This window comes from Apteryx mantelli, chromosome 5 (assembly GCF_036417845.1).
Source record: "Apteryx mantelli isolate bAptMan1 chromosome 5, bAptMan1.hap1, whole genome shotgun sequence".
Taxonomy (NCBI): domain Eukaryota; kingdom Metazoa; phylum Chordata; class Aves; order Apterygiformes; family Apterygidae; genus Apteryx; species Apteryx mantelli.
Genome location: NC_089982.1, coordinates 16,542,579 through 16,830,936, shown reverse-complemented (window position 1 = coordinate 16,830,936; position 288,358 = coordinate 16,542,579). Strand labels below are relative to the sequence as shown.

Genomic DNA, 288,358 nt, shown 5'->3' with positions numbered 1-288,358 from the left:
TTCTTAGCATACTGAACCCTATTCTTCTAGGTGCTGTACAAGCCAACAGAAACAGTCTCTGACCTGAAAAACTCAGGACTAAATTCATAAACTAGCCTGAGTGGTATATTTGACTAGCCAGTTTTTTCAGATGAGGGAAAAATATAGGTTTGCAGATTCAAATTCAAGGGAAGCACCTACATGCAACACCTTGGTATCAGCAACATTTGCTTTCTCATTCATCTAAAGCCTGATCTCACCCAGAGACTCCTGGATCCCAGATGACAGAGTATTTCAGCTCTTCCTTTAAAGAAGAGGTATATTTTGCAACCCTTCAGTCAGACTTACAGAGCTATACAAGTAACCTGTGACGCATCAGTGAAGATGTGCCTCCCAGAAAGGAGTAAATCATCATACAAAGCCACCTGAAAATCAAAATAGTATTTCTTTCCCATCATTGGGATTTAGAAAGTCACACCTCATCTCAAATGTAAAGAGCCCAGCTGGTGGGTATCCACCATTGCCAGAGATAAGCCGCACAGCAGCGTACAGTTTAGAGTAACCATTTCCCTTCAAACACCTAAAACGCTTCTCTTCCCATTGCTCACATGCAGCAGCTTCACTGTCACAGTCTTCACTCTTGACTCTAAATAGACCACTTGATATGCCTGGGCCTCTTTGGGACTGACAACACAAGGGCATACAAAGCAGGAAGGGCTACTGTTCTTCTTGAATAAGTTAGGGCTACTGCCCTGCTAGCAGTCTGTGGCCTCCAAATGTCAGAGAAAAAAATGAAGCACAGGCCACTGTGATGTTATAATAAGAAGGGCTTTCAGTTACGTGGCTAGAAATACATACTTCTGAATTTGGCCAAGGGACTGCCCCAAAACCAGGATCCAGTCCACACCAAAGAAAATCTCTGACTACCTTGTTCAGGCTGAGACACTTGTACAGATACTATATGAATAGCATGAGAGAGGATGTTTTCATCAAACCAATACAAAATTACTAATAAAGGATTGTGAGACGGGCCTCTGTTAAAGATTTATAATTAAAAAGCTCATATGAAGGTGGTACCTGGAGTTCTCAAGAACAGTTACTACTTTTCCTGTGCTTATCACTCAGCAGATTGTAAAAGGCATATATCAAATGCAAATTGTTTGTGTATGTAAACACATACCGTTTATGTATACTACATATAATTTACACAAAAGTGGCATGTGTATCTCTAAAGAGCTACTGCAATAGCAAATTCATCTTAGTAATAGGAACAATACACTCGTGATGCTGAGCATCTGTGTTGTTTCTACATTCAGAAGATGCAGCAAGATGTAGTAATTCAGTCTAAGCTGACACACATGTAACACTATGATAAATCTCTACAGAAGGTGCCTGCTTATAAAAGTAAGACAGTGAAAGAAGGTAGCTGGCAGTGACAATATCTGATTTATTAGGCTAAATGAAGATGATATTGAAGGTTAATAGCTGATAGAATCACTCAGCAGAGTACTCCCTCTCACTACATCCTTGGCTGAAGGAAAAAAAAAATAATGCTGAGGTTCAACACACCACCTCAACACACACCCCCAGAGCTCCTCCACCACTAAAAAATATCTTTGCCCTGCTCCCACTACCATTTCCAAACATCAAAGCTAGGCCAGAACTCAGCTGTCTTGGCCCCCTTTCCACCCATGACCCGCAGGAACAGCTGTAATTCAACTGTACCCAGTTTACAAGGTGCACATCACCCAGAAATAAAACTGTGTTGGCTTTATGGCTCAAAGGAATTTCAGAAGATGACAAACTACTTCAGAGTAAGCATTTTCAGGACACATTGTCACGACGTCCTCTTTTTGAAGCAGGGGAGAGGGGGAATATATGACCAGGATAATGCCCTTTACCAAGGAAAGGAGAAACACAAATGACAAAATCCTAAAGTTATCTCCTCACTACACTGGAATTCTCAGCCCTGTACTACCTGTGTTAGTAATATATAATTTGGTAAGAAAAATTATTTATAATCCAAACACATTTCTCCATATTGATTGCCCTTCTAGAGTAGTTTATTTTTCTATTTTTTCCAATGCTAAGAATAAACAAACTGCTATAAATTTGGGTTGGGCATTTAATGGAGTTCTGGCTGTATGAACAAGTTATCGTAGGCTTCAAGCAGATTAGTTAACCTGGCAAGTATGCCTGTGCAGATGCTCTTACCCCTCAAAGAAACGCTTGGTAACTTGCCACTCCATGAGCAATCCTGCAGTCATCCCAAGGTGAAAGCCTACAAACAGGTAGTTAACACCACTGCATTCAATAAGGATGGTTTGATTTTACAGCTACACCAAACCACAACATGACGGAAAAGCCTCCTCCTCGGCTGCACGCTCCTAAAGAATGGGTGTTTTCTGACTCTGCAGCGCACAGTTTCATGGAGCTAAACTACCAGAAAATTTAATGCAACCACTTTTCCTCCATTGAAAGAAACCCCTAAAAATCACAGAAATGCCTCATTAAAGAATCAAGATGGGCTTAATGGAAGGTGTGGAAACATGCATCCTTGGAGGGAGGGAACAGGACAAGACCATTCCTTTAGGTGATAGCCTGTTATAATGCAGGCTGTGCTGTGGGATGGAATAACATCCTAGGTCCACCCAGTAGTTTATCACAGTTATTCAGGCACTTAACCATGCTACAATGGAAAGAAAACCTCTTAAATTCAAGCCACTGCAGCTCTGCCTTTTGATGTCCATAGACAAAATGAACCACAGTGTTAAATTCTCTCCACTGAGGAGATAACTTTGGAGAAGTTTCACTAATGCTAAGCATTCCAGTACTGCCAGCTGAAACCTGCTGGAAGTTCAGACAGAGTTTCCTGGCTTTTAAGACTCCTCTGCTCAGTGATGATAAGGCTGTCACGTGCTTGTGCCTGAATGAACAGACAGCCAGGTTGTCAGTGGCACCTCAGCTGCGCTCCTGACAGTACTTGGTGCTCACAGAGGCCAGTGGAGCACTGTAGTGAGTCTCCAGTTCCTCCATTGCACACACCAGATGCAGAGGGCTGGTACCTACGGCAGCCCTGCCCTGGGCCCTGGAGAAGGGCCCAGGGCAGGGAGCTGAAGCCCCTCACTACAGGCTGAACATAGGACTATCCTCTCAGCACATGCCTTGACACAAGATATTTTTTGTGCATGTCCTGAAAACAGGCTGCTGTTAATTTCCTTAGCTCTTCTGTAACACTCTTCATCCAAAATCCTCAAAGCACCTTTCATATGGGGAATAATAACGCTTACCTACTTTACTGATCAGGACAATGAGGCACAGTGAGGAGAAACAACATACTCAAGGTCACTCAGAACTGAGGAGACTCTGGGATTCCCGGTTCAGTGTTTTATTTTCTAGGCAGCACAGCTTTTGAAGCATGTAGTCAGTTACCCAGCAGCCTATTTTAACAAACCAGTAACTACTTCCTGTAAATCCCCTTTCATCTTACAACAGTAGCTGATATTCCAAAAGATTTTAATCTAACACACAGTTAATAAAAATCTCTTCATCCTATATAAAGCTAGCTGTGTTGGGAGGGGGGAGGTGAAGGCATTGCTAGAACTTCCCACATGGACCTCTCTGGTCCATCAACAAATGGTATTGTCATTACCAACTAGTATCTGTACACGCTGAAGAAGCACTTGTATTCAGTTTTACATCAGAGATGTCGAAATCAGTAGTAAATGCAGGGCAAATCCTGCAAATCACCTATAAACATCACACTGGAAAAAGGAACAATTTAGAGTTGCATCTAATTTAGCATCAATTCTCAACGTCCAGTATCAGAGGCTTCAGGGGAAAGTACCAGAAATTGTGCAGTGGGTGTGTTATATGCATGTGGGAAGTTTTTTCCCCTAGTCTTATGCAAGCACTAACGATCAGTTTATATCCTGAAGCAGAAAAGATTAGTTTGCCCAATTAATAAATTTATCTAGCTGATGTGACTGAATGCTCCTGTTAAATTTATCTACAATATTTTAATGATTTTTACCCTGAATTATAATTCTGACAGTGAAGTCCACCACTGATCTCAGAATTAAATATATATTTCCTCAGCTAACAGAAATGACACATACAAAAGGTTCAAAGTACTAGGCTATATGTTTTACTGTGCATCTTCAAGTTATTTACAGTAACAAAAACACTCAACAACCATCAAACGGTTCTTTCTATTTAAATTAAGGGCCAAAGTATATTACCACTGCTGTAGTAAATCAGGATAGTTGAGGCCTACAGAATACGTTTAGCAGAAGTTGATAGTTATATGACAACTGGCTCTACCTGAATCTCCTCACTTGGTAGCCTTAAAATCCAAAGAGAGAGAGACAGAGAGAAAGTAGAAAATCATCATCACTTTCCCCAAGAGCTCTTATTTAGTTAGAGGAAAGAGAAAATCTGCTTTCAGAGCAACAAGTCCTCCACATCTATCAAAGCCATGCGACTCCAGAGCCAGAGCTGATCCAGACACAGAAATACACGCGCTGGAATTTGATGAGCACATCTCATTTTGTCCCATTAAGCCCATACTAATAAATAAATAAATAAATAAAGCCACCGTCAGACAGAGGAAAAACGTGCTTCTCCTGAGCGATACTGCTCCTGTCGAGCAGTAACACCCTGCATTACCTATAGGCACTAGGAGCAGCGGCGCTACCCCCGCCCCAGGGGCCGCCGGCCCGGCGTCCTTGCCGCCCCCCCCCCCCCGCCCTTCCCGGCCCCCCGGCTCCAACTTCCCCCGGAGCGGGGTAACTTTCCGCGGGCACAAACGGCGGCTCCTCCCTCACCCCCGGAAAGGCTCCCGGACCTCGCGGGCCAGGAGTTAAAGCCGGCCAGGGAGGGCCGGGGGCGGCGGGCCCAGGCGCCGGGAGGGGAGCTGCCGCCTCAGGCCCGCCACACGCCCCGCAGCCCGGCCCCAGCCTAATTTGCTGACTGGAAATCTAATTACGCTCCCCCCCCCCCCCGATTTCCTCTCTGCTAAAGGAAAGCACTCTCCAGAGCACACCAGCGCTATAAAAAGCGCGCACACACACATATACGAAACAGGGGAAGGGGGCGGCGGGGGGGGGGGTCCAGGGTCACCCCCCTCCCCCCGGCAGCGGGCCCGGCGGGCGACGAGAGGCTCGCCCCCCCCCCCTCGCCCCGGGCGCACACCTGCCCCCGCCGTCACCTGGGAGCGCCCCGGCGCGGCCGGCCCGGCGCCCCCCAGCCCCTTCGCGGCCCGGGGGAGAAGGCGCAGCGCCGGGCAGGGGGGCGTGCGGCGTGCGGCGAGGGAGGGGGCTCACCTGAGAGCAGAAGTAGGAGCCCTGGATGCCCAGCTTGAGGCAGGTCGGGCACTGCAGCTTGGCCTCGCTGCTGCAGCCGGCCGTCTCGCAGACGCGGGTCTCCACAGCCGCCATGCTGCCGGGCTGCCACAGGCGCGGCGCGGCGCGGCGAGCGCCGGGGGAGGAGCCGCCGCCCGGAGGTGCCGCCGGCTGGGGCGGGCGCAGCCGCCGCCGCCGCCGCGCCGCTCCTCCCCTCCCCTCCCCTCCCCTCCCGGCCTCCCCCAGCGCAGACGCGGCGCCGCCGCCGTTTCTGGCGACGGGGGGGCGGCCGCCGGCAGCGGGGCCGGGGGGGGCAGTAGCGACTGCGCCGCGCCGGGAGCCGCCTCATGGCGGCGCGCGGAGCAGCGGCCCTAACGGCCGCAACGGCCGGCGGCGGCGCGCGCGGGGCTGCGGCCGTAACGGCCGCAACGGCGGCGGTTTAGGGCCCAGTGCCGCGGCGGCGTCCTCGGGAGCAGTGTCTCGTCCGCCGCCGGCAGGAGGGCGGCTGGTGAGGGACGAGGGCGGCAGCGTTTGGCCCTCAGAAATGCAATCCCCTTCCCCGCAGCCTCACTGCTGCCCCCGAAACCCCCGTGGTGCCCCCGCCGTGCAGCACGTCGGCCGGCGAGGCGCAAAGAATTTAAACGCGTGCTCCTGTGGAAAAATAAATAATATTTCGTATACGGTGTCTCCAGGCCTGCCGCGGTGCTTCAGGTATGTTTTACACAGGTGCCTCAGGAACCGCAGCGCCCAGTAGCCACACGGCGGGGGGCAGAGCGGGAGGCAGGAGCACCCCAACGACAAAATAACCCAGGAAATGGGTGGCAGAGGTAAGCGTACAAGCCATGCTCCGAACTCCCTATCTCATGCTTTTAGCCGTTTGACGCATTATTCAGTTATTTTGTAAAGAATGCTTAAGGTAAAGGGCGTTTTTATCTTGCCATCGTCTCAGGATCCTAATACGCATGGCATGGTGCACAGGGTGTTTGGTATGGTTTCACTTTAAATGTGCGCTTGAGTAAACTGCTTACGTTTCAGTCTACCAGGAAGAATGAAGTCTGTGGTCTTCCCTTTTTGTATTTCTCATCAGTGAGGCTATATGTCGAATTTGATCCTTAGACCATCTCTTCTAAAACTTCTATGGAATGCTGTGTTGTTCTGTAGGGCTATGTAGTTTATAATCATTTTTTTTACTGTATTTTAGCTCTCATTTGGAGAGGAAAAACTATCACTAATTCAATAAGGCAGTAACTAGAATTAGAAAAGTATGCTGCAGAGTCACAGTGAGATTATGACAGGAGATATGCTAGTTTTCTTTCTGAGTAAAAAGATTAAATACAAAGGTTCCATCTCCATCATATAAAAATAAGTGTCTAATATTTTTTATTTGCTTCATTTATGTTACCTGATCTCATACTGTGCTTATGTTCTGTAAGTATTGGTGGCAAAGGTGTTCTTAATAGGTATTAAAACATCTCTAACTTAACATAAATGTAAGACACCTTTCAGTGGTTTAGAAGTCAAGAGGAAGCTGCTTAAAAAAAGAAAAAAGAGAGATGCCTATTGATCAGGAGATCAGCTGCAGAAAACTTCAGAGCACGTACTTGCCAGATCTAGCCATTAGAGCACAAATCTCTCTCCTTGTTTAAATGCTCTGTTGTCTTCCCAACAGCTGGCAGGAACAGCATATTCTTCCAAAAAAACTTTGCAGGGTCAGATTTTCCCTTGGTGTAATGACGCTTGCTTCATTTTCATTTACTTTAATGAAACTACACCGGTCTATATTCTGATATTACTACACAAAATATTCTTCTTATTTCCTGACATCCAGATAATTCCCCAGAAAGTGTGATTCAAAATCCAAAATACAATCTCAGTATTTTCCACAATTATATTGTGTTCTATTCCCTGTGGTATTCTGGCCTCATCTTAAATTTTTTAAAAAAGTCTATATCCTAGACTTAGAGGTTAAGTGAAATTTTTCACTAAGGCCAGAATACAAAGCATACATCAGAATAAGCATATTCACATAGATGTACTTGCTTACTTATGCCAATATAATTGGTAAAAATTGTCTCTGTAGGCCAGCTGATTACAGGAACAAGGCAACAGAAAAACAAAGGATCTGATCCTGATTTGCTGTGTGATAAACACGTTCACTAGCATTATCAAATAACCCAGGGAATTTGATACCATGATATTACTGACATGTAGTTACAGGTGGACACCTTTGCAGATTCCTCTGAAAATTCTAGCCTTCATTTGTCTAGGAGTGATAATAGTTGTATCCACCTGTTTTGCTGGACAAAAAGAATACTGTGCGAGTGAATTAGCAAACATTTCAATGATATTTTTAAAATACAAAGACTATACCTTCTATTTTCTTCACTGAGTAAAACTAAGTGTGTATTGGTTCATGTAGTTCATGTTGTGACAGCATTTAGGTCAAAAAATTCTGAAGATAGCCAATCAATTGCCAAGCAACATCACAAAATACCTTTAAAGGACACATTCACTGACTGTGATTTTACATATTTCAAATACAGACCATTGTTATAGTCATTTAACCTTCTTAAAGCAAAATGTTATTGAATGGTCATAATCATTCTCAAATGATCCATGTTGCTAGCAGCTCTCATAAAGTAGTGTGTACAGCACAAGAAAAAATCAGTGTTCCTTTCCATTTAGTCAGTAATTCAAACTATTAAGCAGCACAGGACAGATACCTCTGTACACTTCAGTTGCCGCTTTGTGCCGCTTAAACACCTCTAAGGAGTTGCAAATATTATTTATCCAGCCAGTTAAGCAGGGCTTACAAGTACTTTATATTACTGTCATGGTATAAAGAAGCTAAAGCATACTTGTTTATTTAGTCCAGTGTCCTCTGCTCAAATGTCACCTTCCATTTCTTGAGATTTCAGTATAATAATCATTAATACTTTCTGATACTTCACTACTTTTCTAAGTATTGAACTTGCATTTAATTTCATGTCTAACTTCACAAATACGAATAAATCACATATTTCAGTATCCTTACAGGGCACAATGTAGCTATATGTTTGAGCTCATTTTATAGTGGTTGACAGTGATACAGGTTATAAAAAATGGAGGACTCCCATTCTAACTAATAGGGTTCCTTCTGTTACTCAATTTCATTTTCTGCATTTCTGAAGTGTAAAATAAAACATGCTCTTTCACTGTCTTGGAGAAACCAAGAATGCATATATTAATTAAAAGTAAAAATATGTAATTTAAACAGCAGTGAGCCCACTAATTAACAAACTTATTTATTTGTCCCTCTCATTGTTTGGGAAGAACATAGACAGCATCTGTGGATCAACATAGAATAACAAATTCTGATTTGACAGAAGTTCTTTTTTGTTGTTTCCTTTTAAACAGTGCTGTCTTATTAGTTAAAAATGTGGATTATGTGATGTTTATGTAGTTTTGTTTTCTCGATTTGGCCTTGATTTTCTGGTTTGGTACGTGAACTGATTCGCGCCTCCTGGAAGTCTATCCACTGCCATTTCCCGTTTTCTGGTGGCACACTCATTCTCACCAGGGAAGTTTGCTGACCTTTGCTGTGACCTTCCCTGAGTAGAGCTCTTTGTCAGGCTTTTCATGTCACTTTCTAGCTGCCCGTCCCCCTCTCTCACAGACAAGCACACACAGAGGCAGTACGAATCAGAAACTTTATAGCCCATTCATGGTCCTCGATTTATGTCAGTGCTGTATTCCTGCTCTCCTCGCAACTTCTCCAAAGTGATGCAAGGTTGAGAGTGACTGAGGTTAGCAAACAAGGGCAGAAGGGGAGGTCAGCAGTGTCTCAGGGGTCAGATAGCTGCTGCAAAAAAAGCTAGCGCAGGTGGCAGCTAAGACAGCTGCTGGTTAGGAAGAAAATGGCCACTGAATTTGAGGTTACTTAATTAAGAGAGTGCCTTAGCCCATGTTCCCCCCCTCCTTTTGCTTTTAGACGTTGCACTAGTGGGGGTTGGGCAATCACACTTTCCCAGTGAAGCTCTTGGGTATAGTAGCTGTCTGTCTTTCAGGCTCATTGAAGGCCCAATTAAATGTGTCTTTGTGTAGCGATAACTGAAACAATGAAAAAATAACACCCAGGAACTAGACCACATGCAAATGTGAACCACAGCTTGGCCAGACGGTACGGGCACTTCCTGGGATCTTGATACCAAATGCAGCGGTGATATACGTTGTGTGTGTGTGTGTGTGTGTGTGTGTGTGTATATGTATGTGTAGGTAAGAAAGAGGAAAGAGCAAAACCATTACAGACGCACACAAAGAAAAATGTCTCAAAGGATGCCAGATAAAAGCCTGTAGCATGATCTTAAAGATTGAAAGAAAGCAGGAAACAGTACCAGGAGAAAAAGACAGACCTGTCGTCAAAGCAAAGTATCCCTACTATGGCCAGAGAAACAAGACTTTATAAACATTCTTTGTAAATGAACAGAGTTGCATTAGAGAAACACTTGTCTGCCGTTCTCTTTAAAGAAAAATGATGTGGGATTTCAAAGCCTGTCTAATTCTGAAAGTCAAAAGAGGTTGCAATACATTGTAAACCGCTGGATCCCTTATTCCTTCCTTTGGTGGACATATAAACTAAACTATTGAAAGACCCACTACAGCCATAGCTGAGGATGGAGCAGACTTATTCCAAGCTAATCAATCTGTCCAGAGATAAAAAATCTCTCAAGAGTGCCTTTTTTAGTTGTGGTAAAAAGGAAGATTCTGCAAATTCTTCAGTTTTGCTTTGCTTATTCAAGTCACATTGCCTCTTTCAACTTATGTCTTGATACAGTGGGTCAAATTTGTGCTATAATTTTAAGAATGATTCTTTCCGAATTGAAGAATGCTCTTCTGCTATACAAGGAATGTTAGTGTCTTTCAGTGTGTGCATACAAAACTGAATGTTTGTCATGGAACAAGAACAAAGAAAAGACAGCTATATCTTTTTAAATTGAATGCTATTTTATTTAAAAAAAAAATCCTATTTAACCAACAAGTTACAAGCTTTAAAGAGAGAAACTCCACCATTTAGGATATTTGAAAAAAATCCATGGGTGTGTCTTGAGGTAATAAAGATTTTTATTCTTTAGTATGAAGACACAATAAAAGTCATAGAGTGAAGTTCTGGCCCAGTGAAGTAAATGAGAAAGTTAGTGGTATCAGCAGGGATTTCACACAGTTTTTGTCATCAAAGTCAAGGCCACAACAAACAGACTTTATAGTGGTACAGTACTAAAAATACTTTCTTCCACTTTAGATATCATGGACAATACTATGAGACATCAACAATTGTTTCTATTTTCAGGTTTCAAAACCAAACTGAGATGGTCAGATGGTTTGCTGTACTTTGCAGAATGAAACATATGTTCCTGACAACTACTTAAATTCAACTACTTAAATTGATGGAGCTCTAAACTGTGCAAGGATTGGTGAAGAAGAGGTATTTAACACTTCTTTACTTCAGACCTTCCTTTTTTTTTCCACTGTACCTTCGAAAAGGTGTGAATTTTCTAGAGGTAACTATGATGCCTCTTGGCCTTGTATCTTCATCTTTCTTTTAGCTAGTTTGAGGATAATGTCACTACGCAAGGCAGCCACACCACTTTTGAGGGTCTTATCTATGTCAGTGACTCAAAGAAAAGATTACTGTAACTCATAATCCTCTCATTGCTATTAAAAGTTTTTGGATAACTTCTGATGTCATCTTTAGAGGATTTGTACCTCTTTAACTCAACAAATCTAAGGAAAACATGTGCTGTATTACAATGCATGTTTATTTCCTATTTGCTCAGTAATAATGTAGGTCATGTTCTGAATTCAGATGTGCTATATTCTTACGTATCTATCTTAGATATGCAGGAGAATCCAGCCAAATGCTATTCAACGGTCAATATCAGTTGATGGTGACCATGCACTCACAATTCTTTTCAGTAAAATAACATTTATAGCTCTAAAATATAACTCTGAACACTGTCTTCACTGATGAGAATAAAAATACAAAGTTAAACACAAAAGCAGCTCAAGAGAAAATTATCAGAGAGGAAGAGGATTCTGGATGGATTATCTTTATTTATGTTAAGAGACTTAAAGGCAGGATTAAAACAAAGGCCATCAAAGAATGTGCATGGTTGTCAAACAAGTAAAATGCAGTATTAGATCCATCCAGCAACCTATTAGGCAAATAAATAGGAAGGCCTATTAATTACTGTATTCACATTAAACAGTCTATAAACGATTACAGAACTAAGAACCACATTTTATATAATAGGTAAATTAATGAAGAGCATTTCACAGGACAAAAAAGAATGCTCCTGAATGTATTGACATACTTTCTGAATGTACAAATTTAATAGATTATATTCTTATTTTGTCAGCATAACATGATTTAACATTAGACAGCGTATGGAGAAGGAAAGGAACAAATACTTAATTTCTGTGTTATCACTGGGAATGTGTCCCAGTTCACAGAACACAAAATGTGTTCTTTTATTGTGAAATTGTTTTCAGTATTTAGTTCTTTAAAACAGTATTATAAAAGGTGAGGACCTTGAATATATTTTTGTTGCGTTTTTCTTTAAACAGGTAGGGTGACAGATAAAACATTACTTCATTGAACACTCTCCCTTTATTAAATACCAAATTGTAATACTAAAATGAGTTCCATGGCAAAAGGAATACTGCAGAAAATTTATTGTTTCAATACATTTTGATTATAACCAACGGCCATTCAGCAATCTAGAAACAAATTTAGTGGAAAGCAGCTGCAGCTTTATTCCTGTACAAACATTCTTCCAGTATCAGTCTCAGAGGATCACTGCCCCTATGGGAGTTACTGCTCCAGGCATTTTTGTCTCTGTTGTCCGGATTTCATAGGAACAGGAACTCCCTCTTCCTTTAAAAAACAGTTTGTTTTTGGAAAAGCCACTCTTTAAATCAAATCAAGTCCAATTAACAAACTTATTACTAGAAATTCAAATCATATCTGCGTAGGTTAACATGACAGACCTAAATAGGAAGATTATAGAGGAGCATAGTCAATAAGTACTAACTTGTTCCATAATCAACTAACCAACCCAATATTCGGTCTATTTTACTAATAGTGAAATTCTAAGGAAAATCAAGGAGATCAGCAGGGTGGGAAATTTAACAATAACAGGAGACTTCATTGCTTGTATGTAGATTGTACAAGTGTTACATCTAGAAGATGTAACATAGAGACTGACTTTTTAGACATTAACAGAGTCTCTTTCATGGAACAACTAGTTAGAAGGTCCATGAGAAGAGATAGCCTTTGACTTCATCCTGAGTAGCATTCAGGATCTGGTTTAAAAATTCATATTTGGAGAGCCATTCTGTGACAATGAGTATAACATACTTCGATGCAGTATCATTACAGCATCACCAACAGCCAAAAAATTCACCAAACTTTGACTCAATTTCAAAGAGTGGAACTATGTAAAAATAAGACAGTTTGTTTAAAAAGTGACTAAAAGATGCCGCTAAATAATTAAAATAGCTTCCATGCTGCCTGTAAGGATTTAAGTTGCACATATTAGAAACACAAGGCCTATATACACACTTGGATTATGAAGGAGGGCTTGAGAAGGGTGAAGTAATATTCAAATGAAACAAAGTAGTGACATAAATTCCTGCAGACTGAATATAAGAAAACAATAAAATTGGCCCCCAAGAAAAGAATCAAAGCTAATAATAAATCTTTCTTTGATCCTCTCAGGAGCAGGAAGCCTTCCAGAAGTCTGTTGGAACAATTGATAAACCATGGTATTAACAGGAGTACTCAAAGAACACAAGGCCATTGCAGAAAAGTTTAATAAATCATTTGAGTCAGTCTTCACTGTGGAAGAAACTGGAATCATTTGTAGGGGACTCACCAGTGGATATCCTTCAAATTGAAGGGTTTTTTGGAAGAGAGAATGGAAGAAACTTGATAAAATGCACACTAAAAATCACTAGGACCAGACAGTATTCACCACAGTATTCAAGGGGAAAACAGCAAAATTGCTAACAGGTATGTGTAACCACAGTTTTAAAACTGCACCGGTACCTGGTGTCTGCAGGACAGCAAGTGCGATACTAACTTCTAGAAAGGGTCCCATGGAAGCTAGGGGGCCTGACAGGCTGGGAAGCCTGCTCTCTCCTCTGCAGATCAGTAGAAACTATGGTAGGGAATAGAATCAATGGACACTTGGATAAATATGATCTCCCTGGAAGAGTCAACATGATTTTTATACAACTTACAAACCTTACAAACTTACTAAATTCCCTGAAGAGTCAACGTGCATGTGGAAAAGAGTGAGCTGGTTGATACAGTCTAGCTGGATTTCCGAGGGGTAACTCATGTGCTTGTAGCAGATAAGGGAATGCATACCTTTCCACTCCTCCAGCCACAAAACCCTATATGAAGTGGGTTTTTTTTCCCCTTATTTTGCTTCCCTAAACTGCTGTTTCTCTCACCTCTTCCAAACATCTTCCATAGATATCTGCTTTCCATTAAGACTTAGTGCTGAAAAGGTGCACCTCATCACACTCTCTCCTCCCTTAACTTCCTCTGTTCTCAGAACTGTAATTTCTTATTTCCCTTCTTTTGTGAGATAAGCAGTACCATCCTGGCTGGAAAAAGTAATTTCAAGGGAGAGAGAGCTCTTAAAGGTGGATTTCTAGGGTGAATTAAAAGCACTTTAACCACTATGATTACTATCCCTCTGTCTCTGTAGTTGTACCTCTATTTCTAGGTCACCCAGGGAAGGGGATGCTGCTTGAATGCACAACCCACTCTCAAAGCCTGAAAACACTACCTGCTACCTAGCTCTTTAGCAGGTGAAAAAGAATGGATGCGTGCAGATCCCACACTAGACTTTCTGTGACAGGAATATTTCAGAAGGAAAATGAAGTTAAATGCCTTTCTCTGGACACATTGCCTCCATGCTCAAAAGGAATTTTGCAGCCTTTTCCCATGGAATCGACTTAGAGCTTAATCATATCATCATCCTCTCATACTGCTGTATCTCTACTGTTCATCTGATCAGGTGTCATCCTGGTACACGAATAACAATCTAAAATATGGGGTCCACTCTACTGCCTGGGGATCTTATTTCTTAAAATAGTTCCATTTAATTTTTAGATCCTTCTTGTAAGGTAGGAACACTGTGGCAATTTAGATATCTTTTAAAGCCTGCTGATTTCCTGCAGAACCACCAAAAATCTGAGCTGTGGTCTCATTTGGTGCTTGATTTCCTACACCCTGCTATTTCCACAGAGCAAAGCAATAGTTTTCTTCTACTGTGGCTGCATTAAATTTCTCAGAACTCCTAATTTATTTAATCAAGGGTCAAGGGGTGGGGGAAATGGAGTGACTGCAACCCCTCTAATTATGGTCAGAAATATAATTCTAACTGGCAGTAGAATGGGACTGAGTCAGCTAAAACAGTGGGGGCAAAGTGCCAAGAGTTAAGACGTTGTGGTTTAAAATGACAACCTTTCCACCTGTGTTCTTTTTTGTCTCTTTGAGAGGACCCCACTGCTCAAAATTCTTTATGTAGAGATACTATCTTCTGAGCAAATAGAAACAAAATTAAGGAGAGAAGATAGCTAAAACTACTCTCAAAACATGCGTTCATATGTGGCTGAACAAAACAAGCCATATGTCCAGTGTTGATAAAAACATATGGGTTATAAACCGGTCTGTAAGACTTCAGGTAAATTCTGTATTCTTTATGATGTTTTCCATTGTCATCATATGCTCTCACTTTCCTCTAAGGTCAATACTTCTTATCCCTTCTAATACCTCATTTTATTCCTCTCCTCTGTCTTATCTCCAGTTTGTGGACATTGTTCTGGCTTTCAAGTCATTAGAGCCTTGTTTAGTATTCAAAAATACTGTATGGGGAGGAATACAACATTTTTGGTGACATTCTTTGTGTATTTGTCTTAATATTCCACTGGCTATTTTGACTGTCAGGCCATTTGTTGCCATTCTGTTTTTTTTTCTTTTTTTTAAATAAACTGAATAACAGATGTGAATAGTTATGTTTCGGATGAGCACTGTTGCTTCAGGTTTTCAAGGTGGAGTAAACCTCAGGGAATTTAGGAAGTGTAGCAGCTGCCCTTCCTTTGAGCTAACTGTGAAAACAACACATCAAAACAGAAACACAAGTGATTTCTCAAAACAGAAGTATATTAAAGTGTGTAGAAACTATGTCCACAGACATCTGCGGTAGGTATTTTTCTTTGATCATATCAAAAGTGCTAACATTATCCTCATAATAAAATCTGAATTTATTCAGCTCTCCACCAAAAATGCAATTCCTGTGAGAGTAATATGTTTGTGTCAGCCTCAGAATCATGACTGGTGTTGTCAAAACTGGACTGTTTTTTTTCACATCAGCCAACTTGTGACCAGCTGGCTTGAACAACAAACATTTTGTTCCTTTTATGAATGAAGCACTCTATCAGCAAAACATGAATGGGCGCAGTTATATTTAATAAACTGAGTTTTTCTTAGCTTTTGTTTCCCCTTGAGGAGAGAGGAGAAGAAATTTGATTCCATTGCAATGAATAGAAACTGATTCAAAAACTGACCTTGGAGAAGCAAAACACAAAGACTGTTGCATTTTGGATGTTGTAAAAATAGGGTATGATGAACTCTTGATTAAATCCAATCAAATAATTGGTCTGGATCTCATAGTAAAAGGGTCCCCAGTTTTCTTGTATTACGAGTATGACTTAATTGCATTGTTTACAGCACAACAAGAGACAGCTTAATGGTGCACTTGAAATTTGCGGGGTTGTGGGCTTCATCTTTTGTCATAGACAGCAGGTACAGAAGATGGCATTGCTAACTGGATTATAGATTCTTAGTTGCCTATCTAAAGTAGAAAAATACAATCGCATCCCATTCTTTAGTATACTTGAAATGCTTTGAGAATGTGTATGTTGTATGCTCAGGTCATCAGACACATATTGCAAGGTGCCGTTTAGCAATCCCGTAAAAGCCTGTAGTTACTACAGTCCTAACGTACTTTCAGGAGAAAACTTTGTCCCGCAATACTTTGAAGTGCACGTTGTGAATAATATAACCCCAACTAATCTCCGATTCGGGAAAAGCGCTTAATGATGGTAATTATTTCTTTCGGTGGGTGGAAGTTTTTATTTGCGATGCGGACACCCTTCCCGGTGTCAGAGCTGGCTCGGCCGAGCAGCGCTGCCCCACACCACCTACGGACGGGTGCGAAATGCCCGACCCCGCGCCGCGGCGATGCCGCCGTTAATTTAAAGCGAGGGCTCCCGCACCGCGCGCCAACGCCGCCAACGGCTCGCCGCCAACGGCAGCCGCGCGCCGCCCCGCAGCATCACGGGACGGCGCCGCGCGGCGCATTGTGCGCGCGGGCGGGCGGGCGGCGCCCCGCAGCGCCGCGCAGCCCCTCAGCGCGGCCGCTAGGGGTCAGCGCCCGCCTCGCGCCCGCCTCTTCCTCCCCATGTGACCGCGCCTCGCCCGCCAGAGGGAGGGGGCGGGGCTCCCGGCCTCCTCCGCGCGCGGCGCCTACAGCTCCCGGCAGGCGCCGCGCCCCGCGCACCTCCCTCCCCGCGGCCCGGACGCCGGAGCCGCCCCTCCCCCGTCCCAAACGGCCGCCCGGCTCACGTGACCGCCGGGCAGCCAACCGGGTTTGAACCTGTTTTTTTTTATCCGCCCCTTCCCCTCCCCACAGCGCTTGTGCGATCAGATCGATCTAAGATGGCGACTGTGGAACCGGTGAGTGTTTCATTCCCCTCTCCCGCCCGCCTTTCTCTCTCCTTCCTCCGCCTTCCCCTCCCTCCCGCCTCCCCCTGCCCGCGCCGCCGCCCCGCCGGGCGCGGCAGCGGGGGGGCGCCGCCCGGCGGCAGAGGGGAGGCGGGCGGGCGGGCGATCGGCGCCGGGGCGAGGGCGATGGGGCCGGCGAGGAGCGCACGCACGGGGACGGGGCGGGGGGAGGGGGAGGAGAGGAGCGGCGCCGGCCTGTGCGGCGGGGTTGGGCGGGCGGGGAGGAGGGGGGGGGAGGGGGCGCTCCGCGCGCGCGCCGCCCGCGCGCCGCCCGCGCCGTTGGGACTGTGCCGTCACCGGCGCGTGGGAAACGGACCGGCCGTTGGGGGAGCGCACGGGGGGGGGCTGGAGGGGGAGGCAGGGCGGGCGCGCGGCCTGCGGGGTAGTGGTGCTCGCTGCCGCCGTGGCGCCCATTGTGCGGCGGCGGCGGGGGCGGCCCCGCGGCTCCCCGCCGCCTGTGACCTTGCCGCCCTCCCGGGGGCCCGGAAGGTAAGGTGAGGAGGAGGAGGAACAGCAGCAGCAGCCCGGGAGGCGGCGGCGGCGGACGGCGCCGCGGAGCCGGCCCGGCCGCCTGGCGGGCGGCTCTGGGCCGCGCTCGGCTCATGTGGCGGGGTGGGGGTGGCCATGTTGCTCGCTGCCGCAAGGCGCCGGCGAGTTAGGACTTTTCCTGTCACTTCAGTTCGTCCCTCGCCAGGATGCGTGCGCGCACCCCCATGGCAATCTAGGAGTAGTAAAAGCTCAGTTTCACGGCGGCTGCAGTATTTCAAAGCTTGCGGTGAAAATGCCTCAGGCTTAGGCAATACGCAGTCGCTAACCTGGGGAGGGGTGAGTATCTCTCTAACTTAGTAGATATGTTACTTTAGATTTAGGCAATTGAAATAAGAAAAACGGTGTGGCTGCTGAGATTCAAGATGTGATACAAACACTATTGGCTTTTTCTGACTGATATTGCCTTTCTGGATCAAAATCATATTTTTATTAAAACTTTATGTAGGATCATTTCTGTAAAATGTTTAATTAAACATTTTCTTCTCTCTCTGTGTATTAAGTTGTGTTTATGAAACTGCACAGTGTTTCATAATTATTTTCCCAACCTGCACTTCCCTAAAGAATGGAAGCAGAGCTGGAGATGGTCTGATAATTGTCAATCTAATTGTACACATTCGTGTATCATGGAGAATGGGCAGTGGAAGACCTTGTACTAGTGTTTGGAGAAAATGAGAAATTTAAGGATGGATAACTTCTTGCTGCTTCTGACCTACAGTCACTAAATAGCTAGTGCATACTTTGGAGAGGCTTGATAGTCTTTAGATAGAAAACATTTAACTACAAAAATCAGCTCACCGTTTTTAAATACAGACATCTTAGTTGACCAGGGGGATGGTCTTAAGGGATGCTGATCATCTTACAGTTTTATTCCCTGAACAAAAAAATACCTGTTTACTTACAAGAAAGACCAAAATTAGTCAGCAGTTATAAATTCCTTGACTAGTGGTTCTGAAACAGAAGAACATCGATTGTTAGACAGTGAGCTGGAGCACCAGCAGCAGCTTTCCCATGTTCTTCAGCCACAGTCTCAAACACTTATTTTCACTTCTGATGATCTTTCAAAGCTTAAGCCATGTTTCTGAAGATGAGAGCTTCATGTCTTGTGTGTTTTGTGATCGGCATGGGGCTTGGCAGGTGTTGTGATAAATTACTTGTAATACTTATAGCCACTGGAAATTGAAGCAACGCTAAAGGCATGGTTCTGTGGCTCACTTGGCTTCAGTGCTGGCATAAGCCTGTCCCATACTGTTCTCTCCACTGTTTTTGCATGTTTGTGTGGTTGCATGTTGAACTAGATCTGGGGCCTAATTTAGACAAAAGTAACCAATTTATTTTGCCACACCATTTTCCAGCAGGATTAGTTCCCAAATCTTGGAGTGACGCAGTTGTGCTGACCCAGTAAAAGTAGAAGACAAGGCAACACTTAAGACAATTTAAGGAACACTGGTGTTGACTGCTGTGCCATAGATTAAGCATGAAGCAAGTATCAGCTGTGCTTGGTTATTTTCAAATGCATTTAAATAATACCTGTTTTATGTTTTTTACTCTCTTAGGTGGCTCACACTTCTACCTAAGCTTTATGTAGTGGCTGAAATCATAGATGGTCAATGTTGTAAAAATAATGCATGACTTGGAATTGAGTAGTTTAGTTGCATGTGTGGCTTTGAAATTGAGTAGTTTAGTTGTATGTGGGATTAGGGGTTGGATTACTTCTTGATCATATGGAAGCCTTTCTATTGCTCACTTTCAAAATCTGGACCTAGGTTTGAAGAGATGTGTCACTTTAGTAAACATCTTGTGGTAGGAGTTACTTTGCAATAAGTATTTTATGTAACTGAAAAGTAGCCTTGCTTCACTGGTTCTCATACTTAAAGGGGGAAATGTCAGATACCCCCTTTTGCCCTCTATGGCAAGTGGTAGATAACTTATGATGTTGCTTACCTAGTTTGAAAAATGTATCTTAGGCAATGCAAAACACTAATGAATGTTCCCCCTGTTTCCCCCCCCCCCCTCCCAGTGGAATACTACTGAAATCAATGATTTTTTTCTAATACCTTCTTATTCTCAAATGTAATATACATGTTTTAAATGTTGAGATGGTGGAAAAGTATTCTTGGAACTAGTTAGGAATGTTGAGACTTCAGGTTGGGGTACTCTAAAGAGTTCTGTGGAAGTTGCTAAGAAATGCAAGCTTGCTGTAAGTAAAGATAAACCTGTTCTGCTGTAATTCACATCTCCACTTCAGGAAAAAGCTTAAGCCTCTGCAAAACTGAAAGATTAAAACTGTCAGTTTATCTTTTGCTATCCAGATAGCACCTCTTATAAAACTGTTCTATCTGAATTTGCCAGAATATGCAGGAGCATGTCCTATATTTCAGAGATGTGTGTGGTCACTTTTGGAGCCTTTGAGGATAAAATGTTATCAGATAACAGTGTACAAAAGTCCACAAAGGCAATAACAAAACCAATAGTAATGCTTTAGTAAACAGTAGTTTACCAAAGGTGACTTTAAAATTTAGCTAAGCAAAGACCATAACTAGGAAGTGCATGAAAGTAAATTCTATGTGAGCATCTCATCCCTCATCCCTCAACTGGGAAGTGGGCATTGTGGTTCTTTAATTTTTATGCTTCATGGCAGTTATCTTTATTTACACAAATACAGTTTTGTGAATTCAACTCCATGTTCTAAAGGTAAGATATGCAGGTGAAACTCTTCACTTGTGTTTAATGTATAATTTGAAAAACACTTGTTTACCCAGCTTATTGTGGATAGGTAGGATTTAGAACTAAATGGGTCCTTCTTTAAATGAAATTGTCATTTCTAGAAGTTAGTACACATTACAGGCAGTGGTATATAGCCTCAAAATTTTGGGAAGTTTATTCAAAATAGCTCCTAAAATTAAAGGTACACTGAAAGGTTTTTCTTTTGTATTAGTAACAGATGGTTTGCATGTGAATTAAGTGCAGGCCAGGCTCAGCCTTAGACTTAATCTTGTTACTAGGTATTTCTGCCATAATGTTGTTAGTGACCTGCTTTGGTTGAAATCACTATCAGTATTCATGTGTAGTATGGTGAACTTGGTTGCTTGCTCATTGCATTTTCCTGAAAAGTAGGATATAAATGTATCGCAAAAGCTGTTTAATAATTGAGAGCTTCTATTGTAAGCTGCCTTTCTAATTGTAGATTACCTTTCTGACTTGATAGAGAACCTCTAAAATTTTAAGAGGAGGATGATGTTGGACATCTCAATGTTTCTTTTTTGAGGAGATATGTGTAGGCCTGTTATGTGAGATAAACGTTTTTTAAGGAGGATTTTAAGAAAACACACTTCACGTAGCATGTAAAAAATCCAAGGCTTATATCAAGCTAATTCATAAAAATAACATATGAGACTGGGTTGTACTGAGTTTAATGGTATGAGCTACAGGTGCTGTGGTACACTGGAAATTTAGATGAGAAAATGTGACCCTCTTGGCAGCTTCATAATGATCAATATGGACTTTAAGGCAACAGAGGAAAGAAACAAATGAAGGATCTCTGTAGAGAGCTTACAATGTGAAGGGAAGATACAGGATTTAAAAGTGAATTCAAGTGACTCTTCTTCAGTCAGACAAAACCTGTCTGTCTTTTTTAAATGATATTCTGAAGTGAAGGTTAAACAAGTTTGAAGAGACTAAGAAATGAGTGACTATAAGTTAAAAAAAGTCCTAGAACCTAGTCCTTTTAAAAATATCTTATTGTTAAGGTACTAAGTGTGTGGAATTTCATGTTGTCTACAGATTTGAGTGTCCTATGTAATATAAGCATTTTTAACTGCTTAAAAATGACAGTTGTCCTTGATTTTTTTTATACAGCGGACGTAAGGCAGAAAAACTGCAACTGTGTAATGTTTTCTCTAAATGTGGAGAACAGTTGTTTGATAGTCTTTTAAATAGCACTCTTCAGGCTTTCTCATGTTCAGTGCATCTGAATAATGTATATATGTTGCATGCTTTTCAGTAATTATACCACTGGTATGTCCAATACTTTAATTTTTTGTGATTGAAGCCTGAAATCTTGAACATGTATTCATTAAATTTTTGTTTTAAACTAACTTCTGAAGACTGGAAGTGTCTTAAATTTTCAGCTGAGGAAATAAAATACTGTGCTTAGTTGGAAGAGCAGCTCAAAGTATTTCAGACTTGCAATAATTAATGGTGCTTTTATACCTGTTGTGTAGAAGCGGGGGGGGGGGGGAATTAAGTATTGGATGCTTTGTGTCCCTTGAGTCATCTGAACTGCCCTGGTTCTCAACAGTTCTTTGGAAGTCTTTGTTCTCTTGTCTGAATATCTTAGAACTCACAGAATGTTAAATTTGAAGCTTGTCTTAACCTCTGTGTGGATTTCATGTTCCAGTATTAAAGGCAGCAGCACAGTGCAGATGACGGAACTTTTGTGAGCCTGAGGGCAGCCTGCTTACACAGCTAGGAAGAAAAAGGCTATTAAAGTGTTTTGATATGCCTTGTAACTTTTTTGCTAATTCTAGTCATAAGGTTGTGACTTAAATCTTGAAAATCTACTAGTTTTAAGTGTGTGTAACCATTGTTTCAGAAATCAAAAAGGATGTAAATATTCTTTGGTTCTTTAGAAGCCAAGGTAACTGTCATGAAAACAAACCAGCATGCTGCCCCATCCTATGCACTTCCCCCCCCGCCCCCCCCCCCCAAAAAAAAATTGGAGGAAGTGTGTGACTGTTCTCGTTCAGTCTCTTGTTTTGAGAACTGTCCTCCTGTACATGTGTTGCACCTCTGTTCTAACTTTGTGGGATGTCACTCAGTTGAAATAATGTCCTATGTTTGTGTTCTAATAGTAAATGCCTTTCTAAAGATCTGTGGTGTTTTAAGTAGTACATATGCAGTTCGGATAGTTGCTCCCTAATAGGCCTTTTTGTAGCACTACTAGAAAATCTTTCTCCATCCTGCTGTCTAGAAACCTGTGTAAGGCTGGATAATTTGTGACAGGTGGCCATTGGTACATCAGTCAGTAAAATGCATACTTTATATGATTTTTACCTCTGTATATTTGTTCACTACTCAAACTTGCATATCAGTTCTTGAATCCCTGCCAACCGAAGGAATATATCATTTGCTTTCTGTTTTATTATAGCACGTAACATTTGCTCGTGGGTGTATTTAAGTCCCTTTTTTGTCCAGAACACTTTATTCGATAAAGAGCTCTTGATTTTTGTACTTCGTGAGTTGTTATTCTAGTTGTAGTAATAGTTATCTGCAAGAAGCACAAGCACCAGGATATAAATGACATTCTTTTTGTCCCTAGACATGTGATAGCTGAAAAATGCATTTTTCTCATTCTGTTGGAAACCCTAAACAAGAAGGTAGAAGCTGTCAGATTAGCTTATTTTGGCTTAATTCAAGAAAACTTTGAAAGCTTCTTTCACCAGTGGATTTTATACCTTTTTGTCCAGAATGTATAATAGTGATAAGTTATGTCCTTTTGGGACCTAAATGTTACTATTCCTCTCAACTGGGCTTCTTAAACGTCTTCTCTAGGCTATTAAATGACATGAATGTGGTATGGGCAGCATCTGAAAGGATGCTCAGAGGAACCTAGTCAAGCTAGCTGTGCTCACAAATAGTCAAACCTGATTAAGCAGTTTTTACTGTAGGTGCTGTTTACTTCCTGTCTTGGTGACATGCACACCTTCCTTTGATATGTTGGTCATAATGTGCTGGGGAGAAAGAATAATGACACCAATTAAATCCCCAAGTGTCAGAATCCAGGTAACGTGCAAATACACACAGTCATTAAATGCTGAGTAGGCAAATGTTTCATAGACTTCTGCAAGTTGATTCCTACATCAAAAAGTATGTGGGTAGTGAATAAATGTCACTTTTAATTACCTGCTGTATTGTGTATGAGGAGTAGGACTGGCCGTATGAAGCCTTCCAGTTTAGCTGGTAGTACTACCCTGTTTTATTATATCTATTTAAAAAGCAGCAAGCATAGTGATGGTTTAGTTTAATAGTAGGCTCAAAGTCAATTTTAGGTTAAAGAATACATTAATTATACTAAGTACTAAAGTGTTGCGAGAGACTTCAAATCTGGCAGTCTGTAAACTGCTGCTGGAGACAGTCTGACTAGTAAGTTAGTATAGCAATTGGAAGATTTCAAGGCATGAATTGGTAAAATGTGTACAATATAACTTAAAAAATTGATGTGATGTTTATAGAAACTTTTAAAACCTGCTTGCTGCATACTTGCAGTTTGTTGTAGGATTTCAGCAGTTGGACATCAGAAATGGACTTTGAATGCCAATTAGTGAACTTACACGCTTTGTGTTTGACTAATGATGAGAAATGCTTTACTATGTAAATACTTTGGCTTGATGGTTAGAACAGTGAGAAGAGTGTGTGATAAAAAGAAATGGGAGCCAGTATGATTAACCAGCTAAAAAAGAAAATGGTCTTACCCTACAAGTACTCGTCCTTTTTCTGTTTTCCATGATGGCGGTGGGAAATAAAAGGTAGTGAACAAACTGCTTTAAACTTGTATTTGAGAACAACTAGAAAATGGTTTTGTGGTAGAAAGCTCTGCTTTCAACTTTAGACCTTTTTCCAAATTTGTTATAGCCTGTACAGCTGAGCTTATCCTTGATGGCCAGCCCTTTGGTGAAAAATCTCTTGCTACTGGAGTAGTTTTTGAGGGGAGTTGCTTCATCCTTTGTCAAGATGGTAGTTAGCTAGACCTTGAAAGTGAGTTGTCATATGCTATTTTGGACAACCGCTTGAAATGATGGTTAAGCTGAGTTTCATTACTGCTGTATAGCTTTCAAAATATAAGCTGCTTGTTACTGTGGTGGCTTAATTAAAACATTTGTGCAGAGTCAAATGTGTTCTGTTTGTCCAGGTAAGGTCTTTGAATACCAATTGCTTATGAATGGTAACTATTGGTACACTGGGCCGGTACTGAGGCTCATTGCATGTTTCTAGCTGTTGTATGCAGGTGTTACCTTAATCCTTTCTAATGTTGTCTTGTATTAAAGATTTTGCATGCATTAATGAAATTGCATGCATTTATTAGCCCTGCATTTGCTTAGTAGCTTTGCACTGGTTCTTTCAGAAGTACCATGACAATCTAAACTGAAAGAGTGTAACCAGGAAGACTTTAGGATTAGCTCTTTGAATATTGAAAGCTATTTGCTGAGCAGATATGAATGAGATGCTCAATAGAATTACTTCTTGTAAGAATTTTCCAGATTGTGATACTCTGCATTCAAGAGTCTATCTGTTGTCAAAAATCTTTAGTGTAATAGTCTTTGTAAATCAATTGTAAATACTAAATGTCACAACTGCAGAGTATTGTGAACAAAAGCAGACATTAGCACAACATCTAGTGCTTGATTTTTTTTGTTTTCAAAATATTGACCACATCTTTCTGCTTTTTGTACTTGCAAATGAAATGTTTCTTTAAATTGTCTTATTACAAGAAGTCCTTGAGGAGCAACACTTGAATTGTCATTATGTGAATTTTTTGGCCATTCTGTCAGGTAATGCAGAATACTATAAATTGGAGGAGGAAGTGTTGAAATGTGTTTTTGGTGTATTTGACAGCCTTTGTGCACTGACCATCTTAGTTTGTTCTGTGGGATTCTTTTAAGTGTATTTGTGATTGCATTAAATTAAAAATAGATGGGGCTAACACTAGAGATTTTATTCTAGATAGAACTTGAAGCATTTACAGGTATTCTGTTTAAGTTTTTTCCAGAACTGTTTGGTTTTTAGTGGTGTTGCACTGAACAAGATTTGACAGATTCTTAAACACTGCCAACTACTGTGGTTTTGTCAGTGATGTTTCTTACTGGACTCTTAAAGTGCTTAGTTTTCTTAAGAAAAACAGGAGGAAATTGTACTACCTGCCCGTTGAATTATGCTTGAATCAAAGCAGAGTCCTAATTGTCACTGCTGCTGTTAAGCCTTCTTGTTTCAGTCTTTTCTCTGTGAACATGGAAGCATGTGAAAGCACTTTTCAATTTGATGTATGTAGTATTTTTAGCTTTTGGACTGAGAACTTTGCCAGGTGAACCGTTAAACTAAAGCATATGTGATTATTTTTGAGCGTAAAGGTGTAACTTCTCAAGTAAAATACAATATAATGTTTAATTAAATATATTGATTATAAAAGGAAAATCCCTATTGAGTCAGATTTCTAGGTGTTACCAGAAAAGATGGCCAGCTGGCATTGTGAAGGCTAAGAAGTGTTTGTTATCACTTCAGATCCATTCCACTCTTCAGCCACTTAGGTGCTGATAAACTAAGTAACCTGGGAGATTTGAGTAAACTGTTCTATTAATTACATGACTTAGCATAACGTAGTCCACTTTTACATTGCTTTATTAAGACCACAAAATCTAAACTCGGTTTTGAGTACTATTTTTGTATTGCTGCCTTTAGGGATGTCTAGAGTATTTGGGTCTGCTGTAGTTAGTACTTGTTTGTATTACTGAAGTGCTGGTTTTGTGCAGAGTCAGCTGCACAGAAAGACTTTTTTGTGTTAACTATAGGGAAAGAGCTATAGTCTTCATTCCTTGTCTCTGCAATATTCTAGCAAGGATTGCAAATTAGGGAGAGATGGTGGTAACTAGAGGGAACATTTGGCACACAATAAAGCTTTGTGTTCCCTGGTTTGAAGGAATGGCATTAGAATTTCAAACCTGACACAGTGGCTTTTAGAGCTGAATGACAAGCTTGAGGGGTTCACATGCAATGGGAATATATTATGTCACTTTGTGTTAAAGTATATTTGATGTCTCTAGCACTCTCTAGTGATTTGAAAAGTGATACTTGGAATCAGTCTAATCTACAGTAAACTATATGTATTATTAAAGTTTAATTGAGTTTGAAATCTGTTTGTTTTTTAGCTGCCAATAGCAGCTGACTTTAGACCTGAGAGTTCTAGTCATGCCTCAGATTTGTAGTAACACATTAGTCTTCTGAATAAACATGGGCTGTATATTTGTTTTCAATTATGCTTTGTCAGAAGTGGGTCAAAATAATTCTTATTTCTCTTCTGAAATGATTACTGTTTTGGGAATTAATTTATAGGGATGCATATTATAAATAACACAGCATATAGTGTATCCCTGAAACACCTCTCAGAACTGTGTTTCAAAACAAGATGAATGTTAAGTAAAACATGCTGGAAACAATGACACAGGAAGTAAATCAATGAACAGTACAATATGAATTCCTGCAGTTAGTATCAAAGACCTGTTAGGATGCTGATGAATAAAGGGATGCAAATATTGTGCTTCTGTGAGGTGATTCAGCCCCATAATCCCAAATGAATTAGAAGAACTCTTAGTTTCAGCCTTAAAGTTACTTCAAAGAACTAAGTTACTTTAATAAAATTGAGAAGGAACGAATTAGTAACTTTTTTCCTCAAACAGGAAACCACTCCCAACCCTCAGCCTTCAGAAGAGGAGAAAACCGAGCCAGCACCTAGTCAGGAGGTTGCCAGCCCTGAACAGTATATTAAGCATCCACTACAAAACAGGTAAATAGTATGGAAGTATGATGGTAATTTTGCCAAGGAATCAAGTATGCCTATGGCTTTACAGATGCTTTTTTACCTTGTTTACCTTTTCTTGCAGTATTTTGTGGTCTCTCAATGGTGACTTTGAGATTTTTACCATGAATGAAGTTGCAGAGGAAATAGAATCTGATCATGTTGTAATTTAGAGCCTGTTCAAATAGTGTTATAGAAGTTGAAATCTCTTGCAAATTTTCACAAGGCAAATTCTGCAGCCAGGTAACGGAAAAGAGCAGTCCTCCTTTTTGTTTGGAGGCAAGTAGAGCTCATGTTGTCTGATGTACTTCAGAAGAATTGATACCTGAGAGGAAGCTGCTGCCAAGCAGAACTAAAAAAACCTTCTGTTCTACCTCATTGCAGCTATTAAGGTGCCAGAGGTAAAGGCCCTCCTCATTATTTCTGCTCAAACAAGTCTTAGTCCTTTATATCTGACACTTTTTTCCTCCTATTTGGTTTTGCAACTATTATGGTAGAAGCCATATCCTTCAGCTAAAGAGCTGTTAGATGTGGGTGATCTGAATGGTTGGTATGTACAGTAATAGTTGTCATTGCCCATAGGAAGTACAGCAGAAGAAACACCCCAACATATTAAAGCACATATTTGTATCAGTGGGTCATTAAAAAAGTAAACTTTTTCCTGAAGCATGGGGCAAAAATTTATAGCTATGAAAAGCTGTAGAAAAAACAAGCCCTCTTACTAAGAATTTTACCAAGAAGCTTTGTACTTGAAAACCTTGACTCGACTAACTTTCTGCCATAGAGATTTTTAAGCTTCCAAGTTGAATTCCTTTAAAGGTGCATAAAAGCCACTCAGCAGAATGCAAATACTTCAAATAGGGTGTCTAAAAAGTCGCTTTCTCCAAACTGCAGTAAGCTGAAAAGCACTGGAATGGTCAGCACTTATGTTGGTAAATACTGCCCCAAAGTGGGCACCTTTCATCAAATAGTCCTTTATTCTTCAAGTTCTTGGGGCGAGAGTCAAGAACCAAGTGCATGGTAGTGCTGTACCACAGTAATGCTATGCTGTGTACGTTCCATTCTCCCCTTGTCTCCCTCTACTTTTTCCCTTCCTCTTTTTCTTGTAAGCATTTTGATTAAATTGTTACTGATGCTCCCTTATGAGTTGTAGTGGGACTAATACTGGAAAATAGTAAACTTTTAAAACTAGGTTTGAAATGTCAGGAAAGGTCTCAAAATAATGGCGACTTGGCAACTTCTTAAATACTCTCTTGTGAGAGAAGAAAAGTCAACTCTGGTTCTAATTTATGGGATCTCAGCACTACTGAAACTGTCAAAATGAGAAATAAAGCTTGTTTGGTTAAATGCTTCATCAGATATCTCATTCCAACATTTTAAGCAATGTTCTTTAGATCCACAAAGAGCATCTCCCTGTTTGTTCCAAGTGTATGTAATGGTTCCGTTTATGCCCTATTTTGAAATTTGTTTAGTGGAGATAGTGTTGAGAACTGTGTGAGAAACTCTCTCTTAGTCTGGCCTTCATGTATACAGATTTAAAAACTTGAAATAGAGTTAAAAAGTTGGTGTTCTTACAAAGACTGCCATTTGTAAGGTTAAAGCAGCTTCCCTTTTTAAACTTATGCTCTACTACATGAATTCTTGGGAAAGCTTCGTGGTATTGTATACGTTTTGAACTTACCTGAGGTAATTAGCTTTTGTAACCTTTACAAAGAAATTACTGGAAAGCTAGCTGTGTTCCCAATTTGAATAGTTGGCATTATTTTAGACTATAATCAGTATCATCTGGGGTATGAGATAGCAGCTTACAAGTGGCAACAAGTAGAAATGTCTGAGGCTTAGGGTTTTGGAGCCTTGGAATTGATCTTCTAGAAGTATTTTAAATATTTATCTAAATGGATTGATCAAGTTTCCCACAATTCTTTTAACTAGAACACAAGTATTGATTTGTTGAATTGGATTTGAGAACTGAATTTCTCACAGTCTGAAAACAGGCTTTCATGCTAATAATCTATTGAGTTTACAATTAGTTTGGGTATAAATTTCTAATAAAAGATTTTTAATATAACTTTCATATGCTATTATTCTACATTGTTTTCTTTAGATGGGCACTCTGGTTTTTTAAAAATGACAAGAGCAAAACTTGGCAAGCAAATCTTCGTCTGATCTCAAAGTTTGATACTGTTGAAGATTTTTGGGCGTAAGTAAATGTTTTTAATCTGCATAATAATCCTGGTGCATATTGGTGAAGTCTCTGCCAAAGTCGGAAAACGTAAAGAAGGTACTCCATTAACTGCAACTTTCAAGCTTGTAATCCGAAATTTGTTTACAAAGTTGAAGGTGAGGTCTACCCTATTCTTCGTAGTCTCATAGAATATGCAACCTTTGAATTAAATGCAACAGGATCCTTCATAGTTTAAAACACATTTTGCTGTTAACACTGCTTATAATTATACATACACGACACAAATGTAGAAAGTTGTATTCATGTAGTAGCTATCTGATACTAATGTGAACTTGCAAATGCTTAGAGCAATTGATAGTCACTTCCTGGGCCCCAAATTTCTCTACTTGGTTAAATTGTCTCAGGCAGCTGGCTCACTTCACATATGCGAGAATGCCTGAATCTGCAGCATAGTACTTAGGAGACTGATGAAGATTAACAAAAGCATCCTTGAAAGAACTTTGTTAGAGATTACAGAAGAAACTGCCTTCATTCTGAATTGAAGGTCTGCAAAAGCTATTGGATGGGCTCAAACAGGAAGAACAAAGCCTTAAAGGGAGGCCTGTGCCTTCCAAAGACTTGCTTTAGTTGAATTCAGATGACTCACTTGGAAGATTTTGCCTGCCATGATGATGGATATATGGAGAAAATGTGCTATGCAAGTGGCATGAGATTGAGGATGGAAAAATGCATTATATACTTTACCTTTCTTAGTGTAACATGCTGCATTGAGTGGTAGGGTTGTAAAGGTTTTTGTTGCATACCACCTTTTGGATCTGAGCACTAGATTAGGGATGGTCTCTCCAAGTGTGGAGAAAATGAGAGCTATCAGCCCTATTAGTACCAAAAGAGAAGAAAGAGTTGCCAAAGATGTTGGACAAGTGTTTTGCCTGTGCAGTCACTGGAGGGGAACAGGGTTCTGTTCTTTTAACCAGCTTCTGTATTCCTACTGCGGGGGTGACAATGAACAGTACTTCGCAGCCTGGAGGTATTTGATGAGAGACTAAATTGCTTGAAGCTTGTTATTAGAGCCGGTTAAGGATAAGTCTGAGTTCATATAACCAGGACCTGACTGGATAATTAAATTAAGTGCTTAACCTAGATGTCTTCAGTCAAGGTATTAAATCAATCACAACCAATTGAGAAGTTATACATCTGTTGTGGTCAAAGTGGAAAATATATATGTTATAGAGGAAAAACTACTAAAATTAAGGTGGACTTAAAGGAGTGAGTGAAGTTGGTAAATCTCTAACTTACTTTCTAGTTCCTGTGCCTGATTTCTGGTTGTTAGAATAGGTTCCTATGTTGGAGCTAGTCCTAGTTGGACTATGCCACAGAAGGACACTACTCACTCCTTTGACTTTTTGCTCTAAATTGCCTAGTAGTGAGTTTAATTCTGGACACAGCATATATTTTACACTTTGTTCTTTCAGTTTTCTGTTCTTGCCTTTTGAGTCCATATTTCAATTTTAAATAGGAGGCCTACAGCCTTCAACCTTTGAATATTATATTAAATCATCAAGTTGAATATTCCTCTTAAAATCTCTTTGCAGAAAGCTAGCCTTAGAAATAGAAACCATTATCCTTATTCATGTGTGTATGTGTATATACATATGTATATAGAACATGTGCACACACTCTCACAACTTTATTTGCTGCCATGAAAGTTTGAGATGTGCTTCTAGTGACTCTTATTCAGAACAAGGTTTAAAAGAAGCAGTGAGACTTCTGGAATATACTGTAGTATAGGAACTCAGCATGTTTTCAAAGCTAGTTTCTGTTCTGCTTCTTTAAACCTAAAAGATATTAAAGTAATGCTTTTGTACTGCTGAAAAATACATATGTAATAGGGTTGCTTCTAAAATAACTTTAATGCTGTTTAATTTTTGTATTTGGTCATATATCTTAAATTTTTAAAGAAGTTTGTACCTTAAAATAATACTTAGTTTTTAATCCTGCTTTTTTCCTCCAATAGTTTATACAACCATATCCAGCTCTCTAGTAATTTAATGCCTGGTTGTGACTACTCGCTCTTTAAGGTATGCTTCTTAACCTTTTTTCTTTAGTTTGGGGTGTTGATGGATGGTTTCCTGGCTAAGCAAGACACTGTCCAAATATTTTGCTTCAGATGTTTAGGAGCGCAGTTGTAAATGTCCTGAAAGCCTTAAATTTTTAGAAAGTCTCAAGCACAAGCCCTCTGAAAATCAGGCTATTAGTCACTAGTTCTGAAAATACAAGTACTTGCTTTAAAAACACACTGTCTGTAAAGTGTGTTACCTGATGCTATGTTTGTCTTCATTTTAGCTTTGAGATGTTTGTACAAATGTCTCAAGTCTCAATTTTTTATAATAGGAAAGATTTTCCAGCTCTGTCACTTGGTGTGACATGAAAGGAATTAAAATGTCTTGGAAGCTCCTTGGGAGACTTCAAGGGTCTCCAGTATTGTTTGTTAGGAACAATACTAACCAGGTGGACAAAACTCCTATAATTGATTTTACAACCTCAGTTAAGTGCTGTGGTTCCTTATGCATGAAATAAACTGTACCCAAGACTGACACTTTAAGCACACTGAGGAAGGTAGTTTAGCATTCAAGCTGGCTAATGGGAAATGTTAAGGAGAAATTATAAGCAAAATCCTGCCTCTTGTCTGGAGTGGAGAGCCTATCTGGAGCCCTAAGTTAAATCCAAACCTCTCCCAAGTGCTTCTAACATACAGGTTCTGTTTGGATTCAGATACTTGAATAATCCCTTTAAGTACCTATGCCTGCTTCCTCCTTTGCTTCTAAAACATAGCCAGTGGCTGGGACTCCTCAGTAGGCTGCATACATACTTTGTAAACCCCAGCAGCTTTAGGCAATGAGGAGGCTCTGTGATGCTTGGCTTTGGAAAGATAATATTTTAGGAGCATGAGGAGTTGTAATACTAAAACCTTAAGAAGCCGTAGGTCCTTCAGAGGTTAAGATATTTATGGGTCATGGTTATTTTTAAATGTTTATTTTAAAATGTTTTTGTCTGAATTCCAAATTCCTCTTTGAGTACTTGTATGTTTTCTGCCATTGATTTATTGTCAATCAGCAAGAATTTAATTATATAAATGCATGGAGCAGGTATAGAAGTGGCAACTGCTGCAGGCTTCTGAGATGTCTCTTGCTGTTGTCCTTCAATCTTGACCTCATAAGAGTTCCTCTAAAGGTGATGAAGTAGTTTGAGCTCTGCAGCTGCCCATGAGGATTTTAAATTTGAGAAAGCAAACTGACACTACTTCTGTCCTGCATGTTACTAAGCACTTAATTAGCTTTTGGCTGAAGTTCTGTAGGGTAGCTCTTCAAGAAACTACCATTAAGACATTTCTTATCTGAGTTACTGTCTAGATGGTTAACCTGCCTTTAAGTGACTCTTCTGTAAAGTGCAGCATAGCTGGCAGATATGGGAGTTGCAACTGACTTCTTTGCTGGCTCAGCATGTCCAGAGTCATTAAGTTTAGTGCAGGACCATTGATACAAGAATCAGAATGCAACTTCTAAATGGTGTTTGTGGAGGTTTTTGTTGGGTTTGTTTGTTTGTTTGGGGAGGGTTTGGTTCTGGCAGTTAAAAACAAAACAAACCTCTTAGTCTCACCCTGCTTGTGCAGGAGGCCATTGAGGTAGACTGCCAGGATGTCTGTTTCAGTGAAGTCACCTCCTCAAGAGGAGCATTCTTATTTCATGTGCAAGTGAAGCACTTGGCCAAGGTTGCACTGAGTCCAAAGCTTAGAACAATGTCTCAAGAATGTAACTGATTTTATCTTGTTTCATAGAGTACAAAGTGGATGTTCAGTGAGTGTTTAACTTTGCCTCTTCTTGCTTTTTTTTTTTATGGAATACTATGTAGCCAAAACTCCCGCTTGAGATTTAGCTCTTTCTAGAAATAAAAACTCATTAGGAAAGATGCACTTTTTATTCTGTTTTGCCAATTTTGGTATCTCAAACTGTACTTTTTTAAGTCGCTGCTTCAGATATCACTTGTCTTTTGATTATCCCTTAAAGATACAAAACAATTTAATTTTTTTACTGTGCTTTACAGGATGGAATTGAACCAATGTGGGAAGATGAAAAAAATAAGCGAGGAGGACGGTGGCTAATTACACTAAACAAACAGCAGAGACGAAGTGACCTTGATCGCTTCTGGCTAGAGACAGTAAGCACTATGGCCTTACAAGTTGCAACTTAAGAATTTTACATATATATCTAATATTAAAATGGTGTGTTCTTCCTGTGTGCTACAAACTGGACTACTGGCAGCATCAACTGTCCTATATATTCTGACTGACAGGCTGTATTTGAAACTTTTTCAGTAGTGAAGTTTGCTATAGCTGTATGCCATTGAATATAAGAAAGGGCAGAAATAGGGATAATTCTACAGGACCAATTAACCTTTATTGTGCACCATGCTGGGCATAGCTAACTACTGGAAAATAATACTTTGTCTTGAATGTGACTCCCAAATTTATCTCAACTGTTTAATATTTTTTTATTCACACTTCTATATTCTGTTTGTTCTTACAAGTGAACAGTTCTCAGGATTTGGTTTTATTTCAGCAAGTCTTCCAGATTTGATTTTATTCTTCCTATACTTATACTAACAGAGTAATAGTCCAGTCTTTCTGTACACTACAGAGATTCTTACTTTTCCCATTGCTGTTTAGAACAGATTTTTTTAATCTTAGATATGCTTCTAGAGATGACATGGATTGCAGTAAATGTGTTGTGAAAAAGGATAGAATTGTATTGTCTAGGAGCCAACTCAAGACAGCCTGAAGATGCTGAGGTGACCTGAGTTTTAGGGGTCTGGGTTGCAGGCAGTACAATGCGAAACAATCTTACCAAATCTCTGATCTTGCTTTTTTTCCCCTGCTTCTTCAAGAGACAAGAAGTATTCTACCTCTTAGAGGGAAAAATGACTCTCAGGTATCAGAGTAGAGGTATCCAAAATACCACAGCACTTGCCAGGATATTTTTAGTTTTTCTACTGTTGTAACTGCTTGAGGAAAGGATGATGGGCATTATACTGCCAGCTAATGTGATTGCACATGAGTAAACAGACCATGTGCTATGTTCATTTGGCCTCCTCATCTAAAGGCCTACATGAGTCCTTTTAACTCTCTGGAGCTATTTCATATCGATTGGAAAGCATGTAGATAGACTTAAGGCTAGAAGGCTTAACTTTTTGTTCAGTAGCAAGTAATGGCAGAGAGCCCAAATGCCGGTGCGATACACACACTGAAACAACCTTGTTGCTTCTAATACCAGCAGTTCCTTGTAACCAGCTTTTGCCAGTAAAAAACAAAAGCATCTTCCGTTTCCACTCTCCCGTGGAACAAATTTTTGTCATAAGTTAACAATCTTTACCATTCTGAACTGTAAACTTCATCTGAGAGTGACTTACCTCTGTTATGTAGAGATCATTAAGGATGTACTTGCCTTTGGTCTTTATTGAGCATGGTAGCCCTCTTTGTCTGTCTGTACTAAAGATGTTGACCAATGATATTTTAAATGTTTGTGTGTGGCTTGAGCTTAAACATTTATGGTTTTCATTACTCAGTGAATGTGTGCATTCTGCAGTTGGGTGTATCATTTAAAGTATGTCTAATTATACTTGATTTATTCAGTAGCATGCTTTGTCCATTTTGTATTTCCTTGATGAAGTCAGCCCTTGCAGCTGTCAGTGATACTGAAAGACCTGCTTTGTTCAAAATGTTGCAAGAAAGTGTTGAATTTCCAAATGTCAAAAGTGATTCTGAAAAAAATTAATATAATGGCAGCATATTTAATATGTACAATGCAAATGAAGTAAACAGGCTTCCATTTTTAAGTGAATGCTTCAATGTACAGAAGGATTTTAGTACAGAATGGACAAGATAAATTTATTTTCTACAAGAAATTCTCAGTTTTGAAAATCTAAATTACTCATTAATAGACAAATTTAAAGTCAAAGGTTTTAAACACTACTTTTGCAGTGTGCTTATTGTACAGGGATGTGACCTAACTTAATCTGAGATACCTGCGGTATACCACCAATGCCATTTTAGAACTTTACTGTTAGAGATCTGTTGGGGGAAAATCTCGTATTACAGTTGTCCACTTGTAGTACTGCTCTTGATAAGATTTTCACTTCGGTGTCTTTGGGAGCTCTGAAGCTTCCTAAATGTGTTGACAGGAAATAACATTTCATTAAATAGCACTTTTAATTTAAGTTACAACCTAATTTATCTCTGAATTGGTATACTTCAGAACCGAGGTCAGATCTTAGGTAGCTGACACATTGCACCAATAGTTCTTAACAGGTTCTTCCTAGCTGATGAATGTAAACACTTAGCACACAGGTAGACAAACCTTAAATTTTAAGTATACTTTAGAAAGAAGAATAAATTCATTAAATATTATTTTTACATGTTTTTAGATTTAGATTTTATGGTGGGGGAGTTGCTACGTAAATGATCAACTGTATCACTTAAAGGTTGCAGCTGCCAGGACAGAAGGAGGAAAAAATGAAAAACTCAAAAGAAATTGGAGGAAAATCTACTGCAACTGAGTTTACATTCACTTGTAACATTTCAAATGTTGAAAAGATACTTTGATAAACAGGAGATTATTGCTGTATGGCAGGTGGCTATAAGCAGTAAAATGTGATAGTCCTCAAAGTGCTTTTGGACACTGAAGCCTTCTGTATGGAGTTGGGTTCTGACTTTGAACTGCTACCTTTTAATGATCAATCTTTACTTTGTAGCTGCTGTGCCTTATTGGGGAGTCGTTTGATGACTACAGTGATGATGTATGTGGTGCTGTTGTTAATGTTAGAACTAAGGGTGATAAAATAGCAATATGGACAACTGAATGTGAAAACAGGGATGCTGTTACGCATATAGGGTAAGTAGTGTGATTGGTGTCTTGCATAAATATATGAAATGTAATAATGCATTTAAAGACAGTTTACATGATACAAGATTCTATGCTGAGTCTTCGTAGAGATTTTGGGGTACAAGAAAACACACTTTTAGCAAAAGTAGCCAGAGGAATACAGAGCTGTATCCAGAGTTCAAGCAACTCAGTACAGAACTGTTTGCATTCTTGTGTGTAGTTTTTGTATGTTAGTAACTTCTGTGCACTACATCTGTAGTTTGGGGAAAAATGAAAAATTGAATGCAAATCTTGGCAAAAGCTTTTCATCTCAGAATGAGGCATTGTAAGTAGCCTCTAAGTAATGTAAATTCTGCTGCAGCTTGCCAATTTGCAGAGGTATTCAGTACCCGTAGGGCACTGGTAAGTTTATTCTAAGGGAAGTGGTAGTGCTTACAGGTAAGGGAGGAAAGGTACTGTAAATTAAGCCCACTAGAATAGCCTTGTACTTGAAAGTAAGCTGGATAGTGACGTGTTAAACCCTACAGATGTTTTTTTTACCCTCTTGTCTCTGCTTAAATACAAACCAAATAACTATGCTGAGTTTTGTGGATTTGACACGAGTAATAGCATGTTAGTCTTCATTCTGGTAAGAGAAAATAGTCATCTCTTCTCAAGTTATCATGAATCTGTGCTAGGGAAAATGTATAATGCTATTGTCTGCTAGTTAGCAAGCATCGCTAAAACCAGAAGACTTTATGCTGTAGTACTGATGCTTTGAAATTACTTATTGTTCAGTCACTGAAGGCTACTTGAATATTTTCAGTGGTTTGCATAGGTTGCCTTCCCAGCTTAGCACATCTGTTTTAGGCTAAACCTTTTAACTGTCAGGCATAGTAGTTTGCTAACACTTCACTTACTGGATAGCTCTCTAACACACTTAGCTAGGCTGTTATGAATCCATTGGGGTCTGCCTTACTTACACTAGCAATTTAATTGATGTACAGTATTTTTTCTGACTTGGAAGGTGAGTGATAAACAGACATGCTGAACTAGTACACACCCTTTGCTAGTACAGAATGCCTCCTAGGTTTGACAAAGTTATAGTGCATTTTAGAATGGCATTAACTGTTAACAGAGGATCTGAGATGACTTCATTAGTCAACTAACAGTAAAAATCTAAGATTTGTCAAACTGACACAATGACTTTTTGGTAAGCTGTGTTGACTATATTCAGTCTACTAACTGTATGCTGTCATGTTGACATGACTGCCAAATAAACTACATTAAGCTTTTATTTAACTGTTAAATTTTAAAATTTGGGCTATCCTGTGAACTGCCACATCATGATCAGTGTAGGTTAAGATTGGCAACAACTTTATATGGTTCTGTTAATTCTGCAGTTGAACAGGTTTGTCCTATGGTTTAGTCAGAGCTTGCAACCTAGGGTCATTGGTAGTTTGCATCTCACTCATATGTCCTATACCAAGAAAGAGCAGTGTGTCTATGTGGGACGGGGGTGGTGGTACTGCTACCTTTTTCCTCTTACATTACAAGGTCAAAGCTATTTTATTCCTGAAAGCTCTTGTTGAGTAGCTGCTGATGGCTGGTACCATAGTGAATCTAGTGGGGTTTGCCTTCACTAATGTATTGGCAAAAAGGCTGCTTTCCATACGTAGTTAAAGAAAAGGCAGCTAGTCTGTGCAACTGAAGCTTGTGGTGATAAAACTTCCTGTGTTCTATGGAATTGCTGTTTTATTTGGTTCAGATTACCATCTCAATGCTCCTGAAATGGTGGACCAAGGCTTCCTCATAGCTGTTTTGTTGCTGTCTGTGGGAATATAACTTGCTGATATTAATGTCCGAATGAATACGATAGAATCCCTGTTCTACATTTATGTAGGCCTAGTAATTATTTTCTGGCAGGACCTTGTCCTATTTTATGTTAAGTTGCTTTTCATACAGCAGTGTGTGCTGACTTTGATATAACAAGCCAGAAAAATCCTGTGTGACATCCTTTATTCATACCTGTGAAGTTGTTTCTAAATAGGAAACTATTCTTCCTTAAGATGTTAGCAGATCTAAAAGTAGGTGTCCTGTTACTAATCCCTTCCTAAGAGCTTTGCTTAAACTGTTGTTCTATTTCTTTTTTTCCAGGAGAGTATACAAGGAAAGATTAGGACTTCCTCCAAAGATAGTGATTGGTTATCAGTCCCATGCAGACACAGCTACTAAGAGCGGCTCCACCACTAAAAATAGGTTTGTTGTTTAAGAAGACACCTTCAGAGTATTCTTTCATAGGAGACTGCGTCAAGCAATCGAGATTTGGGAGCTGAACCAAAGCCTCTTCAAAAGCAGAGTGGACTACATTTAAATTTGATTTCCATCTAAATGTTGCTAAGATTTGTGAGAAGTCTCATTTGCCTTTGTCTTGTACTTCTGTGTTCAATTTTTTCTATTTTGGCTGAAGTAACCATTACCAATCAGAATTTCAGTACACTTCACCCCCCCGCCCCCTGCCAAATCCATAAAAGTTTTCCTGGCCCACTCTGTAATAGCTTGGTAGAAACATTACTATTACAAAAAAACATTTGTTTATCCACAGTATTCAGAAAAGAAGTTGCATTTCTGTACCTGCAGGAAATTATTCTGTTTTACATTTGCATTGTATGCAGTAACATTTTGCTGGTTTGGAAAGAGTATGGTGCATACAGTTTTCTAGCAATTTTTTTATACAGCATCATCTTTGCTGTAACCTATGCTGATGGCTGCTAGATTAATTTATTTGTTTTCCCTATTTGATAACATTAGTGATATTTTGATTTCAGTTGTTTTTGCTCATGTAACATTGGTGAAGAATCTGGGAATATGACAAAGGTGGAATAAACATTAATTTTGTGCATTCTTTGGTAATTTTTTGGTTTTTTTGTAACATCAAAGCTTTGCTACAAATTTATGCATTTCAGTCAAATCAGTGATCTGTTTGTGTGATTTCCTAAGCATAATTGTGGATTTTTTTAATGTAACACCATAATTTACATTCCTTACTAGAAATAGTATGTCTGTTTTTGTATCTTATGCTGTATTTTAACACTTTGTATTACTTAGGTTATTTTGCTTTGGTTAAAATGGCTCAAGTAGAAAAGCGGTCCCATTCATATTAAGACAGTGTACAAAACTGTAAATAAAATGTGTACAGTGAATTGTCTTTTAGACAACTAGATTTGTCCTTTTATTTCTCCATCTATACAGCAAGTATTTGTACTTCTTGTGACAAGGCAGTCTCTGCTGTGGCTTCTATTGTAGTGTGTCTTCCAAGAAAGATCAAGTCTGGAGCTATAGTTTATTATGTTTATTAAAACTTTTAATAAATCTGTTAGATAGTACCCTTAATCAAAGTGAAATTATGTTGATGTGGCTACTGTTTTTTCTTAGTGGCTGGTCCAACTGGTTATGCTTTGTGCTCTTTCTCTTGACTTTGGTGCGCACCAACCGAGAAATTCAAAGGTACATAGAAAGCTTTCTGGTTTCAGGTGGGAACTACAGTAAAAGCACTGAAGTGAATGATTTTACTTTAAATATACAATTGCTATATGAAGTGCAAGTAAAGCTCATTAGAGGCTTGGCTACAAAATAAAAGGATGTCAAGAGCTAGGTGGTCTGCTATTATGTATGTCTTGTAACAAAACAGAACTTCTTCATTGGCCTGAAAATTGCTGTGGCAGTTGTGGATTTGCTTGGTTTGCTGGTTTGGGAGAAAACTTTGGAGGAGGCCAGTGAATTTAACTTCTGGTTTTGAGCGCAGTGTAAGATGATTTTCCATTCTGCTCTAAAAGTAGAGCATAAGGCAAATCAATGGTGTATTGTTAACGTCTTAATTTCTTAATCTTTCATGTATAAGGTCCTTTAAGGTCTTGCCAGGGCTATTTAGCTAGTCTTCAGTCAAACTTTAAGGCAGATCTTCATTGTGTTTTTTGATCTTTAAGTGATAACCCCTTAAAGCAAGCTTAGTCTCTGGTAATGTAGCTTCAGTGGAGTCAGGCTTTTAAATCTGCCTCTGACTGAGGCATGTAAGTGTTTGTATGTGCAGAGGTGGACTTGAACACTTTCTTGCACATTTTGTAAGAAATGTATGTCTTAAATAGGCATATTTTGATTACACCAAACTGGTATTACATTCACTTCTGAATCTTTTTGTCCATTTAAATGAAACACTTAAAGTAAGCATCTAATGACACTGTTTTCAGTGTCGGTTGTTAGCTAAGACTAGATGTTGGAGGTGAAGAGAACTATGAGGCTGTTCGTATTCTGGTTTCTGTCGATTCTGGTGTAACTGGCTGCCTGTCCTGATTCTGCAGTGTGCAAATCAAGTCTGGTTTTCTTTAATAGGACCATCTGTAGTAGACTGTAGTAATCCCTGCCTACTATTTCCCAGCTTACTTCTTGAATTAGTCATCTTTTCAATTAAAGTAAGCTTCTCAAACTAAATGTCTCTGAACTACTTCTGTTCAGTATCATCAGTCTCAAGTTGAACAAAGTTTTTTAATGGCTTTACCATTTCCTAATAAGCTAGTGTGTGTGTATATATATATATTCTAAATCAGTAATATCTGTACTTATGAAAAAATAAATCAGTCTTCTGAGTGGTAACGCTAGATTGACTAGGTATATGTAATTTGGGAGCACTGGAGCAAGGCTCACTAAAATCAGCATAATAAAATTGAAAAGTGTATAATGCTGCCCTTTATAAAGAGCTTTGAGATTAAATTGAGTGCTGTTGGGAGAAGTAGGTAGTATTGCTTTTGTATTTAATGTCACTGCAAGACCAAACAGAGCATCTTTCAGGGTAGTGGCATATTGTTTGCTAGAAGGGTGACCGATGGTGTGTTTGGTGTGGTCTCAGATTGAGTCTGAACTTGCTTAAGCAGACTGACTTGTGACCAGCTTGCACTGTAATGTGAAAACTTCCAGTAGGTTGATTTGAAGCTCTTCATTGCTCAGATAATTGTTTCTGGGAGACTTGAGTGAACATTAAATTACATACTTGCTTTATCAAATATCTAACCTATGCCTTTAATTTATTGCCAGAAGGAGCAAGTGACCATGAATTTATTTTTCTCCAACTTGTGAATCACTTTGTGCTGCATACTCCATGTTCTCCTGATTATAATGGTGTAGTTTGTGTTCTTATAGTATGGAAGGAAGCTGAGAGCTTTCCATTCTGCATATTAATAAAATGGCCACAGGATCATAAGAAGGAAAAAGCAGTAGAACATTAAATTTGTTTAATTCTCTAGTTGTCATTACAAAATAAGCAATATATGTAACTAAGCTTCCAGCCAGATGGGTAGCCATTGTCAAAGTGGTGGTGGTATTTTAGTAAGTCTAAGACTACTAAAGAATAAATGTTTGAAGCTTCTATTCTGAACTGTTCTTAAATGGCACAAAGCTTATATAGAAAGAAGACAAAGCAGAAACTGATGCTGTGCTCAGAGGCGTAAGAATGTGTCAAAATACAGCCTGTGAAGAAGGGGAGAAAGACAAGGAAGGGTCTGTCAGTTAAAACATTTGGGGTGTACTCTAAGTCTTGGGCTGTGCAGTGCTTTTTGATTGTCCCTTTTTATTTGTCCTGCTGCACTGTCACTGTCTTGTTTCAGGCTGTTTCTAGCTCAGGAAACCTGATTTTTAATGAGTTATCCAAATTCTGGGAACTTGGAATAATAGTTTGTAGCAAAGCTTGGACTGAATTCAAAACTTTCATCCTACATAATGGAATCTTTCCTACAGAAATGCTTGAAAAAATATCTTGGATTCCATTGCACCCTTACTAAAAGCAAAAAAAGCATTGCATTTCAACATAGTGGCATGGATCTTCTCATTAGTGGTGTTAAGATCTCTGTGATGTAACCTCCCTTGTTTCCCAGGAGCTCTACTTTTAAGTCTGTGCCTGAGGGGTTTAAATCTAGATTTTAAAGAACATCCTGCACAGGAGTACTGAACTAAATGGCTGGCTTCAGCTAAACCCATAGTTTTCTGACCACCTAGCCCTGCGGTTTTACATGACTTCCTGTCAATTCATTTCCCTCTTAAGAATAGTTGATAGGTTCTACAGTTTCTTGACCAGGTTTTAATTAGGTCTTACAATAAAGCTCTTCTGCAAAGTTTGTGCCTTTTCATATCAGCCAAGATGTCTTCTTACTTGGAAACTTTGAGACTGTTACAAGAGTTTACTTTAGATAAAATAGTTCGGAAGTTTTAGTTTAGTTTAGATGAATTTTTCTGTTATTTTCTGCATGTATGTGAGCTCTCTTCCTCTCCTTTCCCCTGCTACCTGCTAAGAAATGGGCAATGCAAATAAAAATGGCATCAAAAGTAAGAGAAGAGTTCATACCTGACCATTTCATTTCAAGACATTTCCTACCTGTCTGTCCAAACTAGAATTGGAGAGCAAGAATGCAGAGCATCTAAGCGGGCAGTGTGGAGCCAGCCCCAGTGTCTTAGCTATTGAGTGCGTGTGGTGCACTTCTCCGTTATTACTTCAAAGCTCCTGAAGCTGCTGAATTTTTAAGTCTTTCCTTTTTGATCTCCTCGCGGGAATGTTTGCTGGTATAGCTGCTTGAATAGTATTATTGCCCTTTAGCTCAGAAGGAGTTTTGTATTCTACCAGAACTTGTTTGCAGGTGGTGTCTAGCTCTGGCACTGCAGCAAAGCCTGTAATAAGCACTTAGATTCTTTCTTATACAGTAAAACCCATGGTTGCTGCTCTTGCCTGGTGGCTGTCTGGCACTTTGCCAAATGACTATGGGATGCCCTGCTAGCCTTGGAATTTGAAATAAAGCAGATCCTGATGTCCAGAGCAATATGTGAATTGTGGCTGAGCACATGACAATTGTTATGCTCCTTAGCATTAGCTTGTTAATTTGTGTGATGCCTTAAATGTAAAAACATCCTAGCTGAAGTCTCTGCTGGTATCTATTGCATGCTAAACAAACATCTCAGTTTTTTCATTCCCTGCTAGTGCTGGGCCTGTGATAAACTGAACCATGAATTTGTGGGTTTTATGACTTTCTGTCCTTTTCCTCTCCATTTTCTGAATTCTGATCCCTTCTAAGCTTAATTTTTGTAATAAAAAGGGGAGAAATTATGTTCCAGTCACTGCTTTTTTTTGGTCACTGTGGTACTATGTGGAATTACAGGTGTTGCTAATGTCAGATAAAGACTGAGAGACTGTCACTTTTTTATCTATAGCCATGTAAGTATGGTAATGTGGAAAATGGTGCTTGAAAGTGTGTGTGTTTATATATCATAAAACAAAAGGACTCATCTATATTTTTTCTATTTTTTCAAGGTAGAAAACAAAACTGATTTTGGTATTTCTAAAAGACTTCCTTGCATGAATGACTTTCTGTAATGGATTTTGGGGTTTTGCTTACACTAGGAAGCTTAGGTCAGTCTTTTTTTCCTTATGTTCTTGTGCCTATTAAAAACAATGTTATCAAGGAAGTGGAGCTAACCTCATAAGTAAGCTTTGACATTCTTTGGATGAGCTATTTTTTTGATTGAGCCTTATCTTCCTCTGTATATACCCCTCTGGGGTAGTTATTCCAGTGCATCTTACCCTGAGCTACGCAAATATGCAGAAGATATAGGAAATTGAAAGGTACTACTTTGTAGCTTGAATGGAAATAAAGCATCTGAGGATTTGAATGTCTCAGCTTCGTGACTGTGTATGGGATGTTGAGAAATGCAAATCAAAGATAAATGAGTAAACTACTACTTTGAAATGTATGTGCTTTTCAGTTGGTTGGAGCTTACGTGCCAGCAAGGCTTCTGCAGCTCACCCATAGATTAGCCTTGTTCCAAACAAGGTTTCTGCAATGCAGTTGTAAAAATGCTGCTGACTGCTCTTCCCTTGTCTACCATAGTTTCTCTAGTAGGAAAGAGTAATGAGATTAAGTCTTGTAAAATGGTACCAGCTATCAGGAAACTGTGGCTCATGTTTTACTCGGAGCTCCTGTGTTCTAGTTATGCAACCCCATTGATGCTAAACAGCTGGAGACACTACATTGAACTTGGAGGGGATTTAGTCCATGTTTAGGCTGATCTGTTAAGGGCTTTAAGGCCGGAAAGAAACTTTTCCTGCAGACATATTATTACACAGCTCTAGACTTGCACCTACTATTGATGCTTGATTGGATACAAGACTAGATGCTTGACTCTGCCATAAACTCATTTCACTACGCAGCCTCACAGTTTTGTTGATGCATTTGTGAAGTAGGCCCATTCCTGCGTAACAAGGATAGAGCGACCATGTTCTGCTGGGGGTGCAGATGCCGCTTCTGCATTTCCTTGGACCTGGAAGAGCCATCCCTGAGCTCGTTCCCCAAAGGCAACTGAGAAGTATCTGCAGGCTGGAATCTCGAAAGAGGTGCAGAGGTACGCTCCAAACTGGTCAGGTCAAAACGACAACAACAAAAAACCCTTCTTAAAAGGCCCCTTAAAGTTTTGTAGTCATTGATAGGGGCGTATCCTTCCTGTGCACCCAAATGAAGGGGGTAAAGGGCAGAGCCGAGATTTTACCAAGTCATGAGGTTGCTGAAAGGTATTTTGGGGGCGAAGTAAAAATTCAGGCTGAAGTTTAGGCAATACCAGGTTCAGCTGACAAGTAATGTGACTTTAAAGTCAATCCTGTCTCTCTCAATCTCATGGCAGAAGTCTGTTTCCAATCTCTTTTTAAACTATTTTCCTTTTTTGTAAATACTGTTTTACAGTTCAGCTTTTTACTGTTTGAGTCCTTGTGTGCACATGTATGATTGTATTGCAAAAGTAACACAAAATCCTCAATGTTAACTAAAGTTTGACTGTGAGTCCTTCAGATCATATGAATTTGGCTCATCTTTTACCTTCCTTGAACTGGGAGTTTACCTATGGTTTTGTAATAGGGGCACAGACTAGTCAAGCTGCAACAGCAGTGAACTGTTTTGGGGATGTAATAGAAAATATTTTTTTCTACTTTGGATAGAGATGATTTCTTAAGCAGCAGACAGTTCTTTGCCATTTTCATGATATGTGAAGAAAATGAAAAATAACTGGATTTCCTACCAGAGTTTTGGGCTTTCTCTTGGCCATTGTTTCTCTATAGACGTGGTGCTGTTTCGATTTCACTGCGCAGTCTTGTGGTGTCCAGTGGGGCCCTCCCTGAAGCAGGAGTAATGGTGATAGCGGAGGGGACACCCTGATGGACGCCTAAGCTCTCAGCAGCTGGTTGTACTTTGTAAGCTTTTTTTATGGATGCTGTAAGTTGTTGTCACTTTGAGATGAAGCTCCAGGATTTGAGACAGTAGGTTTTCATTTTTATCCTCTAATGAAATTGTACACCAACTATACTTGTAGTATAACATGAGCTTGGGCCTGATGCACTTCATACACTAGTGCCCTAACCCTGTCACTTGTAGGGTTTTTAATATCTTGATACATGAATATTCTTCCTAGGTATTAAGTATTAGATGTTCTGCCAGAACATTATTATAAACCTAACACAACCCTGACAACCTTTCCTCATTCATGCTCTTGAGGCTACAGCTTAGGGTCATCTCCAGTAAAATTACCTTGAGGCAACTCTGTCCTGCTCCTGTCTGCAGCAGACTTTTCGTAGTTTCTTTACACTTGAAGTGCTAAGGCAATTTGGTGTTTCTGAAACACTAGCATATACCTTAATATAGTTGAAACTCTCCTATAGCCTCAATATCTCTGCCCTCGTGCTTCCAAAACAAAGTGCTTGCTGAATTTGCAGCAGAACTGGCATGTGCCAGGAAGGGAATAAAATGCTCTGGCAGTGTGAGCTGTTTGCAGTGAGGCTGCTCACTGGCTATACTGTTGGTGCCTGGGGTACCTTGTGGCACCAGGCTGAGGCCTCATAAGGAGGTTTGTAAAAAAAACTTAGCCATGCTTGTGTGTGAGCCCAAGCAATTAAAAATGGGATAGCAGTGACTCAAACACTCAGGAACAAAATCATAGTCATCTGTTGTAAGATCAAGTTTTCAGAAGAAATCGCAGTTTAGCCCCAGGTTATCCAAGTCCAAACTTCTAGGTCTTTTTTTTTTTTTAAAAAAAGCATATTTTCTTCCCCACATTGTCTGTTTTGAAAGGTGTTCTCTTTTTAAAGGCTTCCCCAGCATCAGTGAGCCCTGCTCGGTGCTGGTTTTCCTGGCAATATCAGAGTGCTGAAATGTTGGGCTAATTCTGGAATAGCATGCGGTTAAATGTGCCTGGGTCCAGGGTGGCTGGGCAAGGTGGGCTCTCCAGGCCAGGCTCAGTGATGACCACCCTTCTCCTTGGGGAGGAAGAGAAAACATTCCTGGATGAGTGGTGCATATATTTAGGGATTTTCTTCCCCAAAACTGAGCTGCAGCCTTAACATGGAGAATGCACATAGTTGTTATAGTCTTTCATGTTTGTGCCCATGTAACTCTGGTTGGAAGGAGTGGCCAGCAGCAGATGGAGGAGGCGAAAAGGCTGGTGGGCACATGCCCAAGGAATATGAACCTGACTCAGAAGCAAGTGAGCTGCCACAGGGGTAGAGCGGCTCCTGCTGCAGCTAATAAATCAACTCAAAGACTATTAAAATCTGTAGGTTTTTTTCCTAAACAGAATTCCTTCTTTGTATAAGTCTGACCCTAAATACCTGAGATGTTTCCTTTTAAGACTTAACATTTCATACCTTGCTTTTTGTGTTTTGGAGGCCAGGGTAAGCTGTGCTTTTATGATTTGCCCAGTTTTGCTAAAATAGCGAAACGGCTGTTTGTGCGCTATGGGGCAGCGGCACAGTGTAGTCTTGCATGAGAGGAGCTGTGTGGAGCATGCTCGTCCCAGCCCTCCCATGAGGGCTTGCTAGCCAAAATGCCTTGAGCACCGGCCTCTCCCGACCAGCTTTGCTCTGCGCTTGCTCTTCAGGTAGTGATGATAATTTCATAGTCTTTTAATTAGTTAAAATACAGCTGCTGGGCTGTAAGCAATAAAAAGCCCTTTAGCGAATGTAAAACTTCAAAACAGCTCAGGGACATAGCATATGTGAGCTGTTCCCTACCTTATAATGGCATCAGGGGACAGGTGACTCATAGGATGATTTTTGTTCCAGAGGAGTCGGAGAACAAGTATCATCCCAGCATTAGCTCCAGTGAGGAAATGAGTGTTAATGATGACGAAGAGGACGCATGAAAGGCAGCTGAGCCACAGCATTGCCCTGGGCCTTGTGCTGATGCTGAACCTGAAATCAGGCATGATAGAAGTTGATGATGGGTTGTAAAACTTGTTCAGTCAGCATCAAACCCTTCTGATATTGCAGCTGCTGTGCGAGGTGACTATTGTGCAGATAGCCATTTTATTGTTTGCCCACCTTTATGTAACATTTCAGGGTTTTCTGATTTCCCCTATGCTGCTTCCTTACTAAAGTGGGCAGAAAGCGGAGTGTGTGTATTGGTTTTGTTGAAGAGGGCAGCTCGTGTTTTACAGATTTTTGTCTCCCTTGAGCTTGAGACAACTGAGTGTAAAGGGCCTTTTTACTAGGGAAGACTAAGGGGGGGGGGGGGGAGAGCTTGCAGCTCTGTGCAGCAGAGCCCTGCCCAAATATCCCTACTCAACCAGAAAACTTCTGTGCTTTCTGCACAGAAATTGCCCTGGCAGTAGAGTAACGTGCTCCTCAGGTATTAGACAGCTCTTGCTTTTCTCTGCCTTTCTTTCCTACTTTGATGTCGCCCAAGTTTGACTTACTGATAGTCTGGCCAAATTCATCCAGTCTTTTGTGCCTGGGTGGGAAGTGATGGGGTAGGAAAGGCAACCCGTTGTTTTCCCTTCCTTCTGCCTACTTCCTTGTGGTGTTTTACAGAGAGAATTCCTTGTGTTTATGAGCTTGTACAAGGGGAAACAATTCAGATAGGCTGCTGCTTAAATGTTCTGTTTTGGTCATCCACTAGGATCTAGGGTGTGTGAGATTTTTTAAGTTTGTTTATTTGCAAATATCACAACACTGAAACTTGTTTTGCGGTCTCTTCTGCCCTCTGGCTTTAAGTTCGTTTGGTCTGTTCTTACCACTTTGCTACCCTTGCTGAAAACAGTGGTTGATAGCTTAAAACACTTGGGCTGTTTTTTGTGTTTTTTCTTTCAGTGATGATTCTTTTGTTTTCTTTGTCATTAAGCACCGTGGTGGTGGTGGGGTGTCTGCTGTGATCTAAACTCCGTTGCAGAGGCTATAGAAAGAAGCTGGAGTATGAATATATGGATTGTGAATTTCCCCTGGGTGCAGAAACTCCTCGGTGGCACAAAGCTGGCAGAAATTAGGAAGATCTAGCAGAGTGAAGTGCTCTCTGCTCAAACGCCTCTGGGAGACGGTGTGCTGGTGGCACAGGCTAGAAGAGCTCTAATCCAGTCAGGCTGCAAAATCCCTCTGTCTGCCTTGAGAGCCATCCCTGGCTTGCAGGCGTCCTCCCTTCCCCGCACAAAGCAGAGCTGAGCTGCTGAGGGAATGTGGCAATGTATTTCCATGCAGCAGGCTGGGCATCACATGTAAAGGAGTGTTTGAGAGCTTCACCAGGTGCACATATCACTTCCAGATATATTCTGAACAGGCTTAACAGCTGGGCCTGTCCCCACCTCCTTCCTGCCTTAAATAATCGGATGCTAATTCAAATACTTGCAAGAGCACATTTTCCAGGTGTGGGTCTCCAGCTATCGTTTGCCCTTGGGCACTAATAAAATATTACCATAGAAAGTTTCAGATGGTAAACATGTACATGGCAGTAGGCCATTCGCACTACAGCAATAAGCACTATGTCCCAAATGGACCTTGGAAATCCCCTAAAAAGCACAGGAGATGCAAAGTACAAACCTTCCCTTTTCCCAGTGATCACTATCACATTTATCTGTCACGTGTTTAGGATCACAAAAACCTTCACTGCACTTTCCCATGCGACTGTTCATACCTGCCTCAGTAAGAGGGGCTTAAAGAGTTTGCCTGGAAAAACCACCAGACTTCAGCCGTGGGGGGAATGGGGCACAGGGAGCTTCTGCACAGCCAGCTATCCACAGGGCTCAGCTGTTTCATCTTGTGGCATGGGGTGTGCAAGAGGAAAAGAACTGGTTTCGTTCCTTGCCACAGCCCCAACAAGCAGGGCATGCTGTGGTTAGAGCAGCTCTCTGTAGCTGCCATGATTAGAAATATAACTCTGAAACTGCTGCAATGGTTTTCAAAGCGTCCATCTCAGTCTTCAGCATTGAAGTCTGATGTGACTGCTGCTTTCCCTTTGGTTCAGGAGAGCAAAATGTGATATTTTTTGTCTGTGTGGTTAATCATTCTCTATCGCTATTGATTGTAGTACAAGTAGGAAAAATGAGCTGTGTTTAGATGTAACACAGAGTATTTGGGTGATGGGAATTTTCATTAGACTCATGTTCCACAGACTAAAATGACACTAAAATGGGGTAAGCCTTAATTCCTTCCATGTGATGAAATCCAGGATCTGTTTATTCTTTGGAGACAGTTTTTTTAAAAAAAAACCCAAAACAGGTTATTACTGCTAATAGAGCTACAAAAATGATCCTTTATTACTTAGAACATTCCATGCAGAAAATTGCCTTTCTGACTCGCTTGGGAGCTCTGCTGTTTGCCTTCCCTTGGTACAGACGGTGTTCCTGGGTGTGCCTGTTTTAAACTTGGGCCTGACAGCAAAAACATCCTCCTGCTGAACTGGTTAGAAGGTCGACCTAACCTAGTGTCCTGTCTCCAGCAGCTGCCAGTGATGGGGGGCTAGAAAACAAGGTTGAAGAAGTGAAAGATGTGTGTTGTGGTCTTTTCCCTGGGATACCTTCTCAACTTTGGGCAAAAAAAGGCAACTAGACCATAATGTTTAACAGGTACTGATGGATCTGTCTCCATTAATTTGACCGGTCCCTTTTTGAACAGATTTATAGCATTGGTCTTAGATGTTCTCAAAATGATTGCCTTCTCACCGTGCATAATTAAGTTGGGAATTCAGTTCTGCCTGTATCATCATCTACTGTAGGAGCTTCCTACAAACAAACCTGCCCATGTTGAGCTTCCACTCCCAGTTTAGTCTGGTAGCAGATATGTCAGAACTACCACTTTTTTTTTAAATAAAGTAGAGATACTAATCTTGGCTTTAGATTTTTTTCAACTGTGCTTTCTATGTAAGTCCTATTTATGGCTTAGTTTGCTCCTCCCCTTCTGTTGGGTTATTAGTTTGCTGAGTACTGGAAATCAGGCTAACAACTTGTGTTCTCCTAGGTGGACAAAATTAAACCATACAATTTCAGTGTGAGCATAAAGAGAAGAGGAAAGACTTGCAAATTATCAGACTGTGCCATAAGCGAGATGGAGTTACAGAAGCAGAAAATCAGATTTTGAATTAGAAAGAGCAACTCTTGCTGATAACTAGCAGTGCTTCAAATACTGCCAACTGGTGCCCACCTTGCCTCATAAGGAGGACTAGGTTCATTTCAAACAAGTCTTATTTTTTGACCCTGGTAATAGTTGGTTCATTAAGCCTGGATTTCCCTTGGCAGAGCTGTCCATAGTTACTGTGTGCTCTTCAATTTTCTGCCTCTGTCCTCTTTCAGTAAAAAATAAATGCATTTAGATGGTATATATTTGCGAAGGGGCCCATGTTTGCGCTTATTGTGTCAGCCGTTTGCGGACGGCCCTGTTGGTTCCCCCGGACTGCAGGAACCTTCTGCCCTAGTAAATGAATTGGACATAAACCAAGTGAGCTGCGTTTCCTCACGTCGGGCCTTTTGCCATGGAAAGCTGGCGCTGGCAGCCTCTGCGCTGTTGTCAAACAGATGAGGTCTGGGGAAAGGGGTGACTCCTCAATAAAAAGGATCATTGTAATTTAAAGAGGCAGTTCGGAGGTCTTGAGGTAGCTGCAATAACTCTTCCTTTCAAAGCTGGCCTTCTGGCCAGCTGACCTGGTGATGGTTGTGGATGTTCTGATTTTTTTTAATTTATTTTTGCTCTTTACATGAGAAGTTCTGGTCTTGTCTATCCTGGGTAACAGAATGGCAAACCTGGAAAATTAGCAATATTGTGAATTCACAAGAGTAAAAATTGGACCTAATTAGTGGGAGGAGGATTTTTTTTTTTCTGATTGTCCTGGAATAAGTTAATTCATGGTGGAGCTTGCAAGAAGGAACTACAGTTAATGATAGATACTAATATGTACAAAGGATCACTTTCATATGCATGTTCACTCTGCTTTTTGTGGAATCTGACCTGTCCCTGGACCCTGAATTTCAGGTGCATAAAGCTTCCATTCTGGGGGAAAGTTGGGGTCTGCAAAGGAGTAAAAGCCTGGCACTGGTGTGATTGCTGTAATTGTCCTGTGTAGAACTGTTTAATTTTTCTCTGCCAAAAAAGTCATGTCAGACTTTGTATCAGGTTGTCTCCTGAAATAAAACTCCACTATAACTTCTTCCCTGACATACTTACTCAGACAGAAATACTTCCAAAACCGATTGTCTTTTACTTGTGGACAAGTTTTACTAATAAGAGAAGCTTAATGAATATCTTCTTGCCTCCATGAAATTAACTTTCACATATCTCTACTGTAATCTATTAGCAAAAGCTTTTCTTGAAATTAAAAAATATCAGGCATTTAACAACTTATAATGGTTTGATTTTTTTCATACAAACCTTTTGCTTTCAAAGAGTAAAGAGATATAAATCTTTCAAGAATTTATAGCGGATAAAGTCAAATGACAAAATCCCAGCTATAATCCACTTTCCTTTAAAAAAAAAAAAGGGGGGGGGGAATTATAAAATGCAAACTGCTAGTATATCTATAAATCTTATTTCAGTCCTCAAATTTAATTCAAATAAATGCATTTGTGTTACAGGCCTAGATTTTGTGTGGGCTGAGTTTAGTGTCTGCTGCGTTATGTGAAGTTTCTTAAAAGAGGAGACCTGCAACATAAGGGCAAACCATAAGCTGCTGCGTGTGCTAGATTCAGAAACTAAACGTGAAAACTGCACTGTGGTTGCTGCTGAGTCACAGTGACAGCTCAGCCCGGGGTAGTTTGAACCAAGGTTCAAAGGGGAAAGAGGCATCTTTCTGCATGAGAACGTGAGGCGAGGGAAGTCCCGCAGGCACGGCCGGGGCTCTGTCACGCTTGTGGCTGGAGCTGCAGCGCTGGCCTGTGAGCTGGCAGCAAGGGCAAGGCTCCTGGTATTGGATTTGTGACCTTTCCGGCACTGTGAGTTGGGCTGTGGTTTTTTGACTCCATGCTTACTGTTCTTATAAAAATATCTGAACTGTTTCTGTGCTGTCAGGTATCACTGAGGGTTTAAGCAAGTGTTCTTTTAAGGAACCCTTTCTAGAGGGATTGCACCCGAAGTGCACGGCTTCTTGTTGCTCTGTCGTTTTCCCTAGATGCGATTAGGCCTCCTTGCACGGAAGGCCACCACTGCTGAAAAAGGACTTTGGGAACACATAAAATACAGTACTTAAACATGGGTGCAGTGTGAATGGATGAGCTTATAATTTTCTTCCTGCAGCCAGTTATGTTAAAATTCAGTCATGCCCATGGAAAGCCAATAGAAAAGGGACATGAAATCACAAGACCAAGGTTTTTTTTCTCCCCACGTAGCCTGTGGTATCCATCCTGCAACAATGGCCTTCAGCAGATGTATATCTGTCATGGGAAATGGCTGCAGGAAAAACCTTACTGCGACACATGTTCCATGGCTTTAGACAGACTTCCCTCAGAGAGGAAGGATGTGCTTCCTGCTCTCTGCCTTTGGGGGTGCCCATTTGGTGGGGGGAAAAAGCTGCATTACTGGTGTGCCGTAGTTCATCCCCTGTGGAGGATGGAGCAGTGCGCAGCTTCAGCGTGAGGAGTGCTGAGCAAAGCGCCTTGTGGTGCCAACCAGTTGCTTCATCCAGTTAAAACTGTTTGGTGGACGCTGCTGATAAGAATAAAGCAGCTGTGCTGCAGGGGGTAGGAGACAGCGGTGTCTGGGGAGGAGCACGGCTCCGGCAGCAGGCTGCCCCTTCCTCCTCACCTGGACCACTTCTTGGGTTCATAAGCCTGCAAAAGCCTTTTCTTGGCAACAAACTAGGCAAAATCCAACCCCTTCCAGCCCCACCTGGGTGATGCTTCTCCAAGGGTTGCTCCCTATAGGCCTTGCCTGTAATAGGAAAGGTGCCCACCACCCGTGTGAGGTGTCCAAAGCTGAATCCACAGAGCTGCTGGTTTCTTAAACTGAATTTAAGCCTACCAGGCTTAAATATAATAATATATTTCTCATTCAGGGGTTACATAGAGCTATGAGGCCACATCGGTGCTGTTGAGTGTGGCTTGGGTGTCTGCTGCCTTTGAACCAGCTTCAGACGGACGTGGGTCTTGAGCGGCAGCAGGGAGACGGTGTTGCTTGGAGCGCGGCTGGAGCTGCTCTGTGACCTGAGGAGGAAGGTGAATGCATCTTCTGCTCTGTCCGTGTGCCAAAGTGCCATGCGCTAATGGAGACAGAAAATAGGTATGTGGGAGGAAGCCGTTGCTCAGATGGTTAATACACCTAAATGTGAAGAAAGAGGCTCAGGTTTCAGAGTACATCTGTCACCGATGGCTTGATGCAGCCAGCATGACATGTCTTGCCAAACCCTTGCTCCAGTGGTTGCACCGGAGTTTCCATGATTTTCTGCTGGCTGCAGATTTTTTTGCAAGTTCTTTTTTTTTTAAATGTGTGAGTGGTCTGGCCTGCAGGACAAGGGTGCTGATGGCACACAGGTGATGGCACTTTTGCACAGCTGTGTTTCAGCTGGAGGCTGCAGGGGTGGTGTGGGAGGGAAGGGCTCAAGGTGGGCAGCTGGCCCTGAGCCTGCGGAGCCCTGGCTCCTAGCAGGACTCCCCTCCTGCTCTACCCTTCCCTGTGCTATGAAAGCAAGCGCGTGTCTTTCCCTTTTGTGTTGTGAGAACAGGCAAGGATTAGGCTGGTTAAGCAATAACCAGCTTTTGCTGGTTTAAAATTAACTAAAACAGCACTATTTCTTCCCCTCGGCTGGTGGCAGCAGGGCTCAGAAGGTGTCCAGCAGCTGAGGCTCAGGGTTCAGCTGTGGGCGAAGAAAGAAATGACCCACAGCGAGCTCTGCTGGTGCTTTGTCCGCCCTGGAGGCGTTTCCAGGGCCAAGCCCCTGGCAGGGAGGCACTGTGATGCCAGGGATGTTTGAAGTCGCTTTGCCTCTGCTAGTTAAATCCTGTTTTGCTTTGGCTTTGTGCTTGCTTTGGGGGTTTTGTTTGGTATTTGACACGCCAAGTATCTGTAACCTTGTCAGTGCCTATCTCCAGGATTGCATCATGTTGTTTTTTACTTTTTTGGGGGGCAGGGCAGCAGTTAAAGTTTTCTTCCCAGTTATTGAGCAGTTGGGCCAATGACCTCTTTCTGAAATCCCACCTGAGATCAGTTTTCCATGTCAAAACAGCCACTGTGTGACAGTTTGCAGAGGTGTGCTTCCCAGGTAACGCAGGCGCTCTCGGTTTGCTCCGTTAGCCGAACCGCGCTCTGAGATGTAATGTACAGCTAAAAACCCCCACGGGGTGCGGAAGGGGGTCTCTGTGTGGAGCATTGTTGAATCTCCTCATAGGCAGCACTGAGTAGAAGGCTATTTTCCTTCCCAGCATTAGGGGGAGCACAGCTGTTAAGAGACTACATGCTGAAATACATATATATATATATATATATATGTGTGTGTGTGTGTGTGTATGTATATATATATATATATATACACATACATACACACACAAAGAGGTCCAAACCTTTTGATTCCTATTTAAGCCCCCTCACTAAATCATGGTCTGTTCATAAGCACCTTGCCACCAGTGACAAAGCCCCTGTAGATATCCAAGTGTGTAGGACCTGGCTCTCGGAGACATCAGGCAAAGAGGAAGAATGGAAAAGGATGGTCTGATAATGCTTCAGTCGCCTAGAAAGAAGCAGATCTGGGTGGCATTAGGAATTGCTGAAGCCTTACCTGGCCTCCCAGAGGCCAAGGTGGCCGTTCAGCAATGCTGTTACACTATGAGGACAGTCTCTGGGACGCTGCATTTTATAAACCACGCTCTCTTGTTTTGGCTTCCGGTGGCGTGACTGGTGATTGATTGTACAAAGGGCCTTTGCTACAAAGAAAAAGGTTTTTTCTCTTGTGTTAAACCCTTGGCTCTGCAGGCTGGCTTTGCTCTGCACTTTGGGAGCGTTGCCCGTTAAGCCGTGTGGTGAAACCTCTCTGTCCTCAGCCCCAGTTGCAAAACTCTTACAGGTTTGTTTGGAGCTGGGATTTCACTTGTAGAGGTGATGTTATTAGGCCTGTATAATTCCTCTGTCAGTGCCTCAGCTGGCTGGTGTTTCCATTTCCCCCACTCGTAACTAGTCTCTTGCTTCTTGCTCAGGGCTCTTGAAACCTGCAGGCTGCTTCCAGACTCCTCCAGGAGCAAGGCTAGCCGAATTGGGTCCTGCATGTGCAAAAGATGCCACCTAACAATATTTAGGCCAACTGATCTATCAGAGATATTTTACTTCACACGTTTTTCTAGGAGTCAGCACATATTTTAGTCTTTGGACAGGCTGATCGATTGTTTGGATGATTCTCCTAGATTCCCCATCTAAAAATAAATGTTTCCAAGTTGCATATCTTGGAGCTAAAACAACTCTTCACATGCTCTTCAGCAGGTAGAAGTCAAGGCTGGGACTGGGGGAAGAGCAGAGCAGGTCCTCTGCGAGCTGGTAGTGACGTGTTAGACTGTTTCTAAAGAGAGACCAAGAGAACGTATGGCAGTGCAGGTCAGCTCTTGCCAGCGACGTGATCGCCTGGTTCCTACTGGTGTTACTGGTTTGGTTCTGTCAGGTTTGGGGGGACATGGCAGCATCCATGCATCTCTAGCCCATCTTGCACACATTGAATACATTTCTTTAAAGTACTGGCATATATTGGTGCTAGCGTCACCAAGAGAAGTGAAGGACAAAGTGATCAAGAAGGATTCCTTCCGAGGGAGGCTCTGGGATGCCCAAAACAGTCACGCACTGGGGACAAGCAGCAGTGCTGATATTTGCAGGAAAGCTGCAAAAAGGCCAGATTGCATGTGTGGCTTCTTTCTTGGTAGCATCAGCCAAAAGGAAGTTTCTAGATAACTTCTGGTGTTAGCAGCACTTCCAGGAGTCAGCAGGAGCAGACTGGGAGAGAGCTGGGAAGGGACGAAAGAAGGAATAATCCTGGGAAGGGGGAGAAACAAGGTCAGAAGGAAAAAGATCTGTGTAGCTAGCCCTCAGGAGGGCATGAGGGCAACACATGCCCCAGAGCACCACTGCCAAGAAAGCCACAGTGGAAATCACTGGTGGGAAGGTTCAAAAGGATGGCAGGAGCATGAGGCAAAGTGTTATTTATGCAGAGGGGAAGAGACACATATGAGGACGTCTGTTCTAAGGAGCTGCTTCAAAAATAGATGCAGGAGAGTGTTCGCAGAGCGTAGCAGGCAACCTGCAGTGCCGTGGGAGGGAAGACAGCAGCAGGGCTCTGAGTGCGGACAGCCCCAAATGGCTGCGGGGCTGCGAACCCTTGTGCTCATTGCCAGACCACCCCACCCCGACCTCAGTGTCTGTTTTACAAACCAGAGGAGGTGCTGTTTCCATATTTTCTGCCCAAGAAAATTTTCTGTTGCGCTCCTTGCTGTCTCTTAAGTAATCAGCTTTTAAGGTCAAGTTTCAGATCTTTGCAAAATAGCCCTGTTTTTCAATGACCACCAAAGTGTAGAGCAGGGCAATGCATATTCAGATACCAACCCATTCCTAAGGTGAGGCCTTCTTCACTTGGAAAAAATGAAAAAGCAGACTGAGATGTTTGGAAGGAGGATGTTCTTGTCTAGCATCCTGCCCTGGCCTCTTGCTGACTGCTGAGCCCAGGAACAGGCAGCAGCTTCAGGCCTCTGGACTTTACTTCAAACCTGGCCACTGATTTCCTGGGACGCTGTGAGAAAGTCCTTTAAAACCTACCTGTTGCCTCAGCTGCCCAGTGGGTAAAACAGGGATGCAAAAAGCAGAGCTCTCCTGCTCCCTAATTCCCTCTACTGCCTGTGGCGTAGGATCCAACACAAATACGAGGTGTGACCCACCAGTGGAAAGAGGGGGCAGAGCTGGACGGCAGGAGACGGCCACCCCACTGAGGAACGCTGTTTTGCAGGCCCCGGGCAGTTAGTTTCCCCTTTAGTCCAGGGAGAGGGCATGTCTGCTAAAGGCCAGATGAAGCATGAGCGTAACAGCTCGTTTGGGAGATTCAACCTCCCCTTGGCCAAATGCTCCTTAGAGCAGGACTCTGACGAAATATTTGTGATGAGTTTGCATCCCTATCAACTTTCCAGTTTTTGGTAGGAGAATCGATGACAAATCACTTAAAACTAGCAACCAGATGTCTTCCCTCCTGCTTTTTTAGCTATCCATCATAGGTGACAGAAACATTACGCAAATAGAAGTAGGAGCTTGAGATATAGTAGCTGATATCACTAGTAGGAAACAGCTGTGTTTCTTTTCCATGCTAGTGGCTGTCAGGAAGTAATGCTGATGGAGCTGACTTTGGAAAATCCTCTGGCTGGAGGGAAGTGTTACCCTCTGTACTCTCTCCAGTACTGTGTTTTCTCATAAAGAACAAATGTGTACATCAAAATCGGTTCATGCTGCTTTAACTGCATGAAACTTTGTTCTCAGCTACAAAAGTTCTCAGTTACAGTACCAAGTAACTACTTGGTGTTTTGCAGAATTACTCCGTGTTTACCTGGCGACGCCTGGTATAATTGTGACTGTAGTTTGACCTGTTCTTTGTAGCTGAGCACAACTTGCCATGCACTTTTGTGTGTATGTAAGCCAACGACAGGATGTGCTTTGGACCAAATTTGATATTTCCAAAAGAATTCAGCAGCAATCAAAACTTGGAGTAAAATGTAATCACAAGAAATTTAATTTCTCTGTTACTAAAGATACTTAACTTACAGAGTATCTTTAGACTTGGGTGTTATAAGTGAAGTACTTGAACCTATAGTTGGGTAAACAGATAATTGGATTTGGTTTTACTGTGGTTTCAATTCACATTGAAACTAATGGTCACTTAATGTCCAGGCTGCTTAGGTTATTCCACTGGATACCTGTGCCAAAGTAAGTTGAACCCACAGAACTTGCATGTGCCTGCTTTCGAGGAGACATAGGCTTCAAAGCATGGGCATCGCTTTTAAAATGGGAGCTTTGGTATACTGGGCTGAATACCTAGAGGTATTCAGGCATATGCATATATGTTTTTAACTTTTTCCTCAATATATTGCATGTTTTACTATTTTGCTATCTCTTTAGGCCTTGCCAACTGTTAGGTTTTTGTGTGCGTTTGTACCCATACCAAAAATACAAAACACAGTTCACTCTCAATAAATTTGGAAGGTAACTGTTTTATCCCAGCTTAGACTAAGCATATGGCTTTCTTTGTATAGCTGTTTGATTGCATCCTTCTACTTTCAATCTTGACACCCTGTTTGGCTTGCACGTCTTTCCCTCCTCTGAAACAGGACCTGAGTGTGTTGCTCCACTCTGTGCCTCTCCTTTAGACACACTCTTCTCTGCTAAGGAACTACAGGGAACACCACCCGATTTTTCCCTGAACGCTGCTGTACAGAAGCAGGCAGGGTGGCAAGTGCAAGCTCCCAGGGACATAGCTATAGTCTGAGGAAAAAATTAGTGTTTGAATAAGCACTGTAAGCAGGCAACTGTGAACAGCTGTATGTATCTAGTATGGCTGTGCCTCTGATGTCTAGCACTGCAGGGATCCAAAAGAAAACAGCGACTGCAGCCTCCTTGAGCCTCCCTTGCCCCAGGCTAGCGAAAGCCAGCCTTGCGTTTGTGTCCCCTGCCAGCCTGTCTCCTCACTTGGCAGACAGCTCCCATGCGCGTGAGCTTGCTCCCTAGACACCCCGCTGCTGCCAAGTCCTGCAGTTCCCCAGATTTGGGAAGAACTAGGTGAAATGTTCCTGTGCGCCTCCACAGAGCGCGTGGAGGCCCTGCCAGCCTCCCCGTGGCAAGCAGGCTCGGGCCGTGCTGCGCGCCAGTGCAATTTGCCACTAGATGGCTGGAACTTGTCTTTGTCCGGCTCGCGGTTTTTGTTCCCGTCTCGGAGCGACCGTGCTCAGAGCAGAACAATGCGCTGCCTGTGAGCTCTCTGCCCACCCCCTTTGCAACTTAATGTTTTTAAACAGCTTATGCTCTTAGCGAAACTACCGTTGTGATGAATAGTTCCAACCTTTCATGTTAAAAGGACTGCGCTAACATCTAAGAAAATTATGTATATTTTGCAAGACAAAAATACAAAAGAGGAGGCTCCTTATGCCTGTTTGTTTTTTCCATTCCCTTACACATGTAATACAGCTTTCATTGTGGCACACTTGTGCATACACCTATGAAGACTCATTTAACAGCTCATCCCTCAGACTGGGATATAGCATAATAAAGTCCTGAGAAGTCATGACATGGCAGGCAACATATCTTGGTCTGGTGAATTTGGTAGAGGTAAAATTTGCAAATCTGTTGGAAACTGATATTTATGGGCACTGATTTGGGGCAGAAATGTCCCTCCTGAATGAGATTAGCTTTCCTTGTCCAAATTATTTTGGTCAGTTAGCCTTTTCAAAAGGTTACTACTACTGGGTGAAAAATGTCACCTTTCCTGATGACTGTAGGCTGATACATTACACAGAGCAAGCAGGCCTCCTTCCAAAGGCAGAAGTTTGCTGCCTGAAAGTCAGACAAAAAAAATAGACAAAGTATGAGTTTGTTTCTCGAAGGAGATGGTCACTGTTTTTTTTTTTTTTTTCCCTCATCTGTCTCTTAGTGTTTTTCAGACCCATTATTTGTATTTACAGGGTCCACACTGTGTGTTTATAGATACAATACAAAAATATTTGTTTCCCTGAGTTCAAAACAATTAAGAGGTACATTTTTGCTTTAAAATGACTTTAGCTGTTTTGCTGTCACCACATTACCATTTTCTGCTGCACACTTTCAGGAACAAGGAAAGTCTGTCTCTAAACTGGTATAATCCAACACATCAGACCTGGAAATCTTGGGGCACTTTAACAATTCCATGTATGTGAAAGACTAAGGATATGCTGAAGATGTGCCTAAAGATTATACAATGGTTTCCAAACCATAATGCATGACAAACTTTGTTTATGGACCACATACTACAGCAACAGTGCTGGGTTAACAAGGCACAAATTCATTTCAGTGGCCTGTGAAATGCTCATGTGGAAGTGGATCTAGAAGCAGACCTGTGGTGGGCTTTCTTCCTTTCCAAATATTGGCATGGATACCAGTCATTCACATTTGGATTTTCTTAAAGGGCCATGGCAGCAAGAAAAGCTGATGGTATGAGTGCGTAGAAGAGCAGCAGGAAACTGAAACCAGCTCCACCCATCCAAACTCAGGGTGTGACAGAGATGCATGGTGGGAGGGACAGAGCAAGCTGCAAACCTCTGAAAAAGCAGACCTCAAAAGTAATTGTACTGTTGTTCAATTTAACAAGAACATTGGTGGCTTCTCATCTCCGGGAAGCTTTCCGGTTCGGTTAATGCTACAGGAGAGAAGATATAAAGGCCTGGAAATTTCCACTTATTGGGCTCACAGACAAGTAAATTATGTATTTTCTAAAGTGTCGTCATCTTAAAGGTGTCTGAAGGATGATGTGTGGGGGTTATTTATAAAATGTAACTTTGTAAAGGGAAGTTGTCCAAAAATCAAAGTCTGGATCCAGCTCACCTGTCCTTTGAACTCCTCAAAGTCCTCAGGGCACTGGAGCGCCCTGTGGCCAGCTTGAGTCTTACCTTCTGCTGCTTGATCCTTTCACGGCTGGCACAGAGGACTATCTGCCAAAGATGTAGCAGTACCACATGCATGGCATGTTCCTCTCGTGACATGACGGGAGGTGCAAAGTCCTTGATGACATGGCATGGTTTTGTAAAGATTGTAGTACTGCTATTTTATGCCTTTGGGAATGTTTAAAAAATGTATGTTATTTACTTTGCTCTCAATCAGGTCCATTAATATAAACTGTACAGACTATAGCTGTAGAATGTGTTCATCAGTGCTCTCTATTAAAAGTGCATGTTTGCTGGCAGATGTCTTCCTGTAATATCTGAGTAATCATAATTTAATACTAAAGGTAAAGGAAACTGTGGTATCTTTCATCCTGCTCTGTGGTAACCGTTGTCAGATGTGAATAAAGATGATGTGTATGAAGAACTGGAGACAAAATTGTGAGGAAATCGGGTCAAGCATATGAATGACCCAACTTACTTCCTTAGGGATTATCAGCTCACATAGAGAATCCTCGTACAGCCCTAATAAACTCTTAAATGTCCTGGATATGCACTGTCATATAGTCTAGCAGGCAGTGATCAGCGATGTAGCAGCAAAGAGGGCAGCTCTTTTGCCACAGCTATTGCCATAGTTCAGATGAGCAAACACGATCTTGCTCCATAATGACAAAGAGTTCCTTCAAAATATGGCATGTCTACAGCTCTTTGCATCAGAAAACAATGGAAAAAGCATTGTTTCAATTTAAAATAGAGGTTATCCCACTGTATTGCTAGCAAGATGATCTAAGGCTCTGTCTGCCCAGAGAGTTGGGGGTTGAATTGCTGACTGGGCTGGCCAAACCTCTACTTCAACACCTTCTGGCTTGGCCAGACCAAGGCTGAAAGCTTTTGTGAAAGTTGGGCTCTGAGATGGGCTGGCTGGCTAACCTCCCCTCCCACTGCTCTGACCGCAATTTGCGTTTCAAGTCTACAGCCCCCAAATTTGCAGCCTTCACTTCCTCATCCTGACCTCCTGCTTGCATTCTCGGACCTTCTGACTGTTTTTACAGCTCTGTCCGGAGAGAGCTTCTGAAGGAGTCTCACATGGACACCTTGGGTCTACAGTCCCAGGTAAGATAATATCTGTGCAGGAGGAGGTAGAGGAGAAGCTCAGCTGGCTTAAGGGCTGAGTAAAAGAAACCCTTGGAGGGAAACATCCTCTAAGATTACCTAAAATGGTGGGGTTTTGGAAGGTCTCATTACCATTGGACACATACTCAGAGGAAAGCCTCACTCTCCTGAGTGCTATTACAGAGTAAACACCATATGTTACACCTCTGAGCTGTGAAGCGAGGGTGTCCTGCATTATTTGATAGAGAACGGCTGACAGAAATTTGGAGGGCCTTGAAAACCTGAAGGACCTTAACTTAAGTAAATCATATGGTGCTCCACCACAGGACGGATGTTGATTGCCCTTTTGGACAGAGTGCTTTTAAGAATTACAGCAGAACCTTCAGATATATCGAAGCAAAAGTCTGTCTTGAAAAGGAAACAATTTCAAAATTTGCAGACCTTGCCCAGTAACTTTAGCAATACAAAGTTAGAGGTAGGAATCTGGCACTTACTGGAGTCTGAATTTATATCTCTATTAACTAGAGTGGTCCCATAGCACTAGTAACGAAAGGGAAGGGGGACTGCCCACATACTGATTTTAGTTACCACTGATTCAGGATTGTATGCAAATCTGTGTCTCTTTTGTAGAATAGCAGCTATATTTTTATCTCATTAGGTCTTGTCATTGTCCTTTGGACCAAATGGTGGTAAGAAGTACCTCATAACTAATGCACTTTGGAGCCTGTTGGGATGGATGAAGCTAGCATTGGATGAAGTCACTATCTGTTAGTGAGCTATGGACCAGGTAGGACAGACTATTCCTGCTTCACTATTATATGGACTGGTCAGGGGCTCGCTAAGGCGCAGCATTACAGAAACAAAGCTGCAATTCTGAGTGTTTGCCCCGAGTACCGCTGAGATGCAGCTGTGACCGCTGCTGCTCCTCTGCCCTTGCCGCATAGCGTGTGGGAGGAAGCATGCCACCAGTCCCACCTCTTCCTCTCACGAGAAGGCAGTGACAGCAGCTCCCGGCTCTAGGTGACCGGCACAAAAAGAGCTGTTCCTTTTCATGCCGGAAAGCAATAGTAGGGTGCATTATTCTTTCCTACTATTTCCAAGTAGCATATCTGGCATTAATAGTCTGCATATCTCACTTTGCACATGCCTGCTCCAAAGGGATTTCAGAGGTGGTGTCTTCACGTCTATCTGCTTAGACTGCAGCAGTGCTCATCTGGGCTCATTTGAATGAACTAGTTTGCAGACTGCAAGCAGTAGAGCTCAGCTGAGTAGATTTTGTGAACATTATTGTTGATACTTGGTAGTTCTCTTTAAGTAATTTGTGTCCTGGTTAGAAGCTCTCATTATCTTTGTTCCAAAACCCACCAAATCCTAGTTGGAGCTGCAGTGAATATAACTGCCGGTCTTGCACATGGTATGCATTTTGTAAATACCCCTCTATTTTTGATATTGCATACCCTTGCAGTTTCTTTAGACTGGTATTCTTACTTTAAGAGCAAAACAATAGATCCTTACACCAAAAGTACAGAATTTCATACCCAGAAACGAGCCAGTGCTGTATGTGCACAAAGAAAATTAAGGCTCAGGGTATATATTGTCTTGAGAAAATGGTTATTATTTTGCATGTCTGAGCTTCAGATTCTGGCCTCTAACTCTGTAGACGTATAGACAAATGCTTAATGCTTCGTGAATCATCCTAATAACAACATTGTTATTACCAGGTTATGATGATACTGGATTGGTTTTACAAGAGGATATTATTACCCAGTACTGAGAAACTTAGTTTCATGCTGAAAAAGCAGTTCAACCCTCACCAAGAAGTCACTAACCAATGTTAGCCGTAACAGTAACTAGTAATTGTATTTGTGAATGAATCAAAAAGATTTGAGTCATTCTTGTGGAAAGCTGAAGTCACATTCATGGCTGGGATAAATGCATGCAGTTCCTCTGAGGTGAGTATCGCTTATGTCAGCACTGTGTTTGGTCCTGTGAAACACATATCTCAGAACTACTTTTAAACCTAAAAAAGCTTCCCTCATCAGAGCTCACTGGTTTACTAAGTAGAAAACAAAGTGTTTTCAGGGCTGCAAGTATAACGAATAATCACAAATAGCATTAAGAGCTAATATGATAAGTAGACTGAAAAATATTCTGGAGGTAGATAGTATCTCTGACTTCATAAATATCATTATGTTTAGCTATAGAGCAGAAAGCTCTATTGCTTCCTTGTGAAAAAAAAAGTATTGCTATCATATGAATTTCAACTAAAACAGTAGTGTTCAGGAGATAACTAGACTCAGGGACACAGCCATTGAACTTTTCTTGGACTGCAACTCTATCTCACTCAATGTGGCATGTGTTGAGATTAGCAATACGATGATGGCTCATGGAGCTACAGTCTTCAATACACTACTTAGCCACTTCTCATCTTGAGTCACTCAGACTTGCATTTCTTTTTCCCTGGAAAACGTCAAAGAATTCATAGATCAAAAAACAGGATTTGACATAAAGACAGAAGTACTGGATCTGAGAGAAGATCAAATTGAGGTATTGGGACAAGAGCTCTTTACTCAGTGGGTAGTAAGAATTTCAGAGTCTGCAACAATGTCCCTTTTAAGATATGAACTTCTCGAACTTCCTGCACTTACTAGTGTTGGACTTGGTCCATCTTTGATTGGAAGAACTCTGTTGAAATCTAGATCTTATAGGTAGATTTAATCATTCAGATGGAACTTTTCCTCCTGAGTCAGTAGTAAATCAATACATTGTCTAGTATTAGGAAGCACTATGCTACTAGAAACATTTATCATTAAATATTGTTCATCAGTACTCCTGTGACTAGTCATACGAATTATAAAGTAACCGTACTTGAGTAACTGTCTCACCAATATTGCAAGGGAAGGTAGTATTATCTACTCACTCCTGCTCAGCATTGCCTCAGGCTTTTGTGCCAAAATGTCACGCTGGAGCACAGCGTTGACTGATAACTAACAATGAATTTACAGTGCTGCCACAATCAGCTCGCTTGGCTTCCAGATATAGGTGGCCAAAGCATGCAAGTAGTGATCCACAAGCGACGGCACAAAGCCAAAGGATCTTCTTTTTTTTATTCCTGTTTGTTTGGGATAGGAGACAAAATGTGATTGTAAACCCAAAAGGCCACTGCAGGTGCAGAGAACTATGCTCCAGCTGGCACTCGGAAAGATCAATTACCTGCATCAAAGCTCTTCTCCTGCCTTTGCTGCCTGGCTGCTCATTTTTGAGGCTGAACAGGAGCTGTATACACAAAGTGAATTAAAAAGATCAGGGTTCTGTGGTCAGGACCCTCTTCAAGTGAGCAGTCTAAGCATTAACTCCAGAAGTCCTAAATTTGTCTTAAACTGATCAGATGGTGGGACAATGTGAAATGCTTTTTGTCACTAATAATGCTGTTTTAGATTGAGAACACAAATGAAGTCATGTAATATAATGCTATAATTGAGGTAGGTTGCATCTTTTTCTTCAAAGTTGAGTTGTTGATTGGGAATGAATGGATGGATAAATAAATTATTGGAGACTGTTATTGAATGAATTGTGATAAATATTATTCTATGTTATTTTCCTGTTGCCTGGGAAGCATTAAAAATGCTAAAGGGTGCCAACATGTGGTATTAGTAGGGTGTTGTGACAGTAATTTACTAAATGTTTGTACAGGTTGTCATCAATATTTGAAATCACTTGTAAAAACAGCACCTTACTATAATACACTATTACCCTGCCATACTGTAAGTGGCGATATGCTTTTACTTTTTGGTACAGAAACTATGCGTTATTAATTGTTCGCTCTTTTCTGTTTTTTTTTCCTATGGATGGTCTCACAAAGATAGTGTTAACAATACTCCTCTGACAATATACACGGGGATAATAGATGGTAAAATATAGAGGCATAGTTAAGTTGCATAGGTGTATGTTACATTATCATATCATTCAGAGTTAATTATGTTGCTTATTCTCTTTTCATGAATCAATTTTCAGCAGATGCTTTTTCTAACATTCCAAACATCTAAGAACCTCGACAGAGAAATGTTTCTTTCTCTGTCAGAAAAAGACTCATGTTCAAGGCCCCAGAACCAACACAAAGTGATCTTGCACCAAGGACTATCTTTCGTAGTTCTAACAAAATTATACTGTTGAAGCGTGTTATCTCGCATCCTTGTAGAAATGGAAATTGGAGACGTAATTTACCATCGGAAAGAAGACTTCCTTCTTTTGGAAGCTGGACGGCTGGACCAGGAAACTCTGAAGACTTGAAACACTGAAACAAAATCCCTCAGCAAAGAAAGGGCAGGCGGGTTAATTCCAGGTTGTGCGGACCCTGAACGCCAAATAGCATGTGAATATAACTAAGCTGCGCAACTTTACAGGTTCAGTATAAATTCAAAGTCTGTTCCTTTCAAGCAAACTCCAGAAAACATCGTGAAATAGTCGTTCACGGGTCCCTGCGTGCACAGTGCGTACAGACCCCGGTGGGAGCTGACACGAAGCCATTCCTCCCGAGCGACCGCCCGGTGCCATCCCGGGCTTGCTCCTGCTCGCTACCAAAGCCAACCCGACACCGCGCCACCCGGCTACCCCGCGAGGCGCCCTGCCCGCGGTCCCCCCGCCCGGGTCCCCCCTGCCGGCTGCCCGCCTGTTTCTCCCCGCTGCCCCGGTTCAGCCCCGGCCACCGCAGGCAGCGAGCCCCCGGCCCGGCACCCCAGGGGCGACCCTGCGGAGGGAGGAGCAGCACGGTCGCCTCAACCCTTAGATATGTACTTACACATCCCTTAAAGAAAAAAAAAAAAAAGGAAAAGAAGGCGGCACGGGCTCGCCGGTTACCATTACTTTTTACTGGCATTTTTTAGAAAACCGACTGCATTTACCTCAGTGCTGCCCCAACGCCGATCCCCCCCCCGCCGGCTCCCCTGCACCCGCCCGGGTCGGGCTCGGCGAGCAGCCCCACACTCCCTCCGCCGGGGCCGCCCCAACGGCCGCGCAGGGGCCCGCCGCCCCCCGTTACGTAACGGAGGCAGCGGCCAGGCCGCCCCCCGCCCGCGCCGCCGCAGACAAAGGCCGCCGGGCACAGCCCCCCCCCCCTTCGCCGTCAGTCCCCGGCGTTTCGAGGCGACCCCAGCCACCCGCGGCCCAACGACCTGGCCGGGCACTCCGCGGCGGGGGCACCTGGCGGGGGCAGGAGAAGGTGATGGTGGCGGTGGTAGTGATGGGGGGGCGCGCGCCGCAGAGCCGCCCCCGCCCCGCCTCCCGGGGCGCCCGAGGCGGGCGGCCGCCGGGTCGGATTGGCGCGGCGCGCTGCCAATCAGGCGACGGCGGCCGCGAGTGGCGGGGCTGTCCCCACCCGCGGGGCGGGGCCGTGGCGGCGGCGGCGGCCGTTGGCGCTGTGGGGGCGGGGCGGGGGAAGGAGCGTTGTGCGCGAGGGCTCGGGGCGCCCGGCGGCTCCGCCAGGGCAGCGCCGGGCTGTGGCGGCGGCGAGCCCCGTGCCTGCGCCCCGCCGGCTCTCTCCCTCTCTCCCTGCCGCTCCCCGCCTCGGGCTGCGAGTGGCCGCGGCCTCCTCCATGCGGGAAAGGAGGAGGAGGAGGAGGTGGGAGCTGCTCGCCGGCCATCCTCGGCGCCCGGCAAGTCGGAGCCGACCTGCCGCCGCCGCGCCGCTGCTGCCGCATCTCCCCGCGGCGTGAGCCCTGCCCGCCGCGCCGCTCCCAGCCCCCCCCCCTCTTTTGGGGTATTTCATTTTTTTCTTCCCTTTTTTTTTTTCGTTTTCCCTCCGCCCCCCACCTTTGCTTCTCACCCTGGCTGCGAGCAAAGTGTCTTCATGAGCGCAGAGGATGTCCGGGAAGCATTACAAGGGGCCTGAAGTCAGTTGTTGCATCAAATATTTCATATTTGGCTTCAATGTCATTTTCTGGGTAAGTGGGCCGCTCGCACGGCGCCTTCCTCCCTTCTTTCTTTCCCCCTCGCCCCCCATTTTCCTCCTCCTTCTCCTTCCCCCGCCGCAGCCTCCCCGCCGCTCCCGGGCTGGGCATGACCGGCGGCGAGCGCGGAGGGGGGTGGAAAAGCGGAGCCCGGGCCCTGCGCGGCCGTTGCGCGGGAGCACCCCCCCCCCCCCCCCCCGCCGCGGCCGCCCCCCGCCCGGAGCCCTTCCTCCGGCAAGTTTGTGCGGTGCATTCCTGCACCTTCGCCGAACTGACTATTCCTCTTCCCTTCCGGCCCTCCTAATTGCTTTTGTTGTAGGTGTGAAGAGGGTTTTTCTCTTTTTCCCCCTCTTTTTCTCCCCCCCCCCCCTTCCCTCTGTTCTCCTTTGCGGTGAGGGAGGGAGCAGCCAGACACCCAGGCCTTGGAGGATGAATTGATCTGTGTGTGTCTTCGTAGTAAAAAAAAAAATAATAATAATAAAAAAAAAAAAGCTCAAGTTGCCTGAGCAGCCCCGTTTTGGAGGGGGGGGTGATCACACAGTGACGCGTGTGCGCGTGCCGCGGGCTCCTGCTGATTAGCTATTGCCCCGGGGCAGCAGTAGCAGCAGTGGTCGGATGGAGGAGGCGGGGGCCAGCACCTTCCCCCCCCCCCCCCCCCAAAGCAGGAGCCCGCGGGAGGCTCGGCTGGGCTTTCGCAGGGGTTCTGGGCTGCGCTGCTCGGTCTCCTGCCTGCGCAGGGTCTTGTTGCACCATTCCAGCACTGGGCAGAGCTGCGTAGCGAAATGTAGCCTGCATATAGTAGTGTTTCTAGCATCTTCCCTATCTGTGGGGCTTGAAAGAGAAGCAAGAGGTTTTTGTTGCATTTTTCCAAACTCGAGGGAGGGGGTGAGTGTTCTCCCACAGGTGTAAATGACTGAGTTTCTGCTGTGTATATGGTGTTAGAGCTGGAGGAAGGCACTTACATGTACAAGCCACTCTTCCAACGAGATGTGCCATTTAGCAATGACAAATGTGCGCAAACCCAGGTGGGGTGGATGTGTTTTGAGGGCTTTGAAAGCAAGTTGAGTACAGATTTGGTTTATTGTTGTCTTTGGCCAATAAAGGTCAGCTGGAAACAATTTTGCTATGGATGATGGTGGTGAAGAGGGAAGGAGAGAAACCTTCATGCCAGTACTGAGGTTGTGATTACCCTTATCATCCTGCTGAAAATAGAGGAAGATGGTTATGTGGCTCACAAGTGTTCATTGCTAACCTTGTTTCTGCGTTCCTGGAAAGTAAAGATGTCTGGTGAGGGTGTTCTGGAAGAGGACAGTTTTGATTAGTGACACTTTTATAATTAAATATCTTTCTTTAATCAAGAAAGTTAAACTACTAGAGTGAAATTGGGTACAGTCGCAGACCTTGATTTCAATGTTTATTTGGCAGAAGAAATAAACCTATGGTGATGAGCTATTGCAAACTTTATTCTGACCCTGTAGTAGCTGTTCTTGTTGTATTATCTGCTCGATTTTTAATGGTCAAGTTTGCCATGGTTTTCTTCACCTGCCTGTTTTTTGTTTTGATTCCCACGAGTGAGTGGATGGTGCTGTGAACACAGATGTTTTTTCAACGGGAAATGAGTAGTGTGAGGAAGACTTGTGTGCCATGTCTTTGGACTAAAGGAAGGAGATAATGATAAAATATACATAAACACTTTATTCTCTGAAGACTGACTGTGTGGATGGTGGAAGTGGGGAAGCAGTATGCTTTAGGTATTTTGTGGCCAGTCACTTTCTTCTTCATGTGCTGTTGAGGCTTGCACAGTGCAGCTTTTGCATGATGGCAGATGTTCTGCCGTTGTAACTGAACGGGTTAAAGGATATCTTGCTAGACCACACGGCTTCAGACTGCTGGAGTGGTGATCTGAAGACCTGAGTATATCGCCCACTCTGCCATTTGCTTGTTGTGTGGCCCTTGCTTACAGATTTCCTGTTTTGCAAAAGGCTAATCATCTCATTTGTGTCCTTGGCTAAACTTCTTGAGATCCACGAACAAAAAGCACATTATAAGAGTTCAGAGTTACTGTTGTCTCATTCAGTCATTTCTTCAGAATATTGTTATCTTTTATGAGAAAGCCTGCATTTATTACCATGTCTCTCATGAGTTGGAGTGAAAATGTAGGCACTGACTCTTACAGAATACATTTTAAAGTTGTTTTTATTGAATTCATAGCAAACTGTTCAATATTCTGTCATGAAACTGGGCCAGAAAAGCTGTAAATACAAATGCAAGTTTGGTTGGCTTTGCACAGAGAGTGATAATCAAAAATAGCCACTAGTGTAAGTCATTGTAAATAGATTGAAATGGTAAAGAGGTCATTGCATTAACCCCATCATCTCTTCCAGGGATCTTGCAGACACTTAGATATATAGTACACCTTTGTTAAAACTTCTGCCCAGGCTTTATTTTATGTTGGTTTTAACACATTATTTAAAAATTTTAATATAAACAAACAGAAAAATATTTTCTATTCTGCATCATAAAACAACGGACTTAAAAATGAATGGAACCAAGTTGGAAGATTAATGGTTCTGAGAAGAAAATTGTCCATGCCTTGAGTAGAAGAATATTATAAACCTACTGAAATTATATTGGGATTGACTGTACATGCTATTTAAACTGAAGATATTAGAAAAAAATTGGATGCTTTATATCTCCTGGAATACAGATGACATAAATTGTCAAATTTTTCTGCTAATTTTTCGTTTTTTTGCTAGTCTCATTTTTTTTCCATAAAGAAACACAACTGAATTGTTAAAATAATAAATACGTGAAAGTTGCACTCTAGTACTATATCTTTAGTTTTAACTAAAGGTGACGTTATGCTCTTTAGGAGAGAATTCTTAGTCTTTCACCTCAGATAATGTGTTCTTGTCCAGCTGTATGTATTTCATACTGTTATAGAAGAGAATGTTTTCCTCTGAGTTTGTGCATAATTAGTATTCTAGATATATTTGCAAGCTTTCTTTTTTTTTTCTTCTTTTTTTGAAATCCAGAATTGAAGTTGGGAAGCATGCTGAAAGTACAATCTCATAAAATAAGTTGTCTATCATGTAATGCTCTTATGGAAGAGGGTGCCTGTTTGACACTTGCACAGATAGCCTTTCTCCAAAGTAAGATTTAGGTACTGAGACCAAATAGGCACAAATGAATTTAAACAAAGAGTTAGAACTTGATATTGTGTTTCTTTCATTTGCTCAGCTGTCGCTCTCCTGCTTATTGTTCATTAGGGCACATGCCTGTGCTTTAACTTGACTAGCATAGCGTCTGTATGAAAGCGCCTCAAATGATGTTCGCTACCCTTCTAGGCTGGTGGAATAGTCTGTGGTTTGTGTGTGTGTGTGTGTGTGTTTTTGTTTTTAATGAGCCCTTATGTCTTTGTCTAGGTAAACTGTAATGTACTCTGCTTTAGATGACAGCTGAATGCATACTATAAGGTATTGGAAAACAGTTTTCTGTAGCTAAAAAAGCAAACTCACACCTCCCCACCCCTTCTTTTAGACTTCCATGTAGAATGATGTCAAAGGTATAATGCAAATGTAAAAGTAAGCCACTATGCTTCCCGAAAGGCAAGAACCATTTCCCCTTCTTTCCTCTTCTCTTTTTTGCAAAACAGTTTTGAGCTGACTTACGGTTCCAGGAATAAATGTTCCAAGTCCCTCTCTGTCCTTTGCTGTAGTTGATGGAAACTATGAATAAATACTGTAGATTTAAATTCAGAGTTAAACTAAACTTGATTCCTCTGACTCTAAGCTAGTACGAAACATGTATAGAATACATGGACACCTCAGACAAAAGCTTTTGCTTTGTCTTGATTCACTTTAAGTTGTGAGGTATGCTGCAATTATGATGCATCAGCATATTACCAGTCATAATTTGTGTTTTAATTTGCTAGGCATCTGCTGGTTTTGATGGTAACCATATGGGAGTCTAAATAGTCTTCTGAATTACAGGAAGATATCAGAAAGAAAACTGAATAAGGTTATGTAAGTATGTTATGGGAAAAGTGTTGGAAAAGTGCACTGACCTTTGAGGGAGGGACAACAAATATACTGTTTGTTGAATTTTGTACGTTGTTGATAGTTTGCTCTCAAAGGGACAGAAAATCATTTTCCAATGGCAGCTGGTTTTCAGATATCCGAAAAGGAAGTTTTGGTTATATAATTTTTCCCTTGCCACTGTTAAATAAATGAAAATAGAAATTGTTGTTGTGAGACTTGTTCTGTGCAATTCTCAAATGCATTGGGTAACATTTGGTCTTTAAAAAAAATTACTTTGGGAAGATATCCTTCCAGTGGAAGTGAAAAGACATTCTGATCACTTCCCCTGCCCCCTTTATGATTCAGAGTATCTATTTTTTTAGTTTTTTAATAGCACTGAGATAGCTTGGAGAGCATTTCACAAGGGGTTCTGCCACAAACAGAACAATGCTTGTCTCAGAGAAAACGGACAACTGTTTTGTAACATTAAAAGGTGGTGATGTACATAGTACATATTAATGAACTAGATACACTGTGAGCTTGGGATTCCTGAATTCCTCAGTGTCTGTTTCAGCAGACAGAGCCCCAATTTTTTAAAGGCATATGAAACTAGAGTAACTGTGCTGGCTCCAGTGGCTTTGTTTCATATTTGTAGAGGTCATTCTTTGAATAAAATTTTCCTTTCCTTCCCCTGCCTTCCCCATAACATTGTAGTAGTCTGTAGCATCGGTTATGCGCAAAGAAATAGATGGGGAGCATGGATGAAGCTGTTTCCTTCCTCTGAAGTATTTGTTTTCCCAAAACTAGGTATTTATAAATATTTTATTGTTTTAAACTATTTCATGTTTCTAGTTTATAAAAGTTTGAACAAGTGTAAGGGGAAAAGACTAAGTGCTAGAAAAAAATAATTGCGATTAATTCCACAACTTCTCATGTTGGATTTCAACATGTGTCAAATTAGTATTATTGGAACTATCAAATGCAGCTTACTCACAGGAGAAGAGAAGTATTATGAATTTGGTAAATATATTTACTGTTTTCCCACCATGATTGTACTAGCACAGCTGTGCCACCAAGTGAAACTCGCTATTTCAGAGTTTCAAGAATAAGTCTGGAATCTTTAGAGTCCTGATCAGAGAAGTGCTCATGCGTGTCAACAGGAGCCTGAGTATAGGCACTCCCAACCTTTATAGACTACTTCTGTGAGTGAAACTGTGAATATTTTATATATATAAATACATATCATTGTGGTCCTAGTCCTGTCTACCTTGTTGCGTCTTGATAATGTTTTCATAATAAAGGCAATAGATTCATGTTCTGTAGCACTGGATTATGAAAGCATGCATACTACCTTAATTTGGTAGTAAGTAGTTCAATAGATATAGGGTAATTTTCAAATGGAATTTTTTTTTTTCCTCTCTACGTGGGGAGTGGGAAGAAGAATGATGTAAGGAACTCTTATATTCAGTGGAGGAGAACTTGAAAATTAGTATATACTCTCTTCTTAAAGAACATTTGCAACGACCTAGTTCCATAGATTACAATAATTCTGAAGTACTCCTTAGCAAGCTTTATTTTCTTTATTCCTTAAACTCTGTAAGGACACAAGTGATTGATGATTAGTAAGGGAAAAAAAACTTGAGCTTGCAGTTAGTGAAACAACATTTGTAGGATATTTTGTTCCAGACCTCATTCCTACAAATATATTTCTTGCTGAAAATGCCTTAAAAAATATATTTGTCATTGAGGCTACAACTTAAAATTTGGAGCAAGCAGCTGATGTGTCATTAAATATTCAGTCCAAATACTTTAACAGTTTGTACTCCATTAACCAAGGCCAGTAACCCATGAATATATGCTCTAAACATTTTAGATGTTATGTTTTGGTTCCAATTAAAACTGGAGGTAAGAGAATAATTTTTAACCCAAAGAAAGCTCAATGTACTCCCAGGGGACACGTACATAAAACAAAGGTGTCCAGACTGCCAGGTAGGGAATGCCAGTCTTAAAGTATAATGCTACAGGGTAGAACTGGTCTTTTTACTTTGCATTGCCCAAAATACGCGGCACGCCTCTCAAATGAATGGGTAGTGGCCTGTCAATAGGACTGTAATTGTTTTATTGGTATAGGCAAGAGCGAGGAGCTGAACAGCTCATGTGGTAACAAAGCTCTATTAGTGATGACCCTGAAGTGACTGTCAACATTAACCATGAAAGTGCCTTCCAATATAGTAATGTATTTTTTTAAACTTTTTTAAATAGCTGACTTCTTCACTAGCTAGCATTTCCCAGTGAATTTGTAGTTTTGCACAAGTTTCTATCTTTTCTCACTAAAAAATATGAAAACATTGTTGCAATGCAATACAGAATGAATTAAATGAAGAACGGTTATTCTTTTTTACTGATTTACTGAATTGTGCTCCATTACTGTCCTACAGCAGAAAGTTCAGGAAACACAGATTGTTCTTTGCTTGTTTGAGGCCTAATTATTTCTTTTCCATTGTTCTATTCTGTGAGTTTGGAAAAAATCCCATTTTTATGATTCTTTTGCCACTACTGCCAAAAAAAATGCCTCTGTCATGGATCATCATGGGAATAGATTTCCACTGATTTCAGTAGGACTTTGTACAGGCGTAAGGGTCAGTGTGGGTGGGTGTCACTGTTGGATCACTGCCCTGTGTAAAGCACAGAGATCTGCAGCAGTCCAGCCCTTTCTTTATGTCCGTATTTTTAAATGTCACAAACACGCTGAGGCTTAAAGAAAGCCAGGGGGGCTTGATTTGGTATCAAACTCTGACTCAGTGTGATCTCATATAACCTCCAGATGGCCTGGCTTGTGAGGGTGCTAAAAACAGTCAGATCCGACTCCTTTAGCTGTATAAGATAAATGAGGTGAGTAACAGCAGTGGTTTTTATTTATTTATTTTTAATACACATCAATCTCCACATCACACATTTTTTGGCTAGTGTTTCAACTTTCAGTCACTTTCCTCTGGACAGCATTTAGAATAAGTATTTCAGCACACATGGAGGATCTTATGAACTGTCAATTTCCCGCAGAACTGGGAAAAATCAATATGCCTCTTCCAGGCTTTGAAAATCCCTCTGCTCCTAGTGAAGGCTCCATTACATCAAATAATATTGAAAATCATTTCAAGCAAAGTTCTTGATATATGGTGGTAGAGGATTTTTTCTTCTTTTTGCAATGAGGCAAGTACATATTATGAAAATGCATTTGTGTACCTACTCCATACCTCTTGCCTTCTTGTTTTATCAACAGCAAAACTACTTGTATGAAAATCAAAGGATTGCAGGAACTTCTGCCTAAATATGTTCTCCTCTCTCTCAACAGGCAAGTAAAATTATGCCTAAGGGTGTTTGGTGCTTCTTTGTAGTATTGTACTGAAAGAACTAAAGGGAGGTTGGATGCCTTTAGATATATGAAATACTTGAAGTTCATAGAGGCTTCTTGTCTTTTGTTTTTGCTGAATATATTGTTAGTGAGTTAAAACCTGTGAATATCTTTTGTCATAGGCCCAGTAGCTTGTGCAGGGTAATGAATATGATAGAAATAGTGAGATTGCAAGGATACTTGCAATAATTCAGCCTACTGGGCATTTCCTAGCATTAAAGGCTTCTGTTTAGTTGGAGTCCAGCTTAACTCACTTTCATTTAGGTCAAATTTTCTGTGACATGGAGCATTGTTTTATGTCAGGGCTCGCTTTTTCTGTGTCAAGAGGGCAGACTCTTTCAACCAAGTTCTCTCCCCAAAGGAAAGAAGCAGCAGCGTGGTGCAGGGTGTCACTGCTAGCATACCCATCTAGTATTGGTCATTTTGTTGTAGCCTGCATCACAGGTTCTCCCTGTCGGCCAGTCTGGACACCTTTGTTTTATGTACGTGTCCCCTGGGAGTACATTGAGCTTTCTGAGAGTAGGTTCTCCACGCTTCCCTCTTGCTGAGTTGCATCTCTTCTTGTCTTCTGTTTTCCCACCAGCTGTGGTAAAAAGAGCTGGAAGGGGTTTCCTGCTATGTGCTGTAAATGTTTTGTATATAAAAGCAGAGACACTGAGATAAAAGATCACAGATAATGTACGGCAGAAGTCTTGTTGCATCATACCATGCTCACATCAGTGGTATGACACCTCAGGAGAAATCCTTCTTAAGTTTGCATAGTATGCTCTTCGCAATGTCACGTGGTTACAGTGTTTCAGGCTAGAGGACAGGATTTAGAAAAGAGAGCAATTGCAAAAATTGAGTCCTCCTGGCTAATTAGGAAGATACATGAGGGTTGGCAACTCTTCTTGGCCAAACTCAACTGGGAGTATACTGAGGTGCTCTGCTGTGCACAAAGTAAGGATTTTTTTTAAACTATTTTTCACCACGGAAATATACAACTGGAAGGGCTCCCTTCTTCTGTGGGTAAAAGAGAATTTCATAGAAGCTCTCTTACTGATTGCCAGTTTACCTGGATATGAGTCTAAAGAAGTACATGTGAATTCAGAGTCAGTCCAATAATAATTATGGTAAAAGGGAAGAACAGCAGTCTTTAAAATTAGGAAGCCTGTTATCTGAGGAGTTATATCATTTGTTTCTATGTGAAAATTCAGCCATATGATTTAGGTAGAAAGAATGTTTGTATATACTTATAAATGTATTTATGATTACAGTTAATAAATGACTAAAATCTAGTTCTTATCAATATTGCTTAATATAACCAACATCCTCTTGTTTTTGTCTTTCTCTGGGCATCCAGGGGGATGTGAAGTTTTGATGCTTTCTTAATAGTCTAACCCCTTTTTTTTTTTTTTTGCTCTTAATGGCTGAGAGGACCTGTTTCCATAGCTGGGCCACTTCCTTCTTTGGTTAGGGTAGTTTCTTCACAACTGGTTTTGCTGCGTTGCCTTGCAAATTCTAGTGTCAGCATGAGAGCAGGGGGCGGCAAACAGCTGGAGCTGGTGCAAGACTGCAGAACCAAATGTTAGTACAGCTGACCTGTGAATGGGCTTAAACCAGTCAGTAACCAAATCTGACTGGGAACTGTGTCTTGTTGGGGTCAGTTCCTATCAGCTTGCTGTTTAGCTGCAAGAGTCAAGTATGGGAAGGTGGTAGGACCACCTCCTTCTTTCCCTCTATTAAAGAGATTATGCAAGTGCAGCCTGTTTCAACTCCAATAAGCTAAGTGGTTTTGAACTGTGGAATACGCAGAGACATCAGACATGATGCTTTATTAATGCTCAGCTCAGTCCAGTGAGGACTGTTACATAGACATACGTGCTGCTTAGGATGCTCCTCCAGTGCACTTTGATCCTCCTCTACTTTAGGAAGACTTATGGCTATTTTCTGTTTTCTCCTAATTGCTCCATGATGTTGGAGAAAGACTAGCACTGCTTTTTCTACCAAGCTTCTTGTAATGTGTGCTTACTCTGAACGTTAAGTGCACCACTCCATCATCTACCTCTCTGGTTTCTTTTTCTTCCCATACATGTTCCAAACACCATACCACCCTCCGTAATAAAATGCTCCATTGGAGTGGTCTTCCGGAAGAAGTGGCAAATCTTCTGCAGAGCAAAGGGTGTTTGCCATGATTATCGATCCCTGAGTATCCTTTTAATGGCTTCGTTGCAAACAGTGGTTAGTAAACATTTAGAGATTTTCATTCGTGTGTGTATTTATATAAATACACACACAATTTTTAATTCCTTACTTGCTACAGCATAAGTTCTCATTGACTTATATGCCTAGAAGCAGCACTTGGAGAGTCTGGAAACCCATCTAACTGCTATTACATGGAAAGAAGGTCATTTTGCACTGATCTTCCTCTGACTGTATTCCACTGTTCTGCTGCTGGTGCAAGATTTAGCAGTGTCACTAATGGTGTTCCCACTTCAGCTAAGCAGGACTGACTGTGGTTTAAAAAGTTATCTTTTCCATGTAAGTCTTCTCACTCCTCTTAGTGTCCTGTTGTTTTGAAAACAGGCAAAACCCCTGCATGGATAGCCTAAAGGTTCAGAGTGGCATCTGAATCAAATTTTTATCATGCAGAATCTTTTCTGTGCTAGTAACTAGTGTGTTTGACTCATCAACACAAGCCAATTACATTGCACATGGCTTACGTCCTGGCTACCCTCTGGTCTTCTCCTTCCCTTTTCCTAAACCCCTCTCATCCCTGTGGCAGAGGAAGCAGTTCCTGAGCTGATGTAGTTAATAGCTTTGCACAGGAAATAAAACAAATCCCAATTTTGATGAGACTGTTAATGAAGGGTTCTTGCCACTGTTGCAATATCATTTAGTTAAGGAATTGAAGGCGTTGCTGTTCCCATCTGACCATGCCTGTCTTCTGTTGGAGGTGCTCTCCTATTCCCCCCTCCCGCCCCCAATATCTCTCCATAAGGAGATCTCCCATCTCCTTATCCCTACTAGTTGTTCCTGTAGGAGTGCTAACATCTGGTGGAGGTAAATGGGCAGCTGTGAGCAACAGCAGCTTTTGCCTTTGTCTTTCTCAACCTCAGAGCCTTGTATGTAGCTAGGATTTCTCACCCAGTATTTCACGTATATTTTAAATGTCATCCTTAGTAAATGACAGCAGTGATAGATGCAACTCCACTGTTACTTGTGTTTTTAATCAATGGCAGATGATTACTGCCTGGATAAACTACCATGTCTCTTCTAAATACCTGATTCTTGTTATTTTTGCCCTCCTTTCAGTTTGTGCTCTACTCGAGTTTGCAATAAGAGGCTGTTCTCTCTGTAGCATTCCCCAAAGTAGACCTTTTTGTGTCTAACTTTGTCTGTGCCTGTTTTTACTCCTTTGGTCTGAAATTGAAAGCCCAGCCTGAGTTCTGTACTCTCAGTTTGCCCGCAGCCACCTCTGTGCATACACTGCAATGCTCTGAGCAGGCTTTGTACAGGTGCAGCTTGTTGACTCTGTCACTGGAGTTTTGCCACCCCTCTGCAGGAGAGTGGCAAGGAGGAGTAATGATCATCAGCAGCTTTTTTTGTACACTTTTCTAAGGCCCTTGTTCCTACTTGACAAACAGCTTTACTCCATAAACAGCATGTGCCTTTTTTCAATGGGATGTGTAAGCATCTCCTTTTGAAACAGCCAGCCTCCTCAGTGTTAATGCAAGATCTCCCAAATAATACCTGCATAGATGATACTTTTTTAGTTGATATGTCCAGTTGTGAGGCCGATTAATATCAAAACTGTACATGCAGATCTGTCTCTGGTGTAATGAATTTCACATTTTTGCTTCACAGATAATTGCTGCAGGAATGAGCCATGTAGGACACGTAGAGCCATGGTGAGGTGGAATTGATGGAACTATGTTAAAGACTGACATAGTCAGCAAAGACTTGAGGGATCTCCTGTGACTTCTTTTTGAACCATAGCTCAAAATGAGGGACCTACTGTGAACTCCTTTTGAACCAGAGCTTGCTGCTCTGAAGCTCAGGGTCTCAATGTTACTTGAGGTTGGCGTGCAGGAGTGGAATGAAATGAGGGTGGTGGTGGTTGCTGCTGCTATACTTTTTAGAAGTATACTGGAAAGTCCTGCATATTTTAAGTTGAGAGTTGGTGTGACATTTTTGTATTTTTGGAGACCTGTCAGAGAAAGTACTGCTATTTATGTAAATCTCCAGAGTGCATTGGGGTCAGATTCACATTTATGCTAAATGACTATCTTGTGCCAATCTGCCAGTGTAACCTATTCCTAAAATGACTGCAGACTGTGCTTACAAAGCCAGAGTGATGTAGAGCAATTTTGGAGTAGCTGTGCTGTCAAAGCTGTTCATGCAAGCAGGATTAGACTCCTAGCTTGAGTTTGGAGGAGCTGATCAGGTGGAAGGGTGGACTTTGTCTCCATTATGGGGTGGGATTGGACTTCTGTATAAATGTATTTGCTGATGGTGAGAAGAGAAACTTGCAACTTTTCTGTGGAAGGGTAGGGGCATGGAATATACTGTGTCTTGTTCAAAGAACAGGAGGTATTTTACTTTGAGAATGGAACCTTCTAAAAGTCTTAAGGTTGTCATATTTTGACTGAATGAATAAACTGCCTCATTTTCTATTCCATCTCTCCATGTTGCCTGCTGGGTAGATATCTTTTTGTAGTTATTGATATCTAAGTGCCACTTAGGGTGCTCTCACTCATTATTCCATTCCATTTTCTTAATAGAACTTTATTCTAGTTTAAAAACTCTCTAGCTTTAAAAAATAAACACACAAACCAAAACAAATGTGTACATAAAGACATTTCAGAATTCACAGAAAACAAACCGTGGATCAATTATTAAGTGCCTTCCCTCTCTCTCATCCACTTACTGATGTATTAATTTTGAATGAACCTCCTGCATAGCTTGTCTCCATCCGCTTAGGGTATAGAGCACAAAGGCTTTCAGCACTGTAAATACCTGGGGCCTTGTTACAGGTCTCTGCATATGAGCTAGGAGCAGCTCCTGTTGACTTCAGTGGGAATCACTTGGTGACAGCTGCATAATTAGGCCCTTGGTTTTCAAGCGATGTCTTAAAAAAGGGGGAGGGGGACACCCAATGACATGCCAAAACAAAACACTGGAAAGACTTTCAAAAGAGCTAGAGTCATTACTTCAGTCCATCTAAAGAGCTAAGAGCTGACAAAAAGGGTGATACTCTGCAGTCCAACCAAGAGGCAATGGCCAAGAACAACGGAGCCTCTCAGGCAGCACGTCTGCTGGCCTGTGTCTCAGCAGTACCCTATCTGACAATTTTGGACCTTTAAACGAATGCTTTCCCTGAATAATAGGAGCTACATGTGAATCAAATACTTCTGGCACTGAGATAATTTAGTTGCTGAAGCATGCAGGGCTCATCCACAGCTGATTGTTTTCTCTCTGTTTTTATAGTAGTGGTGTGCTCGTATGAAAGAGCTTAGAGAAACTAGTGCTGACTGATCAGCTGTGGAAAGCCATGTGCCTTCCCACTCATCTGGACAGCAAGCTGGTAGCTGCTGGTAGCTGCTGGTGCTTTTTGTAACTAGTGGTTCATAGTACTGTATCATTTTGAGTACCGAGTCCTGCTTCTGCTAGGCACATATTAATAGCAGCAACTTAATGATAAATCTGTGTCCAATGGATGCTACTAATCCCTATCTGTTAAGTACTGCTACTCATGTGGTCTACCATTAGCCACATAAGAAATCACCACACTTTAGTAATGGCTTCTGAACTTTAACAACATCTTAGGCTAAAGATAATGGCTTCTGCATGAAATACATCCAGCTATTACTAGTGGTGTCTTACTGAGTAAGCTGGTGTGGCAGATAAAAGAATTTCTGTAAACAAAGTATAAAAGAAGCTATGCATATAAATCAAGCCTGTAAATCAGTTTATAGTTGAATGCAAACCGAACATATTGGACTGGTTATATTTGTGTGTTATGCTTCAGTGATTGATAGAGGAAATGGAAAAATGTCTACTTAAATGCAGAACTTGATGAATATTGTATTTAATTTCTACTGTCAGGTCCTTCCAGCAGTTTGTGGTAACTCAGTATAAGCAGATAGTTATAGTCTGTGCTAATACCAATGGTTTCAATACTGTTAAAAATGAACAACAAACACAACCCTTCCTTTTACCTTTAAGGTAAGTTTTAAAGAAATATAAAACTGATTCTTACTGATAACCTTAAAAAAAAAAAAAAAGGCAAAATTAACATTCCTTCTTTTTGGACTGTTCATACCACCAAAAGAGATCAAGAACTTCTGAGCTACTGCACTGAATCCTTAATCTGCTGGTATCATGCACCTTCAAATGTAACAGCTAAAATTAACCTATGGAGCCAAAAACTGCTCCAGGGTTTTGGAGGAGATGTGCTGAGCCTTGCCTTTTGCCTAGGTTCAGTGCAAGGGAGTTCCCTGGAGGAAAGAATCCTGTTCTCCTTTGTCTGGAGTGCGAAGAAACAATACATCAATGCAGCTACAACTCCATTAAACAAGCTCAAGATGGGTTTTAATGGTAAGGAATTGAAAAAGTGTTTATTTGAAGATCAATTATGTGGTCTTGATTTCCATTAATTTTGTGTGTGTTGGCAACCTGGGGGGGGGGGGACATTTTTATACAGTTATGGCCTGTGTTCTGCACGGCAAGAAAGCTGTGCTAAAAAGGCATCTCTTTGAATCTTCTTTTCATCTCCAGCTGGAGTCCCATGTAATCTAAAGGTAGTTTGGGGGGGTCTTACTTTTTAGTCTGAGTGGGCAGTTTGAGATGGTGTCCTTGCCAGCAAACACAGTTTAAACAGTTTGTATCCCAGCCTGCGGTGTAAAGTAATGACTTAGTAAACCCACTGAGGGGCGGGCGAGCAGTGATACAGGAGGAAAAGGGCTCCCCTCAGATGAGGATGTGACTATGAAAACTCACTCGGCCGTTTTGCTGCTGAAACCGCCAGCAGTGGTTAAAATTACGTGGCTTATGTGAAAGCTGCCCATGTCAAACACCACTCCTGCAACTGGCATTTGGCTTCATTGGCCATTTCTGTGGATAGGCCAGTGTCTGAAAAAAGTACTGTAGACTGAACAATGTGTTGTCCCTTGAGATTATTTCACCTTAAGCCTGTGGATACATTGTCAGTTCCATATTGTTCACAAGGTCTTTAACCTTGAAGTGCTAGTTTATCAATAATACCTTCCATCAACCCTAGATTGAGTAGGAAAGCCTGAATGGTGAAAGGTATGTTGAAATCTGAAGAGCTACAGTTACTCTAAAAGTTATTGGTATGGAAACTAAACTATTAATACAAGTGTCTGGTGCTACTCAATATGAGTTTGCCTGGGATGGTATTTCTGTTGTACTTTAAGGTGGTAATAAAGGTATGCTTCCCCCCCCCCCCCCTTGAGTTTTGGGGTGAATGTAAAAGTGTCTAATACAAGCTCTTTCTGACTTGACCTGAGATAATGCCAGCAGTTTGGACTTTGTGATCTCTGTAACTGTTGGGAAAACTTCAAGATGAGTGCTCGATGTTCGGAATGAGAACACGGTGAGGTTATTAAAGTGTGCGTTTGTGAAGTGGTTGTAGCAGAGTTTAATCATCAATAAAGAAACTGGGAGCAAAAGGGGCAATAGCCTAAATGCCTGAAGTTTCAAAGTGAATATTGGAATTCATTTTGTGTTTTATTAAAGGTTACTCTGAAATTTTGAAGAAGATATGTTACTTTACCTGAATTTAAGTGAAAGGAATGATTTAATTCTTTTTATATATTGTTGTTATAGTTGTTTGTTAAACTATGTTTTGCCCCCAAAAGGGGGCATTTCACCTTTAAAATTAAAGGGCAAATGCTTGGATTTAGGTACAATGCAAAAAAGAAAACTTGCACAGGGCTGGTCAGGGCAGTTGTTTTTGAAGCTTTTATAGGTGGTCTGCTGCCAGGTGCTCTAGTCAAGCTCCCCTTTCTTTCTCCCTCAGCTATACCATTACTTTTGGATTGAAGCACTTCCTGATCTAGAAAGGAACTAAAATAAGGCAGCACTGTCAAGGTACTCCTCAAAGAACCTTTTCAGAAATGCAACAAAGGGAACATAGTGGTTGGACTGGCCCAGACAAAAGGTCCATTTAGATAAATATCCTTTGAACAATGGCCAGTGGTAAATACCTGATGAAAAGCATAAGAACAAGGCAAGCAGGTAGTGATAATTCCTAGGGAGTATGCTCTGAACCCTTAGCCTTTCAGAGCCGGAGTTAGGGTCTTTGTGTTTAGTATCCCTGGATGGATTTTTCTTTGTATGGATTTCGAGTCGCCCCCTGAAGCTCTAACTTTGTAACATATATGGCATCCAGTTGTTAGTTGTACCTTTCCCTGTTAGTTTTGGGTTACTTCTAGCAGAGGCGAATTTCAGTAAGTGTTTAGTGCTGCATTCTCCAGCTTGAGTTCCATTAACTGTCATGTACATATAACTTACCTTCCGTGAAACAACTGTGAAAATCTGGCATCTGAAAAATGTGGCTTGAAACATTTCCTCTTCTCCCTCTACCCTTTTCAACACAGTAACATGAAGAAACAAATCTTCGATATGTTCTTCCTTCTTGGTAGTTCAGATGGTTGAATTACAAATGTAGGGAGCATACAAAACCAAGCAAGTGTACTAGTCCAAGGGAACTGCAGCTGGATGTCACAGACCAAAAAGCTTGCTTCTGGGAAAAAGAGCTGTATGTCTCCAGATGGTGACCTAGTTGGATCTTTACACAGCTCCTTCAATTACTATGAATTAACCATTTTCACTCCATGCCATGTTTAATAGAGAAATACCTGCTCTTGTACCTTGATAATAAATAGTCTTTCTGTTAGCAGTTTTTATGTGGGATTGCAATTGCCCCCAGTTCGGTCCTTTTTCATCTTTTTGTCCTTCTGTCACCCAACAGGAAGAAACCAACAAGCCTAGCTCCCCAAATCATTCTTATTTTATTCGTCATTGGTTATGGGGGATCCTTATTTAATACTAGAACAGTATCTGGGAGATGAACAGATATTCTGAAGGATGTTCTCAGGAAAAATCATCAGATTTTTCCCTTCTATTACTTTTTGAGAAAATTCTAACAGTTTATTTTGTTAAAGCTCAACTGCTGTACCTATCCTTTTTTTTTTTTTTTGACAGGAAAACTAATACATAATAGACATTCAGTTTAGTTAAGCCCTCTGGCTGTTTCACAGATGTGTCAGCAGCCGTGTTGCAGTCTTGTTTGAGTAGCACAAATTCCCGTTCTTGAGCACTGTTTCAAACTCGGTTGTTATGCAGAAGTTCTTGATACCTTGTTTAACCTGCATGTTAAAACCCATTATGGTCTGGTTCAGCTCTGCCTTTGGAGGAGAAGCTTTAGGTAGAAGCAATTTTTGTTTAAGTACATCTTCTTGAGTAGAAAGAGCATAATTGTGCTTGTGCTTGAAGTTTGTCTGTTTTCTGTGTTACTGAGCTACCTATCGTCTTGTTACCTTAGCAAGTAGTGAGTCTAGCAACACATCCTCAACTACCAGATAACATGGTACAGATGTTCTGAGAAAGGCGGAAAATTCGTTGCTCATCTGGGCCCTGAGAGTGTCCTAAAGCAAATCTGTGCCTTTTGGGAGAGCGCTGCCCAGGATGTTTCTGAAGCAGAGACCAATGTTGTGTTAGGAGTAGGTGAGGTGATTTGGTGGCCAGACAGGACTGTGGAAACGGGAATCCCTAAGGTTGTTCTGTGGCCCAAGCAGACTCTTTAATCAAGGCAAATTTACAGAAGTCATCTTACGTTATACCGCAGCACTTGACCTCTGATATAAATAAAGAGTGAAACTCTTTTTGCTTACTTGAATAATATTCGTGGTAAGGGGGAAAGAACACAAGTGGCATAGGTGACTACTCACTGGCTGAGCTAATAGAAGACAAGAAATAAAGTGGGCTAGGTTACCTGAAGGTATGCTTCTGGACAAAAGAATTGGATCTTTTAAAGTTGCTTGTCAGTATATAGGCAGAAGGTATACTTTAGATTTAAGCTAGTACATGAGGCTTGGAAAAAGTATATAAATAGGCTTACAGGGCTCTAAGAGTTTTTGTTTCGCTAAAATAAATGAGTACTTCTGACTGCCTTTGTAAGTTCTTGTTTCCAGGGCCAAGATCCATGGTCTGATCCCATTGGGATTCAGATTTCCAGGCAAACAACTTTTTAATCTAAATTCCTGTTTCTATAGGAAGTCTTTATTTAAAAAAAAAAAAAAAAAAAAAAAAAGTATAGACCTGAGAAAACAGTTTGGTAGCCTTGCATCCTGAGATCTGTTTTATTTGCTTTATGGGATTCTATTTTAGAACCACTTTAATGAAAACTTGGACAATGGAACAAACACTTAGGGCTTTAAAGGCAGTTTTGTTTGGCTGATAGTTTTGGTTTTTCTAAGTTCTCTTCCCCCCCCCCCCCTTTTCTTTGTGTGTGTGAAGTAAATGGTTTATTGTTGCTGCCAAGAAAGCATCAATGAGTTGTTCCCTCTCCGGCCCCCCTCAGCGCTTGTTGTATGACTGTGTTCTGCCTGATGCCCTGAGCTTCAATATGATACGTTCTGCTGAATTACTGAGAGACAAACCATTCTGCAAGTTGGGTTTAATGCTTGTGAGTAGATATAATCCCAAAGGTGTAACTGCTAGAAAATCTGGTTCTTAGCATTAATAGGATCCAATGTAAGCAGTGTAATCTAAATTTTTTTATACATATTCGTTGTTTTTTTTTGTTTTTTTTCTGGGTCTGTTTTTCCACTTCTGCTCCATAATAATACTGTGGAGGCACACTGAAGAAGACAGCTTTTGCTCCTGCCAGCCAGGATCTGTTTTTGCAGTGAGGGGTCCCTGCTGGGGAAATCTTTTCCTGCTATCTTTCTTCTCTCCACAGGGTAGCAGGCATAAGGACTACCCTCCTGTCTGCTCTGCTGACAGCCCTGCGTTCTCTGCTCTCGCTGCAGCAGCTGCTGCTCCGCAGCCTGGCGGAGAGAGCATAAATTAAAATACAAAGGTCTCCTGTGGCCACTCTTGGCTGACACTGCAATGGCAGATCAGACCTTCTACATCATCTTCACTTGACTTTCTTCTCTTTTCTCAGGCATTTCCTCTGCATTTAAATCGCTCACTGTCTTTTACTACAGGGTTGAATTGGAGCAGCAATCCAGTCACTCCAAATGTTTTATGTACTCGAGTGACTGAGCAGTTTGTATGAGAAAAGAATTAGCAAAGTGGGTTCCATCAGCTCAGGTCTTTCCTTTTATACTGCCTGAAGAAGAGGGACTATTTTTGCGCATTTCATGGCTGCTTGAAGATACACGGCGAATTCCTGCTCTAGCCTCCCCATGGAGGCATGCTGAGTGTTGGAAACGGCAGAACCACTGTGTTGCCGTTGTGTGTGTGTGACGGGGGGCACAGCCTCCCAGTGAGCAGAGTGTTTTCTCCAGTGGGTTTTTATTTTTAAGGCCTGGGATCTTAGTTTTCCTGTAAGGGAACTCTAACTTGAAGTGAGGGGGAGGGAGTTGTTTGTGGGGGGACAATATTGACCCTGTAGACTTCCTGATCGAGGTGTGTGTGAGTTTTGTGGGTCCCTCGCCCCTTCCCTGTGGTCTTCTGAGCGTGCCTACCCTTCTCCCCTTTGTCCCTGCTCCAGCAGTCGCAGCCTGGTTTGGCTTATATTGGGCATCTGCATTTGGCCCAGGCCAGTGGGGCTGAAAGTTCTTCTGTGTGGTCTGCCAGGCTGACTGCTCAAACTTTTGCTAGTCTTACTATGTGTTTTAGCTGGAGCATGAATTTCAAGCCTCCAGCTAAAAGCTAATTTCTTTGTGTACAAAAATAAACTGACTAATGTTTTGTTTGATTCTTTCCTCCCCCTTCGTCTTTGAAAATTCATTCTTTCCACATAGTGGAAAGTCATTTTTAGACTTGCATCCTTTCGTGTTTGCAGCTCCTATCATGATGGGTTTCTCTTAAGGGTGTTATCAGAACTGGAAGACAGGCTTAAGGAGAAGTAAATGGATTATCTTTAGTCCCTGAAAATCATGTAAGATTTGAGCTGTTCCTTTGTATTTCCTTTTAGGTGCTTATCAGCTAGTCTTCAATGCAGGGTTAGCCTGGCCCTCTCCTCATCTGATCACCATTTGCTAAATTGTGGATATGCAGGTTCTGCGTGATTTGTACAGTGATTCAATGGTTTTTCTTTGATGTAGATGCATCTTGGCTTCAAATGCAAGCCTCCCCAGCAGTGTAACCATCTTTCTGATTTAATCAGACTCTTGGAAAATGGTATAAAAAACATAATTTGAGTGTGCATGTACTGATACCTCTGTGGATTTCACATCCTGTTTTTATTCTCAAGAGATCATGTTAAGCCACAAAGGCTTTTCTAGCTGTTTCATTTTCTTGATGATGCTAACTTTTTTCAAGATGAGTGAACTCCCACCCCTCACACCCTGATATCTAATTATGAGCTTTATGTTCTGGCTGAACAAATTTTGGCATTTAGTAAGAATATCAGTCTGATCGTTTGCATTTTCTGAGCAGGTCCTGAAGGGAAAAGTCATGACAAAATTTTTCCAGAGCGCACTCTTTAATGAAGCTAAGTGTAGCCATCAAATTCGCAGTCAGAACTACCACTAAATCCTTTTTTGTAAAGAGTTATTTAGGCCTTGGTTTGGCAAGGATAGACTTCAGACACTTAAACAGCCTGATTTGAAATCAGGGGCACAGCCTGTGGAAGCAGTGTCCTAATTTGCAAGGACTTGGGTTAGAGGAAAGAGTTTAGTAAAACTTTCAAGTGGACTGTAAGCTGTTGTAATCAAAAGTGGCTTGAGGCTGATAAGAATTTCTCATTGATAATATAGCATACTCAAGTTGAATGTCAATCATAGACCTAAGGCATGTGTGTGCTTTTTGAAAAATTTCCCTGTTTTTAAATTTATTCTTTAAAAGTATTGTAGTAATGCAAATAGTATAAGCATGTAGTAATATTCGTAAATAATCATGAGACTCGCCATGGAATTGCTGTTCTGTCTGCCAATTGGACTTAACAAGAACAAAATGCCATTACTACCTTCATAATCAGATTTATTTTAAAGTCTTTGAACAAAATACCTCTGGAATCAACTGCTGAATGCTTTAACTGCTTCCTTGCTGCTTAATGAAACGATAGCCTTGCCAGGCTGCCAGCTAGTGGAGCAGCTGCTCCTTGGGGCTTGGTTTGCTGTTTTTCCTTAGTATCTGGAATGTCTTCAGTGATGCCTATCACAGATGCACCTGGCAGTGAGGTATGCGCAAAAGCAATGAGGCTAACGCCCACTGATCTTCATTCGCGGTTTTCATATGTGGTGCTTGTAATGTCAAAGAGGGTCAAAAAGTCCACTTCTCTTAACTTGAAGTTAACGTGAACACTATTCCAAGACCAATGAGAAAAGTGCTGTTTTTTTTCCCATCTACCCAATCCCACAGGTGAACTGTCTTTTATTTAAAAAAAAAAAAAAAAAAGTTATTTTGCAGTACCTTCTTTGGCCTTTAACTTTTAACAAATGAATTAGACTCTTACAGCAGATTTCACTTCTTATGGTAATTGAAACTTATATTCCATAACCACTGGTCAAAATAGAATTATCCTGTGCTAGGGAAGGTGCAGAGGACTGTAATCGAGCTGGCGACTCTTTGTCCGCTGGGAAGGTGGGAGGATTCACTAAATGGATCTGAGTGGTTTTCAGGATCAAGCTATAATTGCGTTTCCTACTGTGTCTAATTCCCTGAATCTGGAAGCAATGAGCATATATTAGCAGTAATTCAAATAAGCCTCCTGAATTAATACACAGGCTATCTTGTTTTGTCATAATTAGTAATAATTTTCTGCACTGGAAAAGCCTAAAAATAAAACCTGCCTAAGATTAGGAAAACCTTTTAATCCACAAGTTTTATAGCTATATAACTATATGGTTAAATACACAGGTGCGCACATATTAAAAATACATAGCTGTATATAGATATCTGTCAATATATCTATACAGAGATAGATATATCAATATAAATGCATTTAACCTCTTCCATATCCCTTCAGGTTTTATTGATACAATTAAAAACATTTGCATCACATTGAGTTTTTCTTGATTTATATAATTGACTTTATAGTTTTGAAGAGAGGGAAATAGGCAGGAAGGGACTTGATCTCACTGGTCCTTTTATGCTGACAAACCTGAAAGGTGCCTGGGTGGTGAGGCAACAAAAACATTGTGCAAGTAACTCGGTACATGGCAGCAAACAAACCAGAACAACACACACGAGCTGAAAAATGTGTAGAGTTTTTTTTTTTTTTTTCTTCAGTAAACTTAGCACTGGTAGCAGGTGCCAGATGAATAGCCCTGTAGGTTGACATCCCGAGCTTCTGCTGCGTGTACAGCTCAATGCAGCAGCCTTACAGAGGAGCAGTGGCAGGGTACTTTTGTAGTAACTGGTGGCTCTTCCTGGTAACCCATCCTGGGCAGTACCAGCTGTGGCTGGCCTGGGATGCGAACTTGCCAGCTAGTGCTTGGACTGAATAAGAGTTGCTATTCTGAAGAGCTGCTTTTGCAAGCAATATGCAGAGCTTGACCTCTGATCTGCTCCCTTGAGCAGAAGTGAGGCTAGGCATTTTTCTTTTTTTTCTTCTTTTTTTTTGTTTTGTTCTTCCTATTTCTTGCTTCAGTTCTATTAGAACTTCCTCATATACAGGTAGATTTGAAGAGAGTTCTGGTTAGAGCAAAGCATTAAGGCTGTAACTGTTCTAAGTCTAGGTCGGTACTGGCAGTGCCTTACCTTTTAATAGTTAAAAGGCAAGGATACATGAAATTGTTCAAATTTATTGTATTAACTATGTGTTGACTGTGGGCTTTTCTTTTTTTAAACAGTAAACCTTCACCATGGGGAGAATAAATAATACTCTGTGCACTGGTTTGCTGATGGTGGTGATGTGAAGGAATAGAAATTTGTGTTCAATTCTGGTAAGCCCAAGTATAAGTCTTAAGAAAAATACTTGGGTGGAAAGAGCCCAGTGTGTGTCAAGATACTCGGATTGCTGAGGATTGGTAACTTCAACTGTAGAAGAGCTTGAGGGTCCTGTGGCTGGGTGCAGTAATCAAGACTAAAAGAAGATTATAACAGAAAATTGATGTTGAAGTGCTGCAGTTTGGGGAACTGGTTTGTACCATTCCTGGCAGCTGATGGTGTGAACTTCTTTTAGTTCTGAAGCTATCACTGAATGTATTTTTGTGTTGCTTGACTCTTATTGTGGGTTCAGAAAATTGGCTTTTGTGTAAAGCTCCTCCCTGGCTGATTAAATAAATAACACTTCCCTGAATTTTTGGCATACCTTTGTGTTATCCTTCAAAGGTGAGGAAGAGGACCGAGCAGCATATCTGCATCCTCTTCCTAGTTAATATGATAGCTAACAAAATAGACTGCAAGAGTTCATGAGGGCAGCGGCCTTTGAGGTTCATGCTAGTCTCTTCTGTGGGCTGGAAAATCAGCAAGTAGGAACAGTACTGGAAGTACTTGGTTGACTGTAATTGCCTACTGTCATGGCGAGGTTTGCAGAGACAGCAGGAGTGGTGCAACAACCAACCTTTCTTCAAGCAGTGCTTTTCCTACCTTCAGTTGCAACTTTGTGCCAACTCTCTCTGATACCAGCTGTGAAGAGACTCTTTCAGCAGTAGCTCAGTGTCAGAGAGGGAGAGCGTAGCTGCAGCGTAGAATTCATTATTCTGTAAAATGATACTGGTATGAGTCAGCTGACAGTTTTTAAGCTTGCTTGCATGGTCCTTTCACAACATAGGATGCTTTGTTCTTTTAATATTGTGCTAAGTGATTGCCATGCTTTCAAACAGGCTGACTGAGATTTTGATTTTTGTGACACCTGGCTTGGGCTGACTGTACTAGCCTAGTGCAGGTGCTATATGTAATATAAATATTTGTGCTGCTTCTTCTGACCTAGAATATTGTTTTAATGTTGTTTCAAGTGTAATAATGAAGAGCAAATTATTAATGTTTTCTTGTGCTTGTGCAGCTTGCTTTTTTTTTTTTTAATTCTCTGAAATAAGATTTCCTGTGAAGTCAGTGGGATTATGGGAGCTTTTTAGGGAAGAATAAGGGTTATAATTGTTTTTCCTTTCTTGACTGACCTTTCACCCTTGCTTGGAATCCTTCCTTTTTTTCATGGAAGCTTGGGAAACAACTGCTTATATGTTACCCTCTGGTCATCGAAAAGTATTGTTCAAAGGCCAGTTTGCTCCCTTGTGTTTCTTCTTCTTCCTACTGCAGTGAGGCTTGGCCTGGTCTGTGTGTTCAGAATGCAGTTAGTTCCAGACCAGAGTTTGCTTATGGGCTAGGCAAGTGCACTGGAAACTTGCAGAATATTTGGTAGGGTTTTGGACTCGAATAATAGGCTTTGGTTTGTTGTGACTTGCTGTTGGTAATGCTTTGCTGGAATTTGGTACGGTTGTGAAGGAGTATGCAGATATCCAGCTAGTTAGAATACAGTTTCATTAAGAATATTTTCTGGCATTAAAACATGCATTTCTGTGCTATAACTAAAGTCCTGCCCTGCTAATCTTGCATTTATTCTTAAAAAACACTGTATTTCAGAGGTGCCTGTGGAAAAACAAAGATTATTTAGTTTTGGGCAGTTACTGAAAAACTAGTCATGTACTCCAAAATAAGTTGTGGATTCTTTGCTCCAGTAAGTGAAATATGACTGGTATGACCTAGTTTATTTGCATATTTAACATGCTAAATACTTTTTGTGCTTTTTTTGCCTGTTTCCTAGGAAACAGATACCCTGCTATAGTAGAGAACAGCTATTGTATGGAGACTGCTGCCTGTCTGAAGCATTGTTCTTTTGTAGGTGGAAGGCTTTAAAGGCGAAAAAGCTTTTTCGAAACGTTTTTATTAACCAAAATGGCACAAGGGTGTGTTACACACCGCTGTGCAACTCTATATTTATATTTTCCTCAGTGGGAATAACTATATTGTAATGTCTTATCTGGTAAAACTAGTACCTACACTCCCATGTAAGGCCTCCTAAAAGGAACTGAATGAGTAACTAAGTCATTTGTTTCAGTCATCCTTGTTGAGCACCACGCAGATGCATATTCATAAAAGTGCTCTATTTTGAATTATCTGGAATGGCAATAGTAATGCAAAGTTTGGGGTTAGAGTGAACTTCTGGAAATGGTATTTGTTAGTGGGGTACCTCAAAAAAAATTTTTTTTAATTTAAATATTCTCGTTGATCTGCCATGCTGCTTTTCTTATATTTTAGCCCGCTTTTTTCATCGTTGATGCATTAAAAGGAATAGGAGTAATTGTTGCAATGTTAATTTTGATGCTGTGGCAAGGGGGATGGTTTTGGGAATGGTAATGCTCAATCTTGCACTGAGCAGTAAAAGCAAGCTCAATAGAAAGTAGCTTACTAGTTGAACTTGCTGAATAACCGGTGATGATGGTAGAGAGGGTAATGTTGAGTTTTGAGAATACTCGAATGGGAGGAGAAGTGTAATGGGCATCTGTGAGCTTTTGGCAGTGTGTGACAGAGGGATGGGTTCTTTGCTTTGAAAGTGCTGTGTGGCTCCCCTTTTGGTTTGTCTTTCTGCACCGTGGCCTTGCAAACCACCATCTAGGAACCACTGATCTATGGTGCAGATAACTTAAAGCTGAATCTTTTGTAATTTGAGACGTATTCTGTTGGTTCTGAACAACTTGAAGAGCCAAGCATGTAGTGTGTGGTGTAAATCTCTTGATTACATCACTGATGCCTGGGCTGTGTGCGGCAAGCTGTGTGGTTTGAATGGCTCTGGGGCTGTGGCTTGCTGGGGGTGCGTATTCCTTCCCCCATGTGCAGGGAGGTGCTCAAGAAGATAAGTAGATTGTTTGTATCTTTACAATTTGATGTTTCATTTCTTTCTGCCTGCTACTGCAGGTCTTAATAGCTGTTCTTCTGATCTTTTCCCTCTTCTCTTAGCCTGTAGGCTTTGAGAAGGGAATGGTGGAGGGATGAGATACAATCCATGCGTCTCCATGATTCCCTGCCAGAGCTTTTTATATTGCACTGCTTTATTCAGCCCTGCTCCTAAGGCAAGGAGAGGTAGTTAGCAGTAGCAGTGGGGCAGGTCACCTCCCAGCAGGGTGAGCAGCACAAGGGGATGTGCTGGGGAATGGAGCTTCTTTTGTTTGTTACTGCTTTCAGTTTTGGAGTCTGGCAGAGCTCATTCCTGACCTACTTGGCAGTAATATGGATGTAACGCATGCTTACTGCCTTCCTGAAGGCTTGTATCTTTCAAAAGCCTAAACACCTTTTGATAGTAAACTGCACTAAAGGCACACGTAGACCTTTGAAAGTCTTGTGAAAGGTTTACTTTTTAAATAAAAATATAAAGTTTTGAAATAACGTGTAATAAAACTGTGCCCCCAGTGCAAGGACTGGGGGTGAAGGCAGTCTCACGACAGAGTGAAGTCCAACCAGGTATGTCTCCAACAGTCTAGAAGCAGGTTCTCCTAACAGTGGCCAGGCCTCTAGGTCGTAAAGCCACCAGCCTGTGATGCCAGGCTGTTGCTGGAGGCAGGAGACAGCTCTCTTAAGTTCTGCTAAGAGGGGAAGTTGCTCCTTTATAGATGCTGCCTCAGCAAGTGCTGATTATTACAGCTGTTCAGGGTGAGAAGGTGGTGAACCACAGAGCTTTGAGCCTTGCTCTGAGCAAGTGCAATCACAGCTCTATGGGTGTGTGATGTGCACCAATGTTCATGCATGGCCCAGTGAAGTTCTGACCAATTCTGTAAGTGTCTGTAAGTCTAAGCCATTTTGGAAACTTTGTGTATGCATCCCTGTTTAAATGAAGGCTATTAAGTGAATTTGAGACTTCTAGGGGCTCTCTGTATTAGAAGTGCTCTTGTACAGGATTCAGGGGTTGAAAGGCCTGGTCTTTAAAAGATGGGCTGGAAGTCTGAGCTGTCAGTTTTTTTTCTGTATTCCTAAATTTTCCTGTTGTGTTTTGGGGAAGCAGCAGTGCAGTCATCTTCATGATACCTTACAAAGTCAAGATACCCAAGGTATCTCTTTCTGATAGATTTATAAGGCAGAACATCCCTTGTGAAGGAAAGGAAACTATGATTTTTCTAAATGGAAAGCTCTTCTTGGGGCAAGTGGAGGTTCAGATTCTGTATGTTAAGTTCTGTAAATGAATCACATGGTCTCCTCTGCATTAGCTCTATTTCTAGGCCAGCTGGTCATGGTAGTTAATCGAGTGGTTTTGGCTAGTGGAAAGAAAAGAGATGATTCTGTCATTGCTCTGAATTTTCAATACTGCCACCAACTGCTTTTTGGTGAGTACCTGTTTCGACCTGTACTTGACTAAAAAGACAGCTGAATCCTAGTCATGAAAGAGGCTACAAATTTTGAGCTCTTCACATGCAAACTTTTCTGTATTGAGAGTACATTCTGCCACTGCGCCTTTTCACTGGTTACCAGTAAATATGGTCAAATTGAAACCAAATTTGAAAATAAAAGCATTATTTTTAGAAATCCTCCAAGTGATTGATTCAAGTTCTTATAAAAGCAGCTGTACTTGATATAATCTTGACCTCTTGTGAGAGCTGTGTGCCAGTGGAACTGTTGATCTTGTAGACTGATTTTATGTAAGTGAAATAAAGCTTCTCAACAGCTAGATTCAATGGTTGGACTTGCTGCTCAGAGAGCAAACAACTTCGGATTTCAGCACAAAATGTAAAAAGTCCTCAGCGCTTGTGCAGTTACAAGGTAGTTTTTCAGCCCTAGGGGACTGGCAGGGTGGGGGGAAAACCTGTGTGTCAGAGATCTCTCTAAACAGCTAGGTGGGCAAAATAGTGATGTGATCCAAGCCAGTGGGCTAGTGCTGAATTGCGCCTTTGTGTAATCAATATTCAGCATGTGAATGAACAAACTATTCACGAGAAGCTGCTGATTGAGGTTGCTGTTCCCCCGCTGACAGTAGGAGAGTATTGGGGAGAATTCTCTGCCTTGCCTATTCAGTTGTTAACACCCATGGATACACTGACTGAAACAGCAGAAATGAAGAGGCTGAGCATCTGGCAGGGAGGGTGTTTCTTGCTATTCCAGCCAGGATTAAGTTAAAGCCTGTAAGTGGTGGCTGTAGCAAATTTTGCAGCATGCTGTGTTGACAGTAGGAATCTTTGTTCCATAGGTACAGCAGTTAACGTTGTTGCAAGCTGTTTTCTTCTAAAATGTTAAAACAACAATCCCCCCAAATCCTGTGCTTGCTTCTGGTGCCTTTCTCCTGGATACTTTTGAGAGAATGTGGAAGGAGGTTGAGGAGTGAAGTGACAGAATTATACATAGGACCTCAACTTCTCCTGTCTCCATTAAGCTTCCCAATCTGTTGGATCTTTACCACTTTATTTCTTTGTTATTACTTGGTGTGGATTTTCTTCTTTATCATACATGCCATGCACATCCTTTGCTGTTCTCTGAGCTTTTGGATGCAAGCATAAAAACTCAGTAGTTTGGAGTGCCTATTTATAGCAATATTTGATTGTGCATGTGAATTTAAGTACAGGTACACTGTGCTTGCTATGGAACAACCAAATGTGCACTTAGGGCAGATCTGTACTGTTGTGAAAATATGCATGGAAATGTTTTAAGAGTTCATTACATAAATAGAACGTCTGGTTGTTGTTATCCAAATCAGTTCTTCTAATGAAAGCCAAATATCTGCAGAGGAGTTGTTGCTTTGAATGTTGTGGAGTCATCCTAGCTGTTCCACAGTAAATCTTGGAGCAGCTCTGAGGCAATACTGAGCTACTTCACACTTATACGAAAGTGACCACTGAATTTAGTTTTAGTACGCTTTTCATTGTATGTTTAATGATATGAGCTCAGGAAATGTTATCCAAATACTTCTTTTTAGAAGCTCTCCCTTGAAGATCTGGGCTACATCTTTGAGCAGGAAGAGGAACATGTCTGCCTAAAGAAGCAGTCTCTCCAAATGTCATTCTGCTTGCTGGTTATGCCATAAGTTGGCTCCCATTTGTTACCCGCTGTAGTGTGATAAGGAAAACCAAAATGAACTTCTGCAGGCTGTTTCCATGAGCTGTGATCCTAGCCTGCATCCCTCAGGACCATGGGGAAGCCAGTTGGACATTTGGAAATGTGGAAGAGCATATTCTAGAATAATCACAGGGACTTTAAGAAATCTCTTAAAACTTCTCACTGCTACTAAAATCAGCTGTTATCTAGTTTTTTGGAAAGCAGATGCCCTGAGGAAATGAAACTGTTAGTCACCTAAAAGAGCAGTGAGTGTCAAGCAGCGGCTGCTGCAGCTGCCCTAGGTTGATCTAAACTGGCACAGATGATGTTGGAACATATTCTCACAACAGCTGTAGGGTTCGTGAGGTCTGGCATGGAGTGAGTTGCATGGAGCAGTAGGACCTGGGAAAGACTGCTTTCCTCATTGAGGCTTCCTCCAATGCATTGAAGGGACTGAGACATCACGGTGGTGGGGGAGGCAGAGAATGACTCTTCCCAAATGTGCCGATTCTTTCTTCCGCACCAATGCTTTTGATCTGTTTACCAAAACCTTAGTTGTGCAAAGTGCTGTGTGTGCAAAGTAAGTGCTGACATGTTGCACCTGGATCACTGGCAAGTATGCTCTATTCCCTGTAGAGCAGATCTGCAAGACAGCAGTGAGGTGTGAGTGACATGTCTGCTTCTTTAATTCAAAGCACTGGGTTATTAGGGCTCTGAAATTGTAAATCTTCATGTGGTGATACTGTGTTGTGCAGAGCTTGCAGAAGATGCCTGAATTTCTCTATGAGTTACTGACTGTAGAACAGTAAATCATGCCCCCTTCAATGATGCTTAATCCGTTTTGAGGAGCAGCCTTACTTCTGAAAGAATTCCTGTGAGTTTGGTTCCTACATGCAACATGAAGTGACTGGCTGCCTCAGTGGCAGATCTGGTAGAAAGCTACTACCCCTGTCCTTGCAGTGCTCATTTACTACCTGCTGGTAGGAGACCCTGTTAACTGTACCAGCATAACTGTTTGACTGCTCTCTAAACTGAAATGGTGAAATGATATAGGTTGCACAACAGATATCTAAAGCTTTTTTTTCCACAGAATCACAGAATAGCTGAGGTTGAAAGGCACCTCTGGAGATCACCTGGTCCAAACCCCCTGCTCAAACAGGATCAGCTAAAGCAGATTGTCCAGGACCATGTCCAGACAGCTTTTGACTGTCTCCAAGGATGGAGACTCCACAACGTCTCTGGGCAACCTGCTCCAGTGTTTGATCACCCTCGCAGTGAAAAAGTGTTTTCTTGTGATTAAAGTGGAATTTCTTGTGTTTCAGTTTGTGCACCTTGCCTCTTGTCCTGTCATGGGGCACCACTGAGAAGAGTCTGACTCTGTACTCTGTATACCCTCTTATCAGATATTTATAAATATTGATAAGAACCCCCTGCCCCCGCCCGAGCCTTCTCTTCTCCAGGCTAAACAGTTCCAGCTCTCTCAGCATCTCCTCATATGAGATGTTCCAGTTCCTTAAGCTTTTTGTGGCGGTTCGCTGGACTTGCTTTGTTTGTATGTCTTTTTTTTATTTTTATTTTTTTATTTAGCCACTGTTCCAGTTTAGAGAACAGTTAAAGAAAGACTTCAGCTGGTGTAATTCAAGGAGACAGCAACCTCTGTCCCAGGGTGGAGCAGGAATGAGCAATGGAGGGAAGGTCTGAGGCTTAAGCCAGATCTGTTGCTGATTAAAAATCATTTGCATAACCATGGACCAAACCCTGTGCAGAGGGGGCATGTGACCTTTGAAAGGAAACCAAGATCAGCTGTAAATGAACACAGTGGGACTAGTCTGTATTGCTGTCACAGCTTTCTGCTTGTAAGCTAAATGCAATGTTGTAATGAATTTGAAATGGTAGAAACTTAAAAAGGCTTCTTTTGTGGGCAAATGTGATAATTGGTGGATGTTTGACAAGCTTACTGAAGATGGTGTTTCTAATGGAAGTACTAAATCTATTTTGTTTCAGCTGCTTTTTAACCATCAGAGCTGTAGTTCCTGCTTATCTTCAGTGTGTTTTTTTTCTTTTTTTTCCTCTCCATTTAATGCAAGTTGCTTGCTGCAGGACTACATAATCTTTTTTCCTCTCAAGTAAATTGCTGTATATTAGTGTAATTATACAATGAGTATTCCTTGAGCTTTCCTTTTGTTGCTTGCTTCTTTTCAGTAGATCAGCAGTTCTCCATACCATGTAAATCTCTGCGCTTCTAAAGAGGTTGTAGAGCAATGCTGAGCTCCGCAAATGTGACCTGCATTTTTACTTTGTACTTTAGAAATAATTAGGAGAGTTGAGTTATTGACCTGCAGAGCAACCTGTGTGGCTTGGTGGTTTTAAACTAAAATTTCTAGGGAACTTTTTTAGTGTTTCATTACTACTTGATTTTTCCTCTCCTTTTGCTTGTACAGTGACTGGTGTGTATATACTGAATGGGGTAGGGAAGGAAGGTCCTTCCTATTGCTGTCCCATATTGTGCTTGGTGAGCTGCATTGTTGGGAAGAGAGAAGTGGTGTGTTAAATTTACCGAAGTGTAGAGATGACATTATTGACGTACGCAGTCACGATGAATAATAGCTTTTTAATAGTAAGAAAGAAATTGATGTAGTAGTAGAGAATTACATGCCTTGCATTCTCAGGCAAAATGTTAGAGCATTAGAGTCCATCTGCCACCCTGAAAGAAGCAACTGGGTGTTGGACTTGGAGATGCACCCATCCAGTGTTCAGTTGGCACAGTTTTTGACAAATTCAGTGTGGGAGCCTGCTAGTAACTTGGAAAGTTGATGCTGGTTCTTGAGCAGCAATACCATTTTTTACCTCATTTGTTCTGATAAGTATGCAATACATGAAGTAAATATGTGAACATTGCCAAGGGAAACTCTGTGCCTGGTGCACACCCGCACCACCCTCTTTATTAGTTCTTTAAATGGGATGGGGGCACCCAAACCTGCCAACGATGCTGTACAACCTTTTGCGTTCTGACTGTTCTTCAAGAATAAGGTGGTTGATGTTTTGCCTGGGCTCATTTGTTAGTTGTTCCTCTTCAGCACTTCCTTGATCAACTTCAAGCATTGTCCTCTTCCTGCAAGGACTTGGCATGAAGTAGGGACCCTATGCTCTTGAAGCAGGAGATGGAAGTTTTTTGTTAGATTCTTTTGTTGCTGGTTCATCCATGATCTCGTGTTCCTCTTTAGATTTGGTGAGTTATATTTTCTTTATCTGCAAAGCTCTCCTGTCACCCTTTCTAACCATTTTTAGCTACTCACGCCTTTGGCAGTCCTCAAGGAAAGAAGCAGCACTACTTGAGAAGCGCAATGTGGTGAAACTTGTTTTTCACATAGAAGAGCAGTAGAGCTGCCTGCATGTAAAAAGGCTGGTTACTCTGGTTGTTTCCTTTCCTAGTGAATAGGTTGCCCTGATCAGCTGGAGTGAGACCTTCCTATGTTAATGTTTGCTCCCAGAAGCTGTACTTCTGAGTCTGCTAGAAGTTGCTTTATAGTGGGAGATGCACTGGCACTAGGACTACTGGAAGCTTATATTTTACATGACAGCATAATAGTAAATTTAGGTGAATGCTTTAAAAACCTTCTGCAAGCACTGAGATACAAAGCAGTCATTTGTCTTGGCTCCTGCTTCAAAGTAACTGTTTTCCACTCTCTTTGCTTTGCTTCCCTCAGATTATGCAATTTGAAGATCAACAAGCAGATGCTGATCAAAATATACTTATAGCAGCTTGTGATACAGAAATAATTCCTTTTTAACAATGGGTTTGTTTGCTGAATCTGAGTATTGTTCCTTAATATTTACTTGGAATGATTTTATTCATGCGTTGGAAATGTTGCTGAGCTCCAGTCCTTTGCTTATTGATCAGGATAGAGTGTTTGTATCAGCACTGAAGATTGAGCTTTATAAAGTACATAATAGATGCATGACCTTTTTTGTTTATTAAAAAAACAAAACAACTTACAGCAGAATGTCTAACTCTTGGTTTAGACAAGGCCTCACTAAAATGACATATTGGATAATTATAATTACAGAATTTAACTTGATCAAATGACATCCTGGGTGAGAGTTGCCTGTTAATAACAATGTACTTTTATACCACCTTATTTTGGAAAGGCAGCTTTCTGCAGTATTTCCAATGTGATGTATGAGTTTAATATGAGGGGTATTTAGAGCCGTAGTCTAACTCCCTGCTTTGCCTGCTATGTAAGAAAAGTGTGCTGGCAATTGTACAGTCCTTATTGCACTGTAATAGGTGTTTATGTAATACACAGTGAAAGGCGCAGGTGGGCTTTAAGGATATGCTCTGAAAAGAAAGCCTTTCTGTAGGACACGGTGTGAGTGAAGTGGTAGAAAAACAGATTAAGCGGTGCAGAAATTCTCACATTTGAAATTCAAAAATTGAAGGCAAGGTGTAAGTCTGAAGAACAAAACCAGAAAAAGGGATGGTATTTAAGAACTAAAAAGCTGTAGGCTAATGGTAGATCTTTGTATAAACTATAGAGTTGAGGGGAAATTACAGTGTTAGAGGAATAGGTGTTCCCAAATTCCCCTTCTCACAGAGCAGTTTCTGTTCCAGAGACTTTGCTTTACGGGAAGTCAGTATGATCGTAACTGAGAATGAAGCCTACAAGGAATGTTATTTGAAAATTAGGGGATGTTATTTGAAAAACTCAAGTTCAGTGAGTTGCCACCACTGATTGTTCATTAATTGAAAAAACTTTTTCAAATGGTTTTGTGTTGCATATTATACCCTGAGTAGAAATTGTGTGTTGCTCTGAGTGGAATATCTGCTACTATGGTTCTTATTTCAGTTAGGAACCAAAGGGGATGTTAATATGAGGTATCTTTTGAATTCTTATTTTTAGCCTGGAAATAGGTTGGAAAGCTAAGACTTTAATCACTGGTATCACTTCCGTATAAAGAATTTGTAGTACATAGTTACAGATGTATTTTAAGTGTTTTGTAAAAATAGGCCATTCAGAAATTAAATATCTTAGAAATGATGCATTTCCAGAAATGAATGAGCTTGAGGAAAGCTAACCTTACTAGCAAAGATGCTTGAAAAATAGGGTGTCAAGTTTGTAGGTAGTCTTGTCTGTTTTTGCCTGTTAAGTAGGCAGCTCATCTGCAAGTGGGATTATCTTAGCCCTTTAGGTTACAGAGCTAAAAATACTCTAAATTTCTACTTTGCATCTAGCTTAAGATGTAGCACTGAATCAGTTGACTGGGTGCCCTGGAAATGCACCTATTACTTGTTTGTCTCTCCCTGTGCACTCCCCACTCCCCATAAGTATCTCAGAACTATTGATGGAACCATAGACACTTTATTACCAGTTTAGATGATGAAACCCTGTTTGAGTGCTTTGTCTTTAGATATTGAAGAGCTCAGAGGAGGGGATGCTGAAGGATGGAGAGGATTTGAAAGACTACTTCCACTACTCCCACCTTCTTCTTTACTCAATCTTGGAGTAGTGAAATGTGAAACAACTACAGGCTTACTTGGGACTGGGAAAAGAAGGAATTGATGGAGATTTGTCAGAAGCATCCCACAGAAGTATCTCACTTCCCGATAGCAAACTGATCGGTTGGTCCTTGCCTGTGCCCTGAGAATAAGGGGTCTCAGGGGCCTGGTGTCTCGGTGTAGAGCCCAGACTGGTTTAACAGGGCTGTGGTCTGGGGAGTGTCATGGAAGAGCTCATTTCCATAGGGGGGAGCCTGGGGAGGGTGAACGAGCTGCTCTGTGAGTCCTCTGGGGACCCAGCTTGTGTCTGACCCAGTGGGGCTTCCTCCACTGCAGCAGGAAAGGCAGGGGTGGTGAGCTGCGCACTGTAGGGTCTTAGGCCTCCTGGTGCAAGTAACAGAAACTGTAATGCTTTGAATTACCCAGTGTTGGATGGATACCAGTACTGCAAGCCAGAGTGCCATGCTCACCCACCTACTGCAGGCTGAGCACCCAGGCAGCTCCTCTTCTGTCCTTGGGTTGTGCACTCGCGGTTTCCTTTTGTTCCTACAGAACAAAACACGCTGGTGCTGTTCCAGCACCTACTGCATGCATCCTTCTAGGCTGAGTGGAATGCTACTTTTAAAAATACTTATTAATAATATATGTGGTTGCACAAACTAAGCACTGTGTACTTCTCGGACTTGAAGTTGATGGCTTGTGAAGATGCTTCGCCCAATATCAGTATGCGTGGCTCTGCATAAGATGAGTTTCTTAACTTTTGCGTGGTGTCCAGTGTTGGAATCAAGTTGTTATTGTTCTCATTTATACAATTTGGTGCATTGTATTATACATTTTTGTTTAAAGGCCTATAGCTGCTTTTTGGTATGACTTTAATTTGGGGAATTTCTTCTCGGTCTCTAACATATGTTAATGATTCAAATGTAGTGTCCAGTCAACAGTTCACTTTTAATTAAGATTAGTTTTTGTCTGGCAGTGTTTTTAATTGCCATCATCACTTAAAAATGGACATTCTGCAATTTTCTTTTAATGAAATCTGATGACTTTGATCATACAATTTCTGAGATTATTCCTCTCTCTGCAAGCACTTGGAAAGAGGGGCAGCCTGCTTGAGATAATTGTCTTGTAACTGTACAAGGTCACGGCTGTGTCAGCTTCTCGCAGCTGTGACAAATTGCATCATCTCTTTTGGATAAACACAGACTTATTGCAAAGGTTTGGCTTTATTTGATAAAACACAGTGTGGGTTGAACTGTCTTTGTTAACAGCACTAGTTAGCTTGATGTTTTGGTGTATCATCCAATGTTGACTGCTTGAAGTAAAAACTGGATTCTGTTTCACTTTTTTTTTTTATTGTAAGTTATCTTGCATCTGGAGAGTCCTGGAGCCAGCTCTTCCATGCAGTTTGTGTGTGTGGTGGTGTGTTTTTTGTTTTTAACACTGGTATCCTAAAGCAGCAAGGCATGTTTAAACAGCTGGCATCATCTGTGCCTGCTTAAAACTGTTTGGGATATTCAGGGTATGTAGAATCATGCAAAGTCTCGATGCTATACCATCCCCCACCAGTGGGCTGACAGGCGGCTTTTCTGTGTGATAATCCTTTTGCCACCAAGCCCATTAGAATAGTAATCTTCAAACTTTTGCTGATCTGCTGGCAATGATACAGAGGAAGTAACATGCTGCGCATGTCCATTGGCTCCCCTCTTCATTTTCCTCTAATAATTTTGAAACCCTTTGGCCCACAAGTGCTTTTTTGGGGGGGATGGGGGTGGGGAATATATAACCCTGTGAGTATGAACAATGTTGGGAGTCCTTGGAAGTAATATCTTGCCCAGAAGTGCTGTGCTAGGAGCCCTGCCTCAGAGGATGCTGCTTTATGGCCAGGAACTCTTAGGGCAGTTAAAGCTCCAAGTAGTCCTCTTGAATTAAAAAAGAAAAAGGGGGGGGGGGCAAGCTAAGAAAAACTGAAGCATCTGTTAGCACTTCAGATCATAACTGATAACTGTTGCCAAAGGAAACCTGCAGCAAAGCAATGGACATAAACTGTGTGTTGAGTTAGTGAGAGGTCTGCACTCTTTAGCTGGACACCTGAGGAAGTGGCCTGCCATTGAACAGGAGCTGCTGGAGGTTGGGCACTACTCGGCGTTTGGCTCTGACACATTCCCAGTGATATGAATAGACTTTTCACGTTGCAGCACGTAAGCAGGATGAGAATGTGAATCTACTACAGCACTGATGAAAACAACATATGTTTAGTTTTATGAAGACTTAAAGACAGATGGTGACCCATAGGATAATTATGTAACACCCAAGATTCTCTTAACAAATCTTTTTATAATAGTTGTGATAATTACTCATAAGTAGCCAGTCACTTAACTCTTCCTCTGTTTCCTAAATAGCACAGGGATCTAGTTTAGCCTCACATAAACTCTCAGATGAATTTGTTCTTTAGGCTAGGTCATTTTTTTGCACTTACCTTGCTGTCTCTGCAGACTTCCCTTGCTCTCAACAAAAGGCACAAATGGTGGGTGTTTCTGACCAGTCAAGTGAAATAAAGCTGAAAGTGTCACCTCTCTCTTACAGCTACCTCTTCCTGGGTCACTGTTTTCTTTGCCTCCATGGATTCTCGGTATGTTTTACTCCTCCCAAACTCTATGTCCAAAGGGATTAACATTCCCCTAAGAAATTGGTTATTGCTTCTTGTCCTGGAGCCTGACTTGGAGGAACGGAGTACAGAATTAAGATGTGTCTTCTGGGAACTGCTGACTCTCATCCACGATTTTACCCCTACTTGTTCAGCTGTCATCTTGGCTGCTTCTTGCATGACTCTTCAACAGACTAGGAAGTTTTGCAGAATTGTGGAAGAGTTTTTAGGAGATGGAGCAAGTTGGACCAGCCACTTCTGAGGCATCAGCATTGCAGTCTTTGAACCACCACTGGCCCTCTCTGCCCCCTGACTAATCCTGCATCAAGATGAAATGCCTGCCATTGAGGACAGCCGCCTTTTGTTGAGGAGTTTCAGGGGTGGGTTTAACAACAATGTCAAGTTTTCTTTTTTTCTTTTTTATTCTTTTTGTATGCCCTCCCCCCCCCCCAACTGCCAAGGTAATCCTTTCAGTATCCAGTAACTTGTAACCCATCTGCTTTTGGTATTTAAAGGGCAATTTGCCAGCTGGATACAAGCTACAGGTCACTCCTTGACTGGTGTGAATTTAAAGAGGGAAAGGAGAGAGAAGTATTTTCTAGCTTGTTACTTGTATCGTGTTTGTGGCCAATTCCTGCTTTTTCTAGCTAAGTTAATATGCAGGGCAGGGATTTAGATGCAGGCCTTGTTAAGCAGGCTGACTGAGATTAAGGAGATCTTAAAGAGGGAAGGGACAGAATTCTACTAACACAATATTTTCAGTGATGGTAACCAGAAATAGGAGTGTATATTGAGTGTTAGCCAATTTGTCTGCAAAGTGTGCTTCTTGCTTAAAGGCCTCTTTGTGTGAAGCCATATCCCTGCTTTCCCCAAAGGAAGCATTGATAGCTTCCTTGCTAGCCATGGACCTATACCAATCAAAACAGATTAGGGTTTGAAGAAGTAATTATAGGAAATACAGCAGCAAAAGTACTTCAGTAAATGCCACTACAGTTGCTCAGCTGGAGAAGTACTAACATTGTGTCCCTTTGGGACACCACACTTCATCCTCAGTGGTAGCTGAGTCAATCTGCCCTTGACCATTTTACTCGTGTAAGCTACAAGAAAATTCCTTACAGCAAGGGCAGCTCAGAGCTGCAAAAGAGTAGAGCGAGGGAGCTTGTGTTCGCTAGGTCATTACTCCCTGAAAACGAGACTGTCTTGAGAGTCTGTCATGTGAGCCTGTGGACAGAGTAACCTTCTTTCATGCCGTTGTACAACAGTGTGAGTCCTAAACAAATCCTCTCAAGCGGTAAGCTGGAAGCTGATCAAAGGCTTCTGCTTGCCAGGGCTGTATCCATCCAGGCAAGGATCCTGGAAACTGTGCATCCACCTGTGGGAGCACAGATGGGGAAAATATTCTTTTTTGGGGGGGGGGGGGCGGGAGGGGGTGCTCTTTGTAGATAAAGGTATTTATAGGTTACTAATTAAAACATTTCAATAATAATAGATTAGGGAATATCTTCCTTCCTAAGCTCAGTGAATTTTTTGAGCTCCTAATTAAGAAATGCCAATTTGTTACAGGTCAGCAAATGTTCCTGCTTTTTTAGGGGAAAGCATTCCCCTAAATTCCTCTTTGTTTCAATATGAAATTTCTTGGATAGGTGGTAACTTGGTTCATTTTCTTGCTCTATCTGCAGAAGAGATTCGGATCAAATCCAGCCCCTGGCTCTCACTGAGGAACTGAGCAGAGTCTGTAGCATGCCAAGCAAGTTTCCAGGTTGCTGAGCTCTTGATTGCTCTGTGATGATACCTTTCATGATTACCATCAAAGAAACCTGTTGGTATCTCGATCAGGAAGAAAAGCTTTTTGTTAAGATGCTTGGACTCTTGCAAGATATTAAAATTGTCTTTTATAGCTCTAATACATTTTGCCTTAAAACTTTAGAATATACTTTTACATTATCCTTGCTTTTCATTTAAACACTTAGCTCATTTCTAATGGTCTTTTTCTGATGGTATATGCTCTGATTATCAGCTGTGGCATCGTTCTGAATCAGCATTGGCAGCAACTGGTAGCAGTAGGGTTTCTTGTTTGCTTATGCATGTAAGACAACATAACTGCTTTTAATGCAGGTGACCAGTGGGTTGTTATCCTTGAGGCCCTCAAAATGCTTGCTGATTGGCATGCAGTTCCTTCTTAGTTCAGAGCCCCTGGTCATACAGCTGCGCTTCGTCTCATGATGGTCTCGTCTTCTCTGTTCATCTGCCTCCATGACTACTTTCCTCACCTGCCAGTGCTCTAGGTGACTTGTAGTCTCACTCTTTATTTTCCTTGCATTTACTAAAAGCAGTGTGACTTAGAGTAGGCACTTAATATACAAACTCACGAATTAAAATCTAATCTGTTGGATGGCAGTGAGATTTCAGTTCCAGAGCTACCATCACTTTTTTTATGGCATCTTTTTCCTGTTCTTCAGTATTTTTCTCCCCCCATTTATTGTCAGGACTGGTAGTTTTTATTGAATTTTACTGAGTATTGCTGTTCAGTGATATTCCAAGATAGTCAAAGTCAACATTTCTAAACCAATGGTATAAATAATTGCACTCCACTTATAATGGAGAGCTGCTCTTGACCTCTTCTCCCATGTCCTACTTCATTTCGGCCTATTAAGATGACTCCAGGTTCTCAGCCATGTCCCTCTTGTGTACAGGGGACTGGCTGGTACCTGGACAAATTAGTATACAGATTTTGCAGTAAAAATCGCATAGTAACTTTTGTGGTGCGCATCTTATGAAGCCCATTCAGAAATGAGATGTATCTTGTTCTCTGATCAGTTGGTCATTCTGTAATTAAGTATGGTTTGTTCATAACATAAGTCACAAAGGCACATAGCTTATATTTGTGAGAATACATAAATATTTGTTGATTATTTGTTTTGAGAGCATTCAGAATATTTGTTTTGGTTCTTCACTATAAAGAACTCCCAAATTACTGTTGGATTATTTGTTTGTTCAGAGTCAGTGTTACGTGTTTTGATTTATATTATTTGCTCTGTGAGATCTGTGGCTGGGACCAGGACACCTCTGGTCAGCAGAAATCATCATTACTCTTTCAAGTCAGCTTATGGAGCCTGCTGCAAGACTTGGGAGCATGATAGGATCACGAGGGATCAACCACCCAGGAACCTCTTCCCAGAACTTGGAGACATGAGCTTTCTACTTATGTAGCTTTCATGTCAGCTACCTTTTAACCCCAACTGGAAATTGCACATCTTCCCTCATTGCCTAACGCATTACACATAGTATTATGTGCTTATTAATTATTGAGTTATATGTATCCTATGAAGAGCTTTGTGAGGCTGAGACAGGCATTACTTGTATTCGCAATTGTTTGTTTGCCCTTCTTAAGATGCGCTATACAAGTTCAAGGGAAGGTCGATCTTTTAGACTGAACTAGAAAGCTTCCTTATCTGTGAATAAACAAATTGGCTCTCCAGGAAGATGGACTGATAAAATACAGTCGTAGCAAGGGGATTCCTAGCATTGCCAGCTCAAGTTCAGAAAAATCCTAAGACTCCAAAATACAAGATCCTGATAGAATTTTGGAGTAATATTTTTTAGATTTTTTTTTCTGTACTTGTGAAGACTAATGAGCCAAACAAAACTGAAAATTTCATGTAACAAATAACGAGTTACTAGTAGCTGGAGCTTTGTGGAAAAACATAAATATTATGAAGGCCCATAAACAGGCTGAAAAGTTGGTGGCTCTGTATTTTGAGGACTTTCTCTAGTATTGAGATCTGAGAAAAGGCTGTAAGGGCTTCAAGTAGCATTGCTCCTTGTTAATCCAAAGGAGCTGAATGGTGATGACAAATCAGCCCTGCAGGAACAAAACTCTGGTCTTTTTTTTTTTTTTTTTCCCATAGGTAGGAAACCTCACCGACGTTCCTATGGAGTGGAGGGAGATGCATTTGTTTCTTGGGTGAAGATTATGGGTCAGATAAAGTGCAAATTGACAGAAGTTTGTTTCCTTCTCTGGAATAGTCTGGGAAGGAGAAGGAAGCACCTTCTGCTTAGAAGGCGCTTGAGCAATAAATCATGTCTGGAAAGGTTCTGTTATTTGCAGTATTCAAAGGTTGTTGCAAGTTCTCATTAATACATGTTGAAATAACCTAACCTATGCTAGAATAATTCATGAATGTCTATATATGTGTATATATATTTTTAATTGTTTTATATCACAGAAATGCCTCAACATTTATTTTTCTTGGATTTTTCCAACCTGCTTTGCTTTGGTCTTGAACCAGACAAGGTAATGTTTTTCTTTACAAATGATCGTTTTCATTTGAGTGAAAGAAAAAATCCTGAACATTCGGATATAAATGTAACTGTAGCAGGCACTTGTCATATTTTCAAATTATCTTTTATTTCCCTCTGGTAGCTTATATGTGACTTGTTGTAATGTAACTTCTCTAATGGCTGTGGGGAATATATGCAAAAGAAAGGAATTATGACATAAAACAGCAATATGTTGCTGATAAATTTTGACAAAAATATTTATGTATCTTATGTGCTCCTTAAAAGTTAAGAATATGTTTTATTAATCATTTTTGGGGGATAGCTGAAGAGGGCTAGAGTTTAAACTGTTGACATTGCTGTGATGAGTGGGACACTTGTCAGCATTTTGCAATAGCATATTCTCTCACGTTTTTCCCATTGGTGCAGCTTTTGTCTTTTTTTTTCTTAGGAGTCAGATCTCTTAAAAAGTCTCTGCCACTGCAAGGCGAACTGCACTAACGTTTCTTCCTTTCTAGACCATTGAATTGTGTGAAAGGTACAAGGTTCATGAGAAAAAGCTTGTAAGTGGCAGGTAGCTGGGTTGTGATTTACACACCATGGAAATCTGTTTAACAATTGTGGGCCTTCAGTGCACATGATTCCTAAACAGATCTATTGTCTGTCGCAGCCCGAGGACAAAGGCACTCATACAGTCAAGAAAATGCTGGCTAGGAGAAGTGAACTAGCTCCCTTTCCAGCCTGTGGACAAAAGTAGACTTGTCAGCTTTCTGATCGATTGCAATGTGGTAAAAATCTTTTTGCGGTGAGGAAAAAATGCAACTTTAAAAGATAGTACTGAAGGTGTTGAGGCATGAAGGATAATAGGAGTGTGTACACCTGAATTTGGGGTCTTACATTGGTCTGTTTGCTTTGCACTGCTTTGTCTCAGCCCCAAAACTTTCAATACATGCAACTTGCTTTTGTGACAGGAAAAAAGCTTTCAGCTGAAAAGCAAAGAATGTCTATTCATTGAAGGTGTAGGAGATGGGTGAGAGATGGCAAAATAATTACAATGATCATTTGTAAGGTGGTCTATACTAACTTGAGTTATAACTTATTTTACAATTTTTTTTGCGGTATTTGCCCTTCTAGAATTTTTTTAACCCTGTCTGAACTCCTTACTTGAATTTCAGAAAGATGCGAAAAGAACTTTGAAGCTGTATCAATTTTTTAAATTCTTTTGTTAATACTTTTAGAAGTAAATGTTTTTTGGGACTGATGAGATCTTTAAAGAAAGCTTCTTGAAAGGTCAGAAACATATCATCTCACTGGGCAGGAAGGCTAAGAAGTTCAGGACACGTTGTGTTTAGCTGAGTAAGGAGTTTTAGTGAACTAAAATGTAAAAAAAGGGTGTAAAAGAAATAGAATTGAGGACAGGCAAGACAGAAGGGAGCACAGGGGCGTTGAGTGCACACTTAGGGATGCTATCAGAAAAGCCAAAGTGGAATTGAAGCTACTGAGCTAACTGAGGCCATGAAGGTGAACTAGAAAGGCTTCTGCAGGTGTGCTAGTAGCAAGAAAAAGTTCAGAGAAAATGTGGCTCTGTTGTTGAATGGGGAGGCAACCTGGTAATGGGCAACATAGGGGAGGCTGAAGTGCTCGGGGCTTCCTTGGCCTTCGTCTCCGTAAGCAATTTTTTTTTAATAGCCTTTTTTTTTTTAGCCATGCTTTGTAAGCCACCAATCATTTTTCTTGTGTAGATACTCTAAATGATCCATATCTTTCTAGAAGTTTAGTACCCAAAATTAGATGCAACACCCAGCTAAGCCTTACAAGGACTGAATACAGCATAAGGATTACTGTCTGTATTTTGCAGGCTATATTGTTTCATTTATAAACTCCTACCTGAAGCTTACCTTTTTTGTAACAGCTTTTTACTGTTGACTCATGCTAAGCTTATGATTTACCACAGGCCTTTAGATCAGTTATTCTTTTTTTTCCCTCATTTTTTTATTCTTAAAGCGATTTAAAAAACAAAGCAAAAGAAAAAACTTATTTTTACTGATATCGGTTCAGTAGAGAAGTAGCGTGTGACTAGATTTGTCAGAGAGGGGCACAGTTCTCATGGTGAAATTGCAGCAGTGCTTTGCTGTGGCTGCCCCAGAGTGAGACAAGGATGGGAGAAGGGGGATCCTCTGCAGATGTATGGAAACGTATATCTGGGACCTGGGCACAATTTACTTGCAGTGAAAGTCTTAACAAGCATCAGCTATTTGAGTAATGCCATGTCAGATCCTTTTCTAAGGAATTGCCAGGTACTCGATTGTTCTCTGTGCCGTACTGTTGCGCTTGATTAAGTCTGCGTTTGCATAGTTCCTTGCGCGTTGTCTCCACTGAATGGCTTATTTCATTCTGTCAAGATCTCTGTACTCTGTCAAGATCTCTGTACTCTGTTAAGATAAGCTTGAAGCTTCCTCCTAAATGCCATATGAAAACTTAATCAAGATGCCGTTTTCCCTTATCCTGGTTGTTAACAAAAATATTGAATAGTACTGGATGTATTGCAGGCCCCTGTGAAAACTTGCTTGTCACATCCTTCCATTTTGGCAGTGAAGGACTGATAATTACTTGCTGAGTAATTTTTTTTTCTCTTTTTTTGTTTCTCCTTCCCATTCCACACTGTCCTTCTAGTAGCTTCCCTAAAACCACTTTTCTCAAACTTGATTATAAGGGTGTCATAATTCAGACTCCTGCAAAATACTCGTGACTAGTCTTGCTAGGTAGCAAATAGATAGATAGATAATGGGGCCCAGCACAAGCACAAGAGAACTTGTGGGTGGATATTGCTGTAGGATTAGGATTTTTACTTCGCATGTTAACATTAATCAAAATAGTTTCAAGTACAGATTGCACAGCTGCAATGTCTATGTCCTCAGGGAAACTCTTCTTAATCAAAATGCGGTGGGTGTCTTGTAAGTGCACCTGAAGCGCGTAATGGAAATGCAGTCTTGGAGCATGGGGTGAGAAGAATAGTCTTTCTAACAAATGTCAGTTTTTATGTGAGAAGGAATACAGAGACGGCTGTCAGATATTTTTTTCTTTGCCTGTTATGTTTCTTTTCCTCCGAAAGGAAAAGAAGCTACTGTTCATTATTTAGGTTGTTCCAGAGCTGTGATTGATATTGGAAATTTGATTAAATATCTGAAGAAATGGTTATTCTATTCCCTTTTCAAGGGGAGCAAGGAAAAACATGGTAGAGCTGGTCATCAGGAGCCTGTATTTTGATTCTGATCTACTCTGTAAGCTGAAGAACAGCAGCAGTTTAAAATTCCATTTCTAGCTCTCCTTTTTTCTCCCCCCCCTTTTTTTAATCACTTATTCAAAAAAATACCTTAAAGGACTCCTAAAGAAAAATGTAAGATTACTTAAGGAAAGAGTACCTTTTGAAGTTTTTAAGAATATTGAGTCTGATTTCAAATATCTGATATGCTTTAAATACCCTGCTGATTTTGATGTTATAATTGTCAACATTTGTTGCCATCTCATTATGGGAAGCAATAACTGTTTTGGTGAACAAAGGCAGTGTTCTGGAATGAAAAATGAAGCTTTTAAAAATCCTTCTGTTTAAAAATCATGCTGTTCCCCTCCTCCCCCTTTTTTAATTACCCCTAGCAAACAAAAGAACTCTAATTCCCCCCCCCCCCCAACATAAAGGAATCCAAACCCTAGGCCAAGGACATTTTAAGTTGAGAATATCCTTTAAATACAGTAATTATTGTGACTGCACAGCAAATATTCTGTTAAAATGACATGAAATTAGTAATACTGCTTAAAGCAGATGATTTACATGAGATGTTCTAGGTAGATATGTTTTGCAGCCTTTGTTGCTAATAATAATGTCAGAGAACATTGAAGAAAGAACATTTTGTCACTGAACAGAAAATTCACAGGATGTCATGTTGCAGGGCCTGGGATGGTCATTAAATGCTTTTCTGGTGTCTCTAGAGAAGCAGATTAAAGCTAGCTGCTGCCTAAAGGCACATCAAAGCAAGTTTCTGTTTTGTTTTAAAATATTCTGATGCAGTGAATGCAATGTGCAATGGAAAACTGAGATGGAAGAAAGCTGCTGCCCCAGAACGGGTGCTTTGTTCCAAGTCTCATTTCATGGTGGAATTTCTCTTCTGAGAACTGGGTGGACTTGCAAAACAGATGAGTAAATCTGGAACAGACAAGGTAACGGGTAGCTAGTCCTGCCATAGAGAGAAATGTTAACAGGAGCCTCTACAGAATTTTTATTTCTTTTCCTTTTTTATGTTGTTGCTAGTATCTTTTCAAAGGCTTGTCTGAGTCTCATCTGTGATCCCCACTCCTACCACCTTGGAGTTCCCGGGTATGTGTGTGTATTTTAACTAATTATTTATTTTTAAATTTATTTCTGATGCTAAATACGACCAGGCTTAGTCCTGAGTCTGGTCAGTACTTCAGAATACTCAGGCAGGGGCAGGGACGTGCAGCTTGCAGCAAACACGCTCAGTGCTTCTGCTCTCTTGGGGTCCTCCACGACATTATGGGGCTTCGCAGTGCAGATCCTGAATGCGCTTTCATTAGGACAGGCAAGGAGAAAAGAAACTAGACAGCACAAGTCATGGGACCCTGCCGTACTTTGCTTTTCATGTTCTTTTACTTTGCTTTATCTTTCACTTCTGTTCTTTCAGGCTGGTATTAAGGGGCGGGGGAGGGGGAAGCCTGTCAGCAAGGTAATTACATCTTTTTAAGGTATAGCTGTCTGCTTGTGACTAAAAGGTATCAAAACAGCCTTTACCATCCTGATGCTGATGGAAGTTTGTCAGGTGCAAGTGGTTTGAGGCTGGCGTTAGGTTTATTTTCTATTGGCGCATAAGATGGGCCACTGCATCTCTCTTGTGTCTCCTCTGGGTTTTGCTAAATCTTGTTTATGACAACAGTGCCACTCCATTACAACTGCATTTATCTTTCTTCTCCCTCCTCAATATCATCTTTTAGTCTTCTGAAAATCCATCAAACAGTGGAATTTATTTCTCTGCTCCTAATACCATATAGCTAAAACCAAATGAGTGTTAGCAGTATTGCTGAAACAAAACCTTTGGAAATACTTTTCAGAAGCTTTTTTTTATGTTCAGTATTAAAAATGTTAGTGGTAGCAGTCCAGCAATAACTTGTTATAAAACCCCAAATCCAGTCTTATTTAATTTGATATTAAGAAACTGATGTTTCATTAGTGTTTACTCTTCCTGAGCCTGGGAAGCTCCTCTTTCACCTCTACACAAGAGGTGGTGTTGTGCTGGAGCATCAGGATTGAGACCAGCCTTGTCATGAAGAATGCAGTTTATTCAGATAGAACAAAAGACAGTAGGAAAAACTGAGGCATGGAGGGGACCTGTCCTGTTCAGGGTCTTGTTGCAGGTCAGTGGTGAAACTGTGGAGACCTGGAGTGTTGCAACTGCTGTCCAATGGCCTCGTCCGCCGGGGCTGCTTCGCAGGCCCTCCTGAGGCTCGATTTCACGATTTATATATGGAAGGTCATGCTGCTTCTGGCTGGCTGCCCTGTGGTGATCCTCTCATCCCTAGTCTCTTAGTTACACTTCTAATCTATAGCTTCAGTTGTTTCAGTCTTGTTTCCAAACCCTTCATAAATTTGAAGACTAACTTGAAATGAGGAAATGTTAATTTATAGAAGTATTTTACGCCAGATGATAATAAGCGGATCATTGAGCTGTCATGGTCTATCGTGTCTGTTGGACTTAATATAGAGACCTTTAATCAGCAGATTATTGACACTACATGGCAAACAGTCCAGTATGTCAATGAAAGTTCATGACCTTAGGAAATACTAATAAAAGTTCCTGATTCAGATTATTACTACTAAAAAAGAAAAAGGCATATATATGTTCTTGCAGTTGTTGTTTTATTTAAGGTCAGTGAAAGGTGAAGAAAACAGTAACTTGTAGCTCAGTCCCAAAGCTTTTTATCAGCAACTGTAGAGTTGTGCTGCTGCCAATATTCAATTTTGCTAAGCATGCAACAGTTTCCATATGTTGCAATTCTCTTTTGTGCTTTCATCTTCCAAAGTTATTTTAAGTTAATTTGACATAGTATGGATTTAAACAGTGTGAGTGTAGTTCTAAGCACTTATTTGTTTAACATTATTGAACCCTTAACTTTTCTTACTCACAGTGTAAGCTCTGTACCGAAGTTGCCTCTTTAACTGCATGTGTATAGGTATGTATCTCTGCACAAGCAGACCCCGCTGGGTTGGTGTGTGGGAGCCTGGGTGCAGGATACAGATACAGATGTGCAGAGTTACCACATCTGCCCTGGAATTTCAGCAGCGGCCTCTTGGACTTGCACCATTGCCATCTTCTGCCTTTCACACCACAGCGAAAACTAGAACAAGTGTTTTAAAACAACAGCTTGGGAACAGAAAAAACTACAGCTTTGATCCTGGAAGTCTGTAACTGACCATAAAAAGGAAAGAAAAACAACAAAACTGACTATGCTGGTTTGTGTTAAATAAATTTTCTACTTAGGGTTTACAGAAAAGAAAATAATCATAGGCTGAGGTTTATTTCTTACATTATTACAACTATAACATTTTGTTGCCTGTGCTAATTTTATTTTGGAGGGAAATATGCGTATGATTTATTGGCCTAATCTCCAGTTAGCTGAATTTAGTAGGCAGCTGAAATTTTAATAATGAAAAGGATTACAAATTAATACCAATAGACAATAGTTTTGAATGCTGAGTAAAGTGCTTTAAATATTAAATGGAACATGGGAATATGAAATGGGTTTATTTTTGGTTCTGTTCTTCATTCAGCCAAACATAAATCGATTAGACACTGTGCTCCCTGTCTTCTAGTGTTCCCCTCTGCCCCATACGTTGGTTTTACCGGTCCCTTAGCTTTCACTTTGAAAGGGGGCTTGTTAGAGGGGCTGACTTCAGTCATGGAATAAAGCAACAACATATAATGAAATATGTTCATGTGTTGGGATTTAAAATTTTAACTTTTCGGGAAAAATACTATGCTTTCAAAATGATTTTCCAGAGCTCCTAAAATATATTGAAAGATCATATTGTCATAATCCGTTTATTGGGTGTTTTGGTTTTTTTTTGGGGGGGGGGGTGAGGTGTGGTGGTTTTTGCTATAATGGCACCAACCTATTACTTCCATAAGGAATTTTCTCCCTATGAAAGATGAACGGCAGTAGCCTTATTAATTCAAAGCTATTACAAATAGCTATCTTGCTGCAATGCAAAGTAGTGGCAACTTGTGTAATTCTGTTATAAGAGCTGTTTCTTGGTACCCTTTCTTAATGGTATGGGAGGAATAGATGAGGGACTACTGGTTAAACTGTGTCAAGCCTCATAACAGAAATATATTACTGGTTCAGCAGTTGACATAGTCTGCCTTTGAATTTTTTAAAAATAAATAATGAAAACAGTTACTAATGTGCAAATTCAGGGCAAAAATGTAAAAGCCAAAATTGTAGCACAATTGAGGGGCATTTTTTATTTCTAAAATATCAAATGGACGGCACTGCATACGAAGTCTGGATGGCACTGATTGCTAACGCAGGATACTAAATGCACCCTCTGAGAAAACCAAGGGTGCCCAAGAGACCTCTGTGGCACTGGCAGTTATCATGCAGGGTTTGTAGCAAATTTAGGCTCTTTTGGAGCAGCAGCTGGAGCCCACAGCGTCCAAGTTGCCCATAGGTGCCTTGCGTGTTGGCAAGGGAATCCTACCATAGGTGTGGAAAAATGGAAGTGCATCATTTCTTGAGGAACAGGGCCAAGGTCATGAGCTTGCTCGGTGTGGAAACCCCTTGCTGTGCATAGGCTGTCTCTTCAACTTCTAAAAGCAAGTATTATCTTTCAGTGGTATTTTCAGGCTACATTTTGCAGGTTATGATAAGATGGTACCTTAATTTCTGTTGTGAAAGGAGACATCTTGCTAATGAGAACTTACCCAGATGCTTATCGTGCAGCTTATCATGCTGCATGTTGTGAATATGTGCTAAGAATAGCTGTTGTTTAGAGTAATTCCAGGGGACCATCTTGAATTGGGTCATTTTGCTTAGAAAAAAGCAACTTTTAACTACGCTATAAATATCAGAAGAGACTCGGACCTATGAAAATACGTTTTGGAAAGGAAAAAAAAAAAAGAAAAAAAAGGGGAAAAAACCAAAGCCCCGAGGTACGGGAAGTGTCTATTAATAGTTCCTGATTGTATTTTGTCTTTTATAGCCAGGAAAATATTCTTATTAATATGAAAAAGCTTATTTCTACAAAAATATGGTCAAGTTCTGATTTTGAATTTGCTACTATCTCAACTTACAAGACAGCATGTGTTGGGGAGGAGAACTTTTGTTCAAAGTTACAAATGTGTCTTTGTAGTATGTATATGTGTGTACATGTGTACATATATATAAAATAAGTAAACATGCATTTTTTTATCTGTATTATTGTATTTCCTGTGCATCTCTGGAATAATAGAATGGCTGGATACCCAGAAAGTCCTTGGTGACAGGATTTGGAAGAGTGAATTAAGTGGAAAGTATATCCCAGAGCTTAAGCTGAGCTCTTAATTGTATTGCTTCTGTCAATTGAGATTGACCTACAGAACAACTGTCCTGCTGTTTTGTCATAAACTTTCAGTGTTTTTTAGCCCTGATTTATGTAGAGGCTGCATAGCAATACAGTGAGGTAGCCCAGCATCGCGTTTCTTTATGCTGTTTGTTGCAGTGTATGGGACAAGCTATGTGGGAGCTTAGGGTCTTCTGGTTTTGCTCCCGTGGCTATTGTTGATTCATAGGGCAGAAGAAGGAAGGGCACCAGGGTCTCAGTTCAAGTATGTCTCAAACTGATCAGTGAAGCTGTGTTGAGAAAGAAATGAATTTTACTTAATAAGCATATCTGAGTATATTCTTTGACTCAAACTGGATCAAGTTACTTCATATTTAATGAGAGCCGAGAATTAAGGGAATTCTTGAACTGATGAGACAAAGGGAAACATGATATAGCCTGGCTCCCCCCCAGCCCCCTGAAAAGAAGTGCGATCTGTAAGATATGTTAATTTTGCAAGGAGATAACAGTTAAGACAAACTTACTGAACTAATGCATTCTGTGAGAGAATGCAAAAATACAGGTAGCTATTTTGAGATGGAGGTGAAACCATTTCAGTTGCAAAACTGATTGCTTACAGATTATTGTGACAAGGCAGGAGATCTGGTAAGTGTTCTGACAACATTTGACTTAAAAATATTTTTAAAGAAGAGATGCAGCAATGTGACTTCAAATGCAATGCTACTATTTTTATCTTACTGATTCTGTGATACAAATGGATGGTTTCTGAATAAAGAAAGACCTTCTCGTTTACCATCATGTTTTTCTTTCTGATTCTCAGCTTAACTATATTTGTGTTGATGAAATGGTTCTTTTAAGTCAGGTACTATGCAAGTTAGCGGTAATTTTTGGGAGAATTTTCAAAAGCTTTCAGTAGCTCTTGGTTGCCATTGAAGACAAAAGGGAGAATCTAGAGAACTGTGACAGAGTTCAGTATATTTATATATCCTGATTGTACATGTTCTACCTAGAGAACTTAAGTGACTCCAGATTTCTCCCTTATATTCGCCAATGTTTTAATACACTTTTTTTCAAACATTTCCTTTAGTTCTGTTCTACTCTATACCTCTAGACTGATAATTGATGCAGCATCTTATGGGAACAGACAGTTGGCTTAACCAGCAGCCAAAACCAATGTCTCTCTTAGTCACTGGAAATATTGTAGAGTGTGGGTTTTCTCCTTCTGCTGCTGCTTTCACAGCTCCAGCCTCCACACGGCCTCATGTCTGATCATAAGCTCTTTGTTTGTGCATAGAAGCGGTTATGGTGGCTGAGAGTGCAGGGGCTAATTTTGTGAAATGGGGCTTGTAAGTTCTGCAGTGCCTCCTTGGAGATACGCAACTTGTCAGCAGTTGTGTAGGAGAGTCAAGAGTAGGAGGGCTGAACGAGTCGGTGATAGACTAAACTGACAGCGTGGAAGTGATGTGATAGATCTGTTGTCCTGCATCCTTATATAAACATCATATATATTGACTGTAGGGCAGGCCAGTGAGACAACCCCTTTCCTTAATTTGATACGTATCTCTTGTACTCTTTCCTTCTGCTCTGACTGGGACAAGAGATAGTAGCGCCAATTCCTGTATTAACTGAAGCAAAAACTGAAAGCTATTGGTGATGTCTCTCATTCCTCACACATGCTGTTCCCCATTCTCTCTTTTTAATGCCCTGAGGGTGACTGCTATAGAGTATAATTGCCTGATTTCAGGCATTAAGATAGAGGAACTGACACACCACCCTGCAGTTGTTTGTTCTCTGCCCGTTTGGCAGTGACAGAAATCGAGCTGAGGTCACGCGAGTGCAGCCAGAAGAGCATGTCACTGCCAAGAATGCAAAGTTACATTACACTGGGCTCCTTTCATGCTTTCTGTGTGAATAGGGAGCAGCACTGTACCAAATGTCATGCAATTAATTTGTGATTTTATGGGACGCATTTGAATGGCCTGTGCTGAGAAACCCCACCTGAAGCTGGAAACACAGTGCATTGTGCTTTTGTGTGTGTATGTTGGGAATGCAACAGCTGTTCAAGTGAAGGTTGAAATTGCTAAGTGGCTGTAAGAGTGATTTTTGCTTCTGCGGCAAAGCAGTTACGAGCCCAGTCCTAGAAAACTCTCCACTTGCCGTTCATATGAAACAAGGCAGGTGATCTACCAGTATTGGGTGAATCAGATCCAGGTTGAGTATAATCTGAATGAAAAATCTAATCCTAAATAAATCCAGAGAGAAGAACTGCTAATTCCAAGAACGCAACATTTAGAGGAATAAGTAAGACCCAACTATAACAATTGCACAATGGGCTGTTGAAGATGTTGCCTAGTTTAAAAAAAAAAACTGGCCTCAAAGAGCTACAAGACCTTGCATGGTCTTGTTTGCATGTTTGTATTTAAGTGCATACTCACTGGGATGTCTTCTCTCTCTCACATTGTTTAGGCCAAAGTATAGTCAATGAACTTGCAGTCTTTACTAACAGGCCCAGCGATGCTGAAAAAGCATTATGGGTTCATATACAAAAATCCTGAGAACCCAGATTCACTGCTGAGTATTGTTGGGGCACGGTGGGGTCTTGCATGGGAGCTGTAATGTATGCTCTAACTTGTACAGTTGGACCCTGCCGATGCCAGTGTTGATATGACACATAGAGGAAGGCAGTCATTTAGCAGGTTGCAGCTGTACTGAACACTGTTACTGGTGTTGACCATTGCGGACACTGTATAGAAGTATGGGATTGTGGGAAACTTATAGAAAACTATTACATTCTTTCTGAGAATGTTTTACTAAATTAAATGTCCTAAAATCTTATTTTGACTTTTCCATATCCAGTCACCTTGGTGGCTCACTGCATATAAATTCAAGGCTGTTTTCTGTTGTGTTTCCAACAAATAAATTTTTGACTTATAGCAGATATTTTCTTGCTCCTGAAGTATATGATATTGTGCTTAGATTGTTAAATTCCATTCCATCTGTATGTCCCATATGTTCAACCCTCCTACTGCTCCAGTTTGTGGTCACCCTTCTTTACAACGTGAGGGAAAGGGCACAAAGTATTGGTGCAGATTTCTTGCTGGGAGCTCCACAGTCATGGTGACAGGTGGTACAACTGTGTAAAGCTGAAGACGACCCTTTCTCTCCCACTTGTTCTTTACGTAGCCCAACACAGGATTAACTGTGGTGTATATGTGTTGGGGAGGACCAAATTTCAAGTTTCTTCCTGTTTCCTGATATTTCAGTTCAAATGAAGAAATATCTAAAAATATGAAAACACAATTAAAGGAAAATAATGATGCTCTGAAAAGTTGCTTACATCCTTGTAGTGGGTGAGCTACAGCGCAGATTAATGGGGAAGCTTTCCAGTCTGATCTGTTTTGAAATGGAAGCAGAATGCTTGCACTGAAAGCAAGCAAGCAAATCTTTATGGATTTTCCTGAGTGCATTAGTCATGATACAAATAGCTCCAGTTTTTTCGGAAAGAGGTCAGTAGATGAAATTATTGAGAAACAGGAGAAAGATGTTTGAGATTGCTTTTCCTTACTCACTAATTTTTTGTTTTGTTTACATTTACTTCTTGAGTGTTTGGAAGCAGCTTCCAAATATGCTTGCTCTTGAGCAAAAGCAGGGGCTGAAAGCTGGAAAAGTTGTTAAGAACGGTTTCCTCTCCAAATTCTTCTCTGGGAAAATAAGTCGCTACCTCAAGCTGTCTCCTCTCCTGTTGCCTGTGTGTTTCTCCTGGTTAGTGGCTGGAAAGCAGAACTCTGATGACATTGCCCTTGGGTAAAACTTCAGTAATGTGTTTCAGATGATAAGCCGTTTTTCCATGTAGTGCTAGGCCTGGTGGTCAGGAGGCACGGAGTCTCTCAGTCTGACAGATCTGTGTTATTCAGGTTTTGTGCCCTAACTTGTCGCTGTTGCGTAACATGCCCGAAACAACATTGTTCCACCAAGATCCTGTGGGACTCTTGAAGACAGTTCCCCATAGTCATGTTGTCTTTGAATTGATCAAGCCAAATGCAGCGTGTTTGCCCAGGAGGCTTGTGTTAAGTGTCTGTGGACTGCAGAGGTTCCTGTTTTCAGGTTGCGTAGGATGGCTGTTCCAGTTTTCTTCCAGAAACAGTTAAAATTGCTTAAAACGGTTCTAGTGCTGACATCCAGTAGTAAACATGAAATGCTTTCTTTTCTCCTCTTCTATAACAACGTCCAGCTGGGCACAAAAACTTATCCAGAGTTTATATTTTTACTATTAAATGGCTGCTTTATGCCGCTCATACATCTTGCACCTTGAAAGCCCTCTGGGGCTGAGCAGGAAGTAAGAAAATACTTTTCCTATGTAAGGAGGAGTTGCACTCTGGCCCTAAGCTAGACTGATGGGTGAATGCAGAAAGTAAAGTCCGCTCCAGTTCTCTGTGCATTTTTTTTCTTTGTGGGATCCTGTTTGGAAACTAAAGCGTGATACAATGACTTTATTTTTAAGATCATTTCAGTGTTTTCAGGCTTGCCTTAGAAAATAATCTTGTGGTACTGTCCTTCTTGCTAATGACTATCTGCAAGTAGAGCGTTACGAGCAGCAGCTTTACTTTTACAGATAAGGGAGAAAATGAGATTGCTGTCTGGTCAGCACGTCCGCGCTCTCTTGCAAGTCGCCTTTGCAATACCAGGACGCTGCCTAGGTCCCTGGCTGACTGCAAGAGTACAGCTATGCAGCAGAAGGTTCTTCGTAAGGCAGCGGCAGTTCCTTTTTATAGCTTTTCTCTTAGTGAGCCATCTGTATGTACTACAACTACGTTTCCACATCCTTCAAAGAGATTTTCTAATGCTTGTTTTAGTGGTATGTGTCAGCAGGAGGGATTAGCTATTAGCACTTGTGCAAGCCAGAAAAATGTAACAGTAGGCAAAGGTACGGTGAACACAATCATCAGGAGTTACAGTTTACTGAAATAATGTAGTTCAGAGGGAGAATAAATTAGGAACAAAGTTTGCATTTAGCATACGAAGCTTTTATATGACCTAGGTGATATTGTTCATACTGTTGGTCAAGCTGAAATTATATGAGGAAAATTAAGCTCTGTCATAATGGACTAGAAATCTTACAATATTACGTAGTTCTGTTCCTTTGGTGCATTTATTTTTAAAACAAGTTGAATCTCCTCAAATTAAATGTAGTGATGGCCTGGCAAGTCTGCCAGAGGTGTCAGCAGTGAAACCTCCCCAGACTGTCATATCACATTAAGCACCTGTGATTTGAAGGGGCGCCTTTATGGAAGCAAAGAGCATTTTTGTCTCCATGTTTCGTGAAGCCCTGGATCCTCTGTTCAGAATGACAAATAATCAAGGTGCTTCTGATGCCATCTGGGAACGAGACAAAGGGTCAGCAGTCTGCTTCATTTAGACAAGCAGCTGTTTTATGGCTGCTTTTATTCACTGCCAAACTGCAGAACTCTTGCCTGGGAATAAACCATCGGGTGAAGAGTGGTGTGGCCATTTATTGTCTCCTTTTTGTACCGCATAGCTTCTATTTGAAAAGAAATTAATAATTTTGTTTGCTTTGTCCCCTGCCAAGTGATGCTATTGCAGAAATGACAAATTGATGGCTGCTTCTATAAATTTTGCTTTAACTGGCAATTAGAAAGACACCTGGTAGTATAAAAATAGCTAATAAAGCATTGCTTAATGTTGTCACAAAGTAAAAATTTGGCTTAACTTGTTGCATAACCTTGTATGGTATACATTGGGGGCATGTCAAGTAGCTTCTAGGTTTAGTGAGAGGTGATGCACCGCAAGAGAAGACGCGGGGTTGAATTGTCTTATTGTCTCGAACAGAGTTTTTCAGAGCTCTGGTCCACAGACCATCTGGGGCCTGTGAGAGCTGCAGTGAATGGTCCACAGAACTAGATTAAATATTAAATCTGAACTTTAGTTCTGTGCAGTTTGTGTAGTACACAGGAAGAGCTGAGGTTGACGGAGACTAGGAACACTACCAGTAGGATGTTTCTCTTTGTTGCAAGGACTACATGGTGCAGAACAGTGGGGGAAAAAAAAGTTCAGTATTTGAACATGTCTCTTGCAATTTGGCTGGGGTAAAACAGAACTGGATTTTGCATATCTGGATTGCCGATAGTGATTATGTGTGGATATCAGAATGTAGTTTTATGATAGCTGTCAAATCAGTTTTTTCCCCCCATATTTCTCTGAAAAACAGAGAGATGTACACACATGCTCACACACACAACTGATAGGACTTTTGCAGTTATGCTTTTGTTTGGGTTGACAAACTAGCACTGGTCTCTGTATGCCCTTGGCCTCATCTTTGTATAGTGAACAGTTACTAGGTGGTCAAACAAATCTTAATCTACCACAACACCTCTAGCACCCCCTTCTCTTTCCCCTCTTCCTCCCCACCCCCCAACATCCAGTGCAGCCAATATCAGAAGCTTATCTCATACATTCACTTATGCCATATATATGTGTGTTTGGCATTAGAATTTACTGTTCTGAGTTGGATTTGACCTGGGGAGAGATGTGATCAATGGATAGGCTACACACTAGGCATAGGATTTTGGGTGCCTGTGCTTGGCTTCTGGCACACTATTAAATTGCCATGAATTGCTTCTTACCTTTCCTGCCTTGATTTCTTCGTATGTGTGACACCAGCTTCTTTGTAAAGGGCTTTGAGCATCTTACTGAGGAAGACCCCTGAACAAGAACTAGGAAGGAGCATTAGATTCAGTCAAGAAGCTGTTGTAGACTTTGCTAGAAGAGGTTCTGCAAGAGCTTGCAGGTTAGTTGTTCACTGTTGCTCCGTTTTCTGTGCTAGCTGTTTTTTCAATACAAGGATAGCAAGATTAAACTGTTTGCCCCAAGTTTATTTGTAAAGCTGGAGTTGTTCACTTAGTGTGCCTTGCCATCCAGACTGCTCCAGGCTCTTCTCGCCTCCCTCCTCCTCAACATGCGTTTGCTTCTTGATAGTAATCGGGGCTCTGAGCACAGCCGGTTGCAATGGCCTGGGATGTGGCAATGGGGGAGCTGGGAATAAAGAATTTGGGACTCCTCCTCCTTGGGCTACTAGCACAGTGGGGCCTGAGGCCGGTTTCCCCAAAGGACTTGCTGAGTGTTCAGAGTATCCAGCAGCGCTGACAAGCGTGTACCTGTTTGTGTTTCCTAGCCCTGCACTCTTGGTGTTTTCTGCTCTCTAAATCAATTGTATAGGCAATGTAATTGCCCACTTTTTGCTAAGGGAAAAATCCCTACCTCAGTCCCTTGTTTGCCATATCAAATACCTGAATTAGACGTTAAAACTTCTCTGCCTGCAGTTGAGATGAATGCATGTTTGTACGTGAGTTCCATATCCAGGATTTTGCCTATGGTCTGTTCATCACAGATTTAGGTTTTTTTGTTTGTTTTTTGTTCTTGTTTTAAACACTTGAACCTCCAGAAAAAGGTGCATCAGTAAGAGTTATGGTGGGATTGTACCTGAGCAGCCTCCAGGCTGGGCAGAGTGGGATCAAGTTGGCTGGCACAGCAGCAGAAAGAGCAGCCGGAGGAAGTCCTGCTGCCCCTGGGCTAGGAACCTGCTAGCCCTAGGCAACGCGGCAGGCCTCGAAAGTTACCCATTCGCAGTACTGCTTCCAGGCACTGCAGTTTCATGCCAGCTTGAAGCAGAACATCCTTTCTTTTGCCTTCATGCTGCTTCTTTCTTGCAGGCCAGAAAGGAAAGTTACAGTTCTGAGTTACTGTTGTAGCTGTTTGGCCAGTGCAAAGAGAAATGATTAGTGTAGTGGTACGGGATGCAGAATTCTTTTCAATTTTTCTTATTGTTATTTTCCATTTTGCTGCTGCATGTGATTGTGTTTTAAGCCCCTAGTCAACAGAGCTGTCTTTGTACACTGCTAGAACACTGCTTACATAATTTTTGAATGTTTTAAAAATAGAAGCTGACTTCAGACAGAGAAGCTGCGGCGGAGGGACTGAGCCAGAGATGGAGGTGGTACTGATGAGAGAACGAGACTGGAGAGGAAAAGTGGAGGGACGCTGAGCACTTAGGCTACTTCAGGAGTGAAGGCGGGGAAGAGGCCCATGGAGCAGGGCATGGAGCAGGATTTCTGTCTGCCCACACGGACTCGTGGGCTCAGGAAGAGCAGAGATCAAGAGGGCAGCGAAACCAAGGCTGACGGGGAATGTAAAGAAGAGCGGAGGAGAAGGGAAAGGGGTCTGTGCAATATGGGTATACCAAAGGGACAGTGAACAGGGGTGTTTGGTTCCTTCTGCTGCAGACTTCTAGGTTCTTCTGAAATGTTTCTTCTGAGTGGTAGTGTATTTGCCTTAAAGGCCCTTGATTTTTGTGCGGGGGAGTGTGTGTGGAAGTACTAGCTTTGGAGTACTAGCTAGGTCTCACAGAAACTTTAAACTCCCAAAAGCTTCATTTGGTGAGTTTTGCAGAATGAGTGCTATGTATCAGTATTGTGCTTTAAAAAAAGAAACCTGTTTAAAATAAATATTTTCCTTAGACAGTAGGACCTGAGTTGGGAGAGTCTAATGTGAACTTGGAAAGAGTTAAACTTTATCTAGGTTTGAGGGGAGTTATTACTCAAAAGTTGGAGCAGGGAAATTGGGTCTAATTCATCCTCCTTTTTCTGTTTTCCAGTATATCAATCCTGTGGACAAGAGGAGAGGGACTTCAGCCTTTAGGGACTCTTGCTCCAAGCTGGTTGGCGGTACTTACAGTTGCACCGCCAGAAAGCAATAAAATAAATACATAGAGCAACTGTAACAGAAAGCAGATGTCTTGCTTTTGTAATTAAAAAGAATGGAGAAGGCAATAACAAAAATAATGGCAACTGACTGTGCATTTGAAAAAAAGTATATTCTCTTGCTTGTAAAACAGAACAGGAAAAGTCATGCTAGTGAAACTGAAAGGTACACTAACAGCATTTACATTGAAAATTGGGGTCATATGTGCTTATTTTTTTCATTTGAATGCACCAAGCTAAGAGCCCTGCAAGTTGGAACTGACAGATTTTCTCACTGCGTTCTCAGATCTGTTTTTCCACTTTGGATGACTGTAAAATCAGTTACGTCTGATTCAGCTGAGTAAAAAATGCGTGAATACTGAGATTTTTTTTTCTTCTGCATGTGTACATTTTGTATTGGGAGGAAACAGGTATTAGGGAGACAGTTATCTGCGGAGCACATCTTAATATTTTAAAAATTACACATAAAATGAGAACAGATTTGAGGTCTTCCGGCCTATATTCAGTCTATATCTGACTGTGTGAACCAAAACTATGTGGCATCTTTGTTCACTAATTGTACTACGTGGAGTTTTTCTGCTGGTAGTGGCTCAAAGGCAAACAAATAACGGGCTTTAGGAGAATATTTTTTTTTATAAGCATTAGCATAAATATATATATATAGGCTTTGAGCAGTGGTGGTGCTCCAACAGGGTGGACTCTGCCCCCTTCCTCCTCTGCACTACTGCTCCAGGTGAGCGCAGCGAGGCAGCTGAGCTGGCATCTCTCCGGGTGCCCTGTTCATTTTTGTTGGAAAGGATGTTAATTGACCTGCTTAAAGCAAGGTATGCTGCAGTGGCGTGGAGGGAAGAAAGCAGCTGTGTGTAATTTTTTATTTTAGTTTTCATTTTTGGTATTCTTTCTCTGCCAGGACTGTTTAAAGAAACTTGATGCTCTGACACAAACATTAACCTCCTTGTGGCCCTGGGTCGAACAGCAAAAAGTCTGATTTGGTATAAAATACTTTAAAGAAGGCAGTTAGTACTCAGCCTTTAAAATATCTATAGGTGAATCTGAGCACAGATGGCTGCAGAGGAACTGCAGGGAGGAGAAATTGTTGGGGTTTTAGTCAATTAGGAGCTTGTCAGTGCTGCTTTATATATGTACAAAGCTCAGAAGTCCTGTATTTTCCTGACTGTATGTCAGGATGTGAAATATTACTTTTCATATTGTCCTGATCACTGTGGTATTTGTCAATGAAATACCATACTTTGCTCACTCCCTCTGTGCTCGTTTGAGTTACGCAGAAGGAAATCTTGTTCTGTGAACAACTTACAGGATATTGCCAAGGAAGAAATGCTAAACTTACTGTAGTAATCCTCATAGTCTCTTTGCTAAAGACTGGACACAATTCTTGCAGCAGCCCAAAGCAAAGGCAGATGGGGAATTTGCACACTATGTATATACGTGGCTCAGCACCCCCCCCCCCCCCCATTTTCCTGAACTTTGACAATTTTGGCATGTTTCTGGTGCAGTGCGTTCATACTGCTGCAGTGAAGGTGAAAGTTAAGCAGCTGCACTATTGTTCCTTCTCACATAACCCTTTAATAATGTATTCACACATGGACATGCGCTGGTTTATGCGCCTAGTAGGTTAACCAACCTTTTGCTACTTGGCTGCAGCTGTCATACTTTTGGCTGAAAACTGATGTCAAGTTACGTAACTTCAGCTGAACTGAAAAATACAGTATGTGAAGTAGTATCTGATAACTCTACAGTTAAACTTATCTGTCTCTCTTAAATTGTATCTAATATTTGCATTACTATTTACCCAAGCACCCTTCAAATGAAATGCTATTCTGTATAGTCACATATTCCCAGCAACAAAGAATCCTTTTCCTTGCTGCAAGCAAGACTGGGAATAGGATATGTGCAGCTTGAAACACTTCTTGATCAATCTACTGCTGAAAACTCATGTAAACCTTACAAGGAAGGCAACAATACAAGTATTACTGCACATTTTATTCTTAAATACATATGATCTCTACAGAAGAAGAATTTGAATACATACTTGTTTGTTTATGGGCAGAAAACCTATGGTTGAAGAAGTACCATTATGCAAGTTTTTTGTGTTGCTATAATACTCTGGAGGAATGTTCAAATATTCTTCTGCACCCTGTTTAAAAAAAAAAAAAAAAGTCAAGTGACCAAATATAGTCAGGCTAAATTGTCTGACTAGATGTCTGCGGAGAACTGAGCCTGTTCTCCTCTGAAGTGTTTTGTAGATAATGAGGCAAACTTTCACCTTTTTATTACTCATTGGAATAATTTAATGAATTTAAATGAAATTACTGAGACTTAATTGAGAAGATGCGTATGCATCTCCTCTTCTCCCAATGTGCTTAGGATGTGCAGAGTTTTCTTTCTGGTTGCGAGGAAGCAGAATAGGAGTTCCTTTGAGACAGCCACAGGATTGCAAGGTTGCAGGGTATGCACACTGTTTTACTTTTGGTTCTAGCAGCAGAACTGCCATGAGATCTCTGCAGAGTGCTTTCTACTTTTTTAGGCTCCGAAAGTTTCTTTCATAATTGCCAGCAAATTGCGGAGTTAATCCTGGTGAGAAGTGTATGTTTCCTAGTGAGCATCTCTCTTCTGTCAGTGGGGATTATTTACTTACAGCATTCCTATGTGCTTTATCCTTGTAGCAGGCTGTGCTTATGCAAGTATGGGCCAAGTATGGTTGTAGGGGGTTGGGGCAGTGGTCTACCTAGCTCAGTATTTTGTCTCGAATAATGCATGGAGAGGTTATTTTGGGAAAGAGGAGTTAAACCAACAAAGCGTTCAGAGTGATCTCTTCCTGGTTATTTTCTTCCAGTAATCAGTGGTTTAAAAGCTTCCTGAGCCAGAAGTTGTATCAAAATCACTGTTCAATAGCTATGAATCCTCCATTAATCTAATCCTTTTTCTGAATACTATTAAACTTTTGGTTTTCACAGCATCCTGTGGCAAAGAGTTCATGATTCCACCCTGATCCTTTTCTTCTAAACAGGTCTTGTCCCTTGTTTCTGTTTCCTTCAGTGGCTCGAAAGGCAACTGGATAGTTTTCCATTTTGGGGCATGGAGAAGACAGAGAACTGATTTTCTTAAACTCTGAGAGGACTGAAAAAATTATGTGCTGCTCTATTTTTTTTTTTCTTGATAGGCTTTCTAGAAACTTGACAATCCCAGTGTTTTGAGTGCTTCAGCTTAGTGTACTACAGTCTCACTCTCAGTCCATAAATTGAGATGAGCTCAATCTGGCTTGATACCCTTGTGGTTGACTTTAACTTGTGCACTTAATGAGGTACTATCTTACCATGATGAAGCCTCAACTTCTGGTGAAGGATCAGGACACTTGACTGGATTAAATTAAATAAAGCAAATGGATTAGACCAGACTTGTAGCTGGCGTATATGGCTGTAAATTACATATGTACACATGCTCAAACTTTCATTCTAGTTTTCCATGTTCATTCTGTTGAAAACTATATTAAGCTATTCATAAAAACATGTCTTATACCTCTCTATAAATAAAAAAAAATTGCCACTTCCAAGTATAACTTACGGATTTTTATAATCATATAGCTTTTTTCCCCCACCCCTGTTCTTTTTTTCTTGCTGCCTTTGGCTGTGCAAGAAAGGGGGAAAACCTGTTACTGCAAAAAGCTGTACTGTGTTTGTCTGAAGGTGACTTGGAAACTCGTACAACTTTATCTCAAGTTTCAGATAGTCATTCCAGTCAGAAGAATTACACACACTTCTCTGGCAAGTTGTAAAACCGTAGAAAAAGAGCAGTCTTGATACAGTTAAGACAACCTTTTCTGGCTTACTTGGTGTATCACAGGAGACTGTATCCATCTCTCATAATTTATGGACAGTTAAGGCTGTCGAAATAGCACACTTTCTTGACTAGCAGTTCTGTTTTTCCATCTAGGCTTTATCTCATATTTAGTACAGCCAAGCTTGTGATGATTCCCTTTGAAGAATATGGGCTTGTGATATGGTTTAAATTTGCAGTCATGGCTCTTCAAATCAAAATGGACGTTTTCATTCCCAGTTAGCACAGATAAGCTTCTGGACGAGCTGGCTGGGTAGCATATGCAGCCCTTGGCTCAGCTGGGAAAGCACACTTGTGGAAGGAGGAGGTGGCAGGGATATGAGGGACAGTGGGGAGCTTTGGGGTACTGCAGTGAGGGGGGAGGTATGAAGGAAGCTAATAGGTCTGGCAGCTGGGCAGCAATAGGACGCAGGGTGTGAGGTGGCAACAGGCATGATGGAGGAGGCGGTGTGGGATGGAGGTGGGTGCATTCCCTGCTTTCACGCTGTCTGCTGTCGCTTGAGCTTTCAGTAAGTTTTTGAATAGTAGATTGCTAAAACAGTGTGTCCTGTATGCATCTCATGTTCAAGGGGGTGCGGAGGTGAGTAGGGTGGTGGTGATGCTGGGGAGGAAGCCATGTCCAGTGCCAGTGCTTTGAAGGCTGTAATGTTTCATTGCTGGGGACGTGTTTAGCCCTTTTTGGGCACTTCTGTTTTAGGTATTGATGGTTCCCTCTTCTACAGGTCACAGAATCTGTTTTGTGGAAGCAGCTAGCATGGGAGTTGAAGTGGTGTGTTTTGGGCACCTATGCTGCAGATACCACTTGTCTCCTTTCTCCTGGAGGACAACTTCTTTGCTCCTTCAGGGCTGTCTAACAGCCTGACTTTTCCATGAAGAGCCTGGGATTTGTGCTGAAGCATTTCAACATGCGTGTGTTAGGGCTGGCCGTTATATGAGCTTTGGGTCCTGGCTCAGTTGTCTGACTCAGCCTCCGAGTGGATATTGAGAAAGCAGTAATAATTTGTGGTGTAGGTATCTTCACGCTTTGTTTTTAGCCTCATGGTGATGGACCTATTTTGGTGATTTTTTTTTTTTTTTTTTAACTGGATTCAAGGGCACTTGGACCAGTCTTTAAACCAGACAAGACTTAATGTTTAAAGCATTTTCTCCCAACTTAAAATGGAAAAAGTATGTCTAAAAATGCACTGTTGGTAACTTAGTTATTTTAATTGGAAGCATTCCTGGGGGAAAAAACACCTATCTCTATTTCCAGAGGATGTATGTATTACAAGAGACTCCAAGTTGCATTTTTATTTGGATTGTGTGTGAAGGGTGGTGATGGGGAGTGGATATTGTGGGTGTTGTTTTTAAGATGCTTGTATTTATTGTATACAACTAGGTGACTTAAGGTCTGTCTGTGCCCCTTCTGGAAGCACGTGTTATGATACCGCCTCTTCCTTTGTGTGTGGAATTTTTGTAAAACGCAGTACAAGCATGTGTCTTTAAAATAACTATGTATAGTTATTTTAACCTGGATTTCTATGTGCACAGTTCCCATTGATTTTTTTTTCGTTGGCATCAAGTGTCTGTAAGGCCTACAATACTGCTTCTTTAACTGAAGATGTTTTAGAAAAACAAAAACCTGTCAACATTTGGGTATCAGCAGAGGGCACTGGCTGATGATTATAAGCCTATGAAATTGGTGTCCAAAGTATTTGATAATATAATTTTTTAACCTAGTGAAGAACTGTATATTCCTTTTTATTATTGAGCTATGATTATAGAATTACTTGTGGTGTAAAGCTAAAATTACTGCTCTACATGTGTGAAAGGAAGTAGGAGTCCTGCTTTGAAGCTGTTGAAATCATTTCTGGAAAAGCTTTTTAAGTTGTCATTCCTTCCTCCTCCCACCTCCCCGTAGAAAAACACTTCTGGCCTCTTTTGCAAAAGAAAAATCATTAGGATGCTTAACTGTTTACACAGATCTTAAAATGTACTATGTGCCAAAGCGAGTCTGTGCACTGCCTTGTGGAGAAACCACAGGGAAAACCAGAGTTTGATGGTCAAGCGACACTCCATTACGTGCCCTCAAATGAGAGTGTATAGAGTTTGCTTTTTAGCCAGCACTTAGGAATTAAAAAAAACAGGAATGAAGGATGGACAGATGGACCTTTAGAGACATGCTCTGGCCCACACTGGGTACTTTTTCCTTCTTTCTGCCTTATGGAGCTCTCCGGAAATTGCCACTATGTCTGCTACCCTTAAAGGCTTAGCTTAGATTTTAAGAGGAGCCTTTCGCAATATTCAAGAAAAGAGAGCATTATTGAAGTAGGATAGAGATACTTAAAAATGTATATGGTTTTTTTAAACATTGGCTATGACTGGTACTCCAGTGTTGGGAGAGGAGGCGCTTAGTCAGCCTGCTCTTTTGGGCTTTGGGTGTGAATAATGTGGGGGGAATAATGCACTTAGGTTTTTTGAGTGGAATGGAGAAAACAGGGTTGTAACAAAACTCGAGACACTGTTCCCCTTTCCATCCTGATGGGGAGACGTTGTCTCTTGAGTTTGCTTGTTTCAAAGTCACTTTGGAGGAGAAAGCAAGCCCTAGAGACTGTAACTTCCTTTATGAAGCACAGAAACATTAGGTAACAAAAAGTTATAAAATGTTAGCTTTAGTGTTTTTTAAATTTCTTATTGATTCTTTTAAACCAGGATTTTCTGTAGAACTCCTCGGTTACGTTATTTAAACAGCTTTCTCGGTTCATGTGGACAATGTTGCCAAAACTGATAGTAAATGCATATTTAGTGCTTTTTTACTGTCAAACTCTCAGTAATCCCCTAAACTTCTGATAAAATTGATTATCCAACAGAGAGGCTGAGGCAATGTATATGCAAAAAAAAAAAAAAAAGATATTTGCATCCATAAATACATAGTTCATACTCATTTATCTTTCTCTCTCTCTCTTTTTTTCCCCAGTTCCTTGGCATAGCATTTCTTGGGATTGGATTGTGGGCATGGAATGAAAAGGTAGGTGAATATAGCACTAAACTCTCCCTCTCCACACACAGTTGCTACTGAAACAAAGTCGAGTTTCACTTGTCGAATAAAGCCTTGGTTTGGCCCACCTCGAGGAAGATCCTCGGCATCTTGCCCGAGAATGCTTTGGCAAGAAATCACGGCTGACACTTGCACATGAAGCAGCCGTTTCCGTCCGTGCATGCTCAGGCTGCAGCGCAGGCACTAGACGGCTTGCCCGAAGGCAGCGCTGGCAGTATGGCTCTACCGCACGTGTCCCGGGTGTCGAGAGGGAGCCGCTGCGTCCCCCAGGCCGCTTCCTGAAAGCGAGCCGCCCTAGCTGGGTTGTCTGAACAGAGCTTGCTAATTGTCCTTTCTCTTAAAAGAAACCCCCCCCCCCCCCCAAAAAAAAAAACCACCCAAACCAAAAAACAACCCCCCCCAAAAAAAAAACAACAAAACCCAAATCTGGGACTGACAAAGCAACTGTTTTTCTTATGCAAATAAAATTGTCCATCAGAATGTTCTCTGTTAGGAGACTGTGAAATCAACTTGGAAATGGCAAGAAAAGGGGGGGGGGGGAAACCCTTGTGAACCAGAGCCTAATTTTTAATTTGCTTGCTGCAGAAGTTAGGAAGAAGATAAAATATCAAGCTGTAATATACAGAACTACTGGATGAAAAGCTTGGCTTACTAAAAGGCAACAGCTAAAATGAAAGCCGGGGTTTCCTTTAATTTTTTTGTTTAAAAAAATAAAAATAAACCCGGTGAGGGTTTCTTTCTATTTTATTGGAAAACACTATGCAAGTCCCAAAATGATGTTACGTTCACTTCAGGCATAGTAACTGGCGCTTGCAGCAGAACGAAGTAAAACATTGGAAGCATTGGAGTGTTGCCACTTAAATTCAGGACAATTTTTTCTGTTTCAGAAGTAAGTTATTAGCTTAGAACATTCTAATTGTTCTGTGAATGTTGGATATGGATAATTACAAATAGTAACTCTCAGTGCTAGTAGTAGGATATTAATTGATTGTGTGTGTATATGCACACATAGATGTATGTATTTTTTATATATACGCACAGACCATATGATACTTGTGTTGGTTGAATAGGCTTGGAAGGAGGTTCTGTGTGTTTTTTTTTTTTGTATCAACAAAGACCTAAAAACATGTCTAATTTTCTGAGTGTATTTGCAGAGCTTTTGCCTAAGCCCCAAATAGTTACTTGCTCTATTTCAGTGTGGCTTCCCAGAAAGGATTTTAACAATTTTGGGTTGTTTCAATAGGTAGTACAAATAATTCTTTAGAGTGAATGAGTTGATAAAGGGAGACAGCTATAGTCTAGTTTGTGAAGTTTAAAATATGCCAGTCCTATAGCCAAAGGGTGTTCTGGCAGAATGATAGTTTGTTAGGTTTTAATATATTTTCTGTATGTGAAAGGGGGCCCAGTCTTTCCTATGAGAAATATATTCGGTTCATAATTGTTAGTAGCCAGAAGTCAAAGCTCATTTTTTTTTGCTTGAGATCTGGACATTTGTTATCATGTCTTCTTAAACCATTTTAAATCAGATCCTGCAAGTGGGAGAAAACATCACATTGTTTTAAGATAAGCAGGCAAACCCACCTACAACAAGTTAATATGCATTTGCTCAAGCTCTGTGTGTAGTAGGCTTTTGTATAGGAATAAATAAATAAAATGCTGCTTATTGTTTTAAAGTGCAGGTCTTTCCCTGAAAATAAGCATCACTAGCTGTTGTGTCCTGGGGCGCTTAATGCGGACTGTTTTATTCTGTGGGTGTATCAGCCACAATGTAATACAGCTGAGCTGTAAAGCTCATGAGGGCAGAATGCATGAGTGCAGAGAGGCTTTTTTTTTTTTTTTTGGTAGCAGAAATTGTGGAAACACGGACTGGTGAGAAGCTAATTTGAGACCTTTGTTTTTCTCGTCTCTCGGAGGGGATAGGCAACGGCAAGAAGCTGCAGTCAGCAGGAGCGAGCCTGGATGCTCCCCGGCCAGATGTCGGGGAGAGGGGGCAGCTGGCTCCTGGCCCACGGGGCCTTGGGCTCGCTGCAGCTGCGGGTCGGCGGCGAGGGCCCTGCTGGGGAAGCCCGAGGCTCTAGAGCTGCAACTTAACTGAAAAGCCGCTTCTCTGGCCACACACCTCCTTGGTTAAGCCTGTGTGTCTTAGGCGTTGGGGCCTGTTGTAATGGGGTGCCTTAAGACTGCTGCTGTCCCAGTGAACTAAATCTTTATCAAAGTTGAACTTGTAGTACTAACGTATAAATGTCCTTTGAGTTTTGTGCAGGAATGGGTCATCAGGAAGAGTTCTCTGCTGCGGACTTATTTGGGGGTAGGGACGATTTAAGTGTACTTCCCTTTTGAATCATTTGGCTTTTTATCTAGCTGTGTTGTGTTTATACCCCAGCTGTCAATTTGTATATACTTTCCCTGCTGCACAGAATCTTTTTAAGATAGAAAGATAGTGCATGAGACCATATTAAAAAATGCAAGATATACTGAAGTCATCCACGTTTTTCAGGAGTCCCATTTGCCTCTGGTTTGGGGTAGGTGTTTGAGTTTGGCTGGTTTCTTTTTTTCTCCCCCCCCCCCCCTTTTTTCCCTCCTCTTGATTAGTTTGAACCATCATCTTTTAAACATTGTTTTAAAGAAACAAGCTCACTATACAGCCTCGTGACCTTCCTTATGGCCTTGGGGGTAGGGTGGGCGAAAGAGCTCATTTGTCAGACAGTCAATAGAAGTGGTCTGACAGCCAGTCGGCCGGGCCCAAACAAAACCTGGGGAATTAGCATTCTCCACCATGAACCTGAAACAGAGCTGGGGCGGGCGGTACACCCGGCGGATGAACAAAACTACGTATACATGGGTGTACTGTATAGCTCACAATCCCACTGTGTTTTCAGACACACTAAACTTGGGCTTGTAGCATAGAAAACTCCATCAACAAGCAGCTGATTGTTCCGAGCGCCAACAATGAACGTTGGTAACATGGAAAGAGGCCGGACTGAGCCTGAGCAGCTTATGCTACCTTTGAGTAGCGGGGGGGGGGAGCTTTACGGTAATTATGTTTTACTGGCTTTCTCAACTTCAAGCAAATTCTTTAATGACTTTAAAAAGATAAACTAGACTTACTCCAAATGCCTGCTTCCTTCCTTGGTTACCTCTATTAGATAATGAGGTCTTGGGGCTCATGAGGAGTGTTGGTGGTATGACTCCAGCGGGTGCTTGGAGCTTGCAAGCTTGCTGTTTCTCTCACTAACTGCAGCAGATTTACTTGCAAGCATAGAGACAGCAAGTGATGAATTGCTGTTTTGTCTTCTGAGACCGTAAGAGACTGTCCAGGGAGAGGGGCCTTTTAGAAGGAGAGAACTTGGGATTTTAGGGTGTTTTAAGTAGGAGGTGGTAAAGATAGAGATAGGTGGGAAAAAAATCTGCAGATCTGTGCAAAATTTGTTGATTAGACTTAGTTCATTTATAAGGTTTGTTTGCCCTTGCCCTGAAGTTAAAACTCAGTTTTTTTTCCAGGAAAGAATTCATACTACTTTTACTGTCTTAGTCAGTGACAAACATCAAGTGGGAGCAATGCCCTAGCCACTCTGTGATGGATGCGCATGCATTTCTATCGCATAGTCCTTTAAAAAATAATTGCTGGCAAGAGAGTGCTGTGCCTATCCTGGGGGTCCCTCCAAGCCAAAGGGAGCTCAAAGCAGGTCTCTAGTGTCTGCCCTGCACTCTGCATGTGGATTTTACAGGACTGGAGAAGAGCGAATGCGGTATAAATCCTGCCAATTACACTAAATTTAAATTTCAGTGCATAAAGATGCATTGTCTAAACAGGCTTTTAAATCATGTTCCCAGTGTTCCAACACCTATTAATCGTTAATCCTGAAAAATACAAATTGTAATTATAACTTGTCTGTATCTATGCCAGTTGTTCACCTATTGAACTGTGCTTTCCCTTGGCAAGGAAGCTAGACTAGTTCTTCTCCTTTACAAGATACTTGGAAAATAAAGTGCTGCCACTATTGCTGTTTGCTGTGGGAAATGCAAAACCCACAAAAATCAGAGGCAAGTTTTGTAAACATCCCCCACCTAGTTTCTGTTTTGCAGAGACAAAATTCTGGAATGGAATTAATTTGGCATGTTTCAATGACTATTGTTCTGGCCCCCATGCTCATTCAGATGCGCAGCATGGGGGAACTGCAGGAATTTTATGACTATGAATGTAGAGAGACATTTTGCCATTTTAAAATAATGCAGTTGGAAATTTTTACTTCCCCTCTCTCCCACGTATTCCTGTGAGCTGGTGATTCCTAGTCCTGCAGATGAGACTGTGGAAAGGCTGGTTCTGTCTGCAAAAAGATAATGTGTTTCAGAAGATCTTACATTGTTGAATCTTTTTCTGACCATCCCAAGAGCCTCCTTCCCCCCTCAAGTCATGGGATCCTGCAGCAGGGAGGGTTTTTCACATTGTGGGGTTTTCTTGTTTTGTCTCTGATTTCTCCTATTCTACTGGTGTTGGTTTCTTCTTTTACTTTTTAATAGCCATTTGGGACGTTGTTTGCCATGGGGAATGGCAAGTTGAGCTCTGTTTTTACCTGCCCTCCTGTGGGTTGGTCTCCCCAGGCTTTCACAGTTGTATCCCCTCTTTGTCCCCTACCACAGTGGTTCTCCCAAGGTGCCTCTGACTCCAGATACCTTGAATTGTCATTACATGGTTGACTTTTCAAAATTGCTGCTGTGTAGTATTTGCATTTGAAGCCCTCTTCTCTTGCCCTGTAGTATGCTATTGTGCCTATGAAGTCAGTCGTTCTATGGCAGCAGCAGTCTAACAGACTTACAGGGGCATTTCTGAGACCTGAATGTGGCAGTGACTTCTCAGCACTGCCTGCAACTACAGTCTGCCTGTGCCAGAAATCTCTCTAGTGTGCTAACCAACTTGTGACTCCCTTTTGTTTGGCCTCCTTACACAAATTGATTGGGTTCCTGCCTCATAAATGCATCAACCCTCAGGTGCTGCTGCAACCGAGATGTCCATGTTGGCATCCATGCACTCTGGAGAAATTAAAGTAAGTTTCTGGTCCCAGTGTGCAAAGTCTATGCCTGCTAAAGGCAAGTAATGTGAACCAGTAGGAGGGGAAATGGTTTTGAAGTCCCCTGATGTGAACTGAAATATAGCTTGCGGGGATGACTGGGAGATTCCCTTCCAAAGGACTCCCTGAATCTGAGCTGAAATACTAATGTGGCTGTACCAAAGATGGGAGCTGGAGTTTAGAGATCTGCCTTTGGAAAACACTACAGATTGTCCTGCTGGTCTTAGGTAGCGCAGGATGGAGAGAGGGGTGCACCTTTCTTGCTTTTCTGAATAGCTGCTGTTTCCTTATTCTTTATTGATGGGCTCAAGGCAAGCGATGTGCAGCTATAGTGTCAGGAAGAGCCTTCTCAAGTAACTGCTTTCAAAGTGCTTTTGTGTTTTTTCCTTTGCCTTGCTCTCTCTTGAGCTGTGCATGAAGTACAGCTTTGTAGTATGGAGGAAAAAATGGCATGACAACATCCATCACTGGATTCAGGCTTCTGTTTTAACCCATCTTCCCCCATTCCCTGCCTCTGCTCTCATACTGTAATGAGGAGATTGCAGTTCTGTGGGAGTTCTGGTGGGCCTGGCTCGGTTATCTCGTGCCACTTGGTGTGGCGGGAGGAACCACCAATGCCTCTTCCCCCGCCCACTGGTTGGAAGAAAGAGCGAGCCCTGTTTTTTCACTTGACTTCCTCCCCTGAATTTGGGATGGGGTAGGAATGAGGTCGGCCTTTCCTTTTGTATGCATACCCCATCGTACCCTCGTGACTGAAATCAAGCATGTCTCAGAAGTAAGGGGACTTTCTTCATAACTTCACCGTTATTGATTTTTAGTTCAGTTATGGATGATGCTTTTGTTCCTTCGTTGCCCCAGACAAACTTTGACTTGGGGTGGATGAGAAGTTTAAGTAATAGCCTGGGTGCTCTAACGTACTGCAGGCAAGGGAGGGTGGGGGAACATAGCAAACAGATGAGCTGGAGATTGGCCAGGGAACACATCCTGCTCACTCTCCTTGTGGGACTGCAGCAGAGCCTGGACTGATGCCATTATGAGAAGAAAAGTTTTAGAGGATGTAGCCCTGTAGAAACAAAGTGTTTACTGCCAAATAAAGATTACGCATATACCTGAACTACCAGGCAAGGGATGCACATGTACCCCAGAAACGTAACTTTGAATTTGTAGAAAGCACGGCTTTAAAGGATTTACAAATGTTCACTTAGGTTTTGTGCTCCTGTGACAGATCAGTTGGCACATAGTCACCATAACTTATGTGACTGGCTGCTAGGTCTGAGGATTCAGAGCATGCCACTGGAAGAGGCAACGTTAAAATGGGAGATTTCTGATCCTCTGCTCTAGCACCCCTGGAAACATCCCTGCCACTTCTGGCTACAGATGAGATGAAGGCAGAATGGGCCATTACCAGACCGTTGTACATCTCTGCCAAACTTTTCCCAGAAATAAGCCATTGCAACTGAAAAAATGCCTGAATACTGTGGTAGCAGGCATTTTAGAAACCCATGCTGGATAGGAAAGGTATGTGCCTATAGGACTGTATATTTAGTTCTTTTTAGCAGTATAACATGAAAGAATATTCCTCAGTAATTGCCCTGCTGCTTAAAGCAAAGCATATTTTGCTTCAAAGTATTGCACTGCTGTTTCTCTGCAGATAGCTTATTTGTAAGTGTCCAAAAAAAGACAAGACTGGAAGGTAACTGGACCATATTTCAGCAGTAAGCAGCAATATTCTAACAGAATAGCTCTGTGCTTCTGTCTATAGCTGTAACTGCGGAGCATTAGCGGTGTTTGTCATTCCTGCTGCTAGCTAGTGTTTTATTGCCACGGCCTCTCTGACAAGTGTCTATCCTGGGATGTCTCTCTCCAGAATACTGATAACTTGGGATTCATATGCAGAGAGCACACAGAAGAGCACAAGCTAGAACTATACAGTATGTGCTTTGCACTGTCAGGGTATATTATATATTATTATATAGACCAGAGATTAGGCGAGTGACTCTTGCCAGGTGACTGGTCAGCATGTGGCAATGCCAAGGTGGTAAGAGCCTGGCGGTACTAGAAAATCAAGTGAGGTTCTTAAAGGTCAGCAAGAGAGTGTAAATACAAGTGGTTCACTTAAATGTATTGTCATTGACTTTAATGGGAGTGTGACAGAGTGCAAGTTAGTGTGCTTCTCACTCTTCTCTGTTAAGACTGCTCTGTTAAGAGCCGTGTACACAAGTGAGTTGAATTTGACTTGGACCATCTGCAAAAAACTTGATTAAACATACTGTGTGTGTGTGTGTGTGTCTTTTTTTTTTTTTTAGCAACACAAAGTTGCTTAGAGACTTAAATGACTCTTCATACTTCTGGATTTTCTTTAATTTTTATTTTTTAGTAAAATAATCATAATACAAAGGCAATATCATTTCTCCAGTGGCTGTTTTGATACATTTTGATGCACTAAAGTGCATTAATTCTAAGATGAGCTGATGTTAACAGAGACTTAAGAGTTTATGCTTTAAGGCAAAATTTCCTGTGATCTTACAGCATCTGTAAGCATCAAAGGAAAACACTGAAAGGACTTCAAAACTTGGTTAGTTGCTGTTATAGCAGCCGTTTGCTCTTAGGGCAGAGCTCATGTTTCCTGACTTGCGTATATCCAAGGCTATGACTTTTTTTGTGATTTGTGTGTTAGATTTTTTGTTCATTTTGATGCTTTTCATTCTTAGCCAGAAAGTTATGTCTTTGCTTTCTTTTCTATGGCATATGTAGTGAAGCAAAAGTAGTGGAAACATTCCACACAAGTTGATTTAAGTGTTAATGGCTGATAAATCTTCGTTCCAGCTTGGCTTGTACCCCTCCATCACTAGTTTCTTAGCAATGGGCGCACGCCAACCAGTCTGCTTGGATAGCAACACTGACTCTTAGCAGCGTTTTGTTATATCATGTCTTTCATCTATTTTTGTCTTTTTGATGAATTACAATACAACTAGTACTGTATGTAATGTAGGAGGAAAGGGATGAATGTGACTTTTATTTTATTTTTTTCCCCATCCCTGTCAGTCAGGCAATAGCCTTCTGTAGTGGGAGGAAATCTGGCTTGAGACTGTCATTCATGCTTTTGGTTTATTGTTTGTACGTCAGGACTGCGTTGCGTTCTCCCACCCCGTACCTTTAGCATGCTGGCCTTTGCCAATGCTCCTTGCGCTGTGCGCTGGAGAAACTTGTGCACGTTTTATCCAGCCTGTCGCTGTCCTCAGAAATGAAAACCGTCCTCAATTTTTGTATTTACTGTTTTCTCAGTGTTGATTTTTGTTTGGGGAATTATGGAGATAATTGCAGACTATGGGGAGTGCCATAATAGAGACATTGACTGCATGAGTATTTACATGCTATGGATGGTCTAAACTGAATATAAAAAAACCCCTCATATCCTAAAGCTACATTTGCAGAGAGTCAGCTGTTAAAAACATGACTGTAACAACTTTTGGAAATGAAACTATGATAACTGCCTTCAAAATTATTGCTGTTTGGGGAGCATTTCAAAGAAGCAAAGGGGATACAAACAGGAAAAAGAAGAAAAGGCTGAAGAATGTGAGAATAAATCCACAAATAAGCAGCGGTAGAAGTGACGGTCTATGTTATTGCTTTAGGAGCCACAGCTTCATTGAGGCGTTAGGCAAAGCAGTAGTCAGAAGCGCTCAGTCTGGGTTCAGGCTTTTTTGAGGGAACCCATGGAAAAATGTCTGCTACGGCAGTGTGCTTTGCTTTGACCTATGGCACTAGGGGAGTGAATAAAGAAACAGTGAAACTTCAGCTTTCTTGCTGCCAGTAGGCTTTGGGAAATTGTAACTGTTCTGTGCAGGCTCACTGGAATAAGGAAGACTTTGTATTTGCTCCTTGCCGTGACCCATCTGTTCAACATCAGCTAAACTCTGGTTAAGATGTGTTCAAAAGTAAAATAGCTGCTCAGGATTTACAGCATCACAGCCAAAGCTCTGCTTCACAGGGCTAAAAGCACTACAAGCAGGCTGTGCTGGTTGTCGTACCTAAAACGTAGTGTAGGAAAGGTCTAACCTCAGCTATCGCAAGTCATCTCCCAAGATAAATCCTTAGCTTGCCTTCTGTCCTCCTAGGAGACTTGATACTAGTTGAAAGTTTTTCCTGTCAACTATTGAGTCAGTAGCTATCCTCTGTTTATATAATGAGTTTTTGGCACTGTAGGTGACTGAAGTTTGAATCAGCCAGGTATGTAACTTGTCAAAATTTGACATAAAATTTGTCGTTGCAGGGTGCTGCTCTTAACCTAGGAGCTTGCCGGTTATTTCTATCAATCATTGTAAATACTGAGCATAAATACTAAATTAAAGATGTTGTTCTAGCTATTGACTTTTTTCTGTCATAACATTTGTAACTGTGTGCTTACATAAACAATGTGTATGATGCATAAAATGTATCCCTGCATGAGTAATAAAATAGAGTTAAATTTTGTTCCAACGTCTACTCTGACTTTGGCAGAATAATTCATATAAGTACAGATGCAGCAAAACACCCTGTGACCTTCTTGCAGAGGACTCTATAAGCACGTTTTGTTGTTCATTCCATGTGTCGGCTTAGCAAATATTGTACATAATGGCCCTTTTCGTCTCTTTACGGATGCCAAGATTTTATTAATTGTGTTTTCTTGTTGTACTGACGAATGCTTATTGCTGTAGATGTCTACCTTTTTAAAAAGAAAAATGCAAGTGGAAATTGCAGAATGGAAAGCTGGACACATCTGTCATCCCTTGGCATTGTTTCTTTCCCAGGGAGTGCTGTCCAATATCTCCTCCATCACCGACCTGGGAGGCTTTGATCCAGTTTGGCTCTTCCTAGTGGTAGGAGGAGTTATGTTCATTCTGGGATTTGCAGGATGCATTGGAGCCTTGCGAGAAAATACCTTTCTGCTCAAGTTTGTGAGTAGCCTTTGCAACTGTGGGATTCATCACTTACATAGCGTAAATCATATTCTGTGTTCCTGCCTACTGGCATAAAGATTTTAAAATCTCTTTTGGGGAGAGAGAGGTGTTATCTGATGGGAGAGTACTGGTCTCCTAATCACTTTTCTTTAACTATTAACACTTTAAGCAGCAGTGACAGTGAAGAGCTGTACTGGTTCGGTTTTTTAGGCTGAAAAATAATATGATGGTAGGAATCATAATGTGGAACTACTACTTTTCAGATGGATATAGCTTAATATTTTGCCTTCCTGCCACTGAAGGAGAGAAACTCCTGTTAAGAATCTGCATATTGAACTTTGAGTCCCTAATGAGCTGCCTGTGAAACGCGGAGGAACATAAATACACCATTGAATGTGACCCACGTGATTTGTGGCGTGCAAGGGCCCCTCATGGTACAGAGGAGACAGGGCTGCGTTAGGGAGGGGGTTGCTTGCTGGTGTCCTCGCCTCTGTGCTCTCTAGCTGACTCAACAAGGCTTCGTTGCTTAGTGTCAGCACAGACGGGTGAAAGGGTGGAGACTGTGCCTGGGACGGGGAAAGAAAATAGATAGGAGTTGTCTCCTTGAGCTCTGGGTCGAGCTGTTAGTTGGAGAAGGAACTGCTGATATACAAACATCCCCTGGTATCCCAAACCCCTTTAGCTAAATGGCCTGGTTTAATCTTGTGGAACCCCTTCTGAGGGTAACGGTATCATGTTCCATTTTACATAAATTTAAGATTTCTAATGAATTCAAGGTTCCTTCCCCACCCCCACTTCCAGAGATGGGCACAGCCTCGGTAGTGTTAATCTGTGTCTTCATAGCCATTGACTGTTAATACATACACAAAAAGGCTTACAGTGAAGCAACTGCTTTCAGATGACATATTTGGCTCCCACAGGCAAGTGTTGTATAGGGAGAAGAGGCAGTTGACGATTACTGTTCATGAGGCATTTATAAAGCAGCTTAGGATGGTTCTGGCTTGCTCTTGCCTTGCTTAAAAAGAAAATAAAGGAGAAAGAAGAAAAGCTATTGTAACATTTTTTTCTTCTCTTCCTTGCTTCTCCTAGCTTGCCTAAAATGAACCCATCTGCCATACCAGAAATAGCTTCCTATACAGCAGCTGCAGGAAAAATTAAAAATGCATCTGAACAAACACAGAGAGCATATTAAATAACTCAAAGGCGCAGTTGCAAAAGGGATGGAGCTTCAATATAGCAGGACCCCTCTGTGTTTTATAACACTGTGTAGCCTCACTGGAGATGCTTAGAGAAAGTGGCAGATCATTAGTAATGCCTTTGGCATCCATTGCATTTGCATTAATCATAACAACCTCATTTGGTTTTAATGTGGATGTGAGTCATTCCACAGACATTCCACTCTGACTTCGTCATTAATTTCTGCTGTTACCAATTTTTGCTTTACATGCTTAGGCGAAGCTTTACCAATGGGGAGGGCTAACGAAAAAGTCACTTAAAGCATTTCGTTGGCACTGTAAGTTGTTCTGTGCCTTTGAAAATGTCTCTATATAGGAACTTAAGATGAGGATTTTCAGAGGGCCCTCCACATGGCAAGGAGCCATCTCCAGGGAAGTTTACAGTGAAATCTCTTGGGCCTCTTTAAGAATTCCAGTCAAGTATCCTGCTGTAGTAGCCAAATTTGAATTTGTTGGCCTGTTATTATTTGTTAGACAGAATAAAATTAAGAATCTAGTTAAAAATGGTGTATTTTTTAATTTAAAATTTCCTTTGCCCTTAAAGCAAAATAATTCTAATCTTTTCTTTTTCTTCATAGTTTTCTGTGTTCCTTGGAATTATTTTCTTCTTGGAGCTCACTGCTGGGGTGTTAGCATTTGTTTTCAAAGACTGGATCAAGGACCAACTGTATTTCTTTATAAACAACAACATCAGAGCATACCGAGATGACATTGATTTGCAAAACCTCATAGACTTTACACAAGAATATGTAAGTTGGACTGTGTGTGTGTATTTCTTCTTTTTATGCTTGCTTTAAAGAAATACATTCTCTGTTTTTACTTCCCATCTGTCTAGTTTCTTCAAGGTACAACAGATATATTCTAGAACATGATACTGTAGAATATATATAAATAACCTTTTTTCTTTTCACAGAACTTCTACAAACGCACAGCACCTGTAACAGGTAGTTTGTTTTTTGATGTATAATTGGGAGAAATAATTATGGTAGAGCGTAGGGGCAACTTATTCTTGAGGACATTTAGAGATAGCATCAAATCTACTATTTGTTATCATCAGTCTTGTGTTCAGGTTGTTGGAACATATTCCATATGCATGTCTAAAGATATTTTAGGGCTTTTGAGGGGGTGCTTTCAAAATACTTTATTGTAGGAGCTATCACATCTGTAGAATACCTTTTTGTAAGCTTGGAAAGTTATTCTGAGATGGATGTTCACATCTCTTTAGCAATGTTAGAGGTGCTACACCACACTGCAGAGTGGCAGACATGCACAGCGGGATTTTTAAGAAGACTTAATGCAGTCAGCCTAACTGGAACTGGGCCACAAGTTCTCATGAGAAATCTCTAAATGACACTGTGTCTGCACTTTAGGGGAGAAAAGGTGAAGCCAGAGATGTGCATGCCTGTGAAAAGCTTTAACTTAGCAGTATGTGAAAGAGATCTAAACTGACTTTCACATGCAAATTATTTTGTCAGTACTTTCTGGTTTCAGTACTCTCTCTTGGCCTGTGTCTGTGAACTCCTCTTTGATTTTGGTGCTGTGTAGCTAGCTGGCTAAGTGCTCCTGGTTGAAAATGTATCTATTAATTTTTGTACGTTCTGCAAATATATTAATTTTATTTGATGTTTCATCTGCTTCTGTATGCCTGGGGGAAAAATGACAGTGAATGTGAGTAAATAACAGGATGCAGATCTCTGCACTGGTTTTGGATCTGTTCCAGCTTGGAGAATGCCAGAGGTCACCACAGTCTGAAAGTAGTGGTCCATGTGTATGTAACCAAAAGGCCACAATCCAATTTCCTAGTAGGCTGGCACCACATAATAAAACTTGCTCTCCTAACTGGATTAGTAGTCTTGGCAGATAAGTCCAGGGCAGTGTGAGACTGGAGAGCAAGCTACTTTTTTAGCTAGTGAGGATAATACTTGAAGACAGCATGTTTCAGGTATTGCAGAAGAAACAGTGCTACATCTGCAGAGAGAGGATTGCAAGTCTGGCACTTTTTAAACATGTTTTTTTGTTGGTGGTGGTTTGTTTGTTTGCTTTTTGGCATAAATGGATTCATTGGGCTGGAGCCTCAAGTGATATAAACCATCAATACTCCATTGACATCCAGTCCATTCTTCTTATATTCAACATGTTTTACTGGAGACTCAGTTACTCGGGGTATTTACCTTCCCATTCAATTTTTGAAGAATCCTACCTGCCTACAGTAAAGGAGATGTTATTTGTGTAACATGTTGATGTGCAGGAAACACTGTGTTCATACTGTATAGTGCGTGGAAAGGCAAAGATTTCCCCAAACTGACAAATGCAGCAGCTATACCAGTGCGACACTCTGAGCTATTTAGCTTTGTTGAGAACCCAGGAACCTTTAGACTAGGCAGAATATCATACTCTTGGCTATGCTTTTGCTAGAGCCTGAGCTTGTAGGCCTGTGCAACTCTGTGCAGTGCTGTTAAAGCTTATCAGCTCGCTCCATGGATTTCTCTCCACAGAGCAGCATTGCAGGGTGTGAACATAGATAGTAATTGAAGAACCACTTGCAGGTTTGGAATGCTCCTTTTTCCTCTTTTAAGTACAGCTTCAATGAAACCTGAGGGAATCTGAAGTTCTTGGAAAGCTGGATGGAAACTGGCAGCAGTGATGCATGTTGTTAGTGCCGAGATTCGTTTATATTGGAAGTCGATATGTTCTCCTTTCTTTGTTCTAGTGGCAGTGCTGTGGGGCTTTTGGAGCTGATGACTGGAACCTTAATATTTACTTCAACTGCACCGATTCCAATGCAAGTCGAGAGCGCTGTGGTGTGCCGTTCTCTTGCTGCACTAAGGACCCTGCAGTAAGTGATGGTCAAGAGCATAGGATGGGTCTGCTGTTCTCATTTTAAATTGCTGTATAAGAGTGTCTTCTGGAAGTCATGCATGATCTTTGCCTTTTCCCTATTGTCTATTTTTTTCAACTTGCATCTCAGCTTAAATACAAGCTTTCCTGCAGTCAGCCAAAATCGTGAGCTAATAACTTAAGCCACTGGCTTGGCTGAACATATTAGTTCTAACAAGTACAAAAAGCAGAAGCCCTTAATGACTTGAAGGATATGAGCTTTCAGTTGGATATCATCAGGGTGTTTCATTCTCTGCCTTAAAGGACAGCAACTCCAAAATCAAACAGTCTAAAGCAGGTATTACTCATTATTTAATGCAGTGTCCAGAGACTGCAGCCAGGCTGACCCAGTTTGTGCTAGGTATGGCAATAAATGAGAGTCTGTGCCCTGAAGAACTGACATATGTTTACATTAGAATTTTGAGACAAGTATGGAAATATTTGTACTTTTTTTTTATTCCACTTTAAAGTCGCTGCTTGTTCCACAGTCACCTGAGATCAAGCTTGAAAGGTCAGAAATCATTTGAGGGAGCAGCTTTTTAAAATAAATCTTCACATCTTTTCAAATAGTTACAGTTCTGGATCATCAAGCAGAAGATGCTGCAGTCATTCTTGACTGGTACAGACATAATCAAGAATGAAGTGTAAAGTGTAGGGAAGCAGTTTACTGACAGTGAAAGCTTTGGAATAGGGACAGGTGTGTACATAGACACTGTTACATGGCTAACTTCATACATTTGACTTTCATGCAGTTTAAAAGAAGCAGCCTGTGAGTGTGTGTGTTACCTAGTAGTTCAGCTGTGGCTTTTTCCTGCCTGACATGACTTCTAGTTCCTTGAATGTACGAGTCTGTAGCAATGACTAAAATTAGGCGGGCTGCCAGCTTGACCTTCAGGTGCTTCCTGCCTTGTTAATGCAACGCGGTCTCCCCTCCCAGCGTCAGTCACTATTCTTGCCCTCCTCCTCCCCGACAAGGCACTGCCATTTCCATGAGCTGCGTTCTGGTTCCTCTGCAGTGAACGTGTCTTCAAAGCACTTAGAATCTTCCTCAGAAACATCACTGTTTTTTAACAAGATATTAAAACAAACTGGAAAGTAGGTTAGGCTCAGGCATTACATTACGCTTAGGATTCCCCCTGGCCGTTGCCCATCAGCCCACCCACCCACACAGGGAGGTCATCATAGCCCAGTTTTAAAAATATGCTTGTTATAAAACCAAACCAGTGACAGCAGTATAAGGTAATCCTATAAATATGTAATTCATGCTAAACTTATCTCTGCATCTTTGTGTGTGTATGGTTATGCATTTTCTGGGGGAAGATGCAGTAACCAGAAATTAAAAGGTAAGTCTCATTCCTATTTATTGTAGGGAAGCAACACTCTGGATCACTCTTAAAATAAAGACTCTCTCCATACTAAAAGTCAGGGATATAATTGTAACCAAGCTGCAACTGGTTCAATTGCAGTGATATGCACAGGTTTTTTCCATGTGAAAGCAGAACATGTGTAGCTGCCCAGCCATCTGTGACATGAGAGCTACAGATAGTATGGTCAGTGTTTTGAAAGGTAGCTGGATGCTAATAGGAAGCAGACAATCCGCGAGTCCCTTCTAGCACCAGGAAGAGAGGCATAGAAATATAGCTTACATAACAAACCTTTTCACCCAGGCCACTGGTACTGTGAAGATCCACAACCAGTCCTTTCGCAATAACGATTTTTGTCCTTTGTCAGTGGGCTGGGTAAACCCTAGGAGTAACTGTCCCATGACTGTGAATTCGGTCTGCGTTCAGTTGCCCCATTTGTTAGCATGCAGTGTTGGACTGATGCAAAAAGCTATGTGCATGCATTCTTGAACAGGACTTGCTTTTAGTATGGGAAAAGTTTAAGCTAAGTCTCCTTTGAAACGAATTTGGAGTCCTATAGTTGACCTTGCTGTAGTTTAGTAAGTTAAAATGTCCCAAATTCTTGCATAGACAAGGCCTAGGAAAATTGGCTTATTTCAATTTTGTCCTTCGTGCTTTCTTTCAGTTAACAAATTCCGAGGTTAAAAGCAGAAGGCCTTGTTAACAAGGCAAGTAGGTATTTAGCACAAAGGAGAAAGCTTACATCCATATATTAGACTCTTACCTGCCTTTACAGCCTTGAAGTGGGTGGCTCTGGTAGTCCAGATCCTGGAATAGGAGCATTAATCTCATTAAAAGATGCAAATTATTCAAATGTTGAAGGCCTGTTGAGGGAATCCAACTTTGGAAGCTGACAGCATGCAACCAACAGAACTGGTGACGCAGCGGCACAGTATGTGTTGATGCACTTCCTGCAAAGTGGGAAAACACTTAGGGGACCCTAACTGCAGAGAGGAGGAGATGTATTTTTTTCATATGGCTGCCATGTCAAATCAATGTCTGCTGGATGACTTTCTCACTTCACAATTTGATTAATTTGTAATGTTCAGTACACCTGGCTAAGATTGGCTTGTCTTCTGGCTTCTTTGAGTAGTTCCTTCATCTGCACACTGCTAGTATGTGAGCCAGTAACTTAATATTTTGCTGCCATTATGGCTGACACCCAAACTCTCAGAAACTAAGAAGTATCAACGATTAACTAGAAGTATGAATCTCTAGTGCTGGGGTGGTAGCTTGGGCACATGGTAGGGCACATGCAGCAAGCACAGTTATGCTTCCTGCAGGCCAACAAACCATCGTTATTCCCCTTTCACTCTCAAATATGCCATCAGGCTGACTTTCTCTAAGAAACCTGTGGGGGTGTTTCATAGTTAAAATGTCCAGAAGAGAGTCTTAAGATGGCTTCATTGTTGAAATTTGGAAGCGTTTCTTTTCCTCTTCATATGAGCTTTCTCAGAAACCTAAGAATTGCAGGGGTGCAGGCTGGGCAGCCATCGTTCAAGTAGTTGCTTCATTTTATTGCCCTGAATAACTGTGTATATAGGATAAAAACAGCTTCGGAAAAAAGAAAAGTCTGGAAATGTTGCCACTGGGTAGTGCTTATTCACTAGGGAAAATCTATTGTAGCCTGTATTATTTCCTGTGCTTTGAGAGTGCTAAATCAGAAGCAGTAGGAAGAAACTCCTTCCCCGTAGACATCAAGCTCCTGTAAGAAAGAATAGGCAGTAGGAAAACGTATCCCCATTTTTTCTTTTTCCCTTCTAGTCTTTGGGAGGGAGCGAGGTTCTGTATTTCTACATTCATCCTCTGGAAGAACTTGCAGGTTTCTCAACGGAACTGCCCTTTCTCACCTTTTCATGCTGTTTCATGCTGCACAGACTGAACCCTGAAAAATGTTAACAGTAGTCTTGGTGTATGTATCTTCAGATAAAACCTTTTCAGCAGAAAGTTCTTTTGCTCAAAGTAGATGTTCCCTAGTCCCTTTTTTTGACTTCCTGCTGTTTGCATCTGGAATGTGGCATTTACCCAGGTGGAGGGCTGGATTTTTTGGTGTCCTGTCCTAAGAGCTGAGAACATTTTTTGAATATGTGCGGGCTTTTGCTGCAAATCAATGGCGCTGAATGGAGGAGGGAGGAATTTCTTAGAAGTAGTATGGTGAACAAAGTTGGGATGATTGTCTTGCAACCCACAGGCCTGGAGAGCTGGGAGAGGATGTTTTGGAGACATTTCTCTTCACTCATTTGCTTCTCTTTCTTTCTCTCTTGCTCTCTCTCCTAGGAAGATGTTATTAACACTCAGTGTGGCTACGATGCAAGGCAAAAACCAGTAAGCATTTCTTTTAATGTGATATCTTAAAGATCAGAATCCCTTTTGCAAGAGCAAGTTATTCTAGTGGTGGAATAGTTGAATGTAATTATCTTTGTTTTCTTCCCTCTTGTCCTTGGCAGGAAGTTGATCAGCAGATTGTTATCTACACTAAAGGCTGTGTCCCACAGTTTGAGAAATGGCTGCAGGACAATCTTACCATAGTTGCTGGTATATTCATTGGGATAGCATTACTGCAGGTAAACCTTGCTTTCCCTGTAATGAGTTACGTAGGCAAACAACAGATAAATAAAACCCATAGGTGGCAGGGAGGGACTGTGAGACTTGGAAATATGCTGTCAGTTTAGCTTTAGAAATAGTCAGTAGTTTTAATGAGGTGAGCTAAATGCGTGATGCTTGTTTTGTGTTAACAGATATCTCACTTTATCTGTAGGGGATATTTTTTCAACTGTCCAGAGATCAAAAATTATACTGTGTTAAATTGGGGCTAGATTAGGTAGAGATTTTAAGGCTGTACAGAGCTATTATTTCTCAGGGAGTATAAATGAGCAGCAAAAAGCCTCTACGGTTGCTTTTGTAAAACAATTGTAGAACTATTCAGTTTCTTGGATCCTAGCTCCACTATAAAAAAAATACACGTTAAAGGAGTATTTCTGTACTTTTTGTTTTGCTAATGCTTATTGCTAATTTAATTTCTTAACTTCCTTTTGCTGTTTTTTATATCAAAGTTCTGTATAACCTAAGGAGTCTGACTATATAAAAAGGCCTTTGTCCAATGCTCCAAATGAATAAACTGTTATCTCTTTCAGATATTTGGGATATGCTTAGCCCAGAATTTGGTTAGTGACATTGAGGCTGTCAGAGCCAGCTGGTAAAACTGCTGAAATAACCACAACAAGACACTGGACAACCGAAACCCTCTGAAACCTCCAGTGTGTCACTCCGACACCAAACTGTATGGACATGGGTGACAGGGAAGCCTTCTCTCCCGAGTAGTCTCAAGTTCCTGATACTGCAGTGAACTCATGTTTCTTTGGTGGGGTGGGGGAGAGAAGAGTGGGCTGTCTTAAAATCTGCTGCTCACTGACAATTTTTTTTGTTTTGTTTTAAACCACCAGTTTGAAAGCTGTTGAGCCGTGAATCTCTACTGTATTCTTGATCCTGAGTAACATGTGGACACTTTTTAAAATTGGTGTATTCGGTGGGACAGAGTTGCATTGTAGTTTGTGGATATGCTGTTTATTCTGTGTGTCATGAGCTCCTGATAGCTGCCAAATACTCCTGAGATGGTCTCTCTCTTTACCACTCTGTAAACGAACAATCTTGTTTTCACAGCTAAAGATAGCTACTGGCCTAAACCCATTAAGCAGGAAGCAACTTTCTATGCATCTATTGTACAGTAAATGAAATTGTTTTTAAAACAAGGGAAAACTTTTTTTACACAAGCTTCCAACCATCTCTCTGTAGTACTTTGAGGTTGGAATCGGCAAACTCGCGGGGAGAATTGCCTAATTTTATCAACATCTTTCTTCCTTTCTCCACCCTTGTATGAAGGGAAAGGAGTTTTATATTTGACAAACAAGGGTTGTAGAACCTTTGGTTGCTGCCATACCTTAGGGCATCAGCCTCTTAAGGCAAAAATGGAATATAAATGTATAAAATGTATGAAAGTGTGGATGTTGGGTCCAAGTGAATAATGTTATTCAAAGAATGAACTATATATTAACTTAACAAAAAACAAAACATATGTATCTGATATGGCTAAATCTTTGGTTTCTCTGGAATTTAGTGTAACCTAATGTATTTGGGGATCTCACTAATATTAGTACTTTGATATACTTGTGCAAAACTTCTCTAAAAGTATTTCCTTGGTCTGTTCCTAGCTGAGGCTTTTTCTCCCCCCCCTTTAATTTTTTTACTTGCATGAGCTGTGGAGTAAGCATCGGTGACACTCCAGTGCTTTAAATTTGTGCATATGTTTTAATCACAGTCTAATCCAAACTTATTTATTGGTAAATGCATGTGATTATGGAAAGATCATACCCCTTCCCTTGGAAGTTGGAGAGAACAGCTTTTGCCAGAGTAAATGATTACCTTCATTGAAAAAAATCCTCTCTAAGTATGTCTCCCTTTTGTTGCTCTGAATGCAACAAAAAGCTTTCTTGAAGCAATGGAATAAAAGTTTTAAACCAGATGTTTGGATCAGGACCAACCAAGGCACAGTCTCTTTTGAATTGGACAAAAGACAGTAGAATTTGGAATAAAGCACAAACAGTGGAAGAAGAATCAGATCAGACTCCATCCAGCTTAGAGTTTGTGATCCGTTCTTCTTATACAAATAATGAACATACACATCTAACTGTGGCTTGGGTAGTTTTATTGCACTTTGTATAAATTTCACTTATTGTAGGACCCTTCTCAGTATCTGTTAAACCAGTCCTGAAAGCTGTGAGCTGCCGGCTCCTGCTCTGGTCGAACAGGGGTCGAGGGTGCGCAGCACCCTTCTGTGAGAAGTTTAACATCTTTGTGGGATGAGCTTCCTAAGACCAAGTATGTGGAGCAGAGAAAACGAATGCGTTGACTCGTAAACGTGCGAGTTCATATACCTTTCCACGTTTTGCCTTTCTGTGCTCTAGTTGGCCGTGCGTTTCCCCCCCCCAAAGGCTGGCGGTAGGCATGCCGGCGTCCCACGGATGCCGCAGATAGTCCCTCGCCCTCCTGGCTTTGCGCGTTACCTCATCCTCCTCTGGTGAACTCCCACTGCCTGCCTCTGAAGCAGGCAGCCTCCGTATCCTTTGGTATCTGCTGTTAAAGTCCAGCTGTGACTCAGAGCAATTTTTTTTTTTAAGCCTTTGAAAGCAATTATAACTTACTGTCCTTAATAAAGTTGGTTCCACCTCACCTCAGTGTTATGTTTTTCTTAGCCACTCCTCAGCCTGAGGAGTTACTGGTGTTCGTTTTGCCCCCTCGCCCCCGCAAAGGGGGCACGCAGTTTTCCTGATAGCAGCAGGACAGGCAGATCATCGCTGCTCTCTTATAAAGTGGTGTGGGGGGAGATATCAGGGAACCAGGGCTCAGGAAGTAGCCCCGCCACCCAAAAGCCTTGTTCGTTTGTGGCCCAGCACTTTAAGTTGGGGGAAAAGAAAAAAGCCTATGTTACGGAAACGTTCCTTGTTGCCACTGATCTTGAATGCTGCTGCTGCTGCTATGGGCTTCTGAAGGTGACTTGTGTTTTTCTACTTGAATTTCTGCAATTGCGCTGGGTCGGCCTTTTGTCTCGTTGCGCTGCTCTCTGGCTCCAGTCTGCTGGAAATGCCGTTGGCGGGGTCAGGCTGATAGGAAGGTAAATGCTCTCGGAGGTGAGGAGATCTTGTTCTCACTACTTGCAGGTGCGCACGCAAGCGTGCCACATTTCTGCTGAGTCCGGAATGACTGACTGTTCTTATAAAAACCACTAAATAAGGACTTAAACTTTTCTAGAGCTTGTCTTCACTGCTGCAGATGCTAATATCTCCCTTCCTTCCCTCCCAAAGATGCTCTTATTTTTCTCATTTTTCACAATTGTTTGTGATGGATGCATACCGAATGTTCAGGATTAGCTACCTATGTTGCACCTTTCAACCCCACATTTTTGTCTACAGGCTGGGTCGTGTGCCCTTAGAAATGCCTCATCTACTCGGCAGCTTAGGTGTCCCGTTTGGAAAACTCGTGGGAGGCCCTGGAAGTTGATGTTATCCCCAGAGCCTACCAAATGCAAACATGCTTTCTTCCAGAAAACTGCGGAAACTTCAGAGGAGCTACAGCTAGAGCACAACTGCTGGCTATACAGGCTCATTTTCTAAAGCAATAAGATACGGCAGGCACTGTAACTTCTGGGCAGTTTCTAGCCTGCCTTAGGAGGTGGTAGGGTAGACACGCGTGTAGAGGTCAGTTGAACTATCTTTCAAGTGCGGGAGTTGTTCAGAAATGCATTGTCAGGCTTCTGGCCCATCACAGAGCAGGAGACAGCTGCCTTGGCTGGGCAATGTGTATGTGAGGTGGTCTGAAAGCTTCAGCGGTGGCCATGCTCCTGAAGCCATGTCCGAATCCCCTTCAGAAGAGCATCGTGGGTCCTTGCTGCTCTGTTTTCCAAGTTATCTCCATGCTCACAGGCCTTTCTTACTGTTAGCCTTTTTTTTTTTTTTTTTTTTGGATAGTCTAATGGGCAAATGCTTGAATTTCTCTGTGTCCGAGTGTCCGTTTCAGTAGCAGCAGAGATCTTTGCTTCAAAATCCCTAACTTGGATGGCGACCCTTAGAGCTGCAAGCTGTGGCGATGGTTGCTCAAGGGCGCTCTGTCCTCGAGCCTCCTCTCCCCTCGGAGAGGGAGGCTAACCGTCCTTCTGGTGTGTAAATAGTGTTTGAAATGTAAATAGTAGCATGCGGATGAAACTGTTCTTGCACATGACCGCTATTCACCCTCCAAGTGTTTATGTTGGTATGGAAGGTGTCCAGTGTGAGGGTTTGCCGATCAGCGTTAATCGGGATGGTCGTTCGGGCTTTGCCTCGCCGCGGGGGTGAGCCGGGAGTGCTTTAATCGCCTGCCATCTAGTGTCTCCCCAGCCGACTTGCAGCTGGCACCTGCAGAAGGGAAAACCCCAGCTTTCCCGTGGGGCTTGGGGCAGGGGCAGGAGCAGGACCTCCCTTGCCTTTTTCCTTCGCCGCCTACTTAGCATTAGGAAAAGCGTTGGACTGTAAAACGTAGGGTCCGCGTCAGCACTCCCTACCCATCATGGGAGGTCGCCAGCACTTGTGGCAGGGCTAAACATGGTGCTAAGAATTGCTACTGTCCTGAACATTAATCCGTGTTTTTACCTCTTTAGATATGCCCAGGGTAAAATTGCTTCTGATTAACAGTGGTTGCAAGAGAAACTCTCGTGTGGATTTTGAAGTCTGTTTCCCTTTTTGCTGTGCGTGCGCCTTCTGGGCGCATGGTGATGGCACCCTGCAAATACTTAGGGAGGAGACGAGGTCTTAGTGGGTATCGGAGCTGTGAAGGCTCCACTTCCCCCATCCCGCTTGGTTTCTCTCACTGAAACTTTTTCAGCTATCTGTACTTGAGTCTCATTGGGCATGAAAGTGTTTAAAGTAAACAAAACAAAAAAAACCCTGTTCGTATTGTTTCCTCAGATCTGTTACCAACCAGTTTTGCCATTTGGGGGAAAATAACATCTTTCACAGTGAACATACAGTATAAAAATAGGTGTTGCGACTGGTAGTGGGCACCAAGCAGGTGTTCAGCAGTGCGGCACTACTAGTTGTCTCTTGTGTTTCTGCAGTATGAATCTGTTAAGAATAAGCTCCATCTGTACGTACGTTCATCTTCACTCTGTGTACATAGTAGAGATGGATCTGATGCTACCTTGAGCTCTGGGGAGATTGGGGTTTGGGTTTTACGGCTCAAACTCCTCTTGGGTAAGTATGTTCCAGATTCGTTCCAAGCAGATCTCTCTCCTTGAATCGTCTAGGGCATAAGGAAAGGTGTCGATATTTACCTTTTGTGTATCATTCCTTTTTATACGAATGTATTCTCCTGTGTTCCTTTATTTTTATTTTTTTTTTAAATCAGTTGTAAAATTGATTGTAAAAGCCAACTACACTTACTGATTGAAAGTATTGCTATAACAGAACTGCATGCCAGTAGAGTTTGACTTGAGCTTTAGCTGTCTGATTTCAGACTGGTCATCTTCAGTCTAGAAGAAAAGCATAGATCAGGTGCATATGTATTACTTATACGTATCATCTTTAGCATTAGACTGTGGTATTGTATCACATGCTGATCTCAATGGATGTAACTGGAGTATACTTGGGAAGTTAATGCAGCTAACTGGTAATTCATTTTAAGCTATTGAAAGTGGTCTTGGTCATGCTACTTGTGTTCTTGGGTTTTTGTTTTTTAATAGATGCATTTTTTAGGAATGTTTTAATACATTTACGATGGACAATACAATAGTTTTAATAGTTGTGCAGTATTCTGTATTTACTTGAAGTAAATCATTTTATATGCAATTTGTTAGATAATTACAATTTTATAAATAAAATTGTGTGAAATATTATCTTGTGAATGTGTACTCTTGATGTAGCACTTCGTATTAAAGGTACAAAGTTACATTCAGGCAAAACTCGTCCCCAGAAAATCCCCCAAAAGCTAATGGGGGAGTGGGTGGGGAAGATTGCAAAGCCTCTCATATACAGCGTAGAGACCTGTCTTCTAATTTAGTCACCAAATGCGCTTCCAGGCTGCTAGAAGCTGTCCTTAAGTGTAAATAATAAGCTAATATGAGATGAGCCCATCCCCATGTGATGGGGGGAAGCCCGTGGCTAACGAATGTGCTCTGTCTGCTTGTTTCCAACAGGTTGCTGCTGCTCCTGGGGCTGCCGTGTAGTCCAGCTGTTGAGCTCTCGGCCTCAGCACTTTAGTGACCTCCAAGTGTTCGGAAGCTGCTTCTCTGCAGGGAGCAGTGCAAAGGGAATATAACGATTTGCCATGCTTTAATTAAACTTTTGTAAAGGGAGGTAGGAATTTCACTTTACTAAGGCTGACATGTCTTTAAACAGAAACAGTGTGAGCTGGCTAGTTTTATTGCTCAGACAAAAATAGGGTAAATTTGCTGGTGTTCAGCACTGCTTGTTTAAAAGAGAAAAAGCACATCTTTCAATATTTCAAACTTCAGAGGGAGCAAATCTAATTCAGTATTTCTAAAACACAGTATTTCATCCGTCTGCACTATCTTGCTGTAAGTAGCAACCATAATTAGCAGGGGGCACTTTGAAAAGCAAGTTTCCTGTACCATGTGGAAGGGGGTTTTAAATGCTTTCTGGAGGTTGGTGCCCTGATTTGATTTCACCCATAGTAGTGGTCACCTTTCTTCCCACAGTGGAAGAGGGGAAAAGTTTACCCCCGTTGGAGCAGCTGTGCAGCACCTGGCTTGGTCAGGAACATGTGCAGAGCACAAGCCTGCAGCTCCGCGCTGGCCAGTGTGGCTGGGGAAGAGCCTTTTCCCAGGAGTTTCAGAAATTCTGTTTCTTGGTGAACTCTTGGGAGCCAGTGAGCCATTTCTCTTGGTTTTGTTCATTAGTTTGGTGTGAGCAGAGTGTCAGGGTGAATTGTGCCAAATGACCACGATCGGTCCTCTTGTGACAACTTCTGGGCCTGATGGATCACATACTGCCCAAGTGTAAATGCTCTTTTCTAGTCCAGTTGCAAGCAAACAGCACCTGCCCCATTCTTCCTGGCACACCGAAGAACAGTGTGCGTTGTGCAGAAACCTGGGCTTCTACTGTACTTTGGTTTTGGTTTTTGTCAAACTCCAGCCTGTCTGGTTAGTATGCAAGTCTGCAGAAAAGCTGACTTGAATGATGCTCCTTTGCCTCTCACTCTGAACTTCTCATTCTGAACCGTGTTTTCCCTGTGGAAACCAGTTGCAGACTTTTTGTCACTTACAACTAATTTTACCCCTCAAGCTGAGATCTGCTTAGAAGCCTCATGCTAACCGCACCTCTCCATTTTTGCTACACTTTTTGTCCACAAAATGCCTCCTTGACAAATTTAAAAGCATATCTCTATGCAAACTAGAGGTCAGAGGCCTTTCACATATTTCAAGTGTGTATGTTTATCTCCAGATATGGAAAAGACTTTTGGCAAAATAAGAATGCAAATGTGGAGGCATTTTGAGGGGGGAGAATGAAAATCAACCAAGAAGCGCAGTTCAGGGCAGTGCCCAATTCTTTTTAACGTGCAATAGATGTGAGAGACTTGGATAAACCATTTTCACAGTGGAAGGGGAGACAAGGAACAGCTGTCTGTATTCTGTACACAAAACTTGAGTATTGTTTCTTGAAATTGTAGCTAGCTAACATTTCTGGGACCTTTGAAATGAATGACCCTTACTGGGTCTCGTGGTCCGATTTGAACCAATTGGGTCGGGTGAATCCAAAACCTGTGTTGGGATTTGTGCCTTATCCAAAGTGAAATTTTTCATTGCATTTCCACATTATGAAGTGTAAACAGATATGCGCTTGCTTTCTTCCTGACTGGTGAGATGCTGGATCTTGTGGAAGTCGTACAGATGGAGATAAATGAAACACCAGCCAGGTACTGCCTGCCCTTTCTGCCCCATGCAGTGTGGCAGCTGTGGTCCATTTTGGCTCGGTTTGCTGCAGCAATAGGCAAATGAGAAGGCCTAATGTCTAGCATCTTGGTCATAACAATAACCTGAGCGGCAGATTTCAAGCTTTGCTTAGATGTAATCAATCTACTAAACATCTAATCAGAAATATTGTCATCAATTTCAGTTCAGCCGCCTTCAGTTGAGTGAATGGTGAAATGCATGTGATGGTGAAGTCCCTAGATCTGAGGAAGAAATAAGAGAAACGGTATTAAAAGAGGCTCAGATTTACCAGCAGTATAGAAAGGACCTGCAGGCTTGAGCATGCCCCAGAACAGCAGAGCATTTGTGTGGATGGATTCAGTCTCTTCAGTTACCTCCTTCTAATGACAAAAAGCATCTTTACCCCTATACAGACTTTCCTTCTGTGTATAGGTTTAGCACAGATTTAATCTAGAAATGTAGGTCACTTGATATTCCATCCATATAAACCACCTGAAAGTAAAAGGATATGAGGGTTGACCTTTGTATGTGCTTGCTGTGACTGTGGTATCCCTAATAAAAATTTAATGATAAGGATATGGCTAATGCTTAACCTAAGGTCCAGTTAGATAACCAGATGAATATAAATTGTCATGGTTTTTCTGTTACAGTCAGCTTATGCCAACACCTGCAGTTTACACTCGTGTCAAAGGGAACAAAGAGTCTAACTCTAGAATCAGGTAAGTTATCAGGCAGTTGTCTTTCAAATGTGTTTTGGAAACTATTGAAATCCATGGAAATCATCTCCATGCTTCAGAAAACCCAGGCTCATGTGGCCCCAGTGTGACCTGTGGCTGAGGCACGCTGGGCGCCTTCAGCAGAGCCAGGGCTCTGCCCCTCGCACAAACAACCCGGTGTCACCAGGTCCTGGTCTGCATCTCCAGCTCTGCAGTCTGTGGCGTTATTGCACTGTTATTAGCAAATGTCTCTTGGATTTCTTTTTAAATAAGAGGCTATTGTACAGTTAATACTAGAGGCTTTTTTTTTTTTTTTTAAACTGACTGTACTGTTGCCAGTTAGTTTTTGGCAGTGGATTAAATGGACTTGGGATCTGATCTGCTGTGGGAATATTCCTGTAGCATCTGCTGGGTTTTGGTACCGTCTTAGTAGCTTTTAGACTCTGGCAATGTGAGAAAGGTCTCTAATTTCTTTTCATACACAACTTCTGTTCCCCATCATGACTGGCATCTTCCCTTCAGAGTGTCCAGTGGGATAGCCTGTGGTTTCATGAGACTGGGAAGTGACTCTGGGAATATTTTAGCTCATCAAGTCAACAGCAGTGTTTTGTGACCATGGGGCTTGGGATTGCACGGGTGCTTGGTTTCTGGGAATGCCTCTTCTGCTGATAAACAAGGAGCCCGGGACTTCAGAGGCCAACAGCTTGGTCCTGGGAGTGCTCAGCTCACTTTAAAATGTTATAGCTCATAGGAGCTTGGTATGTGCATTATGGACTTGATCAAGCTCGGCAACGGTATCAAACAGTCCAAAATAACCCATGCTCGTTTGGTGGAAGCTGGCATCCCCGCTGCTCCCTGTTTTGCCGAGGAGCTGTCTCTTGGTTTGCTTGCTGTCATGTCACAAACCTACAAAAGCGCAGCTGTGAGGCCAAGAAGCTTAAACGGGCAATATCACAACTCGCCTACCTAGGAGAGGAGATGAGGACGACTCTTGTGTGCCACATTTCTCACTTGCTGGCGTTCTCCCGAAAAATTGCCGCAAGGCATGCCTGTAAAAATCCATCTTCAAAAGAGGGGAGAGAGGAAAGAAGAGGAGGGGGTTGGGGCGGGGGGGAAGCAAGCCCCACAGCACTCAAACTTGTGTGGCTTTATGGGATAAGGATTGTACAGCATATTCTTGTGAAAGCCCACATGATTGTTAAACCACCCAGTGGCCCTATTTGAGTTTGCTCCAGTGAAAGGGGCTTGAAATTGTTTTCTTTGTATTTCTCTCTACTGAAAGAGAGAGGCTGCATCGGGGCCAGAGCCAGGAATGAAAAAAAGCTCCTTGCAAGTGCATGGTGGTGCAGTCACTGCTTCTGCATTTGAAAACAAAAAAGGACAAACCACGGGATAAAGTGAGAGCACTGAAATTTTTATTTGTTACCTCTAGGTACCACGAGTTTGACATTAATAGGCAAGACCAGTGAATGACCAGCAAAGTACATTGCATTCAAACCTGCATCTCCAAAGCACCAAAAATGGAGCTAGATTTACTTCTTAATCCTATAACCAGCCCTCTAGCCTGGACTTGCTGCATCTTGTATTATCCCTAATTTAGTAGCACATTGTTATGCAGTTAGGGGGTGTGAGGAAAGATTCATTGTGTAGTACCACTTTTACATCATCATAGGACTACAACATGCACATTCTACTATGTGGCCCAAGCAACAAGAATACAAGTAGAACAGTTATGGGTGGAGACTTGTTTCTGACAGGTTCATGTGAACACCACCTATGGATTTTTAGAAATCTTTTTGGACGGGTACCTACAGCAGTTCATCAATTGGTGTGGGAACATTACACGCATGCACGAGTGATACAGTGGAAAACACAGCAGGAGCGGCAGCACGACGGAGGACAAAGGTGAACTCTGTGATGGGATGCTGTGAACACGAGAGACCTTTCTCAGCTTTCCACGGCAAGTCTCTGCTCTGTTAGCGAGGCCTGCTGGGCCACAGTTTTGTTCTCATGGCTGCGGAGTTTTGATACCACTTCTAGAAATGCCATGCTCTGCACTTCCTTCTGAAGGGGTTCTGGAAAAAGAAATAGTAAAAGAAATAGCTCTTGGTATGAGACGGGCGCAAGAACGGAAAGGTTTGGTGATTGCAAGAAACTTGTTCTACTCAATGATACCCTGGAACTATGTACGCATATGGGCACACAAATGCATGTGGGCACACACAATGTTATTAACTTTTTGAATTGCTTTTGAGGGTGGGGGGAACTCTCCAGCATCTAGATCCGTAATATACAGGGCATGTGCAAGCTCCAGGGATTTTGGGTAGAGAGGGAAGGATGAAGCTGCTGCGTTGTGGTTACGAAAATCCACCTGAACTGCCTTCCAAAATAGATGCTTAGGAAGTATTTTTCATGAAACCCTTTCTTGTGCCTTATTCCTTAAAATAGTTAGACCAAGCAGGTGAGCTTGCCTGTAAGACTCACTGTGTAGTTCACCTGTATCAAATCAGCTGCTACCTGGATGTTTGTGTAGGAGTGTGAAGAGGGTGAAAATAGTTCTTTAATGTAGTTCTTTAATGGACACATCACCACTGTTAGCTGTCCCCACCTATACTTCAGCTCTGAAATTGTTACAAACACATTTGGCAATACACCGTGCTGTGGATATATATATATACAGCATTTAGGTTTTTACTTGAAGCTGAAAGTCTCTTGTTTCCTGACCCTGGATTGCACTGTACTGTGTGTCAAAGCTTGGGAACAACTCACAGAGCTGATGCAATATTTCTTTGAAAATGTGATGGGTTTTCTTGAGGCCACGTGCTGTAGGCATCGCATGCTTAGACCTAACCCAACTGCTTTGGATTGTCTAGGCTGTTATAGTGAACTCCAAATCAGTAACAAGCATCTGCATGTATTTCTGCTTCCCAGGTGCTGCCGGGGGCCTGACCCCTGCGTGTCCCAGGAGGGATCCCGACTCTCTGCTTCAGATTAGCTCTGCTGTATGCTGTGCACATTTACTACTCTTCCTTACAACAAACTTTTAGTGACATTTGTTTCCCTTCCTACTTTCTTGTCCATGTTTTCAGTTTTCCTGCACAATTTAACCCCTGCTGTGTGAGAGCAAAGAGCCACAGCTGTGCACCCGGGAACCCTCATGGCCTGAGCGGTTTCGGTGAAGCTGTCGGGGTTATTCTACTGTGTTGTAAGCATATTCTGCCTTCGTTCTCCTTCTGAGATACCATCGTGTTTAAGCAGGTGTTACTAAACTGACTTTCAGGAACTTACTGCTTTGTAGTGGCTGAATATTTCTGCTTAACATTTGGATTCCTGGGGCCCTCACACATAGCAGTGACTGTGCTAGCTATGGATGCTCTACTTCTGCTGATTAAGTTACACATTTCTGTTTTCTGTTGTCCTCATTCTTCCCTCTTTCCATGTATTCACTCAGCTGCAACAGCAACTTCCAGATGACAAAAACACATTGGTTTTTTTGTTTGTTTGTTTTTTTTACTGCTAACGCACAACTGTTGGTGCTATCAAGTTAAAGGTGATGTCAGCTGCCCGGTAGTAAAGGATAGTTCAACAGCATTCACTGCAGAATTAACAAGAACTAAAACAACGCAACCGCTTCTAACCTTTATGAACTATATTGTTCTTGTGGTCAGTTACTTTAAAATAGCTACACAGGTCTATTTACAGGAGAATATGGAAACTTTGTAAATATAAACGATGTCTGTGGATTGTGTGTGGAGACAGCGGTGAAATGAACTTAGAGGCAACAAAGCTGCGGGACGTGTATTTTCATATACTCATAGTGCAAACAGGCTTTGCTCTTTGCAGTCTCTCCCACAGAAGTAAATTTTTTTTTAACATGATTTTAAAAGTTAATACCAGGGTTGCTCAATTATTCCTGTGTAATGGCTAGCTTACGGGTCTGTTCATCAGGGAGCAGGGCTGAGCTTGGCTGGCTCAGCCAGGTGCTGTGCCCTGACGTTACGGCTGGGTATTGCAGTAAGGTGCCGGCTGCTCCCTAAGAGATGGAGAGAAGGCTAAGAAACATCACATCTAGGCAAAGGCTGTAGCATGCTGTCAGGCTGAACAGCTCGATAACCCTGAAAAAACCTAAAACGAGACAGTTCCTTAATCTAGTGGCATAAAGAGAGTTATTTGACTTTAACTGTCAATCTTCCAGGTGACAAGAACCAGAGAAGTGAAAATACAACTGTCAAGCAGAATTTGAGGACTATTATTTTAGTTGGAAGCAACAGGAATACCCAAGAAAACATCACCGTGATGCAAAGGGGAAACTTCTATGCTGAAAGGGACAGTTTACTACTAGCACAAAAAGACTTAAAAAGGTTGCCAGAAAAAATAAATGATACATCTCAACATCTAAATATTAAAAACAGTAAACATTTGAGGCTTGCTATAAAATTTGGAGCACTTTTTTGTACACTGAGATGTATATGCTGCTCTAAAAACTGTAATTTGGCTTCTGTAAGCTGGCAGTAATAGAGCATTCACTAGCCTGGTAGTAAGGACTACCAGAGTTACAGTTACGCTAGTCATGGTGACCAATGTAGTTACAAAAGATAACTTTGCTTACAGAGACAGCATGCACTTAGCTAAGATAATCTTTATTCAATTGAATTGCTGTAAACTCACCTCCAGACAATCTTTGATTGTTTTGCACTTGGCAAGTTGTGTGCAGACAGGCTTGGAGCGCCCGTCTTTTGTACTTAAGCCAGTTTTTTTTTCTCTGTCATCTTAGTTGTTTGTACATTTCTGAAATGGAAACCTTTCTGGGCCGAAACTTGCTCTCCTCCCACAGATTAAATATATATTTTTAAAAACACTAAAACAAATTGAGCCACTTTGTGAATCCTTAGGGTAGAAACCAAATTTCTCCATGATAGCTTGCTCCTTTTTGTTTTTCCCTGTTTGCCCACACAAAGGTGGGAGGCTGCAATCCAAACCATAGCTTATTTCACAGTCCTGAAAACAACCGGACCTTTAGAAGAGGGTTCGCTTGGGAAGAAGGCAGCTGGCAGTGCCCAGCACTGGCACGTGCTGGAGCACGTTCTGCTCGCCTTTCAGAGCGCCCGAGAAGGTAAGCGAGGAGCCCTCCTAAAGCAGGACTATAGCCTACACGCTGCTCTAAGTACTGATTTGCGTGTGTCTGTCCCCCCAAATACTGTATTTTTTTTTACTCCTTGCCATTCTTGTTATTTGAAGCTAGAAGTCAGGAGGCTCCTTGCAAACTTCCTTTCTCCTTCACCTAATTTTACTTTGTGAGTAGGCTGACAAGAAAACCACCACAACAAATTACAGGGAGCTCACAGCTAAAGGTGCAAATTAAGTTCTTGTCATCTGTGTATTTGCATAGAGAGCCTGATCCTGTACAGTTTTGAATGCCTTTCATTGCCTCCATTTCATTTGTCTGTCAGTGGAAATTTAAGAGCTCTCTGCATCCCGCAGAAGCCAGAGTCCAATTTCTGCAGTTAATATCATCCAAAGTTGAATAAATAGCCTCTTTCTCTTGCAACTATTAAGTGAAGAATATGTCATAATAAATTGAACTATTCTGTGCATAGTCACTGTGAAATGAGAACCCACCTCTGAGTACATTTGCATAGACTCTATGTTCAGGCTAAAAAGAGAGAACTAAGTTTAAATATTTAAATCTTTTAGGAAAGCAGGGCCCTTCTGAATACTCACCAGATCCTATAAGGGCACAGATCAGCACCATGGAGTTGTATTTTATTTCTGGAGCACTCCTGTCGTCTGAGAGCAGTCTGTGGAGAATCTGAACAAGCTGAGCGTTTTCAAGATCCTTTTCAGCAGTGACTGAAATACAAGTAAAAATTTGTAAATCTGGAAGTGCTGCTTGGTTTGATACTTCTTTTGTTCTAGCCATCTTTTGAAGCATTAATCGCCTCATTGGCATAAAACTGAAGTGTATATTAGATGGTATGCTGATAGAAATCACAGCTCTTGCTAGAAAAATGTAAAATAGTCCAACTATTTGAAAGGACCTCACAGAGTTTATTGTGATAAAATGAAACCTTAAATATGCAGTGATTTGGCGGAAAATCCACCTGGCTTTCTAGCTACTGAGGCGAACATCTGCAATATTTAAACTTTCAAAACTTCTAATGCCTAAATTTGCTTTTTGGAAGTTTTGTCTGAGCAAATACAGATGGAGTAATTCTTGATTTCATGGTAGAAAGAACTCAGGGTCCATTAGTAAAGCTGTGAAAAATCCTGCAAGATCACAGCATGTGAGTAATTTCTTCTGTAGTTTTTAAAGAAATGTTATATGCTGAATTCAGGCTCAAGACCTGTAAGCTTCTAATGACAAGATAAAGACAGGTTAGAAGATTCAAGCGAGTATGAACGTTTTGCCTTTTAATTAAAACAATTCCCTGATGCCTTGGCAGTGATGGGGAAGTTGAACGTAGCATTCCTCTAGTACATGATGACAGGAGATGAAATCAGCTACAAAAACAGTTAATGTTGCTTGTTTGGCTCTTCATCTGAGTTAACCGGCATGCAAACAGGATAAACAACCCCCTCCTGTTGTCCAGCTAGCCCTTGTCTGGTAAACTGAGCTATTACGCAGGCAGGTCGAGACTTTTAATCATCTCTGCCTTTAAGGTAGTCTCTTGCATCTATTTCTGTGGAATTTAATAAAATAAGACATTTTGGGGGCATTATCCACCTCTGCATGTGTTCTCTAACTCTTACTGGTCAGGTAGTTGAAAGCTTTACTTTGAGCCCTCTCAAAAGGGGTTTAGACGTGTACACATGTGTATGCAGACCTAGGTCATACAAAAACCTGCCCGCTAAATCAGCATCCTGCCTAGGTCAGAAATCCTGTTTTGGAAGGGTCATGTGGTCTCCAGGCTGTGAAGGAGGACTGTGAACATGGTCCTGTGGTCTTCCAGGATGATCACGGCTTGGTAAGTGCAGAGCAAACATTATGAGAACCTAATAAGATCATGATTTTTTTTAACTCATAGCCAGTTGGATTTTACCTAAAATCTGAAAGTTATGTTAAGGGGGCCCTTCTAGATCATGTGATCACTTACCAGAACGATGAAGCAAATATTGCATGACCAGGAAACTCCAGTTTTCTGTATAAGCCTATTGCCTGCCCCTGCCTATGCACGTATTACCATGTATTCCATGCTACTGAAAGGCAGGGGGATGAGAGGTTAGCTGTTCTCATATCCGAATTTAACTTGCACACTTCTCCCTGTAGGGGCTCTTTTGGGCGCAGCCTCAAGACAGGTCGAGCGAACTGCTGCGATACTCACCCAGTTCTAACGCCGCTATTAGCGCCAGGGCGACGAGGGCTTCGTTTTGCATTATTACGTGCTCGCTGGTTGCCATGGTTACTAAATGCTTGATGCCACCGCTCTGTACAATGGTCCTAATTACATCCTAAAATAAATGGCACAGAAATGAAAAAAATTCTGCGTTGCATACAAACCAGGCCAACACAGTTGTCACAGACGCTGTGTTATGCTTAGGTAAGGATGCTCGTCGGGTATATGTGTATCTGATCACTTTATACATAAATGTATGTGCATGTGTGCCTACAAATCATCTGCTGTTACTCTGTAATTATAAAATACAACCTGTTAAACCACTCCAACAAATGTTTAAGTTAGGACACGCGTAGCTAGCTCTTCTCCAGGTTACCCTGTATAACTCCGGTTGTCACGGCACGCTGATCTAGCCTCACCCAGCCAAACTCTTTGCTCCATTGGAAGTCAGCAGGTGTTAAAAGACGATTAGTTTTCCCTTCTTTTTGGTGTGATGTTGAGAGCAGTTTATCAAAACCACCCAACATACCTTATATTTGGGATTAAGATATATGAGAACATAGTTTTAGTGCAGTTGGTATCCAGGCTCCCCACTCCCAGTTATCAGATGCTCCACCTGTCTTGGGATTTTCTGAGTTTCTTCGAGATGGTCAGAGAGGTAAGATTACAAACTATTACAGCTTACTAAGTAATATAAACTGTGTACTAAAAAAAAGATTTTTAGAAAAGCTAAAGAACAGGCAGGAAAATGACCAGTGATTTCTTGAAGTATTTTGGAATTTTGCCTCAAATAGAGGCAGGTTAGGAAAGGACAATTGTGAGATACTGATGTGTTAGTTTTTGTTCTAAAGCCAGAAATTAAAATGAAATGTTGCCCAAGACCTAGGGAATGAAAATGCTGACTGGCTTAAATGACTTTAAAGCAGTCACAAATATTCAAATGGGATTCTGTTTTGAGGTCCAAAATTTGATCCACCTTACATTAGTAATGAGGGACGGATAAAGATTTCTGGTGTCTGTAGGTCTCTGATTATTTGTTAATCATCTGCCACATAAGAAAAGTTAAATTTGCACCGAAATGCTTTTTCTTAAGGTATTCCCAATCTTTTGCTGTGATATCTTTTTTTCCCACAAGGACTTGTATAATCGATGTCATCCAAACCAAAAGCAGAACAGAGGGAAGAAAGCAGCTGTTAGAGGAAGTAGTCTACGTTATCTATCAGCTATTTTCACCTTTGTGTGCAAAATATTAGCACAATGTTGGCATGAAAATTGGGTGGCTTTGCACGCCAAAGGGCAGTTGCCCAAGCAAATTTTTTTTTGTTAGTTCATGGATGCACAAAGTTTTGAAAACCTAGCTCTTTTTTTCAAATAAGACTCGATTTAAATTTTTAATCTTCTTGCTTAATTTCACTTTAAAGCACACATCCCTTTCTATTTCCAACCACAAGCCAAAACTCATTAACTGATGCCTGTGTTTAGAATGATTTCTGTTCCAGTGCTTGCACAGACGATGCAGTGATGTTCTCTGTGCAAGGAAACAAACATGATACATCATAATCCTTGAATGCCGAAATGCTCTTAAATAATCATGCTGAAGATGCATGTGGCACAAATCATGTCCTTATGACTCAAGAATTTCACATTTAAAAAAAAAATCTTTATTTTTTCTGAATGACATGATGTGTGCAAGCATGTAAATGTTCTCATATTTTTCCTTACTTGCAATGGTGTTTCTTATTATTTGGATTTTTTCTGGCAGAACTACCAAGCAAAATATTTTTGAGATTTCCTGGAATACTCTGGGAGCCACTAATTTCTAGTGGAGTTGGTGGGAATTTTGCAAAGCCTTGCAACCAGTCAGCACCTTTAAAGTCATAATCCTCATGATTCTGTAGGTGAACATCACCCTCTAAAAGGCAGCATCACATAGACGAGGGAGATGTCAGCTGCTGGGTTTGGTGCTAGTGAGGCTTAACTCGCAAGTGCCTTAGCCATTTTTTAGAATGGGATACAAGTTTTCCAAATCACTGTTGCCTTTGTAAATATTACTCAAAATACTTTATAGGCTTTTAGATTTAAAAATGAATGTAAATTTAATGTGCAGTAAAGAACCATACAGTTGTGCCTGTATCCAAACCTAGAGGGCAGTAAAAGCATTAAAATAAATCCCATGACCCCCCCCACCTGTAAGTTTTTTTTTCCTCCCAATGAAGTGTCCTCTAGAAGTACCTAAACCACAGAGAAGTTTATTTGTGCTCATTTTGCTAAGTTGTACATTAATATCTGTTTCATGCTGTCAATAGTATCTCTACAATTAGGATTGAATCCTCTCATCTTGTAGAGCATTTTGATTAAAACCTCATATTTCTGTGGCTTTTTATACCATCTATACACACAGCTCATGGAGTGAGGAAAAAAAATTATAATTTGGAGAGTGGAAAAAAATGAAAACTGATCAGGTTCAGAGCCTGAATGTGAAACAGAGAATGGAGAAGGAGAAAGTTATATTAGAAACCTGCAAAGATGTTAAACCCCCTGCTAAGTCCTGCTGATGTTGATTTTGTTTTGGACAGGCTCAGTATAGATCAGGTCCAGAGTATATGTTTTGCACTTAGCAAATGCCATGCATGAATGAAAAGGTCATTGATAAAGTCTGAGTTTTCTAAATCACATTTAGTATTAAGCTCAGTCAGGCAGCCTGTGTTCTTATCGGTGCACTCGCTAAGTAAGTGATAAAGCCTGGGCCTGGAATAAGGAAGAGCTTTTTTCCAGAGGAGATGCATTTGTCTCTCCTTAGGCCCCGTTTGGCCGACTACTCCCTTGAGCAGGACGGCAGATTATGACTGTGTGTGTGAAGGCACTTGGTTGCTGCGAAGGTGACGGGAGAGACAGGACTCATTTGTCCCACAGCTTCTCTTAGTGTAACACCTTCGCGCATGTACAGGAAAGCTTCTGATGGACTTCAGAATAAACGATCATTTCTAATGATCCCTTAGAACTGTAAAACTCTGCAGTGTGGCGTGTGAAGAGTGTGTGGGGGCAGACTAGTTCTGGATCTCCGTAATTGTTATGATTTTCATATATATTTATATAAAATGAATGCAACGAGTCTTCATAAACATCGGCATCAAAAAAGTAGAAAATGTGCCCTGTTGAACTTTTACAGGGTACAATGCAAATAGAAGTGAGTCAAGATTTAACCCTGGCAGTGATCCTTTAACTGGCCTTCAACTCTGAAATTAAGTTTTGCTTTGTTTTTACTTTTTTAACTACGTAATTCAAGTGAGTTTTTAAACGTGGTGCTTGTGTCCCATTGACAGGTCTCTGTGTCACAGGACATGCGGCATGTGAATTAACCAACCCAGCTCTCTAGAAGGCTTAAATAATTGCAGGCTGCTGTTATCAGCAATATTAAGTGCAGAGGTAACTCTTAGTTTCTACAAGCTGACCCTTTCCACCACTAACTTACTTTTGATTTGCTGTGCCGTATAAGTGCGGAAAGTAGCCTGTTGGACTCTCCCATCACCCCCGCGTGGTCCTTGGCTTCGCACCATTCCACCAGGCGTTCCACCAGCTTTACGTTCCTTCCCAGCTGTTCAGCTGCTTCTGCTACATGTCGCCAGAGCCAACAACACAACAGAAAAGTTGTCATTTTTTTTAGCACGTGCTAGAAAAACGTGCTGAAAGTTACAAACTAGGAGGAGACTGTTAAGCAGAACTTAGCTCGCCTGCACTAACGGTGAGGAACAGCTAGGCTGCACGCAAGCAAGTAAAGCCAAAAGTCAAAATGGAAACAAAACACAAAAGTGTTCAAAACCCAGTTTCCAAAAACAACTGATCAGCCCAGTTAAAGAGACTTGTGCACTGACTAACAGTAGGGCAAATAAGGGTGATACTGCGCTCCCCCAAGAGCTCTCTTCAAAGTTTAAAAGCACAAGGTACCACTCTGGTCAGTTAGATTAGGTTTTGCAAACCCTCGGTCATATACACTTCTTCAGGGAATTTCTATTTCACATCCAATAGCTGTGCTAGAATTGGAATGGATTTTTTGAAAAAATCTGCTGTACTGACTCAAAGATAAATATCTGCTAAGTGATCCCAGTAGCAAATTACCCTTGTGTAGCAGATTTCTAATTTTACAACATATTGCAACTTTCCTATTTTATTTATCCTCACCTGAAGTACAGAATAAGCTACAAAACTGAACTTGTGTATCTTGAAATTGCAGTTTATCAATTAACAACCACATTTGCCTGTTCCAAGAAGCTAGGGACAGAGGAAATGCAGAAAGTGAACTGCACAACGGGGAGCGGTAGCTTAAAACACCTGTGCCTAAGTACATACTCATAATGTGACATTGTAGAAGAGTTCTGAAGTACAGCAGTAAATAAGCATATAAAACCTATTCCGAGGGTCCCTGGCAGTCAATTCAGAAGTTCTAAAAAAGACAAAATAAAAATCAGCCCACATTTCTCTCACTTTGCATATGTATTAGATTTATTCCAAGACTTCAGGAATAAAATTTAAAAAAGCCCTGCTACTCTCTTGTAGGAATCTTAACAGCATATCACAGACTGAACCAAAGAGAATCACTTAACATAGAGAACAGTTTATTTTTACCTTGTGCATCTATTAACATTCTTAATGTTCCCAGCAGCTTGAATTGAACAGGGGGCATCTCGGATCTGAGAAATTTCAATACCGCTTCTGCAACACCAGCTGATAGCATCTTAGCCTTATTTACAACTGCATGAATAAAGAACAGAGATGATCTCAACATTTTATAAAGATGCACTTTGTTTCCAAGACAGTCTGGAAGCAACTTTTTGCACGCAGTCTGAAAAATAGCTTGTGAACACAGACTGCAGGACATGAGTGTGTGCTGACAATACTGAATTGTAGAAAAATGTTACAGTTGCTAAGACGTGTGTGTGAAATGAGGGGCTTTGTCCTAGCGCGCACATCTAATTTCTAGTGTTTGGCCTGAACGTGAACTGATGGCTAGTTTTCTCCATCTGGCTCTAGGAAAGGATTTCCCCACAAAATGCACCTAGCAGAAGCACAGGCTAGTACTTGCACCCCAAAATACAAGGTAACCTCTCTGATTCTCAGCATCATTCTTTTATTTCATGTAAGGGAAGGAACTAAAGTGACCTATGAGTATAGCAACCTCTTGCCCAGTTCCAATATTTTATACAAACAACGCTGTGGACTGACATGTCTGGAGCATGCGGACCTCATAGAGTGTCCTAAATTGCTTTTCATCCCATCCACTGCTCTGAGTTTTCCAGTTCCATGGAGATCTCTGGTATACGTAAGGTGCAAGGTTGGTTCAATGTTGTAGTCGGGGAAAAAAAGTGTTTAGTTCATACTCAGAATAGTGTTCATCAAGCAGTTCCTCACTGGAGCCAGTTATTACTTGCTTTTTTTTTCCTGCGTGTGTGTAATATGAATATCCACTAAATTTATGTTGCCTTGAAGCAGACATTCCTGAGTACAGGCTACAGGGAGGAATTACTCACCTGAGAAAGGTAAGCAAACAGTGTAATGTTAAAGTTGTATGGATTTAGTAGGTATGCATGGTCATTTTTAGACAGTTTGTGTTTTTCAAGACTGCAAATACTAAAATAAGGTTAAAGGGATGAAAGTTATTTTTGGCATGGTACTAGCAAGCATATGCAAGTATTATAGATTTGCTTTGTTTTTATGTGCATACACTTTGCCTTTTACGTTTGGGTAATCAACACTCATACAAATGAAGTTATTAAAAATGATAAAATTAGCGTTCAGATAGTCTGCTTGGAATAGGCTGGCTATTCTAACAGCCCACTTCTGGCTCTAATTTCTGAACAGTCAAAACTTGAAGTTGCAGAAAGATGCAGATTTGAACAAGGAGGGCAGCACTTGCTGGAGGTGCCTCTCAGCTGCGAGAGAGAACCCAAAGGGTACAGGCAAAACCGCACTGCTCTGGACAGAAAGGACTGAGAAATCATTCGTGAGGCCTCCTCAGCTCCCGGCATACTACAAAGCTGCCCTTTGCTTGGGAGGGACGATACTGTGGGATCAAAGTGGCAACAGATGGTCACTAGCTCTGTGATGCATTTAAAAACTGCCCATTGCAACTGCTATGCACCAGCTGTAAACGCCTTTGTGGGACTGAATGAAAAGCAGCAGATTCTGAGCTGCCTCGAGGGCTGTTAGGGAGTTTTCCCACTCTCATGCCGTTGGGTTTTGAGGGCGAGAGCAAATCTCACCTTTGGATAATTAGCACGGCAAAGCGAGGCTTACCAGGAATAGCCAGGTTTCTGAGTGCACTCAGCGCTGCGTGCTGCACAGTTACATTTCCATCCTCTACGTGTCTGTCTAGCAGATCCATCAGCTTTTGAACTATGCCATTATCCACCATATGGATGCAGTTTCCGTCTGCGCAAGATAAGCCAAGTCACTTGCGAATGCAAGATTATTACCAAGATTTTTATAAGAGCTTTTTAAAGATACAAGTGTTATTTCCCTGCTCCTTTCCAGATTTTATTGTTGGAGCATTTGACCACCAGCATCGACGAAAGTTGCAGTGCTCACGACAAATTTAAAATAGTGGTATTAAAGAAAGTACAGAGGCAGCAATCCTCTAAACTTACTACATTATATACTGTACAAAAATGTGAAACATTTTTTAAAAGTAGGGTTAATGCCTCTCAGGATCATAAAGTATAAAAATACTGATGTTATTGTATAGCTAAATAATAATGCTTTACCACAACACATGCTTTTTATTTGTAGCTGTACAGATGTAGCCTGTTAGAAGGGCACACATAAACAAACATAAGCTATTATGGCATATTCTTACCATTTCTGGCAAAATTTGCAATAGCCAGTGCTCCTGCCAGCTGTAGCTGATGGCTATTGGAAGGAATCCATGAAAGTACTCTTTGGAACACACTGCCTTTTCCTCCTTCAAATAACTTTTGCATGGATTCATCTGGGGTAAAAAGCATAGATAGTCAGCAAGCTGAAGAAATGTTTGTTAGGCAAAATTCTTCTGTTGGTATCTGTGAAAGTCTGCTGGCTTCACTGCAATTAATCCAGGCTTACAATGGGATGAGACACAAAATCTGGCCCATTAAATGTTAATTGTCAGGTGGCAGGTCCTTTAAGTTATTTAAAAATGTGTTTAATATAAAAAGTAAAATTCAGCAGCCAAATGGCACACAGGTATCTGCTGTTGCTTTTCAGAAGGTAATGATACACTGTACTCACCTCCAAGCAATAATAAAACCATAAGATCAGAAGCTGTTTTAAGCTCTGCAATGTCATCCTCTTTGTCACTGTCCACAGTCTTCTGGACAATCTCAAGTAAGCACTCCACCAAGCCTGCTTCAACCAGCTGCAGTTTAATGACATCTGAAGAATATCATGAATATAGGAGTCAGAATCGTGATTTTAAATACATCGATTGTACATACGCGCTAGACAGAGAAAAGTAGTAGCGAAGTCAATGGTTTCACTCACAACTTGTGTAGACAAAACCACAGCTTTTTTTATTTTACATTCTCAGGCTCAACTTCCACTGTTATTCATCCACCAGCCCCTGCCCCAGCTCCGGACTTCCTTCAGACAACACCTCCCTGCTGAAGCTATGTGGAGTCCCTTGGCATGCTGCTCTTCAGTTTTCAAAAAGGGGTAAATTTCTCTACAGAAAACTTCCAGCATGCTCTCCTCAGTCCCCACGTAGCAGACTCGTGAGGGCTGTGCCATGTTAGGGCTTTCCAGAGGCTTAGAGTGTGTTAGAGAACAAACTCAAGGTCTCATCATCTTCATGTGCAGAAGAGCCACTGCCTTCACTGAGAGGTGCTTGTATAAAACATAAAACTTTCAGATGAAATCTTAACAGAACAAATAATCTCCCATTTCTTTCAGCAGAGCCAAGATTTTCCATGAGAAGGCTGCAGGAGGAGTACTGTCAGGCCAAATCCAAAACGTTGGGTTGGGAGAGAAAATTCTTCTGATGAAGAAAAACTGGAAATCAGTGAGGCAAACTCATTTTTTAGTTGTTACTGGCAATGAGGTGCAAGGGGGAAAGGTGAATGTTATTCAGGTGGTGAAGCGGAATTTGGAAGCAGTATTCTTGTTGCTGTCTCTACAAGATTTTTTCCTGCGACCCTGGAGCTGGGAACCTCTTTCTTTACATACCTAAGTTCCCTTTTGTTAAATGGGAACGGCAGGTCTTCCAAAGTTATATGATGTCTCCTTGTTATGTGAAAATGATCCTGGTAGTTTTTGCATGCTGATGAGACAGAGCACAGTCGGGAGCTCTTCAGAAATGTCCAAACAAATGAATTTCTTTTATTTATTTTGTGTTTAAAATGATGTTTTAACAATACAGAGTCTAGGCCAAGTTGAAATACTTTTAAAAGCCAAAACTGTGGAAGTGCTTTTCATGTAGTTTACAAGTGGCATTTGGGTGAAGAAAAGTGTTCTACTGCTCATGAAAGATGTGTCTGAGACTCTCCGCCTCCTGCTGTCACTGGGCTTTTTAGCCTGAGTAAAATTCATTGCTTCTCTCAGAGCAGCTGACCTATTCATCAACTTTGCAACAGAATCCAAAATGGTCAGCTGAGATCTTTAAATATGTGCCTTTACACTAAGTTCCTTTAAAAAATAGGGTGTTCCCCTATTTTTTATTACAAAATACCAGGTTGCAGGTGTGTTGTGAGTTGAAATACAAATTGCTACATCAGCGTCCTTAACAAAAAAAAAAAAAAAGCAGACAGCAAATACTTCATTTAAATGTTTTTTGTCTGTTGACTTATTGCCAATTACGTACAGGCAGAAGCAGCTCAGCAGTACCAGTGCCCAAACTCATTCTGCTTTAAGTATGCCTTGAATCCACACTGAAAGAGTTCAGCTGCCTCCTAACATGCAAGCAGCTGAGTTATGTTCAGCAGCAGTAAACCTATCAAATTTTATTATGACTATAAAACATAGCCTAAGAAAAATTAAGTATTTGAATTGAAATATGTCAAACTAAAAAAATTATTGGATTCAAATCTCTGTCAGTCTCCAAGGATGGAACTATCTTAGAGCAGCCTTATATTTATATAATAAAGTAATATATTTTGGCAAAATGCACTTTTTTGGAACTGAAAAAAGGAATCCCATTTTTACATACCACTTACAATAAAAGAAAATCATTGCCAAAACCAGACATTATCGCTTTTTAAAATTGAAGTGAAAAATCTGTCTTGATTTATATATTATGTAAAACAGACAGGCATAGACTGAATAGAGTAGAATGAAATCTAAATCTTCAGGATCTACAATTCTCTTCTGTTCCATCCAAACAAGCTTCAGTGCTGAGGTGATGAAGGCAAGGTATAGAGCCATCAAATACTAAGCTGTTTTCTGTACTGAGCTATACTGCTTTCCTCCTCAGTCCTGACCAACTCCACCTGTTCACTCTCATTTCTCTCTCTCTTTTTTTTTTTTAAGTTCCCATGCTAAATTAGCAAACCAAACAGAATTATTTTGGGAGGAACAGGCTCATCCGGAAGGGATGATCCTGCACACATCGCTTTCATTTACTGCTCAGATCTCCCGAGGCTAATAATATGACATCAAACAGCCGGATTCAATTAATTCGATGTCTTAATGAATAGTAAGCAGAGAGCATCCTGATCTTAGCCGTGCAATCTGCATACCCCTAGCAAAAATTTTTTCATAGGAAATGAAACTGTTAGTGGTTCTGAGATCTCAGAAAATGATGAACTGGCTGACTTATTGGTAATGGACTGTGGAAGCTGGAGCCAATTGTGCCTTTTCTGTTGTTCTTCAGGGATTACAGAACTATGAGAGCAGCTCGTGTGAGCTTTAAGGGGAAAACAGTCCCCTGCATTTCACAGAGAAACCTTCTGGCTCCTTCCGAGGAGTGACAATCAGTTATAGGCTCACAGAAGACTTCTCAAACAAATAGTCCATTCTCAAAACATAGGATAAAAATAAGGTGCCCAAGAAGAGCACAGAACTTAATTGTTCTACAAAATAGTGTTTCATTATTATTGTACATTAATATGAAACACAGGTATGATAGTAACTATATAGTACTCCAACATGTATCATCAGAGAATAATGATTATATAAAGGTTCTCATAGGCATTTTTGATCTTCACATCATTTTGCAGACGAATCTTGTAAGGACCTCTAAAAAGCTGGTATTAATATTCCCACTGAAGACACAGGTAAATCAAATATAACAATCATTTACAGAATGAATTTGAGCTGGAATTAGCATCAACCATTCGGTGGCTCCTGTCATATGCTCAGACAGTTGAGACACACGCACTTCATCTGAACCTGCTGTCACAAGGATCAACCACAGGGGCTTCTAAACCTGGTGGCCAGTTACTCTGCAGTTACTGAAAAAAGTTTCAGTTGCTGAAAAAAGAAACCAATATGCCAAAATACATATAAGGGAATGAATAAAAAAAAACTTTAAGGAAAAAGATCAGATTCTCACCATTTTCTGCCAGGGGAGCCAAAACTTCAAAGATCATCTCTTTCTTATCATGTTCTATTTGCTTCTTGAACAGTTTTACAAGCTCTTCAGCAATGTTTGTGTAGGCAAACTGCTCTTTACTTGACTCTGTGAAGCAAAAGGGAAAATTTAGTATTAAGTAAACAAACCACATCAAAAGGTAGAACTACTTTCTCTCTTTATTACCAGGTTTATTCAGTAAGATGATTAATAGTACTCTTCACAGACAAGAAGAATACACTCCAATACTTGTGCTTGTCACTAAATGAAAAGAAAAATGTTTAACACCTTGAGATAAGTGTACTGACCGGAATTAATTATGACTAAGGCTGTTAAGATATATATGTATGTATGTATATGTGTGTATATATATATATGTATATATGTGTGTGCGCATATATATACGACCAAGGCTGTTGGGCTGTTTGCCCCCAACAGAATGTAAAGGCAGCTATAGCAACAGTAACATTACAAAAATGTATACTAAGTCTGATTTTCCTCAGCCTAACAAGAATAACAACAGATTATCTTCTGCATTTTCTACGGGAGAGAAAGAGAGCCATCCTGAAAGCTTTAATATTTACATAGTTGCATGATGGTGACATTTTCTTTGAAATCTGTGCGTGGCTGCTGCAAGGCCATTTCATAGTACACAGGTAGCGTAACGCAGCTTTGCAGATGGGCTAGCTCGCTACAGGGAGGTCAGCCTGGAGATAAGGGTTCTTCAAGAGTCGTAGAGGCAACAAAAGCAGCTCTTATTGCATTGCCCGTATCTTATCCCTCCTCGCTGGCAGCGTTACAGGGGATGCAGATGGTAGGGTTGGTGCTCTGCATTCTTCAGTTGCCACCTCCTGAGGGCCATATGTAATTAGAAACCTTTCCAGCAGCTTTGATGCTGCTCTAATGGATGGTTAGGGATTATTTTAACATGGAACTGACCAAGGAGCGGGGAAAAGAATGAACTGGACACCTAGACCCTTTTGTGCCCTTCCCATCATTGTCTTCTCTTAATAGGCATGACTGTGCATGGCATATTCTAAGTGTGACTTTGACCTTTCCAGTATTTTTAAAAGCCCAGCCATCACTCACCCTATTGTTTTTTTGCCCTGCTTTGACACTGGAGTTTCATATTCTGCTTCTCAAGGGATCTATGGAATGCAGTTGTCTCTTTTAAGTGATGAAAGATGACAGCCTGACAATAAAATTCCCTAAAGTTACAAGGCAAAAAATATTAAAGTATTAAAGTTACAATGTGACTGACTAATCTATTGCTTAAGGGAGATTAGAAGTATTGCAAGTTAAATTAATTTTGTGCCAATGTTAAAGAACAGGAATCTCTTCAATGTATGGGGAACAGGAAGGGAAGCAGTTGCTGATAAGTTTCTTTTCCACGGTTCTTATTACTCTGCTGGACAGAGCTGGATCCTCCCAAAGAGGGAAGGGAAATTTAGTTCTCAGTGAAGACAACATTTATTATGTTTAATACCCTTATGGTTTTAGTTGCCTTTTGGTAGCACTAGAGTTTCCAGTAAATGAGTCATATTACAGTTTTTACTGTGCAGACACAGTAAAGACATAGTGCTCATCTTGAAGATCTCTCATCTATTAATTTCTTTAGTGCTATTACAATGACCATTTCTATTGTTTCATTACATAGACTTGTCTCCCATGAATAAAGTCTGTATTATACATGTGATCAGACTAGATGAGAACATCGTAGTCTCCCCGGTCTTGAAATCTATGACCCCATGACAGTTGTGAATAATTTCAGGCCCACAGATATATTTTTCATGTTTGGAACTGCAGAACCTTCTCAGAAATGAAGGAATATAACCATAACTGCTACAGCATTACTCCATGGCAATTAAAAAAAAAAAATCCTAAGACTAAAATTCTGCGGAATAGGTTTGCAAAAGAAGAAACACCAACGTAAAACATGAGTAATAACACCAGCCCTAGCAACCCATTAGTTCACACTTTGTGGAAATCCAGTGAAAACTAATGCATTTCCAAAGACACTGGACCACAGCATGAATGCAAATTCAATTTAAATGAAGTTGTAACTGAACTTGTTAAAAATAATATCAACAGCTTAGTAGTATTCATGATTTATACATGCAAGAATTTTGTCTAGAACATGTTAAAACTCTTTAAAACTGTACACCTAAAAGAATATTGTGCAGGCTGATTTAGGAACTGTGCCTCTCTGTTTCATTCAGTGATTTCCATGAGCCAAATCCAATCCTGATGTAACTTTGTGGAGATACACCAGAATACATTATTTATATTATTAATAAATAATTCACAGTAAGTAGCAGGGTTCAGGAAATACTGTTTAGATAATTTAAAATGCACTTAGTTGTGTTGAAGAATGTTAACATAAAACATAAAGTGTACTAAGTACCCAAATAAATCAGAGTTAGCGAAGGAAAAAAAGAGAGGCAACTGTATATTTTAAAGACAATAAACAGATTGCTCGCTCTAAATGCTGAAAGTACTGAAAGGAATGGAAAAAAGTGTCGGTGCAAGGCTTAGTCTTGAGATACAACTTTAAGAAAACTGGATGTAAATCTGAGATTAATATTGTGGACTTACCAAGTTCTGCTAAATTGCCAAACGCAACAAGGCACATCTCAGTCAGAGCTGCATTTTGGCAATGAATACCCAACAATTTCACTAACGTAGGAATAACACCCATATTGATAAGCTGAGACTGCAGGGTATCTACATAAAAAGAAAGTACAATGAGTTAGTATTTCTGTTTGTAGGACTATTCTTTAAATCACAAGAACATTTTTCATACAAAGCAACTTCAAGCCTAAGCAGCACTAAAAGGTCTGCTGCCTCTCTTCTGCTCTAGAATCTGGTCTAAACATGGGATACGGACTCATAAGTCCCCCTTCATCTGGCCAGGGGATATATTCCCAGAATTTTCCCTCCTGATCTGGTCATAGTGGATTATCTGATAATTTTGTGGTTATCGGGTTCCTAGGATACGTTGGGTTTGATTCTGAGCTAACCGAGACCAGCTGACTGAAATCAACAACACTGCATCAGTGAAAAATTTATTTATATGAGAGCATGTTTCTAAATACGGTTTCCCTTAAAGACCAAAACTGGAAAATTAAAAGTAGAATGAATATAAACTGGCACTGAAATAAACATGAAAAGTTTTATAAACACAGGAAGTCACAATGTAGATTATGAGGAGCTTGAGAAAAAAGAAAGTTTAATAAAGACAAAAAAATGGAAGGTTTAGGAAAAGTCCTTAGAAGCCATTCTGATAATTTCTTGCATAGGATGAAAGTTTATAGTATTTACAAGTAAGAAAGTTATTGCTCCTAGATGTCTGCAAATAGAAAGATGCTTTGATGGTTAGGCAGAAACATGATTTTTTTAAAAAGGATTATTTATAACCATATTTTCTCTTACACATTTTACCTATAACATAGCAAAGAAGAAAAACATTGTTTCACAGTTGAATAGAATGAAGCAGACATGAACACATCAAATGTTGTTTAGTAATTTCCCTAAGCATCATCTTTCCTTTATTTCTAAGCAATTTAACTACTTTTAAATGTTATAGACTCAAAACAGTAGGATTCAAAGCCCTGCAAATTCAAGAGAAGTCTTTTTATTACTTCATTTAGATTTGGCTCAAGCCCTATACGGGATTTTAGTGTGGGTTTTTTTTTTTTTTTTTTTGGAAGGGAATCATTCTGAGTAACTGCTGAAATGAGTTGGAGTTTTTACATCTGTGGAATCAGGATCATAAAGAATTGCAGATCTTTATAGGGAGATAAAACCATATTACATCTTATGCCTAGCAAATTTAGTACCATCTCATACTCTCAGAAAACTCTTTGCTTTCAAGATTCTGCCAGGTGGGTTTGAAATTTCCCTAACTAAAATTATGAAAAGATTCTGGAATGTTTAGTTCATTTATATTCAATATAAAATGTTTTTATAATAATCATTTTTGTATACTAAATAAGTAAATGGCATGGTTATTACAGGTTATTGAAGATAAGCAGGAATCCTTATGGCTAGATGTCTTAGATAAAACTGTATTACTTACCAGTAACTGAATTTCCTTTTTGGGGGGAGGGGATGGGGGGGTTATCTCTTCCACAGATTCATGGTCTTTAGAGAGATTTTTAAGAACACCATCTTAGACATCAAAGAGCTGTTGAAGTTGTCAAATTTTAGGTAAGTACAAATTGCACTAGCGCATGCATTGAATGCCATTTTACCTCTGGCAGATGTGTGAGTCACTGCTATACCCTCCTACTTCCAAACTGACTGTAAAAATCTAACCTTTAATAGAAAAATCGGGGGGAGGAAGATGGAATGGTTCTGTGGAGAAAATGATTGTGTAGGAGAACTCAAGTTACTGGTAAATAATTTGTTTTTCTCCTTGATTTGTGATCGTCCCCTGTGGACACTTAAAAAAATTTCTGAAGAAAAAAATGGTAGTCATGGAGAGTAGAGGAACAAACCACAAATGCCATAGAAAATTGTGTTGCACGAAATTGCTTTGTTACTAGACTATGTCTCTAGTCATTCTCAAATCACTTTATCCAATTGTATGGACAAAGAGACAATCTCTGTGGGCTCCATTTGGCAAAGCATTCTGACTTCAGAAACATAAATGCCTTATTTTGAGCAATGTTCTCTTCTGCTGTTTTTTTCTTAATACAGTAGATATTCTCTAGATTAAAAAAAGATCTGAAGAAAAAGAGAAGTGGAAAGGGGGAAACTGTATCTACCTTTGAAAGGGAATAGGAATCTTAAGAGCCAAATGGCAGGATATATTGCTCAGGAGAGCATGGAGCTCATTGATTTAGGGGTCTCTGGCATGCCCAAGGAGGAAATAAAGGAATAAGAAAATGTACCAAGAAAGAACAATTGTTTTGGGCCAAAAGTCAGGTATTGTATCTGACTCCATAGCAGCCTCATTTCCCTGGAGTAGAAGGATGGCACCTGAGCGCAGGAATGGGCTATAGTGTAGGAATGGGCTTACAAGAACTGCCAATAAGGTAAAATTCAGGCACCGTATTGATGCCTTGACTGCAGTAAGCGGAAGGGTAAATTTTCTCCTCTGCCAAATCTAGGACCACCCTGTAAAAGTCACAAAGCTGCATGGGAGGTAAAGCCTTCCAAAATGAAAGCCTGCCAGCAGCTATTTGCTATATTTATAATTAAGCCTGGGCTTGCTGTTCAAATTCTGAACTTGTCATTTACATGTCATTACCACAAATAAGACTGTTTCACTTAGCAAATACAAAAGTAATCTCTCTTATGGTTAAACTCGCAAAACTTAATTTTTCTGAAGAATTATTTTTGTCTGCTATTGCTAAAGAAAACGAGACTCAAGGGGAATTGCCAGTGCTTGTGTTTTGGTCATATCTAGTGGAAACCCTCAAGAACAAGATTCTTTCATTCAAATTTTGCCCCTAGGGGATGCTCTGAGATAGATGAATGAAGGACAAGGTTTGATGAGATGGGTATTAGGCTTTTCACTAGATAGGAGACCTACAGCACTTCTTGGCTACAGAGAAATTAAAAACAGAGAAGTGGTTCAGCCTTCAGAACAGTAATGGACAGCAGTTCTCGGTCGCTTATTAAAGACCACAGACTGGGTAACTTGGAATACGTTGGAATAACTCAGCCCTTCAAGGCATAGAGTGTTAGGGGTCTACTACAGCAGGAGGCAAATTCGAGGAAAACAAGCATCCGTCCTACAAGTAGTTGCCCGACACAGGACTAAACCCAGCCCTGAAGCCAGGCAACTTCATACAGCAGGCTGAAGTAGCAGTGCTGCCAGCCTCCTCAGCAGGACTTAGAGCACGCTAAACAGGGAGCAGAACATTTAAAAACTGAATGCTGCTTCTAAATTTCTGACTTTAAAGCCCCAAAGAAGCTACCCCAAATTTTACGCTGCTATCAAATGTCGCACTAATAAGACCCCTCTGTGGTCTCTCGGGAGGGCGAGGGGAAGCACTGAGAGGGATGCTGCACAGATGCATATACAGGTAGATAAAAGGCAATCAATACATGCGCCAGCACAAACAATTACCTACCTAAAACTTGAATTTCAATGGCTCCATGTCCTTCGGTGACACACATGGAAACTCCAAAGAGTAAGATCTGGGGAGAATATCCCAAATTGAGAACTTTATTGGGGGCATTTGAGTTTAAAATGCTAATTTAGGCTAGTTCATGTTTCTTGACAGAATTTCAGAAAACAACTAATAATTTAGTGTTTCATCAGTAACAGTGTTTATATCACTAAAGGAAAATCTGTCTTGTACAAATTGGTGGCATAAATTCATTTCATATCCCAGAAAAACCTACTCGCAATCACCATGTCTAAGTTAACTCATTACATAACATAGAAGCGATCATATCAGTTATCCCACTATCATAAAAAAAACACTTTTTACCTACTTTTACATGCTTTAGGTTACTTTGCATTTAAGTATATTTAGGTCTGAAAGCATGCTAAACATCCTTAGCTGTGATGTAAATGAAACAAAAACCAAGGCAAGCATGAAAATTAGCAAAGGTAAGTCTTAGAAGGAAGCAATATTGAAATATTGATTGCTATTAGACCATACTAATGGTACCATAAATCTCCCTTTCATTTCCTGTATATTTACATAGCTTCTGTAGATGGTTAACAATGCAAATCAGTCCCCAACATTAATTCCAGTCACATACTGAAAGAGTTTTGTGAGAATAAGAAAAGCTTGGCAGTTGTATGATTTAACATCAGAATATTATACAAAGGCACTGAATGAAAGACAACCTTGACAGATTGAAGTTTAATATGAAACGAGATGAAAGTAATCTATAAACAGAATTATTCTTACCTATATACATATACTCTCACACACATGTACTGCATCCAGTAATTTCTTACCTACAATTCAACTACCTAGGAAGCCAGTTTGGCCTAGTGCTTCCACCATTTATCCATTTAAAAAAAAATGCTTTTGCAGTTTGCTGTGTAAGTCTCGAGATAATTAACTATTTTATAGACTGATCCTATTAACTTGTGAATAGTCTTAGTTCATGGGATTATGAGATGCACAGAATAACTACTCGTGTCACTGACTTTTTCCCTGAGTGTTTGCATATGATTATTAGTTTTATTAGTTATTAGTTTTTCACTCTTCATCTAAGCCTGCTTTGCCTCCTGCCCTTATGCAGATTCATAGCTACACAGAGATTACATATAATGGTAACAAACTTCAGAATGGGAGAAATACAACATACTGAACCCATTGAAAGGTGCCAAAACAGCTGTTTGGAGCACAGCTACTCTGTAATCTGACTAAAGTTTGCATGCCTTGACAAAGAAAGAATTATTATAGATTTTTGTCAAGATTTGCTTCTTTCAGAATTGTGCTGTGAGCAAAACCTTCACAAGCATGTGTGGCATGTTTGTTTTATTCCTAGCAATATCTTCAACTTTGCATTTTAAGAACTAATAATGTAAAGGAGGCAGGAGCTATCTGTGACACATTGAGTTCAGCTAGTAAAATATGCTTATGGCAGAGAAGGTCAAGATATGCTAGGCAGAGGACAAAGGGTTGTCTCCTATCAAAAGAAAACTCGGATTTCCAGCAATTAAAAATTGATTAAAAATTTATTTTTCTTATGATGCTTTTGAAAGAACTGCAAGAGGTGCCAAAACCAAGTTCTTTCTGTTACAACTGTAGCGACTAATGAAACACTAAGATACGAAGGAGGCAAAGGAAGAACTGAGAGACAGCAGGCAGAAGTAATTCCAGAACACAAGCAGATGGCACAAAGACTTTATAAAAGGAATCTTAGTTTTAAAACTTTGACAACTTTATGAATGGAGTTACGATTGCAAGCTGAGCATCTAGAATCAGCATGAGATACACGAATGCTAGATTGATTTGCTCTGTTTAGCAAAAGACAAAATATGGCTTGTAGCTGCTCTTCAGTTGCCAGTTTTGTAAAATTCATGTGTGGTAAATCCCCTATGCTAATTCAAAAGCTTGAAGCACTCAGGAATGAGTCTCTCATGTTTAAAAAATAAGGTAGTTGATAAGTATTAAAAATAAAGTAGTCAGTAGCTGTTTGAAAATGAGGACAATTAGTAGAGTGAGAATAGCAAGCTGTTTAGAATCAAATAAAACAATTTACATGCTCTCTGCTCATAAAATGCTAAGAATTAGAAAATATTAGGGCGTCCACAAATAAATGCAACTAAGAACCAAATGTACTGTAATTGTCCTTATTTGGATAACTAGTGCAACTTGAAAGAGTGAGAGTCATTAAAAGCAGTAAAGAAATCTTTAAGTCCCCACCTGTAATTTTGTAACATAACGTGCTAAGCAGGAAAGGATTACAGAAGCAATAAACCAGAAGGTAGAAGTGCTGCTTCAAAGACTAAAACATTTCCTACTTACATTTCCAATATTCTTTTATTTTTGTCCAATTTTCTTCCATAACTACAGACAAGGCAATCTGAGAGTTTAGGATGCAATCCCATACTCCTCATCCTTCAGCAAAGCCAATGGAGGGTTTATCTTCTGCATAAGTCACATGGGATCGTCTTTGTGTGTAAACCCTAAAAATGGTATCCACTAATCTGTGAGTGCAATTAACTGTTGGGGCAATCTGAGATCTCATCTCAGAAGTGTGAGAACTGTGTTTATTCAGAATATTACTCATTTGATGGTGCGATATGTGGAATTTAGAGATTTTCTTGGGTTGACATTTGACATACACAAAAGACGTTGCTCTGAAAACTTACTACGGCCTATGGGTGACATTTCTGGAGTGCACCTGGGCTTCAGTTGTACTTGTGGTTCTTGAAACAAAATGCAATTATTGGCAAGGCCTGTATCTCCATGTAAATGCTGCAGGTACAATCATGAGTTTTGCTCTAAGAATTTAATCCTCTAAGTTATTTTTTCATGTTAATTTGGCAAATAACTTGTTTAATTCAATGCTTGTCAAAGTCGGGGGGCAGATTCTCTGGCTACAGTGGAATGAGAGGACAGGAGCCCTGAACAGCATGCCCGCGGGTCCTGGGCCAAACACCAGCCGGGTCCCTACTGAAAGGTTCTTTCTCATGGAGAGCAGGTACGCAGGGTGAAGGCGAGGGTTTGGTAAGCCCCCAGATTTCTCCCTCATGTGGTGGTAGGACAGGGCTGTGGTATGCAACCATGTCCAGGAGCCAGGAATACTCCTGCATTCCTCTTTCTGGCATTGCTGCAGGGGCTCCTGTGAGTACAGTGTCAGTCCATGTGAGATGAAAGATGGCATTAAGCAGAGCAGAGCCAGTGAATCCTCCTAGCTGTCACTGAGCTACACAAGTCTGCTGAGTGCATTGGAATAAGCTATCTTATTAGGTGGAATGAATCATTTATTCAATGTTTATAACAGTTAAGCTGTTTAGAAGCTGTTTATTTTGGAGATTTAACTCATAATTAGTTTACCTAGGGAAGATTTTCCTGGAGTTTGGTCACTGAAGCAGAACTGATACAGTATCTCTAGACAGCAAAATGTTCCACTTCTGGATTGGTCTGTTTTGAGCTACCAAAAATACTAGCTGCTCATTAGTCTTAATTAATGCAGGGGATTCTGGCAGTTTAGAGGTGGAAAAATCCAAAAATTTTAACAAAAAAAGAAAATATGGAATAATACTACAACATTTAATAAAATATAACACTCATGCAGACATGAAGCAAAACACTCCCTGGAAACTATATGAAATAAAGGAACTAAAAAGCTGCTATTTGGAGAACAAGGAAGAAGTACTCTAAAGAAGTATTATTGGATAGTACTAGGAAAAGAGTAGAGCGAAAGAATCCAAGATATGAGAAAGAGGAGATGAGAAACATATGACAGTGATATTTGTAGGTGGAGGAGGAGAATTAAGAGCTGAGAGCTCTAGAGAAATGGCACAGAAAACGCACAAGGAAACTATACCAGAAGACTTGATGAAGTAGATTAAAAATTGATACAGACAACGGCCAAAAAAATTAAGCCTAGGGGGCATCCTGAAAAGCAGAGTAGTTTGGATATAGGTTTGGAAAATGAGTTACAGAGAATGCAATTAGCTAACTACATTTGAAATCCATGCCATTACAAGACAGGAGCACAGCCTTTATTTAGCTTTCCTCATTTCTTCTGATTTTCTTAAAGATTGAAATTTTCAAAGACTTGGAAACGTGTGAAAACTGTAAAATATGCCTTGGCAGATTACCATGCTTGCATGTAAAAGCAAACCAGGTACTAAAAATACCAGTATATTTGTGCAACTATTGCAGAACACTATTTTCTTAGCCACAATGGTCAATGATTTCTCATTTAAAATACTATATTGCCTTTTTGTCTTAGCCCCTGAACACCTCCACTTAATGTCATAAAGAACATAAACTTATAACTTGTAGGCATAGAAGAGTATTAGACATATAAACAAATTATTCCCCGTTTATCTTAGAAGAGAGTAAGATATGTAATTTTATATATATTTCACAAAATGATTTAAGAAAAAGCTGTTTAGTATATATACACCCCAAATAATCAACAAGACCACATTGTTTGCCTGGGACAAATTAATATTACAATTTGATACTAAAATTATTTGATTTAGTTTGATGCTAAATGAAAAAGAGAAGACTTACTGTAGCCTTCTAGTTTACCTCCGTAAATCTGTTTTTCCTAAGGCATACAATATATCTACATGTATTGTTTTTAGATACAGAAGTAAACTCCATATGTTGATTTTAAAACTTTATACAATTTGGTATATAGAATTGCCATAGGAAGAGTATCTAATATTTTGGGAACATAATTTTACTGAAACAGAAAATTGCACATGTAAATTGAGGTATTCAGTCGTTTTAGAATAACTTCTTTCATTTTCTACAACATAAACCTACGGTTGACTTTAATTTGTATAGGTTTTTCTGACGGGGTTGTTTTCCTCGTAGACATAAAGCAAGTTTTCGGTGTTGTTTACCATTCTCATTGCTATAGTTCATCAGCATGCCACAAAAGACAGTCAAGAGCTTCTCACTGGCTGGATCTGTTTTACTGCACAGTGACCTTATATGGTCTACTACAATATGTGCACCACCTGCATGGTCAACTGCGTTCCTGCCCTCATCTGTAAAACAAAGAGTTACATTTAAAAAATGAAACCAAAACCCCACCATAGAGCCCAGAAAATAACAGTAATCAAACAAAACGAAGTTTTTAAGCAGAGTGCAGTCATTCCTCCAGTGTTGTCAAATTCATCTACAGGGATGTTTGAGGGCCAGATTTTAGTGTACCAGAGCTAGGAAAGTGAAACCACCTACAAAAAAAGGGATTAACCATCTGACACTAATACCTTTTTAAAAAATTCAGTGTTTGAGGAAGAGCCACCGGAGCGGATAAATGAAATAATATTCTGAATGTATGTTGAATTTTGCCAGAGGAAAGTTCCAAGCAGTTTACAAAGCCTAGTCCATCCAGCCTTGTGCAGCAGGTAAATTATTCTTGCCATTATGCAGATTGAGAAATTGAAATACAGAGAAAAAAATAACTTGCTCAGGTTACTTACAAATGGACTGGGGCATAAAATGGACAAAGCAGATGGAGGTACTTGTTCCCAGTCACAAAATCTGTTCATGCACTCACTCTACCACACAGCATGCTCTCTGTACTTCTATACCTGAAATTTAATACCACTATCGGATTATTTTTATATGACTAAAAGGAAAATTCACTCTGAATCTATAACAGACTACAATGCTCTGAGGTTTCATAAATAATGTACCACAATCTTTGTATGAAACTTGTTCTGTACAACAAAACCAGATTTTGAAGTATCAGTGTATGAAAAAAGGAAAAGTTGGCCTTCTATTTTAGTAATCAATAAATTGCCTGCTTCCTTTCCCAGCAGGCAATCGGCAGTAGACAGCAGTCAATAACCTAAATTTCATGGCTTTCAAAAGGAGAGATGTCCAAATGAGCTACATTTGGAATTTTCCAGTTAGATAATCTGGATGAAAATAAAATCTTGGGGGAAACCATAAAATGAAAAGTTTTGCAAAACAAAAAAAAGTATACATATACACACACACATACATACATACATGCATGCATACATACATACATATATATTCTCTGCCCCCCCTCAATTTCTTAATGGCCCAATAGCAGATGTCCTCCTCTTTCTTTGTTATTCAGCACTCTAACATCACCTGCCCTCCAACCCCCTGGTCGTGCTTGGAAATTGAGCTACCGAGTTTTTCTCATTCTACGATATATTGAGGATGAAACCCAAGGTTGTCCACATTTATAATATGATCTTCCACTAGAAAGTGTTCCAAACCTCTGCAAAAAGAAGTTTCTAAATCTTCCAATTCTTTTTAATACTACTTATACGGGGTCTTGGACTTCAGATAATTTGTTGAGCGGAGCTGGAGGAGGAAGGGAAATTCTTGGTGGATCTTAACTTTTCAATTTATTACCACAGTAACAAATGTTTTGCTGAATAACAGTGAAGTTGGACATGCCACAGAGGAAGAACATCATATTGCTGTGACCATCTCCACCTCTGACCTGACTAGGATATTAGAGGACCGTGATTCATCCCAGGTATGTATATACCCTTTTTAAAAATTAGAAATTGAAATCTGTTTACAATCAAACAAATTCAGGATTAGACTCTGTTAAGGAAGGAATGTAAAAGAGGGGGAAATATAGAAGAAATAAATGTCCCACATCCATGATGCAATGACAAATGTAGGCATAATGCTGAAATGAAGAAAACCCTACCCAATAAAGTGAGAAATATAGTCAGTTGTTAAGAGCCCAAGATTCAGTGCTTATGTTCACCAAATGAACAGAGGAAAAAAAAAACAAACTTGGCTGCAGTATTCACGCATACTGTGTTATGTATCCTCCTCTTTAGACAGTATCTTTTTGATTACAAAACAGTTATGCAAAATATATGACTTTGTATTTTTGTGAGTCAAAACAGGTGTGCAAAATGAAACGGAATCATTTTGCTTCTGGATTAGATAGACCGAATATAGTTCTCAAATTGGTATAATGCAATTCAACAAACTAAGACCATTATAAAAACTAAGCCTTTAGGTAAGAACAGATGTCAAGTTTGTTTCTATGTCTTGGTGTGAAAAAGCATATAAAATAAGTAAGCACAGAAAAATATTAAATAGGGTGAGGGTTTGGAAGTGAGGGGTTAAAAAAGACAAAAAACAGTTACAAGACAGCTTCCTTACCTGGATGGAATTTGGCACAACTCCACTGCAAACAACCGTGTGATACCTTAGAACAAATTAACGTTCAACCTCATACACCCCTTTTTTGCCATTCTCTCTCTAGTTTGTCAAAGAAGTTATATGCCAAAGGCTGCTATATATTTAAGTACTTGGTAGTCTCTCTCTTCAAACGCATGCTAAAATCGTTGCCCATGTGGTATTTTTGTTCGGTAGATAGATAATCAGCTTCCACTGTACAGACAGCAAAATGGAGGCAGAAAGATTCAGAAACAAATCTCTTTCAAATAAATGGTCTGTCTATTCAGTGTGCTCAAAAAGCAGGGTAAAATGAACTTTAGGATCCCTCCCAAGTGGGTGGCAGGACATAAGGGCCTGACTTTGACATGACTACATAGGCTGGTAGATTCAAGTAGTATGGATGCTTTAACCACATTTGTTGCTCCACCTCTTTCACATGTTAGAGCTCACTCACCCTGCGTAGCTGTTCCTCTGTCCTGGGCCGCTCAGTGGAGAACAGACCCATCCTGGAGCTATAATTAAGATCTGCTGCTGCTGCACTCATACCCGAGAGGATTAACTCAGCTAATTAGCAGAGGGCCACAAAGACTCATGTACCAGGTGTAGGTGGACATTTCTGAAGTCCTTGACTACCAGCTCTGAGCTCAGACTATGACATCCCATTGCATCCCCAAGCAAAAAAGCGTATTTCTGACTCAGAATGCTAGATGCACTTATTACAGAATCACTTCTCCCTGCTCTGTCGCTAAGAAACAGATTTTGCACACAAGAATACTCACTGAACTCCAAATCATTTACAGTCAAACAAGACCACAACATGCTGCCATGTCTTGTTCTCAATCCAAACATTACCTTGCAGTTCAGCAGCTCTATGAACCCCCACACTTAAAGAGCTTCCAGCCTCCCAGAAGCTGTGTTGAAGTTTTTTCCGGTGACCTTTTAAAATAAACATTTGCTATTCCTATGAGATCAATGACTGAAGAGTTTAATGAGAGCACTCACATTTCTGCTTAAAAATGCTTCACTACAGCTCACAAAGGCCAGTGCTGTTGTATTACTTTTTAAGTGCATGTAGTACTGTTTAAAGATACCAGAATGATGATAACCTGAGAGACCAGAGGGTTTTCTTTTTTTCTTTCCCCCAAAGAAATGCGTAGTAAGACCTTAATACAGAATAAGTTACTACTTCCGCCATGTTCTTCAGCTCAGCCTGGTAGGACCATCACTAAGAATTAGTATGGTCTCTTTTTTTATCCTGAATTGCTCACAGGGTTTTTAATGTAGCGTTCGGTTTTAATGTAGATTATCAAATTACCGTGACTGCCCACGTATCTCCTACAAATGGCGAGTCTGTCAGATTTCCCCATGGCTCAGCCAGGGCTGATCTAACAACGATGTCTCACCCAAAGAGCAAAACTGTTCTAGTGTGTGTGATTAGCAGGTCTTTAAGGAGGTTGAAAAGGGCAGGGTCGTATCATGCACCATAAAACTGTGAACTGGGAGTGGGGTTTTTTTTGCCCACCTGTTCACCTTGAATGTCACCTGGGTAGATGTGGCAAGCCAATGTGAAACTATGAGACTATCTAATCCCTGTGGCCCCCCGGGGTCTTTATTCTTCTAGGCTCCACCTTCTCTCCTCGCTGTGGACAGGCTCCTCCAAGCCCCATGCTCTGCTCTCCTCTAGGGGCAATTCTGTTTGTCAGCAGGGGAGCTGAGATGCATTAGGGCCACAGGAGTTCAGCCTTTGTTTTTGGGAAAAACCTTTGCGAGGTGAGAGGAACTTATGTAGCCACTTCTCCCATCTGATCATGTCACTGCAGCTTCCCAGTACTTGTCTGTCCATCTTCTGTGCCCACCCTCTCTGCTCGTGTGGTTTGTCTGCTGTTCTTCAAGGATACATAATTGGGAAAATTTTTGCTCCGACAGTAGGAGACATTAAGTAAATATATAAACAGATGTGGCCATAGAGCTACAGTACATTTAATATGCATAACTAGATCAAGTGTTATGTTAGAAAATACGTAACTTATTTCCTTATGCGCTTAATATGTTTCTAGATATCTGAGGGAGCTGCTGGAATCCAGGTGCAGTTTGTCAGTTTCAAATTATACTCCCCGAAGTTTTATTGCAGAAATTTTGAATAGCTTAAGTTTGCTTTTCCCAAGATGTGTCCACATCATCTTTCCTTGTGTTTTCTTTCCCGGTTTACTAATCCTAAAGCAAACCATTAAGTCATAAAAGATAACAGGAAAGAAAAAGCTACAGCTTAAAATATGAAAACACTGTAAAACATGAGTTATACAGCTAATGAGATATGTCTAAAATATATGCACCAATATTTTGATTTTTGTCGCCACTGTGAGGTGGTTATTTCTGGAAACACAATTCCATCAGGCAAAGGGCTGTGCCATAATACAGGCAGATGTCAAAATATTTTTGAAAGTAGCTCACCTAATGCTCTTTAAACCTATATTACATTTGCTGTTTTGTACTGGGCCTTTCTTTTAATATAGAGTTTTAATATAGAGTTTAAGCTCTGTAAATCCAAGTGCCATTTAAAGAAGCAGATACATATCTCTCTCACAGATTGGGACAAAAATATTTCTTATTCGTGTTCTGTTAGGCTGGAGAGTTGTGTCCTCGGAGACAAAAAGCAGCTCAATTTCAGCTATTCTGAAACACTCTGGTCTTACCCAACTTTTAATGAAGTTTTAAAACATATAGATCCAGTTCTTTCATTATTCTAAACTTTTCTCTCTGTCATCTCCAATATTTGAAGTACAATTTAGAAGCAAGTCATCTGAACTTCTAAAATGATCCTGGTCCTGCAAGGATATACATAGTTACTCAAGTGTGTATATGATGAATAAACCCACAGGCTGGTAAAATTAGGTAGATGTCTAAGACTCAGATGATGAGGATGATAGCTAGCTAATAATCTATTTTCTAAGTAAAAGCACAGAAGAATATGTTCACTATAGTGATGTAATGAGTGGCTGTGTGACTGAAAGCTTGTCCATTTTTCCTCACAAAACAAATAAGATATGAATTCTCCATATCACCTTTGCATCTCATATCTTTACATCACGATGGCCACAGTGCTACTACTGTCTAAACAGTTCTTTCCTAAAACTCTGTTTCCAATTTCCATTCTGAAATGTGAAATTTGTGTCTCACAATGCAATCTGATATGTAATTATATTTCTCAGTAGGGGCCCTGTATCAGTTTGCAGACTCCAAATGCAGAAAATAGATTTAACCTTTAAAAAGCACCAGAAATCACAAATTACCACATTATTATAATGTTTATCATACATGTAGGCTTCAAGAATAAATCTCTGCTTCTTAGATAATCAGCTAGAAAATTATTTGATGGTGTCTCTTAAAAGTGATTTTTTTTGGCTTCAAATTTAAAGGTTTATACTTTGAAATGTTCCGATTTTCACTGTTTTGCAATTGGAAACCTGACTCCTCTGTTCTCCAATGCATGTCCTACGAAAGTTTATTAGTGTTAATAGTCACACTGGTTTAAATGGAATGACTTGGTGAGGGAATGGATGATTTGTACAATACAGGTTCCTGATTTGCATAAACCAAGCTGCCAAGAAAGCAGCTTTTGGTGACATGGAAAAATATACCTTTTATTTTAAACATTAAAAAAAAATTCTTTTACTCTGCAAGTAGTCATAATGATCAAATCATTTAAATGACATACTGCGAGTTTCCTTGAAATACTACATCTTTTATTGCTTTTGGCTCCAATTCTGCATTCCTTGTGACCAAAATATTGCTTAAATGGATGAGTGCTTATAGTCGTCCCCCCTCCTTTTTTTTTTTATCTAATTTGTAGGAGCCCCAAGAAATAAGAGAGAGTTCTTTCTACATGTGCCATTTTTATCTTTCTTGTCTCCTTTATTTTTTATATTAGGATATATTTGCCCGATTTTTATATCGAGGCATTCATCTGCTCCCGCTGCTTATTCTTCACCTGAAGTCATAATCTTCCATGACATCAAACTGGCTGCTGCAGAGGTAATTATGATATGATATACAGCAAATTATATATAGGGAAAAAAAGCAGGAGCAGAACTCCAAAGAAAGGTCCAGCCTACATGTTCTCCCTTTCTCTTTTAATTAAGAAAATAGGAAGACAAAAATGCTCAGAAAACACTCTTAAATTTTCGGGGCAAACTGTTAGCTAGTGAAAACCATGTTATCTATATAGACTTTTGGGACACATTACCATTTATATTAACAGGGGGTTTACTCCCACTTTTTTCTATCTGGAGACTGTAAAGATTAAACTCCGTAATGCAATGCTGCCAGTCTGTTTTAATAGCGGATCCTACTTTTTAGCTTGAATCAATTTGTGTATGCTTTTAAATCATTGGATTCTGGACCCTGTCAATTTTTTGGCTGCAAAACTACAGGCTACATCCTTGTTACAGAACAAAGCAGCTTTATATTATTTTTATTTTTTCAAAGAAGCTAAGTTTCATGCAGTTATATTCTTCTATTATTAAGATTTGCTGCTTTTTCCTTGTCTTCTTTGCACTGGTTTATGAGGGATAGATAGGGCATAGCAACATTGTATTTTGAGACTCATTTTTTAATGATCTGAAAGATAAATTTTGGGATAGCTCTAGTCTATCTTGTATTAATTTTTTTTCTCTTTAATTCCTTTGAGAATTACAAGAATTTAATTACCAGATACAGTTTTGTTGTATTTGCTCACCCATTAAAATCAATTAGTAGAGTTTTAACATTTTTGCTTCATGAGTAAAAAATCATCTTGATTAGCCAGACTTGCTTCAGAGAGAAATACAACATTCTTGTAAAGGTTTCATCTTAAATTGCTGACAACTATCCTTAGCCCTAACTCCACCTTCGTTTAGGGTATTCCCTCAGAAGTTACTCTTTGAGAAATGATTGCGAGAAATTGTTAATATGTAAACAGTAAACCAGAGTTGCAAACAGAAAGCATCAACCTTCTTGGATAAAACTGTTGCCAGCATATTTGCTGGCTGTTGACAAGGGAGGCAGCAGGGCACTGGCGTGGGCTCTGCTACCAGGCGCTCAAAGCACTTTGAAAAACCGGGGCGGTTTGGGCACTGTCCTGGCAGGTGGTAGATGGAAAATCTACTAACGACACCTCTTTGCAGAGGTTCAATACCTCTTTCCAACAGCTTTATTATAATAAATAACATTTTAAAATTTTGTATCCAAATGGAAATCTAGGCATATTTTTGGTAGACTTCCTAAACTACGTTCAGCATGTGGAACATAGGATATGAGTGCTCACAAAACAGAACCTTTTAGGAGTACTGAGAGAATTTCTTTTGCCCACAGAGTCAGGAGTCAGCCTCAGCATTTGAGGGGACAGACAAATGTGCCGATACTACCCTGTCCTTAATGTTATGCTTAGGTAACACTTGAGAACAAGCCAAATTCAAATCCACAATTTAGTTCCAATAAAAACTTGCTAATTTCTGTCATATTCCTCTTCTGTCAGATAGATACAAAATCACGTGTTTCTGATATTAGACAAAAGAACAGTGGTGAGGTTGCTGCCCAAGACTCTTCAGTACTGCGCTTGCAGTCAAATTCCACTAATGGGCACAAGTTTTCAAATAAAAAAAGAACCATTTTTTTCAGCAACAAGACATGAATTACTGCCAGTCAGAGTATTGGCAGGTGATTTGTTCTGAATTCCAAGGAGACTTTAGTTTTAAAGTGTAATAATTCTTTATTCATAGTTTCCACTACTGGATTCTATTTAAAAGCAAAGGAATTGTGCAATACAGAAAAGTTATATTAGGTGCTCAAAAGTCGAGCAAAAGTCCTCAAAGTTGAATGTAACCCTTGCCTCTGCCTTCCTTTACCATGTGTAACATGATTACAGCAGATTTTTCAGTTGATTTTATAACTCCATGCAGCTCCAGAGTAATTCCATTGCAGTCAAACAAATTACTCTAGGTTTATGGGAGCATAAGTCAGAACTGAAGCCAGCCCATTCTTTTTACTTCCTACAGTATGAAATAAATCATGGCATCCAATTGCACAATAAAGCATCAGGCAGTTTTTCTACTCAGCTTTTATAGCATGTTGTACTATTGCCAGAATAAACCTGCACACAATAATTAACTTAGAATTTTTACTCCCAGGCCTTGAGTGAAACGTTGTCTGTCAGCTTCAACCTGCCAAAGAACAAGGGTGTGAACTGAGCGTGGCCTGGTCACAGGCTGGTGCAGGGTGCTGGCAAAAGGAGCTCGGCAAAAGGCTTAGCCTGGCGTTGGGAGACAGCAGCACCAATAGCTGAAGCTCTGAGGAGAAGGGGAATGAGCAAATTGTGCCCTGGGTAAAGCTCTCCACCAAAGCTGCTGGAGAAGCAGTTGCAGATAGCGTGTGATCTGTGGCAGTTCTGAATAGGTTGGGAGAAACCCAAGAGGGAATCTCCGCCCCCCCCCCCCAAAAAAAAAAAAGTATATGAAGAGAAGACTGTTTCAGGCCTTGGGATGAAAGAAGATTATTTAGGTAAGTGAGAAAGTAACAACTGGCCCAGGGAAACGGGAGGCTGGGGGGAGTCTTAGACTGGCCAGTGCTATGCTTGCCCCAAAGCATGATGCCTAGGGTAGCGACCTGATCTTCTAAAACAACTCCAGCAAGCAGTATGCAGCCTGCACAGAGGCATCGACTAGTATCAGGTTCCTGAATCTGAAGCATTGCAGGATGTGGCCTGAGAAAGACCAACAAAGTGTTTTGTTTTAGGAAATCTTCTACTTCCTTAGCAGAAGACAACCCACTGTTTTGACTGAAGGGCAACCTGTAACGCACTAAAACCTCAGAACAGCCCGCTATCAAGAGGCAGGGTGCTGAGATGTGGTTGATTAACTAACCAGACACTGTCTCGGGTAAGTGACCCGTTTCCAGGGAAATGCCAAATGTGGCTGTAGGTGAGGTATCCAGGGTATCTATCCTGACCCCTCAGGCCTTTCTGCTGGCTGGACAAATAGCCAGGCACAGCATGGTCTCAGGATCAAAGGGATTCAAAGACCAGCTTAGGCTGCAATTTCCTCTGGTGGGCACCATCTCTTCATTGCATTAGTGTTAAAATAACAACAACAACAACAACAACAAAAACCCTCCAACTGAACAGAGTCCTGGTCCCTTGCTGGGACGTTAAGGAATTTCAGAGCATTATGGGGTAGATTTCACTAACACAGTTCTTGGCCACAGATGTCCAATTTCTGTTTCTGGGAGTTGCACAGTATTATTTAGATATGGATGCAACAAATTTAACTGCCAATTTAGGAGGTCTGCATGTTGTCTGTGAACTAAATACTGTTTTTGCACTGTATGAAACACTGTATAAAAATGGATCCCTTGTGTAACCATCATATAAACAACTAACAGATTTGACTTGGGCAGTATAAGCATGGCACATGATGTTGCAAAATTCTGAACAGGTAGACCTGAGTGCAAAAGAATTACCTTCCACATCATTATTTAAGAAGCTATGATTCTACAATTAGACTATATTAAAACAAAAAGATAAAAGGAGGACAATGATGGTTGCAAGCATAACAAGCTCCTACTTCCCACACAAATAAGCAATGCTTAGCAAAGATGCTAACAGATTCTTTCTCTCTGTTTTCCATGGCAATTTGGATGATGTTTTCTATCATTGCTAATTTACTGGTAGTTGATATCTCTAATCATATAATGCCTACTTTTCTAAATTAAGTAAAATAAGCTAGACACTTTGGCCATATCTAGACATGCAACTAACAAGCTTTGTTTTCTGAGCTGCTTGAAGCCAACAGGTGAGAAAGTGCCGTTGTCCATAAATCTGAACAATTTCAAATATCTTAAAAGACAGGGTCAATAGATTAAAGACATGAAAAGGAAGGCCAAATTGGAATGGAAAGAGTGGCTTACTTATCTTGTTTTGTTCATTTATGGTTAACTCAAATTCTAAGCTTTTCTTCCTCATCAGGACATTTTTTTTAGTGTTTATAAATACTAGGGGAATTCCAAGTTTTTGCCTTTCCTACTTTTGTTTGAATGAGGAAGAAATAGCTGAGTCCTTACCCAAAATTTGAATTCTTAACTTGCTTTTAGGGTGGCAGCAAGATCTAGCGAATGAATGAGGCTGGGATTCAGGATTTCTTTCCAAGTCTGCTCAGGGCCACCTTTAAGACCTTAGAAAAACTTTCCATCTCTTGTCTTTTTTTCCTCTCCTTCTTGCCTATGGCTTTTATTTTGATTGTAAAGTAAGCAGATGTCTCTGAACCTCCTGTTGTAATATGAGCACTGGATGAACTTAGTCTGTGAATGAAATGCTGGGGGAAAGAAAATAAAGAATCAGAAAAAAATATGCTTCCTTTCTCAGTTAGATTTTATTTTCTGGGCACCTGTACTGACTGAAGTTTGTATTATTTCTACTTATTCAAATATTCTTCCTGGGGAAAAAAAGGTAGAGAAAAAATGTGTGCATTGCAAAAAATAAGCAGTACCCTTCATGCCTACTTTTCTCTGAAAAAAAAAAAAAAATCAGGCTTCATACCTTCACTTTAAAGAAGTGTAAAAGTTGAAAATTTATGGGGATTTGGATATTTTTTTAGTCTTTTTCCCATGTAGGCTGCTGTTAAGTTTTGGCTTAAGTCACAAGAATTTTGCCTCTTGTGTCAGTAGGACCAATATTTAGAATGTGGAATTTAGAAAGAATAAGTCTGAATAGAGCCTGGGAATGAGAAATTCATGTTTTTTTCATATCACCTCCTCAAATGGCTCTTTCTGATGCTCTAGGAAGATTCCTTCAACATTCTGAATCCGTTTTGGCCAGCTATAAAATGAGTAAATTACAATAACAGTGTTTAACAGCTTCCTAAGAATCAGTTGATGAGTGCTAAATATTACTATGAAAATGTGTGTTGCCATGTGTATGCTCAGTTTCCAGCTGATGCAATACTTGTACTGCAGATGCTTGGAAAAAAAACCCCTGCATTATCAAGGACTCTTAACTCAGAAATGCCATAGCTGTCCAAGATGCAGACACACCTTTGAGAGGACAGATCTAAAAGTAATGCAATATTACTGTACAATACAAACTAAAATTTTAATTCTCTCTAGTCTGTTCCAAATAATCAGTTTTCAAGTAATAAGTTAAAACCTCGTCTCAATTTCATGATGTTGCTTGGGAAACAGCTTAATAGGTGGTATTTGCATTTGGTTCCTACCAGAACAGTGAAAAGCAAAATATTGCCCTAAGATGCTGCTGGGCTGCATGAATCAGGGTGACCTTCATAAAAATGATTAGCCAGAAGTCTGCCATTATCAACACAAGTTGTGTTCTTAGGATTCTGCTGGTTTTCCATATGGTACTGAGAAAGGTTTTGCCATTTTTTGAAGAAAAATGAACTTGATTTCTGTTTCCAATATGTTTAATTCTTAAGAATCTGTTTCTCTGCTTTAGGTCCTGAAATTAATCTCATCTCCTGAGAGTGAAATGTATGTAACTGTAGATGTGAGTAATTTCTTAATTTAATACTTAGCCTTTCTGTTGCAAGAGAACTTGTAGCATGTGTAAGATCTTTTTAACAAGAAGTGGTAAATGTTCACGGTCTGGTGTTAAGGATGGGATCAATAGAGATCTGGTTCTATGTTAATGTCACATATCTGAAATTCAGTGAGAAGTCTTGCCATCAATGCCATGAAACTGGGTAGAGAAAAAAGAAACATATGGCTTGGGAAATGGAAAAAGGATCCAGTAAATTTCCTACGAAAAAACATAGATGAGCAGCTATCAGACATGAGCCTTTACAGAACGAGTTGGTGGTTTTAGTTTCTTTTCTGTTTTACAGCTCTTTATATCATGAGGAATGGTTGGTGAGAACATGTACTCATGTACCCATGACGGTGGTTGAAGAAACAGGACTGGATTGGCATAAACAGCAATCGCTCTGAGATTCCCTGGTGAAATCTCTAAGCACCACCATTAATATGACTATACAGAAGGGCAAAATGGGAAAATTTTCATTCCCCATACAAGATATATGGAGATGTCATTTCATTTTGATAGCTTTCAGAATATGTGAGTGTTCTAAACAGCTAGAAGGAATTATTTTATGATGGGTAAGAGTCTAATGCAATCTCAACTGAAGTCAATCGGACTGACTCTATCATCTGGATGGCTACTGAATCAGGCTCTAAATATTCTAGCCTTTCACCTCCCACAGTAGCTTCTACAATGTGCTCAATGTTGTCTAAAAACATAGGAAAATACAAGTTTATCGCACAATCAGCTCAAAATTGAAGATGTGCATCAAACTAAAGGTGAAAACATCACCGAGTTTAAAATAGTGTGTGCATCACTAATTTGGTGATAAAAAATATTATGAGGGCATTACCTACTAAGGAAATACTACTGTTTTAACATAGCATCATCTTCCATGAAAACTCTTGACTAACATTTGTCTGATTAGCCTGATCTTTCATCTACACAAACTGCATTGCTGTGGGGGGTCTCAGAGCGGAACAGAGAAGTGTCTATGGTCAGGTTTTGTGTTTCTCCTGCACGGTTCTTGCTAGCAGGCCCACAAAAACTGGTGTCAGCCTCTCTGTCCCCAAGCACTCAATGTGACCTCACTCACGTCACCAGAGATCTGCTGGGAAAGAAGTCAACAGAGACAGGCTGTTTGTGAAGTGATCATAACCTGCAGTTTGGATACTCTGTTCTTTAACTTCACACTCTGGCTGCCAGAGCTGATGGGGGCAAGTCAGTTTTAAGCTTAACTACAGCTGAATTGTAACCATTCTGCTCTCACTTAAGACATTGCTTTTTGTAGCAAGAACCATGTTATGTTAAGCATAACCTTTCCTGACCAGTGGAGATGAGATCTAAATGTTGCATTTGGAACCAAGATTCAGGGGAAATTAGAAAAAAATTGGAGGTATGCCCTATACATCTGTAACTGGACACCAGCCATAAATAAACTTACTAAAGAAGCAGCCCTGGGCAGAATGACTTGGGGTTTGGGGAAGAAGAGCAGTAGAAAGGTAGCTATGATTTGATTCATGGAGAAAGACTGGCAAAGGCTGGACAAGCTAGAAAGGTCTCACGGTCTGACTGGACAATTTAGTTTTGATGAGAAGCCAAGAAGTAACTGGTGGTTAAAAGGAATGAGTGGGCTGGGATCTTTGCATCTAGTAATATAGATCAGACAAAAGTCTATCCCCGAGTGATGCTATTAATGGAATCTATTGTTTGGGGATACAAAAGTACGAGCGAGTGTGCTCTGTACAGCCTGTGCCGTGTACAGTACACAGATATAGCGGGGGAGAAAGCAGGAGGGAGAAAGCGAGACATCACACCCCTCTTCATTTCTTTGCTTCGCACTTTCTGCTTAGACTACAATCTGGGGGACGAGTTATATGTTGTATTACTAGGTAAAGCATGAGGAACACTTACAGGCTGTACAGAAACACACACAGTAATGCAACTGTTCTTAAATTATAGGACAGCACTGAATAATTTGCATATTGTGATTAGTTAACTAACTACACTTAAAATCTTTCTGGTTGCTTCAATTGTTCTTTCATTTCTGCATATATGAGGGAGGCTGGGACTCTAGAAACCACTCAGTACTAACAAAGCTTCCTTTTACTCTGCTTTGCAATTATATCTGCCTGTATTCTTGATGCTCACAGAGTCATATAAAACAGCTTTCTTCACAACATAAGAAATACTTTAAAAAATATGCTCTCAAAGCTACCGGGGATACATCTGATGTATTTTTCCTCTTCATCTTTTTAAAAAAATGTATTTAATCTTGTGTATTTTCTTCCCTGATTAAACAGGTGATTCAGCACTATTCTAGGAGCCTAGCACTGAGGAGCACCCAGACAGTAACACTGTGCATCTGTACCTCAAACTTAATGGAGAAGAAAATCTGTCAGTAAGTCAAGAGGTTTCTATTTAATGTTTTCTGTAAGGAGGTGAATCTGTTCAGTAAGGTCCCTGGCCAGCAAGTGTGTAGTTTCTCTTTTTCCTTGTCGAAGGGTACTAAAACTCTTCCAGCATTGGGGCTCGGCAATGAATTAACTTTTCCAGAGCACCGTTCCAGGAGTCATCCCTCCTGAACTTATGTGGAAACGGCCTTGCCTTCATGCAGCAATTTTGGGATCTGTGAATTCTGAGAAATTGGTGCTGTTTTCTTTTAATCAAAACTAAAAGATTTGGGTGATTAGTCCTTTGCAAGGCTATTTTCTGTGGGCTTTCCCTGTAGGAAGAGCCATTTGGCCCACAGCTTTCATGTGCTAAATGAAGGTTTGTTTTTAAGTGATGAAAATTCCGTTAGTGTCCTGTGCCATGCAGACTTCCCTCTAAAATAGAGGGATGAAATACATGATGATTAAGGCTTTCAATAAATAGAAATGCTGCTATGAGCTATTCAATGTGGGCTTGATTTCATATTGTTAGCCTAACACAAATTTAGGATGTCTTACAGACCTTCCTCATAACTGTATGGTATAATTGTATGGAAAGCAGAACTGAGAAACCACTCCTGCATATGGTAAAATAGTTACTGAGGTATTTCAGGTTTCTGTATAATTCCCAATTATCAAAAAGGTAACAGCTGCCTTTATCTCAATTTAAAAGAAAAAGCTTATCTATACATAACAGCATTTGTGATGATAATAAAAATATTGGCCTTTGGTACACTTCAAAATTCTTTGTTAGGGAAAAAAAAATTTCTATAAAAGTAAATAATAGTCATATATGAAAATATATTAAATGTTATAGTAATAAGCATTAAAAGTATTTGTCCTTATATAATATCCTAGGATAGGATACATCTACAGATGTATCTGGTACAACTACAGAATTATTACATGTTAAGATAACACACAAAATAAAGCATGATAGGATGGATATGGTAAATAACCACTGTAAATAGCCTGTTCCACTTAAATTTAAGATGTTAATCTTGATTTATGTGATGTTTTATAACACTTTATCCATCTTTCTCAGATATACAGGGAGGGTGGTGGCTGTCCTCCTATAGGGCTGCAGCAACATTTGGTATACAGAACACATCACACTACTGTAGATCTTACCAGTGCCAGTTTTGTTCCACAAAAAGGCAACACAAAGCAGATAATATAGCTCCTCTGTACTGTATAAATCCTGCACTGTAAAAGTCAGCAGCAGTTCACAATATCTGATACTACAGGATGATTTTTGTATGTCCTAATTATATTTCATGCAGAAATGTGAGTTGAACAAGAATGACATGAATAATTATGTATGTTTTACTCATCAATCAACCAGTGCCACCTGGGAGTGAGCTTTATATCCTATATGACCCTGAAATAAAACTTAGTAAATAGATCATGTTATTGAAAGCTCAACAGCTTCTTCCTGAAGTTTCCATGGGGAAGCAGGTGTTCAGCTGATCGGTCACCTTAAAGAAAATCCTAAACAAAAGAATTAAATTTTATCATCCTCAAGCAGTAGTTGTCTGTAAATACAAATACCAGCAAGGAAATCTGCTTAACTTCCCTGAGATCAAAGACAAGGTAATTTAAAAACAACATAAAATGTAAATTTCCATCTAGCATGAAAAAAGTGGTAAGGAAGAAGGCTGCTAATAATTCAGTCTCTTGAACAGACGGTATTCAGAACAGAAGAACTTGTAGTATATGTGACACATACCACAAAGAAAAATCTTTGCCATATGAAATAAGGCACAAGATCTCAAAATAATAAAATGCTTTTACAATTTCATCTCACTTCCCATCTGCAGACATCCATGACCTTCTCATTACTTCATGGGAATATAAAGACATTCCTGGTGCCTCTGCTTCAGTATGTATTTATCATGCACCAACTTTTATCAAAACATTTAGAATAAGGAATAATGAGGCTGCATTTTCAAAACGCTGCAACCACTGGTTTGGTTTTTGCTAGTCGTATATCTGTGCATGTAATCTGCAAATGAAGTCACAATTGCATTTCAGTTCACTAATGTTCGGCAATACAAAATTTATTGTGCCCGCGAAAAGTAAAAAACCTCACCAAACCCCCCAAAATAACCCCTGACCACCAAACATACCAATATATAATCTTCGTGCAATTGATCATTTAAGAATGCTAAGTATCAGCAACACAGCTTAGGCATCCCTTCCAGCCACATACATAGCTTCGCACAGCTTTGAGACTGATAAGATGGGAATATTCCTTTCTGACTCCCTCCATGCTACTATCATTTGAGAATAATTGGCCATTCAGGTCTTTAATTGTGTATGTAGCACCTGCTCTTTGAAAACCCAGCTCATTATGTTTAAAAAGCCCAACAAACCAAAACCACAAATATTTTGTATTCTTATGTCCAGTTGTATCCTGATATTGAAATATTTTTTTTAAATCTTTCTGTCATAGAAATGTAATACAAGCGTGACGTAAAATTGTCCCATAAAATCAGAACAGTCAAGTGTGGTAAATAAAAACCAAGAGGAAAATGACCCTCAGTATACAATGTACAGACCACTGAAACGTTCCCCTCCCTCCTACAAGACCATCTACAAAATATGGTATATTTCAACACTTACGGCTATCGTAGCATATATTGCCCAGGGCACGTCCTGTCTGAAGCAATACTTCCTGGTCTTTGCAGTTTAGGAGTTGCACTAAAGGAGGGATCAACCCAGCATCCACACATGGGTTCCGCATAAACTCTGCAAATAATGAAAAACCTATTAAAGAAAGTCTGCCTTTTTCAGTTTCATCCGTTTTAGTTACACTGGCATTGCAACTGGGCCTTTTGTGAAGCTAAACGTATGCATAGACAAACAATGTAAATTCTCATGCAAGTTCCTAGTGAAGATGCTCAAACTCAGGATTCTGGCTTAAGTTCTTTCCATTATTCATTAATTTAGAAGGAATTATGAGTATTTAATTGACTTCCATGAAAACTAATTTAACATAGCTCAGATTAAGCATGTTTTGAGAATCATAAAGAAATGTTGAGAAGAACAGTATACTTGCAACATTTTTCTCCACCCCTACAAATTAAACATAAATTAAACTACTGAATTACACAAGAGCTGATTTAAAACTAGTACTCATATGCCAAAATGAGCAGTATTTTTTGCATCTCTTCACCTAATTAAACAGAAATGTAAGCCAACATTCAAATCTACTCAAAAGCTTTTGCTTTAAAAAATAAATAAAAGGAATTAAAGCTGAGTAACAGGCTCTTTATCTGGAGGAAAGGAAAAGAAAATGAAGAGAAGGAACGGGAAATAGAAGAGATGCCTGGTCTTTGGGCTCGCATACCCCTTCTCTACAGTGTGACAGTTCCCCACCATGGGAGGAAAGCTAGAGGACCCATCCACTGGGAGGGTCTCTGGCTTCCTATCCTTCCTTCTGCTATGTCCCCTGGTGATGGGGAACCAATATATTATTCACACTGTTACAAGTCATAGATATAGAGTTATCCTAGTGTCAGAGAGTTAAGAACTGGTCTCCAGAAGGAGCTATAGCTTAGGCTGCCCTCTTATACTAGGACCGCACCCTCCAGGCATGCTGCTGTTCATTTTAGAAGGGAAACTTTAAAAAGGCAAGCACCTGATACACTAACAGCGTTACTTAACAGTTTATTAGGCAGCACCCTTCGGAGATATAGCATTGTAGTAGGTGCAGGCAAAAGGTCAACAGGTTTTTGATTTGTTCGGGATTGCCAATTATTTCTCTTCCTGATGCTAGGCTATCTTGGATCTTTCAAAACCAGTTTACCTTTTCGTTATTTAGTCATTTATAAGCCAGAGTGAGCCAGGATGTACAGTCCTCATAAAAAGAGAAGAGAAAGCTTTCTGGTATAGTTACTGGATCAGTAGAATCCCTCACGCAAAGTACTCAGAGATTTCATACAATGCTTGAAGTATAAATGCAAGAACTTCTTAATACTCTCTCTGTTGAATCTATTAAAATACTCTCTGAAGTTTCTGTACCTACAAAAGCTTGTATCTGTAGCAACTAACCTTGCAATGTTGTTTCAGCTATAAAAATCCCATTTTCATAGAGATAACTGGTCCTTGCACACTGATAAGCTTTGATATATCAACGAGTAGATGAAGTACAATCAACAATATTATACATTGGTGTAGGTCCAGTGGAAGACTGGTCAGCACAATAGACCCACTCTCCTAAAATACTGCAATGTTTTAAAACTAGATAGATGCTATGCTAAGGTAAATATGATGGCCTAGGCGATGGTATCAATTCTGTCAAGAACACGATCAAATAACAGATGCATCTCCTCTTTAAAAAGTTTGGCCATGTCCTTACTTTTATCTGCTTCTTTCTTACCACCCACTTTCATCTTCATCCCAATATTTATTTATTTAATGTATTACTTTTTTCCTCTGTCAGTCTTCTCTGTCCCCTCAGCCTCTTCCTTTCTTAATTGTTTACAGAAACTCTTTTCTCTGTTCCTCAGCTCCTCCCTACATCACTCTGTTTTACCCCTACTCCTTCACTATTGTCTCCACACCATCAAAGTCAGATTTTCTTTTCTTTCCCTCCTGGTCTGTGAGAGAAAACGGTAACTTGCTCTCCTCTAAAGGATGTAGAGGTCTCTTTTCTCAGTCTGTTCTGCTGTATGTTTGGGGGTCTTCCCACATGGTGAGAAGGGAAAAGAAATCCTTTCTCCAGCCACCCTCCAGTTGGAGTGAGCAGAAGCTTTCAGCCTCCTATTCAACCACAAAAAATTAGGCAATATGCTGAGCAAACTTGTACTTATCAAGGCCACGTGTAAGGGCAAGAAGTAAAAGAAATGGTGCCATACACAGCAAAACAGATCCATTGAGACAGCAAGAATAGTTGGTAACTGCAATTATATTTGCAGGTGACACTATATAGAAGTAACAGAGGAAAGAGAAGGTAAACAAAAGCAGTCATTTAACCTGGAAGGGAAATGAAGCTGAAGGACACAGAGAAGAATTATTTAAAAAGGTAGGAGGAGAACCACAGAAGGACAAAGTAATGTAAACCAAAGGAGGACAGGATTTCAAAAGAGAATTTAACTGTGTGAGAACATGACAGATCATGAAGTTGGTGTTCTCACTCCCATACCTGTCAAAAAAGAGGAGTCTACAGACTTAGGAAGAGAGTTTAAAAGGTCTGCAGTGGGGGAGAGAAACTCCAGTTAGTGAGGGCATCTGAGCATTCAGTATGCTCAGAGTTGACAGGGAAATGGCAGTAGTTGGAGAAACTAGAGCGATTAAAGGTTTTTTTGTGTGCTTCTGTTTTTAAGATGGGAGAGACTGACACACGCCTATGTTGGGAGGAGAAAGAGTCACACAAGCTGGAGAGGTGAAAGAGAAGAGCAAGGGCACAAAGAGGTGAAAAGGAGGAGATGAAATGTCACAGAACCCTGGAGGCAAGTAGAGGGATTTCACGTGACCAAAAGTGATGAGGGTGGGGAGAGAACCGGATGAAGGGAATGGGAAAAAATAAGAAGTGGGGAAGAAAGAGATTCTATTTTATTTTATCAGTAAAGTGCAGACTAGGAGTCAGAGGCACTACTCCCAGCTCTGACAGCACTACATGGCATGACCATAGGGAAATCATTTCAATTTTCTGTGTTTAATGCCTACTATCTGTAGGATGTTGATAACACAAATTTCTCAGTGCCCTGAAGCTTCTTGAAGAAAAGGTGCTATATAAGCATGGAACATTTTTATCCTCATGTAAGAGGAGGACAAAGAAAACAGAATTCAAATGCAGCATTCCCTGCTATCCTGCTTAAGCAACTATTTTAAGAGGTAGAATCCAAAGAGAAATATGAAGCTCATCTCATTCTTGAAAGCACTGGGCACTTCAAACATTTCTGAATACCCTCACTTTAACCTTAGCTGCCAGAGGTCCCAGTTACACCTGGCAAGAATTCTAAGAAAAAGACAGAAGCTATTTTGTATGATGAACAAGATAAAATGCCAGCTCTTCTGAAGAATGTACTTATAACAGCTATTTAAAAACCTGGCAGGGAAGAGGACAAATTAGAAACTATTTAGAGGTTTCATTTATTAATTCAGATTGAAAGGTACTGGCTAAAATGCTCTGTGAGAGAATCTTGCAGGAAACCATGCACAGTAATCAATTAAGCTATCATGAATGTTGTTTTTATTCTTAACCTCACTTTTGAGGTAGGAGCTAACAGGACTTGACAGTCGATTACAATAATCTAAATACATATATTAAGAATTTATTAAGTACAGGAAAAGAATGTGATAGGGTTGGGTGAATCTCTGTAGTTCTGAAACATTTTTAAGTTTAAATTATTTACAGGTTAGATGCTTATCTAAATAACCTGGAATCTTAAAAACGAATATAATAGTGGAAATATATATATATAATATATATAATAGTGGAAATAGTGGAAGTATGTCTTCTCTTCTTGTTAATGTTGTCTCTGAATGTCCATGTATAATATTGTCTCAAAATCAGAGAATTAAAAGAATTATGGAAAAATTAACAGTGCATTATATGAAGATTGCCCATATCCTATGGTTAGAAACTCAGATAACATCAGTATTCTTGGAATTTTAAATTAGACTTTACTAACATATTGAATAGATGAAGAAAATTGATTTTATAGGGTGGTGTTTTTTTTCCCTAAATGAAATTAGAATTTGGCAGGAAAAAGAGTTGAATATTTAGGATTATATACACCACAGGAAACTAATGGCATAGTTCACACCCTGACATTAATTGAATATAGCAAAGGGAGATTTAAACAGATAAAGATTGCTTCATCATTCCATAAGTGGAAAAGTAGAATTTAAATTAGATGTATTTGATTACTAATTCAACACACACACATGAAAAGAATTCTGAACACTACAGTTCAACTTAGATTGAATGCTCAAACCATCATCCTGGAACTGGTTCCCTAAACTGAACTGATTCCACACCTGAAACCAGTTTTCAAAGCTGGTGTTTCCTAAGGTTTATGCAAGGTGCTTGTCCCCAGTTCCTATCTTTAAAAGATAATTCTTATAAAGAGAAAATATTTTTAAATAGTTTTAGATTATCTTCTATGTTATATATATACATAATACATACCAAAATGGATGCATGATCCTCATTTGGGATCTTGGGCTGTCTCTCTAAGAAAGTAATGCTCTTAACTAGGAGCTAGGAGTAACTGTTCTTAGTATGGTATTAGAGGCCTCATAATGGTAATAATGTACTCACAAATATCAACCCAGGGAAACAATCTGTTTTCCCTGAACCACACTTATACAAACTGCAGTTGTAACTATATGCACTATATGTAACTGTATGCACAAATGATGCACATCATCTTTTATATATGTATTTCATAAAGCCTATGACTTGGTATTTTTGTCCAATGAAATATACTATAGATTATCTAAAAACTAAATAGCATAAAAGTAAGAACTAAAAAATTTCCAGCAGCTAAATGCTGCTTTGATTGTATTAACAAGTGGAGAAACAAAATTTGACAAGACAAAAACAAAAAGAGTGAAAAGGAGGATATGAAAGATGTCTAATCTACAAAATGAAAACATAAATGAAGTAAAACATACTGACAAGTGAGGTGAAAAACTGAAGATGTTCCAGCAGAAAAGTTCTTGTAGAAAACCTCACCATTTCTGGCTACTTCTGCTATGATGTTAGCTACTTTTGCAGTGCAGGATGACTGTGGTGTCAACAGACTCGCGAACACCTGAAGAACTCCACTTTTCTGGATTTTTTCACTTGTCTCCGTATCTGAAAAACACATCACACAAAAATGACTTGAGTATTAGCCTGCCTTGGGAAAAAAAGAAAGAAAAGCAGGGGAAAGTAAAATCTTCCTAAAGATAATTCTCAAAGCAACTATTTTTCTATGCAGAGACTGACATTTCAGTGATCATGTTTATTTGACATGATTTGCTCACAGAAATTAACACTTTATCTTTCATAATCAGTTAAGTCAGTTCATAAGTGACTCTCTTATGTCAGTAAATGCATACACATAACCATGTATACATACAAAAACTACGGCTGAGACTGGTAGAAAGAATTAAGGTTGTGGAGTGGTGTGCAGCAGCCTAATGTATTAAGTAAAAATCAGGCACCAGTACTCTGAAGCGACTAACTGTAGGAAGCGCACAGGGAATGATGGGGGACTTCATTACAGCTGAGGGCACAGACAGCTAAATGCAGCACGCGAGTATGAAACTGTAGAAGACAGAGAGCTAAGCAGATCCTGGTCTAAACTCTTCTCCTCAGCTGAAGTATCTTCAAAGTTACTTTGCTAAGCTACAGTAACCCCGGGATAGTTCCAGTCACAGGGAAAGGAAAAAGTATCGCTGAGGTCCTTATAGTAGCAATCCAGGATTTTAGGAGGAATCTTTTCCTCTTTCGTCCTGTAGCACAGAAGGAATTGCACAGCTGCCCCATAAATGGGCTCCACCTGGCATTGCTGGAAAACAGCTCTGTAACAAACTGAAAATCAACACTGATTCAATAGCATTTAAAGAAATGGTACTAGATGCTAAAATGCCTTAGCCTAATGCTTTCAAATAACTGCACATTTGAGATGAATATTAGTGTGATATGCACTAAGATTAGGTGGTAGCTACCACTTTAGAAATGCAGTCTGACTCCTATTGCCACTCCTACCAAAAGCTAATTGCATTCTGCAAGGATGTCTTTGAGATGCTCTAGTTGATGACTTCCACAAAGCAAAACAAATCCCTCTGAATGCAAGTCTGTTGTTCGACAACTCCCTCTCTTAGGGGCCTTTTTAAGTGCACTTCCTGTGTTATCTTGGGATGCTGGTCTTTGGCTAGGGCTACTCATCTACTGTAGTGATGACACCTGATTACAACCAGGCTAGGTACAGAATGAAAATTGATTCATTGAAGTCTATTATGGAGTTTCAACCTATACATAATGTAAGTGCTAATTATTATTAATCTGTTTGCAATCTAGTTAACTGCAATTTTTTTAATGCTCTCAGAAGCCCTCTCAGTAAATACAATGTAAATGAGTTATGACTGACTTGGAAGCTTTTAGAAGTTCTGATATATAGCCTGTACTTTGTAAATATATTCTCCCATGGATATATATGGATGAAAGAAAAGCTTGAATCCAGAGAAAATCCTATCAAGCCTAAAGACTGGTACAGACATATCTTGTGTATCTATTAAAGAAGAGATTCCTCCTTCCCCCTAAGTTAAAAAACTGAAGTGCAGAATTCAAAATCGAAAATGGAGATATTTGCTAACCTGCATAATGTTAATCAGAATTAGCAGGCAGGAGACATTAATGTATTTTCTCCTGCCAAACTGGTGAGATATACAGTATCCAGTCTTATTTTTATGGTCTGCACTTTGATGGACTCATTTTTGTGCAATGCATAAATTGCATAAATAGAACAAAATATATCATCCAAGAAGTGGGGAAAATAAAATTAAATGCTTCTTCAGGCCGGTCGTGTGTAGCAGATATGCTCTGATTTATTTTATTAAGATAAGCAGGAGAGTGCCAATAAAAACACAGCGCTTAATAGACCTGTCGGAAATTGGGATATCAGCTAGCTGATACCACAAAGATGAAAACAGAAATAACATTGACTTTTCTCTCACTCTTAAGCATTACAAGAGCCACAACTGCATATACCCTCCCCCTGAAAAAACCAGCATCCTGCTGGCTCTTGTTACCCAGGCAGAGTAGCAACGTGAAGCTTTTGCTAGTCACAAAGGAGGGAAGACTGATTAATTTGTCTAACAGTGTCCCTCTCCTGTCGCAGGGCAGGGACAGCCACCCTCTCCAAGCAAGTGCCCAAGCATAATTGCTTGAGGGGAACCACAGGTCCCTGGCATCAGGCAGGAAGACGGCCACTAGCTACACAGCCCGCAGTGTACCTGGAGGCATTTTGCCAGTAATTGCCCTGGGTGTAAAAACCGCCACAGGGCATTTCAACTTGTCCAGTGGAAGACTACCTCAGCCCTGCCCTTCATCTGCAGAGCATCTATTATTTAGCACTTGGTGTAATATACAAATTAATCCAGTGTCGAAATAGAGATACGAGAGTATGACGTTAAATTTTTGCAGGCAGTTTATGTGTCTGTGTGTGACTGTGTGCACAAGTCTACGTGCAGTTCAAGACCCTATTCTGCAGGACGCACTGAAGGCATAACTGTGGTAGTAAAGGTTGCAGCTGTAGAGAGAGTTGTAAAGTAAATAACTAAGCTAAATCAAGCCAAGCTTTTCTTCTCCTTTGATTCTTCCACTTGCTAGTTGCACTGTGAGGGCAGGGGCTTTAGGAAGAAGCATGGACTTGGACAGACTGCCCACCCACTAATGCCGGTGTGCCTCTGTCCCTTTTTGCTCAGCTTCCTATAACAGAGTCCTGCATAAAAGGCAAAGGGACATAGACACCTGCGAGTGACAGAAAGGAAGGAAAAAAGGGGTGATGGTGGTGGTTATCCTTTTGGAAAGGAAAAGGAAGGGTCATGTTTATATAGCAATATTTCCAGTATGACTGTGAAAAACATTATTCAGTTTTCCTCCTGCAAAGCCCAAGACTAGGAAATCACATGCTCATATTGCCAGAGGGCTGGTGCCCACAGCCCGCCCTCGGCCTAGCAACGGTTTTGGGTTTGTTGAGAATTATAAAATTGCTGATGGCTCTACCATAGACAATTCTCAATCCTTTTCTTTATTTGTTCTCTTCACAGGCACCAGCAAAGGCCTAGCTGGGTTCCTGTTTTGTGCGGGTATGCATGAGAGAGGTATTATTATTTGCTAAGGATATGTATCTGCTGCCTGCTAGTTTCATTCCCGGCTTCCTACCAAATCATTAGAAAGATAAACTCTACTGAAATGTTACTTTGCTACAATATATTGTCAATTGTAGTTCGATCAAGTAAAACCAAACAGTGTTTCCATAGGTGCAAGAACGATCTAAGCAAAGTCTTCACATATAATCTATTCTCATCTTTTCTATAATGGAAAAGATAGGGAATTACAGCCAGTATTAACCATGTGCTAACAAGCTGGCTTTTGCCTACCATTTGAACTCCTTTAGCAGAACTGCATGGACCATCCCCTTTCAAATGTGCTACATTTGTGGCTTAAGGAAACCTGATAATCCAGGCAGACTGATGTTAGAGTGCCACACTTAAAAATCCTTTTGCTGTATGTGCATGTCCAGATTTCAAAAGCTTTCTCTTAAAGCCTGATTTTCAGTCTGCATCCACCCACCCACCTATAGAGAACCCCCTGCTCCCTATCTCGAAGCAAAGAAACTGTAGGACTGTAATAATGCTGCTTAGGAACAGTCCCTTCGCACACAATACGATACAGTAATGTGCCAAGGCAGCGTAATTGGGGGGGAAAAAAAACCTAAGGTTAAACTTGCAGCTTTAGATGTCTCTTTATATTGCTAGGTATCAAGACAAAGAGTATGTTAGATCACACAGTGCCAAATCTTATTAATGTCATAGCAGGGTGATTAAAATGTCAATATCCTTGCTTTTCATGGTTTTTGTAGTGCCTGAAGTCAAAATAATAAAGGGCGTGGGCAGGAAATTCTTTAATGCCACAGATCAGAGCTGGAGAGCTGAGCACCGGGGCTATCAGGCTGCTTAATTAAGTAGCAGAAATCACTGTAGGAAAAAAATCCAATGAGTGTCTCAAATTAAATTGTACACTCTTTCCCTTTCAGCTCTATTTCCTGTTAAATTTCACTCTTCTCTATTTCATTCTTTTCTCATCTCTGCATCATTTCTTCCATCTTCATATGAAAAAAAGGCACAGAGGGAGAAGGGAAGGGAAAGGCTTATCTGTCAGAAGTGCTACTCCTTTGCACTTGCTAGCAGAAGGAAACTATTGGTGCATCGTTCCTGTCCTCTTTGAACAATGAGTTTAAATTACACTATTAGATGGTTTTGTGGTACAAGCAATTTTGCATTCTAGCAGAAAAAGAGTTTAAAATAACCCAACAGTAGTGACAGCCTAGTGCTGCAATAATTCCCATATTGTGGAGCTTTACATGAGAAATGAGGCACACCACAGAATTGCAAATGAGGAAATCCATGAGTGTCCTCTTTATTAAACCAACTGTGTTTGTGATGTATTCTTCTGAAAAATGTATGTATTGGAGCTGCAAATATGTTTTAGAAACCTCCTGAAACCACTGTAGAAAATTATCTTTGCTTTCTAGTGTCCCTCCCACATGCACTCTCATCAGAAAGAGGAGGATGAACACATGAATAAATAATGATGAGCCACGTACACCATGAAAGGAACCTTCCATTTGCTCTTTCGGAAGGCAGAAGGGAGGGGAATGAAGGGGGCGAGCGATATCTTTCTAATCGTCACACCCTCCTATCCACTGCGGTAAAAGAGGTTCCTCTGACCCAGAGCATGTATTCAGGCGCTCTCAGTATATTGCCTCCCTCAAGAAGCATTGTCTATCTCTGTAGTCTCCTACTGTATGTTCCAAAACCCAAAATGGAGAGTTTTAGTCTGACTACAGGAATGCAAGAAAGTGGGTTGCAAAGAGCCTCAGTAAAAACAGATGATCTCATGCAACAAAGCATACTGCTAATACAGGAGAATTTTGCCTAGCACTTCTTAGCTAAAAAGACTGTCCCAATTATCAAGATTTATTTTACAGAACAAAGTCCACTATTAATAATCTATATAGAGAAACAGTTTACATATAGAAACAAATACATAAAAATGACTTTCTGTTGGCATGTTCCTCCCCACATGGGGAAATGCCCACAAATAGAAGCCACTTCTTCACTTCCCCTTCAAACCGGACCCCAGGAGGTAGGGAGGGAAGCTTCTCCCTTAGCTGTGAGAACATTTCCATCACGGTGTTTGTTCTGTCCCTGCCAACAGCAACATGGCAACTTCAGCTCCTATTTTTAATCAAGAAACAGAGATAGTGCACAGATGTTTGTAATTAAAATCTCAGCTCTAACAAGGAAGGAAGGACAGATGGAGAGAGACAGATTCACCAACCAACTAGCTGCCTGATCCCCACTGATTAAATATTCCAAAAGCTCTATCCAAAGAATAAAAGTGACTTTCAGGATGAGACCCACCCCTTGAATAGCCTGTTGCAGGCACCAATGCAATAATTTAATGAATATACATACCACCTTTGGCTTCTATGAGGAAATAAGCATATTAACACCTTTATGGATACAGCACAGCACAAAGCAGCATATTAAAGTGAGGCAGCTATGATTCTGTGATTTCCTGAACTGGATCTAGTTTAGAGCCCTGACAGAAAAAGTTGGGTAGATTTAGTTGAAGTATTAGTTCTCCCCACATCCTTCTGCCGCACCCTCTGCAGGAGGTTGCCACTTTGGTAGCGCCGTTGCTGAAAGAGTCGGATATTAGTGCCACCGCTGCCCTAGTTCATGGTCTGGCATCTTAGTACAAATGCAGTACTGTCACCCATTAGCAGCTTCGCTTTTTATAATCAGCTTGTGTGGACATTTTAATCTGCCTCCTCCATTGTTTGTACTAACGGGATTTATCATAGGACTGAGTAAAGCCTTAAGCATCCTTGTGCTTTAGTTTTTCAATCTGTATAACGGAAACACAAGACCCAGAGTATAAAATCCTTTTTCTGCATTTGATTTAGTCTAAAAATCTAATCAGATTTGAAAGCTGTGCACAATATTTGCAGGAAATATTTCATATTCCTGTTAAGCAATCTCTTAAGATTGCTCTCAAGCAAGCTGAAATGCGTGCTGTGAAATTCTGCCCAATGCTTATTGGGAGATTATGTCTACAAAGAACTTTTTTTATTCAAGTTCCTTAAATAATGGTTTAAAAAAGTTATGCTGGCCAAGTAGGTTAAGAAAAAAGCCTAATTTAAAAATGATCATGTTTGTAAGTCACAAGGGACTGGGTCAAAGCTAAGAATGAAATTTCAAACCTAAAATTGTGAATTACATGATCACTCAATACAAATTTTTGTAAAGAATAGATCTTTTCCTTTGCTTCTGTATTGCATTTCAAAAATGCAGTCTAGAAAGAAATTTCTAAATTCTATTATCTGGAATTGGTATTCACTGAGGCCTTCTGAGAAGAAAAAATATATAACACTTAATCTTTATTTGGCACATTGTATATTCAAAGAATAGCATTTGGAATTTAACACTTGGATAAACATCATTTAACTATTTGGCACTAAGTAAATACATCACTATTATGAGGAACGTATGTAAAATATAAGCCCACTAAGCAGCCGTGATTACCATTCAGTATCATTAGGCTAAGCTAGTTTACTGGGAGATAGTCCAATAGAAAGCAGTCACCTTGATTTATTGCGTTCCAATTAAACAGGTATACTGTAATAATATATAAAGCATTTACCATAAAACATTCCTGGATTATATGTATACAGTGCCATGAAAATGCTAAGATGCAGTAAGCATCCTTCTGTGGCAAAGAGAAGAAACACTTTATACCCTGATATCTGAGACAAAATTCCCTATTACAAAAAATGCATCAGGATTCTGCTACTTTCAGAAACACATTTGATGAAGATAAACTTAATGGCAGGCAATAAGCTTAAGTGGCTGAGCTGGCCTAATTAGATTCAAACCTCTGGCTCCACTATGAGAGAGTATCATCATCAGAGACGCACCAGAAATTCCTGCTAGTTTGAGAATGCTGGTGTAAGATGTGCTCTCTTTTCGGTTTTGAGAGTTTCCTACCAGCAAAAGCACTTTTGTTGATGCAGCTACACTGCAAAAGCTAGACAAATATGAAAATAAGTGTGTTTTGTTGGTAGCGTTACTTTTGGAGAGATATAGTATAAGGCACTGTAGCAAAGGAATACTTTTGCCAGTAGAAACTGCATCTGTATTAAAGTGGTTTCCATCCTCTCTAGTACAAAGCAGGGCTAAGACTTCCCTAGCAGCAGAATATAAAAGCTTGCTTGGAGTTTTATGTACTATCTTCATTTTCTTACCAAAATAATCCCTCTATATGAAAATGCTCCTGTCAAAAAAAATTCCTCCATCTGTAATCAATTATCATTTTATGTGAGCATTAGACTTGGATAGTATGTATATAAGCCAATCAAAATGATTTTTGGTCATGCAAGATGTTCTTTATTATGTTAAATGTTATATTATTTTCTATTAATATTTATGCTGTGAAATATAATTCAACTGTAAAAGCTAAATAATGATGTTATGCTTTCTGTTTTTCTTTTTATTTCATTATATCCCCCATCAGGAAGACCAGCTTTAGGTAACGCTCAGTCAAGACAGTGTATTAAGAAATAAACTGGAAATATACCTTTGAAGAAAACATACTTTCCTTGACTCACTGTGACTCATAGCCTGTAAGAATCAAGACGAATGGTGATCCAAAACAATGAAATTACAAAAAGATGGTGTACACATTTTGGCTCTGAACATGCAAATGCTTTACCGTGCACATAGCTTTATATATACAAGTAGGCTTCTTGAGCTTCACGGTACTACCTAAAGGTAAGAATCTCTGTCTTTACGGATAAGAATATATCCAAATGTTTGCATAATCAGCACCTTTATTTATATTACTTTCACTATCTTTATTCTGTGCTCTGAACATATGCACTACAGTGTTCTATAACATACTAAGCTAAATCAATACAGATGCTGAGTATAAGCAGCTGCTCCAGAAGGCAGTGGGAATTACAAAGATACGGTGTCTCTCACAGCTTGGATAGCTGCATTTAGTTAGTTGGTTTTCTTTCAAAATTATCTTTAAATCTGACCTTCCTTTCTCCCGTTTCTTTCTGCCCTTTTAAAAATCTTATGCACTACTTTGTTACTCATCCACTCTTACTCTCATCTCTTTCTTTTTTGTTTCTATTCCCTCTCCCTCCCTTGGTTTGAGGAGACAGATTAATAACATTATCCTTGCACCACTGAAGTCCAAAGAAGCAGGATCAAGGCTTAGCAGCTGCTAAACAGACAACACTTCATGTCTCCAATGGGCAAAGAAAACAAGCTGTTCAAGGTACTACAGGCAGCTCAGTGCTACTTTTAATATTTTAGTAGTTTCCTAGAAAAACTAGGACCAGTAAAGTAGTAAAATCTGTGTCACAGGCTAAGGCCACCATTTTGCTATAGGATAGTTTTCATTCCAGCAGATAATTATAGACTATAGTAGATAACCAGCAATAATACCGTTCTGTTTTTGTCTTTTTGGCGAGGGTGTGTGTGAGATTCTAGCTTTCATCTGCATATTTCCATTTCATGGATAAACACCATAAATGTCTGTTGCTTGTCTGGATGCTCAACCTGGGACTCTCTGCTGCACACGGGACTAACAGGCAGGCAGCCATGCTGTGTCAGAATAGGCGCCCATGGGTGTTATTGCCTCTCTTGTATGCGGATGACACAGAGTGGAGATTATTGGAGGGCAGGCCCGGGGAGGCTCTCATAAGAGCAAAAATCTCCTTGGAAGGGAGACTGTTGCTAAAAAGGGGTAGAGAGATGCCATTTGACATTGGACTGAATTGTACTAGTTATCCATTGGGTTAACAGACCACTGATCAAATTGATATTACTGGACACATGCTCACCTGTGATATGCTGTCATGATGTACTTGTGCACTGGCCAGTGTTGACAGGGCTGACTTGTTAGTGGTGTGTATTAGATCTGTGTTGGGATGCTGACTGCGCTTCTTTATTTATGTGAGACAACAGTAGCCGAAAGTTAATCCTACATGGGAAGATTAGAATATGGCCTCCAGGTGGTTCATTTTGCATTGTTTTAACCTGTAATGCTGCGCAAGAATTCACAATCATGAAAGCAGAGCTGCTCAATCAAAATCTGCCTGAAGTAAGAAACCTCCGTTTACTCTCATTCTCCTCAAACACTCACTTCAGAACTGAAAAAGGCTAGCTTGATGATGTTTAAGGCAAGGTGTGCTTGAGCAAACTGTGGCATGTAGAGGTTTTTTTCTCCGTGTTTCCGAAAGGGAAATGCGTCAGCTTAAAATATCTAGCCAATAGAAAAAAAAGGAAAGTGATTTCAGGTACTGTTTATACCTTAGAATACTTCCTCCAGCACAAGAAGCTCTACGACTAGTTTTTTCTATGTTTGGAGGGTGAGGATAACAAGTCCAATATTAATGTGTGAGAGAATCATGAAAACAAAATGTGAAATGACTACTGCTTGATCTTGTAGGTGCTAAACAGGTACAAAATTTCACTGAAATTAAATGGTACTCTAATGCACTAAAAGTTAAGCACATAGATGCTTACTTGATGCTGCCAATAAAATAAGTAAGATGATTATGTATGCAGAACTGCCAAAGATGTACAAAAAGGAAACAGCCTTAATAGCATTAAGCACGTCAGAAGCATTAATAGTGGCAGTAAAACATTTGATAAATTTCAGAGAGAAGCAATTTTTTTTAGTTGAGATCTGAATTTAACAATTACAATTTTTTTTTCTGAATTTTCCATTATTTTGCTGCTCCAGTACAGGAACTGTTTTGTCTTCTGTACCTAGCGGAGATCAGAAAAAGTAACCCCAAACATAGGAAGAATATGAATGCTTACTAAACTCAACAGCGTATGGAAGTCACAGCTATAAAGAACAGAATAAAATCAAGAATTTCCAACTCAAACGTAACCTCTGTGTTAACATATGGTTGTGAGAACTGGAAATCTACCAAAACATTAAAGACAGGAAACTTGATGCCTTTAAAACAGGTGCCTAGAGAAGATTCTGGGCATTGGACGGAAAATTTCATCACCAATGAAGGAATGTGAGAGATCAGCAAATAGCAGTCTTGACTGAAATTCAACATTTTGTCATGCACTCCAGATGTCAACACATCCTCCTCTGTGATGCCATCAAATGGAAACCAACTGGTTTGAGAAAACCCACTGGCGACTTTCAAGAGAAGCTGTAGGTAGGAGGACTGAGCGGATAATCTCAACACCATAAAGCAGAAAGAAAGTGCAGGAAATAACGGAGAAGTCTCCCAGCCACTGTTCAGAAAGTTTGTAACATAGTGTTATCCTCCATGATGCAACACAGTGAGTATATTCAAAGAAAACAGCGCTAGAGAATAGGGCCACATGTTTTGTGGCAAAATAAAATAGTATAAAGTAACTGTTCATCATGGGGAAAAAATATATTACATGCCAAAGAAGTCTTAGAATAACCCTTAAATTTGCAGTTTCAAACATGAAGTTAAAATTTTCATGTATCATTTGATGATTCCTTGAGTTACCATGTCTCTGTGTAGTTTAACAAATACCAAACTGTGCATCTTGGCCAATCACATCTACCATGTAAATGTAATTATCTTAAACCTTCTTCACCGAACTTTAAGTGATTTCCAAATTTACTAAATCCCTTTTGGGAATGGGGCCTTGGCTTCTCACTTAAGCATTTTTTGGCGTAATTTTCCTTCAGATGTTACCAGCATTTTTATATACAAATGTCCAAACTTAAAGACTTAGTCCCCCCAAAAATCTGTGCAAAACTGCAACTTCAAATTAGAAATTACTTTCAAGAACTTAGCCGCATGTATTTTTACTAGTAGTTCTTAAAGACTGACCTGACACACAGTTGATGAAGAGAAGCTAGATGGCGAGGAAATCCATCAGATTGTTTTGAAAGGCATGTGCTAGCCTTTGCATTTTAGTTATGTGCCAGACATCTTTCAGAGCCAGGTGCTGAAGGCTGGGATTAGTGGGCATTTTCAGCCTCTTACACTGAGCGTACCAGAGCCAAAAATAACATTCTCAGCAGATTTTCAGGTTTCTCATCTGTCAAATCTGGGTTATGTCTGCTATTACCTCCTGTATCTGAAACATGGCATGTCTGGACTAGCAATAATATTTTTTTGGTTACTGTAATAATTGTGTCCCAGAAGGCCTGTGACTTAAGAGAAAAGCTGTATTTCTTCCTTGTTTTCTCACGAAGTCCTTTCTTGTGGGCCACTCTTTGTCAATCTTAGGATAACTGCATTTCTTTGATAGGCACCATACTTATGAGACAGCTTTAACAGGTGACGGCCGATACTGTTTTCTATTTTACCTCCTTGTACAATACAATCAAACTTTTGCTCCCCAAATCCAATAGTATATAGCCCTAATGTATAAAGTATATAAATTTTCAACATATTTTTCTCCAGTGCATAACTGGTTTACTCCTTCTTTTTCTAAGTTTTCTTAATAAAATAGATTCTAAGCTGAAAAGCATAGGTTATGATTTATCATATTTTTCTCTGTTTAACTTGCCATTGATTAAGGCCTAAACTGAAAATACCTGAGCTGATAAAATCACAAATGGATGAATTCATATCCATTTCATTGTATCACAGGTCTTTTTCTTTATACAACAGATTAAGTTCTAAACAGTATGTCCTTTGAATTATGATAATAACAATGTAATCCAATGTCATTCTTTACTTTCCTCATGTAATTTCACAGCTTCAAGTGGTATTTGTAACATGTGCTTTTAAAACAAAAACTCTTAAACCAGATAATTCTTTTCTTTCTTATAACATAGGTTTTGGTTCCAAAATAGAAAACATCATCAAAAAGTAGTAATATTCAGTAATATACCAAGCATAATGATGCCACTATAGCTGGTATTTAATACTGTCATTTTACTACAGTATTTACTTTGAGGATTTCTGTTGGTCAGGAAGACAAATATACCTTCCTTGTATCTTTAGTGCAACATTCGGTTCCGCTTGTAAATAGGGGCAGAATGTAAATAGTTCAGAGAATGTTCCTCTATAAGTTCTCATGAAAAAACAAAACAAAGCAAAAAGACCTTTGATTTCAAAGCTGCTAAATATGGCAGAAGTTTAGTAAAAATATCAGAGTAAACTTACAGCTCTCCTAACTATACAATAAGAATGGCCATGACCCCTACGCAAATGGTCCTGGGTGTAGACAGCAATTTAACATTTGTGTGTTGGGCAGAGGGCAGCCTGAAGCCCAGGGAACTTGCTCCCTGTTCTGCAGTGAATGCAGGAGAAGGTCTATCTGCACTTCTCGGTGAAAAATACATCCAGATTCACCTACTAGAGCTCCCCTTCCCCCAATTTCCTCCTGTGGATTTTTCTGCAGACTTTTATTTAATTTTTTGCTTTACAGAAATTATTATAAAGCAGCTACAAGATAAGCTGCCTATTTCTCCGGCTTACTGCGGGGGGATTTGAGAAAACGATCCAAAAATCATGTTTGTAAACCAGTCTCAAATTATAATGTAAGGAATTCTGTTGTATTAAACATAAAATTAAATTTCAGTTTGTAATGCATAGTTAATCTTATACTTGTTTTTCTAAGCAGAATCACAAAAAACCTGCAGAACCTCAGAACTGAATTCTGTGACAAAGCATTTCCTCATCCTTCTTTGCCTTTTCTAATTGTTATAATTCTTCACTCCATATTACTGTGAACAGCCTGCTTCCAGATCAGCAAAATTCATTCTTGACTGTAGCACACCAAGGCATGCCTGTACAGAAATAATCCAAATTGTACAAAGCAGGCAATAGAGTCATTTGTTTAATACATAGTTTTTAAAAGAAAATAGATGCAACGCAAGAATTTCTCCTCCTGCTTCTGTAGAAGCCAGTATTTCATTCAGTGCATGACTGATTCTGTTTCTTTGTTGCTCACATTGCTTATGGATCATGCGCCACAGGTTTCCTCTAAAAATCTAAAATAGGGAAAGTTTAGCAATTTAGAGATGATTAATGCTTGATGGGTGGTGAGAGACAAGCATTCATGTCTTCCTTTTAGGAAGTATGGTGGACAGACCCACAGCTTATGTGAATGAGGAAGATCCACTGAGGTGAATGGAGCTGGGCTGATTCACAGTAGCTGGGAATCTAGACTCATGTCTTCACTACAGCTGCCCTTACGTGGGCAAATCCCAACGGTGCCAATTGACTTCACTGGGAATGCTGAAGGAAGTCCAAAAAATAAGGTACATTCTTGTTATTTTAGAGAGTTTCTAATGCATGTTTTTCTCTTATTCCTCTTTCATTGTTGCCTCTTTCATCCTAAACTCCTCAGTTTTATCTTGTGCTTCTAGCTAGTTCACATGGCCGTACATGACTGGCATCAGCCAGAAGTGCTGGTGACAGATAGGAACTAAAATATCTGCATTGATAGGAATAAACATCTCTCTAAACAATGTTTCCTAAAGAAACCATCCGTGCAGGATTTTCAGACCTGGGTCTCAGATGTGAAGGGCTATGTAAATATCTCCCTAGACAAATAGTAGCTAAAAATTGATTTTGGCTTGCCATATATTTACTAATAGTCATCACATTCAGCAGACTACTTGGTTCACCCTCGTCTAGCACAGCACACGTGTATGTATATGCCTTAATTTGGTTGGCATAACAAATAGCAGAATAGCTCAGAGGGCTGGACAGCGGCGATCATGTTCCAGGGCACTACAGCCTGTCTGGGATTATCAAAAGATTGGTTGTCAAAAGGGATGTGAGAAACAAAAGAAAAAAAGCATATTATATTAAAAAATAAATAAATAAATAAATTGAACCAACAACATTCATCACAGTTTTGTAAGCCCTTTCTGTGTGGTATGCAATATAGGTACTGAAAGAAAGTAATTTACACTGTTTTAACATACTGAAAGGTTAAAAGATTGTATGCGAAGTAAGTGAAACTACTGTTGTCCCTGTATTGTTAGAGATGAAGGAAAGTAACTTATGTTTCCACAGCAACCACAACTGTATGTTGCATTCACGCAGTTAGAAATTAAAAGTAGCATAATAACATTCATAAGCACATGCAATATATCCAAGTAAAAGTTGAGGGAATGATACATTTTTATTTCCTTTGTTAAAATCAAAATATTACATTAACACTGGGTTTGATTGGGGTTTTGGTTGGCAGTAGACAGTGGTTTGTATCAGTATATTAATAAAATAGTAAATTTTATATAAGTTAAAATAGTATTTCCATCTCTAAGTCTTAATGAAGTGAGTAAAACTAAGTTCTGTGATTTATGATACCACCACAAACTTGCAATGAAATCACAGACCCGTAAGATTCTCTTAAAACATACTCTATTCCTTGCATGGCTTATTTTTCTAGTGTTACTCTCATATGATGATTTACTGAACTATGATCAGAATTTTAGTTTCATTAATATAATTGTACACATGAGAATATACTAAAGGAAAGCAGAATAATTATTTCAGAAGTCTTATTTAAATTATTTCTTTGTTATGATTAACATACAATTTATTATACTCAGATTACTAGCTATTACTATATAATCTCGCCTTTTATCTTTCAAGGCTCTTTGGTGAAAACTTTGCTATTTTAATATTATGTGGAGACATAAGAAATGGAACTTTCCCATATAAAACATATTCCACATTATCTACCTAGACATTATTTAATTCTACCTTCAAAAGAACGGACTAGCTATGAATCATTATGGTGTTATTCCATGCACTCTGGGGACATTCTGTACAGTATGAACAGGCTTTGGAACAGCCCTGGCAAATTCCCTTAAGTTAAAAAAAAGAAACAAAAAAAAGTCTGACTATTAGTCCTTTAAAATTTGTTTTAAGAATGGCTTATTGTCCAGTCTTCCAAAGGTGAAAAATCTGGGAGAAACTAGATGATAGTGTATCTTTGCATTGTAGCTCACTGGTTCTCCTGCTCCAATTCATTTTAGGCAAATCAATTTATTTAAATAGTGATTTAAATAAGAGAAAAATGTTGAATTGACAGTATCAAAAACTGTTTCACAAAAAGATCACATTTTTATATCTCAGGTTGGATATTTGACTTTAAATTGTTTAAATTATGCTCTCTGAAGAGTACAGAAGTCCCTCTTAGGCCATTCTGTCATGTTGTCTTGCTTTGTCATTGCTTCATGTGTTACTATTTATTAATGTAAAATTTTGTTTGCTATTTCTGTGAAATGACTGACTGCTAATGATATCCAACATTTGTGATCACTTAGCCCTAAATGTTGCTTTATATATATATACACACACACACGCACAGACATATATAGATATGCATGTAGTATCTGTGTGAGTGTGTATGCGCATATGTATTTGTGTTTGTGTATATATATCAACACACACACACATGCTTGATATACACTATACCTGACCAAAAAAATCGACATATTAAAATTAACTGGATGGATGAGAACTGTGGGAAATGACATTCGTTAGTTGCTTTGTCAGAGGAAGGGTAGATACAATATATTGATAAACCAATAATAACTAAGAGACTGTGTTGTTTGTAAAGTCAATTCTGTGCTATAACTATTTGTTAAACCAATTTATTACATGCAATTTACCAAATAATCTCTGATGTGTGGACTGATCCAATTCTACCTCAATTATAGAGAGCTCAAAGATGTTTAGATATATAACATATCATAGTTCATCTGGGTTATATTCACCTTATTGACTGATGCCCGAAGAACAGAGTAAATTGTGGGGAGATTATGGTGAAATTTTGTGAACCACCTAAAAGAGAGAGCTCAAAGTCCTAATAATCTGCTTATCTGATTTGACAGTCACGAGAGCAGAAGAGAGATTTCAGAAGGAAGAGCTGAGCCCTAGACAGAGACAGAAGAGAGTCATTTGCTTGCAAGGAAGAATTGGTATGTTTGTTTATACGTTAGTCAAAATCATTTTGCATTTGCCAAACTTGTCCTGGGTCACAGCTATGTGACAGGCAAAATGATAAACTCTGCTATTAACACAAAGTACTTCATCATTTTGCATATCTTTTTTTCTTACTATGTATCTTTTAAGTATGAGACTGTCCAGTGGGTAAAAGTATTGAAAATACCTTATAAATAAATCCATAGCAAAAAGGATTTATCATTTTAAAAATATGTTGGTCTAAAAAAACAAATAGTTTATTATCTCCTGGATAACATCTCCTTGCAAAATAATTGAAATGAAAAAAACAGCACCATCAAATGCAGAGACTGTTATAATCCTCTTGATGTCATATGGATGGGGCCAAACTTCTATTGTGAAAAACCTCATGAAGTATTTTACACCAAAAAAGTCAAAAGGCTGTGATTTATAGAACAACATCATGGGGATGAAACAGGACTTTTTAGGAGTATTGTTATTTACAAAGGACCAACACTCGTTTTAAAGAAAAATTCTAATCAGAGCTTGTATCTATCCTAAGCCTTTTGCACTGAAATTGTATATAGATTTTTCCTCTAGCACCATCTGAAGTGATAAGACAGTTAGAAAAGTCCTATAAACTGTCATCTTCATTTCTAATACCTGTCTGCCTCTATAGTTTTTGGAACAAAATACATCTTGTTCCATTCTTACCAAGTTATTTTTGGTGGCATACCATATGTCAATTTGGACCATTTTTGGATATCCAACCTATTTCTGCTAATTGAAATAACTGGATATAAGAAATATGTGATCAGAAGTGTGAGGAAAAATGCATTACAAAGTGAATGGCAAATTACGCTCCTTTTAACCAGAATTAGCAAACAGGTCCCATATCCCTCCCCCCATCCTACCAGGCTCATTTGTCCATTCTTGTCCTTTGTTTCTAGAGAGAAGAAATCCTCACTCAGTTGGAGAAGTAATTGTGCTACTTCATAATACTCAAAAAAGACCTGGACTATGGCTGTTCCAAATATCCAGGTACTTACTTACCATTGTCTTTGTTGTTACCTGAATGTCACACAAATCATGGGTTAAAAAAACCCAAATCTCAGAACAGCCAATCCAGCAGCCCACTGCTTGAGTCAATCTTTCTGTTACATTTTACTACCTCTGTTTTCATTCACTGATCTTGTTATATGATTTAAAATTTGAAAGGACCATAAAACTTACTGTTTTGTGCCAGAGCTTGAAGCAGACAGTCCAAACATCCCTCCAAGCTATCTGCCGTGCTGTCAGTGGCTGTTATCTTCAGCTTTTTCAAGGCATCACTTAGATTATCTGCTTGGTTAACACAAAGAAAAGAGAAATCAGTGTCCTCATCAATCTGGTAACAGCTTTATAGCCTCAAATGCACATAGTTACTGTAAAGTAAACATGACCCTATTTCAATGAAGAAGGAATCTATGTCTGTATTCTGAGGATATAAAAAGCCAAGAGTCAAAGGTTTTGGATGAAATTAAACTTTTCAAATTTAAATATATATTTATCATTCTTCATCTCAGAGGAGGATCCCAGGAGGCACTTTATGAAATGCCACTGAACAGCAATTTAGCCATCAATATTCTCTCAGCCTAGTTGGTTTAGAAAACCAGCAGCAGTATCTTTGCTTCCATCTTTCTATGTGGAAAAAATATATAATGAAAATGAGCACATCTTGCACTTTTTCATCAAGGGAAAGTAACTGAAAATGCCCTTTTCTGCATGCTCTGTAGGGTTCCATCTTGGCTACACATTCACAAAGCCCTAGTGCTAAGCTTACAGCTTTTTAAGTATTATGCCATTATCCACCATAATATTACAAGCACCACTGTTTATGTGAACCGTGTTACTCTTTATAGTCAACTGATCCATAAAAAATATAAAGAAATCTTCTAGAAATAGGAAAGTTCTGTTGTGGATTTCAGATGATAAAATAACCCTTCCCTCTTAAAAAAAAAAAAAAAAAAATCAAAACCATATAGTATAATTCTCAACAGATGCACATTTATTCTCCTAGAAGTTGGGGCAGTATGACTGCTGCCACTTCAAGTATTCTGTTTATTCACAAGCCGAGGTATAAGTGTTACCAGCTGCAGTGCAAGTCGCTGTTTTGCCCGCTGATGACTGGCCTCCCTCCGAGTGGACTATCCTTTAAAAAACATGAGTGCTGATACAGTTTCCATGCCAACTCTGTCAGTAAGCAGAAACTGTTACTCAAAACAAATAATGTTAAATAGTGTCTAGCCATCTACTGTTCCCCGGTGACTAATCAGAAAACCCTGACCCGAGCCCAGCGGTGCTGTAGATGCAGTTTCTTTGCCGGACGTCACTGGCACTTTCTGGGCCGGAAAGGCCGCCAGCGCAGCCTCAGGAGCTGTGCAGCGGTGGAGGAAGCCCCTCCGCGGGAGAGCTGGGAGCTGCTGGGCCAAGCCTCCTTCAAGCTACCTGCTGGCATGTGGGACGGTGCAAAGGGGCGCTGGCACGGCCAGGGCTTGCCTTGTGCTCCCTTTGCCTGCCTCTGAGGCACTGGTGGCTAACAGAAACTACCCCAACGGATACACGGCAGGCATACTACGAAGAGAGTGCTATCTCACTCCTCCTGGAGCTGCTCTGTCTCTCAGCCCTAGCTGTGGATTTTGTCCCATTTCTGTTTTTGATTAACATACCCTTTTGTAGCCCAATATCCTAGCTAGATAAAAGTATGATGCTTTATTTTTCAAATTCTCAGGATTTAGGTATGAAATTTGTCATGAAATAGGTTATTAGGCAGATAGTTTATTCCCATAATGTGCATGTTCCCAGCTACACTACAGACAAGAATAACATCGCTCTGAAATGCTGAGAGCCAGCAGCAGGCAGGCAATTCTGAGAGCGCCTTTGGGGCAGCTGCACAGGGTGCTGCCCCCAAGACTTCCAGGCTGCCTCCCTGGCACCTCTCCCCACTGGGCTGAGCTGTCACCTCATGGCACAAGCTAGCAAGAAAAGAAAAAGATTCATCACTTCCCCTGCCACTGACTTATGTTACTGTCTCGCAGGCTCGTTGCACTACACTTACTGAACTGCATTCAACCGACAATAGAGCCAAACAGGCGCTGCAGAATCATATTGCTTAAATACATATTTCAGGCAGTAACAATGGAATTTGTCAAAAGATACAGATGAAGGGTATCCAGTGACCAGCCCCAATAACTACAATTTAAGACTGTGTGTTCCACCTCCTCTTACTCTTTGTTCACCCATCTTCCTCCCATGTTCCTCTCTTGAGCTTGCATTTCATGTGGCTCTAACTCTCTTTCATCCTACAGGCACTTCTTCTCATCTCCCTATATACTCACACACATAGCTTTGAAATTTCAGCAGTCAATTTACGACACAAGCACTAAACCTTCTAGGCAGACAAAAAACCAGGGGTCCCCACTATATTAAAAAAACTGGGGAAGAAGAAAACACATAGGTAAGAAATGCACCTTCACACAAGTTTTCTGTGTAGTAGGGAGAGAGGCTATTGTTATCAGGGAACTCACCCAGACTGTATTTCTCTTTTATCGCCACTTCTACCTTGCATGTGCCCAATAAATCCCAAGCTTACACTTACAAGTTTATTTGCCTGTGCAAAGAGATGACTGCTCCATCTCTAATGTTTGCCATCCCTTCCTCTCCCTGCCACGGCAGACCCTGCTGCAGGAGTTGGGAAAGTCTCCCCAGCCCTTTGTCCTACTTCCCCTTTCTGCTCGCTGCCACGTAGGTTTTTCTGGGGAGAGCCCACGATTTTAACACTCTAAGTTTCCATTTTTGGGGAATCTATTCTCTCCCCTGAGCAGCTGCACAGATTTCTTCTGCCACTGTTTGTAGTTTCCACAAATGCTGTGAGGTGAAACCAACCATGGTGCCTGCCAGACTCTCTGCTGTCCGCAGAGATCTGAATAATGAAAATGAATAATCAAAAATTTATTTAGGAAACAAAGTCAAAATCATTATTTTGTTTGGAACATTAAAGTAACTCTGAATAGTTATTGTGACAGTGCTGGATTTTATCTGCAAGCTTGGAAGGAGTACTGTATCAGTCATGCTTAGGTCATGTTCAAAAAGTTAGTTTTACATCTATGTCAATTAATCAGATTTTACAAGAACCCAGAAAATGCAGAATTTAGCAACACACATCTAAGAGAAGCTCTTATTTACCGTGAGGGTATACAGAGTCAGACAGTCTAATGAAGAATTTCTGTGTAATAATACAAACACACCTTTATTACTTCCCCATCTCCTATAAAAGTACTACTTTTACTGCAAAGTGACACAATAACAGATTTTGACTTTTGTTCCTATGGTATAAATTGTGAATAATTAAATCAAATATGTCACAGAGATCAGAATCTGGATCTTTTTTAACTGAGCTCAGAACAACTGGCAACTGATAGAAAAACCATGCACAACTGTGAATTAACCTACTCATGAACAACTTAAAGGAGAAAAGCCATCGCTGGGTGGAATGGAAAAACAATCTCTCACAAGAGAAATATTTTAACAGCACACAAATTCCGTATCATTCATGTGAGAAAGCAGTGATGTATTCATGTCCCAGATAGCAGGAATGCTCCAAAAATAATTGATGTACCATAGAAACATTGTTCTTTATTGGTTAGAAGCATCCATAGTATATACTTGAAAATATATATTTTTTAACAATTGATCTACTATGTTGCAATGAAAGTCACATATTCAGTACTGGCAAAGAGTAACAAGGAAAAAAACTTGCAATCCTATCCACGCCAAGATAGCTCAATTACAAAACATTTTGTCTTCCTTTGACAATATATTTGAGGCAGTCTCAATAACACTGTAAACTGTGCTGCAGGAAAGCAGGGAGTGCCTCCAGCAGTGCAGAGAGTAGCAAGAATCCTGTCTCGTGGCAAGTGTGGCTTAGACCCTCCACATCTCAAGGAATCTTTGCTTAAGAAGATCAAACAGATCGATCAGATTCATGGGTGGACAAAGAAGTCATGCATTTCGCAAATAATTCTGCAGTTTGTCACAGAGGCACAGGGAGAAATAAGTAGGCAACATTCTATTATTTTCTATTATTTGCTAAATAAAATCAAGCAACCATCTCATAATTAGCAGATCAAATGATAGAAAACTTTCCATCCTAAGTAGAATGGATAAAGAAAAAAGTCAGACTTTTCATACACTAATGTAGGTCCTTTTTCATTCCCTCAAAAATATTCAGAATTTGGCATTTTCATCAACTTGCTCCTGCTAGAAGAAAAGATAGCAGGCTCATTGGTCAATAAACAAACATAAAATCTAGGTAATTAAGTATGAATACAACAATGCATTAAAGGAAGGAAGCAAGCAATAAAAGCAAACCATTCAAATGCAGTGAGAAATTTCATGCATCATAGAAATATTTTCCTTGAAAGGCAAAATACTGTGAACTATTGATAGATAATGAAGTACAAAGCCTCTAGCAATAAGGCAATATTGTTCTTCATGAATACTCATCTACCTGAAAAAAAATTATGAGGGGAAAACATCATCTCTGCTCATTTCTTTCATATAGTTGAAAAAATCAATGAGAAAGAGACAATTACCATACATTTTAAGGTTTCCATAATGGCGCTAATAAGACAGTGTATGTATGTTATGCATAATGATGCATTTTGGGCAAAATTTTCAGATGCAACTATCTAAATATTTTAATCCCCAGGACAAGCAGTTCAATTTTCCATGATACTGAGCATATGCACATCCTACTGACATACCTGGACACATAACCCTAACTTTTAGACGCACGCTTCAAAAATCGATGGACACTGGCATGCCCCATGACTTTTAAAATGTCTTATCTAGCTATGTTGCAATATGAGCAAAATTGCTTTCTACTAAATATGATTAGATACTCTTAAAATAATGCACAGAAATGAAATTAGAAACCATATGCATAAAGTATAAGTGATTTTAAAATATATGATACAATAGTATTTGATTTTCTAACTAACCTACGACTCTAAACTTACTGCACCTTGAGATTGATTCCTTCTGCTGTGCAAATAAACAGCAGCAGGAATTTGGTAAGAACAGACCTGTGGGGACAATGTCAGAAGGCTGCAGTTGCAGAGGAAAGAAGTACCCAATTTGCTAACTTTGTCTCTTTCTGCCAAAGCCAGGACTACCTCCCTTTCCAAATAGCGTTAATGCCTCAAAAGACATCATCTTTACTTCTGAAATCTCAGAAACATGCAAATACATATTGAACAGAATTGGGGAGGGGGGGTGCCCTTCTGAAAAGAACAAAACATGTAGATCGTACAGTCTGTGATGACACTGACAGGGATATTTGGAGAGAAAGGACTGCAGTGTTCCCACCATACAATTATGCAAGGCTTCCTGATTCCTGCAGTTTCACAGCTGCCTTGAACCTGTCATTTCAGGAAGAAGCTGCAGATGCTTTTCTTCCAGGTACAAAAACTCTGTTATTTTCTTGTGATCATCTGTCTGTCCGCCTGCCTTGCTTACCTTCTCCACTCTTCCTCTCTTTCTGTACAAGCTGTTTTCAGCAGGCTTGTTATTGCACAGGCTGACAGGATTCTCAGAGATAAAAACCCATGGGATAAAACCAATGTAAGGAGTGTTTTTGATTGAGTGTCAGGGAAGTGTAAGTAAATTCTGTCAATATGTAAGACCATGTGAAAGCTTGCATCAGCAGGGATGATTTGAGGTGACAAGCTCAGGATGGTAAAGGTGGAAATAAGCCTAGTAGCGATAGTCGATTTCTATGGCAGAGGTGCTCAACAGTCTGCCATCAGGTGCTAAGTTTGTGAGGCCTCAAGCCAGAAGTTCAACAGAAGTATGAGCTACTTTGTGATGATACCAAGCCCAGGGAGACATTCTGTCAGTCGTACTTACACTGGGCTTCCAGGATTGCTTTCCAAATAATTAATTCTCTGATCTGGACATAAAGCCCTGAATCTCACAGACTTTTATTCCATATATCCTAATGATAAAACCTGGTAAGTCAGGAAGTGGAGTCTGGCAAGAGCTGTCAGATATAACTGTTTGGCCCACTCCACCTACTGTTGTATTCTGCTTTCCCTGATACATATTCCTGCTCAAGTACTCATAAAAAAAGGAGTGGTATAAATTCCGTAGTAACTCGCACTGCTTTTGGTGGCACGGCATTACTGTCACCTTCTGCAAACTCCTGCTACCTCTTGTACTGGCATTTTTACAGGGAAAAATAGTTGCAAAGTGAGGACCATAAGTGAACACTCTTATATTCTATTTCATTTCACTGTACCTTTTTTCCCCTGAAAGCTTTTCTGTGAGTTATTCCCGTTTTCAATCACTAATTTATTTTATGCTGATAAATTGTTCTTTCATCTCATAAAATCTGGTAGTAGATCATCCTTGTTCAGGGTCATGGCCACAGAAATGCTGAATCTGCTACATATGCTTTTACAAAGTAGCCATGAGTGTATCTAGGGTTGCAGCTTTTTTATACAAGAACCAACTTGCTAATTTTACCTTGAGTTTGCAGCATTTTCATCCAAACCAGAGAGAAAGTCAAGGTACACAAAAAAAGCCATTTTTAACACTGAAATTTTTAAAATGATTTAGAATATTTTAGCTGAGTATTTAGATGGATAGTTTTTCTCTGTAGAGCTTATTCTTACATATTTTGTAATCTTTTTTCCAGGATAGCTATTTAAAAAGATTAAAGAAATACTCTGTTGGAACATATCATTAACATATTCTGTATCTTTGATTGACACCCAGTATACTGTTGTGGTTACAGGGACCAATCTATCGATGGTGGCTATATTACTTTCAGAGCCTTTTGTAACTGAGTCCCTTTACTGCCTCTTAGGACACAGTGAGACATTAAATTAAGCAGTGGGAATGATGTCACTTTTATGGGTCTTTTTGTGTTACAATGCCTTAAAAATATCTTAAAAATGTAAATATGTATGTCTATATGGTATGAAAGAAACCACTGGGGAAATATATTGTATATCCAGTGCAAGTTAACCACCATTCTGGTATCTGGGGAAAAATGTTTAAAGGACAAGACTTCAACAGTACTTAATTTTGTGTGCAGACTTTAACTTCCTAGAATTTCTGTACAAGCTAAATTATATGGAAAACCCACCACTGAATCACCACAGCTGTTTTTTGACTAGAAGTGTATCTCTGAGGTTATATTACTCAAGAATATAGGAACTGACACACAGCTCGGACACTTAAATCATCTTGGGCAGCATCCAGCCTCCTAGGCCATCCTTAGCCCATGCTGTTAGCTTCCTTCTGATACCTGTGTTTCTACTTGAATGCAGACCCCAGGCCACCAGCAGAGCACCCTATGCGCACTGATATTTAGTGGTGCCCGAGGTGCCCTGGGACATGACACCTACACGGCAAGCTGCTGCCCCGGCCATGCCCTGCAGAATTTGTTTGCTCCTCAAGCTGGCTGCTTGAAGAGCAGGCATACTTGCATGAATTACTTTTTGGAGCAGAAGGCCCAACAGCTGGCAAGGCCTGTAGCATGCCTTTGATCTCTAATGCTTCTGGTGTCTAGGGATCCCGGATGACCCTGCCCTAAAGAAAGTGTAGAAGACTGGCCCAAAATTAGCAAACCCACTGGCTCCCAGGCCATTGCATAAGCTGGCAGGAATGAACAGGATTCCTTCTTGAATCCAAATAAGGAAGAGCTAACACTCTTCCTCCTGGATACTTTGTCAAAAGATACTAAACTGCAAATGACAAACCGTTTATTTACCTAGACATGCAAAATACCCCAAATATACAGTTTTTATCTAGGACAAAACAACTTTGCTCTGTCCTCAAGTTTAGGCCATTGCCAGCAAATACCCACTCACCCAGCAGCTGCCCTCAAGCACTCCCAAGTGTACAGTGTCAAGCCACCAAAATCCCTCATTAGAAATAACTCTTTTCTTAGCCCAGCCAGGAGATTTTGAACCTTGGCACCTGATCTGGAGGAAGACACATGCTGTCAGAGGCTGGGGTAAAGAATTCACTTATGAGAGGTAATGCCAGGAGGAAGTTAGCTGGTTACTGTCTCCTAAAGAAACCAAAAGTGACAGTGCTTATATAACAGCAGAGAAAAGTCCAGTGTCATTTAATGGATTCCCACAGCACTTTACCTTTGGAGGAATGACACATGGGCAGGCCTGTTTGTGAGTGGGTCCTTATGAATGCTGCATTTCACATGCTGCCAGGACATAGCTTGAACAACCCAGATGTGAACCATGCCTGGTACAGACTGGATTAGCCACTGCCTGGTAGAGACAGGATATGGATCTCTAAGGGCTATGTGAACCTGTGTTCCGTCTTGCTTCTCTGCAACATAAGGGCACTGCAGGGCAGAGCTGGGAGATGGAGATGCTGGCCAGCAAAGCAAGACCTAATGGGCCTCTTTGTTACTGGGCTCTGTTGTGCCCAGCTGCTAGGGAGATTTAGGTCACCTGTCAACTAGACTCTGTTCTGCAGATGCTGTTCAGTCAGCAGCATCGCAGGAGGATCTCCAGGCACAGAGAAACATACCTCAGGAGCCAACAAACAGGCACAGGTGCTACCGCCGCGTTGGCTAGAGCTGCAGGTGGCGCTCTTTGCTTAGCATCGTTTGAGGGAGACGCTTTTGGCTGCAGTGGCGCTCTTGTACTCAACCCTTCCAAGTGGCAGTCTGGCACGGGATTCCTCTCTGCTCCTCGGGGATCTCCCCTCTGTGGGTTACGCCACTGGTGGAATGGGCAGGTCAAAAAAAAAGAAGACTCTCTTCCCTCGAGTCTGTGTAGCGACGCAGCAGGTCTAAAGGCACGAGGGTGTAGCACAAGCCGGGGCCATGCTGACTGTGCTGCGCTGCCCTGGAAGTTGAGTGCAGGCTGCCTGCGGCTCTCCCAGGCACGAGGGTGCCTGAACTGCCTGAGGATGCACAACGAGGAGCTGCGCGGAGGGCAGAGCAGACCAAATGCTCTGTGGCAGTTCAAAAGTCAAGAACTATGCTCGGCAAGGAACAGGAAATAAAATGAAAACCTGTAAAATTATCACAGTGCGCCTACAACTCAAATACTAGATGCAGCTCCAGGCACCCCACATTGTAAATGACACCCTGCAGAACTAGAATAGGCTTAGATATGGCTGAGCAAAGGTAAGGAGAATCTGCTCTTCAAGGAGTAGTTAAGTAGGCAAGGACTCTTCACCTTAAAAAAGAGATGACTGCGGAGAAGAGAAGACTGCAATATATGGAATCATGCTAAGATGATGAAAAGAGAACTACTATTTACTATTACTCCTAACACAAGAACTAGAATACCAAAATGAAATTATCAAGCAACAAACTTGAACAGAAGAAAGTATTTTTTTCACACCACATATTAAACAAACTATGGAACTGTTAAGAAGCTGAAACTATAAATGGTTTCATTAATGAATTAGAAAAAATTTATGAGAAAAAAAAGTCCATGCATGGCTCTTAATACTAAGATATACATAAAACTGCTAACACAGAAAGTTCTGAAACAGCAGATTACTGGAAGCTGGGAAGATACCACTCTGCACTTGTCCTGTCCTTACAGTGTCTTCCTAAACATCTGTTACTGGTCATTCACTGTCAGAAACAGGACAAGTTGGGTGCAATGACTTTTGGTAGGACCCACTGGCTATAGGTGGGCTGAATGGCATTGGCACTGGCATGTTGTGGATCAGTGCCCAGGTTTAGCATGAAAAGAAGGTGGCTGCACACATCTCGCCAGATGGGACTTTACTGGGCCAGCTGTTTGGACTCGGCCACTTGGAGAAGATTTGGGATCCTGCAGTTTAGTCACAGCCAGTAAGGTAATTCTTGTGTTCTCAACTGCGGCTTTGGTACTAGATAGATCCGGAGGCTGACCAGGGTCCTAGACAACGTTAGCGCTTAAATCCATGAATCCAGACTTCTTTATCAGGGAGGATCTTTTTTTTTTAAAAAAAAAGAAATCCTGCTTGTTTGTCTTTGTCCTACCATGTTCATGAATGTCGGTTAAAATACTTTGCAATTAATTTTACTAGTTCTAAGAAAATGCTGATAGATTTTTAATTGCAGGGTTCCTGCTGCAACCTGTTTTTAACTTAGGTACATTTGCTCTATTTTTCTAGCATAGTAGCTAATTTTAATGAGATTGCCTATTTTTGTTAACAGTTCAGCCACTTCATTCTTAAACACTTTTTGAATCTTAAGATATATACCATCTGGTCCTAGAGACTTGTTACTCTTTCATTTATCCATTTGCTTCAGCATCTGTTCTTCCGACACCTCAATCTCTCATAAAGCTTCATTTTTATTACCTGAAAATACTGATATTCTATGGCTTACTGCCACCTGAGCAGTAAGCTACTCAGTTATTTTTGGTAATTAACAGATCAGGCCATACATGCTAACAACTACTTAGTTTGTATTCAAAATCAGGATAGAAACCTAAACTAGACAGCACCAGCCAGCATTCAGTTCACTTGGAATCTATTACTAGTGCAGAATTTTCATTTTGCTACAGCCTGGTTTGGGTTAATTTTAAGTAAAAAGGATTATTTTTCTACTTCTGAACTCCCCCAATAACATGCCCCAAAAGATGCAAGAAACACACACCTTTGCAAGTATAATTAAAAGGGTCAACCCTAAAGATAACCAGAGGCAGAGATTAGTTGTCTTTTTTCTTTCTTTGCCCTTGAGAGTAACTGGAGATCTTTGAAAATAATTTTGTATATTATTTTTATTGTAGTCACAGATAAACAATAGATATTAATACAAATGTATTTACACTACTGCAAGCCATATTGATCTGTAGCTCCTGTAATTATTTTTATATGCTAATTTTATATATGCTAATTATTTTTATGTGCTATATTTTTATATGCAAAGGCTAGATTGCAAGAATGACATTTCAGAAGATTTTCTTGGAAGATTTTGTTCCTTCCCTAGGAGAATGTGATACAGATTTAGAGATCTTTGTATTTTATGATGAAACACTAAACATCTGGAACCATCTTAAGCCCCAAGAAACTGATCAAAATTCAATGAAATCAACAGAACACCTTTTACTGATTTTCAAGGTGTTTGAAAGCATGTCCTAAAAGGTCCTGTTTGAAACAGGTCCTAAAAGGACAATGAAGTAAGAATTTTTCATTAATAAAAAAGAAATATATTGTGTTTGATCAAGACAATCTGTACTGAATGAATTTTGCTTAAAAATCAGCTAATAATAGAAAAAATAATTATCTCAGCTAACAGAGATAGGGCTTTCAACTTATGGAAATATGTCTTTGGGGTAGTCTGTTACTACAAATAGTAGATAAAATCATATACGAGTATTGTTTTTTTTTAAAAATTACATTTAATTGGCAGGGCATATTTTATTTTCATATATTTAATTCTTTGCAGGTGTCTGATCTACACTAACAAAACCCTGGAGACCTGAAGGGCATAAACAGAAAATACTAATTAGGACTTCTGATAGACAAAAGGTCTTTTAAATTGCTCGTTGGGTCCTTAGCAAGCAAGAAACATAACATCATCTACAATCAAACTCAATCCACTGTGGTGGGGAAATGCTCCACTGTAAAACAGGTAATCAAGCAGGTAAGACATGTTTTATCCTATGTGATGTGCTGTATCAAAGTTAGTCAACGTTTCAGAGTAAAAAGGTTTGGGAGCAGAATAGAAGAAAAAATACCTTATTGGCTCTACCTTAAGTAATACATATTTTTCTTTTGTGTCCTCTCAGAATCTTATTACGACTCTTTTAAGAAATATATTAATTCCATAAACTCATGCATATCATAGTTCTGGGTTCATCATTTCTTCAGAGTCACCCTACTGAATAGGAGATATTATTCTGCCCCACTCTTTTTTTTTAAGACAATCTTTAAGTGATTTCTCTCCCTAGAGGACTACTCAGTGTCCTTGCATTTCTGGAAAGCAGCACCACAATTCTGAATATAGAGGAAAACAAAGTTCAGTGCAGCAATTTCTCCATAGGTGGAAACAGGTGAAGGCAGGGCAGGGAACCTGCACTGTGTCTTTACATAATAGAAATGTCCTTTGACACTTCAGCTACTGCCAGCAATAACACAGAAGGAGAAGCTGCTAAGCAGTCAAAAGACTAGCTTTTAGCATCTCTACAGTGTGAGTATTTCTCATCTGCCCACTTAGATCACCCAGGGTCGCTAAAACTCTTCCAAAGAAATCTGTAGAGGTAATGTAGCAGGGAGGTAGCAATCTTCCTACTCTATTTACATGAAAAAAGTACCATCTCATCTTCCAGGTGAAGAGATTGCATCATCATTAGAAATAGCAGCTCAGGCACAGATGTAGTATGTTGAAAAACAAAACAGAACTGCAAAATGTATATAAAAACCTAAGCCTTGGAACAGCAAGTCCTGTTAAAATTCTATGTTTTTATATCTTGAGAATATAGGTAATGCTGGAGACAAATACCTGTGCATCAAGGTGTACATGGATTTTTCTTATTTTGTGTGAGTGCTACCAAAAACCCAATGTTACTTAACAGATAAAAAGTTCTCACATAGACAGATTCTGTCAAAATTTATGCTGTAATCTATGCCATGCAGAAACACCAAAGCCAGGGGGCACTGCTGTCTCTGAACAACTGCATTGAAGAGAAGAAAAAGGGGGAAAAACAGGTCAGGATTTGAAAACATGCTGTGAAGTGCGCCATGGAGTATGATGGGTGTTATGCTCCTTCCTCCTCCTGCCTTCCACAGGTCCGACCTGCGACAAGATAACACGTGATGGCTCACGCAAAGTATGCTTGGGAGATGAAGCTCAGGCTGGAGGTGCTCTTCCTTCCAGCACTGCTGGTCTCCACATCAGTCCCCGCTGCAGGATAAGACAGTGGCCACCTTGCAGTAAGTAGGGCTTTTGCAGGATTTAATAGGCTGCAGATGAACTGGCTTTACGAAAGTAAATAACCAGCTGGTCACTGTATGTAGCCACAGCACTCTGCTCACAAAAGACAAGAGCCTCTTTCTGCTGTCACCTAGATTCTGGCTTTTTAGCTTGAGTTATGGAAATTAATCTTTTCCACACCAGCTCCCAGAATAGTTAAAATGATGCAATTCCCATGCTGTCAATTATCACAATTTTATCATGTATTAGCTGGTATTTCTCCAAAGGCATTGCTTCCAGGGAGTCTCATAAATACCTGAGACTATCAGGTTTCATTTCTCAAGAGACATATTTTAGCTCTCAGGTTTGGAAGAAAAAAAACTTGAAAACATAAACTAGATGCAAAAACGTAACCAGAAAGAACCCAAAGGCCAGTCCTTTAAAAATAATGGCTTTTTAAGCCAATCTCAGTGATTTTTTAGGTTTCACTCATAATTTGGCATTCTCAAGTTCACTTGTGGGCACAGTTATACAGGTACTTACCACAGTTTACTTAAGCATTGCTTAGATTTGAACAAATACAACCATTACGTATGTAATCCCCCAAATAACTAAAACACCTATCTGTGTGAAAAAATTACATGTAGGCCAAGCCATGACACTGCCATAATTCCTTTCTCCTATAGATAGAAGTATATACACACACAGATACATATATTTACACACAGACATATATTATATATACATATATTACTGCGAATAAAAAACTATTAAAAGAGTGATACTAAAGTTGCAAAGTCAAGTAATAAAGTGATAGAAAGTTCTAGAATTCAAGCAACCTTCATGGCTTTAATTTGGCCCTGTAAAATATTTGCCATACAATACCTTGTTTAAATACATGATGAATACCATTTTTTACAAGGGACCCTTATCTCTTTCAGGATAAATGCTCAAAGAACAGCTACTTAACATTTTATCTTATCCTCCTTGTCCGCATGTGGTTCCAGCCTCGTTTACCAAACGCTATTCAAAAACCCTGCCCTGAAAGAAGAGTTGCTAGTTTCCTCATTGCCTATTATGACATTAGTATCATTACATTGTATCTTAGTATTTCAAAAGTATGAATGTGCTTATTTTCACACCATATCTATAAGGTAAGGCAGAATCGATATACCATTTGAGAGATGGGGGATCTAAAGCATAGAAAAATTAAAGTCAAAAGTATTTGTCTGATAATTCAGGGTTTCTAATCTGAGATATCTCCTGCTTTTTATGTTCCAGAGCACTTTATATTCTAGATGCTTTTGCAGTCTTCAGATTCAGATACGAATTATGCTCAGCACTTTAATAAAACAGACCACAACACATCAAGGTAGGTTTCAAGAAAACAGGAGATGTGATGGGAGATTACCAGGGATATATTTGGTTGAAAAAAGTTGCCTACCCTATTTTCCGACAGTAACTCTGTGTCATGGGTGGTGGTGGTGGTGGGGATTTTCCAATTCATTGTGGAAACATTCAACTGTTAATTGTGAGACCAATTCTTCTCTGTACATGGCCCCCCAACCTCATTTACAACACAGTTTCCAAGTACTGCAACCTAGGAGGCAGGGGTCCCTAACTTAACAGGTCTCCTTCACCAGATCGCCCTGGATTTTACTATCCTATGCACAGAATGAGAAAAATTCTATGGGGGAAAAACAACAGGACCGAAACAGTGTCTTAAATTATTACCAATACTTCAGACCACTGTCCAAACCTGTTTCTTGCTAATGCTAAAACGGAAAAACGCCAAGGAAATGAGAATAGACAGCCTAAGGCAGGCACTCAGCATAGAATATAGCTTATCCGGAAGAGTCAAGTTCAGCAATAAGTTTAAATGACTGAAACAGTATCTTGTAAATAAAGGGGCAGCCTTAATAACAATCAGTGCTGCCATTTCCTTTAAAGCCCACCAATACATTATAAACAGAGAACCACACGGAGCAGAAGTACAGAAAAGAAAAGCTTGTGTGTATATACACACAACTAGCAGGGCTTGCTCTTCTTTACTGGCTCTTTTCTTCACTTGTGTTTGCATGTTTGCTGTTTTATTTTGTTCCTTTCTCCTTTTTATTTCCCCTTCTCATCTGACCCCCAAGATGCTCTCTGCCTGAAGCATTTTTAATCTAAGAAGCAAGAGAGACTTCATCAAGTCAATAAAATAGCAAGAACAGAGAACAGGTGATAGAAAACAAACAACAGAAGAAAAATCATCTACAAAAATAGTACAGTCTAGAAATAAGACATTTATACTGTGTTAGGTTCTCTCTCAGTTCAGTCTTTTCTTTCGGATGCTCTTCACCTATGCTACTGCATGTAACCTTTCCTGAGCTTCTCTACTCGGAAAGTTTTGATCCTAATGTGACTCAAATTAACTGACTCAGCTGGTAAATGCTAATCTAGGCTTCACACAAACAATAAGAGGAAAGCTTTTTTTAAGAAAGTTTTTGAAATTTCCTTTAAATTATTTTCCTTACATATTAGGACATACACTGATTATTTTTCCTTGTATAACTTAATTGGGCTCCCAATTCCCTATACCTTTTCCAAGTTCTTTACAACCAAAGTGAAAATATGGCTTGTTAAACAACAAAATAACCCACATGTAATACCAGAAGTTGGGTTGAATGGACATTTATAGGATGCTACAATGCAGGACAATGATTTAGATTTCAAGTATACATTCCTAATCTACATAACACGGTTAATCTACTGTTTCTTTTTTTTAAATGAACAAATATAATCTCTTTCCCCTTGTAACGATACTGGGCCCATCACCTTCTCCTGCATGAAAGCTATGAATAGAGATTTATTTCAGCTACATCTCTGTGAAGTTTCTTCACACAGATTATCTCAGAAATGTATTTGAGACTAATGGGCTCAGATTTGTCCATTACTAACGACTTCAAGGCCCAGCCCAAAAGCTGCCTTTTACAAGAGAATCTCCAAAATGCTCATACTAAAGCTTGCAAATCCTGCTACCTCTGCTGTGTCAGCTGCTCAGACTGGCTTTTTATCTTCCTCCAGTCTACCTAGAATCTTGCAAATTGCAAGACCTAAAAATAATACATTTGGGGTTAACTATGCGCTTTCTGATTTCCTTCCTTTTAGTTGTTGTACTCTGTTACCACAAAGGCAAGAAATTTGATTCTTTTTAAACGAAAACTCAGAGTCTTATGTTTAAAAGATTTCCAGAACTAGGGCTTTAATAATAATACAAAAATAAAAATAAAAAAATCAGGCAATACAAGGAGGAGAATAAAATGGTGAGGACTGGGAACAGTACTGAAGACAGTATTGCTGAGAAAAACTCTCAATGACTTCAATGAGCTCTGGAACTGGTCCTACATTATGCAAATAAGTATATGCAAATTATACAATATAACTATACACTACAATATCTGTCATAACTGTATTTATGCTATCAGTTTGAGTTATTGAACAAATATTGGATCTGATTCTGTTCAAAGCCCTTTGGCTCATAATTGACCAGCAACAGTGAGAATTTTGCCTGAACAAGACACCCAGGCTCAAAATTAGTATTGCTAGCTCTCATCATTGTATGCCATGTTGAGTGTTTTTCTTTAAACCCCAGATACTGTAATTGAGAAGACAGATGTTATGAAACAGTAATTCGTAACACAGCAAGTTTCTAGCTATCATGGGTTCCCTGAAAACCTTGCACGTGGAAAGGAAGCACTCAAAAGCCAGAGGGCAAACAAAGAGTCCACAGTGTGCCAGGGACTTTGCTTCTTTGCTTCTTAAGCTGTCTGGTTTGAAAGTCATCCTGTGATTTACCAGAGGCAGGGGAGATTTTCAGTTTTCAAATACTCCTTACTGATGACACAACCATGATGATGTCAGAAAATGAAGATTCACATAAATTCATGTGATGTGCTTATCAGAATCTTTAAAATGCTAGTCTGACATCACTACTGTCAGTGGTTATTGATGTCAGAAATCAAGGTCCGAGGTATTTATCTCATATAAAAATATAGCCTTTAAATCTGTTTATTGAAAGGTTTGTTTCTAAATTCTGAGGGTTACTTTCAACATGATCATTGCTTGTGGATATAAAAACACTTTTAAAAATTTCACTAACAAATTGTGATATTTAAATTACCATAAATGGCCAAAATTATAACATGAGAATTTACCTATTTTCTTTGCAAATTTGCTATCTTTTAATTGCCATCAGTTTCAGAAATTACAAAAAATTCTCATTTATCTTTTCTTACCTACCATACAGAAATGACGACCTTCGAAGCAGTCAACGTATTTGTATTAAGGGAAGAGATAGATGTGTAATTTTGCTTACTAGGAAAAAAGTATTAGCTTTCTGACACATTTTATAAAAGCTTTTTAAATATAGCAAGTAAAGAAACAAAATCACAGCCCTTGTCCTGTTGAGTGTTAATAAAATTCCATCTGGTCACTTAGGAGCTGTGCCAACATTACCACACAAAGAGCCTTTGAACTGTTTTAATGTTCAAGAGTCATTTGACAGCTTTTTATTTTCCCTTTTTTGTCAAATATGCACCTAATGATGTACAGATGGCTGGGTTCTAACAAGTTTACACACAAGTAAACTTGAAACTACCCTTGAAGGTAAACTGCTGAGTTTTTTCTTTGGGTTGTTGTTTGGGTTTTATGCATTTTTTCTAACATTTAGGATTGTTCAGTCTACTGCTGCTCCAATTTCCTTATTAGGCAAATAAAAAGTGAAAGTGAAAAATTGGTTTATAGCTGTTTTAAAAATGCAAATGTAGTGAGAATCTGCTCAGCCAGCTCTAGCCCAATGGAATGGGACCAGGTACAAAGAGTTAAGGTCATGCTAGACAGCAAGTTAAGGAACTGTCAAGTGACAAAAATCTTCACTGGGGAAACAAGTCTCAAGAACCATTCTGAATGGTGAGAGATGTTTCAGCAACAGATGGGTACTATACTCAGTGTTTAAGTATATATTAAGTATATACCTCATAGTGCCAAAATCAGTAATAGATTTATTCTTTCATCATTGTGTTTAAGTATGTGTACTTAATAGAGAAAAATAAATTCCACATTGTAATATGTATTCAAATTTACTGTGGAAAGACAAATTGGTTTGCCAAAAATGCATAAAAAAGGTCCTGATCAAACTTCAAAGTTAGCCCTGCTTGGAACAAAAGATTGGATTAGGTGACCTCTATGATCAGGTTGTATGTATCATAATTATGTAGCACTGAACTGCTTGGCCTGCTCTATAGCTTTTAATGCAAAACACCTAGTAAAATGATCAGAGTAATAGCTAAGTGGTAGAGGAGGATTCAACAAGTGTTGCAAGACTGGTAGAGGTAATCTATGCCATCCACTTCTGCATTATATAGAGTCAGAAGAGACAGGTAAAACAATACTCAGAGCTCCACCAGGCTCTCAGCTAGATCAGTTGTCCAGGGTGGGACAAAACTGCTATTTCATTTATAAGAGGAAATGTGGTTTAGTAACACACTCTCCTTTATTCTCTGCCTTCAACATCTTTTAACTGAATCAAGTAAAAATTCTGTAAATCAATGGGATTAATTTATATCTTAAATCTCTTTAGGACAAGCACCCAGAAGACAGATAAGGGCCTGATTCTGCAACTACTTATACGTGAGTAACTTTTTCATTTTTACTAGACTATTTTTGCAAATAATCTTCCAAATGTGCACAAACACTTGGAGGAACTAACCTCTAATGAGATGCTAAAGGGAATAAATCTGTAAAAATACAGACTATTGTCATTGTTGCTTTAAATTAATTTATGGGTGATAACGGAATGGAGTGTTGGAAAGGTTTTCAATAGAAAGATCTTAGCTTTGACAGTCTTTTCAACTCTTGGCTGCGGACTTAATTAAAACTAGCTATTCTGATCTTATTCAAAGTCATAACACATATGATTGGACCCAAAGAGCAATCTACTAGAGAAAATAAAACAGGCCAGAGCAATGGAAATATAGTGACTAATCTAGGAAAAGCTTTGAAGCTTTAAGAAAAGGTTATAAAAGACCTAATGATAGAGTATAATGATGTTTCTACACACGTTCCGTAATTATTCACTTAGTGCTACACTTTTAAAGATATCTAGGCACCTAAAGATGCAGATGTCACTGAAAATTAACAATTTAAGTGATCTACTTTGGTACTCCTGATCTCAAATATTAAATTTTTATCAATTAATGTCATTTCTTTGGTTCGCTACTGTTCTTTTGCATGTAATTATGGGATATAAATTGTTGTACCTGCCTGCAACTGCATACCATTCTATAAGGAAGTCTGAACCTTGAGCATCGTTCTGAATAGTAAACCCTTTAAAAACCCTTAAAGCATCAACATTTATATTTCCCAGTCCTCTTCCAGGCTAAAAAAATTGTTTTGCTTGCTGGATTTTTAAGCAGCTGGTGTTCTCTGAAATTCAAGGTTGATCAGAGCACTCTAGCAAACCATTTTCCCCTGGTCCAGCTATTATTTCTCCACTGCAGTTGCTGTCATGGTGTCCTGTCCTGATACAGTTCCCTTAACACATTAGCTCTGCGAGAAACATCTCCCATGCCTCAAGCAGAGCATAAGACTACAGACATTCAGAGACTGAGGGCTCACACAAAGCACTTTGAGGAAATCTCAGCAGGGAGAGTAAATATTTATGTATATATATATATATTTTATATATATATATGTTTATATATAAAAATAGAAAACTAAATAGCTATCATTGGAAGAAAAAAGCTTAAAAACAGATTAAAAATAAGTCATAAGTGAAACTAGTTTAACTGTTCCTAATTTAAAAGACTTGAGACGTTTTATTGCGCAGCAACACTCATGCAAACTCCATTTTCCTTCTTGTCAACAAAATACATATCCTAAAATCAGTTAATCCACTACACTTGCCTCAGCAGTCGTCTTTTTGACTTTTTACTGAAATATGAAGTTTTCCCTCAAATTTTCTAACCCAGCAGCAGGTTTAGAGCTGCAGCCTCTGAGCCTCTAACACTGGTGGACTTTACAACGATGTCCCCAAATGGCCTTGGAACTGAAATCTTATTGGTGGTTTATGCTGCTCCCCAAAGAACTTTCACTGTCTGCTTTTCATTTGTTTTTTTAACTTTCCCCAAACTTACCAAAACCCACTACTATTAATTACAAGCTACATGCTAATTACAAACTATGTATGAAAACATTTAGCTCTGAAAAAACCCTGCTTGAACTTGACGAGTGTGTGCAAACAAGATTATAATGGAAATCACCCGCAATTTGTATTACTGTTTTGCTTTCAGTGAAAGTTTGTTATAACAATATAGATTGCAAATCTAGTATGTGATTCTAAAACCTTTTATTTACAAAATTCTTATGAATTAAAATTCATATGTTAGTAAGTACTTGTTTTCCTGCATTTTCCTACTAAGTTACTGAGCAAAAACATTTTTATCCCAAGAAAGAAAGAGAGGTGAAGACTAGTCTATAAGAATTGCTTTTCCTCCTGAAAACACTGTTGTTAAAACCTGTAATTCAAAAATTTCCTTTAATAACAGAATTTTCCTTTAAATTAAATAAATTTTCCTTTAATAACAGCAGTGTGACAGTCTCCTCATGCCTTGGAGAAAAGACTTATAACATTCTCTAGTCAATGAAGGAAAATCAGTCCTGGAGAGTACTGGTTCTTGGCTGGTGAGACTGTCTGATGCCAGCAGTCCTTCAATTTAGCAGTTTAGCATAAATTACTATGATGGCCCCAAATCAACAATATGCATTTTGTAGGTAGATTGTGGTGCCCATGTACTGTAAATTGAAGCCTGGGGACTTCATTAATCTACAGCTAGCTTTTTAAAGTTTAGAATATATCTTGGTGTTGGTATCATTGGTCTAGAAGCTTTTAGGGCCAAAATGTACTCTAGAGTTTGTTTTTAAAGATATCATGTATTGCCTTAATCCTGGTGTTATTAAGATTAGTATACAACTGTGGTTAATCCTTCCAGTGATAAATATTTATCTATTAATGCAGTTATTTGTTCTCACTTAGGGATGCATAGGATGCCTAGCACCAATAAACACTGCACTGATAGGATCAGCTCAGATGTTCTCTAGAGGATGAGGATTCAACTGAGTTTTTACATAAGACTGCCATAAAGCTGCACTCTAATCAGATGGCAAAATTAAAATGGTGCAAAAAATGCTTAGTAAAATTCTATTTAAAAAAAAATTCCCACAAAACCCACTAATATTCTGCATGATTACCATAGTTATAAGTGATCATTAACCTTTGCACATCATTTAAGAGTTTTATTTAGTAAAAGTTATACAACAGTGACAGTGCAGTAAACACGATCCTGATGTTCTGAGGCAGCACATTACAACACAGTACATGTGCACAGCTGGGTAAATCATAATTCAGATGCTATAGGTCTCAAGTATTACTTAGAACCACTTTGATGAACACTGGAATGAGTGAGAAGATCAAATATGTATCCACTGCAAATATATTTTTGGAGAGAGAAAATCTGGCAGTGCAAACCAGGGGAAAAAAATCTCTCTACCTTACATATCTTAAAACTCATGAGTCACAGTTAAACCATTAATCCGCCATTCTGCAAACAGCTCTGGATGACATCCCCAAAACAAGTGAAATGCTTCCCAGATACACACATCTGTAGGAAGCTTATGGGAAAAAAAACCTTTTTTTTAAAAAAAGTATATTTTTATATGACAAAGTAAAGATCTCTGCAAAAGGCCACTTGTTATATTAAATTGTTAGTCATTTCTTTCCCCCACAAGCAGGATCTGCATGTATTGCAGAGAAGTGGAGAAGTGCCTTGCTTTCACTGCTTAATAACCATCCCTCAGTCTAAGTAGAGTCATACTGGCAGAATCTGAAAGGAGTAAGGCTCCATGTACAATCTGCAGGCCTCAAGAAGGAAGGGCAGAGATAAAATATGTGGAGGAAAACAAGTCTTTGGGATGTGTTTCACAAGGGATGCAAAGTTCTGTTACAACCAGATACAGCTGTAAATGTTATGACCCCAAATCAAGAATGTCCACTATAACCTCAAAAACATTTATTCCTCTGATAACCAGTAGATCTTGACTGATCCTTAAATCACTGACCCCATAGAAAAAAATCAGATTTACACACAGAGATGGCTCTAGGAAGCCCACCTTCCCCAGTCTCATTCACCTGCCACTGAATGCTGGAGAAATTCAACCTTTTTTCCTTTGAAGTTCCATATGTGTCTAGCTTTAGTCCACATCCAGAACTATCCCAGTCCTTTCAGGCAATTCAATAACCAAATTCACATATTAGCCTGATCAGAATCTCTGAGGGTCTGACTCTTCTCAGGCCTTCTTAGAACATGCCCCATACATACAGACAGCACAGGAATCTTTGGAGAAAAGCACCAATGTCCCACAGAAAGTAGACAGCAAAAAAGTGAACATGCCTTATATCCATTAGCCTAAACATTAAAATAAATGTTCTCTGCCTGAAATGATTTAAACACAGTTTCTCAGAAACATACTCAAATCACATTTTTATCTTTTTCATGTGAAGACTGAAACACTCACTACCTCTCCTGTTGAGTTATGTTTTATTTAAGCAGTCATTGTATAAAACAAATGAGCAGTCACAGGAATAAGAGCTGGAACTAAACACCTCCAGCTTTTTTTAAAAAGTGCCTTAACTAATAGGCTACAAACACATACTTGTATTTGCCCTCTTTTTCTGGCCCTGTTAATACTAACGTACTTGTCTGTCTCATGACACAGCTTCAAGTTCAGGCAGAGAAAAGGACTGAATTGTTCTGTTTTCTGGGTAAATGTGTGAACCAAAAGACTATTGAGGCAGGCAGCCTATCCCAAAGATGATGAGAGTGGTAACCCAGTTACACCTCTTTCTCCATTCATATTTGAAAAGGAGGAGTAATATAGGTTCAGGCTTTGACAGAAAAGGTGCAGGCACCCACCTTTATGAAATAATTCCAGGCCCTAGGTTTCAAGCAAAAATGGAGCTGAATAGAAAATGGCATGCGTATTCATTATGGAGGGGCTTCCTGCTGAGCTTGGTTGTTGTTTTTAATCCTCCTCTGAATTCTCCAGGCACTGTATGGAGAGCCAAAGCCCCTGGCTCAGGTTTCTGAACGCCATGCTGGGAGCCAGCACCCAACAAGCAGAGCATCATATGTCTAATGCAGCCCACCTCTAACTGCTTGTCTGCAGAGAAACTTCTACTGCAGTAAGCATTTCAGGATATCCATGTTATTTATTTTATGCCATTTACAAAGACTGGCTCAGAGAATCGTATTGTGACAACTGCAGTTGTGCAGGTATGTTGGTCTAAAATGCCAGTAAACTACCCAATATAGACAGACCCTTAGGAGGACTTAGCTACTGATCTACTGCCAGTCCTTTTGCCATTAGGGCCAAGAGATGCTGTGTTACCTCAAAAGGCAGAGTAGCAGAGAACAGAAGTCACAGCCCAGCAAGACTGGGAGGCAGAAGTGATTTTTGTGACCAACTCCTGCCTGTCACAAGGATTGCTGCAGCCTTTAATATAAGGCAGTGCACTGAGGAATTATTTATGGACTACTTGAGTCAAGCACAGCTAACAATCTTTGCAACAGTCAATAGTCTGAAACACTCCAACAATGTGCCGTAGCCCATCCTCTGGTGGGCATCTGGCACCAGGGTTAGGAAGGAGCAGCACAGGACTTGCTACATCAGATGTTTACAGTGTTTGTGCCAAGGAAATTCCTCCTGGTCAGCATATGCAGCTCCCACAGAGGCCAGCCACTGCTGGCTGGTGCAAAGGGACCACAGCTGAGGAAACTCTCTCCTATTAACTTTAGGTTTCAATTGCGTTTTTCTAAAACAACTTCTCAATTATAACTGGTCCCTTGAAAGTGGAAGGAAGGAAAGCAGAGAAAAAAATACTTCAGAAGCTGTCACACCTTACCAGGGGAAAGCTTAGAGATGCCAGAAGCTGCTGTCAATTTTAACTACCGTTGACATGTTAAGGTTTTAATGAAGCTAGAGGAAAAGACCAGGATGCTTCTGCATCAGAAGGGCATATATCAGTGCAGCTTTGTTGCTGGCCACGTTCCATTTACTTCTAGAGCAGCATATAAGAATAAAAAATCACGTTACCAGGCTTAATATCCTTCTTCTCCAATTTATTAACTGACAAAAGCCTCCTGCTTAAAGTTATTGAGGTAATATTAATTAGTACAGTCAGCAATTGATCCTTAAAGCTGTATTTGTCAGGAAAATTGCTAATCTTTCAGCTATAAACACAAGATTAAAATAATCTTCTTTCCTCTTCCTCTTGACCCATTTAGGTAGGCAGTTAGGCACAATGAGTAGTAGTTTGGTAACTGTCAGTAGTTTTAAATTCCATGCAACTTCAGCAGACAACAGAACATGCATAGCTCCTTCTATGCCTCATTCAGATGTCAGGCCTTCTCTTTCCTTGCCTGAGCACTCCCTAACCTTTGTCAGTGCTTTCCCTCTGTAGTCAGAGTTGGACTGCTTAAGGAAAAAAAAAATAAATGAAGACCCAGAAACAGAGAAACTAACTGAAACTGTACTAGCACTGAAGAATCTAAAATCTCCTAGGAAATGCGCTTATGTGCATTGCCACCCTTTTATACTGAAGTTCCTCTCCTGTGTGAGCAGGGTCCACTGTGATACTCCCTTGGAATAGTGCACTTATCTCCCACTAGAGAGGTATGAAATGCTGGGTTCAAAAGGGATTATTCTCTGATCTAGTTGAGCAGAAGTTTTGATTGTCCTGTGGTCAGGTCTACACTAAAAGTGCTTGTAGGGTCATGAAAGTAGTGGTAGACTCTACCAGATAATGCTGCTAAGGCAGATTCATCTATCTTGGTAAAGTTTCCTTTTGCTCCAGGATAATAAAAATTTGATTATTCAAGTTGAAAAAAAAAATACATGTGTAAACGCATGATTTTGTTGGGCTAAATGCACCTAAGCTAGACAGGGACTTTTACTCTCACAGTTAAGTCAGGCAGGGGCTGTGGCTGATAGATCTGTGGGTCTGACTAAACTGGGGGACTCAGGAGAGCTTCTAAGTACATGTTCTGGCCCATCATCTTCCATGACGCGGAAAGCTCACAGTATGCACTGTCCACTGCTTAACTAGCAAGAAAATTGGGCATGCAGGCATGATGGGAGCTGTGGCACACTCAGTAAAGCTCTCACTAGGATGACTGGGAGATCTGGACCCGACCGTGTCCCATGAATTGCTTCTATAAGTCAGTCTCAGTGCATCCTTCATCAGCTAAGTACATAATGTAGCACAGGAAAAGCTGAAATCCCATTTAGACAACACTTGAGAATTCATATTTCATCATCATTGTGATTCTGCAGAATTGTCTGTTGGGTGTATACAAATTACAGTTTGCCATCCTTCATTCACTTGAGTTAAATGATTGCCAATAACTCACGTTCACCTGCAAATGCTCGTTTAACAAATACTCCCAAACATTTGTTCAAGTATACAGAAAATTTTGAGTTATGAAGCATTGATATGATATGATATGAAGCATTTATCATTGCTTTACTTAGTATGAAGTAACCAGTTACAAACTTTAGTCTACATAGCCCTATACAGGCTGATCAAACTGCAGATTTTAAGTATGCAATTTGTATTTGAAACCAGTACAGCCTGAAGGTATAAATGCATTTGAAAAGGTATAGCCTTTGGCAGGCAGTACTTAATTTGGGGAAATGGCTGACACACCTAATAGCAGAGCTTCAATCCAGAGGTGTTTTTGGAAACTTGGGGATTGGATCAACAGAAGTCTCATAAAGTTCAACAAGCAGAAGCACCAAGCTCTGCAGCTAGGGGAGAATAACCCTGAGCATCAGTACAGGCTGGGAACGGCCTGGCTGAGTAGCAGCTCTGCTGAAAAGACCCAGGGGGTTACAGTGGTTGCCAAGTTAAACAGGAGCCAACAGCATGCTCTCATCACAAATAAAGCAAACTGCATACTGGCTATATTAGGAGGAGTGGAGCCAGCAGATCAAGGCTCTGCTTGATACTTGGTGAGGATTTCTGTGTCCCAAAAGTTCTGTATCTCATTCTAGGTGCCCTAGGTCAAGAAAGATGCTCAGAAACAAGAGAGGGTCTAGGAGAGTGTTACCAAGATGGGCAGGGGCCTAGAGCACATGGGCTACAGGGTGAGGCTGTGGGAGCAGGGCTTATTTAGTCTGGCAAAGAGGAGGCTAAAGGGCCACCTAATAGTGCAGCTACCTAAGGGGAAGTTACACAGACTATGGAGGCTTCAAGGCATACCTAGACAAAGTCACGGCTGACTTGATTCTGGTGTTAGCGACAGTCTGCAAAATTCTTCCAAATGACAATTCTGTGTTTGCTCTATTATTCTATCAGTCTTCAAATTTCAGCTCAAAACACCTTTATTCATTCTGCTCAGGGGTTTATTACAATGACTTCAAGTAGGACACTCCCATTACAGGTAAGTCTAAGACTTTCTGTGTGAGAGAAATGTAACTGTTTGGTCTTACTAAAAATTAGCAGAGCACAGACTGGAAAAGAACCAATCTCATTATTCTTGCTATCTAATGCTTAGGTAATAGATTTTTTCCTTTTCTTCCCAAGCAGGTAACCATTCTTCCATCCTACGAGACCTGTAGCAGTTTTGGGCTCAAGAAGAAAAATCCTCAAACACTGATAAGAGAGGATGAGAGGACTTCCTTGTATGCATAAAATTATACTTATCTTGCATTTACTCAACAACATATGTATTTTTTGGTACTGCTTGAATTCCTACATATGAGAAGAGAGACAGTGTGATTGTAAAATATCATGAAGACTAAGTCTTACCATTGGGAAAGAGCATGCTGTTGAGTGTGATGGAAAATTATCTTGATTTGTTAAGGCCTTGATACTTCAGAAGGATCTGAGCACAACTCTGAAGGCTAGAAAATATGGACTTCCTTTCATTGCAGTCTTCAGTTGTAAAAGCAAACAAGAAAAGCTAGAATGAGGCTTCTTCTAACTTCAGCATGATACAACATTTTCAATGTATGAAACTGTATACAAAGACATTTATTAACCAAAGGAAATTTTTAAGAGGTGAAAACTGGCAGAAGTGGTATGTTAGAAATGCTAGAAAAAAATCTCTAGCAAAATTTAAATACTGGAGAAAGATTATATATGATTTCTATATTGGAAAAGAAAAGGATTAAAATGTGGCCTCTGGATAAAAAAGGACAAAAGTTGTGAGATGACAGTGTATGTGATAGAAATGGAACATTAGAAATGTACCACAGAGGTGATTTTGTAAACTATTTACTAACAAAAATGCAAAAGTCTACTAACTTTCAACATTACTATTAAAAGAACTGGTTAGGAACTTCCCAGCCTATTAGCTGTAGGATGGTGTTATATATGTAATGAAATAACTATTGAAATACCCAGAAGTCTTATGTTTTGAGGCACTTAACAAGTTGTGGTCTGAATATAGGACTCTAAGCCTGAAAATGTTGTTTTTAATTCCAGCTGTCAGTATGATACCTTTTGTAGCTTGACAAGTCACTTAATGATGCAATGTCACAGTAGAAAGCCACATTTTAGGAGCAATTGTTTTTATACATATTGAACCAATATCTTTTTAGCACAGCGTACTTTCCATTTGTTAGGCTACTTGTTTATTTTCATATTTCAGAGCTCAAGGTAGAAATCAACCAAACAGTTTTCATTTATTTCCACTTTCTCTCTCTGTGTCAATAGCAGCCTTCCGTAATCCAGGGTCTTGTAAACCCCACATGAGAATAGGGGTAGAGAGGAAGACAACTTCTTACAATATGGAAATTCATTATGTCTGTTCTCTTGTTCTTGCTGCTTTCACTTTTTCAAAGAAATGGATTTTGAGGGGGCTAAATTTGAGTTCAGTCTTACTTCCCTCCTTCACTTTTCCCGTAGTTGAACACAGCATTATTTTCACTCTCCCATTTAACTCATTAGGATATTTTGATGAATCACTTTGAAGAGAATTATTTTATGGTAAAGCTTGGTGCTATTATTTTTTAAATGACAATTTATTTGTCTGTTTGTTACCCATGGTAAGAACATTGATCTGTTCTCTCTAATGCATGAAGAGTCAAATTTCCTCAAATTTGTGTCTGACATTGTGATACGCTGGAGTGACTACACTCTTTTGAGAATACAACTCCTAATTCCCTTGTGCTGCAAATTCTCCAGTGCACCAAACATCTGCAGCTCTTTCTGGCTTCCACAGTTGTGAGTCACTGTAGCCCTCACAACTGTATGCATATCTTAAAACCATTCATTCTACTAACACAGAGTGAAGATTTAAAAAACAGATTTCTTCAAAATGGTTCAAATCATCTCATATACATGAAGGCACCATGGGCATCACTTTATTATCCATCACTTTATTACCCATTATTCTATGGTCATTTATGCCCAGGCTGAGTATAAATGCTACAATTTGGGCCCAATTACTGTCTTAAATCAAATTTACAGTCACTTTGTGCATAATACAGGACAATGGGGAACCAAGGCTATAATATGACTACACAGAGGCTTCAGCAGCAAAGCTGACTTCAACAGATTACCTTTTGTAAATGTTCTGCAACCAGGCCAGTTAAAGCACTGCAATACAGCATCATTTAAAACTATAATGCACACTTAAAATTCTCATTTGATAAGAGTTCTTTGTTTTAAAAATAAAGCCATGTCTCACCACTGAAAAAAGATTTACTTTCATTAAATCAATGCCTTTTTATAAGCTCTGTGTTGAGCACAGAGACCTTTCATGTCAATTCAACCAGACTTTCTTGTCTGATGGTCTTCTGTTATCCTTAGACTGTATTAGATCGAGCAGCAGAAACATCTTTGATGAAATGATTCAAATGATATGCCGAGTTTTGGGGACAAATAGGGTTCCACAAATATAGAGTGGAACAGTAGTTGTGTTTATGTAACAAGCAAAATTTGGCTTTTAAATCTGCACTGAACCTCTGAAGGTGTTAGAGGTAGCACTGAAGTCCAACACCTGCTCCATGATCAAAGCCTTAGAAGTACAATACCTGTTATTGTTATATAAATACAATAACCATAGTGACCATCAAAAACCTATTCTGGATGTTTTATATGAGTCCAATAGTTAAGTGCTAAAACAAAAATTGCCCCCATATTTTACTTCCAAATTGTAACCAAAATCAGAAGCAGTCTATTTTGTTAGAATGTCTGCTTTTGCAAGAAATACATGAGTCTGAGGAAGAGGAGAGAGAAAGAAAGGAAAAAAAATCAGGAGCTTGCAAGAATTTCTGAATTTTCAAATTTGATATCTCATCCTTGATCTGATGGTTACATCTTTACCCCCAAACATAGTCTAAACTTACTATGCACACAGACTCCTTAGCAAATTTTTGATTTTAGGAAATACATTTCTGATAATGCAAAAAATATTAATAGATTAATCTATGCATTTTTAAGAGAGAAAAAGGGTCAAAAGGAAAGCATGTGTTTCCAAAAAACTGCCAAATATTAAGTCATTTTGTAAAATGTGCCTATTAACCAGCCTTCCAAAAAAATCAGCAAGTTCTTTATGTACAGCCAAAAATGCTGTTTTGTTGACGACCATTTCTGAATTTAGAAAAGAAAGCAGTTTAGTTTAAACAGTTGCTGAAGTATGTTGGCTTGCAAGTGACACCTTGTTTGTTGTGATGACTGAAGTACAGTAAACTGTTTAGAATTTGAAGAGCAAAGCAAGCTACAAACAATCCAGCAGCCCACATCTGTTACTTTTTATCAATAAGCCTATTTAATATCAATTATATTGCTTTTCTTAAAAAAAAGAAAAATTAAAGCAAGCCATCCCCTGCTAACATAAAGTGCTGTATTATCTAGGCCATTTCTCTCTCCAGTCATCTGTTTTGAATCGGGTACATGCACTAAACTCAAATTTTATGTTCACAAGAGAAGTCTGCCAGTCTCTCCTAGAGAATCTCTGAGAAGTCCTAAACTCTACCTTGTTCCCAACAGCCAAAAAGAACTGTGATTCCTTCACCCTCCTCGTAGAAGGAAAACTTATAAACAAACACTTCATACCATTTTTTGGGATGAGGACACCTTCCAAAAAAAGCTCAGTGAATCTTTTTGCTTCCTTCTTTCTTTCCATCATTCTTGCCTTTGGAGCATTAAAAGTCTGCATTATAATATATGTGTCATTAGAAACATTGTGTAGCAGTCTTGCAGAGAGAAATTCCTAATGTTTTCTGGGAATATGTGACCTTACTATTATCAGAAAGCATCAAAAGCCATTATCTAATGGACACAAAGTAGTCTTCTGAAGCAGATTTCTGAAAACATAATTTTTCTTTTTCCTTATGCTGCTACAACACACAACAAAGGTCACTGTATGTATATTAATAACATATGACACCATGCTTACTATTTCTTTTACAGGATGATGTCCTAATAATATGACCTCCATGTTAAATTGGTTTCTTCTTTGATCAAACAAATTACTATAAACTATGTAATTCCACCCATTTTAAAGAAAAAATGAGTTCAACAGATCATTTCTTTAACACAGGATACAGCTTTCTTCATTTGACAAGTTCCTTCATATGCTATGCATTAGTATAGTATCACACCTGTGAATAAGCACATTTTAATAGTGCTTCTGATGGTCAAAATTGGCCCAATGTCTGCCACTTTTTTCCCCCCACTGTGTAAGCTGGAGAGTCTATATTTCAGAGTCTTGAAAGGAAGTGGAAATGCATGCCAGTTTGCATAGTTTTACCAAAACAATGCAGTCTAAGCTCTACTGAGCTGGGTCAGCTGAGTCAGAAAAGGAGGATACCAGTGACTTCAACGGTACTCAGCGTGGGCTTTATGTGGGCACAAGAATGCAATATAAATGGCATCTACGTGATCAGGGCCCAATTCTGTATGATTTCTTTCCTACAAGATGCATTCTTTTACGTATTCTTGCTTCTTGTATTAGGACCTTAGGCAAAACTGAACCATGATTTGATTGGCTGTAAATGAAAAAACTTCAGCTCTTGGAAATTAGAAAGTGAAGCACCAGTTTTTCAATCTTTCCCTAACAAAGGCAGTGGAAAGGGCAGATGACTGAAGAAGTTGTCAGATATTTAATTAATAAAGACAGAAACAGAAGAGTAGAGATGTGGGAGATGGGAGGAAAGAAGGAAAAGAACGAACAGACAACTGGAGGAGGCAGAGAGTAGGATGAATGTTACAGAAAACTGGGCAATGAAGTATGGAGCCAGGGAAAGAAATCTGAAGGAACAGAATTGGTGTGGAAGAGTGGGAAGAGTAAGAAAGAATGCTTAGGTGAAATAACAAAAGAAGAAAATCAGAACATTGTAACACCAGGCTAGAAAGAAGGGATTCATGCTTTTTGCCTGGGAAGCACACAGTGTATTCTGGACAATGCTGCCTGTAAATTTATTGACTATATCTTTGGTTGGACCGAAGAACTACCTCACTCTAAACAGGCAATGGCATTTCTTACTGTCAAGGTTTAAAGCAAAAAACCTGAGCCTACTTGGTTCCTGCCAGTGATCCTTCATCATGGCATGTTGCATATCTTTCCTTCAATCTCCATCATATCCCTGCTTAAGCCTAATTGCATATAGCAAGAGCCAGCATGTCTGCATATCCTCCCTGAGCCTTGTAAGATCTCTAACCTGAGATCCTGGTAAGAAAGGACACTACTTAACAGGTTTTGCAGGATGAGAGCAAATAAAGCCTATTAAATGGATTTCTAAATTCATTTAATCATACTAGATATTTTTACAATGAGTATGCTCACACACACCAGGGTTTTGCTGCTGTTTGAGGGGTTTTTGTCTTTTTTTTTCTTTTATAGAATTACATCCTGATCCTAGAATCAGTTCAACACACAAGCATGAGAGAGGGAGGAGGGAAAATATTAGTTACTAGTTGCTTAAAGACCAAAAAAAAAAAAAAGATAAATGTTGGAACACCACTAAACTATTCATCGCTGCTGCCACTCCTCTTGATGGTCATGCTCACTCGCTGCATTTCCTTTTAAACTGTTCAAGGAGCAATTTGCATATTTGTACAACACCTAGCACAACAGGGCCCTAATGTAACCTAAAACTCCAATGACAGTTGAATGACATAACAAAAAAAAAATCATTTTAGCCACTGCAACAGACTATAACAGCTTGTTTATTTATCTTGTATATGATTTGGTTAGTGGGGTTATTGGAATATGATGTGATCAGACTACTCTGATGTGCACTCCATGCATATTTCCCTACAACTGAAGGGCAGGCTGGATGGAACCTCTGGAGTAACTCCAGTAACTCTGAGGCAATTCAGTGACTTGCAGTACGCAGACTGGAAGACTGCTTGGTGAAGGGGTCAGAGCTATGAAGATGCTGTTACCAAATACACCTAGCTCAGAAGGCTGACTAGATAGTTTCTCCAGATGCCTGGGAAGGGTAAGTTAAACATTCTGTGGGCAGGGAAGATTTAGATAAGAAAGATGTGTACAATCCTGCTTTGGTTTTAAAAACCTTTTCTCTTTGGATGCTTTGTTTCTACTGTTGAGATAAAACAGTATTTTGATTTAAGGAAATGTTCCAAAGCCTTCATGTAGCACAAGTAGTGATCTATCAGTACTGAATTCAGTTATACCTGCTGGGTGCTGTAGATTGAGAGCATCATGGAATTTCTCATCAAGAGAAGGGAACGCAGATACCAGAATAAAGTTAGCAACGCTAGAGAAGAGAACAAATGTGCCACTAACCTTGTAATGGTGACATGCATGCTCAAGGTTGCTTCTGAGGTTAGAAGTGTTAAAATAGTCCCATTAAGTCAAGTCACTGGACTGTCATGTCATGAGAGTAGTACAACATCAAAGTCAAGAAACTTTTCCAGATATGCTCTCAAGAGGGATTCTTAGCTGCCAGAAAGCAGGACATACTTAGGAACACGCAGACCTCAACAAAACACTCCACTTGACCTACAGACCAGAAAGGTTTGTGAATGCTCATATTTTTAAGTTTTTTTTTCATTTATGCTAAATTGCTCAGCTAGCAGAATTTTTAGCTTCCAGACACAAAATATGTTGTCACAGAATTAATGTGGATTAATTAATTAAAGGTACAAGACAAATTTTATAGTTTTTATATGATAGCACAGTTTTCAGTCTGGATAAAATTGCGAGCAAATGAGGTAGAATGGAGTTTGTAAAGTGGGTATGAAAGAGTATTATCTTTGAACAACTTTGACGACTTCACTGTACAGAAGATAAGATGGGACAAGGATTAGTATTCTATTATAAATAGGGGTTTTTTTTGGACTGGTATATTCTAGAGGTATAGATGTTTACTGAAACATAAAGAATGAGTTAAGGATAGGGTTTTGAATTGCTGGTCATGTGTCCTGAGGCTCCCATATCAGCACATCAGGAAGGCCACAAAAAAGCAGAGGTGGCCAACAGCGGACGTTCTAACTCAAGACCACCAGCAGGCATTGAGTTGTCACCTCCCCAGGTCTGCCTAACACAAGCCTGTTCCCCACAGGACTACTGGCAGCTCTGACACATTTTTCCAAAGTTTTCTTCGGCCCTCATCATGTCACACATCCTACTCTATTTAGCTGCTCTCTTTAACGCATCTTGGTCTCCTCACACAGTCTCCATCTCTCTCTTTTATCATTTCCATATTCCTCCCTGTCCAGTCTTACTGCCAAGTATATTTGCAGAACACAGGTGATGAGCCTGAAGGAAAGGCTGCTATTCACCATGTGAATTTAAGCACCTGCTTGACTGGATTTAATCAGATACTGAAATGACTTGACAAATCTGAGTCAGTTGTAAGAAATGTTAACAAAAAAATTAAAATTAATTTAAAAACACATGAAATTTTGCATATTTCTTCAAAATGATAGCACCTGTCAGGCTGGCAATATCAGTGGATGATAAACCAACTGATGAACCTAAACAACTTAATTGACTAAGTTCTGTGACTTTCACTGAGATACCACCAACATGAGGAATAGTTTGGTGTTTCAGTAAAAGCTCAGAATTGACCTATGCCTTAGATGTCCCTAGAATATATGGTTAGGAAGCACTAAGCTTAAGAGCTGTAAAATACGAGGAAAATGGGACATGGAAATGGATCTTTTAAAATATTTCCTCTGCAAAAGTGGGTGATTATTTTTAATTTTCTCTGATTTTTAAATGTGTAAATGTAAATCTTATAACAAGTTTGTGTCAAACCTAGAAATGGAAAGTGTGAAAAGAAGTTTCATATATTTTAAAGTGCAAATGTTAACACAACTTTCTATAGGCATCTATGTTGGCTTGATTTATGCATATTTTGAATTCCAATTACTATAAACACACACAGACGCGCACACACACACACACACTTATTCTCTGACATTTCTTATCATGATCTGCAAAGAAGCTGTGTCTGAGGCATTTCTAAGACATGTGCTTTGCCAGCAGACACTTAAAATGATACAGGTAAGGTATGCTGTATTTGCTGGATCTCCAGAGGTCTTGCACTAGAGTCCATCCTCTGTCTGAAGTTAAATGAATAGCAGTTATCTGGCTTATAGATTTGACAAATTCTTTTGGGTGTCTGCCGAGTTTGTAATCTACTTGAACTACAGCTTAAGAATAGTATGAGATCACTGGGGTTTCTGCACAGCTTCAAAGCTCCCTAAACTATAACTGCGCAGCTCTCAAGACTGAACAAATGTCGCCAGGCTGTGCACACAGCTTTGAAGCTCCTTGAACCAAAGCCATTTGTTCCACAGTTTACAAATTCTATTAGGCATATCTGGAGCGCACGTAAATTCTAAAACACATCAGCTCTTTTTTGGACTAAATGGAACTTCGACATTCAAACATCCGTGGCTTTTACCTATCATTTTACTCTACCAAAACCAATTCCATTGGGTTGCCATTATATAAAATTTGGAAAGAGAAACAAATTTCTAGACCATGTTTAATAAAAACAGGCCCTGGGAGGTTATCCATGCTGTGAAAGCTGCTACTTAGAAAATTCCCTACTAGGAAAAGCTCCCTGTGAAATTAACAATCAAACTCTCATTAAAAAATTTGTACATTAGCTGGAAAACACACATCAACATTTTAAGACTTTCAATTTCCAGAAGTTCAGATGCAATTCCTAATCAATCTTAGTCTGGAAGACAAGTTAGAATCTTAAACATAACGCCTCCAACAGTATAAAGACAGTGGGATACTCATTTTCTTAATGCACAGCATGCGCACAGATCCAGTTGGACAAGTCAACAGTGGTAAGTGGGTTTTCTCTTATGTAAATCACTGGGTCACCATTTAATGTCCCTTTGTCACCCAAACACATGAACTGCACCTGGGACAGAGCTGAGGGGGGAAAACAACCAAGCTTTTTGAGGCGGAAGCCATGGATAGACCTCCATAGCTTTCTACCCTGTCAAACAGCAACGGTATTATTTTCTCCTCTATTGAACAAACTTTAGTTTACATTAATCTCATATTTATTTATTTTTACATGGTTACAAATAATTAAGGTAAAGTTTCAAAATTTCCAGAAATAGATCAGCATTATTTGAGGAAGGTTGAGAATTACAAAGAATCTTCTCCAGGATTGTCAGCTAGAGCCAAAATGTACTACAAAAAGAGAGGCAAAATATTTGCTAATTTTATTTACATTTATGCTCTGGCTATTTTTCCATTTTTTTGCAGGGGAAGGGGTGTATAGCTCCTAATTTCTTTCTATTAATGCTATTCTCTACTGTTCCATTCATTCATTTTTTAACCCTCTCTTTCCTCTGCTTCTGGTATTTCTCTCCCTCCACACACTTCCCTTAAGGGGTTTTTGTTCTTTTCTATTCTTGTCTCTTGTCTGGGTAGCTTTCTCATTTCCATTATTACTGCTTTGTTTCCTTAAGGTTTCATCTGTTCTTTTGCCCTTTCTCTTTCCACTTTAGACTCTACAGAAAGCCAGATGTTCCGTGCTGACTTCTGAAACTACCTCTGCGTATTTTGTTCTCAGGAAATGTACTCTTGAATGAAGCCTTTAACCTAAAGCTAAAGACAAAATTGATTGGTTTCTGTCTTACATAATAACAAAAGATCATAAATAGTGGCCTGAACACAGAAACAGTATTCATCAGGGAAGGGTAGTTAGAACTAACCCAACCTCTTTGACTTCCTCAGAAACATAGAATTGCAAACTTCCAGGACCATTACTGAAACAAAAGAGATATAGTCTAAAATCAGTTGCTTCTGTGTTTGAATTTCAAAGACAAGACTTTTGCTGAAATCAGTCTTGTTTTTGGGAAATGCTAATACAAAATCTTATACTGGCTTAAACTGGTGTATTCTGGCTGGTTAGAACTAATATGCTGGTGTAAGAAATCTCATTGTTTTAGCAAAAACTTTAAAAGAAGGGGGGAAAAAAGACCTTTTTGTGCAATTAACACATCACTTCTCCAAGGAATTTATTAGGCTGACTTCCATCCCTTGCAAGAAAACTAGCAAAAGAGCTCTCAAGATGGAAGACTATTTTTCATTAGCTTTCATTCCTCCCATATTTGAGGCTGCTGATTACTTTTTTAATAAAAAAAGAACACAGGCTTATCCTCTTCTTCCTGAAAGCAATATTGCACATAGCCATGTCTGAAGCCATCCTGCTTCCTTTACTTAGTGAACCAATGTCCTGGAGACAGGCAGAGGCTTGTTATATCAGGATCTGTGATTCTGTTTAGATTTCATTCACGATAGCCACTAGGCTGACCCCAAAGCTTGACACATATTTGCATGTTGTAATTCTTTAGGGAAAGCAAGAGAGAAAATTGAGTATACTGGGAGGAGGTGGGCAACGTAAATCTCTGTTCTTTCGTGTCTCAGATGAGAAATAGATTAGATGAGCAATGACAATAGTACAGCTAAATGGACAATACTTAATTAAAGTCCATTGGCATTATTATAGCCTGTATATCTTACATACCTTTTTACCATGAGACATTCAGATATTACTGTTAGGTATTGTAAGAAGAGCCTAAGAAATTACTTGGTCTTGTGCAACTATAAGGTTGCTTTTGCAGTTTGTTGCCCAACTAAGCATCTAAGCATGTATTAAACTTCTTCAGAAGAGGTTGCCTTCCATTTCCTGCTAAGAAAACTCATGCTCTCAAAATGGAAGAATATTTTCATGAGCTTTCACTACTCTGTATATGCAGACTATAGCAATATTGCACCTCAGACAAACTGATGTGCGTCATTAAAGTATTCTGCATTAAAAATATCATATATGGTGATTCTCCATCTTTTTGGGCCAGTGGATCACTGTGGAGTGGAGTCACAGGAAACAATGTTCTTGATTTTTATTGTATTAATTTACATCTGTGGAATAACTGCAGGCTGCTTACCACAGCCTCCACAGGCCACTGCCCTAAAATTGTAAAACTTTCCTGAATACAGTGTGTTTTTTGCAAAAGAGTATACAAGTTGTGTTTTTTGAGGTTAAAAACAAAACATTTGACTGGGGGAAGGGGCCATTCCTTGAAAAACAGAATTTGTTACTAAGTAACTGAAAAGTAAAAACCTGTAATTGTTTTTCTAAAAGTAAAGCACTGGTGTGCACATGTCATCTCAAGTACTGAAAGTGCTTCAAGTACTGAAAGTGCTCTACTTCCAGGAATACCTAAGGCAACTTGCCTCACAAAGCTAAAAACTGAACATTGTTTAAACTGTACTCAGACATGGATTAAAAAAACAACTATAAATAAAAGGGACAAAAATGACAATTTTGGGAAGACCGATATTAATGAGAGGAAATCACTGTCCTCTAAGAGAAAACTGCAATGAGAATGACTTCAGAGGAATAAATATTTAGAGCTAGAGTGGCAGGAAAGGTATTTCTATACAGTAAATATAACGCAGATCCATGTACACATAATAAGTATTTTTAATGGCAGAAATCTTTTGACTGGAATTAGAACATACATGCTTGGGTCCCATTTTATATCATTAGTATATGAATCGGCTAATACCATGCCAACCTTTTTAAATATAGAACAGTCCGTATGTTTAATCATAAGACAACATTTCTGTGCTCCCTGCTACAAATGCTTGTTTGTTGAGCATGATTTATTGAAAGGCTATACAAGCTATGGGAAGAAAAATTAAACACTGCAAATATTCATCCTCAATTTAAATGTGAGGACTTTCAAAGGTTATGCAATGCACTATCAAAAAGAATACTAGAAGCTGAATGAGGGAAGCTATTGTACTGATTTTATGAGCTCAAACATGGATCTTAAACATGGGAAGTCATTATTAGTTGCCTGCCTAGGGGAAAAAGATTTCAGTCTTTGTCACTCACTCCTCAGAGCAACAAGAGCTGCTGCAGATGCTACTTGGAGTTTGCCTTCATATTAAAGACAGTGGGTTCAGGCCCTGATGTGTTGAAGAAGTAGGGAAAAAAGCATGTTCCTCTGTATTTTCACAAGCAGCCTATCTGGTCAATTATGGATGGGTGCTATCAGACTCTAGAGGAAAATTATTTCAGTCCTCCTGAAAATCATTATATGTAGTTTTACTTACACAGCAAGCTGTAGCAGATTCTCAAGCTGTTTACAAACTCGCCTGCAACTGAAATGTAGCCTTATCTAAAAAGGAGTGCAGCACTCCTTCTGCACCAGCAGCTCTTTTTTGAACAGGTTTTAGCTGATGCCCTGAAGATTTTATTTTTGGAAGACAAAACAGAGTTAGCCACAACTAGACTTTGATTAGAATGATTAACAGTCCTACTGTGTGAATGAAGACAGGCTGCATGTGTCTTTAAACTAAATCCTGGGGTCTTGTCTTTTCAACCCACATGAAAAGACAGACCTTCACTACATCATTATGGCTCTACCTTACTCTGATGAAATATAATAGTTATTCTTCATGCCTGACCCAGGCAGCTTCCATTTTGAGCCATTCTCCAGAAGTTTAGTAATCCTCACATCATTGCTTTAAATGAGGTAAAAAAGTATTCAAGCATCTCCATTTCACAACCAGAAAAACTTGAAGCACTGCAACTGCTCCTTTCCATGGAAACTTCTAGTTAAGGATGAAAGATGTATGTGATCTGCAAAGAAACTACTGATTTACCTAAAACCACAGGAAGTGCTGATGTCAAACTCCTGAGCCGAATTCAGGAACTACCACCCCCTTACCCTGGTCGTGAACCACGGCTCCTCGCCCTCCAGATCCGCGAGCAGGATCTGCAACCCAAATCCCACCCTCACGTCCGGCAGGCTGGGCAGGGGCTTCGGCAACTCGTGGGGAGCACTCTGTACCCACCTCTGGGACCTGCGCTACAGCCACGATGTTTCTGGGAAGCCTGTTTTATGGTGGCTGTTTAGCTCCGTGAGGGGAGAAGGTGGGGAAATTCAATGAGTGCTTTGTAAAGAAAAACATTATACTTCCTAGATTCGCATGGGGTTTGTTGGAGGATCATCCAAGTAGTGATCAGTGTGACACTACTTAATTTACAATATTAAGACAGGTAATATGGCTGCATTTGTAGGCATGAGTAATGCTCTCTTTAAAGGCTAGCGAAAGATGAAGATCCTTGCATCTTTCACGAACAATGAAGAGCGATCACACAATAACCGTTTAACTGCACGACCCCACCTGCCTCCCTTAGGCAAACAATAATTGGGAAAGTGTCCTGGCGGTGCCTTATGTAAGCCCTCGCCCTGACCCTTCCTCAGCACTTGCCGGGCGCATCTTCCCCTTCACCCGCCTGAACCCAGGCGCAGGAAGGCGGGCGGCGCGCCAGGCGCCCCGCGGCGCGGACCACGCTGACATTGAGCCGGCGGGCGGCAGCGGCAGGGCGCAGCGCAGGAGCCGCGCAAACTTTGCACTGCAGGGGCCGCGGCCGGGCGCGCCGGCGGCGCCCGGGGGGCCGGGCCGGGCCCGGCGGCGCCGAGGCGGGGGAAGGCGGCCGACGAGGAAGTTGCACGAAGTCGCCTCTGCCCGCCCGCCGGAGACGAGCGGGCGGCGGCCTCGGGGGGCAGCGGGGGCTGCGCAGCGCCGAGCGGGGCCGGGGGGGGACTTACCCATGGTGCCGCCGCGGCCTCGGCCTCCTCCTGCTGCTGCTGCTGTTGTCGCTGCTGCTACTGCCGCCGCCTCTCCGGGGCGCGGCGGGAGGCGCGGGAGCCGTGTGCGCGGGGCGGAGCGGGCGCGGCAGCGGCAGCAGCGCGGAGCCTGCGTGCGGCGCGGCTATGAGTCAGGGTAGCACATCCGGGCAAGGCCGCCTGGGAGACACCCCGCCCGCCTGCCCGCCTGCTCGTCCGGCGGCACCCTGCCGCCGCCCGCCGCCGCCGCCGGGGAGGGGCGGGCACGCAGGGAAGGAGGGAGGGAGGAGGCGGTGGTGGTGTGGGGCCGCCCCGCCGGCGGCAGCACCGCCGGCCGCGCAGGCAGGCATGCAGGGAGGGAGGGAGCGGGGCGGCGCCGCGCCGAGGGTGGGCCCCGCGGGGGGCTGCCGCTCCGGGCCCCCGGCGCAGGCCCGCGAGTCCTTTGTTAGCGCGGCGGAGGCGCCGCGGGGCGGCCGTTGGGCCGTTGGTAACGGCTGCGGGCGCGGGTGGGGCGGCCGTTGGTAGCGGCTGCGCGCCGGGCGTTCTGTCACCCCCCGCAGGCGCGGTCTCTCCGCCGTTACCTGCCGTGTGGGCGGCGGTCCGCGCCCGGGGCTCGGCCTGCCACCTGTGCGGGGCCTCCGGGAGGGAGCCCGTTTCACGGATTTGGGGGGATTTTCCTTTGAGGCTGTTGCACAAAAAGGTGGGGAGATGGAGAGGTTCTTAAATTTCCTCAAAGGGAGGGCGCTTCAGGGCTGGGACTATTCGCTGGTGAGGGAAAGTGAGGGCTGGGAATCAGTCTAGCTGCTGTGGGGACAGGAGCTGAAAGGGGATGCATCCGAGTTTCTTTTTTTTTATGTGTGTGTGCGCTTACCTATTTGAAGTTTCTGCAAAAGCGCAGGCCGTGCTGAGGCTCCTTCCCCGTAGTCATCCTCTGTGTTCGGCTGGTCTAGGGCAAAAATGCGACATGTCTAGAGAGCTGGGATGCTTTAAAACAGAAAGCAAGGCATTAGCATGTTCTCCATGCCTTTACTTCAAACACTGGTCTGAGAAAATATGCTTAATCTAAGGAGAAATATTTTGCAAGATGGGAGAATTAAACTGGATGAAATGACAAGTAGGTTTTGAGGTGGGCTGTGTAAGCCAAAGAACTGGTGGAGGAAACCAGCAGGCAAATTCCTGTTGCTTTAAACCATGTTTTGCTGAATTAACATTGTGAGTCTCAGAGCTGAAAGTGAAAGGCTTCTACACAAAGTAATTATGTGGGGAAGATATTTTTTTAACAGGAAAACAGATCTCTGTAGTCTGTGTTCCCCCTTCCTTCCTGCCCTGGGGCACTCTATAACACAGCAAATGATAAGGAGCTATTTGCTCTTAAAGTCTTTTCATTATGTTGCTTTTGCTGGGAGCCATTTTTCTATATAATTTGAATAGATCTTGTAGCATTTTCACTTTTTCCAAATCTTTCTACATTCATGTATGTATAGCTTTACCTGAATAAATACTAAAGTATGGCTAAATTAGAGTAGAATCCATGAGTGTGATGGATGGTCTTGCTTGCGTTATAGAAATGGATAGGCCAGGGACAATTCAGGTAAGTGAGACAAGAAAGAAGTTTAGGATGAATTGTCCCCCACTGCAGCTGCAGGAGCACCAGCAATAGTCCCTGTCCCCAGCAGTCAGCAGCTTCCAGGGTTTTCCTCTCAGGAAGAGATCCTAGGAGCTTTTATGCCTATAAAAGGACAGTACTATATGATAAGCAAAGAATAATTCATCAGCCCTCTGTGGAGTGCAGACTGAACACGCTTGGGTTTGTCCATTTTTATTGGTGTAGCCTTATGATTCACAAAGTCTTTCCTTTTGACATCAGCAAGATTTTGTGGTTGACTTCAGCAGGGTTAACAACTGTCCTCTTATGTATAGCTTTACACTGCACATATGTAATTGCATGATTAGCTAATGTTGAAAACTGGAATGTTTTTTACAATTGTTACATAAGTAAAATGCTTTTATAACTGTTTTCATTGCACTGAGACTACAGAAGAATTCATATCAGAATATGTTGCTTTTTTGTCTGCGGTTTGCCTAGTTCAATACCTAATAAAATACAGAGATTCTTAAATGAGTCTAAGTGGTGAAAGGTTGCTGTATTTTTCTGCCTGATGTATTCTTCTGTCTTAATCTATTTTCAAATCCTGCCTCAACTTCATCTTCTATGTTTTTCCCTTCTTATTTCTTTCTCTCAGGAAGAACTTTTACTATGACTTTATAACTGCGTTCCAAGTGTTTCCTCTATTTGTTTGGGGTAAAAGGAAGCTGTGAAATTCTGTTCTTGCTGATCTCTCCCTGAGGGATAGTGGAGGAGATACTCCACAAATTATTCTGTATTATCCCACACTCAGATGCCTGGGGTAAATCAGAGCAATCTATAAAATGCAAGGGTTTCATCTTTGCAAGTTTACTTGCACATCTTGATTGAAACGTACACATATATCTTTGCACAATCCAGAAAGGTCAGGTTATTACCTGCTCCAAGAGAGGATTTTGAGGACAGTGACTTCAGAGTGACAGCGACTGCCAGAAGGAGGGCTGGCGCTACAGAACTTCTCTGATTATAACTGTGTTTTTATTGGATCCAAAAGAACTGCAGAAATCTCAAGGAGACTTTTTGATCGTTTGGACTGAATTCTTATTAATTCTTGAAGAGAAAGAGAAAACTCCAGGCTGAGAACACTTAGGGTTTTATTTTTGTCAATCTCTGAATTAGGTCCAAGTTTACAACAGGATAAAGATGCTGTAAAGTAATTCCAAATCAAAATGTGCCATTTTTGCAGTTGATTTGCTCCTGCATGTATAATTACCATGCAAAAGGAAGCTTTAGGAGAGGAATTTCCATCTCCAAAAGAATATACAGGAGATCTTTGGGCTATCAGGCTTTTTGGATATCGTATCTATAAAAGACAATATGCAAAATCAGTGTGCAGACATTTTAAAAAGTGATTAGCAACCGTAAAGTGTGGTATAGTGATGCCTATGAGAATATCTCCTTAAAAACAATGAAATGATGATGTCCTTGATGTATTCATCAAGGAAAATATTAATTAAAAAACAAGTATTTGAGGAAAACGGGGAACTAGAAGCTATGTCTTGACTTATCAGTGAAGTTTGCAATAGAAATCAGAAAGAAAACTATACAAGCACATTCTGTGGATGTCAGAGGTTGTTTAATTCTGTAGAGGGGGAGAGAGAGGGATAATTTCCTCTGGAACAGCTAATAAGGGATGACTGCTTGTTTCTGCACTTGTAAATGCATCAATGAAAATTGGGTTGTAAACTATAGAAATTATGAAGTATCTCCTCAGCCCTGACATAGCAACTCCTTGAAAATCTTCTGGCATACATTATCTTATTTAATTTGACACAAAGGTGCATATAAGGAATTGTCTCTGTACTAATGTTAGGAACCTATGTAATAAACAAGAGGAGGTGGAGATGCTCGAATAGATAGGGAAATATGATATGGCTGGTATTACTGAGTCATCTGATAGGAATAGGCTGTTACAACTTGTCCCATAAGGAAAGAAAAGCACAGAAGGTGGAAGAATGGGTAGTGCTTTACCCCTTGTTTCCAATTTTGGTTCATTTCACTGACAACCCTTTGAGTCAGGGCAGCTTGGAGGCTTGAAGTTCTTGCTTGTAAAACTAGAGATGGAGATCTGCAGGGCTCTCTGCGAGCTCACACGAGGAAACGGGGCAAGCTACTTCTTGAGGTCTTCCTGTAACATGTGAAGGGGAAAGACAATAGTGTGAGCAGGGGAAGAGAGCATTCCCAGGGGTGACTTGACATTTGCTAGATATTTTCTGTCCCTAAGAGCAAGCTGCCTCACATTTTCTGTGCGGTAAGAATGGCTATTAATACATAAGCTAACACCTGACCTTGTCTTGTGATAACTCATTCATGTTTCCATATCCTGTGTATAAGTATTCATAACAAAAAGTCATTCTGATAAGCGCTGGAAGTTGAAATTAGACAACTCCAGCCTTGACATAAGGTACAACTTTCTAGCCGTGAGTGCAATTTAAGTGTTAGAATGGCTGACCTGGGAAAGTGAAACCTGGGGAACTCATGGTCTCATGCATCTTTTACCCAAGCCTAGCTATCGTTCAAAAGCTTTAATTTGGTTTTAGGAAAATTTTACGTGTTGTGTGTAAGCGAGTATGCATCGTGGGTCAGGCTAAAAGATTGCAGTAACCCTTTCTGGCCTTAAAATCGGGGACTTTCTGAATGCTCACTGTCTTTCTCTTTCTGCCTGGGTGCTGGGCAGAGTGAAAAAGCTTTTTGTTCAATATATTCATAACACGTGAAGACAGTAAGTATAAGCTAATCTTACACATCAGCTGTGGGTGGTTGCATATATAGTCAGGAAGGAATCTCTTCCTTCTTGAACCTAATTGGGCAGATGTATAACTTTTTCTTGTTTCCTCGTTGTTCCCCCCCCCCCCCCCATGGCTTTTCTGCAGCCCTCAACAGGAGATAGGAGAGCAACTGGAGGGAAAAAGTGCTCCAAGATTATTTTGTATGTATAAAATCTGCTCGGATGAACTAGGCTGAACTTTTCTCCCAAGTTAGATTGGTAGGGGCCTGGGATGTATTTGGCTTTCCCTTCACTGTGCAAGATGGTTTGCCTGCTGGGTTGTCTCATGTGACAGTGTCCAGTCACACAGTTTTCCTGGGTATGATAACTTGGCTGTTCCTGGTGGTGTTCCTACTAGTGCCTGTTGGTGGTGGCACACAGTTGAATTAGACTAAATCCCTGTAGGGTTCAGGAGAGCAAAGTCAGACTAATCTGTGGATCACTTAGGTGAAATTTAATGGGCTGTGATATACAGGTGCTCTAATGGTCTCTTCTGGCATTACTCTTAAGGAAATGATTCACGACAGCTGAGAGTGCTGGCAGAAGAAAGCAGACAAGGATGCACTGGCATTCCCGTTTATGTCCCTTAAAGGCAAGGGGAACACAGCCCTCTTCAGCTATACGTTTAAATGCTATAAAATGATAGAGGTTACAATATTCACCAGAAAGGCTTGTGTGCAGGGATCCCTTTCTGCTCTGTAAATATATTCTTCTCATTATTGACTGAATACCATCCTCTAATTTTAGTTATTTTCGTGCTTAAGTTACAGAAATGAGAAATTGTTCGGAAAAAGCATTTATGTAGATTCATTTCTGTAGCTGTGAACAAGTGCTAATACGCATTCATGTCCCAGGAAAAAGGTTTATTTTGGAGCTGTTATATGCACAAAGTGATTACACAGTATTCTTCACTTCTTCTTTAATTTAATTGTATATCTTTAGAATACTTTCATTTATGTAATCATGCATTTCCGGACTTAACACAGTGAAGTGTACACAGCAGCAGTGACAGAAAATGCTACAGTATATTTCCTTTGACTGTTACAAAACATTTCATATTTATATGCTGTAATTTGTCACTACATAAATTATATTATTCCTTTAATAGGACAATTATGTCCTATTTATTTCTGTGCCTTCATCTATTTCTCTACTTTGGTGCAAATAAGACTAAGCCACAAAAATAACTTCTAATTTGTAAAAACTGGTTCTGACTTGATAATGCTAATGGAGGTAATCTGAATTCTACCTAAGCATAATAATTGTGAGAGTGAAGCTCTAGCTAAATAAGCCCACTGTGCATTGTTACGGAGATGCATAAAACAAGTGATTCCAGGAAAAGGACATTTTAGGAGACTGTTACAAACCAGGGGACCTGGTTTGAAATCCGACCTCATGTATTTTCTAGGTGATATGGGCAAGTTACTTTGTGCTGTGATTGCATTTCCATGAGGACAGCCTTTCAGCAACCGATTGGTAAGAATCAATTTATTGTTGACTGGGTGTATTCAGATAGATAGCCAAAAAACCCCCAAATCCCCACTTTACTACAGCACGTAGTATGTTCCTGAGTGCCAGGTTCAATAATGCAGTGTTTTAATAACATCGGTAAACCCGCAGAATTCAAGTAAGATATTATGGAAATATGTGCACCAGCTTTTTTATTTAAAATTTTCAGTACTTTTTCAACCTTGCAGTCCAGTGAGCTTCGTCCATCTGAGTCCTCTTTAACTCTTTCTCTGTTTTGACTCCATTTTCTTTGTCACCGTCAGGAAATAATTTTGCCACGTTCAGCAACTGAACTCATTCTGACTGAAGATAACAAATGAATAAGCTATTAGCCAGATGGTTGTCTGTAGAAGAATTCTGATGGCACTGTCCTGTGACATTATTGCCTGCAACATTTTAGTGTTACATTAATTTGGAGAAGGGAGTATCCAGCTGCCTGGAATGTGTCCTTTTAAAGTCTGTCTTTAGTTCAAGCAGACAAGACATGAACTCCGTGGTTTATTTAATTTTTCGGTTCTTTGGCACAGGAATTCTTGCTATATCTTAAAGTAGCAGCAATTCTTTAGTGTGCAAACATGCACAACACCGTATGTTTTGTGATTCCTTATCTATAAAACTGATTGTAAGTTTCACTGAATTTCAGAAAAAGATCTTTCCCTAAGTATATTTCACTAAATATAAAAGTATCTATATCTTCACTTAGACACACATTTAAACATATTTGATATGTATATGTCTTTATATATGCACACACAAAAATGCACAGACAGATATTTCTGGGATATCTTGAAAATGTAAATCAAGCACGAACTGAAAAAAGGCATTTCTGCATTTGCAGAGAATCTGAAATAAGAACTCTCAATATCACAAACAAAATCCTTAGACTTTAATTTTCAGTATTACAGAATCTGGCAGTTTCCCAAATATGCTAGTCTTCAGCATTCCTGCTGAATTCACCACTTTGCTGCAGCTGAATGCCCATATTCTTTCCTTAGTATCTTCTTGAGCTACTGCAGCGCACTTTTCTCTGCCTGCGGAGAGGTAGTTAGTTGCCCCCCCCACCGCCCTGGGTTGTGGGGATGGACCCACTTTGCAGCTGGGCAGCTGCAGGTATAACCTGGTGATTCTAAGCAATCCTTCGAGTTTTCACTTTTCCCAGGCAAGCTCTCAAAACTCATACGGTATTTGAGATACTGCAAGAAACTTAGCTTGTAATAACATCTGTGATATCTACAGCCGAAAGCATGCAGTTGGGCAAATCTGAGAGAGCTGAGAAGAAAGCTAAATTTTCAGGTAGATATTGAGCTCTGGTCCAATCTACCCTCTCCCCATTAGCTTCTTTTCCTTGTATTGCTTTCTACCAGCAGTTCAGGAGGTCAGGGTAGAACAGCAGCTTAGACCGTGAAAGTGATTAATGGCATATATAACAGCAAAGGCAGGAAGGAAGTCTGTGTGTGTGTGTGTGTGTGTGTGTGTGTAAGTGTGCGTGCTGCAGCAGTTGAGTATGGATGCTGAGTGAGGCAATGAGGATACTGCTGCTCGTGAAGAGAAAGGCAAGCATCATTTTCAATTTTGTTACTAGCCAGTTTCATATTCTTTTTCTTTGTGGGTGTTGAAATCTATGTACAAATGGTGATATTACCAATAAAACCACATTCATTGTAGCATCAAGAATAGTAGCAATTTTAGTGTAAGATGGTGTCTTCCAACATCAGAATTAGGGAAAATTTGCACCTAGACCCCAAAAGTGGGCCCTTCATCTTCACTGAATATTGCAGCAAGCTTTTGGCGAGCTTGCGTGTTCACTGAGGCTGAGAAATTCAGCAAAACTATTCTGAGGCATTCAAATGCCAAGAACAGCTACCCTCAGGGTGTCAAAGCATTTCACTCAGTTTGTAACTATCTGATAAGTTAAATCCAAGATATTTGATTTTTCAGATTTCTTGGGATTTGCATCCACAGAAGGCTTGATGTCTCAAGAGGTGTGAGAGTTTCTCCTTTCTTAATGTCCTGTCCTTTCCTTTCCTCCAAAAAAGGGTATTAATCTATATCCTGCAGCAGGGGAGTTTAAAAGCTGTGAAGTGTGTCAGTTTTAACAGTCTCCCACAAAATGTCACTATAACAATTTTATTCCATGTTTGGCTGGGTTCCCACTATTTCCAGGTTGTCCTTATAAGGTTTGGTTCCTGTAAAAAACCAAAAATATAATGATTTTTCAGGCCCATCTGAAATCTTCTACTTTTCCCAACGGGACTGGAAATACGAAAATAGGTTCTGTAGTAATACTGCTTAAAAATCTGGCTTTCTGGGGCAGGGTCCAGTTGTGGCTCTAAACTCCTCAGAATCTGCGTAAGATTTGTGTCTCCCCTGTGAGAACTTTTCATTTCAATAGACAACAGGCAGAAGAACGGTACAGGGCACCGTGATTCTTGATGAAGATGAAAGACAAAAGGGGTTTGCTTAATTTAGTATGCTTCAAGAGACTATCTGAAAGGGCTGTGAGGATGGATGGATTTGATGGATGAAGATTCCAGGTATATGACAGCAGCTTGATGGAAGATGCAGCAATCAGAGCAGGAAGGGACTAAGGAGCAAGTAAGACATTACTATTGTGAAGAACTTAAAGTTGTATGGGGAAAATTACGGTTGAGATAAAGATAAGAACGAGATTATTATAGATTATACTCCAAGTAGTGAGGAAAAGTTGGAATCTGATGCATCAGGAGAAAAGAAGCCAGTAAAGAGATTAAAAAACTGGATGTTTTTATCAAATGATGGAAAAGGGAGATGCAGTCGGCAGCAGTATTCTGAAGTGAAGGGAAAGTTGTCAAGCTGGAAGATCGGAGGTTGCCCAGGCCATAGCTGCAGCAAGAGAGGATCAGGTCATAGACAAGGAATTGATGCAATTAGGAGTGCAGAAACATTTTACTATTATTTCCACTGTCTACTGAACAAGCTACTAAACCCACAGAGAAAATAAAAAATAAATTAAAAAGGAACCCTATCCAAACTGTTGACTCATTTAAGGATTAGTTTTATTTACATCAGCATTTTAGGCCAAAGCCTGGTTTATTCCTCATTTTACGAATGCCTGATAACTTGTATACCACAAGAAGGTGGAAGAATGGAAAGTTTCACTGTTATTTTCCTTACTGAGAAGAACATTCAGGGACAGACTGAGTCACCATGAGGAAACTTGGACACTGTTTTTCAGCAACTGTACAGGTATGGCAGTGCTCTCTTTAGTGTCATGGCATGGAAACAAGCAGGTATATTTATTTCTTTACTAATGATTGAGACAGATTTTAAACAGGTAAACAAAGACATTGATAATTTAGGAATGTGTAAGAATACTCAAAAATGCTCACAATTAACAAAAAACAACCTAGTGATAAGATGATATGGCTGTATCTACAGTAGTAAACCAGATATGTCTGGGGAGGCTCCTGGGCGCTTTGGGCAGCTGCCATGGAATGGCCCGCAGCTATCTAGTCAGCTCTCAGTCTCCAAAACACTTGGCTGCGTGCAGACTTCCCTGGGGGTGGTCCCTAGATTGCTCTAACCACCAAAAAGGTGTCTCGGAGCTTTTCGGAGAGTGACATCTGGAGGAGCAGGTCAGAGGCATGCGAGTTTCCTGAGCGTGCTTGGATTTACTAGATGCAGCCTGTGAGCCTTATAAGTAGCGCGCACACTTGCACTTAAATTCATAGTGCTTAAAAAAAAAAAAATTGTTTTATCTACACTTTTTTACTAATAATGGGTTTTCATGTACTGGTTTTACTCATGATTTTCTATAATTTTGAAACTTAGAGCTGCTTTGAAGTTACCCTATCTTAGTGCTACATACATACGTTGGCATGTTTTTCCCACCACCACTGTTAATTTAGCATGTCAGCCATTGTGATAAACTGCAAGACCTCATAGATTCTTCTCATGTCTGAAAATTTTATCCATTGCACTGCAAGTGGAGGTGGAAATCACAACAGTGGTAATTATCATGTATCTTGATCTTCAGGCAGTGCAAGCTGCTTAGCAGTGATTTCCCCTGGGGGAGAATGAGGAAGGTAGAAGTCAGAGCCTGCAGTGCTGACTCAGTGCATGCTGAATACTTTTTTGGCATGGTGAAGAGTCTGCTATAGAAGGGCTGCAGCAGCAGCACAGGACTTGCAATCTATAAGAGGAAATATGGTCCGTCAGCAGCAGACAGCAGCACAAAAACGGAAATTGGGGGAAAGATGATGTGAGAGAGCACGTAACAAATGAAGCAGGTTTTAAAACGGAAGTTTTCAAAGAATAAAGAGGAATGTTTTCATTAGCCTTATACAGAAATTTCTGATTTAAGTGGCAGTTTTCCAGTACACTCTACTGTTCCTTTCCTAGCTCTGTTTCAGGGCCCTGATCCCCTGAGTGATACTGTGATTTGCCTATTTCTATACAAAAATCTCTCACATTTGATGTTAGTCTGTGCTCACAGACACCCATCCATGTAGCCGTATTTTAGGTTTTTTTAGTTATAAGGACCTCTGGAACTGAAAACAAAGCACTGCTCTCTTCTGTGGGCCAACAAGAGTCTTGTTCAACGCACTGAGGAGCCTTTGAAGAACTTGGCTTTGAAGTCTTACCTTCCTGCTATGGGGCCTACCAGAGCTGCACTTCTTGCACTTCCTGATGGCAAGGGCTGCAGGAATGTATAAGAGGAAGAAGAAGTTTCAAGAAGTCTCTCTGCTGCTTTGTATTGCTGAATTTTGATTTTGATACTGCATTTGAGGTTAGATGCAATGTGACCCTTTTTATAAATGATACTGGCAAATACTGGGCTTTCAATTTAAAACATAATTTAAAATTGGTTAAGAAAGATCTCCAGTATTCTCAGCTAACACTCCCCCGAACTAATAGTGTTTATCTTCGCAAACCAAATTAATAATCAAACATCCCCCAAGAGGAAATTAGCAGAAGAAAACTAAAAGGGAACAAAAAGTCATGAATCAATGTGGTTAAACTGCCTGGCTATTTGCTTCCCTGTTTGCTTTGATATGTTTGTCCTGCATGAATCTTTACTGACTGTTTTTTATAGAAAGTTTTCTAAGCTCCTGCGAATGTTATTCTAAAAGGAGGCCCCAATGAGAATACTGCTTAGTAAATGCACATTTCCCTCCTTTATAGGGTTTGTGTTAGTGATAATGAGTTTCTTGTCAGGCTTTCAGAGCTCTTGCCAGAAAGATAACGCTATCGTTGTTTTGCTATTGCCATTCATTATAGTCGCTGCTTCTTGGTGATATGCCAAGAGTAGCTCAGGACTTAGCTGGAGCTGGGCCTATGAGCACACCTGTGTATTCATGCTAATTTTATGCAAATAGTGGACTTGGAAGTGTAATTCATAGGTACTGTGAAGTAGGTACAAATCTGTATGCTTCGCACATGCGAATTAGAGATGCACGTCTGAAAAATTTGGCAGCTCCTGTAATGCAAAGGGCTTGCTTAAAATTGATGCTTAATTAGAGAGATATGTGTATATCATTATGCAGAGAGACAATTTCATCTTTTTTTCTCTACTGTCTCATATATGTTTTGTTTTTCCTGCTCCACCTTCTCCAGAGAGATTCTGTGGCGTTACGTATTTTGTAGGAAAGCCTCTTCCCTTTTCTCTTTGTGTTTGTCTGACTCTAGACAACCTCTTCCTCTCTCACTGGACCGTATACATAACAGTGAGAAGTGCCTTAATCCAATGGAGCTGCCTTCCTCAGCAGCTGTGCCTTCTGACGAGTCGAAGTCTTAGCTGATCCTCCTGGACCCCATATGGGTTCATACACAGATGCCTGTGGGACCTGATGCTGTCAAAATTCAGCATTACAAATGGCTTGTCTGCATATAATATCCAGAAAGGAGAGCAAACGCTGGGTAGTGAATGGGCTGTTCAGAAGGGAAAAGTTAATGATCAGTGCTTGATAGCATATTACCCTGATAAATTGTAAGCCCTGAAAATAAAAAGGTTGTGGGTAATTTTACAAGAGGGAACAAACATAAATAACTGGAGTCTTCAACAACTGTAATTTCTGCCTGAGAGTTTCACTGCAATATTTGATCTGCTTTTCCCTGATGTCTTCCTTTACCAAATTATACGCATTATTAAGACAGATGATAGTTACTTGTGTGAGAGAAGGCTTAAAATAAGGGGCTACGATACTGTTGTTCGTCGTAGGCTTTGGGGCCCAGTTCTTTATCTTTCGACTGAAAAAATCTAGTTTCTTAAGCTTCTTATTTTAATGAGAATTTTGTGTTGTGCAAGGCAGACAGAATGTAATCATTTGGAAAAAAACAAATTTCAGATACAATATTTAACAGGAATGAAATATTTTTAAAGTTTCAAGCTTGGGAGCTGGGACTGCCTTTCCAAAGCACAGATAACTTTCTAAGGGTCAGGCTTCTGTCATCAAGAAGAAGACGAGTCAAGCCCTGCTAACTGGCTTTATAAACCTCTGAGCCTGGGGAATTCTGCTGTTGTGGACATTTTTGCAAAGCTTTTTATTTCCCAGACACAAAATTCATTTGCATTGTGGTATTGTTATGTGTTTTTCTTTGATCTGCTGCTATGGATTTCTAAGACTGGATGCTGTTTTATTTCTTGTGAATTTGCATTGCCCCAGGATATAAGAGGTTTGTTTGAACTCATTTAATTGGCCAGTGATGTGAAAAATGATCATTTTCTACACTGGAAATGAGCTCAAGTTACCCCTTCATGGAGTCATTATAACCTATTGTAACTTTTGATACATTTCTACTGACTCAAGATTATCTTCTTTGGAAGGAGAAAGGGTAATTCTATTTTTTTTCTGGATTTACAGACATTGATTTTAGGTTTTCAAGATGTCACCTTAAAAATACAGAAAATAAAAAGGTAATTAGCCATGTTCTTCAGTGTTGCTATCTCAGTGCAAATTGATACAATTCCAGTTAAATCAAAGGAGATAATCCCAATAGATATGACATGCCTAAAAATAGAATTTGGTCTGCTTTTATTCTGTTTGCTTTCATGCTGTTTTATATCATAAACTCAGCAAGGTTACCCTTACTTACACAGAGGCTATATTTTTGGTAGGTTTTTTTTGACAAAAAAAATTGTAATTTTTCTCTTCCCTTAAAAAGTCTGGGTGCAAGAATCCAGCTTGAAGTGCACAAAAGTTGTGTGACTGATCTTTGAAATTAAGATGCTTTATTAAAACATTTTTTTGAATTACAGTTTATGACATTTTAGAGTTGCATGTTGATTTGGGGATCATAGAGAAGACTTTAATGTGTATACATTATAATTTCAGTATAAAATGCCAAATTTAAATGCACGCATAAAAATGCGAAGTCTGTTTCTTTCCCAGATTCTATCAACATCCTCACATTTCCATCCATCATTTTTTTTTATCTTGTCCCACCACAAAGTCTCCCCTGTAACATTTTACTCTACTCACAGTTGCCTAGCCCTGGAACCATAGGTTTTGCAGGGGGTTTTAGTCCTATTTGAAAGGATGGGAACTTTTCTCTGTCTGGAAGGGGAGGAGGTCATCTTGACTGTGAGGAATAGATAATCATTTACTCAGCTTCTGCGCCATTCAGAATCAGCAGCTCCGGCTTTTCTTGTTGTTTCCCCTTCTCAGCTTCCCAATTTAAACCATATAAAAGAAAGAGGTTAAAAAAAATCTTCTGGTAGAGCTGTTCTATGTGACCCTAAATGGTTTGACCGATGTGCTTAGGTAAGAGTTCAAAAGCATGTTACATAAAGATTTGCGGTTGGATCTTATGTACTAATGCTTTAAACTCATTACTGAAGATTTAGATCTGTAATTCCAAAGTGACAGGGTCCTTATAATAAGATACGTGGATATGTGCATTATGGGACAATCTCTATCTTGTTATTTGTGATTATTATGGCTGCGAACTGCTATGTTTCTTACTGAAAAGCATAATTAGTCTTACTTCCTCTTTTTCAGTACAGATGTTGAATTATGGTAACTTCACCTTTATAAACTGTTTAGTAAGAAAAGGGACCATTATTTTTCATTGTATACTTATAAATTTCAGAGAAAAATACTGTAAGGTATTTTAGCTATAGAAAAAAGTTGTCATGAGCAAAACAGTGATGGACAAGTCTGAGGAAAAGAAATCATTCTTAACCACTGAAATCTTTAGAGAATTTATGCTGTTTTACTATATAGTGTAGAGCTAAATTGTTAGATGACAGGCATGGCCAATGTTTAAAATTCTAAATTTAACCTTCTATAACTCATCAAAGTAGTTTCTATTTTATGCACTGATCAGTTTTACTGTTGGTGGTGGTCTTGGGAATGTCATCCCCTTGCAAAGGTGGCTATTGCCTAGCTGCCATGCTAAGGCACACATCAAAGATGTTATTTTAGAGCTGTTAACATAGTTCTGCAAACTGTTGAGCAGACGATCTGTATAATAGAATTAACTTGACATGCTTGGGACTTCCAGAGTGAAATTCCAGATTGAAACTGAGACTGTCATTTACATCACATCAGAGACAGTGCAAGAAAATAATCACAAAGAAAAAAGGAGCAGACAGACTGCATTACAGGCATTTTATGCTGTCTGCTTCTATTTTAGAGCAAATGTGCATCATAGGTAGAAATATCCAAAAAGGAGAGGGATGTACACAATATATTATTTCAATTTAATTCTAATTTTCTTTTGATGAGGAAAAAGCAAATCCAGACCAATAGGCTCAGCTTATCAAATTATTATCTTTCATGTTCCATTGCTCAGAGTTTAATGTATAGGAAATAAGCACAAGATTTTTCTTCTGTAAATTATGTATTTCTGGAACTATCTAAAAATACATGGTTGCAGAAGATGTATAGGAGACTTGCCTGCTAGCAGCTTAAAGGATGACCTCCTTTCAAATATCTGCAGCTCATAAGCTCTCCTACATATCTAGCAACTGATTTAGCAAACTTTCTGCCTGTAATTTCTACTAGGAGAACTTCCCAGTCTCTGGTTTCAGTACCTGATTTATGGATTTCAGTACATCTGCAAGCTTCTTTTTAAGTTAATACCATAGGTAGGTAAGCTTTTTTTTTTTTTTTAAAGCAATTAAACATATCTATCCAAATGTTCTCACTTTTACTATTAGTATCTGTATAATCATGTCAATATAATTAATAATTGTGTCTTTGCATTTATAGAATACTGTATTTTTTTTACTGTTGTACCACATAGAGTAGCTTATTAAAACTGAGAGTTGGACATTAGCTAGACATGAAATGAGGCTATAAGTTACAGTTCACAAAAGACAGCAAAATACTGATTTTTTTTTTTTAATTCATCCTTGATTAAAGGGGAAATAGGATGAAATAGCTACCACCAAATACTAGTTCTGCACAGACTCCCCATGTGGACAGGTTACATTCACATCCTAGCTTGTTCCAAAATAGATTCCCTCTGCAGACAAGTCCTTAGCTCATCTGACAGGAATGATGTTTCATAAACGTATGTATGCATATCTTAATTAAGGTTACACGTCGCTGGAGCTGACAGGAATGTCAGGCTCTTTAGATTCCCAGAAATACTCTAAGCCTGACAGATATGAAACTGGCATTGGCTAAGTGCGCTCAGATAATTTCTCACAAAAGATGAGTCATTCCTCTTCCTGTATGAGTTAGTAGCATCCCCATAATCTGTATCCAAATTTTCCCTTCTTCTGTGAGATTTTTTGTTTTTGTCTCACAATTCAAAGACAGAGCTGTGTATTATACCATATTACAAATGCTTTTAAGTGCAAGGGTATGCCATATTTTTGAGACAAACATACCATTTCATCAAATGAGTATTTCCTGTCAAATGAGTATTTAGAAAAACTCACTAAGGGCTTGAGTGTTGTCATGGATGTATATTGAGATGCAAATATATCTCTTGGAAGAAATTTAGTGATCATTTTTGGGGCAGAGACACAACATCTATCAGAGTATGATCAAATCTTAAAAAATATAAAGAAGGGAAAGAAGATTTGTTCTGGTCCTTCTGAGTGCTTCATTTCAGTTAGATCTACCCATACCTTTAAACAGCTGATGCTGCCATTGTGCAGTGCTATAGTTACTCTGGTATAGTGAACAGTGATATGATTTTTAAATATAAAACTGGCATTCTGATAAAAGCCCTAGTGTGGAAGCAATTTTATGGGAAAGATATACTTTAAACATGTATAGTTATCAGCACAAATAAGCTTTACATCGGTGTGTCCATAAAATAAGTATTGTTTAGCTATACCAGTAGCATGTTAGTATCTAAACCCACTTTTCTTCCTGCACTTTGGTTCAGCTGGTCATTCAGGTCAGGCCTACACTACAAAGTTTTGCCAGCATAGCTGTGTTGCTTACTTTTATTTAATAGTTGATTGCCATTGATTTCCTTTAATCTTTCATTCATATCAATCCTTTTCTTTGCATTCAGTTGCCAATAAAAGTCTTTTGTGTAAAAGACCCTGGAATACTGAGACCTGCCTATTGGAGCAGGAGTGGGTACTAATGAGCTCAGCAAAGGCAATGGACTTGTGCCTCATGGGAGACTGTCAGAAAAATTAAATGGACTATGTATGTGGTTTTAGGCACAGGCAAAATGTGATTGTGGCCCTCGTACGGTACTGAGGTAAAGCTTTTGAAGACTACAGCTAGGGCTGAGAAGGAAAATATCTGAAAGGTACCAAGCCCTCTGGTACTAATGATAATGAGTATAATTTTCAGAATACTTGGAAGATAATCACAGAAATTGGGTATTTGTCTTGGTCTCAGCAATGGTTGCAAATTAGGGAATTTTGTAACAGTTCAGTTGCTTCAGTACAGAGTACAGTTTATTGTTGACTAGTCTAACGCAAGCTTTATGCCAATATGAATTTTAGTTAAGGAGATTATTACTGGATATTGGTCCGGTACAGGTATAATACATATGTTTTTTGCTATAGTTTATTCTCCGTTAATTTGAAGTGGTACAGAATCTGAGTGAACAAGCCAGAAATGAAAACAGGTATAAACAAATAGCTCAAAAAAAAAAAAGAATTTGTTTTAAAAATACAGCATGGAATTCTTCCTCAGCTTATATACATTAACCTGATCCATCAGCTACAAAGGGCTAAACCAAACAAAGTGTGAAAGAACAATTCTTTTAGTGTTTTTAGTTTTGGTATTTTAGTAAAATAAGGGAGTAAGTATGGGCTAGGTTCTGCATTTCTTTCGATCTAGCCTGTAATTAGTGATATGCTTCCCCCTCCCCCCATTGCAATCATTAGATTAGTGTGGGTATAGGGATATTCAAGTAATAGGGTGAAATGCATTAATACAGGGATTTATCTCCTATTAGGTGGTCAAGTTATATGTTAATGATGCATTGCATCTTTAGCATCTCCTGATTTGTTTCCAGCCTAATATATCAGGCTGTAAGATGTCTCTTATTGGTTCGATTGTATTTGGGATCTGTATACAATTATGATTACCCATCTTCAAGAAAGGCAAATTCAAACTGGAACTGTACAGGTAAATGGAGAGCAAATCTTAGAAGTGGAGCATGGCCTGTGTAGCCTAAAAGATGCAGGCTGAATGATGACATATTTACTCTCTGCGAGTATACTGAGATGAGATAAAAATCAGAGAGAGAATAAAAACAGTGAAGGCATATGGACATAGAAGCATAATCCAGTCATTAATTCATTTTGGGCAGCACAGAAGAAGCTATTTATTTAAAAGAAAAATATGGTTCTGAAACAGCTTTCTGAATAGTTGAGTTGCCTGACTTGTTTTAAGGTGGAACTGGATGCATTTGTGAGTAGGACTATCTGATGCCACAGTCTGAGGGTAACAGCTAACTGAATTGGCTCAAAAACTTCATTCCAGAATTGTATTAGAAAGGTGAAAGTTTATTGCTTACTTCAATTTTAAATCTGTCCCTGAACTTTAAGCCTGTTTAAAGTTTCATTTGCCACTTTGGTAGTGCCTGAACGGATGCCAACTTGTAAATAGACTAGTTAATTTGAAACCATGGTCATTCAATCCTTGCCAATTCAAAAAGCAACTATTTATCACTATTAGAAAAGTGAGATTCTCAGTTTTTCAGCGGTTTGGAGTTTGTAGTATTATAGGACTCATGAGCAACTAGAATTAGATTTGTCTCTTCCAGCATCTAATAATACTCTGTGGCACGGGTCCAGGCTCATCCGGACAAGACCTAGTCCTTGGACTAGTGCAATTTTCACTCCTATCTGGGGCGTGTTGTCAGTTCAGTTGTTTAAGATTTATCTGAGACAAAATAAAATTGCTGCTCTGAAGATGAGCTGCAACTGCTTTGTGCCAAACAGGAGGTACCAAGCGGTTGTGCAGCTGGCTTAACAGTAACAGTAGCATCATGGTGTAGGCATGGTGCAGAGCTCACATAATGACTCCTACACACTTACTTACACTTCGGCTACCAGAAGAGAGGGTGTTGGCAGGTAAAGAAGGTGTGGATGTATCATAGCAATTTTGGGCTATTATCTTGCCCTGCTGAGGCCCTCCACAGTTAGCCTGCTGCTGTGGTGCTGTGTTAATGACTGCCAGAAGACATGCATTTAACACTCAGACAATAACGCTAAACTGTGCCTGTTCTTTGCTAAGCTTTATGGTCTATAAATACATGAAGCAATGAAAGTGATTGAATTCCCTATTTATTTCCAGCATAATATATCAAGCCGTAAGATGTCTCTTATTGTTCTGATCTTATTTGGGGTCTATATATAATTACAATTACCCATGTTCAAGAAAAGCAAATTCAAATTGGATCTGTACAGGAAAATGGAGAGCAAATCTTAGAAGTGGAGCATGGCCTGTGTAGCCTAAAAAATGCAGGGATCCAAGGAATTCAACCTACACAGAGAGCCTGAAGAAGATTTAACTAAGTTCGAGTGAATGGACATGCTCTTTGGTTTGATCCCAAATGCTGAGACTGGAACATTGGCTTGTTGCTTCAGGAATTGTTGGCTGATGTGGCAGAGTGAGCCACACTTAGTTGGATAAGCAGTTACTACCATGGTCCCGTGGGGGAATAGAGGTGCACAGGTCTGGTGTGAAAGCTGTAAGGAAACCACCTTGTCTTTGTTTCTACCATGTTCAAAAAGCAGGAATTTCTGTACATTTTTGTGAATGAGCAGTATCACTTCAAAGAACTTCTTAACCTATCATTTTTTCCATTAGATGAAAGCTGAATTTTGACTGACTGGACAGACTGAAGGGCAATGATGGTGCTAAAAGAAAGAGAGTTGCCAGGGAGAAAACTTGTAAGGTGATATTCTCAGTAAACCAAAATAGAACTGATACAGAGGTGCTGGAAGCAGTGAGAAGTGACCAAAAGATATTAAAGGAAGTCCAAAAAATGAGACATAAGAGCTGGAGATTTTACAAAATGAATTAAGATAACATCTGGAGGTCTCTCAGAAAGGACTGGGAGATGACTTGTCATAGGAGATAAAACCTTTGTTAGAGATGCAGTTAAAAGTGTCAGAGCAAATGTAGAAGTCAAATCGCAGAGCAAGACAGATTGATGAGGTGCTCAGTGACCTCACTGTCATGATCCAGAAAGTTTTCCAGGAAATAGAGGAGACATGGAAATACTGGCCAACTTGGAAATTGCTGAGATAAGCTGCAGTGAGTAGTGAAGGAACTAAATAACTAGCTCACAGAGAAAGAAAAGGATTTCAGGCCATAATGGGAACTAGCTTTCTGGGTGAGATTTTGGAACATCCAAGGGACGTAGATAAGAAGGGATATTTTCCATCCTACTCCTGTTTTACACCCTGTTCATAATCTCCATAAGGCAGAGAGAAGAAACTGGATTACCTCAGTGTAAATGATATTATCTTTGAGGAGAAAACTCTTTGATTATTTGACTCTAATGGACAAAAAGAGGGATTTCAGACAGCTTAAGTGACCCACCTCTGAGGATGCTGCAGAATTTACCTGCAAGAAAAGAAATCTCATCATCCAAACCTTAAATGAATCCATAATATGCACCTCAGAACTAGCCATCAATCTCAGTTGGGCAGGGGACACTTGAGCACTAGAAAGAAAGAGAAAAAAGAAATTTCAGCTGAACCGTTAAAGATATGAGATG

The 288,358-nt window shown here is 40.2% G+C and overlaps 4 protein-coding genes and 3 long non-coding RNA genes across 14 annotated transcripts in view; 5 read left to right on the top strand and 2 right to left on the bottom strand.

The window, feature by feature from the left end:
* The window catches only part of METAP1 (methionyl aminopeptidase 1), a 32,275-nt gene extending 26,833 nt beyond the window's left edge, over positions 1-5,442 (bottom strand). Inside the window, exon 1 of the mRNA XM_067297546.1 lies at positions 5,304-5,442. Within this exon, the coding sequence (XP_067153647.1) occupies positions 5,304-5,417 (114 nt within the window). The 5' untranslated portion in view covers positions 5,418-5,442. The remainder of the gene's footprint in view (positions 1-5,303) is intronic.
* Positions 5,443-5,562: 120 nt separating this feature from the next.
* LOC106492148 (uncharacterized) lies at positions 5,563-15,383 on the top strand. 2 transcript variants are annotated; one of them, XR_010884334.1, is made up of 4 exons: positions 5,563-5,829; positions 6,048-6,148; positions 10,648-10,782; positions 13,078-15,383. It is a non-coding gene; the product is annotated as an uncharacterized lncRNA (long non-coding RNA). The 2 variants fall into 2 exon arrangements; XR_001293939.2 differs by having other exon boundaries at positions 5,568-6,148.
* Positions 15,384-17,034: 1,651 nt separating this feature from the next.
* Positions 17,035-39,591, top strand: EIF4E (eukaryotic translation initiation factor 4E). The gene is made up of 7 exons (XM_067297545.1): positions 17,035-17,112; positions 27,156-27,262; positions 29,379-29,474; positions 31,474-31,537; positions 33,561-33,674; positions 36,264-36,403; positions 38,531-39,591. Exons 1-7 carry the CDS (start codon positions 17,095-17,097, stop codon positions 38,643-38,645), a joined length of 654 nt encoding a protein of 217 aa, XP_067153646.1. The 5' UTR covers positions 17,035-17,094; the 3' UTR covers positions 38,646-39,591.
* A 28,240-nt stretch (positions 39,592-67,831) lies between these two features.
* TSPAN5 (tetraspanin 5) lies at positions 67,832-154,343 on the top strand. Of its 3 annotated transcripts, XM_067297544.1 has the most exons (10): positions 68,263-68,325; positions 72,266-72,356; positions 82,222-82,341; positions 133,513-133,563; positions 143,453-143,599; positions 145,416-145,586; positions 147,548-147,673; positions 151,395-151,442; positions 151,565-151,681; positions 152,252-154,343. In XM_067297544.1, the coding sequence occupies exons 3-10, from the start codon at positions 82,339-82,341 to the stop codon at positions 152,315-152,317; spliced, it is 729 nt and encodes a 242-aa protein (XP_067153645.1). In that variant the 5' UTR covers positions 68,263-68,325; positions 72,266-72,356; positions 82,222-82,338; the 3' UTR covers positions 152,318-154,343. The 3 variants fall into 3 exon arrangements, with proteins under 3 accessions (XP_067153643.1, XP_067153644.1, XP_067153645.1); XM_067297542.1 differs by lacking the exons at positions 72,266-72,356; positions 82,222-82,341 and having other exon boundaries at positions 67,832-68,325; XM_067297543.1 differs by lacking the exons at positions 72,266-72,356; positions 82,222-82,341; positions 151,395-151,442 and having other exon boundaries at positions 67,832-68,325.
* LOC106491947 (uncharacterized) lies at positions 77,833-80,397 on the top strand. The gene is made up of 3 exons (XR_001293858.2): positions 77,833-77,982; positions 78,094-78,282; positions 79,609-80,397. It is a non-coding gene; the product is annotated as an uncharacterized lncRNA (long non-coding RNA).
* A 7,357-nt stretch (positions 154,344-161,700) lies between the features above and the next one.
* On the bottom strand, positions 161,701-268,539 carry RAP1GDS1 (Rap1 GTPase-GDP dissociation stimulator 1). 5 transcript variants are annotated; one of them, XM_067297537.1, is made up of 15 exons: positions 268,281-268,530; positions 228,388-228,495; positions 211,155-211,277; positions 206,090-206,215; positions 189,187-189,333; positions 180,771-180,899; positions 178,158-178,283; positions 174,902-175,045; positions 174,492-174,623; positions 173,933-174,067; positions 172,265-172,390; positions 171,114-171,253; positions 167,630-167,756; positions 166,029-166,157; positions 161,701-162,382 (listed from the first exon to the last, which is right to left on the bottom strand). In XM_067297537.1, the coding sequence occupies exons 1-15, from the start codon at positions 268,282-268,284 to the stop codon at positions 162,255-162,257; spliced, it is 1,824 nt and encodes a 607-aa protein (XP_067153638.1). In that variant the 5' UTR covers positions 268,285-268,530; the 3' UTR covers positions 161,701-162,254. The 5 variants fall into 5 exon arrangements, with proteins under 5 accessions (XP_067153638.1, XP_067153639.1, XP_067153640.1 ...); XM_067297538.1 differs by lacking the exon at positions 189,187-189,333 and having other exon boundaries at positions 268,281-268,529; XM_067297540.1 differs by lacking the exon at positions 167,630-167,756 and having other exon boundaries at positions 162,297-162,382; positions 268,281-268,539.
* LOC136992229 (uncharacterized) lies at positions 245,705-254,836 on the top strand. The gene is made up of 3 exons (XR_010884312.1): positions 245,705-245,743; positions 246,717-246,766; positions 254,781-254,836. It is a non-coding gene; the product is annotated as an uncharacterized lncRNA (long non-coding RNA).
* Positions 268,540-288,358: the final 19,819 nt, after the last annotated feature.

What these genes read in the sequence shown, in the direction of transcription:
- TSPAN5 (XM_067297542.1), top strand. Translation starts at nt 68,245, where the DNA reads ATGTCCGGGAAGCATTACAAGGGGCCTGAAGTCAGTTGTTGCATCAAA. An exon ending in TGTGGGCATGGAATGAAAAG is followed by an intron (nt 133,564 to 143,452) that starts GTAGGTGAATAT and finishes TTTCTTTCCCAG; the next exon opens with GGAGTGCTGTCCAATATCTC. An exon ending in ACGATGCAAGGCAAAAACCA is followed by an intron (nt 151,443 to 151,564) that starts GTAAGCATTTCT and finishes TGTCCTTGGCAG; the next exon opens with GAAGTTGATCAGCAGATTGT.
- EIF4E (XM_067297545.1), top strand. An exon ending in ACTGTTGAAGATTTTTGGGC is followed by an intron (nt 29,475 to 31,473) that starts GTAAGTAAATGT and finishes TTCCTCCAATAG; the next exon opens with TTTATACAACCATATCCAGC. An exon ending in GATGCTGTTACGCATATAGG is followed by an intron (nt 36,404 to 38,530) that starts GTAAGTAGTGTG and finishes CTTTTTTTCCAG; the next exon opens with GAGAGTATACAAGGAAAGAT.
- RAP1GDS1 (XM_067297537.1), bottom strand. An exon ending in CAATATATGCTACGATAGCC is followed by an intron (nt 189,334 to 206,089) that starts GTAAGTGTTGAA and finishes TTTGTTTTACAG; the next exon opens with ATGAGGGCAGGAACGCAGTT. An exon ending in GGTTTTATTATTGCTTGGAG is followed by an intron (nt 174,624 to 174,901) that starts GTGAGTACAGTG and finishes TTTTTACCCCAG; the next exon opens with ATGAATCCATGCAAAAGTTA.